The 288,358-nt window shown below is 47.0% G+C and overlaps 1 protein-coding gene, 1 long non-coding RNA gene and 2 pseudogenes across 2 annotated transcripts; 3 read left to right on the top strand and 1 right to left on the bottom strand.

Annotated features, from left to right (window-relative positions):
- Positions 1-20,671: 20,671 nt before the first annotated feature.
- Positions 20,672-23,751, bottom strand: LOC141270704 (uncharacterized). The gene is made up of 3 exons (XR_012321724.1): positions 23,131-23,751; positions 22,117-22,240; positions 20,672-21,398 (listed from the first exon to the last, which is right to left on the bottom strand). It is a non-coding gene; the product is annotated as an uncharacterized lncRNA (long non-coding RNA).
- Positions 23,752-26,520: 2,769 nt separating this feature from the next.
- On the top strand, positions 26,521-30,869 carry LOC141270643 (uncharacterized; annotated as a pseudogene).
- Positions 30,870-102,818: 71,949 nt separating this feature from the next.
- On the top strand, positions 102,819-184,565 carry LOC141270691 (uncharacterized; annotated as a pseudogene).
- On the top strand, positions 152,882-282,751 carry LOC141270627 (uncharacterized). Its single transcript, XM_073680699.1, has 11 exons — positions 152,882-152,931; positions 250,902-251,051; positions 251,181-251,360; positions 251,444-251,567; positions 251,651-251,748; positions 267,498-267,647; positions 267,777-267,956; positions 268,040-268,163; positions 268,247-268,344; positions 268,538-268,628; positions 279,449-282,751. The coding sequence occupies exons 2-11, from the start codon at positions 250,950-250,952 to the stop codon at positions 280,672-280,674; spliced, it is 2,373 nt and encodes a 790-aa protein (XP_073536800.1). The 5' UTR covers positions 152,882-152,931; positions 250,902-250,949; the 3' UTR covers positions 280,675-282,751.
- The last annotated feature ends 5,607 nt before the right edge of the window (positions 282,752-288,358 follow it).

The following is a 288,358-nucleotide window of genomic DNA, read 5'->3' as shown; positions in this document are numbered from 1 at the left end:
TCAGACATCATACCCACTCGTTGGTTATGTGTGGTGGCTGACCAGAATACCGTCAGGCATGTTGTAGCTGGTATTCAACTACTGCCCTCTGCTGCTCACAAAGCCTTGTCAACATGTGTAATGTGGAGTTCCAGCGCTTGGTTACATTGCACACCAGTCGGTGAGCTGTCACTTGCAAGTGCTGCTGCAACATTGCCAGACCGACGGCAGCTGTAGTTGACTTGCGGAAATGGGCACACATACTGCGTACCTTCACAAGTAGCCCAGGCAAGTTTGGGTAGGTTTTCAGAAACCGCTGAACCACTAAGTTGAACACATGGGCCAGGCCTGGTATGTGTGCGAGCTTGCCAAGCTTTAGAGCTGCCACCAGGTTATGGCCATTATCACACCCAACCATACCTGGTTGTAGGTTCAGCGGTGAGAGCCACAGATCTGTCTGGTCTGTTATACCTTTCAACAACTTTGGCGGTGTGCTGTTTGTCACCTAAACAAATTAGTTTCAGCAGAGCCTGTTGCCGCTTCACTGAGGCTGTGCTGCAATGTTTCCAGCTTGCGACTGATATGATCAACGTGCTTCAAGATGACAATTTGGAGAAGAAGGATGAAGAGGAGCAGGAACTGATGTAGGAAACCCTGATTGAACTAGGGCCTGCAATCCTCAATGTCGGTAGCAGGTATGCCGTCCCAGTCCCAGGGTCCGACTCTGTTCCGTACCCACAGAGTTCACCAGTGTGTCGTCAGGGAAGTGTAGTCACTTGTCCACGTGTCGGTCGCTAAGTAGACCTTCCCAATAACTGTATTGGTCAGGGCACAGGTGATGTTATGGGACATGTTTTGGTTTAAGGCAGGGACGGCACACCAAGAAAAATAGTGGCAGCTGGGGACAGAGAACTAAGGGATGGCCGCCATCATGATATTGCAGAAGCCTCAGTGTCCACAAGCCTAAACAGCAACATTTCCAGGGCAAACAGACTGAAAATGTGGTCGCTTAGTTTTTGGACCTATGGATGGGTGAATATTTTTATTTGCGTTCCAAGGCCTGCGGTAGGGACAGCTGAACACTGCGCTGGGACAAGGAATTGGATGAGGTTGGTGCTGGTGCTTGCAAATGTGCAACGACTAGTGCAGGATGGGAGGTATCCATGTTTGCATTATGAACAAGGGATTGGCAAGCACGTGGCACAGGGGAAGAGGCAGTGGTGTCCGCTGCGGACACTTGATGATATGTACCTGAACATGCTTGTGGTGGACAGGCTTGTAGTGGTCTGGCCCCTGCTGATCTAGGCACGGCTCAGGTTGCAAATGACCATTATTTTATCACCCGCACTTTCTTTAAAGCGCCAGTCTAGGGAACATCTAACCCTTGGCCTGGGAACTTGCCATATCTGGGTGCTCTTGGGAAAGATTCATGCCTTCTCTCTCTGGCCACCCCATTGCCTCTTCCTGCCTGTTGCAGTGCTGCGGATCCCTCCCACTCTGCGCTGCTGACCTTGCTCTGCATTGCACCTTGCAGGTTGGGTCAGTGAGTTCATTGTCCACCACTTCATCTTCCACGTCTGCACTCTGGTCCTCCTAACTTGTTGAAAACTGTGACTCATGATCATCTATCTCTTGAGACACCAATTGCCATTTCTCACTGTCGTCTTCTTCTGACCTAGGCAGCTAAAATATTTGGGCAACACTGCACACAATATCCCCATGTCCCTCTTGAAATGTGCAAGTCCAGAATCAATAAATGGAGAAGTAAAGATCTCCTCTGAGTGTCCCATCTGTGTAATCATTTGTCTCCTGGGACTCGCCATGGTGGGCGGAAGGAGGATCAGGGTGAGGATTATATAATAATAATAATAATAATAATAATAATAATTTTATTTATATAGCGCCAACAAATTCCGCAGCACTTTACAATTAAGCGGGGACATGTACAGACAATAAATTCAATACAATTTAAGGACAGTTTAAACAGTTACATTAGGAGTGAGGTCCCTGCCTGCAGGCTTACATTCTACAAGGAAATGTGGGGACACAATAGGTGAAAAGTGCTTGTTATTTCAGGTCTGGCAATTATAATAAATAGGGATTTTCATATAAATCTGTATAATCCGGTCATCATCCTGTATGTTTAAGTGCAATACTCGAGTACCGAGTGCAGTTATCTTGTGCATGGAGGGTGTGGAGACAGATGAAGAGTAGGGAACAGATTCTGAATGATATTTAGAAGGAGGGAACAGGGGAAAGTTAATTTACTGAGTAGTTAAAGGTGGTAGGCTTGTTTAAAGAGATGGGTTTTTAAAGCGCGCTTGAAGATATGGGGGCTAGGCATCAGTCGGATCTCCTGGGGTAGTGCATTCCAGAGAACTGGCGCAACACCAGAGAAGTCTTGGAGATGGAGGTGCGAGGTTCGGATTATGGGGGATGTTAGTCTTAGGTAGTGTTGAGCGAACATGCTCGACACTGCTCGGTACTCGCCCGAGCATCACGCTACTCGGGATGTTCGGCGAGCACCGAGCATTTCCGGGTTACTCGGGCGGAAGCTCGGGTCTCCGCCCTGCATGTTTGGCGCTCTTTACAGAGCCAATGAACATGCAGGGATTGCCAGCCAGTCACTGTAATGCTGCAGCCATTTTGGTTGTGGGCATTACAGTGATTGGCTGGCCGCACAGCGTCACCTCGAGTATTTAAAACCGGGCGCCGCCATCTTGGACACAGTCGCTCCGGATTAGAAAGTGTAGGGACAGCGCTGCTGATTTAGGGAGAGATATAAACTGCGAAATAGTTAGTGTAGGGTCTGTAAAGTCTGCCAGAACAAATAAACAGTCCTTTTCAGGACTAATATCCATCCCAGATACCAGGCAGGCAGGCTGTATAGGAGACACAGTGGTTATACCAGCAAATGCTGCATTACAGTCCTGTGTGCTCCTGTTGCTGAAATTGCTGGACTTAGCACCAGGTGTCGGGGGCCAGGAAAAATCCTTTTTTTTTTCATCTAAATCCTCCTTTTTTTTGCCTCCGTCACACTGTACAAATACCCGTCTTATTAACCTTTTGGTGTGTTCCCCCCCCCTCCAAAAAAAAGCGTGTCTCTGATATTTCAGACACAAATACAACTGTTGAAAATAGTCTGGTGTAGGCTAGAGAAACAGAAGTGTTGTTTTGCACTTCCACGGTTCAAACCTCTGTATTATCCATTTTGGGCCATTTGTATCTAAAAAAAAAAACAGTTTGAGTGTGTCGCTCACTGTTCAGCCGCAAATCTATATATTTAAAAAAGTGTGGTATACCCCAGTAAACAATAACTGTGGTTTTGCCATCCCATGGTAAAAAATCTCTATTATTCAGGTTTTGGTAGTTTTTTCCGTAAAGAAAAACAGTAGTGTCTCCTGACTGTTGTAACACAAAAATATATCTGTTGAAAATAGTCTTGTGTAGGCCCGACATCCCAGTGTGGTTTCGCAGTTCCATGGGTCAAATCGCTGTACTATCCAGTTTTGGGCCTTTGGTATCTAAAAAAAAAGCAGTTTGAGTGTGTCGCTCACTGTTCAACCGCAAATATCTCTATTTAAAAAAGTGTGGTATACCCCAGTAAACAATAACTGTGGTTTTGCCATCCCACGGTAAAAAATCTCTATTATTCAGCTTTTGGTAGTTTTTTCCGTAAAGAAAAACAGTAGTGTCTCCTGACTGTTGTGACACAAAAATAAATCTGTTGAAAATAGTCTTGTGTAGGCCCGACATCCCAGTGTGGTTTCGCAGTTCCACGGGTCAAATCGCTGTACTATCCAGTTTTGGGCCTTTGGTATCTAAAAAAAAAGCAGTTTGAGTGTGTCGCTCACTGTTCAGCCGCAAATATCTCTATTTAAAAAAGTGTGGTATACCCCAGTAAACAATAACTGTGGTTTTCCTCTTCCACGGTTCTAATCGACTCTTTATTACCCTTTTTCCATTGATAGTGCAAGTGTAAGCTATTTTACTTCATTTACAATGGGCAAGGCGCGTGGCAAGGACGTGGAAGTGGACGTTCTGGTGATGGTTCGTGCAGAGGACGGGGCCGTGGCCAAGGTGAAAATGTGCCACAACCAACAGCCACATCTTCTCGCTCCCACTTCTTGACCGAATTACTAGGGAAGCACAGAACAACACCAGTATTGAGAACTGATCAGTGTGAACAGGTTATTAATTGGATAGCAGATAATACTTCCAGTTACCTGGGCACCACCACCTCCGGTCTGTCTTCCACACGGTCAACTCTTAGTAGCCGTGAGTCTCGACCGCATACTCCTCCTCACCCTGATGCTCCTTCCTCCCACCATGCCGAGTGTCGTCAGACAGCAAGTGATCCCACACTTGGACACTCTGAAGAGCTGTTCACTGGTCCATTTCCATATTTGGGCCCCTCGCCTGATACGCTTGAAGTGGTGGAAGAGGAGATCCCATGTTGCGATGCCCAAATATTTGAACAGCCACGGCCACAGGAAGTCGACGTTGGCAATCTGTCACAAGAGCTGGACGATGACGAGACACAATTGCCAGGAAGTGAGGAGGAGGATCGTGGTGCGCAAGTGGAAGAGGAGGAGGTGGTGGATGATCTAGTAACTGACCCAACGTGGAAGGAGGACATGCAGAGTGAGGCCAGCAGCACACAGGGGGAGGGAGGCAGAGTACCCCAACAGGCAGGAAGAAGCAGTGTGGTGGCCGCAGACAGAAGGCAGGCAACCGTTCCCCGTAACACCAACACGAGGGACGTTGCCAGTACAAGCGGTAGGTCTTCCAGAGTCTGGAATTTTTTTAAAGACTCTGCTGATAACCCCAAAAAGGCCATATGTTCCACCTGCCATGCCAGCATCAGCAGGGGTGACAAAACTACCAGCCTGACCACCACCAGCATGATCAGGCACATGGCAGCAAAGCACCCGACTTTGTGGGGCGAAACCCAGGGTCCACGACTAGTGTCAGCGGGTGTCACCACTGCTTCTTCCACTGTTGTGCGTGCAATAGAACCCCCTGTTGTGTGTGCAAGGCAATCCCCTGTCCATACTGCATGTAAAGATGCCCCCTCCTCTCAGTCTTCACTTGTTATGGCAGTTTCTCAAGAAACAGCATCAACGTCCACATCCACGTCCCACCGCAGCGTTCAATTGTCCATATTCCAGACCTTTGAACGAAAGCGGAAATTCGCAGCTAACGCCCCACAGACCACAGTCCTAAATTCGCACATTTCACGACTGCTTGCGTTGGAAATGCTGCCTTTTAGGCTGGTGGAGACGGAATCCTTCCGCAATCTTATGGCGGTGGCCGTCCCTCGGTACTCGGTCCCCAGCCGACACTATTTTGCCCGGTGTGCCATCCCCGCACTACACAAGCACGTGTCCCAAAGCATCGGCCGTGCCCTCAACAACGCAGTTACTGGGAGAGTCCACCTGACAACGGACACGTGGACAAGTGCTTATGGCCAGGGACGGTACATGTCTCTGACGGCACACTGGGTAAACATAGTGGAAGCAGGGACCCAGTCGGACCTTGGGACGGAACACATCCTCCCCACACCGAGGATTGCGGGCCTTATGTCAGTCAGAGTTGCCCCCACAGTGTACAGCTCCTGCGCATCCTCCTCCTCCTCCTCCTCATGTTCAGCCTCCATCTCAGATATCACCACATCAGTTACAAGCTGGAAGCATTGCAGTACTGCTTCCCCCAAACGGCAACAGGCTGTGCTGAAACTCATAAGCTTAGGTGATAAACCTCACACTGCTTGTGAGTTGTGGACAGCTGTGAAAGAGCAGGCAGATCTGTGGCTGAGACCGCTGAACCTACATCCCGGCATGGTCGTGTGTGACAATGGCCGTATCCTGGTGGCGGCTCTGAGGCGAGGTGAGATCACACACGTACCATGCCTGGCTCATGTGCTTAACCTCGTGGTTCAGCGGTTTCTTAAATCGTACCCAGAGTTGCCAGATCTGCTCGAGAAAGTACGCCGCCTGTCAGCTCATTTTCGCAAGTTGGCTACAGCTTCTGCCGCCCTTGCTGTGTTGCAGTAGCGTTTGCAGCTTCCAGCACACCGACTGGTGTGTGATGTCTCCACACGTTGGAACTCTACCCTCCACATGTTGCAAAGGATTTGTGAGCAGAAGAGGGCAGTTGTGGAGTACCCGCTACAACAAGGCCGTCGATATTCAGGTCAGACTCCACACATAAGACCTCAGGAGTGGACCTGGATGTCTGACATATGTACCATCCTGACAAACTTTGAGGAGGCCACCAAGATGGTGAGTGGCGATGATGCCATCATTAGTGTCAGCATCCCACTTGTCTGTCTTTTGCAACGCTCTCTGCAGAGAATTAAAGAGGAGGCATTGCAGCCAGAGTATGATGAGATGGATCAAGAAGCCGTAGTGGGCGATTACACACAGCCCAGCCTCATCTCATCTCAACGTGCATTGGGGGACAATGAGGGAGAGGAGGAGGAGGAGGAGGAAGAACAGGAGCTGCTATCATGCGTTGTAGACGGTAGTACCTGTACAAGTGTCATACCGTCGGTTCAGCGTGGGTGCCCTGAAGACAGGGGGGAGGAGGAGGAGGAGGAGGAGAGCATTGTCAGTCGTCATCTTGGTTAGGACACGGAAATCTTGCCCGTTACCAGCCTGGCACGCATGGCTGACTTTATGTTACGCTGCCTTAACCATGACCCTCGCGTTGTCAAAATGTTGGGTGACAGTCATTACTGGTTGGTGACACTTGTAGACCCCCGCTACAAGGAGAACTTTCACTCTCTTATTCCTGAGGTGGAGAGGTCTACAAAAATGGGGCAGTATCAGAAGGCCCTTGCTGCAGAACTCTTAAAAAAATTCCCATCTGAACACGCTAGCGGCAGAGGTCACAGTTCGTTGCCCAACCAAGGCGTACAGGAGAGAGAGATGCAACTCCAACCAGCAGAGGCAGGGGAACACTGTCAACTTTCTGGGACAGTTTTCTGACACCCGCCCAGCTTACAGGCCCTGAGGCGTGGGGTACTCTCACAAGGAGTGGAAAGTTTCAAAAGATGGTGAGGGAGTACCTTGCCGACCGTACCAGCGTCCTCCGTGATTCCTCTGTGCCTTTTAATTATTGGGTATCCAAGCTGGACACTTGGAATGAACTCGCTCTGTACGCCTTGGAGGTCCTGGCCTGCCCTGCCGCTAGCGTGTTATCGGAGCGTGTTTTTTGTGCCGCTGGGGGAATTATAACTGATAAGCGCACTTGCCTGTCAACTGACAATGCTGACAAGCTGACCCTTATCAAAATGAACAAAGGCTGGATTGGGCCAGACTTCTCATCACCACCAAATGACAACAGAGTAACATAAAGTGAAATCCACTGTGTTATTTCGGGAGGTGTATTCACATGCACCGCTTCACACCCACACATGGATATACGCTTCCTCGTTTCGGCTGTTTTATCTTCTTCTCCTTATCCTCAGCCTCCACCACCACTATACCACCAGGGTGCCAGCATTGCAAGTTCCTCCGTCCTTATTTTTGGCAGCTTTTGCTTGCAAGGCATAAGCAAATACTACGGGAGACCCACTCCCCAATAATGGGACTTATGTTTGTAATATGCTGTACTGCATGGCTCTTGTAAGGGGCATTGCAAGTTGCTCCGTCCTAATTTTTGGCAGCTTTTGCTTGCAAGGCATAAGCAAATACTATGGGAGACCCACTTCCCAATAATGGGACTTATGTTTGTAATATGCTGTACTGCATGTCTCTTGTAAGGGGCATTGCAAGTTGCTCCGTCCTAATTTTTGGCAACTTTTGCTTGCAAGGCATAAGCAAATACTATGGGAGACCCACTCCCCAATAATGGGACTTATGTTTGTAATATGCTGTACTGCATGTGCCGCGCCCCCTGGGCCGTGTGTACACGTGTGTGGGATACCCGGTACCGGGTCTCTGGGGTCTGTAGTCTCCATGGCGGTGACCCGGTCCTGTGGCTCAGGCTGGTCAAACCAGTGGCAGTCTTTCTTAGGTTTTGAGGTTAATTGTCTGACTGCGCCACCCGTGGATTGTGGTCAGGGAGTACCACCGCTGCGAGGCAGACCGCTGAGGCTGGTGTTGTGTGCGCAGCAGAGAATGGGATAACTCCCCACGGGAGGAGTATAGCCTCAGGGCAGTGAGTGTGGATGATGGGGGTGATGGTGCACGAGCGCAGCAGGAACGACTCAGAGTCTTTGCAGTGCAGTTCAGGGTCTTTACTGATGATTATAAGGTAGACCCTCCCGGGAGTACTGGCTAGCATAAGAGTCCTGGTCAGTCTGTTAGCAAGCAGGAGTTCCCCTGGCCAGGTGGAGTTGTAGGCCTCCCCGTCTGTCTGCACTCTTCCTGGCTACCTTGCTGTAAGCGGGTAGAAGTAGCCCATGTCCCTGAGTGTACCGTGTAGTGCTCACCCGTATGGCTGGTGACGTGGGGCCTTCTGTTAGCCTCCGCTCCACGACGGCGGTGCTGGTCCCTTGCTTGTGACTGAGCCTCCGGGCTTCTATGGCCAGAGGACCTGAAATCCCCTGCCGGCTGGTTTCTGCTGCTGGATATACAAGTCCTCACAGCCTCGGACTCCTGTGTCCGGTTCCTATTGTCTTCTGCCAGGGCGAGCTCTGCTCAGCTTCCAGCCCCTGGTCTTTAGCTCCTAGCTCCTACAGAGCTCCTTGCTGTTACTTTCCCTTGCTCTCACTCTGACTCTGACTGTTCTCTGTTCTCTGACTCACTCAACCCCGCCCCAGAACCTGTTTATAAGGGCAGAATTCTCCCCTCCCAGGACTGGGGCAGGAGGATGTTGCATGTTTAAGGGATCCTGACCAGGAAACCTCCCACTTGCTCTCCGACGTAATATCTCTATTACTGTGGTGACCAGACCCCTGGGGTGCCACACATGGCTCTTGTAAGGGGCATTGCAGTTCCTCATAATTTTTGGAAAGCCTTCCATTCACTGCTTAGGCCAACAGTGCACGGGAGACCCAGTTGCTATAAATGGAAAAAAAGGTTTAGTTAACGCCCTCTGACCTCCATGTCATTTCCAAGGGGCATTGGAGTGGCTCGAAATTTTTGGTAGGCATTGCACTCACTGTATGCCCTATAACTGTGTAGCCGAACCGCTCCTTTTGTTACAGAAACATATCCTACAAGACATATCTGGTTGACTGGCCTGATATTGATGTGAATGGTCCCTGTTCCTCCTGCTCTTTCTCCTTTGCCACTACCTCATCCGTCATTTATCACCTGAAGCTTTGTTTTAACGGGAGTCATAGAACTTGGATAGTAGCAGGAAAACATCCAGCAATCCTCGGAGGAGGTAGGAAATGCGCCAAAACGCTGACCACCTCAGGCCTAGCCGCTACTACATACATGCGCTTGCATTACAACAAAACAAAGCAGATGCTAACTTCTATCATCCTCATCATGCTCCTCACCTTGGCACTCTCAACTCCCCTGATGGAGAAGCCAGGGCCCACCGGAGGAGTCTGATAGTCCGGTGGGCTCGGCCAATGCTGCCCTAAAGCAGGCCAGGCTAAGAAAAATGTGGGAAAGGTTACCGGGACAAATAGGGGTGGCTGGGGACCGAGTATGGACACCCGGCCACCCCCTTGAGGCTGGGGAGCAAGCGGGGACACCCGGCCACCAGGCGGCTGGGGACTGAGTATGGATACCAGGCCGCCGACACAGCCATGGCGTGGTGGCCAGATTCCGCCTCCACATGCCTAAAAGGCCCAATTTAAAGTGCAAGCAAGCAAGCAGTATGGTATTGCAGCCTGGGGGTGGGTGGGTGGCAGGCTGCATACTTGCGCTTGCATTGCAAGGAATGGGAGAGGTACAATTGAACACTGCCCTGGGACAAGGACTTGAATGGGGATAGTTGCAAGTCTGCAACGACAGGTGCAAGGTGGGAGGCATCGTCGCATGTACCATGACCAGGGGTTTGGCATGCACACACTACAGCGGAATAAGCTCTCCTTCCCACTAAATGCACTGGGGAGGGCACAGGTAATGTTTTGGTATACGCGCTTAATCTTATGTATAAGGCACACCAGGACAAATAGGGGCGGCTGGGGACTGAGTATGGATACCTCGCTGCCGAAGCAGCCATGAGGTAGTGGCCAGCTTCGGCCTCCTCCAAACTAAAAGGCCCCATTTCAAGTGCAAGCTAGCAGTATGGAATTGCAGTCTGGGGGTGGGTGGGTGGCAGGCTGCACACTTACACTTGCATTAAAAGAAAACATAGCAGATGCTAACTTCTGTCATCATCATCATGCTCCTCACCTTGGCACTCTCAACTCCACCGATGGAGAAGTCAGGGCCCACCGGAGGAGTCTGGTTCTCTGGTGGGCTCGTCCAATGCTGCCTAAAGCAGGCCGGGCTAAGAAAAGTGTGTGGGGTGATGTTCCAAGGAGAAATAGGGGCGGCTGGGGACCGTTTATGGACACCCGGCTGCCCCCAGGCGGCTGGGGACCGTGTGTGGACACCCGGCTGCGGGGCGGCTGGGGACCGAGTATGGACATCCGGCCGCCGGGCAGCTGGGGACTGAGTATGGATTCCAGGCCGCCAACACAGCCATGACGTGGTGGCCAGATTCCGCCTCCACATGCCTAAAAGGCCCAATTTCAAGTTCAAGCAAGCAAGCAGTATGGTATTGCAGCCTGGGGGTGGGTGGGTGGCAGGCTGCATACTTGCGCTTGTATTGCAAGGAATGGGGGAGGTACAAGTGAACACTGCCCTGGGACTAGAACTTGCATGGGGATAGTTGCAAGTCTGCATCTTCTGATGCGGCAAGGATCACTTATGATGGGCACACTTTTAGACAGTGACCTGGGAGTCAGAGATGCTTCCAGGGGTCTTCCCCATGCTGTTCCCATGTCTTTTCAGCACTTTATGCATGTGTCACACAGCACATGGCCAGATAAGGTTGTAAAATGTTAAAATGACATTTCCCGGTGAATGCATTTGTCATAGTTGAAAGCAATACAAAAGTGCAAAAACGCATAAAAAATGCTACTTGTGAACATAGCCGAAGGTGTGGAGGAGTATTTTTGTTTTTGGTCATTTATTTTAACTTATACACAAGTCTTTTCCCTGGAAAGGATGTTCCTTAACATATTTCACAGGAAAAAAGTTTCACTTTCGTTTTTGAACGTTTTATTGTGAGCCCGTAAAAGTGGCTTAATACCTCTGACCACGTTGTTGACAGCAGTGACCTGGGGGTCAGAAATGCTTCCTGGGGCGATCCCCATGCTGTCCCCATGTCATTTGACCACTGTCACTATGGTTTGGGCACTTGTTAGGCTTTTAAAAGACTGCCGGGGGTGCTACCGCAAAAATGCTCGAGTCTCCCATAGACTAACATTGGGCTCGTTGCTCGGGTCGAGCACCCGAGTATCACGGCGAGCTCGGCCCGAGCTTCGAGCACCCGAGCATTTTAGTGCTAGCTCAACACTAGTCTTAGGTCATTTGTAGAACGGAGGGCACGTGTAGGGCGATAGACAGAGATGAGAGAGGAGATATAAGGCGGTGCAGAACTGTGGAGAGCTTTGTGGGTGAGAGTGATGAGTTTATATTGGACCCTGAGGCGGACCGGCAACCAGTGTAAAGACTGGCACAAGATGGAGGCATCGGTGAAGCGGCTGGACAGAAATACGACCCTGGCTGCCGCATTCAGGATGGATTGGAGAGGAGAAAGTTTGGTAAGAGGGAGACCGATCAGAAGAGAGTTGCAGTAGTCCAGACGAGAGTGAATAAGAGCAACAGTAAGAGTTTTAGCAGTTTCAAAGGTGAGAAAACGTCGGATTCTGGAGATGTTTTTAAGATGCGTGTGACAGGAGCGAGTGAATGATCGGATATGGGGGGTAAAGGAAAGGTTAGTGTTGAATATGACCCCCAGGCAGCGGGCGTGCTGCTTGGGAATTATGGTTGAAGCCTCCAAGGTAATTTCGATGTTAGGTAGAGTTGGGTTAGTGGAGGGGAGAAACACAAGAAGTTCAGTTTTAGAGATATACAGTTTAAGATATAGGGAGGACATGATGTTAGAGACAGCAAACAGACAATCCTTGGTATTTTGTATTAGGGTAGGGGTGATGTCAGGTGAAGAGGTGTATAGTTGGGTGTCGTCAGCATAGAGATGATACTGGAACCCAAATCTGCTGATTGTTTGTCCAATAGGGGCAGTGTATAGAGAGAAGAGGAGGGGGCCTAGGACTGAGCCCTGCGGAACTCCAATAGTAAGGGGACGAGGAGAGGAAGAGGAGCCGGCAAAAGATACAGTGAAGGAGTGGTCAGAGAGGTAGGAGGAGAACCAGGAGAGAACGGTTTCCTTGAGGCCTATAGAGTGGAGCATAGTGAGGAGGAACTGGTGATCTACAGTGTCAAATCCGGCCGAGAGATCCAGGAGAATCAGCAGGGAGTAGTGACCTTTGGATTTGGCTGTTAGTAGATCATTAGAGACTTTGGTGAGGGCAGTTTCAGTGGAGTGTAAGGAGCAGAAACCAGATTGTAGAGGGTCGAGGAGAGAGTTATCTGAGAGATAGCGGATTAGACGGGAGTGGACCAAGCGTTCCGGGAGTTGAGAGATGAAAGGAAGGTTAGAGACAGGTCTGTAGTTAGCAGTGCAGTTCTGGTCCAGGGATGGCTTTTTAAGTAAAGGGGTTATGATGGCATGTTTAAATGAGGAGGGAAAGATACCTGAAGAAAGAGAGAGGTTAAATATTTTAGTCAGGTGAGTGGTGACCACCAGTGAGAGAGACTGTAGGAGATGTGACGGAATGGGGTCACTGTTGCAGGTTGTAGGTCGAGAAGAAATGAGGAGCTGGGTAATTTCTTCTTCTGTAACAGGCTCAAAGAGGGCTAGTGAGCTTGAAGTGCGGCAGGGGCGGGGATCCAGGCACTGAGGAGATTGGGCTGAGATGTCCTGATGGATGTGGTTGATTTTTTTTCTAGGAAATAAGTGGCCAGATCCTCCCTGCTAAAGTTGGTGGTGGGGGTCTGTGCTTTAGGGCTCAGGAGGGAGTTTAAGGTTTCAAAAAGTCATTTTGGATTGTTGGACAGTGAAGTGATGAGAGCGGTGAAGTAGGATTGTTTGGCCAGATGAAGGACAGAGTTATAGGTTTTGAGCATGAATTTATAGTGGATGAAGTCCTCTGCTAAAAGAGATTTTCTCCACTGCTGCTCAGCACACCTAGAGCAATGCTGAAGAAAGAGTGTTTGCATTGTGTGCCAGGGCTGCCGTTGTCTGTGTCGGGTCTTTCTGCTTGTAGAAGGTGAGGCTTCATCTAGGGCACTCTTCAGTGTAATATTGTAGTGTGACAATGCTAAGTCTGGACAGGAGAGGGAGGAGATGGGGGCTAAAGATGTGTGGAGATTGCCCATAAGCTGCTGGGTATTAATGGTACGTGTGTTCCTATAAGTGTGGTAAGTGGAGGTGTCCCGGGTGATGAGACAGTTCTTGACAGAGAAGGAAAGAAGGTTGTGGTCCGAGAGCGGGAGAAGGGAGTTATTAAAGTCATGCAGCGAGCAGAGACAGGAGAAAACCAGGTCCAGAGTATTCCCATCTTCATGCGTAGGAGAATTAGATGAGAGGCAGATTGGAAGAGGGGATCATTGATGGGGATATTAAAGTCTCCCATGATGATGGTGGGGATGTCACAGGATAGAAAGACAGGAAGCCAGGTGGCAAAGTGATCCAGGAACTGGCGGGAGGAGCCTGGAGGGCGATACACAACCGCCACTCGCAGGGAGAAGGGTTTGAAGAGTCTGACAGTGTGCACTTCAAATGAAGGAAACATGAGTGTGGGAACTGGGGGGCTGACCTGGAAAGCACATTGTGGTGAAAGGAGCAAACCAACACCTCCACCCTGTCTATTCTCAGGTCTGGCAGTATGTGAAAATTTCAGCCCACCAAATGAGAGAGCAGCAGCTGCGGTGGTGTCTGAATGCTGGATCCAGGTTTCTGTAATAGCCAGAAGGTTAAGGGAATTAGAGAGGAAAAAATCATGAATGTAAGTTAGTTTATTACACACAGACCGTGCGTTCCAGAGAGCGCAATGGAAAGCGATAGGAGAGGGCATGCACTGAATGTTAATAAGATTAGCAGGGTTTCTATATGCAGCTGGAGGAGAGTGGTGTATGCTAGTGGAGGGAGGCCCAGGGTTGGGGGAGATGTCGCCAGCGACTAGGAGAAGGAGAAAAAAAGAGAGCAGGTGGTGCAATGATTTGTATGAACGTTTTGAGTGCAGTATGGAGGTGGTGGATGGTTTGGAGTGGGTGAGAAAGGTCAGTAGAGCCTCAGAGTTATACATGGGAGACGGGAGAAGGGAGGGGTAGATATGGAGTGAATGCACAGAATGTGTTAAAGGGTGGACGAGATGTGAGTAAGCAGAAGTTAAAACAAGTAAGAAGCAGATTGCTATGACCAATGCATAATGCAATACATCTGACCAAGAAGCAGTATGTTTGTATGAAGATCTTATACACCTTACCTGTCTCCTGCCCTGTCCAACTGCCATTGTATAACTGCTTATTAAAACTTTAAGCTATTGCACGAGTGCTATCCTGAGCCAGAGCTGAATATATATGAATTGAAATGTCTGCTGCTAACATGCTGCACTAATTGGCCAAACTGAGTAATTAGCCAATTAGCACAAGGCCAAAGCAGGCAATGCTATGCAGGGTAAAGAAACCAATATACAACAGAGGGCCATAAAACAGTGAAAAAGAAAGCTTTGAACACTTCAAAACAGAGCCCCCCCCCCAAAAAAAAAAAAAAAAACAGCAGCAATGGATGAAATACCATGAAGAAATCTTGCTAGACTATGACCCCGTTCACACCCAGACAGCACACAAACGGATGGATGGATGAAATACCTGTATGAAGAAGAGAGGAGAGATGAGTGTCAGCTTCGTGCCATTGTATAACTGCTTATTAAACGCACTTTAAGCTATTGCACGCATTATGTGGTCCAGACTCTTGGCTAGTGAGACTGGACCATGTGGAAGACAGGGTGGTGCTGAGAAACATACTGGAAGCATTATCTGCCGTCCAAACGACCACCCGATTGCACTGTTTTGGCTTGAAGAGGCTTGAAGAGTGGTGTCCTGCGTCCCCATGCAAAGTGGGACAGGAAGCTAGGTTTCGTGGATGAGCGTGTTTGTTGTGCTCCCGCAGCAGGCACAGTTTCACTTGGCCCTTGGCCTCTCCATGCATCATCAGTAGTATGTCCACTTCCCCATCCCTTACTGCACACCTTGCGCATTTTAAATTAGGTATATATTTATATGCCTGCAAACTTTTCAGTATTAATAGGGAAAAGAAAATATGTAGCCCTGAAAAGGATGTTTATTTTTAGGTTGCAGCAGTATACATATACAAGTACTGCAATAGCAATATTAAACACGGCCTATATGCCTGTGATTGAAAACCATCCCTCCACTGAATGCAGTAAACAGGAGTCTTACTAGAGAAAGCCTTGAAAGGGACTTTTTTTTTCTTTAAAAGGTGCAGCAGCTGTATACAAGTACTGCAATAGCAATATTAAACCCTGTGTAAGGCAGCGCTTGTCATCATCCTGGGGGATACTCGCTGCAGCGCATCAACAAAAGCACACCAGCCACAACTTTGCGGTGTTTCACAGTCCAATAGTTTATTGTCTCATCATAAACTGCTGATCACACAGTCCATCTTAATGCTCACTGGCATATTACACGCATAATGTCCATGAGCCCAAGTGGCAGACCGGCCCACTTGGCTCTAATTACAGCCTTCCGCAAGGTAATCCTAACACAATGTCCAGGTAAGTGTCCATAACACAAGAGTATTACCTTTGCTGGCTTACGGCTGCTTCAGTCCATTTGGTTCCGCCCAATAGGGGTTTCTAGCCTTCTGGCCCTCCAAGGCTTACTGGCATCTAGTTACACTCAGATCCAGGCTTCACCCTCCAGGAGTCCTCTTAGCCTCTGGCCCTCCAAGGCTTACTGGCATCTCTCTCACTCAGATCCAGGCTTCACCCTCCAGGAGTCCACCAGGCTTCACCAGGCCTCACCAGGCCTCACACGAGCGGTGTTCCCTCACACACAGGGAACAGCCTCATGTCTCTCACACGGTGTCCGCACACGGGTAACAGGAAACACGCCTGTCACACCCCTTGCACCTCTACACACTTGTCTCAAATCACCAGGGTTTTTATATCCTGTAGAAACAGCCACAGGACCTGTGCTTATCTCACAGTCACGTGTCCATACCTTCTGTGAGCAAAAAGGTGTGATGTCACAGTCATGTGACCAGTCAGCTGAGGGGGAGGAAATAGCCTAAACAGACATACTAGATCATTATAGCAATGCCGCTGCACCACATATTCCCCCCCTCTGTTCAAACCTGTGGGGTTGAACACATAATATACACAACAGTTTATAACCCACAGTTCACACAGAGACCATGCACTTGACCCTTACGTTGTCCAGCCCCTGGAACATTATTCATTGACATTAGCCCATTCCTTAGGGACCTCCCATCTGTCAATGTCACAGACTTCGTCATGTCACCTTTCCGGGTCGTAACCTTGTCAGGTCTCCCCCGCTCCCAGCGGTCAGTCGAAACCCTGTCAGGTCTCCCCCGCTCCCAGTGGTCAGTCGAAACCCTGTCAGGTCTCCCCCGCTCCCAGCGGTCAATACGGCAGTGCGACTCACATGTCCTTGTACCTAAGGTCCGGTTCGACTCCATATTGTCCAGTCCTCTATTGGGTCGTTTGTATGGGCCACCCAAACCTGAGTTACTGGAGGTCTCACTACCTCTAAACCCACGCCCACTACTCTCAGGGCATCTTGAAGGGTCCCTAACTTCAGGTGTTCTGTTATCTAGGGGCCCCCTTCTCTGTCGGGTCCCACCATTTCCAGACAGCTGCCAACCTCTACTGTTCAGATGATGCTGTCCATCTACTCGCAGTCTAGCGAGATTCAATTGTTCCACCTCTCGCAGGTAGGTCACTCGGTACTCCACCAGCATGCTCATATATGCAAGACTTTCTTCCGTTCCTATAGCATAGAATGAGACCATGCCGTCTTCATCCGGTATCCAGTCCTGACGATCACGTGGACTGCTTACTTTCACCACACCAGACTTCTTGACCATCATCTGCATGGCTCGACCATTTCTCCCAACGAGCTTGCTCACCAGAACATGAGGCACCCGGATGACCTCTTCCCGCAGACTATGAGATTTTCTCATCAGCTCCAGTTGTCTGGCGGCTTGTTCCGTCTTCAACCGGAGAAACCGCTTCGTGCGAACACATCGCCAATGTATGTCACTTAGGATCACCACCCTCTTCACTGTGACTTCGGCCGTGGACAGGACCACTAGCTGTTTAGCTTCTGAGGTTGAGTACACCTTACAGGCTCCCACTGCCTTCTTAAACTGGTCATGCACGGACTCACTGGTGCATTGTTCCGTCAAATCCTCAGGTACATCTATGAGGCATTTTTACCGAGCTGTTTCGGTCACACCACTGGTCTCCAAACGATCATTTGTTGACACTCTCTTAACTCTCCTCAGGTCCACCTTCTCCTGGTCTAAGGGAGTGAGTGTCCCTTGTTTGCCTTTTCCCTTCTCCCAGGAGGCCTCGTTCACTGAGTGACACTCTATCAGGCGACCTTTGAGCCCGGAACCTTCTTCCTCTAGTTCCGCCACTCTCCTCTCAGCGGCCCGTCTCTGAAGCTCTTCCTGCTTCAACTGCTCCTTCAACAGTACTGTAGAGTTCCCTCAGACCTCTCTGTCTCCAATGCGCCCACTCGGCTCTCTATAGCCAGTCTCTCAAGCTTCTCTTGCTTCCACTGGGCTTGTAGCAACTCCTTGAGCTCCTTGATCTCGGCTCCTACATCCACCGAATCATCCGAGCTCGCATTATTCGAGGAGATATCTGCTTCATACCTCCCACCTCCCGTGGTCAACTCCTGGCCCTGGTCTGTGGCTTTTCCGATGGACTCCTCCATCTTCTCTCGCTCAGCTTCCATCTTGCTGACTGTTTCCTTAAGGTACGTCTCCGCCTTCTGGAGAGTATCACAGGACATCTGTAGCTCCTTCACCTGAGCTTCCAGATCTAGGGTCTTTCCCCGGAGATCATCATTCTCCTCACGGATATCTTGCAGAGTGGTCTCAACCACTTGGTGCACTTGCTCTGCATCCGCCTTATCCTCCTCTAGTTTTTCTTTAACTTTGAGGAGATCCTCATAATCTCTCTTAATCCGTTGCAGTTCCTCATTGAACTTTCCATACCTCTTTTCTGCCTCATGGTCATGAGCAGACACTTCAACTTTTATTGCCTCTTTCAGGGTGGATAGCTCCTGGTCTCGCTGGTACAGAGAGTCCTCCATCCGCTCCTTCTCCTGCATTAGAGGCTTTACTTGGTCCTGGAACTGCTGCAGCTCCCTCATGAGTTCATTATGCTCCTTTTTAGATTTACACAGTTCCTGGTTGAACTATTCGCGCAATCGTTCTAGTTCCTGATCACGTCCAGAAACACCATCCTGCCGCGCCTCCTTCTCAAGCTTCAAATGCAAAACCTCTTCCTTGATTTTGCGGCGGTCCTCCTTAATTGCATGGAACATCTCCTTCCACTGGACAACTTCCTCGTTGCTTCCCTTTAGATCTTGCTGTAAGTTCTTCACAACCTGGTATACCCTCTGCCGTTCAGACTCCAGGCTCCGCTGGTCTGAGGACACGTTCTCCAGGTCCGTCACCTCCTCTTCTGCCTCTGAAGGAGGATCCACCCTTGTAACAACAGCACAAAGCATTACATCTCCTTTATTTTCATTTTCAGCCAAGACTACCGGAGCAACCTTTTTGTGGCCCTTGCGCCGTCTACGAGATGAGGACTTTCTCCCCTCGTCTAGCCCCTCCTGACTGACCTCTCCTTCTACTTGCGTAGTGTCACCATCAGTTATGGGGTCTGTGTCACTCCCCATAGTGTCGTGGTCCAATAAGTCACCTCCCACCTTGACGTCAACCCCCTCCACTGGAGTCACCCCGTTATCAACGGTCACATGGTAATTTTTAGGAGGTGCCAACCCACAATCATCAACAATTTCCAGTTTTCTACACTCTACGCTCTTGTGAAAATACGCCCCTTTTTAGACTCCGCCCCCTTTTTTAACAACCACACCGGCAGGGTAATTTTTACAAGAAAAATTAACAGCAGTCTTAGGACTCAGTTCACCACAGCTCTTACCACCTCCCCGGGCTGGGCACTCTGGGACAACACGGGCGCCCCCGGAGAGTTCACAGAATGGTCCACTGCCGCCATTCCACATGGTGCCCCCAGCTCCTGCGATTCCCGCACCATGTCCTGCAAAAGTCTCTCAAATACCTGATCCGGTCCCAACCGGTCCCTCAATCGCTCAACAGCTCCAAACACATCTGCTTCTTTGCTCACAGCCATCACGGTACACTGTTCACACTTGAACTTCACCGCTCTCCCCGAAAAATTTTCGTGGCCCAGCCGAGCCGCCGCAAAACAGGTTTGAGAGCGACGCCGATCTTCGCAACCCCGCCGAGTTGCAGCCAGATGCTTTATCCACACTCGTCGTCCTGCCCCATTGCCGCTAGCAACCAGACTGCAGTTGCCTCTAGCCACCGGACTGCAGTTGCCCGCACACGGGTAACAGGAAACACGCCTGTCACACCCCTTGCACCTCTACACACTTGTCTCAAATCACCAGGGTTTTTATATCCTGTAGAAACAGCCACAGGACCTGTGCTTATCTCACAGTCACGTGTCCATACCTTCTGTGAGCAAAAAGGACCTGTGTGATGTCACAGTCATGTGACCAGTCAGCTGAGGGGGAGGAAATAGCCTAAACAGACATACTAGATCATTATAGCAATGCCGCTGCACCACACCTGCCTATATGCCTGCTGTAAAATACGCTCTCCTTTATAGAACAGCTCTCACTGAACTGCTCCTGAGGACAGTGTGCCAAGCATCGCATCACTCGGTCTTATATAACACCCCATGACACAATGCGGCCGGCCAATCACAGTAATGCCGGAATCCAGCATGGCTACAGCATTACCGTGTATGTCAGACAATCCCCGCTTGTTTACTGACTGTCTATCAGGCGCCAAACATGTGGGGCTGGTGCTTGAGTGCCATGCTCAAGCACCAGCGATACTCAATTGAGTAACAAGCATACCTGAACACTATCAAGCTACATTGTTGTGTCTATGAGCAACAGTACATGAGTCAGTCAGAAAACACCAGATCATAGTAAATCAGGAGACGGAAAACAGTCAAAGAGGCCGAGAGTTAGGGTAGGCAGAAGACTAAAGAACGTGGTCAGGGACAAGCCTAGTCTTTACCATCAATCACAATAGAAAATCAACGTCACTTAATGGAAATCACACATACTGTACCTACTTCAGAGGCCCCAAAGAATGGGGAATGGGAACTTTAAGAACAAATGCAGACATCTGTGAAACACAGCCCAAGTATGTACCATCATATCTGGACTGCCAGAGGGTCTCTTAACCCGATCTCAACAGCCTAGAGTGCAAGGACCCCAACCAAACGCCAACGCGTGCTTAATTCCCCAACACCCCTTCTCATCGCCAATAATACATGAGGTACAACTTGATGGGTGAAGGTCAGTCACAGCTTTATTAATTATCCGTTTATTTTTCCGTTAGAAAGGCAATTAATTTATCAACATGCTCATCGCCAAATGCCCTGTTGTCTTGTCACAGGCAAGTCAGCCAACGAGCGGTACTTTACAACATGTACTTTCTTTATTTCCAGGCCACGGAGGATCCTACGTACTCGTACGCAGGACTCCGACCCCCACCCATCGCTTGTAGTGCTTGTTCGACTCCGTCTTGGAGTCCAGACAAGAAAATGTCGAGCCCAATGTCTGTGAGGTGCACTCCGTCGGGCATTAGAAGGTTTGCATTATTCCCTTCTAGTTGACGGTGCCGTATCACCACTCCGCATCTGTCCCTTACAAATTTTGACATCCGTGCATTGATGGTACGCCTCATGCGTTCGATGGCCGTGCTGTCTCGTGCTTCTTGCCAAACTGCTCTTGGCACGATCTCAGACCATACTATTGTGAGTTTGGGAAAAAATACTTTGAAGCGCTCCGTATCTAATTTCATCATTGTAACTATTTCTGCGATCTTGTAATGGCAGAAGTCGTTTCCCCCGGCATTTATGACCAGAATGACCGGACCTCTTGCTTCTCTCACGATGTCGACCACCTCCTGGATTACCTGTGGCCATTGTAGGCCTCTTATGCCTCTCCAATTAAATTTGATTCCCCAAATTCCTCCCGCCTGGGCGGCATTTTGCCCGTTGTTCTGCCCAATATATGAATGGTCTAATGCCCAAACTGTTGGCTTTGCGACACCTGGAAGAAAATAAACAGCGTTAAGTTACCAAGTCCAGTCTTATGTATCTCGCAAAACACGCAGAGCACCCTTGACCTATCCTCTAAACTTCCGGCATTAAGTTAGCAAGTCCGGTCTTATGTCTTTCACAAAATACGTGGAGCGCCATCTACCTATCCTCTGAACTTCCGTTTCTGGCAAACCAGCTCTTGCCGCTTCTGTTGCTGCGCCTATGCACAATGAGTGTGTCCCGTATTCTTTAGGGTGGGTCCCTGCTGCGGTTAATCATTTATTAAATATTGCTTGAAACTGGTACCTCGTTAGTGGAGAGCCGTCGAGGTGTGATAGGAAAAAACTGCCTTGGTGTCTGATAGCTAGATAGGTATTGACCAGTTTAACTGGACAGCCTGTTCTGTCTGTAGGGTGCAATAGCACCCAGGTGCCCCTGCCGGATGGATCTACTTTGGATTTGTGTATACACAGCCACATAACGTTCTTGGCTATAACCACGTCTTCGTAAATTAGCCCTCCGCTAGCGCTGTTCTTTGACCTAGGCACTAATTCGCTGATGCTTAGCGATTCCAAAAGCGATGGACAGCCGCTGCTGTGCCGATGCCCCTGATATCCCTTTATTAAGGAGCTAGTAAAGAAAATCCATGTTAACTTCTAATCTGGATTGGTCGCACCTGTCCACTTGTCTACCTGCAACTAATCGTAGCCACTCTTCCCAAGCCTCACCATATGCTTGCCATGTCGACAGAAGATCGGACTAATGGCATCAGTTGTTCGCCACTAGGTTCCAGAGGGAGTGAGGGCAAAGGGAGCGCGGCGGATGGGTGTTGAGGAGGAGCTCTCTGAAAACCTGTCAAATAAATTGCGATAGTGAGTTAGCGATGGCATTATTAACTTCTGGGCCATGGTGAGCGTGAATCCATATATTGTGGTGTAAACATAACAGTGCCAGCTGGCAAAGGAGGCCTAGTACTGGAAGGGACGATGATGACCTCTTGTTTAAGCAATGCGCCAGGCGGACATTATCTATGTGAAAAATTATTTTTATTTTTTTATTAGCCAGGTGCATGCCCCGGAGTTCTAGTGCTGCTACGATCGGAAACAGTTCTAAGAGGGTACAATCTCTAATCAGTCCCTGTACTCCACTGGGTGTCTAGTATTGCTGCGTAGCCCCCAGATTCTGCCGCCCAGGTGAATAGTTTAAGGTCTTGGTTTGACATTTCGGCTGACAAACGCTAACGAGCGCTATACTGTCTCCTGCTACAGCGCTGACTCCTGCTTGTATCGCTGGGGTGGGGTGGCTTTCCTGGGCAGAGAGCGTCAGCGAGACTACAGCGGGTGAGGTGTGGCCACCCGTGTTGTGGAGGGGTCCGGCGCCGCTTGCCCCAGTGCAGCCGCGGCCACGAAGTTCACGTCCGCCAGCTGGGGAGATGGCTCTGTCCCCGCAGCGGCCGCTGCTGCAGCCTCCGCGTGGGGAGCGCTCTGCAGCATCGGGTTGGGGGCCGATGCGGACACCTGTGGTGGGACTGTTAGGAGTGGGGAGGGAGCAGGCGCATGACGCTGGGAGCTAGGGGGACCCGCGGATTGAGCGCTGGGAACAGGGGGTTGATCAGGACCCGAGGGTTGAGCACTGGTGGCAGGGGGTTGAGCGCTGAGCCCAGCAATGAGGGCTTGTAGCCAGCGCTCGCCCCCCTGCGCTAGCCCAGCACGCAGAGCCTCAGCGACCTGACCTGTACTCACCTTGGTTTCCATACCAGACATCACGACAAGCACTTCCAGGACCCACAGGTGGAAGAGGAAGGAGGCTGGGTCATCACTAGGTTTTATACTTATGGCACGGCCTTTGCCAGCCGTCCCTGTTATTTTATTGGTCCCTGTGGGGACTTGCCATTATCCACTGGTAAATAAGGGGTGGTGGAAGGTGGCACGAATTGTCACAGCTGACTGGGGAGGGGTGCCGCAGTCAGAGGCACTTTCCACATTTAGTACAGTGCCAGCCAAAAGATGTATAGCAGGTGGGATAAGTAATTTTGTAAGTAAATATATTTCTAAAGGTGCTATTGACATGAAATTCTGACCAGATGTCGGTAACAACCCATCCAAATTCCACAGGCAAAAGTCGTACACATCATACACACACGGTTCTGCTCCGTAGACAGATGGCTCCGCCACGTACATGTCGTACACCCGCGGCTCCGCTCCGTACACCTCGTACACGCGGCTCCGCTCCGTACACCTCATACACGCGCGGCTCTGCTACATACACACTGTAAACCCCTCCTGACCCCACACATAACCTTCCCCTCATCCAGCACCATGACAACCAGCACAGCAAAGTCCTGCATCCACTGAGGCCCCTGATCATGTGACCCCTGACTCCTCCCCTCCTGTGACCTCATCACAGGTCCTGTGCGCACAGAACAGCCATATATGTGGTGGCGGCTCTGCAGGTGGAGGTATGTGGAGACCCCCCATTACTGGGTGCAGGGGGCATTAGCCCCTTCAGTGCTGAGACTATTTTGGTGTTTTTATTGACACTTTCTGAGAATCATAACATTTTTGTTCATTTCCATCTGATAGAATACAGTGTCACCCCCCATCCCACAGTATCGTACTACGCACCCACCTCCTCACTTCCCCCATTCCTGATGCAGATACAGATGACCCCGGGACACAGCACCGACCTCCGGGATCAGTTCCCCAGTCTGGAGATGTGGATCTGGGCCGGGGGGCCGGTGCTATAGATGTATGAGGGGCTGTTCTCTGCGGTAGGAGCTGTACATTGTAATGGAGACATTCTGGGGACAGATTATTCCAGGATTAGAACGTTTTATCTCCTTACACAATGTCGCTGTATTCTAGCTGTTTTTTTTTTCACTTTCTATTTTTATTAACATGGTTCTAGAACATCAGTGTTAAGCCCCAGTTGTCATGACGATATATTGGGATGTAACAATAGGGAATATAGGCCTCCCTCTCTCTGTGCCTCGGATAAAATGAAAATGAATCGAGAATGTATCTTTGTAACATGTTATCCAGTATATATAAAAAAAATATTCAAAATTGAGGGTCTACAGTAGTTGATACTTTTTAATGGCTGACTGAAAAGATGGTAAAGTATAGGCTGGTTGTGTTAACCTGTGTATCCTAAAATGCAAGAAGACTACCTATTAGCTGTTTGGGAACCTTAGGTGTGCAGGTGTATTAGTGTGTCACCCATGGCAGGCTTCTCGCTGGCCTATTGAAACAGCAGGTGGTGACAACAAGAAGAGTGACGTTATTGTGTGAACTGGCTTTGCTTTCGAGTGCACTTAGCTCATTGTCAGAGTGGACTGGGGCATGTGAGAAGCGGAGTTCTCCTTTACAGTCACATCTGAGACACGAGTGCAGCGAGTGAGAGGTGTTAATGACATAATATACAGTGGGTACGGTAAGTATTCAGACCCCTTTAAATATTTCACTCTTTGTTTCATTGCAGCCATTTGGTAAATTCTAAAAAGTTCATTTTTTTTCTCATTAAAGTACACTCTGCACCCCATCTTGACTGAAAAAAAACCCGAAATGTAGAAATTTTTGCACATTTATTAAATAAGAAAAACTGAAATATCACATGGTCATAAGTATTCAGACCCTTTGCTCAGACACTCATATTTAAGTCACATGCTGTCCATTTCCTTGTGATCCTCCTTGAGATGGCTCTACTCCTTCATTGGAGTCCAGCTGTGTTTAATTAAACTGATAGGACTTGATTTGGAAAGGTACACACCTGTCTATATAAGACCTCACAGCTCACAGTGGATGTCAGACCAAATGAGAATCATGCGCTCAAAGGAACTGCCCAAGGAGCTCAGAGACAGAATTGTGGAAAGGCACAGATCTGGCTAAGGTTACAAAAGAATTTCTGCATTACTCAAGGTTCCTAAGAACACAGTGGCCTCCATAATCCTTAAATGGAAGAAATTTGGGACTACCAAAAGTCTTCCTAGACCTGGCCGTCCAGCCAAATTGAGCAATCGTGGGAGAAGTGCCTTGGTGAGAGAGGTAAAGAAGAACCCCAAGATCACTGTGGCTGAGCTCCAGAGATGCAGTAGGGAGATGGGAGAAAGTTTCACAAAGTCAACTATCACTGCAGCCGTCAGTCGGGCCTTTATGGCAGAGTGGCCAGACGGAAGCCTCTCCTCAGTGAAAGACATATGAAAGCCCGCATAGTGTTTGCTCAAAAACACATGAAGGACTCCCAGATTATGAGAAATAAGATTCTCTGGTCTGATGAGACGAAGATAGAATTATCACCAAAAAGTTCTAAGTGGTATGTGTGGAGAAAACCAGTCACTGCTCATCACCTGCCCAATACAATCCCAACAGTGAAACATGGTGGTGGCAGCATCATGCTATGGAGCTGTTTTTCAGCTGCAGGGACAGGACGACTGGTTGCAATTGAAGGAAACTTGAATGTGGCCAAGTAAAGAGATAACCTGGATGAAAACTTCTTCCAGAGTGCTCTGGACCTCAGACTTGGCAGAAGGTTCACCTTCCAACAAGACAACGACCCTAAGCACACAGCTAAAATAACAAAGGAGTGGATTCAGAAAAACTTTGTGACCATTCTTGACTGGCCCAGCCAGAGCCCTGAGATTAAACCCAATTGAGCATCTCTGGAGAAACCTGAAAATGGCTGTCCACCAACATTCACCATCCAACCTGATGGAACTGGAGAGGATCTGCAAGGAAGAATGGCAGAAGATCCCCAAATCCAGGTGTGAAAAATTGTTGCATCATTCACAAGAAGACTCATGGCTGTACTAGCTCAAAAGGGTGCTTCTACTCAATATTGAGCAAAGGGTCTGAATACTTATGACTGTGTGATATTTCAGTTTTTCTTTTCTAATAAATTTGCAAAAATGTATACATTTGTTTTTTTCAGTCAAGATGGGGTGCAGAGTGCACTTTAATGAGAAAAAAATGAACTTTTTAGAATTTACCAAATGGCTGCAATGAAACAAAGAGTGAAAAATGTAAAGGGGTCTGAATACTTTTCGTACCCACTGTATACAATCCAGCAATAGAACATCTACATATTACTTATAACACATTATATGTTCCCCTTATCGCTAAAATTTGTATTATTATATGGGATTCTTTATGATGTTACATCGGCTCATCTTCTCATTCAGGTCTGTATAATATCGGATCCTCTCGGTGGAGATCTTCTATATAAGAGAATTTTCCTGATTGACCCGTCAAGGATGGATTCGGACAAGGAGAAGATGTCGGAGACGATATTACACCTCACCCTAGAAATCCTCTTCCGGCTTACTGGAGAGGTGAGAGATTCTGATGACGTCACATTACATCATTCTTATCTATGAGAATAACAGATGGACAGAACTGGAGAGGTGAGGACTCTGGAAATGTCTGTAGTGATATTAATGTGTCTCTCCATAACCAGAATTACACAGTAGTGAAGAAGACCTCTAGTGAGTGCTGTCAGGCCTCTGTGTCTGACAGATGGGGAAGACCCCTGAGCCCAATCATGAGGCCTCCACCTCACCCCCTGATACATGAGGACATCAATGGCCAGAAGATTCTAGAACTCACCTACAAGATGATTGAGCTGCTGACTGGAGAGGTGACACTGCTGGGAATGCTGGGACATTATACAGTAACGCTATGAAGGCATCGGGGTGATGACGGTATCATTGTATGTGTCAGGTTCCTATAAGGTGTCAGGATGTCACCGTCTATTTTTCCATGGAGGAGTGGGAGTATTTAGAAGGACACAAACATCTGTACAAGGACATCATGATGGAGGTTCCCCAGCCCCTCAAATCACCAGGTAATAGATAGGACTAAATACACCCGGCCTATAATTATCTGTATGTAAAGAATTAATTCAATCCCTGTATGTGTTTCCTCCAGTTCTATCCAGTAACAGGACAACACCAGAGAGATGTCCCCAACCTCTTCTTCTTCAGGACTGTAAACAAGAAAATTACAGTGTTTCTCAGGATCATCAGGTAGATAGAGAGAAGGTGTCATGAGATCTCCCCTATGATGTGTAGACGGCTGTGAAGGTCTTGTGTTCAGCCTCGTTTTATCCACCAGTATTATATGTTTTATACTTGTGTAATGAGAACAGTGGAGATGGCAGGATTAGAGCTGATCATAGATATGACTTTGACTTTTACAATATATGTTTCAGGATAAAGATCTGACCCATATTAATACTACGGAGACATATGTGGAGGGGGAGGACTGGTATAAAGTGGAGATTCCTTCATATGACTACCCAGGTGAGTAGTAACCACTAAATGCAGAAAGTCACAGATTTGTCCCCGTCACTGGCTGTGGCTGCTTAAATGGTGGTGTAGTCCAGCCATATTGTAATCAAGTAGTCACAATTCTCCTGCCTAAAGTCATTCTGTTGGAATAAGGCCACAGCCCCACTATCAGTATTTGGTCAGCATTCGTTCAGTATTTTTTCTCAGGAGTGGGAGACAAAACCAGGTGAGAAACAATCAAGAGAAAAAGGTATAATAGAAACAAGTTACCAATACTGCATTTATCACCCACTCCTGGTTTTGACTGCCACTCCTGGGAAAAAATACTGACTGAATACTGACCAAATACTGACCAAATACTGATAGTAAGAGCTTACAGCCTGGAGGATCCATCCTACCCCCTGGAATTAGAAGATGCTGACCCTGATTACATGACATTTTTAAATGCCTCCCAAAATGTAGTTAGACTAAAAAAAGGATGACAGTAATTAATACATAAAGGTCTGATTTTTTTTTTTACCTTGAAGAGCCTGAAAGATAGATTTTAGAATTTTACAAATGTCCATTATATAAGAACTTGTACTGGAACCATCCATGGTTGAGTCTGAGAAGCCAGAAAATATAAATTCCCCCTCATTACAAGAGCAAATTGAGTTAATAATTTGTAACCTTGACCAAGTGTGAATTTCTGTACGATAAAGCACAGTTACCCTTTATCCTGACTTTCCAGTTTCTTTGAACATTATACCTCTGCCATGATAAGATGTGTGTGGATGATAGTTCTAATATACATGTATCCACATGTTCAGTAGATGTGTTGGAATGGCTTGTAATCCTGATTTATGACATTACTTCACGTTATAAACTCCTTTCTGTTTTCAATCGTAAGAAATTTAGATTACTACCCAAGCTCTCCTGAAATATGGAGTACTAATAATGTTTTACTTTTCTGATCAGATTTCATAGTACTTACAATGGTCCATCATAAATGAGTGCAAGTTCAGTTTAGTGGATTATGTTAAAATGTTCTCTCTAAATGTCTAATATTTCTTCAAGAAACTCATCTGACTGAAAATATTATCCCCTACAATAGTTTGGATTGCCAAAAGCTACCAAGTTACATACTCTAATTATCCAGAGATGTTTCATTACTGGTTGCTAAATCATTGATGATGAAGATTGTTGTGGTGGAGAGCGATCATTTTCGTAGATATGTTATTGTCTATAGTCACAGTTTTTGTCTACAGTAGTTAGTGGCCAAGATCCTCTGATTGAACCACTCTGTTACAGCCAGTTTTACTGTTCCATTTTACATAAAATTATCTTTGGAATGCTGAATCTGATCTCAGTGATTCTGAGATTTTTTTTTTTCCATGACGCATTGTACTTTATGTTAATGGTAAAATTAGGTTGATTTTGTTTTGCATTTATATATAAAAACGTTAAAAAAATTGTATTGAATTTGCCCTTGAAACAGAAAGTAATAACATTTTTATGGATATTTTAGGAATGTTCTAGAAATATAATTTTAAGGATATTTTATTCAAAACTGTAAATCTTTATTCTTGGCAGATGACTGTACCAGGAGTTCAGAGGGACAACTCACATCTTCAAATTTTAATTCAGATTACTCTGATATCACACAGGATCTAGCTGAAGTGTATGCCATAATTCCAGATATACCATCATCACTTCACAGCAAAGATCTATCATCTGATCCTTTGAAACAGATTCTACCTTCTGATGCATTACTGACTATTGAGAAAAATAAAAGTCACAACAGAGGTATTGAAAATCAAACATCTGTTAAAGCAAATAAGCCATTTACAAGTGTAGAATACGGAAACAGTTTTTCCCTCAAAATGTCTTTTCTTACTGATCAAAAATTTCACACAAAGGAGAAAAGATTTTCTTGTTCACAGTGTGGGAAATATTTTAACCAAACATCAGAGCTTGTTAGGCATGAGAGAGTTCACACAGGGGAGAAACCATATTCATGTTCAGAATGTGGGAAGTGTTTTGTAAATAAATCAACTCTTGTTACACACCAGAGAACTCACACAGGAGAGAGACCATATTTATGTTCAGAATGTGGGAAACGTTTTGGAGATAAATCACATTTTCTTAGACACCTGAAGTTACACACAGGGGAGAAGCCTTTTTTGTGTTCGGAATGTGGAAAATGTTTTGTAGATAAATCAACTCTCCTTCTACACCAGAGAATTCACACAGGAAAAAAGCCATATTCATGTTCAGAATGTGGGAAACGTTTTATAGATAAATCAACTCTCGTTATACACCAGAGAATTCACACTGGGGAGAGGCCATATTCATGTTCAGAATGTGGGAAATGTTTTGCAGATAAATCCAATCTTGTTAAACATCACAAAATGCACAGAGGGGAGAAGACATCTTCATGCTCAGAATGTGGGAAATGTTTTGCAGATAAAACACATCTTGTTACACATCAGAGAACTCACACAGGGGAGAAGCCATTTTCATGTTTAGAATGTGGGAAACATTTTAAGCAGAAATCATATCTCATTATTCACCAGAGAACTCACACAGGGGAGAAACCATATATATGTTCAGAATGCGGAAAATGTTTTAATCGGAAATCAGTTTTAATTGTCCATCAGAGAACTCACACAGTGGAGAATCCATTTCATGTTCAGAATGTGGGAAATATTTTACACACAAATTGATTAATTTTGAACATCAAAAATCTCACATGAGGAGAAGCCATTATCATACCAGGGAGGTGAGACATGTTTTACTTGAAAATCATAACTTTAAGAAAAACTTACATGGGGAGGATCCATATATTTTGACAAACTGTACAAGAAAACTCATAACAAAGAGTCAAAGTAACGACAAGTAAATGAGAAAGAAATTTAGAGCTTACAATAGAATTAATAATATATGCAGTTACCAATAGACATCTGTTATCTAAAAAGCAAATGAAGAGCAATATTCCATGTGCAGTGAACATTTTACATTGTTAAATATTTATATATTCTCTATACGGACAAGAGTATTGCAACCCCCTCCTAAACCCACTCCTCCTCTTCTTTCTAAATTCCAATATTAGTGATCTGCCATTCACTACAGTATCTTTTAATCCTCAAAATTCATGTTTTAACAAACTTCTGTAATTTTTTTATATTACAATAATAAACATGTTCATATTGAAAATTACTATTTACATATATGATCCATTCCTTCTTTCTAATTCCTCTGGTGACTATCGGGTACACACACACAAATACTTCGTCGAACCCCACTGAGGTTGTGCAATTGCAGGCACAACACTGAAGTACCACAAAGAATGGATAACACTACGGCACGCTGCTCCACCTGCAGAACCGAAGGAAATCTATTCTGAAGGAATAACAGGAATGGTCTGTATAGACAAAAAAGCAGGATCTATATATTCCGTCTTTGTAGGAACTTCTTTTGTGATCCATTCATTCTGTACTAATTATATTAGGATTTTGCCCTCATTAGGAATCGATTCCCTTCCTATTCTCCATGACACATATTATTGGGTTTATCGGGACTTTGGTCTAAAGGGTGATGTCTCTCCTTGTGGAAGGAGACTTAAATGCCATGTAATGTTCCTCTGGGAGATTAAATATGCAAATTGCCTCTTCAGAGCTGAAGAGGGCTTGAACTCTAGTGCCACCCATTGGAAGTAGCAATCGTAAAAGTCAATATTGACCCTTTGTTGAGCTTTCCATATGACTTAAAATGAAAGCCAAACCAGACATCCGCTCTAGTCCTATCTACTCTTGCTTTGCTCTCAGCCGATTCAGAATTTCTTTTCAGTAGCCCTGTTTCATTCCTAGGACATGTGGCTCTTGCCTTTGTAGCAGCTATGGGGTTAATTCTGTTAGTTTGGGTTTCTTCCTGCTGTCAGCACTGGGTGAAGCTGCTCTCTATTGAAACCCCTGAGAATCTGTTCTCACTGACTTTCATTGTTTGTGCTCCTGGCTCACCTGTTTTCTATATATCTTTGTTTCATTCTCATTTATCCTGTTCCCTGACTTCGGCTAGTTTATTGATGTTTCTCCTGCCTGACGACTTTGTACCTACCGTACCTCCTTGATCTGACCCAGCGATCTAACTATCCTTCTTGCACCACCAAAAAGCAGCTGACTCTTTGACCCTTGCCCAGGGACCCCTGTGTAAGTTCAGATCTCTGTACAGGGGTTAAAGGGTAAAGTCCAGTGCAACCCCTGTGATCTGGTAAACAGAGTATCTTGTACCAAGGCTGTTCGAGGTTGCCTTTTTGGAGCTGCCAGGTGATTACAAACAGTGCCTGCATGACAAAACCAGAATCTTAATTTTTGGGGTGTTGCCCTCCTCAGTGAAAAGCATGAGATCTGATTTAGCTGTTTAAAAAGACCTCTGACTAGGGCCTAAGGGGTAAAATCTTTTCTTGTGGAAAGTAATTTGCCTGACATGCCAGTGTAAGGAGACTTATAGGCTTATTATAGACTTATTATATATGCAAATTGAGTCCAGAGGGGAAGAGTTTTACTGAGGAACAGGCAACTGTAAGATGTGCTGAATTCATTATCAGTGAGAGAAAAGAAAAAGGAGTGGGCACAACCAGGGCTGTGGAGTCGGTAAGCCAAACCTGCGACTCCAACTCCTCAATTTCCATGACACCGACTTCAACTCCCTCATACATGACTCATGTTTAAGTGATAAATTTACTGTAGCACAGATTCATCTCAGCTAAAAGTCTAGATCCTTAGATCAGGAATAGGACAAACATTTATAGGACATTTCATAACTTTCCCAAATTATTATAAAATATTCCCCACAAACTGCATTGAACTACTGTACCAATTTATTATATATTTTAGGAGTCGGAGTTAGTCCATTTTATACCGACTCCAACTCACAACGCACAACCCAAATGGAGGGATCGGCTCACTTTAGCACACATAAACACATATAGAAACAAGCAAGAAACAGTTGGAGCATATATAAGGAAAGGATCACATAAATAATTTTAGTTATACAAAATGTCAAAATACGGGCGTGGCCTAGCCAGCGATGTGAGAGGACGAGGTCTGGAACTCTCCCGCCGACCGTAGCTGTGTGCGCTGAGCCAGGACGCTGCAAAGCCTTTGAAGTACCGCTGGATCGTGGGGGAAGGTCTCCTGTCGCCCCGGGGAGCGTTCCTGATAAGCAAGACTGCCGCAATGACCCACACCAGGCAGCGGGATCCCGGCCCTGGAAGAGGAGGTAGGGGCCAAGATGGCGCCGTAGCTCAGGAGGAGGCGGCCAGAGAGAATGCGGCGTGCTCCAGGAGGATGTCGGCTGCTGCACGCCTGGAGCGGTTTGCGATGGTGGAAGCAAGTAATAATAAAGCTGGACTCTCAGAGGGGGAGGCTGGGGCAGAAAATGACATGGAGGATCAGGAGATCATAATAGGTACAGTGGACTGCGAGGCTGATGGCTCTGGAGAAGATGGGCAGGACAAAAATGTGGAGTCTGCTGTTGATCCTGAGGTGGGGGAACCTACTTTGAGAGATGTGTTCACTGTGGTGTCGTATTGCAAACAAACACGTACTAAGCTGTCAAAGCAGGTTACTGGTGTGCAAGCAGAAATTACTAATATTAAAGCTGCCATGCAGAAAGCCGATGTCCGCACAGTAGAGGTAGAGGAAAGAGTGAGCACTGCTGAGGATACCATAATATCTGTACAAGCTGCTCAAAAAAAGCAGGACAAGCTGTTAAATGATGTTATTGCTCAAAACGACGACTTGGAAAACAGGTCGAGACGTAATAATGTCAAGATAGTGGGGGTCCCGGAAAAAGCAGAAGGATCAAACCCTACAGAATTTATTGAGAATTGGCTGTTGGAAAAATTTGGAGCTGATAAACTATCAAAAGTCTTTGTTGTAGAGCGAGCTCACAGAGTCCCACTGAGATCCCAGCCTCCAGGAGCAGCCCCCCGAGCCATGCTGGCTAAGATCTTAAATTATAGAGACAGAGACACTATCCTGCGTATGGCGAGAAAGACTAAGGAATTAACAATAGATGGTCAAGATATCTCGTTTTACTCAGACTATTCACCTATGGTGCAAAAATTACGCATGAGTTACAGAGATGTAAAGAAAAAATTGAAAGACATGGGACTTGCGTATTCTATGATGTATCTGGCCAAGCTGAGACTGGTTGCACTGGGTAGAGTAGACTTTCTGCAATCTCCAGAAGAAGCTCTGGACTGGATTGAAAAGAACTCTAGAAGAGTGCGGGAATACAAAGACAGCTGAAGAGAGGCAGAATATATGTTTTGTGCATGTGTTTATACTTATCATTTGCTGTCTTTTTTTCAAATGCATTTAACTGCTTGTTGCAGGATACAAGTTTGAATCTGGACGATGGCGGTCTGCTGGAGATGCATACAGTTTATATATTTGCTATATAATATGTTTTTCATAAGGCGGGAGAGACCTTGGGGAAGACATTCGGTTTTTTGTCTATTTGAAGTTTAGGCGGGAGGGATTATCTGGTGAAATAGGCCGGTTTCATTCACCCACTCTCTGATAGAGAGAGAGAACGGAACGACAAATTGGGAGGAGGATTGGGGGTGACAGGGGTGGTTAGAAGAGTTAGAAGTTATTTTGGTTTTGGGAATGGGTGGGGGAGGGAGAAGGGGGGGAGGCGGACGGCATGGAGGGCAATGTATGATGTGGTTATATACACAGATATTGATTCTGATAAACAATGGCGGGTATGGTTAAGGTATTAAGCTGGAACATACGTGGTTTGGCGGACCGTAAGAGACGGGCCACTATTCTTCAAAATATTTTGGCTCAAGGGCCCTCCATTATCTGCCTTATGGAAACACACCTGACAAGGGACAAAATTGTTTTTTTAGCGAGGAAGTGGTTTGAAAGAGCATACTATTCTACCTATTCTGCATATGCGAGGAGGGTTTCTATCCTGGTGCTTGCGGGGACTCCGTTCGAGGAGGTTGAGCTTAAAATAGATAAAGACGGGCAATACGTTTTTCTAGTTTGCAGACTTTATGGCAAATTATATTGTGTGGTGGCAGTGTATTTTCCACCGCCATATACTGGGACGAAACTGCAGGAGATTATAGAGCTCACGAGGCATTGGATAGGGATTCCTGTGTTGCTGATTGGGGATGTTAACAACATAATGAATAAAATTTGGGATAAAACTAATAGGCAATCGGGAAGAAATGACGGAGAAGAGGAGACATCCTTTGCTAAGTATGTATCAGAGGTGGGCCTGATAGATTTATGGAGAGTGAGACATGTGGGAGTGAGGACATACTCGTGCTACTCTTCGACACACGGTTCCATGTCTAGAATAGACCTAGCCCTTGGAAATGGGATGATTGACCAAAACGTTATGCATATTGAATATCTACCTAGGATACTCTCTGATTATTGTCCCTTGTTGGTGGAACTGAGGCCCGGTATATGTGGGGGCTGTGGACGGAAAGAATGGAAGGTTCACCCGGTATGGCTGGAAACTGTGGATATTCAGAAAATAGCAGGAGAAGTGGAGGAATTTTTCCAGAATAACGTGGGAAGTACAGCCATAGGAACTGTGTGGGACACAATGAAGGCATATGTTAGGGGTTTACTGATCCGAGATATCTCCAGATGTAAAAATCAGAACAGAATGGAGGAAAGAGAGGCATTGGCTGCGCTGAAGAAAGCAGAGGAGGAATTGGTGCTTAACCCCACCGTAGAGGCGCAACAGATCATGAAGGAAGCTCAAAAAGGGGTGGACAAAGTATTTCCAGCCAGTGGGGAATAAAAGAGGGAATTTCAAAAAATTGCCTTTTATGAAGAAGGTGAAAAAGTTGGCCACCTGTTGTCTATTATAGCAGCAGCGCAGAGAGAACCGGGATATATATACGGTCTCCTGGATCCAACTGGCACCTTAGTCACTGAAACGCGGGATATCTTGAAGGTGTTTAGGGACTTCTATGGTGATCTATATCATTCTAAGTTAAGTAATTCGGGAGATGACATAGACCAATTCTTGAGGGGAACCCAGATATCTAAACTTAGTGAGGAGGCTAGGGATAGCTTGGAGGACCCCCTGACGGCGGAGGAGATGGAGGAAGCTTTGGCTTCAATGGCAAATAATAAAGCCCCAGGAGCAGATGGCCTACCAACAGAGTTTTATAAACATCTTAGAGATATACTATTGCCAAAATTGAAGGATGTGTTTCTGGAGGCCCTGGAGGTGGGAGAATTACCGGAATCAATGCGGGAGGCTACAGTAGTGGTTTTGCCCAAGGCAGATAAGGACCGGACACAGCCAGATTCATATAGACCCATATCTCTACTACCGGCTGATATTAAAATCTTAGCTAAAGTATTGTCTAACCGGTTAAGCCGTGTAGTTTCTAGTATTATTCACTCAGATCAGTCAGGTTTTATGCCGGACAGATCAACGGCCGTTAACTTGAGGCGATTATTTTTTAATATGCAATTGGCCGCTGACAATGCTGGGCATAGAGTTGTGGTCTCACTGGACACACGGAAAGCCTTTGATAGTGTAGAGTGGAGCTATCTCTGGCGAGTTCTCCAATTGATGGGATTTGGTCCGGTTTTTGTGGCCTGGGTAAAGTTATTGTACACGCACCCTGTGGCTAGAATAAGAGTAAATGGGGAACGATCAGATAAATTTGATATGACAAGAGGAACCAGACAGGGCTGCCCCCTTTCCCCGCTATTATTTGCCTTGGCCATAGAGCCACTGGCTTCTGTAATGAGACAGTCTGACGTGGTAAAGGGATTTCGGTATGGGCTGGTTGAGGAGAAGATAGCGTTGTACGCAGATGATATTTTATTATTTTTACAGGACCCTCAAGCGTCATTACATGGTGCAATAGCTATCATCAAAAGATTTGGCCTGTTATCTGGGCTGCAAATTAATTGGGATAAATCTCATATTATGGAAATAGATACCCTGGATGGCTTAGATGTTGAACAAGTGGAACGTACACAACTTAAATTAGTACGAGAGTTTAAATATCTTGGAATTACGATATCATTACCAGTAAAGGAGTACCTTCAGTTGAATGTATACCCAATAATTGGGAAATTAAAAGATAAAGCATCTACGTGGAGCAAAATGCGCCTCTCGGTGGTGGGACGCACCAATCTTCTTAAAATGGTGCTGATGCCCAAATTGCTATATGTTTTACACAACTCCCCTGTGTGGATTCCTCGGTCGGTGTTCCAGCGTATTAATTCAATATTTAGGGATCTGGTTTGGGGTGGAGGACAACCCAGGATTAAGCTGGAGACTCTCCAGAGGCCGAAAGAAGAGGGGGGTCTCGCCTTACCAAACCCGTGGATATACTTTTTGGCAGCACAGTCTCAGCATATTAGAGGGTGGGCACTGAAGGCTGTGAAGGGGACTATCCAGGTTTTCTTGGAAGCACATCTTTGAAAGAGTCCATTGGTAGTGGGCCTAGAGTCGGGACTTTTTGGGAAGAGAGGCAGGTCATACCCGACATGTGGTCTAGTCCATAAACTGTGGATGAGGGTGAAGAGGATTAGAGGTATAGTAGGAATGTCTATGTATACTCCTATTTGGGATAACGAAAATTTAGGTGAATTTTATAAGATAGGAGAGCTGAGAGGATGGGTGGTAAGGGGTATACAGTACTTTTACCAACTGTTGGACAATCAAAACATGAAAACCTTAGAGATGCTGAAAGAGGAATTTCATTTATTAGACAGACACAGCTATCAGTATACACAGCTTAAACATGCGTTTATTAAGCAAAGGAAAATCAAGAACCTGTCTGTACGAAAGGATATTGTTATTGACTATATTTGTATGGGGGGATGTACAGCAGGCGTTATATCTAGGGTGTATGCTGATTTGCTCCACACCTTTCTATTGAACTATCCTGTTCTGGCAAGGGAGAGGTGGGAAGCAGATGTTGGTACCATTGAAGATGACAGGTGGGAATCCATTTTGGAATATATTCCTAAGTTGTCTCTAAATGAACCTGCCAGAATGTCCCAATTACTTCTTGTACATAGAGCATATAGATCACCCGATTTTTTGTTCAGGATTGGGGTACGGGAGAATTCGGATTGCCCGAGATGTGGGTCAGAAAATGCTGATATATTACATGTTATGTGGAGTTGCCCAAAGCTTGCAAACTATTGGTCTGAAGTAGCTGGTCTAATTGAAGGACGGTATCATTGTATAATTCCTAGAGATCCAGTGGTTTGCTTGCTGGGATATGTGGAGGAACTTGTGGGGAATGATGTTGCAAAATTGGCAATTGCCACTCGTATATGCAGCTAGAAAGGTAATAGCAAGGTATTGGATGCGACCGGAGCCTCCCTCTAGACAGGAGTACATAAGGCAGGTGGATTAAGTGGTACGAATGGAGGAAAAAATTTATTTAAAAAGGAAAAACGCCAAACTCAGTGACAACCTATGGGCACCATGGAAGGTGTGTTAATGTTAATGCTTTTGGAGGAAAGAATCTGATGATTACATTACAGTATAAAATACAATGTAATGATTATAAGACATTGAAACATATGTTATATAATGATAAGGGATTATTGTCGTCCGTAAAAGGGGAGGGAGGGTGGGTGAGGGGTTCTTTTTATTAATAAGAAAATGAGAAATTATTGTACTGAAGATGTATTTTATTATTCTATCTTTAAACGAATAAAAATTTATCTGATTTAAAAAAATACAAAATGTCAAAAAATACCAAACAGTTAAAAACATGAGAAAACATGAAAAAAAAAAAATCAATCCATAATAAGATAAACTCACATAAAATTAAAGAAATTCTTCCCCCTCAAAATATGGATAACTGTAAATACCGGTATTGAATTGTTACATACAGTACAGACCAAAAGTTTGGACACACCTTCTCATTTAAAGATTTTTCTGTATTTTCATGACTATGAAAATTGTACATTCACACTGAAGGCATCAAAACTATGAATTAACACATGTGGAATTATATACTTAACAAAAAAGTGTGAAACAACTGAAAATATGTCTTATATTCTAGGTTCTTCAAAGTAGACACCTTTTGCTTTGATTACTGCTTTGCACACTCTTGGCATTCTCTTGATGAGCTTCAAGAGGTAGTCACCAGAAATGGTTTTCACTTCACAGGTGTGCCCTGTCAGGTTTAATAAGTGGGATTTCTTGCCTTATAAATGGGGTTGGGACCATCAGTTGTGTTGTGCAGAAGTCTGATGGATACACAGCTGGTAGTCCTACTGAATAGACTGTTAGCTGCTTTTTTCTTGCCATAATACAAATTCTAAGTAAAGAAAAACGAGTGGCCATCATTACTGTAAGAAATGAGAGTCAGTCAGTGCGAAAAATTGGGAAAACTTTGAAAGTGTCTCCAAGTGCAGTTGCAAAAACCATCAAGCGCTACAAAGAAACTGGCTCACATGAGGACTGCCCCAGGAAGGGAAGACCAAGATTCACCTCTGCTTCTGAGGATAAGTTTATCCGAGTCACCAGCCTTAGAAATCGCAGGTTAACAGCAGCTCAGATTAGAGACCAGGTCAAATGCCGCACAGAGTTCTAGCAGCAGACACATCTCTTCAACAACTGTTAAGAGGTGACTTTGTGCAGCAGGCCTTCATGGTAAAATAGCTGCTAGGAAACCACTGCTAAGGACAGGCAACAAGCAGAAGAGACTTGTTTGGGCTAAAGAACACAAGGAATGGACATTAGACCAGTGCAAATCTGTGCTTTGGTCTGATGAGTCCAAATTTGAGTTTTTGGTTCCAACCACCGTGTCTTTGTGCGACGCAGAAAAGGTGAACGGATGGACTCTACATGCCTGGTTCCCACCGTGAAGCATGGAGGAGGAGGTGTGATGGTGTGGGGCTGCTTTGCTTGTGACACTGATGGGGATTTATTCAAAATTGAAGGCATACTGAACCAGCATGGCTACCACAGCATCTTGCAGCGGCATGCTATTCCATCCAGTTTGCGTTTAGTTGGACCATCATTTATTTTTCAACAGGACAATGACCCCCAAACAAACCTCCAGGTTGTGTAAGGGCTATTTGACCAAGAAGGAGAGTGATGGGGTGCTACGCCAGATGACCTGGCCTCCACAGTCACCAGACCTGAACTCAATCGAGATGGTTTGGGGTGAGTTGAACCGCAGAGTGAAGGCAAAAGGGCCAACAAGTGCTAAGCATCTCTGGGAACTCCTTCAAGATTGTTGGAAGACCATTTCCGGTGACTACCTCTTGAAGCTCATCAAGAGAATGCCAAGAGTGTACAAAGCAGTCATCAAAGCAAAAGGTGAAGAACCTAGAATATAAGACATATTTTCAGTTGTTTCACACTTTTTTGTTAAGTGTATAATTCCACATGTGTTAATTCATAGTTTTGATGCCTTCAGTGTGAATGTACAATTTTCATAGTCATGACAATACAGAAAAATCTTTAAATGAGGTGTGTCCAAACTTTTGGTCTGTACTGTACCTATCCCGGGCTTTGCTTCCTTCTCCTAGGTCTGCTGCCCTCTGTTGTGCTTCACGGATGGTTTTGCAGGTTGCCCGGCATGGATCAATGACATCATCCCCCTAGAGCTATTTAAGGGTCATTGACACACACACTCTCACACACACACACCTGTGTCTTGGTGTTGAGTTTCTAGACCTCTATGTTTGGTGTTCTCCACCATCTGTGCTTTTTGTGTTTGCATTTATCCCTGCTGGGTTCCACCTCACCTAGGTTGCTATTCCTGAGTTTCCTTGAGGATCTTTACAGTCCTCACTGCCCACATGCCTTCCTGCTTTCTGCATCAACAACGTGCCCACCCTTAGAGGATCTACCTCACCTGGTGAGCCTTAACAGAATCCAAATATTATCACCTTGGGGGCCAAATTTGGCCCATTATTATTATTATTTATTATTACAGCGCCATTTATTCCATGGCGCTTTACATGTGAAAGGGGTATACATAGCACAAACAATTACAATAATTTTGAACAATACAAGTCAGCGACTGGTACAGGAGGAAAGAGGACCCTGCCCACAAGGGATCACAATCTACAAGGAAATAGTGAGGATACAGTAGGTGAGGGTAGAGCTCGTCACGCAATGGTGGTTACTGCAGGTTGTATGCTTGTCAGAAGAGGTGGGTCTTCAGGTTCCTTTTGAAGGTATCCACGGTAGGCGAGAGTCTGATGTGTTGGGGTAGAGAGTTCCATAGTAGGGTGGATGTACGGGAGAAATCTTGTATGCGATTGTGATAAGAGGGGAGTAGAGAAGGAGATCTTTTGAGGATCCGAGGTTGCGTGCAGGTAAGTACCGGGAGACTAGGTCACAGATGTATGGAGGAGACAAGTTGCGGATGGCTTTGTATGCCATGGTTAGGGTTTTGAACTGGAGTCTCTGGGTAATGGGGAGCCAGTGAAGGGAATGACAGAGAGGAGAGGCTGGGGAATAACAGGGGGACAGATGGATTAGTCGGGCAGCAGAGTTTAGGATAGATTGGAGGGGTGCGAGAATGTTACAGGGGAGGCCACAGAGCAGGAGGTTGCAGTAGTCGAGGCGGGAGATGATGAGGTCGTGCATTAGTGTTTTTGCAGATTCGTGGTTGAGTAATGTGCGGATCTGGGAGATATTTTTGAGTTGGAGTCGGCAGGTATTGGAAAGGGCTTGGATACGTGGCTTGAAGGAGAGATTAGAGTCCAGTGTTCTCCTAAGGCAGCGAGCTTGTGGGACTGGGGAAAGCGAGCAGTCATTGACTATGATGGATAGGTCAGATGGGGGAGTTGAGTGAGACGGTGGAAAGATAATGAATTCAGTTTTATCCATGTTAAGTTTTAGAAATCTTTCAGAGAAGGATGAAATAGCGGACAGACATTGTGGGATTCTGGTTAATAAAGAGGTTATATCAGGTCCAGAGAGGTAGATCTGTGTGTCATCAGCATAGAGGTGATAATGAAAGCCATGGGATGCTATGAGCTGTCCCAGGCCGAAGGTGTAATGGAGAAAAGAAGGGGTCCTAGGACTGAATCTTGGGGGACACCAACAGGGGGAGAGATGAGGAGGTGGTGTGTGAGTGAGAGATACTGAATGTCTGGTCTGTTAGGTATGAGGAGATCCAAGATAGGGCTAAGTCTGTGATGCCAACAGATGAGAGAGTCTGTAGTAAGAGGTAATGGTCCACTGTGTCAAAGGCAGATAACAGGTCCAGGAGAAGGAGGACAGAGTAGTGTCGCTTGGATTTGGCAGTTAGTAGGTCATTGGTGACTTTAGTCAGGGCAGTTTCAGTGGAGCGATGCAGTCGGAAGCCACATTGTAAGCAGTCAAAGAGGGAGCAGGAGGAGAGGTGGGAGGACAGTTCAGAATGGAAGTGTTGTTGCAGTAGTTTTGAGGCGTAGGGGAGAAGTGATATGGGGCGATAGCTAGTCAGAGAGGATGAGTTAAGGGAGGGCTTTTTGAGGATGGGTGTGATTGAGTCATGTTTGAAGCATGAGGGAAAGACACCTGTTGTTAGTGACAGGTTGAAAATGTGGGTTAGGGTTGGGATGAAGACTGTGGTGAGGTTAGGGATTAGGTGGGACGGGATTGGGTCAAGTTCGCAGATGATGAGGTGTGATTTGGAGAGTAAAGAGGAAACTTGATCTGTACTGGTGGAAAAGCTGGTTTTGGAGGAGGAGGGTTGAGTAGATATGAGGAGGGGCTGTGAGGACTTTAGGCAAAAGCTTTGTCTGATGGTGTCAATCTTCTGCTTGAAGAATGAGGCAAAGTCTTCGGCGAATATGAGAGGAGAGGGAGGAGGCACTGGGGGATGAAGGAGAGAACTGAAAGTGTTGAATAGCTGTTTAGGGTTGTGAGGCAGGGAAGATATGAGAGATGAGAAGTAGGTTTGTTTTGCTGCAGTAATTGTGGACTTGAAAGAAGTGAGGGACTGATTGAATGCAATTAAATGCTCGTTAGAGTGGGACCTTTTCTGTCTCCGCTCAGCAACACTGGGGGCCCTTCGCAGTTCTTTAGTCAGGTTGGTGTGCCAGGGTTGCCTGTTGAGTGTGTGAGCTGTGGTATGTGTGAGGGGGGCGACCGAATTGAGAGCTTGAGCTGTTGTGGTGTTATATAAAGTGGCAACATCTGCATCATGCAAGGAACTTATGTCTGTAAGAGGGAGAAGCGATTCAGAAAGTGAGTGTAGGTCAAGGTGTTTGAGATTTCTGCGAGGGTATGCAAGCTTGTAGAGTGGGGATTGTGCACCTGGAGAGAAGAGGGAAGAGAATGTAAGTAGGTTGTGGTCAGATAGAGGGAGAGGAGAGTTAGAGAAGCTAGATAGGGAACAGAGGCAGGTGAAGATGAGGTCTAGTGTGTGGCCATCTTTGTGATTGGGGGCAGAAGACCATTGAACAAGACTGAAGGAGGAAGTGAGGGACAGAAGCCCATGGGCCAGAGTTTAACACGTGTGCTATAAGTCAATGGTAGCTTGTCCAGGCTGCACAGGATCTCTCAACCCATGTGGACGTAGTGTCTCGTACGCCTGCAGATTCACCACCAGCTCTTCATCACCTGGGACATTCTGTTTGGGGAATTTCTCCACATTTGGCCACTCCTGTCCGTTTGGCCTGCCGTGGCTTTGTAAACCAATGCACTGTACATTTTGAGTTATGTCGCTATATTTTTCTAACCAGTTCAAAGTGGCCTACATTTTTTCTTTGCTGTCTGGGGATGCTTTGGTGTGGTCTGCACCATTGTGGGAGCAGGATGATCATAATTATGCATTCCCTACCATCTTTCCTGTCTGCCTTCCATCCGTAAAGCATTTGATGAACCGGGTCATGGTCACTCCACCGCTGATTCCATACTGCAGCTCAGACAAGGGACTAGCGTTGTGGGATATTATGCCATCCAATTCTGAACTCTAGCTGCTGAGTTGACCTGGAACAATGACGCTCTCCTGGCTGTTTCCTATGCTGGCTTATCCAGTCAGATGATAGATGAAGTCGCTGGGAGAGATTTTCCTTGCCACCCGAAGTACACTTGTGTTTTGAAGAACGGTCTAAGGAAAAAACGCTTGATTACCGCGTGTCACATTCCAAAATGTCTTCAAAATATTCTCCCAGAATGGCTGAACCGGAACCCATGAAGATTGGTCGGAACAGATTATTTTGAGCTGAAAGATCCCATCGCCTTAGTGACGGACTCTGTTTGTATTGTGGTGAACAGGATCATTATCGAACAATCTGTTCCAAACTGAAGGCGAAATGGGGAGAACTTCAGATCCTAGGAGAAGAGGGAGGTATTGCTCAAGGACTCAAGGATTAATTTCTTCCTCCACTATTTTTTTCTATAGTTTTTAGAGGATTACGTCTTGTAAAGGGAAAACAAAAATCTAATCACCGAACGTGTTGCATTTGTCATAACCCATTTTGACAACGATGAGGAAGATACATGTGGTGATTGTTTGCATCAAGATGATAATGCTCAAGTTCAAGTGAGGCAAGAGTTTTTCCTGGATTAAATTATATGACATACAGTATCTATATATATAATAGTCTTATCCCGTCTGTCTGTCTGTCTTTCTGTCTGTCTGTCCAGGAAAAGATGGCGGCCGTTAGCGGCTCATCTGACGGACGGAGGTCAGCGGCGATGCAGCAGGGAGATGACTGGCGCGAGGCGCTCATCTCCCCGCTGCTGGCAGCACAAGTACCCCGACAGGCGGCGCCGCGGCTAACGTCGGGAGATCAGCGGCTTGGCCCGCTGATCTCCGGAGGGCAAGTGTGAACGGAGGACCGGGGAGTGGCACCGCCGGTCGGGATGCTTCTGCTGCGAGTAGCCGCTCATCTCCTGGCTTCTCGCAGCGGAAGTAGCCGCACAGGCAGCGCCGCTCCCCAGTCCTCACTAATAAGACGCTGATTGGTCGCGGTCGATGCCCACGACCAATCAGCGATATGGTCGCAAAATTTAAACGCCGCTCTGCTGAATGGTCGCGGTGGCCGGCCGCGACCAATCAGCGATATGGGCAGCGAATTTAAACGCCGCTCTGCTGATTGGTCGTGGTCGCTGGCCACCACCAATCAGCATTATTGGTGCCAAATTTAAGCCACGCTCTGCTGAATAGTCGCGGCCGCCAGCCGACCGCGACCAATCAGCGAGATTGGCGCAAAATTTAAACAACGCTCTGCTGATTGGTCGCGGCTGCTGGCCGACCGCGACCAATCAGCAAGATTGGTGCCAAATTTAAACAACGCTCTGCTGATTGGTCGCGGCCGCCAGCCGGGAACAATCAGCGAGATTGGCGCCAAGTTTAAATACCGCTCTGCTGATTGGACCAATCAGCGAGATTGGCGCCAAATTTAAACAACGCTCTGCTGATTGGTCGCGGCCGCCGACCGCAACTAATCTGCATTATTGGCGCCAAATGTAAACAATGCTCTGCTGATTGGTCGCGGTCGCCGGCCGCGACCAATCAGCGAGATTGGTGCCAAATTTAAACACCGCTCTGCTGATTGGTGGCGACCGCCAGCCGCGACCAATCAGCGAGATTGGTGCCAAATTTAAACAAGCTCTGCTGATTGGTCGCGGCTGCCGGCCGGGAACAATCAGCGAGATTGGCGCCAAGTTTAAATACCGCTCTGCTGATTGGACCAATCAGCGAGATTGGCGCCAAATTTAAACAAGCTCTGCTGATTGGTCGCGGCCGCCGACCGCAACTAATCTGCATTATTGGCGCCAAATTTAAACAATGCTCTGCTGATTGGTCGCGACCGACAGCTGCGACCAATCAGCGATATTGGCGCCAAATTTAAACACCGCTCTGCTGATTGGTCGCGGTCGCGGCTAATCAGCGATTTTATCGCCAAATTTAAACAAGCTCTCCGGTCCTCACTAACACAGTTCGCTGATTGGTCGCGGCCGCCACCCGCGACCAATCACCGATATTGCCGCCAAATTTAAACACCGTTTTGCTGCTTGGTCGCGGTTGCCGGCCGCGACCAATCAGCGATTTTGGCGGCAAATTTAAACAACGTTCTGCTGATTGCGCCCGGTCGGCCGCATACATATTCTAGAATACCCGATGCGTTAGAATCGGGCCACCATCTAGTACTGTATATATATGTGTGAGGTTGTTTTTTTTACCTCAGTATTTGTAAACCAAAACCAGGAGTGGAACAATCAGAGGAAAAGTATAATAGAAAAAAAGTGCACCACATCTGCATTTTTAACCCACTCCTTGTTTGCTTACAAATACTGAGGTAAAAAAAACTCACCAAATACTCAATGTGTGCAAGTGGCCTAAGATAGTTCTTACTATAGTACTAGTCGCATACCACTAATAGCAGCAGACCACGTCGCCGCTTTTGAGCCTGTGAGTCGGGGAGACCCGGTGCTAAAAGGCTCCCTGCTATACCAGTGTCTGTGGGGACGATCATACTTAGCGGGGCCATCATATTGTGTGGGGGTTTTTTCGGTTGGGCCATCATACTGTGTGAGGGGTTTGTGAGAGCCATTATACAGTGTAGGTCTGTGGAGGCCATCATACTGTGTTGGGATGCTGTGGGAGCCATCCTACTGTGTGGGTTGCTGTGGGGGCATGAAACGTTGCTGGGGGACTATGGGTTAATCATACTGTGCGTGTGGGGGTTACTGTAGGGAAATTTATTGTAGGGGGTATCATACTGTGTGTTGGATGCATTTTTGGGGACAACTTAATTTATAGGTACATAAGGGGTATCATTATGGGTGAGAACACTAAAGGGCTTCAGTATGGGCACATTTACATATGTAAATGGCACTATATATAACATTGTCCTGTCTTCAAAAGTTGAGAGGTGTACCATTTTGTGACAGGCCCATATGCTGTGAATCTTTGCAGAATTTTTTTTGTGGGGGGGGCCCAATTTGGACTTTTGCTATGGGGCCCCATTATTTCTATGTTTGTCCCTACCTTAAAGCAATAAAAAAGTCGATTGAGGCAGAAAAAAACAGCAGATCATAAATCAAAACATATATCTTTTCTATCTACCTCATAAACAGGGAAAACATTTTCCTGCCCATCCTAATTTAAAAGACTAATTATGAGTGAGGAAACTGGACAAAAGAGTTGACCCTGAGTTCAGATTAAAGCTGTATAAAGGCTAGACTCCAAAGATATAGAGGAGTGGGGCTCTACCGCAAAAGTCATTTTATCAATTCCTGTACTGTCAGGAACATTCTGAGAAACATTCTCTTCAAAGATCCAATATTTTGAAGTGCAGCTCCTTTATCACAAAGGTTATTGGTATGCAAGGTCTGCTGTATCATATGTTCTAGTTGCCAGTGCCTTTCTTAAATGGCTTAGTCAGGAAGGAGTTCCCAGAGAAGAGATACCACAGTAACATGCCATTGTTGAAATAAGGGGCTTGGTTTTTGTGCAATTTTTTTTTTACTTGCCGTGAGGTTTGCTTCCAAGTGTAAGGCGTTGTGTAAGGCGTTGTCTAATGCCGATAGTTACTCTTTGTATATGAAGCTGTGGAATGGGGACCAATCCCCTAGACCTCACTTTTGCACTTGACGGTTTAATCAAGGTAATCTGTTTGGGTTAACCTACAAGATCACCCCTCAAACCATTATTTAGTACATTAAAAAAAAGTCCAATTATTCTCTCTCTACTTCAAGAATTTCTAAACAAACAATCGCCCACCTAATATTCATAATCAGGCCGTGTTCAAAATCACCAGACCATAGCCTAAATGTTGCCTACTCAGATAATATAGGAAAAAAGTTGAGAAAGCTTGAGTATAAAGGCATAAATGTTAGAACCCTCCTGTTTGTTTTTTCCATCTTGTGTTTTGCGGTCACGTGACCATCTGCCTTTATATTCCAGCTCCGCCCTTTTGGCTGTGCTGGACTTCAGTGTTTGACTGTTTCTCTAGCCAGGTGCTTCTGTGCCTTTCTCTGTCAGTTCGTTTGGTCCTTCTGGGACCTCTAGTACTTTTTTTTGTCTGTTTGTCTTTTTATGTTCTGCAACAACTTCTCTGTTTAGGAGGTGTCCCATTTTTGTCCCAGTCCTTAGTTCTTTTAGGGACCCCTCCCCTTATGCTATAGGTCTTCGTTCAGACTAGCTGACGACTAAGGCAAGTCTGTTCGCTAGGAACAGGCAGCCCGCTACATCGTAGGGATTCAGCTTAGTTTTACTGTAGGGACAGTTTTCCCTTATCTTTCCTTAGTACATGTTGCAGATCATAACAATAAAAGATAATTTTATTAATAGAAAAGTGGTACATGTAAATACATTAAATAATTACAGTACATGACACGGGATGTAAGGTGCAAAGTGCCGGATTGTGTGAAGCCGCATGGGGGAGGAAGGCAAAATGTATATATATTTGCAAATAATGATGGCAGAGATCCAGAGATGCATACATTCATTAGATTTGTCATTTCAAGTGGGCTAAACTATTTCAAAGGTCATGGTAGGCTGCATCATAGGGACGTCCCTATTATCCTCACCACAGAACGACTCACCCAAAGAAAGGGTCTTCAAACACCAAGGGGCAACACAGAGATGGAGCCGTGGTTGGAGCGTGCCTCGACGTGCGTTTCGCCAATCTTTCTCAAGAGGTGCTTCTGGAGGATGCCAAAAGGACCTTCTTAAATACGCTCAGAAGCGGTCACATGACCGCTGCTCAGGAAATAGCAATAAGTCATACTGGGGGTTTGTCGGCTCGTGCGCCGGGAGTCCCGCCGCACGAACCAAAACCGTCACGCCCTCAGCGCGCGCCTGGGAGCGCGTCAAATGACGCAGTCCCCGGGGACGCGCCAGGGCGGGGAGACGGCCAGGTCCGTGCGCGACGGGGCCGAAGACCACGGCACATGCGCACAACCTCCAGAAGGTAAGTATATCAAGACCAAAAGTTGTTTAGCGTTCCCACCCCGGGAGCCCAAGTGTACCACGTCAATGCCACGCACTTTCAGAGTTTTCGGATCGCAGTTGTGAACTGCTCTATGTGGCAGAGTCTTGAGCTCCCGGAGGTCGGCCACCGACTTGGCTGCGCCAATGTCCCGCACATGCTCCCGCACTCTAATCCTCAGCTCTCTTGTGGATAGCCCAACGTATATTAGTTGGCACCCACACATGGCATAATATACCACGTGGGTTGAGCCAGGGGTCCATTGCTGTTGCCGATGCACCTGTTGCTATAGCCTCGTTGTCTAAAACGATCAGCCAGATCTGTGGCCTGTCTTTCAAAATTGGAATCAGTGGAACAAATCTGCCTCACCCTTAGAAACCGTCCGACCGGGACTGCCCTAATCGTCGGCGAGTTGTGTGCGGAAGCAGCATGGATCAATGAATTAACCACAGTAGGCTTCCTGAAGACGTCAGTCTGGATGGAGTAGCGGGAGTCCACCTCCAGAGTGACGTCCAGGAAGTCGATGCGTTTATGATGACAGACGTATGTTAATTTGATCCCTTGAGTATTCGAGTTAATCCGCTCCATGAACTCGTCGAGTTCCTTCACCGTCCCCCGCCAAAAAAACAGAATATCATCGAAAAGAAACCAGATGGATTACCAATTTGGACACCCTGGCTCCGCTTGGCCTAAATGAAAGTTTGGGGTGTTCATCTTTTTTGTAACTTGGACATTGCCCTTGGGGTGCTCTCCTGCCGATTCCACTTCGGTACTTTTATTTAATGCAGGATTTTTTAAGCTTACTGTGGTTATTTGTGTTCACTTTAGTAATTCTCTTTTAACTTTTCCCATTATTGCCTGTAACAGTGAGCTCTCTTTTGCCTGATCTTCTATTCAGCATCTTGATGTGTGTGATCCAACTGGCCCCAAGAACGGACCTGAACATGCTCTCTGCCAGATGTCTTTAGCTATGACTGGATATAGATTACCCCATATATGCACCTCTAGTATCCGCTCTTTGATTGATACATGATTGGCAGTTTCTGGGGAAGCTTATTTGATATTTGTATGTTATGCTCATACCATTTGATGTGTCCTCGATTTAGGGAATAAGGCTGTGCATCATATTTCAGTTGTCTATAAGTGATTACTTAGGTGCCGTATGTCTCTCTCTCACGATGCTGGGTGCCCCACACTTGTGAGTATCTGCTGTTGATGTACTTACCTTCTGGAAGTTGTGCTTGTGCGCCGTGGTCTTCGGCCCCGTCGCGCACGGACCTGTCCGTCTCCCCGCCCTCGGCGCATCACCGGGTACCGCATCATTTGACGCACTCCTGGGTGCTCGCTGAGGGTGTGACGGCTTGGGTTTGTGCGGCGGAGGGGACAGGACTCCTGGCGCACGTGCCGACAAACCCCCAGTATGACTTATTGCTATTTCCTGAGCGGCGGTCATGTGACCGCTTATGGGCGTATTTAAGAAGCACCTCCAGAAGCACCTCTTGAGAAAGATTGGCGAAATGCGCGTTGAGGCACGCTCCATCTCTGTGTTGCCCATTGGTATTAGAAGGTCCTTTCTTTGGGTGAGTCTTTCTGTGGTGAGGATAATAGGGACGTCCCTATGATGCAAGCCTAACATGACCTTTGAGATAGTTTAGCCCACTTGAAATGACAAACCTAATGAATGTATGCATCTCTGGATATTTGCCATCATTGTTTGCAAATATATATACATTTTGCCTTCCTCCCCCATGCGGCTTCAAACAATCCGGCACTTTGCACCTTACATCCCGTGTCATGTACTGTACTTAGTTATTTAATGTATTTACATGTACCACTTTTCTATTAAGAAAATTATCTTTTATGCTTTTATACTCATGCTTTCTCTAGTCTTTTCTACTTCAAGAATTTGTAGAACAACCTGCTCATGGACCAGATTCTACTATTCAGCATGTTTGAGGAGATTATATAAGAATCTTCACTATCTCCAAATCAAGAAGGAAGTTCAGACTGATGTTAGACTTAAGTTCCCTGAAACGCTTCATTGCAGAAAAAAAACGTTCAAGATGAAGACCATTCATTCTGATCTTATTGCCATGAGAGACAGAGACTATATGGCAACGATAAGATATTCATCATCCATATCTTCATATACCAGTTTAAAAACCACACACATTTTCATCTTATTGCCATCAATTTGCAATTCATTGTTTCTGCGCCACTTTGAGTCTTCACAAAAGTTATTGCAGTTCAATCTGCAGCCCTAAGAATTCAGGGGATAATGGTGGATCTGCATTTGGACTACTGGATAGTCAGCTCCAGAGACCTTCTTGTTCACCATCATCAAAATATAATTTTGAGTCTAGAAGAACAATTTTTTTTTACTAAATAGCAAAAAGTCTAATTTGATTCCTACCAGAAAAATAAATGCATTTTTTATACCCGCCACCACATTTACTGAAACGAGAAGTCATCAGGGGGTGGCGATAGATGCAGGGTGAGTGAATGCAGTGCCGCCCCACAGCTTCTGTCACTGTCATAAAATTAATCGGCATCAGGTGGAGGTGCTGTGGTCACCAAGCCCTGCTTCTAACCCCACCCCCTAACTAAGTCTCGTTTTAATGAAAGAGGCGGTGGGGACAGAAGCTGCAGGATGTTGGTGACAGTGTAAGTGTGGCAGCGATGACAGAACCTGTACCGCTGCTGTCACTTCTCCTTGTGACAATGATTTAAAAGCACATATTTATCCATCTACTCCAACACTACTTCTCCATATCATTTACCGCTCTCAAATATCTATTTTTCTGTTATGGTGTTTTTGGCACATGACTGCTGCAACAGTAGCAAAGATTGTAACAGCTGAACTAACAACACTGGAGGAGACCGGTGGTGACCCGGCCCATTGTATGGAAGAGCTATGGGGGAAATCTATAGTCAGGGGTTTTTTTGCTTTTTTTTTTAATAACATACTCAGGACAAAGAATAAAATGTAGAAAATCCATTTAAACTGCTGTTACAGTCGGGTGTCTGATCACAGACCGCATGGTGGGTGGGACACAAAACTAATTGGATCTGCAAAATTGAGGAAAGGAACATATCTGATATGAGGCCTACTTAGATATTGAAACCACTGGATTGCTACAGATGAAATAAAGGGCTTCATTGTAGTGTCTGTGAGCAACAGCTGATTAGTCAGTCAGAAAACACCACCAGTAATAAATCAGGATATGGAAAACAGACAAAATGGCAGAATGACACATGCGGGGGTGGCGCTGGTCTCTGCTTTTCCTGCACACTGGGTAACCTTCTTACAATGCGCACTGACAGTGTGCTCTCTTGCCAGCTTCTCATCAGAGTCGGCGAGAGTGTGCACTGTCACTGTGCACTGAGAAAAATATTGCACAGTGACAAGTTCTGATTGAACACACATTGAAATTGACAACAAACACATGCTCAGTGAAGCACAGACCAGCCCTGCTCCTAAAACGTACATCAATGATGACGTTTCGTTTCAGGGTGGGGACTGAGGCTGCGGTCACTTCCTTGATCATGATTCATTTGAGTATCCCAGAATAATAATAATATAATAATTTTTATTTATATAGCGCCAACATATTCCGCAGCACTTTACAATTCAGTAGGGACATGTACAGACCATATAAACAATACAATATATCACATTTCAACAGTTACAGGAGGATTGGGGGCCCTGCTCTCAAGCTTAGGGGGGACACAATAGGTAGAACATAGTCATCAGCCAGTATCTGCCTGTCTAAGGGCAGTTACCGTGTGGTATTTGGTGCATGGAGGATGTGGAGACAGATGAATACGCAGGGGCAGATTAAGATTAACAGGTTGGTGAGTTGAGTTAGGTTGGTGAGTTGAGGTGATATGCTTGTCTAAAGATGTCTTTTTAAAGCATGTTTGAAGACATGGGGGCTAGATATCAGTCGGATCGTTTGGGGCAGTGTATAGCCTATCATTGTCTGCACTTCTTTATAAGTTTTACCCTCTTCAATCAACTTTTTAATCAAAGTACACTGTTCTTCTGAACAATGTCTTGAACGACCCATATTTCTCAGGCTTTCAAGGAGAAATGCATGTGCAACATGTACTGGCTTCACCCTTAAATAAGGGCCACCTGATTCACACCTGTTTCTTCACAAAATGATGGACCTCACTAATTGAACTCTACACTGCTATTGTCACGGGTGTGTCAGATGTGACAGTCGCCTTGCAGTTGGTTGCACTAGATCTCTTTGTTTGGCATTACAGACATCTTCTTAGATCTGTCTATTCTAGGACCCAGCGACTGCCTCCCGCCGGCTAATTGACATCCAGACCTGGGTGTTTAAATACTTCCTGTTTGCTATAGGGAGGTGCCGGTGACATGACCCCTTGTGAAGGCTTGGAGCTGTTGCAGTCTATTTGCTTCCTCTCTGGTGCTAAGAGGCCGTGTGTGTTGTCTCTCTGAAGTCGGCTCAAGCTAAGTTACTTTCCCCGTGTCTGTCTCCCCTTGCTGTCTTTAGTTGTTAGTAGGGACTGACTAGCGCTCACCCCCCCCATTCCCTAGCCAGGGCCTAGCTGTATGGAGAAACAGGGTTTTAGGTCCTTATCAGCGATTGGTGAGAAACCAATATAGGGACCATAGGGAAGACAGGGTGATATCAGATCAGCCTAGGAGGTCTCCACCCCCTCCCACTCCTTAAAAATGGGAAAAAATATATTTCTGAGGCCGTCCTCTACGTGTCTTCCAGGGTGTATTGCAGTCCCTCCCTCTAATTTTTGGCAGTTCTTGCACTTAGTACATAGGCTTTATGAGTCTAGGAGTCCCACAACCTAACAGTTGTAGCAGAATATGTATGAGGCCCTCCTTTATGTTTAATACAAGGTGTATCGAAGTCCCCCTTCCTTTTTAATTTGTGGCAGTTCTTGCATTGTCCGCATAGGCTTTGTGAGTTTGAGTCCCTCCTTTATATATTAAACAAGATGTGTCTGACCATGTCACACGCACCACATTCCCAGATAAGGGGAGTAAAATGTTAAAATTACATTTATGTGTGGGTCTAGTTTTATTTCCTCCTTTACTATGTCATCTACTTTAGTCATAGGCGACGGGAATATACGGTGAGAGATGGCTCGGTTATTAAGTGGTGGAGGAAGCGTTTTTTGTTTTTTTAATTTTGCCTTATATACAAGTCATTATACAGGAAAGAATGTTTCCTATCTTATTTTTCATATAAAATACATTTTATCTCCAGTTTTGTATGTTTTATTGTCAGTCCGTAAAAGTGGCAAATTACTCTGACAACATTGTTCCCAGCAGCGACCTGGGAGTCAGAGATGTTTTCAAGAGTCTTCCCAATGCTTTTCCCATTCCATTTGAGGGCTGTTTCCATCCATTTTAGCCATTTTCCTGCCTCCACAGCCCTCCTGTTAGGGTCTTCCGGAAAAATGATCGCGTTTCCCATTAACTTCCGTTATGCTCGGTACTCGAATCGAGCCGGAAATAAATAATAATATTTTTTTTCTTTAGCGCTAACATATTCCGCAGCACTTTACAATTAGGGGGGAAAATGTACAGACAATAAAGACAATACAAAGTAACATATAGTTCCACAGTTACAGTAAGAGTGAGGGCTCTGCTCACAAGCTTATAATCTTCAAGGAAACCGGGGTTAACAATAGGTAAAAAGTGCTTGTCATGTACAATACAGCAATCAGTATAATAAACAGGGCATTTCAAATAAGCTGCATGATCCGATCATCAGCCGGTATCTGTGTACATACAGTTACCAAGTGCTATTGGGAGCATGGAGGATGTGGAGACAGATGAGTAGGAGGGAGCAGACTCTGAGTAAAATTAAGAAAGCGTGAACAGGGGAGAGTTAGGTTTGTGAATTTAGGTGACAGGCTTATATAAAGAGATGTGTTTTTAAAACACACTTAAAAATATGGGTGCTAGGTATTAGTTGGATCATCCAGGGAAGTGCATTCTAGAAAACAGGCGGAGCACAAGAGAAGTTTTGGAGACGGAAGTGGGAGGTTCAGATTATGGGGGATGTTAGTCTTAGATCACTTGTAGAGCGGAGAGTACAGGTATGGTGATAAACAGAGATGAGGGAGGAGATGTATGGTGGCGCAGAACTGTGGAGAGCTCTGTGGGTGAGAGAGATAAGTTTGTATTGTACTCTGTAGCGAATGGGTAACCAATGGAATGACTGGCACAGGGTGGAGGCATCGTTGTAGAGGCTGGACAGAAATATGACCATGGCTGCTGCATTTAGGATGGGTTGGAGAGGAGAAAATTTGGTTAGGAGGAGACCGATCAGTAGAGAGTTGCAGTAGTCCAGAAAGAATGAATAAGAGCGACTGTAGGAGTTTTTACAGTTTTAAAGGTGATAAAAGGTCGGATTCTGGAGATGTTTTTAACATACAGGTAACGTGAACAAGTGAGTGATTGGATATAGGGAATAAAGGAAATTTTTTTTGTCAAATATGACCCCAAGACAGCGAGTGTGCTGCTTGTGAGTTATTACAACTTGCGCTGGACTCTGCAGATCATATATGTCAATACAATACTATATAAATATCAATTGGCATAAGAATCCTAAAAAGAGTGTCATTGACACATATCTACCTAGAACATGGAATGACAGACCATCCGGAAGAAATATATATACCCAAAGAAAGAACCCCCCCCGAAATAATGGTTATAAAAGAAGTCCGAATCAATAGAATAGATTAAAAAAAAAACTTTATTAGACAACCAATGATTATATGGTGGCCCCACTAAAACAGCATCTAAAAATGTGTATCATATAAATATACAGTGACAAGAAAGTATAAATCCAGACCAGAAATAAAACGAACAGGAATTATATCAACGCAGCCCACATGGGGTAGCCAGAGAGAACCTATAATAATACTGTATCTAGTCTGTGATTGTTGTGAAAATCAACTTCACCGGTAAAGCAAATGTAAAGTGGGTGAAATATATATATATATATGGAAAACGTGGCTTGTGTGCTTTAATTGACCTGGTGAAGTGAGTGCCCCCCCAACATGATCAATACCGCTACCTTACAATATATATATACGCACACACAAACACACACATATATATATAAATATATTATTGTAAATCCCAATAACATCCACTAGGTGGCATCTTGGTATCATAAATGTATTACCACAGTGTGCTATAAGAAACCTGCCTATATCTTTAGCTACTCATTCATAAATAAAGGTCACAAATATACACACTATCAATCATTTAGGAAACTTGAATGAGCCCACCATTAAACCAGGAAATATCCAGGAGGGGATCACTAACTTGTTTATTATTAATTCACAATTATATAGGTTAGATTGTATATGTTAAATTATGATCATACAAGTAAAGCAATAATAGGTACAAAACCTGATATGGGTCGCACTATACAACCTCCCCTATAGGGCAAGTATATAGTAGATAAACTATATACTTTATATTAGTGTAAATCTCTATAGCCTCCACCAGGTGGCATGATGGTGTCACAAATGCATTACCAAAATGTGATCTGATCAGCCTGTGTGTATACTGTATATTGAAAAGCTCAAAAATAGAAAACACTGCTATACGTGCTATCCATCAATTTAGCAGTCTACAATAAGCCTAACATTGGCCACTGTAGTGCAGCGGTATTCACACAGTGCGGTAATAAGGCAGTGACCCAGGAAAGTTCAACTTAAATGTCTTTTTTATGCAAAGCTCACAAATTAAAAGCAAACAGTATCCTCCGGATCGCAGCCGGGTTGTCAAAACAGTCCACTTCCAAACCCGTTGCCGTGAGTGACTGCACCACCGTGTCACTTAGGGTGCATCAGGTACGTTGCCTTCTCAGGCCTGTGTTCAGTCTTCACATAGACTTGCAGTGCAGAGATTTCCTACTCTACTGCTAGCAATCCCAACACTGACACACCCAAACCTTTGCTGCAGGTTTTTAAATGAAAACTGTGGCCGTGAGCCACTGCTATGACCCAGGCAGGAGGGAGTGATCCGCCCCAGTGCCATCCTGTGGATCATTCCAAAAATAAAAGCCCATGTCAGGTTTTCTTAAGCCTGACTCGGTCAAATAGCTTGACCAAGTCCTAACTTACTTTTACTTTGTACTGCAACCACAGCTGTGTCTGTGATTGCAATGCACTCCAGCGGGTTCAATAACCTATGCACATCCTGGGGAATACGTGCCGTCTCTCGCATATGATCCGTCTCACTGTCTCACCCCACCAAACATCCATAAAGGGATATAATATCAATGGTTTGCTGCTATGAATCACGATTTGTGTGGGCTAGAATCTATACCTATAAACTATAGCCATATAAGGGAAGTACAAATGGGTGCAATACCTGGTGATCCGGAAGGACTGTGCATGGCATGCTGAACCCCGACACGCGTTTCGCATACTCCTTTGTCAGGAGTGGCCAATGTTAGGCTTATCGTAGACTGCTAAAATGATGGATAGCACGTATATCAGTGTTTTCTATTTTTGAGCTTTTCAGTATATACTCAGGCTGATCATATCACATTTTGGTAATGCATTTGTGACACCATCATGCCACCTGGTGGAGGCTATAGAGATTTACACTAATATATACAGGTGCTCCTCACAAAATTAGAATATCATCAAAAAGTTAATTTATTTCAGTTCTTCAATACAAAAAGTGAAACTCATATTATATAGAGTCATTACAAACAGAGTGATCTATTTCAAGTATTTATTTCTGTTGATGTTGATGATTATGGCTTACAGCCAATGAAAACACAAAAGTCATCTCAGTAAATTAGAATACTTTATAACACCAGCTTGAAAAATGATTTTAAAATCTGAAATGTTGGCCTTCTGAAATGTATGTTCAGTAAATGCACTCAATACTTGGTCGGGGCTCCTTTTGCATCAATTACTGCATCAATGCGGCGTGGCATGGAGGCGATCAGCCTGTGGCACTGCTGAGGTGTTATGGAAGCCCAGGTTGCTTTGATAGCAGCCTTCAGCTCATCTGCATTGTTGGGTCTGGTGTCTTTCATCTTTCTCTTGGTTAAGGTCAGGCGAGTTTGCTGGCCAATCAAGCACAGTGATACTGTTGTTTTTAAACCAGGTATTGGTACTTTTGGCAGTGTGGACAGGTGCCAAGTCCTGCTGGAGAATGACATTTCCATCTCCAAAAAGCTTGTCGGCAGAGGGAAGCATGAAGTGCTCTAAAATTTCCTGGTAGACGGCTGCGCTGACTTTGATCTTGATAAAACACAGTGGACCTACACCAGCAGATGACATGGCTCCCCAAACCATCACTGATTGTGGAAACTTCACACTAGACCTCAAGCAGCTTGGATTGTGGCCTCTCCACTCTTCCTCCAGACTCTTTGACCTTGATTTCCAAAAGAAATGCAAAATTTACTTTCATCTGAAAACAACACCTTGGACCACTGAGCAACAATCCAGGTCTTTTTCTCCTTGGCCCAGGTAAGATGCTTCTGTCGTTGTCTATTGGTCATGAGTGGCCTGACACAAGTAATGCGACACTTGTAGCCCATGTACTGGATATGTCTGTGTGTGGTGGCTCTTGAAGCAATGACACCAGCAGCAGTCCACTCCTTGTGAATCTTCCCCAAGTGTTTGAATGGCCTTTTCTTAACAATCCTTTCAAGGCTGTGGTTAGCCCGGTTCCTTGAGCAACTTTTTCTACCACACTTTTTCCTTTCACTCAACTTTCCATTAATATACTTGGATACAGCACTCTGTGAACAGCCAGGTTCTTTAGCAATGACCTTTTGTGGCTTACCCTCCTTGTGGAGTGTGTCAATGACTGCCTTCTGGATATCTGTCAAGTCAGCAGTCTTCCCCATGATTGTGGAACCTACTGAAACAGACTAAGGGACCTTTTTAAACGCGTAGGAAGCCTTTGCAGGTGCTTTTTGTTAATTATTCTAATTTACTGAGATAATGACTTTTGTGTTTTCATTGGCTGTAATCTATAATCATCAACATTAACAGAAATAAACACTTGAAATAGATCCCTCTGTTTGTAATCACTCTATATAATATGAATTTCACTTTTTGTATTGAAGAACTGAAATAAGTTATCTTTTTGATGATATTCTAATTTTGTGAGAAGCACCTGTATAGTTTATCTACTATATACTTGCCCTATAGGGGAGGTTGTATAGTGCGACCCATATCAGGTTTTGTACCTATTATTGCTTTACTTGTATGATCATAATTTAACATATACAATCTAGCCTATATAATTGTGAATTAATAATAACAAGTTAGTGACTTTATATCCCCTCCTGGATATTTGCTGGTTTAATGGTGGGCTCATTCAAGTTTTCTAAATGATTGATAGTGTGTATATTTGTGACCTTTATTTATGAATGAGTAGCTAAATATATAGGCAGGTTTCTTATAGCACACTGTGGTAATACATTTATGATACTACCATGCCACCTAGTGGATTTTATTGGAATTTACAATAATATATTTATATATATATATGTGTGTTTGTGTGTGTATATATACAGTACAGACCAAAAGTTTGGACACACCTTCTCATTTAAAGATTTTTCTGTATTTTCATGACTTTGAAAATTGTACATTCACACTGAAGGCATCAAAACTATGAATTAACACATGTGGAATTATATACTTAACAAAAAAAGTGTGAAACAACTGAAAATATGTCTTTTAGGCTGTGTGCCCACGTAGCGTTTTTCAAGCATTTATGCTGCGGAATTTCCGCAGCGGAAACGCTTGTGAAACGCTAGGTAATCCACACCCCATGGTCCCCAAGGGGATTCCGCATGTTCTATGCACATGCTGCGGATTTTTCCGCAGCGTTTATGCTGCGCACAAAAATCCGCAGCATGTCATTTAATTTTGCGGAAGCGCAGCGGAACTCCCGCCATTGACTTGCATTGAGACGCATAGAAACCGCGACAGTACATTTGTACAAGCGGCTTCTATGCGTCTCTATGTGCGGATGGTACCCAGTTCTGGAGGAGAGGAGACTCTCATCCCGACCTGGGTACCATTGTACCTGTGAAAAAAGAATAAAATAACAAATAAAGTTTATACTCACCTTTCCGAAGGCTTCTTTCTGAATGCCGGCATCGCTTGAGGACCTGCGGTGACGTCACAGTCATGTGACCGCAGGCCCTTCACCGCTCTGTCTCGCGATATGCCGGCAGCCGGGAACCAGCCAGGAAGCAGCGCTGCAGCACACACTGGGGCCTCGGGGGTGAGTATAGCTTTATTTGTTTTAATTTTTACGGTTCACACTGTATAAATCCATGCTGTCTGCATGGATTTATACAGTGTGACCTAGTTGTCAAGCACTTTCCAAGTGATGCTATCGCCTGGAAAGTGCTTGTCAATCTGCATGCGGAAACGCATGTGAATCTGCATGTGGATCCGCATGTATTCTGCAGGAAAAACGCATGCACAATCTGCATGCGTTTTTTCTGCCAGGGAGATGCAGAAATGCTGCAGAAATTTTCTGCTTCATTTCTGCATCGTGGGCACATAGCCTTATTCTAGGTTCTTCTAAGTAGCCACCTTTTGCTTTGATGACTGCTTTGCACACTCTTGGCATTCTCTTGATGAGCTTCAAGAGGTAGTCACCGGAAATGGTCTTCCAACAATCTTGAAGGAGTTCCCAGAGATGCTTAGCACTTGTTGGCCCTTTTGCCTTCACTCTGCGGTCCAGCTCACCCCAAACCATCTCGATTGGGTTCAGGTCTGGTGACTGTGGAGGCCAGGTCATCTGGCGTAGCACCCCATCACTCTCCTTCTTGGTCAAATAGCCCTTACACAGCCTGGAGGTGTGTTTGGGGTCATTGTCCTGTTGAAAAATAAATGATGGTCCAACTAAACGCAAACCGGATGGAATAGCATGCCGCTGCAAGATGCTGTGGTAGCCATGCTGGTTCAGTATGCCTTCAATTTTGAATAAATCCCCAACAGTGTCACCAGCAAAGCACCATCACATCTCCTCCTGCATGCTTCACGGTGAGAACCAGGCAAGTAGAGTCCATCCGTTCACTTTTTCTGCGTCGCACAAAGACACAGTGGTTAGAACCAAAGATCTCAAATTTGGACTCATCAGACCAAAGCACAGATTTCCACTGGTCTAATGTCCATTCCTTGTGTTCTTTAGCCCAAACTTGTCTCTTCTGCTTGTTGCCTGTCCTTAGCAGTGGTTTCCTAGAAGCTATTTTACCATGAAAGCCTGCTGCACAAAGTCTCCTCTTAACAGTTGTTGAAGAGATGTGTCTGCTGCTAGAACTCTGTGTGGCATTGACCTGGTCTCTAATCTGAGCTGCTGTTAACCTGCGATTTCTGAGGCTGGTGACTCGGATAAACTTATCCTCAGAAGCAGAGGTGACTCTTGGTCTTCCTTTCCTGGGGCGGTCCTCATGTGAGCCAGTTTCTTTATAGCGCTTGATGGTTTTTGCAACTGCACTTGGGGACACTTTCAAAGTTTTCCCAATTTTTCGGACTGACTGACCTTCATTTCTTAAAGTAATGATGGCCACTCGTTTTTCTTTACTTAGCTGCTTTTTTCTTGCCATAATACAAATTCTAACAGTCTATTCAGTAGGACTATCAGCTGTGTATCCACCAGACTTCTGCACAACACAACTGATGGTCCCAACCCCATTTATAAGGCAAGAAATCCCACTTATTAAACCTGACAGGGCACACCTGTGAAGTGAAAACCATTTCCGGTGACTACCTCTTGAAGCTCATCAAGAGAATGCCAAGAGTGTGCAAAGCAGTCTTGGGGTCATTTTTGATTCAGATCTTTCTTTCACTCCTCACATCAAATCACTCGCTCGTTCATGTCATCTACACCTCAAAAACATCTCAAGAATCAGGACTTTTCTCACCTTTGACTCGGCAAAAACTCTTACTGTAGCTCTTATTCATTCTCGTCATGACTATTGCAACGCTCTACTAATCGGTCTCCCTCTTACTAAACTCTCCCCTCTCCAATCCGTCCTTAACGCAGCAGCCAGGATCATATTCCTCGCCAACCGCTACACCGATGCCTCTTCCCTGTGCCAGTCATTGCATTGGTTGCCCATCCAATATAGAGTTCAATTTAAACTTATCACGCTTACCAACAAAGCGCTCCATGCTTCATTACCCCTCTACATCTCCTCTCTTGTCTCAGTCTACCACCCTACACGTGCCCTCCGTTCTGCAAATGACTTAAAACTAAAAGCCTCCATAATCCGAACTTCCCACTCCCGTCTCCAAGATTTCTCGCGTGCTGCCCCAATTCTTTGGAATGCACTACCCAGGACAGTTCGATTAATTCCCAATACCCACAGTTTCAAGCGAACCCTAAAAACACATTTCTTTAGACTGGTGTATCGCCTAAACACACTCTGTCCGTCCCAGTTTTCCCCCATATTAAAATCTTCTTCAACTTCAGGTTCATACCATCCATGCACTTAATAGCCTCTGTCAGGACTGTACACATACAGGCTGGCGACCAGTCCATGTATTATTATTTATCCTATTTAGTATATCAAGGCTGCATTATACAATATATGTACTGTAAGGCAGCGCTAGTCATCATACTGGAGGATACTCGCTGCACCGGGTAAATTAAGCACACGTGCAATGTCCTTCCGGTATTTTCTCAATACAGCAGTTTATTATGTTATCATAAACCGCTGTTCACACACATAATGTCCGCGAGCCTTTCCAGTGGCAGCTATGCCCACTTGGCTCCAGGTAAACTATAACACTTGGCTTCAGCAAACTATAACAATGTCCATATATCACTATGTCCCTATAATGTACCGCTTTTACCTTTTGCAGGGTCTTAACGGGTTCAGGTTTAGTTTGCTACCACTTCACCTTTTAGGCTTCCCAGGTGGGGGTCTCCAGCCCTCGTACCTTCGAAGGCTACTGGTATGTTTTCACTCACATCCAGCCTGCGCCTTTCAGGACTCTTCAGTAAGCCTCTGCCTTCCAAGGCCACTAGCATCCACTCACAGGATCCAGGCTCGACCTTTCAGGCACCAGGCTTCACTCAGCCTCACTAGGCCTCACACGAACGGTGTCCCACACACATGGGGAACAGGACTCATGCCTCTCTCACAGAACACACCTGTCTCCCATCAAGCAGGGTTTATATATGCATCCCGTGCACACACACACACATACATACTGACACGACCTTAACTGTGTGCATAAGGACCTGTGTGATGTCACGGTCATGTGACCAGTCAGTTAAAGGGTGTAGCATCGGCGTCTCTGCCCCGTTCTAGGCAGAGACGCCGTCCCTCTCACCTCCCCGCTCCTGGCGCGGCGTCCTCCAGCGCTTCTCTCCCCGCTGCTTCCGGCACGCGCTCCTTCCCCGGCAGTGTGCTTAGGGCGCGCGCGCGCACGCTCCCCCTCTCTTAAAGGGACCGTGCGCGCCGTCCTAAGGAGTCCCCGGCCAATTGCCGGAGGACCTCCCATATAAAAGGCACCTCCTCCAAAATGGAGGTGCCCGAGCAATGTTGTAGCACTGTTCACTACTCTGCTTCAGCCCTCAGGTCCCGTTGCCAGTTACCTGCCAGATACCTGCCAGATTCCTGCCAGTCTGCTGTCTTATTCCTGCCTGATATCCTACTACCTGCCTGCTAGCCTGAGGTCCGACGGTCTGCCTTCCAACTCCTGTCAGTCTGTCTAAGGACCGGCTTGCCCGCTCACCTGGGAGCGCACATCTTCTACCTGCCTGCTTGCCTGAGGTCCGACGGTCTGCCTTCCAACTCCTGTCAGTCTGTCTAAGGACCAGCTTGCCCGCTCACCTGGGAGCGCTCATCTGCTGCCTGTCTGCTAGCCTACCTGGAGGCTCTGCCGTCACATGCTGTGACCACCCGCCTGTCCAGAGACTCCTGCCCGCTCACCTGGGAGCGCTCATCTGCTACCTGTCTGTTGGTCTTCCTGGAGGCTCCGCCGTCACATGCTGTGACCACCCGTTTATCCAGAGACTCTCGCCTGCTCACCTGGGAGCTCACGTCTATCATCAGCCGCCACAGGTCATACCAATCCTTTACCCAGAGACTGCCCCGGTCACTTGCCGTGACCTCCTGCCCGTTCATCCAGAGACTGCCCCGGTCACTTGCCGTGACCTCCTGCCTGTTCATCCAGAGACTGCCCCGGTCACTTGCCGTGACCTCCTGCCCGTTCATCCAGAGACTGCCCCGGTCACTTGCCGTGACCTCCTGTCCGTTCATTCAGAGACTGTCCCGGTCACCTGCTGTGACTGCCTGCCCGTCTACCCGGGTCGCCACCCGCTCCCTTACAAGGACCGCCCCCTTGTATAGTAGCTCAGAGGTTCCGCCTCCCAGACCCGTTACAGTTTGCTCGGGCCATGGAACCCGGTGGCACCCAAGCTCCCTCGCTCTCGGACCTGTGTCATGAACTGTCCCGTCAGAGGTCCCAACAGGAGTCCATCCTGGGTCACCTGCGGAATGTCAATTCTCGCCTGGACACTCTGACTGCTCCGCCTGCAACCACCGCCAGCGCCATGACTCGCAATCCGGCAGCTCCACTGCCCACTAATAACATGGTATCCTACCCCGGATCCCGGCTTTCTGCACCTCCTCGCTTTGGAGGCGACTCCGCCCAGGCTCGGGGCTTCATAAATCAGTGCACCCTGCACTTTGAACGCCTGTCTCACCAGTTTAACTCCGACCGGGCCAAAATTGCTTTCATCATGTCCCATCTCACTGGGGAGGCCCTGGCCTGGCTAAATCCTCTATGGGAGAGAGGAGACCCCATGGTGCCCGACTTGCCTGCCTTTCTCACGGCTTTCCGGAAAGTCTTCGACGAACCCGGACGGAAGACCTCATCCGCATCATCACTGCTACGCCTCCGTCAGGGAAGTCTCACCGTGGGCCAATATGCCATACGGTTCCGTACCCTTGCCTCGGAGCTGGCCTGGGATAATGACGCTCTGGTATCCGTCTTCTGGGAGGGTCTGTCCGGCCGTATTAAAGATGAACTTGCCGGTCGGGACATTCCTACCACTCTCGATGACCTAATAACTCTTGCCACTCGGATTGACCTACGGTTCCAGGAGCGTGCCAAAGAGGTCACCCGTGAGAGGAGGTTTCCACGTCTAGCTCCTACTTTTCAGAAACCCGTCACTCCCTCCGTCTCTCCTCTGGTACATTCTCCTGAGCCTATGCAGGTCGACCAGACCAAGATGGTCGGTTCTCGCCAAGAATCTCGTCGAGCCGAGGGAAGCTGTTTCTATTGTGGCAGTATGAAGCACCTCATCCGTTCCTGCCCGGAAAAGCCGGGAAACGCCAGTGTCTAGGACCACTCGGAGAGGTCGTCCTAGACAAAAGTAAGCCCTCTCCGTCTCTGACCTTACCGGTCTCTATTGCTTGGGGAGAGAACCGTCTCTTTGAACTCGCCCATCTGGATTCTGGATCTGCTGGAAACCTCATCTCCCAGTCTCTGGTAGAGAGATACCATATTCCCACCAAGTCCCTGGCTGAACCATTGTCAGTCGCCTCCGTGGATGGAAGACTTCTCTCAGAGACCATCCTGCTCGTCACTGAACCCATAACCCTGCAGGTGGGAATGCTGCACTCTGAGGAGATCTCATTCCATGTGCTGTCCGGACTTTCTCACTCCCTGTTGCTAGGTTTACCTTGGCTCCAGACACATGAACCCGTATTGAACTGGCGGTCCGGTGAAGTACTCCGATGGGGCCCTGACTGCCATAGGACCTGCCTGGTCCCCGTCCATCCACTTCGCCCTCAGCCTACTCCAGCTAACTTACCTGGTTTCCCGGCTCCCTACTGGCCCTATGCGGACGTCTTCGGTAAGAAGGAAGCTGAGACGTTGCCACCCCATAGGCCATACGATTGCCCGATCGACCTGGTACCTGGCACCACTCCTCCCCGTGGGCGTATCTACCCGTTGTCTGCAGCCGAGACCCGGGCCATGTCTGAGTACATTGAAGAGAATCTGGCTAGGGGTTTTATCCGAAAATCTACCTCCCCGGCTGGAGCCGGATTCTTCTTTGTCAAAAAGAAAGACGGCTCGCTACGTCCCTGTATTGACTACAGAGGACTCAATCTCATTACGGTAAAAAACAAATATCCCCTGCCACTCATCTCCGAATTGTTTGACCGTCTCAAGGGCGCCAGGATCTTCTCCAAGCTGGATCTACGAGGAGCGTATAATCTGGTCCGTATCCGTCAAGGAGACGAGTGGAAGACGGCATTCAATACCCGGGACGGTCACTACGAGTACCTTGTGATGCCCTTCGGTCTCTGTAATGCTCCCGCGGTCTTTCAGGAACTAGTCAACGACATCTTCCGTGACCTCCTGTACTCCTGCGTAGTGGTATACCTGGACGATATCTTGGTCTTCTCTCCGGATCTCCCCACACACCGGAGGGATGTTCGTCAGGTCCTGCTTAGGCTTCGGCAGAACCACCTTTATGCCAAATACGAGAAGTGCCTCTTCGATCAGACCTCCCTTCCGTTCTTGGGCTACGTCATCTCCCAAACAGGTCTGCAAATGGATCCCGAGAAGCTCTCTTCCGTTCTAAAATGGCCTCGTCCTGAAGGTTTGAAGGCGATACAGCGATTCCTGGGCTTCGCTAATTACTATCGTCTTTTCATCCCACACTTCTCGTCTCGGACTGCTCCCATATCTGCACTTACCCGTAAGGGGGCAAATCCCAGGACATGGTCGCCTGAAGCCGAGGAGGCCTTCCTTTCCCTAAAGAAAGCCTTCGCCTCTGCTCCCGTCCTGCACCGTCCGGACTGTAATAAACAATTCTACCTGGAGGTTGATGCCTCCTCCTCCGGAGCCGGAGCGGTGCTCACCCAAAAATCTTCTACCGGGAGAATGGTAACATGCGGCTTCTTCTCCAAAATCTTCTCCTCGTCGGAGCGCAACTACTCCATAGGAGACCGTGAATTGCTAGCCATCAAATTGGCACTGGGGGAGTGACGCTATCTGCTTGAAGGGGCTCTCTACCCGGTAATTATCTACACGGATCACAAAAACCTGGCATATCTCCAAAATGCCCAGAGACTCAATCCCCGCCAGGCCCGGTGGTCGTTGTTTTTTGCCCGCTTCGACTTCGTTCTTCATTTCCGTCCGGCGGACAAGAACGTCAAAGCTGATGCCTTGTCCCGGTCCTTCCTGTCCTCCGATCAAGAGGAGGAGCCTACGCACATCATCGACTCCTCCAAGGTGATGAATGTGGCCCCCTTGGATCTGACTCGTCTTCCACCTGGTAAGACGTTCGTAGCTGTGCCAGATCGGGAGAGGGTTCTTCGCTGGGGACATTCTTCTAAACTAGCTGGCCATGCTGGCCAAAAGAAGACCTTCCAACTTATTACCCGGCATTACTGGTGGCCTACCCTGCGTAAGGACGTGGTAGACTTCGTCGCGGCCTGTTCATCCTGTGCCCGTAACAAAGTTCCCCGACATCTACCAGCCGGCCATCTCCTGCCCCTTCCCGTACCTGCTGCTCCTTGGCAACACATCGCTATGGACTTTATCACCGACCTTCCAGTTTCTGCCGGTTGTACTGTCATTTGGGTTGTCGCTGACCGTTTTTCTAAGATGGCCCACTTCATTCCCCTGCCTGGTCTCCCGTCTGCACCCGAGCTGGCTAAAGACTTTATCCGCCACATCTTCCGTCTCCATGGTCTGCCCCTCCACATCGTGTCGGACCGTGGGGTTCAGTTCACCTCACGCTTCTGGAGAGCCACATGTAAACTGCTGGACATTACCCTGGACTTCTCCTCCGCTTACCACCCTCAGTCCAATGGTCAAGTGGAGCGGATCAATCAGACCTTGACCAGCTACCTCCGGCACTTCGTTGATGCTCACCACTCGGACTGGGTGGATCTCCTACCATGGGCCGAGTTCTCTTATAACAACCATGAGAGCGAATCCTCTTCCAAATCCCCGTTCTTTATAGTCGGTGGCCAACATCCCCGGATTCCACTTCCTGTCTCCGTTTCAGTGGACAACCCTGCTGCGGAGTCTCTTGTCAGCGAGTTTTCTACTATTTGGGAGAGCACCAGGTCCGCTCTTCTTCTCTCCTCTGAGCGGATGAAGAGATATGCTGATAAGAGACGTCTGGATCCGCCCCAATTCCGTCCGGGAGACAAGGTTTGGCTCTCATCCAAACATGTGCGGCTCAAAGTACCCTCCTACAAGTTGGGTCCTCGATTCATCGGTCCCTTCGATGTCCTCAGGCAAATTAACCCTGTGGCCTACAAATTAAAACTCCCGGCCACCCTACGGATCCCCAACTCCTTCCACGTATCTCTCCTCAAACCCGTTGTCTTTAACTTTTTTTCCAAAAATCCAGGTGCCCCTCCTGCTCCGGTTTCCGCTGATGACGTCTTTGAGGTAGAGAGTATTCTGGCCTCCAAGAGGGTAAGAGGAAAAACCTTTTTTCTGGTAGATTGGAAGGGGTTTGGTCCTGAGGAGAGAACTTGGGAACCCAGGGAGAACATCAACGCCCCGTTTCTCCTTGAAAAATTTCTTTCTGGCCAAAAAAAGAGGGGGCCTAAAGGGGGGGGTACTGTAGCATCGGCGTCTCTGCCCCGTTCTAGGCAGAGACGCCGTCCCTCTCACCTCCCCGCTCCTGGCGCGGCGTCCTCCAGCGCTTCTCTCCCCGCTGCTTCCGGCACGCGCTCCTTCCCCGGCAGTGTGCTTAGGGCGCGCGCGCTACCCCTCTCTTAAAGGGACCGCGCGCGCCGTCCTAAGGAGTCCCCGGCCAATTGCCGGAGGACCTCCCATATAAAAGGCACCTCCTCCAAAATGGAGGTGCCCGAGCAATGTTGTAGCACTGTTCACTACTCTGCTTCAGCCCTCAGGTCCCGTTGCCAGTTACCTGCCAGATACCTGCCAGATTCCTGCCAGTCTGCTGTCTTATTCCTGCTTGATATCCTACTACCTGCCTGCTAGCCTGAGGTCCGACGGCCTGACAGGAAGTGGTGGAGGCGGAGCCTGCCGTGTGCTGCAAGAGTTGTGCTGTGTGTGGAGAGAGCTCCTGGGAAGGGAGGAGAGCCAGGCGGAGGTGACCGAGCGGACCGGGAGGACCAGTAGGAGGCGACCGGAGGGACGAGCGCAAGAGAGCGCTGTGGCAGCGTGCAGTGCCGGCCAGCGGAGGGTGCCAGGTGGTGGTGATCAGGAGGACCGGTAAGAGGCGACCGGAGGGACAAGCGCGCTGTGATAGCGTGCAGCGTCCCTAGAGGAGGTGAGTGAGGGGCAGAGGCCGCGATAAGCGGCCCTACTGAACCCAAGTGTGTACTGTACTGTATTGTATTTGTATCTGTATTGTAATTGTATTGTATTCCCTAGTCCATATTTAATTGATTACCCCCCCGTCCATATTTAAATTGATTCCCCTGAACACCCCCGTCCATATTTAACTGATCCCTCTGACCACATTAAATTGACCCCCCCGTCCTCATTTAATTGATCCCCGACCACCCCCCGTCCATATTAAAGTGATCCCCCTGACCACATTTAAATGATTGACCCCCCCAGCCCATAATTGATTGATCCCCCTTGTCCTATTTAATAGATTCCCCTTGTCCACTTTTACTCATCCCCAGTCCCTATCTATTTGCCTTATCCCCCACCATATTTAATTAACCCCTGTCCATAATTAATTGATTGATTCCCCAGACCACAATTAATTATTTCCCCAGTCCATATTTATTGATATTATTGATACTTATTGATCCCCAGTCCTTAGTTAATTGACCCACCGTCCATACCTATATATTTGCTTTACCCCCCATCCTATTTAATTAAACCCCCTGTCCATAATTAATTGATTGATTCCCTCTAGTCCACAATTAATTATTTCCCCAGTCCATAATTATTGATCCCAGTCCATAGTTAATTGACACACCGTCCATACTTAATTAATCCACCTGACCCACTCAGCTGATCCCCCGTCCATACTTAATTGATACTTAATTGATCCCCCGTCCATACTTAACTGATCCCGCACCGATATCTAATCGATACACTTGCACATCCCTAATTGATCCCCGTCCATACACCTATATATAAATAATTGTGTTTTGTACTTGTACATATATACTGACTGTATCCCCATATTTAGAATGACGTCCATGTTGGCTGGAGCCGTGCAGTGTACATCTTGCGCAATGTATGCATTCCCTGAGCTACCGCTCAGGGATCCATACTGCTGCGAGAGATGTGAGCATATCGTGCACTTGGAAGCCCAAATCCTGGATCTAAGTGCTCAGATAGCGGTACTGAGGAGCATCGACAACATGGAACGGAGTTTGCTGCTCACCGAGCAGACACTCAATGGGTCAACACTGGGGGTGGAGCTTAGTGGGGAAGCGCAGGCTGAACAGGCAGGGAGCTGGGTAACAGTTAGAAGGGATAGAGGGAAGAAGTATAGGAAGGCTGGTTCAGAACCGGCATTATTGGAGCACGACAGATCCTCTGACCGCCGGGGGAGTGTATGCTCCAGTAATGAGGGGGAGGGGGGAAGTGTAGGGCAGGCTAGACAGGTCCTGGTAGTGGGTGACTCTATTATTAGGGGGACAGACAGGGCAATCTGTCACAAAGACCGGGATCGCCGAACGGTGTGCTGCCTCCCTGGCGCTCGAGTCCGGCACATCGCAGATCGGGTTGACAGGTTACTGGGTGGGGCTGGCGAAGACCCAGCGGTCATGGTCCACATTGGCACCAATGACAAAGTGAGTGGTAGATGGAGGGTCCTTAAAAATGATTTCAGGGATCTAGGTAGGAAGCTTAGGGCAAGGACCTCCAAGGTAGTTTTCTCAGAAATACTACCAATCCCGCGAGCCACACAGGAGCGCCAACGGGAGGTTAGGGAGGTGAATAAGTGGCTAAAGAGTTGGTGCAAGGCAGAAGGGTTTGGGTTCATGGAGAACTGGGCCGACTTCGCTGTCGGCTACAGGCTCTACCGTAGGGATGGGCTGCACCTCAATGGGGAGGGTGCAGCGGTGCTGGGGAAGAAGATGGCTAATAGGTTGGAGGAGTTTTTAAACTAGAGACGGGGGGGGGAAACCAAGGAAATAGGTGGGATGTGAGGCAAGCAAGGGGGAAGGGGAGAAGTGAATATAATGAGGGTGGAGAGGGGGGTGGGGATAGTACAGTTAGATCGTTAGAGAAGAATAGGATGCTAAATAACCCCAAAGTTTTATCTTGCATGCTGACCAACGCAAGAAGCTTGACCAATAAGGCGGATGAGCTGCGAGCGCTTATATCGGAGGAGAGGTATGACATCGTAGGTATAACAGAGACTTGGCTAGACGATAGCTACGACTGGGCGGTAAATTTAACAGATTATAGTTTATTTAGAAGGGACCGGAAACAGGGGAAGGGCGGAGGAGTCTGCTTATATGTAAAGTCACGTCTAAAGCTCAGACTAAGGGAAGATATAGGAGAGGGAGAAGAGGGGGTCGAGTCCATGTGGGTAGAGATAGAGGGGGCAAAAAATAATAATAAAATATTACTGGGGGTCTGCTATAAGCCACCCAATATAACAGAGGAGAATGAGAAACTGCTATTAGGACAAATAGATAAAGTAGCAAAACATAATGAGGTGATTGTAATGGGGGACTTCAACTACCCGGATATTGACTGGGAAACAGAAACCTGTAGATCGCAGAAAGGAAAAAGGTTCTTGACAAATATCAAGGATAATTATCTCTCCCAACTAGTGCAGGAACCAACGAGAGGGAAGGCAGTGTTGGACTTAATATTGACTAATAGGCCTGATAGAATAACTGAGGTACAGATAGGGGGGCACCTAGGTAATAGCGATCATAATATTATCAATTTCAAAATGCCCTTCAGTAGGGTTATCAATAAGGGAACAACTAAAACATTAAACTTTAGGAGGGCGAAGTTTGATCAGCTGAAAGAAAACCTTCAACTTATAGACTGGGACAAAGTTCTTAATCAAGGAAATACGAATAGTAAATGGGAAACCTTCAAAAGAATTCTGAATACTCAGTGCGAGAGGTATATACCGTATGGGAATAAAAGGGCCAGAAATAAGAGGAAACCAATATGGTTGAACAAGAACGTAAAAGGGGCGTTAAATAGCAAAAAAGAGGCATTCAAGAGATTAAAACAGGAAAACAGCAAGGAGGCACTAATGTGTTACAAGGAAAAAACGAGAACCTGCAAAAAACAAATAAAAATAGCAAAGGAGGAAACAGAGAGACGTATTGCTAGGGAAAGTAGATCAAATCCCAAACTGTTCTTTACGTATATAAATAGTAAAAGGATTAAATCGAATAATATTGGACCGATAAAAAGTGATGAAGGCAAAATCATAGAGAAAGATGAGGATAAAGCTAATGTATTAAATAAATTTTTTTCGTCAACTTTCACAAAGGAAAAAGAACTAACAGGCGAAATGAGAAGTGACAAGCTTAATCCTCCACTAAGTATGACAAATCTAACCCAAGCTGGGGTACAGAAACGCCTCAGTAACATTAAAATAAACAAATCACCAGGACCTGATGGCATACACCCACGGGTACTAAGGGAACTAAGTAATGTGATAGACAGACCGTTATATCTTATATTTAAGGACTCTGTTGAGACTGGGTCTGTACCACTTGATTGGCAACAGGCGAATGTAGTGCCAATATTCAAAAAGGGAGCAAAATGTAACACCGGAAACTATCGGCCGGTGAGTCTGACGTCCGTTGTGGGCAAAATTTTTGAAGGCTTTATTAATGAGGCAATCATGGAGCATCTTGATGCTAATAATCTATTAACCCCGAACCAACATGGATTCATGAGGAATCGCTCCTGCCAAACAAACCTGATTGACTTCTACGAGGAGGTTAGCTCTCGAGTAGATCAGGGGGAACCAGTGGATGTCGTGTATCTCGACTTCTCAAAAGCGTTCGATAGCGTGCCACATAATAGGTTGGTATACAAAATGAGAATGATGGGGCTGGGCGAAAATGTCTGCAAGTGGGTAGCTAACTGGCTAAAGGATAGAAGGCAGAGGGTGGTTATAAATGGAATATACTCAGATTGGGTAAGCGTCACTAGTGGGGTACCACAGGGGTCTGTACTAGGCCCAATGTTATTTAATATCTTTATTAACGACATAGTCAACGGGATAAATAGTAAAATATCAATATTTGCAGATGACACAAAGTTATGTAAAACAATTAATACAAAAGAGGATAGTGAAGACCTACAGAGGGATTTGGATAAGCTGGGTAGGTGGAGCATTAAATGGCAAATGAGGTTTAACGAGGAGAAATGTAAGGTCATACATATGGGAAGGAAAAATGGAAGTCACCAGTACTCACTGAATGGGAAATCATTGGGGAATTCAGAGATGGAGAAGGACTTGGGCATCTTGATTGATAGCAAACTAAATTGAAGTGCCCAAAGTCAGGCCGCTGCTGTAAGGGCAAACAGGGTAATGGGATGTATCAGAAGAGGTATAGCTGCAAAGGATGAGAACATTGTTCTTCCACTGTACAAAGCACTGGTCAGACCACACTTGGAATACAGTGCTCAGTTATGGGCCCCAATATATAGAAAGGATATAAATGAGCTTGAAAAGGTACAAAGGAGGGCAACAAAATTAATAAGGGGAATGGAGGGACTGCAATACCCAGAGAGGTTGGCAAAACTAGGACTATTCAGCCTGGAAAAGAGAAGGTTGAGGGGGGACATAATAAATGTGTACAAATATGTTAGGGGACAGTATAGAGACCTTGCCCGGGATTTGTTCAAAAGGAGGGATATTACGGTAACAAGAGGGCATTCACTAAGACTGGAAGAGAAAAGGTTTCAGCACCAGCATAGGAAGGGGTTCTTTACGGTAAGAGCAGTGAGAATATGGAATTCACTGAGTGAGGAGACGGTAATGTCGGATTCACTAAACCAGTTCAAGCGGGGACTGGATGCTTTTCTAGATACCAGGCAGATTTCTGCATATACTTAAAAATAGAATAAAATAGTAGGTTGATACAGGGATTTATTCTGACTGCTGGTTTCAGAGTCGGGAGGGAATTTTTCCTCAGGTGAAGATTGGCTAAATCATTTGGGTTTTTTGCCCTCCTCTTGATCAACTTTAGCAATTACAGAACTAACAGGTCGAACTTGATGGACGCAAGTCTTTATTCGGCTTTACTAACTATGTAACTATGTAACTATGCCTTCCAACTCCTGTCAGTCTGTCTAAGGACCAGCTTGCCCGCTCACCTGGGAGCGCTCATCTGCTGCCTGTCTGCTAGCCTACCTGGAGGCTCTGCCGTCACGTGCTGTGACCACCCGCCTGTCCAGAGACTCCTGCCCGCTCACCTGGGAGCGCTCATCTGCTACCTGTCTGTTGGTCTTCCTGGAGGCTCCGCCGTCACATGCTGTGACCACCCGTTTATCCAGAGACTCTCGCCTGCTCACCTGGGAGCTCACGTCTATCATCAGCCGCCACAGGTCGTACCAATCCTTTACCCAGAGACTGCCCCGGTCACTTGCCGTGACCTCCTGCCCGTTCATCCAGAGACTGCCCCGGTCACTTGCCGTGACCTCCTGCCCGTTCATCCAGAGACTGCCCCGGTCACTTGCCGTGACCTCCTGCCCGTTCATCCAGAGACTGCCCCGGTCACTTGCCGTGACCTCCTGTCCGTTCATTCAGAGACTGTCCCGGTCACCTGCTGTGACTGCCTGCCCGTCTACCCGGGTCGCCACCCGCTCCCTTACAAGGACCGCCCCCTTGTATAGTAGCTCAGAGGTTCCGCCTCCCAGACCCGTTACAAAGGGGAAGGTACATGGTCAGGTAAAACACATCCTGGACCATTTACAGTAATGCTAGCAAGCTGCTGCATTACAGTACATTCTACCTTTTGTGTCTCCCCCAAGTGCTGCGGAATATGTTGGCGCTATAAAAATAAAAACTATTATTATTATAAAGCAGTCATCAAAGCAAAAGGTGGCTACTTTGAAGAACCTAGAATATCAGACATATTTTCAGTTGTTTCACACTTTTTTGTTAAGTATATAATTCCACAGGTGTTAATTCATAGTTTTGATGCCTTCAGTGTGAATGTACAATTTTCAGTTATGAAAATACAGAAAAATCTTTAAATGAGAAGGTGTGTCCAAACTTTTGGTCTGTACTGTGTGTATATATATACCCCCAAAAATACCCAACATTTCCTCTTCTTCCTAACTCCTAACCTCAGTGAACTGCTGTTCATTAGTTTCTTTCAATCCACAAGAGTCCCTGTCTTAAACTTCTGTAACTTCTAAATATTACAATAAAAACATGTTCATATTGCAAATTACTATTTACACATATTATCTCTTCATTCTTTATAATTCTTCTGGTGACGATACAGTACACATACAAATACTTGTCTGGACTCCACTGAGGTTGAACAATTGCAGGCACAACACTGATGTAAGACAAAGAATGGATAAAACTACAGCATGCTGCTCCATCTGCAGAACCATGGCTGTGGAGTCGGTAAGCCAAACCTCTGATTCCTCAATTTCCCTGACTCCACCTCCATAGCACTGCCTCACTACTGAGCATGTGCATAAAGTGTAGCACAGATTCATCTCAACTAAAAGCCGAGATCCTTAGATCAAGAACAGAAAAGATATTTATAGGACATTTCATAACTTTCCCAAACTTTCACACTCACGTTGTCTCTTGAGGGCTCCATCTGTTCCACGGTCCCAGTCTCAATCACACAGTTCACACCAGACACTTGATCCGTTTTCAACAGTTCAACTTTACTTAAAACGTTCAGTTCAGTTTTAGTCAAGGACACCGTACAACATGTTACAGCTGTAACCGTTTCTGACACCTGCGTTATCCCTTTCTCTCCTGGCACATCTTGCCCCTGGGATATTTTGCACGGCTCCACAGCCCCTGCACCGCTGACCTAACTTCTGTCCGTGGATCCCCATTTGTTATTCTCCTTGGGAACGAAAGCAAGGCTGGCTCCTTCAAACCTTTTCTAGCCCATAGGCCTCGGATGTTAAAGGGAAGGTGCCATCCCCCCAAAAAAATTTCACCAATTAAAAAGAAATGTAAAATATTAATGTTTTTATTTTTTTTTAAATATTATCATTTGTTTTTAATGAAGTAAAATGTGAAAAATAATTTAAAAAGGTTTGCCATTTCTATTTTTAAACACTAGGAGGAGCAGCTGCTGAAATTTGCCATGAAAGCCTAGTGTACAACTAGCTCACATTGCGACTGCAGTGAATTGGGGCTGAATCTGCTCTCATAGGTGTGATGTCGCTCCCCTCCTACCCTTCTGGGTGTTTGCAAAAAGACAAGAAGGAATGAAGTTTAAGATCACAGTGAGGAGCCATTTTGTTGGTGACTGCCAGTAATACTGACAAGTACAGTGTCACCGAGGACGGCCGGCAGCACCGATTCTGTTAGATGGTGCTGCTAGCTGTATGACAAGATGGGGTTAGATATGCGGAGTGTATCACACACTGGGATTATTCACAGCACATGATACACTACACGTATCTAGATACAGGGCTCAGTGTAGTGTATTGTATGATGGATTAGATACACTGGTCTGAGCAGTATCGCACATGATGATGGGATTTTATACACCGGTCTGGGGAGTATCTCACATGATGACTGGATTAGATACACCAGTCTGGGCATATCGCTCATGATGATGGGATTAGATACACCAATCTGGGGAATATCGCAAATGATGACGGGATTAGATACACCGGTCTAAGGAGTATCGCACATGATGACGGGATGAGATACACCGGTCTAAGGAGTATCGCACATGATGATGGGATTAGATACACCGGTTGTTATGCACACGCCCGGACTGACTGGCGTGGGCGTGGTTAGTGATCCCACTGGATCATGAATCGAGGAGTGCCTGGAGGGGCGTGACTAAGTATAAACTCGGTCCGACCAAGGTCGCACGGCGTCTCAGTTGACTCCGTGAACCAGGGAGGAACCAAGCAGAGGGACCAGGTGCTACTCCAGGTCAGACCCCGGTCACAGCTGTTGACCCACACATGCAGGAACGGGCAGGCACGGCTGGTATGCAGACAGGCGGGTGCTGGCAGGCACGGCTGGTATGCAGACAGGCACGGCTGGTATGCAGACTGGTAGATACTGGCAGGTATGAACGCAGGCTGGATAGGGACCAGTACAGACTGGGATACAGAAACAGAGCCGCGGGTGCGATGGACTAGCAGAGCAGAACTGCAGGCGCGGAGGACAAGCGGAGCAGAGCGAAACCGCAGGTGCGGTGGACAAGCAGAGCAGAGCGAAACCGCAGATGCGGTGAACAGGCAGAGCAGAGCGAAACCGCAGGTGCGGTGAACAAACAGAGCAGAGCTAAACCGCAGGTGCGGTGGACAAGCAGAGCGGAGCGAAACCGCAGGTGCAGTGGACAAGCAGAGCGGAGTGAAACCGCAGATGCGGTGGACAAGCAGAGCAGAGCGAAACCGCAGATGCGGTGGACAAGCAGAGCAGAGCGAAACCGCAGATGCGGTGGACAAGCAAAGCAGAGTGAAACCGCAGATGCGGTGGACAAGCAGAGCGAAGCGAAACCTCAGGTGCGGTGGACAAGCAGAGCAGAGCGAAACCGCAGGTGCGGTGGACAAGCAGAGCAGAACAGAGCAGAAGGTGCAGGCAGACAGGACAGGGCTCTGTTCACAGGGAATAGACTGGAAAATACAGGAAGATAGTTAGAACACAGGAGGTAGATACGGAGGCAGGGAAACGGGACAAGCAGAACCAGATACACACAAGGTACTTACAATAAAGTAGCGAGTGGACACAAAACTCACAAACAGAAGTACAGAGACAACGAGTTGGAGTTGGGTGCAGGAAAAGGGAAGGTATGGACATAGAGACAAACAGGTAACGGGCTAGAGCACAGTTCAGACAGGAACTGAACCCGGAACAAGATACAGGAATGAGCCTGGGAACTCAGCCCCCAGGGAGGCGGAAACAGACTAGAAGTCACAGATACAGGTAACAGGCCTGGATATACAGCCCCCAGGGTGGCGGAACAGACTAGAAGTCACAGATACAGGTAACAGGCCTGGGTATACAGCCCCCAGGGTGGCGGAAACAGACAAGATACAGTACAGGACCTGGCAACTCAGTTGCACAGAACACACTGAAAGAAAGTGTTGCTCAGGCACCTCCTACTGGGTGGAGGGGGTTTAAGTATCCAGTGACTCACAGCAATAGGCTGGGGAGGCATTAGGAGTGCGCACACAGTAACTATAAGAATCAGGCAGTAACCGCGCCGCCGCCCTAAGCAATCAGACAAGAGACACAGCAGGTACTGGAGCAAAGTGTGAAGCCTGGACTGATAGGTAAGATGGCGGTCTTGCATGGTGGGAGGTGGTAAGCCATTCCAGCACGCCGCCAGGGATGTTACACCGGTCTAAGGAGTATCGCACATGATGACGGTATTAGATATACCAGTCTGGGGAGTATCGCACATGATGATGGGATTAGATACACCAATCTAAGGAGTATCGCACATAATGACGGGATTAGATACACCGGTCTGGGGAGTATCGCACATGATGACGGGATTAGATACACCAGTCTAGGAAGTATCGCACATGATGATGGGATTAGATACACCATAAACCAAAAAAGTTGACAGAGTCTTATGATCTAAAATATATGGTCAGTACGAAAAGAACCAGAAAGGGTGATAATATAATAATAACAGTGTCTAAAGGTTCTTTGTAATGATTAAGATTGAATAAACAAGACCAGATGACTCCAATGAGAAAAAAACTGCGGGATCAGTTTCATTATGCATATAACAAATTTTTATTAAAGACACATTCATATAAATAGAGTATCCATACGAAGGTGAGACAGAATAAATTGCTAAAATTATTTGAGAAAAGCTGTGTGCAAAATAGAGACCATGAGAACACATTGGATCTCCAGCCCAAATCACTAAAGGTAATTAAACGGGCAGCAAAAAGCATGTACTCATTCAGGGATAGGTAAAAGATAAACAAGATTATGCATACGAGTAATGCGCGATTACATACAAACACCTAATAAATAGACAAAGCATTGTAGGTATTGTATGAACGAAACTATACCTGAAGACATGCTGGTGTGCCCTAAGGCGGGTAGGGGATCCAAAGAAGCGCCTCGATTAGATACACCAGTCTGGGGAGTATCACACATGATGGGATTAGATACACCAGTCTGGGGAGTATCGCACATGATGATGGGATTAGAGACACCAGTCTGGGGAGTATCACACATGATGACGGGATTAGATACACCAATCTAAGGAGTATCGCACATGTTGACGGGATTAGATACACTAGCCTAAGGCATAATAAACCAGTCTGGGGAATATCGCACATGATGACGGGATTAGTTACACCAGTCTAAGGAGTATCGCACATAATGACGGGATTAGATACACCGGTCTGGGGAGTATTGCACATGATGACGGGATTAGATACACCAGTCTGAGAAGTATCGCACATGATAATGGGATTAAATACACCAGTCTTGGGAGTAACGCACATGATGACTGGATTAGATACAACAGTCTAAGGCGTAATACACCAGTCTGTGGAGTATCACGCCACATGACGGGATTAGATACACCAGTCTGGGGAGTATCACACATGATGATGGGATTAGATACACCAGTCTGGGGAGTATCGTACATGACGGGATTAGATACACCGGTTTGAAGATTATCACACATGGTGACGGGATTAGATACACCAGTCTGGAGAGTATCGCACATGATGATGGGATTAGATACACCAGTCTCTGGAGTAATGCACATGATGACAGGATTAGATACACCGGTCAGGTGAGTATTGCACGTGGTGACGAGATTAGATACACCAGTCTGGGGAGTATCACACATGATGACGGGCTTAGATACACCAGTCTGGGGAGTAATGCACATGATGGGATTAGATACACCGGTCTAAGGAGTATCGCACATGATGATGGGATTAGATACACCGGTCTAAGGAGTATCGCACATGATGATGGAATAAGATACACCAGTCTGGGGAGTATCGCACATGATGACAGGATTAGATACACCAGTCTAAGGAGTATCGCACATGATGACAGGATTAGATACGCTGGTCTAGGGAGTATTGCACATGATGACGGAATTAGATACACCAGTCTGGGGAGTATCACACATGATGACTGGCTTAGATACACCAGTCTGGGGAGTAATGCACATGATGGGATTAGATACACCAGGCTAAGGAGTATCGCACATGATGATGGGATTTGAAACACCGGTCTAAGGAGTATCGCAAATGATGGAATTAGATACACCGGTCTGGGGAGTATTGCACATGATGACGGGATTAGATACACCAGTCTGGGGAGTATCGCACATGATGATGGGATTAGATTCACCGGTCTGGGGAGTATCACCCACTATGATGGAATTAGATACAGCAGTCTTTGGAGTATCGCACATGATGGCGGGATTAGATAAACCGGTCTAAGGCGTAATACACCAGTCTGGGGAGTATTGCGCATGATGATGGGATTAGATACACCAGTCTGGGGAGTATCGCACATGATGATGGGATTAGATACACCGGTCTAAGGAGTATCGCACATGATGACAGGATTAGATACACTGGTCTGGGGAGTATTGCACGTGATGACGGGATTAGATACACCAGTCTGGGGAGTATCACACATGATGACGGGATTAGATACACCAGTCTGGGGAGTAATGCACATGATGGCATTAGATACACCGCTGTAAGGAGTATCGCACATGATGACGGGATTAGATACACCGGTCTAGGGAGTATCACACATGATGACGGGATTAGATACACCAGTCTGGGGAGTATCGCACATGATGACGGGATTAGATACACCGGTCTAGGGAGTACCGCACATGATGACAGGATTAGATACACTGGTCTGGGGAGTATTGCACATGATGACGGGAATAGATACACCAGTCTGAGGAGTATCACACATGATGACGGGCTTAGATACACCAGTCTGGGGAGTAATGCACATGATGGGATTAGATACACCGGTCTAAGGAGTATCGCACATGATGATGGGATTAGATAAACCGGTCTAAGGAGTATCGCACATGATGATGGAATTAGATACACCGGTCTGGGGAGTATCGCACATGATGACGGGATTAGATACACTGGTCTGGGGAGTATCGCCCATGATGATGGAATTAGATACACCAGTCTGGGGAGTATCGCACATGATGATGGGATTAGATTCACCGGTCTGGGGAGTATCACCCACTATGATGGAATTAGATACACCAGTCTTGGGAGTATCGCACATGATGACGGGATTAGATACACCAGTCTAAGGCGTAATACACCAGTCTGGGGAGTATCGCACATGATGACAGGATTGGAAACACTGGTCTGGGGAGTATTGCACGTGATGACGGGATTAGATACACCAGTCTGGGGGGTATAACACATGATGACGGTATTAGATACACCAGTCTGGGGAGTAATGCACATGATGGCATTAGATACACCGGTGTAAGAAGTATCGCACATGATGACGGGATTAGATACACCAGTCTGGGAAGTATCACACATGATGATGGGATTAGATACGACAGTCTGGGGAGTATCACACATAATGACGGGATTAGATACACCAGTCTGGGGAGTATCATCCACTATGATGGGATTAGCTACACCAGTCTTGGGAGTATCGCACATGATGACGGGATTAGATACAGCAGTCTAAGGCGTAATACACCAGTCTGTGGAGTATCACGCCGCATGACGGGATTAGATACACTAGTCTGGGGAGTATCACACATGATGACGGGATTAGATACACCAGTCTGGGGAGTATCGTACATGAAGGGATTAGATACACCGGTCTGGGGATTATCACACATGGTGATGGGATTAGATACACCAGTCTGGAGAGTATCGCACATGATGATGGGATTAGATACACCGGTCTAAGGAGTATCGCACATGATGATGGGATTAGATACACCGGTCTAAGGAGTATCACACATGATGATGGAATTAGATACACCGGTCTGGGAAGTATCGCACATGATGACGGGATTAGATACACTGGTCTGGGGAGTATCGCCCATGATGATGGGATTAGATACATGTTAGATAGGGGAAAGGGGAAGTAGGAGAAGTGTGGATATATAGAAATATTTAAAATTCATAACCTTTATTAATTTATTTAAATCCTTAAAATACTAAATATCTAGTGCATCTATAGATGCATGTAAGGTAACCATCTATTAGAGTATAAAGATGGTACCCACTAATAAATCAGGCTAGATGTAGTGTAGGGCAAACTTGGGACACCTCTGTCCAGTCCCTCTAATATAGGACCGAGGTTATATGTAAATGATATCCCCATATATTGGAATAGCCTCGATGTTAATATCAGGTGGAGCAGTTATACAAATCCAATAAATTGGAAAATTAGTTGCTATCTTGGCAAATTATTTCACTGTCATGTATAAATCTGCCTTGGGACACAACTGTTCAACCCCTGATTATCATATAAAGATGAGCTGACATTTGTCTAGCGGTTAGTAATATTATGGTAGTGATAGATGTCAGCTATAATCACTAACTCTGCCCAATACCGCAGTTGTCCATAATAGAATGCACGGTGTGTGTATTGGTACTTGTTATAACTGAGCCGGCACCATTTGAAATCTTTGGCAGGAGGAAAGCCTCACTGCCAAGCGATCATAAATCTTATGACACTGAGGAGCAGCCCGCTGTGCCGAACGACTCCTCACATGTCAAGTACTAATGATCGCACTAATGTTCAGCGTGCCTGGCTGACAGCTAATCACTGGGGTGAGGGGCAATCTATTGTCCCCTATCTCACTCCCCGCACATGTGCTTCGCGTGCCGGCTCCAACAGCTGATCAGCCAGGCACGTTGAACATTAGTGCGATCATTAGTACTTGACATGTCAGGAGTATTCCGATACTGTAATATCGGGTATCGGCCGATATTCGCGGTATCGGAGTTCCGATACTGAGTTCCGATACTTTTACAATATTGAATACCGGAATCGGAAGTTCACATAATGCCTGCGCTCTGCAGTGTCTCTGAAGGATGACAAGCTGGATGGCAGCGCTCAGCTGCGATCCAGCCTGTCATCTCAATGCCATCCCAGCGTGGGAGAATTCTCCTGATTGTTTAAAAGCCGGCGGGCGGTAAAAAGCCGCCGGCTTTTAAACAATCACACAGCCCCATACTGCTTCCCCGCAGCCTACCACCCCGATCCTCCGCTCCCCTCGCCACCTCCCATCCCGATCGTAAGTTAGGACCGGGCGGGGAGCACAGCACCAAGGAGCGGGGAGCGAAAGACCCGGGCTGGGAAGCCGGCAGTGAAAAGACTTCACCGCCGGCTTTCCCGTTCTGTGCTGCGCTCTCCCGCCGGTTATTTCAAATGAACAGCTGAGGTATCAGGTGATGCCGATCAGCTGTTCATTTGAAGTAGCCGTGGTGCCCTCAGAGGGTTCATGTGAGTTCATGCTTGACTGCATGAACTCACATGAACTTTCCCACGGCCGCACAGGTCAGCCTCACCTCCCAGACCATCAGACCGGTCATGATTGGTGTGTGCGCGGTGTCTGTGCGATGTCTGCGGGTGTGTGCGGGATGTCTGCGGGTGTCTGAGTGCAGGCAGACATAGGCCGATGTGACACTACTACTCCCATCGGCCTATGTCAGTCCCCGGTCCACTCGTGCCAGCAGGATCAGCTCGATGGGAGCAGTAGTTCCCATCAGCCTGATCCTGCTATTTAAACTGCCCCATATGTTATTTTTGCCCCTATACGTGTTTTATTCTTTTAGGCCCCCATTTTTTTGGGGGGATTTTGGTCCCCAATAAATTTTAAATACACTTCATTGGTGGCCAGTGGTTACCTAAAATAAATTAGTTTATACATTACCTGTCCCCGCCGATCGCCACCTAAAATAAAGTAAAAAATAAAAAACTACACCTATACTCACCTAGACACCTAATTCCCCGAAGCCATCGATCTCCTGTAATAAAATCTAAAATAATAAACCACAACCTTATCCTTACCCCTCTGTAGTAGTCCACGAGTGTCCCACGAAGATCTCCAGTTTAGAGCAGCCACATAGAATGTGACCGCTCTGAACCGCTGCCGCCGCTACAATGACGGGGCCGTAAAGCAGCCCCGTCATTGCATAAGCGGGTTCGCCGGAGTTCAGGCAGCGCTGCTCCTTTACGGCCCTGCTGTACCGTGAGAAATTCCCACGGTACATCAGTGCCATAAAGGAGGTCACCGGAGCTGCGCTGACTGAATGCACTCCGGTGACCTCAGTCAGTAGCTCCCGCTGCCGGGAGCGGACGTGTTCCCGGCAGTGTGAGCTTACAGCAGCCATGCACAGCTGTCACCATCTCCAGATGTGACAGCTGTGCATGGGAGATCAGCGCAGGAACGTGGACAGGTAACTATTTTTTTTAGTAAACTAAGAATTAATTAAAATGGTGTGTTTTATTTCAAATAAATTATTTTTTTTCTGGGTGTAGTGTGTGTTTTTTCTTTTCAACACTTTGTAGGTTAGCAATGAGGGTGTCTTATAGACGCCCATCATTACTTAACTGGGCTTCATGGCAGCTGGCGCTGACATGAACCCCACCACTATTACCCCCTGCCACCGCACCAGGGCAGCGTGGAAGAGCGAGGCTAAGTGCCAGAATTGGCACATCCTATGGATGCGCCATTTCTGGGGAGGCTGACGGCTGGTGTTTCTAGCCTGGGAGGGGGCCAATATTCATGGCACCCTTCCTGGGCTATTAATATCAGCCCCCAGCTGTCTGCCTAGCCTTTGCTAGCTATTAAAATAGGGGGACCCCACGTCATTTTTTTGGGGGGGGGTCTCCCATTTTAATAGCTAGTAAAGGCTAGGTATTCAGCTGGGGGATGATATTAGTAGCCTGGGAAGCTCCGTGGGTATTATCCCCTTCCCAGGCTTCAAACATCTGCCCCAGCCGTCTGCTTAACCTCCGCTAGAGACTAAAATTATGGGGGACCCCACGCCAATTTTTTTTTTAATAAATCCTTTATTTTAACACTAAATGACACTTGAGGGGTTAATAAAGATGCAGTCCCTAAATTATTATTTATTTTTTAATTAATTTTTCCCAAAAATTTTGACGTGGGCTTTGCCATATTTTTGTATGCCAGCCAGGTACAGCATCCAGTAACGGGCTGCCCCCAACTCCCAGCTGCCTATTTGTACCTGGCCGGACACAACAATATAGGGAAGCCCTTTTTTTTATTATTTCATGAAATAAGTTAAAAAAAAAAAATACGTGGGGCTTCGCCCTATTTTTGTGTCCAGCCAGGTACAACTAAGCAGCTGGGGGCTGGAATCCACAGTGCAGGGTGGCCCAAGCTTTGTGGGCGCCCCCTGCTGCGAACTGCAGTCCGCAACCACCCCAGAAAATGTTGCGTTCATAGAAGCGCCATCTTCTGGCGCTGTATCCAGCTCATCCAGGGCCCTTGTGCGGTGGCTCACTGGGTAATAAAGGGGTTAGGGCCAGCTTTGTATTATCCACTGGCGCTAAGCCCGAAATTCATGGGGTCACGCCAATATTAGACATGACCGCCATGAATTTCTAGTAAAGTATTTAAAAAAAACACAACACCCAGAATAAAGTCCTTTAATTGAAATAAACACACAATTCTTTATTGTTCTAAATTAAACTCTACTTACAGTCACGCCCATTCCAGCTGAAGCCAACGATCTCCTGCAATAAAAGTAAAATAATAAAGCAACATCATCCTTATCTTTCCATGGTTCCCAGGACAGCTTCAGCTCTGCTACATTCACATGACAGGCTGGATCGCAGCAGAAAGCTGCCATCCAGCCTGTCATCCCGCAGACACTGAGAAGCGCAGGCATGCTTGCGCTCCTCAGTGTCTGACTGTGACGGCATCCAGATGAGCCGACAATGAACTCAGCTCACCTCATGCATGTCACTGACAGCGTGGGAGAATTCTCCTGCGCATGCAGTGAGCGTGAGAGACTCGGCTCATCTGGATGCCATCACAGCCTGACACTGAGGAGCGCAAGCATGCCTGCGCTTCTCAGTGTCTGCGGGATGAGAGGCTGGATGGCAGCTTTCTGCTGCGATCCAGCCTGTCATCTCAATGTAGCAGAGCTGGAGCTGTCCTGGGAACCATCGAAAGGTAAGGATGATGTTGGTTTATTATTTTTCTTTTATTGCAGGAGATCGTTGGCTTCAGCTGGAATGGGCGTGATGGTAGGTATGGTTTCATTTAGAACAATAAAGAATTGTGTGTTTATTTCAATTAAAGGACTTTATTCTGGGTGTTGTGTTTTTTTTAAATACTTTACTAGAAATTCATGGCGGTGATGTCTAATATTGGCGTGACCCCATGAATTTCGGGCTTAGGGCCAGCTGATAATACCAAGCTGGCCCTAACCCCTTTATTACCCAGTGAGCCACTGCACCAGCGCCCTGGATGAGTTGGGTACAGCGCCAGAAGATGGCGCTTCTATGAACGCGCCATTTTCCATTTTCCGGGGTGGCTGCGGACTGCAATTTGCAGCGGGGGGGGGCAGAAAGCTTGGGTCTCCCTGCGCTGCAGATTCCAGCCCCCAGCTGCCTAGTTGTACCTGGCTGGACACAAAAATAAGGTGAAGCCCCACCTATTTTTTTTTTTTAATTATTTCATGAAATTCATGAAATAATTAAGAAAAAAAGGGCTTCCTTATATTGTTGTGTCCAGCCAGGTACAAATAGGCAGCTGGTGGTTGGGGGCAGCCAGTTCCTGCCTGCTGTACCTGGCTGGACACAAATATAGTGCGAAGTCCCACGTCAATTTTTTTTAAATTATTTCAGGAAATTCAGGCCGGCTTTTTTAAAGAGACGGTGCATGAAAACACTAATATGACAAGTACAGTAAGCAACACTGTCACTGTACTTCATATATATGTGACTGACATGTTTCTATCTATCTAATCTATGTGTGAAGCTCTATTCTTTCTGTTATGTCGGGTACCAATGTATGCCGCTGCTGAATTGCCGGCTTTTCATGTTTCACTGTGAGCACTGTTCCCATCGATTTGGGCAACCACCTCCCCCAATACATTCTACATTATTGTTAGTTGTTTTCCTTCATGTAGAATTAACCTACAAGGGTTAATTTCATTCCGATATTTGTGTCCCATTGACTTGCATTGGTTTCCGGTATCGGAATCGGTGATATCCGATACTTTTTGGGTATCGGCCCGATCCAATCCGATCCGATATTTCCTGATATCGGAAGGTATCGCTCAACACTAGTGAGGAGTCGTTCGGCACAGCGAGCTGCTCCTCAGTGTCATAAGATATATGATCGCTTGGCAGTGAGGTTTTCCTCCTGCCAAAGATTTCAAAAGGTGCCGGCTCAGTTATAACAAGTACTAATACACACACAGTGCATTCTATTATGGACAACTGCGGTATTGGGCAGAGTTAGTGATTATAGCTGACATCTATCACTACCATAATATTACTAACCGCTAGACAAATGTCAGCTCATCTTTATATGATAATCAGGGGGTGAACAGTTGTGTCCCAAGGCAGATTTATAAATGACAGTGAAATAATTTGCCAAGATAGCAACTAATTTTCCAATTTATTGGATTTGTATAACTGCTCCACCTGATATTAACATCGAGGCTATTCCGATATATGGGGATATCATTTACATATAACCTCGGTCCTATATTAGAGGGACTGGACAGAGGTGTCCCAAATTTCCCCTACACTACATCTAGCCAGATTTATTAGTGGGTACCATCTTTATACTCTAATAGATGGTTACCTTATATGCATCTATAGATGCACTAGATATTTAGTATTTTAAGGATTTAAATAAATTAATAAAGGTTATGAATTTTAAATATTTCTATATATCCACACTTCTCCTACTTCCCCTTTCCCCTATCTAACATGACTATTTTTGGTGGTGTACACCTGTGGATATAGATCTGATGAGAATAGACCATCTCTTTGACTGGGATTAGATACACCAGTCTGGGGAGTATTGCACATGATGATGGGATTAGATTCACTGGTCTGGGGAGTATCACCCACTATGATGGAGTTAGATACACCAGTCTTGGGAGTATCGCACATGATGACGGAATTAGATACACCGGTCTAAGGCGTAATACACCAGTCTGGGGAGTATCGCGCATGATGATGGGATTAGATATACCAGTCTGGGGAGTATCGCACATGATCACGGGATTAGATACACCAGTCTGGGGCGTATCGCACATGATGACGGGATTAGATACACCAGTCTGGGGAGCATCGCACACATGATGACGGGATTAGATACATTGGTCTAAGGCGTAATACACCAGTCTGGGGAGTATCGCACATAATGATGGGATTAGATACACCAGTCTGGGGAGTATCACACATGATGACGGGATTAGATACACCAGTCTGGGGAATAATGCACATGATGACGGGATTAGATACACCGGTCTAAGGAGTATTGCACATGATGATGGGATTAGATACACCGGCCTAAGGCGTAATACACCAATCTGGTGAGTATCGCACATGATGACGGGTTTAGATACACCGGTCTAAGGAGTATCGCACATGATGATGGGATTAGATACACCGGTCTAAGGAGTATTGCACATGAAGACCGGATTAGATACACCGGTCTAAGGAGTATCATACATAATGATGGGATTAGATACACCGGTCTGGGGAGTATCGCACATGATGCTGGGATTAGATACAATGGTCTGGGGAGTATAGCACGTGATGACGGGATTAGATACACCGATCTAAGGAGTATCGCACATCATGACGGGATTAGATACACCAGCTTAAGGCATAATACATCAGTCTAGGGAATATCGCACATGATGACGAGATTAGATACACCGGTCTGGGGAGTATCGCACATGATGACGGGATTAGATACACCGGTCTAAGGCGTAATACACCAGTTTGGGGAGTATCACACATGATGATGGGATTAGATACACCAGTCTGGGGAGCATCGCACATGATGACGGGATTAGATACACTGGTCTAAGGAGTATAATACATGATGACGGAATTAGATACACTGGTCTGGGGAGTATCGCACATGATGATGGGATTAGATACACCGGTCTGGGGAGTATCGCACATGATGACGGGATTACATACACCGGTCTGGGAAGTATCAAACATGATGAGATTAGATACCAATCTAAGGCGTAATACACCAGTCTGAGGAGTATCGCACATGATGACAGGATTAGATACACCAGTCTGAAGAATATCGCACATGATGACGGGATTAGATACACCGGTCTGGGGAGTATCGCACATGATGAGATTAGATACCAATCTAAGGCGTAATACACCAGTCTGGGGAGTATCGCGCATGATGATATGATTAGATACACCAGTCTGGGGAGTATTGCACATGATGATGGAATTTGATACACCAGTCTGGGGAGCATCGAACATGATGACTGGATTAGATACACCGGTCTAAGGCGTAATATACCAGTCTGGGGAGTATCACACATGATGACGGGATTCGATACACCAGTGTTGGGAGTATAGCACATGATGGGATTAGATACACCAGTCTTGGGAGTATCACACATAATGACGGGATTAGATACACCAGTCTGTGGAGTATCACACATGATGACAGGATTAGATACACCAGTCTGGAGAATATCGCACAGGATGATGGGATTAGATACACTGTTCTAAGGTGTAATAGATCCAGTCTGGGGAGTATCGCGCATGATGATGTGATTAGTTACACCAGTCTGGGGAGTATCGCACATAATGACAGGATTAGATACATCAGTCTAAGGCGTAATACACCAGTCTGGGGAGTATCACACATGATGTGATTAGATACACGGTCTGGGCAGTATCACACATGCAGGGATTAGTTACACTGGTCTGAGGAGTATCACACAGGCTGGGATTAGATACACTGGTCTGGGGAGTATCGCACATGCTGGGATTAGATATCTTTTCACTTTATACTGAATTTCTTACTTGAGCCTGCGATCATTTGATCTCTACTATGCATAGCAAAATACACATGAGCTTATACACACAGGAAAATAGAAAAATTCGCACACACAGGAAAATGCACACAGGAAAATACACATTCACGCTCATACACACAGAAAAATGCACATGCACACTCACACACACACACAGAAAAATACACATGCATGCTCGTACACACAGAAAAATACACGTGATGTAATACATGACCCCGCTCTGTCCACTTCTAGATGTGCAGTGGTGTAATAAAATAGTCCATAGCAGCAGCCACTCTGGGGCCCGCTGTGCTCTACGAAACCTGGTGGCTGTGATGAGCAGTGATGTTAGTAGCTACACCGCTCATCAGAGTCGCCGAGCCATCTGTATAATGTCCCATATAGTCCTTTATACAGTATAATGGCCACATATAGTCCTACATACAGTATAATGGCCCCATATAGTGATCAACAGTATAATGGCCCCATACTAACCCACTAATGAAAAAAAAAAAAACAGAAAAATAAATGTTATTTGAATAAAGACTCCCCAACACTTTCCCTGGTTCACCAATTTATTTTTGAAAAAAAAAACAAGCAGGTTTACCGTAGTCCATGGCGTTCCCACGACGATCCCCGAATCCGACGTCCAATGGCTATGGAGCCTTGTTCAAAGAATGACGCTCCATAGGCCGTAGCAGTAGCCACTTCGGGGCCCGCTGCACTCCACGAGACCCGGCGGCTGTGATGAGCAGTGACCTCAGTAACTACACTGCTCATCAGAGTCGCTAAGTTCCCTGTATAATGGCCCCATATAGTGTCCCACAGTTTAATGGCCCCATATAGTCCTCCATACAGTCTAATGGCCCCATATAGTCCCCCATGTAGTCCTCCATACAGTCTAATGGCCCCATATAGTGACCCACAGTCTAATGGCCTCATATAGTGCCCCACAGTATAATGGCCCCATATAGTGCCCCACAGTATAATGGCCCCATATAGTGCCCCTCAGTCTAATGGCCCCATACAGTGCCTCACAATATAATGGCATCATATAGTGCCCCGCAGTATAAAGTCCCCCATATAATGCATCCTGGTATATATGGCCCCATAATCCTCCCGACATATATGGCCCAATCATCCTCCTCCTTGTATATATAGCCCCCATCATCCTCCTCGCATATATGGCCCTCATCATGCTCCTCGTATATATGGCCCCCATCATCATCCTCCTTGTGTATATAACCCCCATCCTCCTCGTGTATATGGCCCCATCCTCCTCCTCATATATATGGCCCCATCATCCTCCTTCTCATATATATGGCCCCATCATCCCCCTAGTATAAATGGCCCCCATCCTCCTCCTCCTTGTATATATATGGCCACTCATCATCGTTCTCCTCGTATATATGGGGCCTCATATATTCAATAAATAAAAACCTCTTGTACTTACCTTCCTGGCCCTCCCACGTAGCGCTGCGTCCTGTTCAGGGCACAGCAGATGGATGATCTCCCTGCTGTGTCCTGAACAGGTCGGCGGTGATCTGCAGCCTGTTAACACTCACAGGCTAAGATGTTTTTCATAGCCAGTGTTCAAGAGTTTTTTACTCGAAACGCGTATGGTATATTTTATACACACCACCCCATAATATATGCTTTGTCACCTGAGATGTCCATTTTTTGTCTTTTCTACAAGTTTTTAAAAGGATTTGCCAATAAAGATTGTTGAATTTTAACTAATTGCCCGGTGTGTTGAGCTGGATCCGTCTTCACTTCCTCATTGACCCAGGCTGAGATCACTGCTGGCCATGGCCACCGTTGCCGCTGCACATACTTACCACGGGACCTCCGCTTCCCGGCACTTCCACCGCCCGGCACCTCGGCTGCTCCTGTCATCGCACAAACTGTGTGCGATGACAGGGGGAAAATGAGGCCCGCACTAACAGTGTGGGCTACAATAAAATGGCCGCGATCTCCTCCCACAGCTGTGACCTGGACAAGCCCAGGTCACAGCTAGTGGCAGGAGGAGTGGCCTCTAATGCAAGAGATAGGGTCGATATCCGACCGCAGTCTCTTATGGCCAGGGCTGCTGTAAGTGAGATGTGTAAGATGCTGCTTAGCTTCTTACACACCTCCCAAATAAAAATGGCGGCCCCCAGTGGCTGATGTAAAAAGGAACAGACTAAATACTATTAAAGTGGTACATTTCATTTTGTATTAAAAATAATAAAAAAATTGTAATACAAAATTAAAAATCGCGGCACCTTCCCTTTAAGAGATATTTCACTGAAATTGGTTGCTGCGGTTCTCATTATGTTTCCTTCTTTTCCTTTCATTTTCCTGGTGTCCTGAGTGACTTCCAGCCCATTGTCCTGAACTCTTCGTATATTCTTTCTTACCTTTCTTTAAACAGAACTATCTCCCACTACATCTACATCTTTCTTCATCTGACTGAACAAACAGGAAAACCAGTTGCTTTTCTCTGGCCCAAACCCCTCCCACTTTTAGCTGGACCAATCACCAACTGTCTCCTTTGGTTGCTGAGCAAACTTCACCCTTCACCATTTAACTGCAGTCACTACCCTCTAACAGCATGCACTGAACTTCCTGTATCGAATGTGCCCCCAACTAAATCTTACCCCTTTCTAACTTAATCCCTAGACTTTCCCTATAAACTATACATGAATAACATCATGCATTAATCACAATACCATAGTGCCTATGAAACAGATACATATAACAGTCACGAATCAACACACATTTTATACAAACACAGTTTAGAGAGGGAGAGGCATATGACAGCCCCTGTCACACCCTTACAAGCTTGTGTCTTCTGATAGATAATATAACGTAAGATCACCTACTGTATTTTAAGGAATATAAGACGCACCCCAAATTTTGGGGAGGATAACAGGAAAAACCTTTCTTTAGTAATATTAGGGTCCATTTTATAATCCAAATTTACAATAGCTTACTGAGGGGGGGTGGCGGTGGTGGAGCGGGTTCACAGGAGGCATGGTTGCTGCTGTAGGAAGCCTGTGGCGGCAGGAGTGGGGCGATGCTGCGGGCCCCGTGCTAGGAGGATGGGATGTCCAAGAGGTGCGAGACTGCTGGTCCTGGGCTTCTACAAGGTGTCGGCAGTCAGTGAGGCAGGTGCGGAGTCCTCACTCAGCCCATTAATATCCTGGAGGTGGGCTTCAGGAAAATGGCCACTCAGTAAGCTACATTCGGACTATAAGATGCACCCCCATTTTCCTCCCAAATTTGGGGGGAAAAAATTGTGTCTTATAGTCCAAAAAATACGGTAAATACTTTCATTCATACAAAATTTAAAAAAATACCAATTAAAAACATGAAAAAAGGCAGCCATGGTTGGATAGGATTAATTAGAGTACACCTATATATATTACTGTAGAGTAAAACTCTTGGTAAACTGCATGGTGGAGTGGAGAGGGAAGAAGGAAAGAAGAAAAGGGGAAGAGAAGGAAAGGGAGTAGGGGAAGGAAAGAAAAGGAGTAAAGTAGGGAAGAAAAGGAAAGGGAATAAAATAAAAAAATAAAAAAAAAAAAAGAGAAAGAAAGGTGTCCATGGGGGGGATAAGGGAAGGGGGGGGGGACTTACTGTAATATTGTAAAACAAGTATTGTCATGTAATATCTGTTCCAAGTTTTGTTATGTTTAATAAAAATTTATCTGATTTAAAAAAAAAAAAAAACATGAAAAAAACATGGGGAAATCCATGATTACATAAACCCAAATAAAACTAGAAAAATTATAAATACATGTATTGAATATATCAAGGATATAAGACATGTACTAGTAAACAGGGACGGACTGGGACTGAAAATCAGCCCTGGCATTTTAAAGCACACAGGCCCATGCTGTCCCAGCCCCCGAGCCAGAGATGGGGATATCTATTACTAATATTACCCTGCCTGGAGGAAATCAAGATTTCCAATATATCAAATAATACCGCTATATAAGGCTGAATAATAACAATACCACAATAACAATATTGCAATATAACAGACAAATACCAACAAACCAAAATCAAATATTACCCATATATACAGTAGTGATAATACCACCATACTGATTGTTAAAGGGGTTGTCCATGCTTAGGGTTAAAGTCTATGTGACTTCAGACTTATGAATCCTCACAGCGCACACTGTCAGGATTCTCCGCTGCCGACGTTGAGAGCGACCGTCATGTGACCACAAGTATGAGATTTCTACACCTCTGGCCACATTCTGATTAAACGTACTCTGTTGTGCTAAATTCACTTGTAATAAGCAAGGCCATTCACGTCTAGTCAGCATGTGACCACATAAATTCAAATCGCACACTTGTGGTCATATCACCGGCCGTTCTCGGAACAGACGAATCGTCACAGCATGCGATGCACACCCTGTGAGGATTCAGAAGTCTACAGTGACAGAGTTACTGCAGACTTTAACATCAAACCTGCACAACTCCTTTAACCAAAACCACTGTACTAGGACTAATATCACTACCATACAGAGACCATATAATGGTAATATCAGGTCTACACCAGTGCTCTGCAGACCCTATATGTGTGTACTATACAGGTTCTCACCAGTGATGTCTCTCTGATTGTTGTTCATTTTATTTTTTCCTTCGCATTTGGTACAGACCGCCATGGCCTCTCCTTCCGTCCATAATTCGTCCTGGGAAAATATAATACACAGACATTTTTACTTTACTGCTTTTCTAAGACCCTCTTCACATTCTACCACCTCTACACAAATCACGTGTTCTGCCTTATAATAATTCCCCTGTGCATTCTTAGAGCTATACAGCACCATTCCGTAATAATTCCCCCTTGTGCTACCTTAAAATAATTCCACTGTGTCTCCTTTAATAACACTCCTACTTGACCCCTTATAATAATGGCCCTGTACCTGCTTATAATAATATAAACACCCCCATTGTTGCCTTCTTATCGGATTGCACTCAGCCCAATGTTATTCAATGAGGCTGTGCAGATCTGCGTATTTTATCTCAGCTCTATTCGGCGTGCTGTGATTTCACTCCGAAATCTGATGGGTGTGAGATAACAGACAGGGCGGATCACGGCCAGATCGGCCCATCTGGCATTTGCCAGAACTCCCAGATGGCTAGTCCGGCCCTGCTAGTAAGTAACAACCTGCATACACAGAACTACATTAATGGCTATGTAGCGCCCCGAGGGCTCGGCCGCTACAGGGGTATTGCACCTCTGCCAGAGGTGTGATATTCCACTCCCAGGTAAGGATGGAGTATGGACCAGGGCTCAGTTAGCTGCATACAGCACACACACCCCATTTCCGAGGGACAGCTCAATGGTGCTCCCACTAGACAGAAGTGCAGGCACGACCGACTATGTCCCTGTCTGGAGTGGGGAGGGGGGTGGAACACCCAGTGCTGTAGGGGCAGATAGGGGTTGGTTCCTGAGCGTAGGTAGGAGCCCATTGGTTGCTGGTCACCTGGGCTCATGGTCAGAGGGAGGTATAAAAGGTGGGCACCATCTTAGTTCTGGGTCAGTTCAGCCAGAGGAGAAGACAGGGAGTAGAGGCTCTGTACGAGCTCTACTCCAGGAGGGCCTAGTGAGAGGCCGAGGAGGAGGTGAAGGGGAGCTGGGATTTTGGCTCATCTCAGCTCCAAGAGAACGGAACAGAAAGGAACAGAGAAAGAGAAGGAGAGACAGAGAAACAGAAGGGCTCAGGAACAAGAAGGTGGAAGGGACCCTAAGAACCAACGAGAATGCAGGGTGAAGGGTCAGGCAGATTAAGGGTACCGGATCCCAAGTTGGTGGAGGAGAAACTACCCTCAGCCAAAGACCGGTCGTCGTGATCATCTATTGGTGCGACACCTCATCAAACCTGCTAGGAAGGCACCATATAGGACAGCGGAGGACGGGGCCCACGTTTAACCGCACAAGTCCGCGGCAGCTGGACAAAAGTGGGTCACTGGTGAGGCAGGCCAGAGAAAGGATTAAAGGGGGTCCTGTGCCATGCTCCTGAACTGCTTGGGAGTTGACCGAGCCCCACACCTGGTGGACGCAGCACGGCTTGGGCGGTCACTACCTGTACAGAAGTGACCCGGAACAAATGAACTGTGAGTAAAGACCCTGGACTGTAACTTGTTGTCTGTGTGCTCCTTCGCGCCTCCAGCACTACCGGTACTAGGACTCTCACCACCATCACTCCCACCATCCACTACACTGCCCTGGGGCCGCACTCTTCCCGTGGGGAGTCACACCATCCCAGCTACATTCGTCATCAGCCCCAGCGGACTGCCTTGCAGCGGCGGTTCCTAATAACCGCAATCCACGGGTGGCGTAGTCGGACATTATCTAAAGCACGTAGCAGACTACCATTGGCCTGACCACCCTGAGCCGCGGGACCGGGCCGCCACTACTACTCCCAGCGTCTCCCTATTGCCCGGTTCCGCGTGCCCCATGGCCCAGGGGGCGAGTCAGCTTTGGCGTAGTCGGCAGGATTTCGTGCCCGCTAACCACGGGTACTGCGCGCCTGAAAAGAGACTGTTTCACGGTACTAAAGATAGCGCCCACCCCAGAAGGACGAGCGCCATAATGTGCGTGCTAAAAGACCACTGGAGGCCGCCTCCCATTGAGGGCCGGGTCCCAGAATGGCGCCAAAGAGGAAGCCCGCCCCCAACAACCATGAGCACGGCTGTGGAAATGTCCGTCAATGTGGGGGGGCTGCCCCTGAGAGCGATTGTCAGCAGAATTCCCCAGGGCCACCCCCCATGGGGGCGGAAAGAGAAGAAAACTGCGGGGCAGGGGGTGGTCTGGATCAGTCCAGACAGACCGCACCCGGGGATGGACGCCCTCAGCAGCACCAGCCTCCTGGCCCGAAGCCTGCTGCAGGCCGAACCGCTCTGCAGCCTAGCAGAAGTCCTAGCGCAGCTCCCCAGAGACCCGGAGCGTGCGCAAGCTGCACTGGAGGACCTGGAGCGGAGGATGGTCCGGGCGCAGCGAGGTGCACTCACCGAGTGGAGAGAGGAACTGGCCCGGCAGGCCGAGACCCACCAGCGACAGGCCTCAGCCGCACCCCGGGGTTTGCCTGCCTCTGAGGACGGCGCAGGAGGAGAGAGGACCGGAGGCGACGCCGCGGAGAGAGCCACGAGGACGGAGGCAAGTAAAGGGGATGTCACCACCCCAAGCCCAGCACCCGCAAGCCTGCCCCAGCCTCCCGTCGCAGCACCAGAAACCCCACTCACCGCACCTGTTGCGGCGCCGCCACTGCTCCCAGCTAGGCCTCAAGCGGCGAGCGCCGCGGCCACGCCCCGCCCGGCGCCATGCCCCTTGACCCCGGGCGCCGTAAAGCAAGAAGCATCATCGGCCCGGTCACAAGGCCTGGATGACCCGGGCGCCATCGCTAAGCCTGCGCCCCTGTCCCGGATGGGACTGCCACCTAGCGCAGCCAAAAGACCCCCGGCCTGGTCGCAAGGCCGAGTGCCCCCGGGCGCTGCTCCCAGATCAGGTCCCCCCACTATACCATCGCTGGGCGTGGACCTATTGGCGCATCATACCGGTCCGGATGGACTGCCGCTGGAGTGGCCGGCTGAAGTGACCGGCAATCAGCCATGGAAGACCCAGCCCCCGCGCGAGCCTCTGATACCGGCTCCTGAACCCGTCGAGGTCACCCTACCCCCACTGGAGGACGTCCAATTTGCGTGGGACCCCACCAGCGAGAACTTGATGGGGTTCTCTCAAGAGACCCAGGCAGACGCGGTCCGTCGTCTAGAGGCCGGTCATCAGCAACTGGCGACCTTTGAGCGGGAGCGACGAGAGAGACGCGTCAGAGAGGAAAGGCTCCAAGCCCAGAGGGCTGAACAAAAATGTAAGGCCCGCCAAGACCCCCAAGCAGCCCGTGGTCCCCGAATCACCGGGACCATAGTCAAATTCCACATGGAGAACGGCTGGGGCTTCATCAGGGGCCCAGAAACCGCAGGCGACGTCTTTGTGACCCGCAGCGACGTTGAGAGTCATCTACCTGAGGGACATCGTGGCCGTGACCTATACCCTGGTGATGTGGTCACCTTTACCCGCCACGTAGGCTCAAAAGGACCGTACGCCCTACATGTTCATCGGCTCACCGAGGAGGAGCTACAATACCGCGACTATGAGGAGAGCCAAGAGGACCCGGACGGGTCTGAAGAACCATATGAGGAGGAAGAAGGAGCGTATGGAGGACACCGCTACTAGTAAGTAGCAAAGTACCTGTGTACATAGTTACCCGTCAGGGTATCAGAACTGTTTTTGGGACTGTTCCCGTCTTGAAAGTGTGGTCCCCGTTGGGACAAATATTGAACTGTTACCTGTGTGCCCCTCATCCCCTACCAGGCTGAGGACTGTGAGCAGCTATTCCCTTCCCAAAACTGGCCGAGGACTGAGAGCGGTCAACCCCTTGTATATAGTTGCGCTTCCTAAAGCGCCCCCTACTGGTTTTATAAAAAGACTACCACGTCTACCTCGGGATAGCAAGTCCCTCGTGTTTACAAGTTTGCCAAAGTTCATGCACTTACAAGAAGAGTGCACACCTGGTCGCAAGTTGCACCGCCGCCAGGATCCAAGAATGTGTTGTAAAAATATTTTCCTGCAAATGTTTTATATGAAAAGTTTTTATATGCTGCTAGATAGTAATGTGAATGTTTTCTAATAGTGTTTATATGTCAAAAGAGTTCCAGAAGTATTAGTTAGCGTTTTATAATAGTGTGACAAGAAAAGAAAAGCGTTTCCCATAAAGGGAATTGAACCATGTTGCCTGTTTTCTGATGTGAAAAGTTTTAAAAAGTTTGCATGTCCTGTAATTAACTGTTTTTGCTCTTTTCCAGCCCGAGGACGTGCTGTGCTTTACCAGGGGGGAATGTAGCGCCCCGAGGGCTCGGCCGCTACAGGGGTATTGCACCTCTGCCAGAGGTGTGATATTCCACTCCCAGGTAAGGATGGAGTATGGACCAGGGCTCAGTTAGCTGCATACAGCACACACACCCCATTTCCGAGGGACAGCTCAACGGTGCTCCCACTAGACAGAAGTGCAGGCACGACCGACTATGTCCCTGTCTGGAGTGGGGAGGGGGGTGGAACACCCAGTGCTGTAGGGGCAGATAGGGGTTGGTTCCTGAGCGTAGGTAGGAGCCCATTGGTTGCTGGTCACCTGGGCTCATGGTCAGAGGGAGGTATAAAAGGTGGGCACCATCTTAGTTCTGGGTCAGTTCAGCCAGAGGAGAAGACAGGGAGTAGAGGCTCTGTACGAGCTCTACTCCAGGAGGGCCTAGTGAGAGGCCGAGGAGGAGGTGAAGGGGAGCTGGGATTTTGGCTCATCTCAGCTCCAAGAGAACGGAACAGAAAGGAACAGAGAAAGAGAAGGAGAGACAGAGAAACAGAAGGGCTCAGGAACAAGAAGGTGGAAGGGACCCTAAGAACCCACGAGAATGCAGGGTGAAGGGTCAGGCAGATTAAGGGTACCGGATCCCAAGTTGGTGGAGGAGAAACTACCCTCAGCCAAAGACCGGTCGTCGTGATCATCTATTGGTGCGAAACCTCATCAAACCTGCTAGGAAGGCACCATATAGGACAGCGGAGGACGGGGCCCACGTTTAACCGCACAAGTCCGCGGCAGCTGGACAAAAGTGGGTCACTGGTGAGGCAGGCCAGAGAAAGGATTAAAGGGGGTCCTGTGCCATGCTCCTGAACTGCTTGGGAGTTGACCGAGCCCCACACCTGGTGGACGCAGCACGGCTTGGGCGGTCACTACCTGTACAGAAGTGACCCAGAACAAATGAACTGTGAGTAAAGACCCTGGACTGTAACTTGTTGTCTGTGTGCTCCTTCGCGCCTCCAGCACTACCGGTACTGGGACTCTCACCACCATCACTCCCACCATCCACTACACTGCCCTGGGGCCGCACTCTTCCCGTGGGGAGTCACACCATTCCAGCTGCATTCATCATCAGCCCCAGCGGACTGCCTTGCAGCGGCGGTTCCTAATAACCGCAATCCACGGGTGGCGTAGTCGGACATTATCTAAAGCACGTAGCAGACTACCATTGGCCTGACCACCCTGAGCCGCGGGACCGGGCCGCCACTACTACTCCCAGCGTCTCCCTATTGCCCGGTTCCACGTGCCCCACGGCCCAGGGGGCGAGTCAGCTACAATAAGAAATAGGTATAACGAGCTGAGCTTGAAATACTTCTGAGAAATGTAGACAAAAAAAACTAAGTATGTGAAAGAAATAAAAAGTTATACCAAACAAGGCATTTACTGTTTAGAAGACTGAAGAACTCAGGTAGAAGTGGGCCATAGCAAAAATGACCTCACGAGTTTCGCATGGGCTCTGCAGGCTTCTTCAGGAGAGAAGTATCAGGATTCCCATCTAAATGTTATCAATTTATGTTTAAAAACAATAAACGTCATACCATAGTTTTACCATGTGTCTCCAGTGTCAGTTCTACATACCCTAATAAAAAAAAATAACCTAGGGGCTGATTTGTGTCGTCTGCCATAGATTGTTATCCTGGTTGATCTCTCCATATTACTGATGCACCAGCAGCTTTTGAGGTAGCTCAAGGTACTTTCTCTCTTTGAGGCATTTGTTTATGGCAATGTATACTTTCTTATTTATTTCTCTCTTGGGTGCATAGGAAGGTCTACTTGGCTCATTTATGATTTTGTATCCCATATTTGTTAGTATTATATTATAATTCCCTATCACATTTTTATTTATTTACTTTACTCACTTATATAGCACCATTAATTCCACAGCGCTTTACAGACATTATGGGCACTGTCACAATCTAAATTCCCTATCAGTATATCTTTGGAATGTGGGAGGAAACCAGAGAACCTGGAGGAAACCCATGCAAACACGGGGAGAACATATAAACTCCTTGCAGATGTTGTCCTTGGTGGGATTTGAACCCAGGACCCCAGTGCTGCAAGAATGCAGTGCTAACCACTGAACTATCATGCTGCTCTATGGCTTATGGTTTCGTTTATTCCAAATAGGTAATTTTTTGCATGTTTTTTAGATGATTACATCTTGAGAACCTGGAAAGAGAAAAAGAAAATCTCATCACTGACTGTGTCACACCTTTTAACGGCAGCTGTTAAGGGGCCTTATTCCTCAGTGCCACTTTTTAACAGTGCTGAAGGATAAGAGTATAGTGCTGCCCCGGGGATGTCAACAGCATATGACAACTGACACCCTGTGGTATCGGCCCCAGCCCGATTTGAAGCTGATCGGGGCTTAACCCCTTCAATACCGCTGTTAATCGCAACAGCGATATTTAATTGGTTACACGACCCCCTTTGTAACTATCGGACCCCCGCGATGAGAATCACGGGAGCTTATGGTTACTATGGTACCCTGAGGCCATGTGATGACTCCAAGGTACGGTGGCATGGCCTGTGAGATCCAGCTATAAGCTGGGTCTCACAGGCTAAGTCAGTGACTCACTGACAGTCTCATGTACTGCAGAACACGAGTACTGCAGTGTATGAAACCAGAAATCAAAGTAAAAATTATACATGTCCCACAGTGGGACTTAGTAGTATGACTCTTGATGGTATGGTGTGGTATATGGGGTACAAAGATAGTGGGGCCATTCTTCATCAATGGAAACCTCAATGCCACTGGATATCTGAAATTGCTACATGATGATGTGTTGCCCTCTTTATGCACTGAAGATGGCACTTTCCCTGAGTTTTTCCAACAAGATGGTGCACCACCACATTATGAGTGTCAGGTCCGAGCATTCCTACATCAACAGTTTCCTGGAAAGTGGATTGGTCGTCATGGGCCAGTTGAATGGCCACCAAGGTCTACCGATCTGACCCTCTTAGACTTTTATCTTTGGGGTCATCTGAAGGCAATTGTCTATGCTGTGAAGATACGAGATGTGCAGCATCTGAAACAACGGATACTGGAAGCCTGGTGCTAGTATTTCTTCTGTGATGTTGCTATCAGTGTGTCAAGAGTGGGAGAAGAGGGTTGCATTGACAATCCAACACAATGGGCAGCACTTTGAACACATTTTATAAGTGGTCATAAACTAGTAAAGAACTCATGAAAGAATAAAGTTATGTTAAAACCAAGCACACTATTGTTTTTTCTTATGAAATTCTCAATAAGTTTGATGTGTCACATGACCCTCTTCCCATTGAAAAAAATAAAATTGGATCCAAAATGGCCGACTTCAAAATGGCCACCATAGTCACCACCCAACTGGAAGTTTTCCCCCTCCCATATACTAATGTGCCACAAACAGGAAGTTGATATCACCCACCATTTCCATTTAATTTAGGTGTATCCATATAAATGGCCCACCCTGTATATCAGACTTACACAGAAAATAGAATACAAAGACTGTTTTCACATTGGGTCTGGGGTTTGTATTTCCTTAAAGTTACACATCACAACCCAGAGGTGGGGGGAGAAAATCAACAACAAGAACCATAAAGTATAATTATCCTCCCCCGGGAGGGGACATCACAGGAAGGGGGATGAGCAGCAGGGACCAGGTCTTACACATATGGTAATGCTGGATGTTTGGCATTTCTTGGGGTCGGTGGAATTAGACTTGTCCCAGTCTCTGCTTCCCCCAGATCTGGATCCTGTACACAGAACGTGAGTGTGAGGTTTCTGGGTTATTTCTGTAACTTTTTCCTGTTTGTCATTTGTGATCTTCGTTACTCTGTAGTAATTAATCCTTGTGACTGTTCATCATCAAACTACATGGAATAAGTTCTGTCTTGTTCTTAATGATCCGTGTGATTGTGTATGGAGAAGCGAGGGCGTCACTGAAGGCTCCTGGAAGAGTGCGAGCTCCTGAGCCAAACCTTAGTGGGGGTCGTCTTGGGGGATTGTAATCATTTTAGATAGACCTAGGTGATCTTATAGTGTTCACCGCCAGTCACATCCACACATCACACCAGCTTCATTGAGAGTGGTCACTCATGACACACATCTCATACACACAGCTCCCTGCTACATCCACACTGTAACTCCCTCTTGATCCCACATATAAACCCCTGACTCCTCCCCTTCATGTGACTGATCACATGACTGTGACCTCATCACAGGTCCTGTGCACAGAACAGCCATATCTGTGGTGGTGGCTCTGCAGGTGGAGGTATGTGGAGATCCCCATTACTGGGTGCAGGGGGCATTAACCCCTTCAGCGCTGAGAATATTTAGACATTTTGAGACACTTTCTAAGAGCCATAACTTCTTTTCTTCCTTTTCCTCTGATACCTACAACCCAGCTATGAAAGACAGGAAACAAGGAAACGTATTGCATACATAGTACAGTCATGGCCAAAAGTTTTGAGAATGACACCAAAATTATATTTTCACATGATCTGCTGGCCTCTGGTTTTTATTAGTGTTTGTCTGATGTTTATATCACATACAGAAATATAATTGCAATCATATTATGAGTACCAATAGGTTATATTGACAGTTAGAATGAGTTAATGCAGCAAGTCAATATTTGCAGTGTTGCCCCTTCTTCTTCAAGACCTCTGTAATTCTCCCTGGCATGCTCTCAATCAACTTTTGCACCAAATCCTGACTGATAGCAGTCCATTCTTGCATAATCAATGCTTGCATTTTGCCAGAATTTGTTGGTTTTTGTTTGTCCACCCGTCTCTTGATGATTGACCACAAGTTCTCAATGGGATTAAGATCTGGGGAGTTTCCAGGCCATGGACCCAAAATCTCTATGTTTTGTTCCATGAGCCATTTTGTTATCACCTTTGCTTTATGGCAAGGTGCTCCATCATGCTGGAAAAGGCATTTTTGGGCGCCAAACTGCTCTTGGACGGTTGGGAGAAGTTGCTCTTGAAGGACATTCTGGTACCATTCTTTATTCATGGCTGTGTTTTTAGGCAAGACTGTGAATGAGCCGATTCCCTTGGCTGAGAAGCAACCCCACACATGAATGGTTTCAGGATGCTTTACAGTTGGCATGAGACAAGACTGGTGGTAGCGCTCACCTCTTCTTCTCCGAATAAGCTGTTTTCCAGATGTCCCAAACAATCGAAAAGGGGATTCATCAGAGAAAATGACTTTGCCCCAGTCCTCAGCAGTCCACTCCCTGTACCTTTTGCAGAATATCAGTCGGTCCCTGATGTTTTTTTTGGAGAGAAGTGACTTCTTTGCTGCCCTCCTTGAAACCAGCCCTTGCTCAAAGAGTCTCCGCCTCACAGTGCGTGCAGAAGCACTCACACCAGCCTGCTGCCATTCCAGAGCAAGCTCTGCACTGCTGGTAGTCCGATCCCGCAGCTGAAACAGTTTTAAGATACGGTCCTGGCGCTTGCTTGTCTTTCTTGGGCGCCCTGGAGCCTTTTGACCACAATGGAAGCTTTCTCCTTGAAGTTCTTGATGATGCGATAGATTGTTGACTGAGGTGCAATCTTTGTAGCTGCGATACTCTTCCCTGTTAGGCCATTTTTGTGCAGTGCAATGATGGCTGCACATGTTTCTTTAGAGATAACCATGGTTAACTGAAGAGAAACAATGATACCAAGAACCAGCCTCCTTTTAAAGTGTCCAGTGATGTCATTCTTACTTAATCATGACTGATTGATCGCCAGCCCTGTCCTCATCAACACCCACACCTGTGGAATGGATCAATCACTAAAACGATGTTAGCTGCTCCTTTTAAGGCAGGACTGCAATGATGTTGAAATGTGTTTTGGGGGTTAAAGTTCATTTTCTGGGCAAATATTGACTTTGCAAGTACAGTAATTGCTGTTAAGCTGATCACTCTTTGACATTCAGGAGTATATGCAAATTGCCATTACAAAAAATGAAGCAGTAAACTTTGGAAAAATTACTATTTGTCTCATTCTCAATACTTTTGGCCATGACTGTACAGTGCCCTTTCCTTGACCCTCACTGTGCCCCCATGTAATATGTATAATGGCCCCACATACTGTTTAATATTCCCACATTACCTCAACCCCCCCACATAGTATAATTTTCCCACGGTACCGCCATCCCCCCAAAATCAGTATAATATCCCCACAGTACCGCCATCCCCCCAAAATCAGTATAATATCCCCACAGTACCGCCATCCCCCCACATCCAGTATAATATTCCCCCAGTACCACCACCTCCCCCACACAGTATAATGTTCCCCCAGTACCGCCATCCCCTCACACACAGTATAATGTTCCCACAGTACCACCACCTCCCCCACACAGTATAATGTTCCCCCAGTACCGCCATCCCCCCCACACACAATATAATGTTCCCACAGTACCACCATCTCCCCACACACAGTATAATGTTCCCACAGTACCGCCATCCCCCCACACACAGTATTATGTTCCCACAGTACCACCATCCCCCACACACAGTATAATGTTCCCACAGTACCGCCATCCCCCACACACAGTATAATGTTCCCACAGTACCGCCATCCCCCCACAACAGTATAATGTTCCCACAGTACCGCCTTCCCCCCATACACAGTATAATGTTCCCACAGTACCGCCATCTCCCCCACAACAGTATAATGTTCCTCCAGTACCACCATCCCCCCCAACACACACAGTATAATGTTCCCCCAGTATTATTATTATTATTATAATTAATTTATATAGCGCGATGGTGCTGTACATAAGGAGGGGTTACATACCAAATACAGATATCACTTACAGTAAACAAACTAACAATGATGGACTGGTACGGAGGGAACAGAACCCTGCTCTTGCGGGTTTACATTCTACAGGAATGGGGGAGGAGACAGTAGGTTGGGGGGTTGCAGTAGCTCCGGTGTTGTTGGGGGTGGCAGCAAGCAAGGTCATGGCAGGCGGTAAGCTTGTTTGAAGAGATGGGTTTTCAGGTTTCGTCTGAAGGATCCAAGTGTGGTGGATAATCGGACGTGTTGAGGCACAGAATTCCATAGGATGGGGGATATTCGGGAGAAATCTTGGAGGCGATTGCGTGAGGAACTAATAAGTGTGGAAGAAAGAAGGAGGTCTTGGGCAGGGCCGTATTTGGAGTTTCTGCTGCCCTAGGCACTGTCAATGGTCGCCTCACCCCCCGTTACGTTCCCCCCACGTCGTGCCCCCCCTCACATCCAATATCCCCCCCCCCCCCGTCGCGGCCGTTTCCCCAAGTTTCATGTAGCTTCTCCCCCTCCCCATTCCATGTAGCACATATAAAAGGTTGGGGTGGGGGGGATGGGAGCGGCCCACACAGACCACAGGGCTGCAGCATTGCATATGGGGGTGGGGGGGGATGGGAGCGGCCCACACAGACAACAGGGCGCAGCATTGCATATGGGGGTGGGGGGAATGGGAGCGGCCCACACAGACCACAGGGCTGCAGCATTGTATATGGGGGTGGGGGGAATGGGAACGGCCCACACAGACCACAGGGCTGCAGCATTGTATATGGGGGTGGGGGGGGATGGGAGCAGCCCACACAGAACTGGGCTGCAGCAGGCATATGGCCCATATGCAATGCTGCAGTGCCTGATGCAGCCCATGTCTGGGATTCAGACCCCACTGTGTCCCTCCCTGCTGCTGCCTGCCATCATGTCTGACCAGTGACAACAGTCACAGACTAGTCAGACTCCTCAGAGTCTGAGACTAGTCAGAGACTCTGGCAGTCTGGGCTCTGCACAGCACAGAACACAGTACCGACGGCAGCTGCTGACTGCGCGTCTGCGCCTAAACTATGATCCCGCCTCGCCGCCTGCCGCCCGCCATCATCAATTATGCTGCAGAGCAGACTGTCTGCAGAAAGGGCAGCTCCTGAGCCAGCATCATGCATCGGCACCACGGCCCGGGTGGCAGTGTCGGCGCAATGGCACATCACAACAGGACACAATTACCGGCGATGCCTGCTGAGATGAGCCGCCGCCAGCGATGTGCTGCCCGGGTCTCCGCGGGATCTTCAAGTGCCCGGGCTCCTCCTCTTCTTTCCAGATCGCAGCAGCAGAACAGACTAGAGAGGTGAGGTGGGTGGGTGTGACCGGAGGGCGAGAGGGCGCGATCAGGGGTGGATTAAGAGTAGCAAGGGCCCTGGGCAGTTTAGAAGGCGCGGCTTCCCCCCCGCACACACACACACACACACACACACACACACACACACACACACACACACACACACACCTACCTGATGTATCACATGTCACATGATCCCCTGTGATAGATCATGTGATAGTTCACGTGAAATTAATCTGGCACAATATTAATTATAATAAAAAATTTTAGGCTGTGTGCCCACTATGCGTTTTTTAAGCAATTCCGCTGCAGAAACGCTAAAAAAACACTTGGTAGAAGGTCTGCCATGTTCCCCAATGATAATCCGCATGTGCTGTGCACATGCTGTGGAAATTTCCGCTGCGGATTATCATTGTGGAAAAATCCGCAGCACTACCAATTATTTTGCGGAAGCTCGGCGTTTTCGCCGCCATTGACTTGCATTGGAACGCATGTAATCCGCATCACTGCATCTGTACATGCAGAATCCATGCGTTTCAATGTGCGGATGGTACCCGGGTTTGGAGAAGAGGAGACTCTCCTCCAGACCCGGGTACCATAGTACCTGTAAAAAAAAAGAATAAAATAAAAAATAAGTATCATACTTACCTTCTGATGGCCCCCGGTGTCTTTATTCTTTATCTGATGCGTCCTGGCTTGCCGGCAGCTTACGGTGGTCTGAAAAGGATCTGCCGTGACGTCATTTAGTCATTTGACGGGTCACGCGACCGCTGACGTTAGCAGGCCATCAGAAGGTAATTATATTTTTATTTTTTATTTTTTATCATTCTTTTACGGTCATACTATATAAATGCATGCCGGTTGCATGGATTTATATAGTGTGATCAAGTTGTCAAGCACTTTCCAAGTGATGCTAAAATAGCTTGTCAACCCACATGCGGAATTGCAAGTGAAGAAAGCTTCACATTCGTATGTCCCTGGCAGGAAAAACGCATGTAAAATCCGCATGCGTTTTTTCTGCCAGGGAGATGCAAAAACGCTCGAAAAAAATCCGAAGCATTTCTGCATCGTGGGCACATAGCCTTACATTAATTGTATGACTCATTATTGAGCACACGTAGCCATCTATACACGGCGGGAGGCCGCACGGCGCCATCTACACACAGCAGGAGGCCACACGGCGCCATCTACACACAGCAGGAGGCCACACGGCGCCATCTATACACAGCAGAAGGCCGCAAGTAGCCATCAATACCCAGCGGGAGGCCACACGTAGCCATCTATACACAGCGGGAGGCCGCACGTAGCCATCTATACACAGCGGGAGGCCGCACGTAGCCATCTATACACAGCGGGAGGCCGCACGTAGCCATCTATACACAGCGGGAGGCCGCACGGCGCCATCTATACACAGCAGGAGGCCGCACGGTGCCATCTGTACACAGCAGGAGGCCGCACGGCGCCATCTGTACACAGCAGGAGGCCGCACGGCGCCATCTATACACAGCAGGAGGCCACACTGCGCCATCTATACACAGCAGGAGGCCGCACTGCGCCATCTATACACAGCAGGAGGCCGCACAGCGCCATCTATACACAGCAGGAGGCCGCACTGCGCCATCTATACACAGCAGGAGGCCGCACTGCGCCATCTATACACAGCAGGAGGCCGCACTGCGCCATCTATACACAGCAGGAGGCCGCACAGCGCCATCTATACACAGCAGGAGGCCGCACAGCGCCATCTATACACAGCAGGAGGCCGCACAGCGCCATCTATACACAGCAGGAGGCCGCACAGCGCCATCTATACACAGCAGGAGGCCGCACAGCGCCATCTATACACAGCAGGAGGCCGCACAGCGCCATCTATACACAGCGGGAGGCCGCACGGCTACCCCCGGAGAGACAGCGGGAGGCTGCACGCAGTCACGCACACACAAACATATACCGACATATACATACACGCATAAACACATTTGAAGCACAAAAATACATATAAACAGACATCACACAATGATATCTGCCTGCACACACACAATATCACACATACAGTACAGACCAAAAGTTTGGACACACCTTCTCATTTAAAGATTTTTCTGACTTTGAAAATTGTACTTTCACACTGAAGGCATCAAAACTATGAATTAACACATGTGGAATTATATACGTACTTAACAAAAAAGTGCGAAACACCTGAAAATATGTCTTATACTCTAGGTTCTTCAAAGTAGCCACCTTTTGCTTTGATGACTGCTTTGCACACTCTTGGCATTCTCTTGATGAGCTTCAAGAGGTAGTCACCGGAAATGGTTTTCACTTCACAGGTGTGCCCTGTCAGGTTTAATAAGTGGGATTTCTTGCCTTATAAATGGGGTTGGGACCATCAGTTGTGTTGTGCAGAAGTCAGGTGGATACACAGCTGATAGTCCTACTGAATAGACTGTTAGAATTTGTATTATGGAAAGAAAAAAGCAGCTAAGTAAAGAAAAACGAGTGGCCATCATTACTTTAAGAAATAAAGATCAGTCAGTCCGAAAAATTGGGCAAACTTTGAATGTGTCCCCAAGTGCAGTTGCAAAAACCATCAAGCGCTACAAAGAAACTGGCTCACATGAGGATCGCCCCAGGAAAGGAAGACCAAGAGTCACTTCTGCTTCTGAGGATAAGTTTATCCGAGTCACCAGCCTCAGAAATCGCAGGTTAACAGCAGCTCAGATTAGAGACCAGGTCAATGCCACACAGAGTTCTAGCAGCAGACACATCTCTACAACAACTGTTAAGAGGAGACTTTTGTGCAGCAGGCCTTCATGGTAAAATAGCTTCTAGGAAAGGAATGGACATTAGACCAGTGGAAATCTGTGCTTTGGTCTGATGAGTCCAAATTTGAGATCTTTGGTTCCAACCACCATGTCTTTGTGCGACGCAGAAAAGGTGAATGGATGGACTCTACATGCCTGGTTCCCACCGTGAAGCATGGAGGAGGAGGTGTGATGGTGTGGGGGTGCTTTACTGGTGACACTGTTGGGGATTTATTCAAAATTGAAGGCATACTGAACCAGCATGGCTACCACAGCATCTTGCAGCGGCATGCTATTCCATCCGGTTTGCGATTAGTTGGACCATCATTTATTTTTCAACAGGACAATGACCCCAAACACACCTCCAGGCTGTGTAAGGGCTATTTGACCAAGCAGGAGAGTGATGGGGTGCTACACCAGATGACCTGGCCTCCACAGTCACCAGACCTGGACCCAGTCGAGATGGTTTGGGGTGAGCTGGACCGCAGAGTGAAGGCAAAAGGGCCAACAAGTGCTAAGCATCTCTGGGAACTCCTTCAAGATTGTTGGAAGACCATTTCCGGTGACTACCTCTTGAAGCTCATTAAGAGAATGCCAAGAGTGTGCAAAGCAGTCATCAAAGCAAAAGGTGGCTACTCTGAAGAACCTAGAATATAAGACATATTTTCAGTTGTTTCACACTTTTTTGTTAAGTATATAATTCCACATGTGTTAATTCATAGTTTTGATGCCTTCAGTGTGAATGTACAATTTTCAAAGTCATGAAAATACAGAAAAATCTTTAAATGAGAAGGTGTGTCCAAACTTTTGGTCTGTACTGTACACACACTCTCTCACACACACACTCACTCTCACACACTCACTCACACACACACTCACTCTCACACACACACTCACTCTCACACACACACTCACTCTCTCACACACACACTCACTCTCTCACACACACACTCACTCTCTCACACACACTCACTCTCACACACACACTCACTCTCACTCACACACTCACTCTCACACACACACTCTCTCACACACACACACTCTCTCACACACACACTCTCTCACACACACACACACAGACACACACAGACTCACCATCCCCCGGCTCGGCTCCAGTCCTCTCCAGTGCAGCACTGCAGGCCGGGCGCGCACTGCGTGATGTTACAGCTAGGCCGTGCCTCCTAGCAGTGACGCGGCCGGGCCTGCACACAGGGAAGTTAACTGCTGCAGTGCTGGCCCGGCCGGAGAAGAAGCAGCGGCCGTGCGCCGCTGCTGGGGGAGCGGTCTGGGGGCCCCCCCCCCGCCACTGTCTGCCAGTATGTGCCGCAGCGCCGTACATATAATGAGGGTAATCCGGCCATAGACACCCCCGATTGCCCTCTTTATAATCCGCCTATGGGCGCGATGACCTGGGGGGGGCGGAGCCACCCAGGCCGGCTCGGGGCACGAACCAAAAAAAAAAAAACCACGCTCAGGCGCCACCCTCCCCAAATTCCGGCGCCCTAGACATGTGCCTACAAGTGCCTAAGGGCAAATACGGCCCTGATCTTGGGAGGACCGGAGGTTACGTGAGGGAATATATCGGGAGTTTAGTTCAGAGATGTATGGAGGAGAGAGGTTATGGATGACTTTGTAGGTCAGTGTTAGTAGTTTGAACTGGATACGCTGGGGAAATGGGAGCCAATGAAGGCGAGAGATGAACAAGTCGTGCAGCAGAGTTGAGGATGGACTGGAGGGGAGCGAGAGTGTTAGCAGGTAGGCCACAGAGGAGGATGTTGCAGTAGTCGAGGCGGGAGATGATGACGTCATACACAAGCAGTTTAGTAGATTGAGGGTTGAGGAAAGGACGGATTCTGGAAATATTTTTGAGCTGGAGGCGACAGGAGGTGGCGAGAGCTTGGATGTGGGGTTTGAAGGACAGGGCAGAGTCAAGGGTTACTACGAGGCAGCGGATTGTCGGTACAGCAGAAAGAGTGATGTCATTTATTGTGATAGAAAGATCAGGTGGGAAAGATACGCGAGATGGGGGAAAGTGATGAGTTCAGTTTTGTCCACATTAAGCTTGAGGTAGCGGGAGGAGAAGAAGGAGGATATGGCTGCTAGACATGCTGGGATTCTGGACAGCAGAGAGGTAACATCTGGGCCAGAGAGGTAGATCTGGGTGTCATCAGCGTACAGATGGTACTGGAAGCCATGGGATTTTATGAGGTGTCCCAGGCCAAGGGTATAGATTGAGAAGAGTAGGGGTCCTAGGATAGAGCCTTGAGGGACTCCAACAGAGAGGGGGCAGGGTGAGGAGGTAGTGTGGGAGTGGGAGACGCTAAATGTGCGGTTAGAAAGGTATGAGGAGATCCAAGATAGGGCAAGGTCTTTGACACCAAAGGAAGAGAGGAGCAGTAGTAGGAGGCAGTGGTCAACTGTATCAAAAGCAGAGGACAGGTCAAGAAGAAGGAGTACAGAGAATGGTCTGTTAGCTTTGGCTGTAAACCAAGGTGGTACTACCACCTGTAAACCAGGTGGTACTTTGGCAGTACAACCATTCCCCCCACACACATTATGATACAAACTGCCCCCCACAATATAGCACGACACACCCACCTCCTTATAAATAAATCCTCCTTTCACCCCATTTCTGATGCAGATACAGATGACCCCGGGACACAGCACCGACCTCCTGGATCAATTTCCCCAGTCTGGAGATGTGGATCCGGGCCGGTGCTACAGATATATGGGGGGCTCTTATCTGCGGTATGAGCTGTACTTTGTAATGGAGACATTCTGGGGACAGATTATTCCAGAAGAAGAACTTTTTATCTTCTTAGTCAATGAAGCTGTATTTTAGCTTGTTTTTTCACTTGATATTTTTAATAACACCGTTCTATAATAATATTGTTAAGCCCCGGCAGTTATGGAGATTTATAAGGATATATTGATGGAGAACAGAAGCTACCACTACTTTGTGTGGATCAAATAAAATAAAAACTAATCAAAATTGAGAGTCCTCAGTAGTTGATACCGTTAATCTTTCTGCCTTGATTGACATAGATGACGCATTATAAATCATCCACAGATCACTGGCTGCACAGTCTCTTCATCAGTTGATATTATATTTGTTACTATCTTTTCAGTCAGCGATTAAAAGGTATCGAACAGTGAGGACTCCAATTTAGATTTATTTTTTTTCTATCTACTGGCCAACATGGTATATAGATATATTTTTCCTGTAAGATAAAATGGAGTAGCCTCTATGGCCCCAATTCATTAACCCCTTTAAAGCCCAAGACGTATTAATACGTGTCTGCGCCCTGGGCTTTAAGAGCCTGATGCGTATTAATACGTCTTTATGATTGCTCGCGCACAGGCTGTGTGCTGGGAGCTTTCCCACACCGCTCCCGGCACATTAACCCCCGCAATGCTGCGATTGAAGTCGATCGCAGCATTGCGAGGACAACGGGAGGTGATCGCGATACTCACCTCTCCTGTCAGCCTCGAGCACTGTCTGCCGCGGCTTCCCGGATGTTGCCATGACGACCCGATGTCGTCATGACAACATCCGGGTCACCAGACAGCAGGAAGATATTTTGGTCATGCGCAGTGCATGACCAAAATATCTTCTGCATCTGCAGCACTGACAGCCTGTATAGCACAGGGATGGTGCTGCATTCCTGTGCTATACAGGCGATCAGAATAAAAAAAGTGAAAGTCCCATAGTGGGACAAAGAATAAAAATAAAAAAAGTGTCAGAAAGTTAAAAAAAAATAAAAAAATTATACAAATATTAAAAAAGATTAAAAAAATAATCCACCAAAAATAAAAATATAATGTACCCATCAATAATTATTATTATGAAAAACAAAACAATAAAAGTACACATATTTGGTATCGCCGCGTCCGGAACGACGTGACCTATAAAACTCCCACTAGTTAACCCCTTTAGTGAACACGGTAAAAAAAAAAAAAAAAAAAAACGAAGCAAAACACAATGCTTTATCATCATACCGCCAAACAAAAGATGAAATAACACGCGATCAAAAAGACGAATATAAATAAAAATGGTACCGCTGAAAACGTCATGTTGTCCCGCAAAAAACAAGCTCCATCAGCCAAAAAATAAAAATTTATAGCTCTCAGAATAAAGCAATGCAAAAATTTTTTTTTTCTATGAAATTGCTTTTATTGTGTAAAAGCGCCAAAACATAGAAAAGCGATATAAATGTGGTACCGCTGTAAACGTACTGACCCAAAGAATAAAGCTACTTTATCAATTTTACCACACGCGGAACAGCATAAAATTAAAAAAAAAAACAATTGCTGAATTGTTGGTTTTTGTTTATTCTGCCTCCCAAAAATCGGAATAGAAAGTGATCAAAAAATGTCACATGCCTGAAAATGGCACCAATAAAAACGTCAACTCATCCCGCAAAAAACAAGCCGTCACATGGCTATCGGCCAAAATAAGGAAAAATTATAGTTCTCAAAATATGGCGATGCAAAAACTAGATTCTACAAAAAAATGCGTCTTTTAGTGTGTGACAGCTGTCAGTCATAAAAACCCGATATGATTCTGGTATCGCTGTAATTGCACCGACCCGAAGAATAAAGTCGTCTAATCACTTATACCGCACAAGGAACGGCGTAAAAAATAAAGTCTTGGGTTAGGGTTAGGGTTGGGGTTAGGGTTAGGCTAGGGTTGGGGTTGGGGTTAGGGTTGGGCTAGGGTTAGGGCTATGGTTGGGTTAGGGTTGGGCTAGGGTTAGGGTTGGGCTAGGGTTAGGGTTGGGCTAGGGTTAGGGTTGGGCTAGGGCTAGGGTTGGGCTAGGGTTAGGGTTGGGATATTTTTCAAAAGTAAAAAAAAACAAAAGATGAGGATATGACAACTAGTGTTGAGTGCAAGTGCTCGCTACTTGAGTTTGCATCGGTTGCTCGGGTATGCACTGAGTATCACGGGTGCTCGAGTGACATGCTTGAGTCTCCGCCCCATATGCTTCGCGGTCAAAAAAACCTTGCGGGGATTGCCTGCCATGCACGAGCGATCCCCGCATGTTTTCTTTTTGGTGTCTAATAACCGTGAAACATGCGGACGGGGACTCGAGAATGTCACTCGAGCACCCGCGATACATGGTGCATACCTGAGTACCCGATGCAAACTCAAGTAGCGAGCACTTGCGCTCAAGATTAATGACAACTTATTCAATATGATGACCTAATGTTATCAAATTCTGTCGTACCTCTGGGTTCAAAATGTTCACTATACCCCTTGATAAAATCCTTGAGGGGTGTAGTTTCCAAAATGGGGTCACTTGTGGGGGGTTTCCACTATTTAGGCACATCAGGGGCTCTCCAAACGCGACATGGCGTCCTCTCTCGATTCCAGCCAATTTTAGGTTCAAAAAGTCACACAGCGCTCCTTCCCTTCTGAATTCTGCCGTGAGCCCAAACACTGTATTTTCCTCACATATGGGGTATTGGCGTACTCAGGAGAAATTGCACAAAAGTTTTTGGGGTCCATTTTCTCCTCTTACCCTTGTGAAAATAAAAAAAATTGGGGCTAAAACATAATTTTTGTGGAAAAAGTTAGATTTTTTTTATTTTCAAGGCTCCTTGTTATAAACTTCTGTAAAGCACTTGGGGGTTCAGGGTGCTCACCACACATCTAGATAAGTTCCCTGAGGGGTCTAGTTACCAAAATGGTGTCACTTGTGGGGGGTTTCCACTGTTTAGACACATCAGGGGCACATCCGCTAATTATTCAAGCAAATTTTACATTCAAAAAGTCAAATGGTGCGCCTTCTCTTCCGAACTCTGCCGTATGCCCAACCAGTGGTTTTCCCCCACATATGGGGTATCTGCTTACTCAGGAGAAATTGCACAACAAACTGCATGATGCAATTTCTACTGTTACCCTTATGAAAATGCAAAATTGGGGGCTGAAAAACATTTTTGTGGGAAAAATGTGAAAATTTTATTTTTAAGGTTCAATGTTATAAACTTCTGTGAAGCACCTGGGGGTTCAAGATGCTCACCACACATCTAGATAAGTTCCCTGAGGGGTCTAGTTTCCAAAATGGTGTCACTTGTGGGGGGTTTCCACTGTTTAGGCACATCAGGGGCTCTCCAAACGCAACATGGCGTCCGCTAATTATTCAAGCAAATTTTACAATCAAAAAGTCAAATGGCGCTCCTTCCCTTCTGAACCCTGCCCTGCGCCCAAACAATGGTTTTCCCCCACATATGGGGTATCTGCGTGCTCAGGGGAAATTGCACAACAAGTTTTGGGGTCCATTTTTTCCTGTTACCCCTGCGGAAAAAAAAAAAAAAAAGGGTCTACAGTAACATTTTTGTGAAAAAAGTTAAATGTTCATTTTTTTCTTCCACATTCCAAAAATTCCTGTAAAGCACCTGAAGGGTTAATAAAGTTCTTGAATGTGGTTTTGAGCACCTTAAGGGGTGCAGTTTTTAGAATGGTGTCACTTTTTCTGTCATAAAGACCCTTCAAAGTGACTTCAAATGTGATGTGGTCCCTAAAAAATGGTTTTGTAAATTTTGTTGGAAAAATGAGAAATCGCTGGTCAACTTTTAACCCTTATAGCTCCCTAATAAAAAAACATGTTGGTTCCAAAATTGTGCTGATGTAAAGTAGACATGTGGGAAATGTTATTTATTAATTATTTTGTGTGACATATCTCTCTGATTTAAGGGCATAAAAATTCAATGTTGAAAATTGCAAAATTTTCTACATTTTTGCCAAATTTCCATTTTTTTCACAAATAAACACAAGTGATATCGAAGAAATTTTACCACAATCATGAAGTACAATATGTCACGAAAAAACAGTCTCAGAATCACCAGGATCCGTTGAAGCGTTCCAGATTAATTATTTCATAAAGTGACAGTGGTCAGAATTGTAAAAATTGGCCTTGTCATTAACGTGCAAACCACCTTGGGTTGTAAAGGGGTTAAAGTTATCATGCCAGAATTCTAACTTTTGGCGTTTTCATTCCAGTTTAGATCAGATTCACCATACTGGGCATGAAATGGGGCATGATGTCACAGCTCGTCTAATTGTTAACAAGCTGTGGAGTACCTTACTCCAGAAATTTTACTTCTAAAGATTAATGATTTGTGACGACTTGCAAGACACTCCTGATTAATTAAAAGGTGTGTGCCTCTTAATGAATCAGAAACATCTGAGTCCAGCACGTCCCTCATCAAGACCGGCATGAAAAACGCCGTTGTTGATGAATGACGGTTTATCATTTTGTGCCTCCGATAAAATAAAGGATGCTGTCAATTAAGATATATAGAAGATGACTTCTCTCTGTCTTCATTAAGAATTTGAGTATTTTATCTTTCGCTCTTCCTAAAACTGTAATTTTTTCACTTAATCCAGAGTACTAGTCTGATTACCGTTTTAGAAGTCGGGAAGGAATTTTTCCTGTAATATGGGGCTATTAGTATCTGCCTCACGGAGTTTTTGCCTTCCTCTGGATGAACATGTTAGGCTTTAGTTTGAACTCAATGGGCTTATGTCTACAATCCACCTGAAAAAGACTTTTGAAATTTAAAACCTGTTTTTAAACTTTTTTCTACAACAATCATTTGTGTGAATATACAACATGCAAACCTTTGATGGCTCAGGTTATATATACACTGCTGAGCCCTTAGGTTCCAGGCTACAGCAGTGGAATCTCCTAATGGGCGATATTCAGATTTCTTTGTTCAGCAACCATGATAAAGATATTGTCCAATACTTCTTCATGGAGGGCAGTCTTTTGGCATGCAACAACATCAACAGTTTAATGGAAGCTCTGAAGATAAGTCATAACTATGGAGACTCTTCATCGATTAGTCCAAAACAAGCCTAAAAGCCATGTCCCTTCACAAACAGCTGTTGAGGTGCCTGAACTAAGACCAACATTTGTGGCCCTCTGTGGTGACTTATAGGTGGTTGCCCCCTTACTTAGAATAGAGGGTGGATACACAAAGTACTGCTGCTTTCTGTGTGAGTGGGATAGTCGTGCAAGAGAATATCGCTACAATAAAGGAGACCGGCCTCTCCGACAGTCACTTCGGCCAAGGAGTAATAATGTCTGCATCCAGCACTTGTTGACCCACATAAGAATTTGTTTCCACCATTGCATATCAAGTTGGGCCTGATGAAGTATTCAAGTATCTCATTGATAAATTTCCAAGGCTGGACCTCAGATTCGTAAGCTTCTTCAAGGTGAGGAGGAGTTTCTCCATTTGTTGCATGGTAAGGAAAAGGAATTAGGAAATCCAGCAAGGTAGAATGTGATAATAAAATATAACTTTTAATGTAAATATGCTAAAACTAAGCCCTCAGGCCAAACAACATATAAAATGACCACAGACAAACAAACATGGAAAAAACGAATACCCAGAGCAGCAAGCTGGCTGCGTTGACATAAGATCAAATATCAAATGTATAGTCAGCGCAATAGTTAATGACCAGATATGATATGATATGCTTTTCAATCTCTATAGCTCATATAAACTGAACAGACACAAAATTGTTTGCAATGCATATAATCAGCAAAAAAAAGTTAGTGATCAAATATGGTGTGCTTCACAATATCCATAGCACATCTCGATCGGTCCTAAGAGTTAACTCTTGTGGGAAATATAGAAAAAGGAAAGGAAAGGTCTCACCGTATCTTCATGTGTGGTTTCACATCCAAGAGAACCAGACCATATTCCCATACTGAGTCAGCTTAAAATAGATCCCTATGGGATAAATAAGAGGGGGGAGGGTGGTATTTATCATATAGAACCCACACAGTGCCCAACCATAAGGAGTCCCAGGGTCATAACTGCAGATATCCCATACTGCTCCCGATGCTTTTCTTCTAGTGAATCATCAGGGGAGAAAATGTGTGTTGCATGTACCAGCCTTCACGGCCGAGTTTCTAATCTAGATCATATTATATCTGGTTATTAACTATTGCGCTGACTATACGTTATATATACATTGCAATCAATTTTGTGTCTGTGCAGCTTACATGTGCTATAGATATTGAAAATCACATCATATCTCATCATTAACTATTGCACTGACTATACGTTTGATATTTGATCTTATGTCCATGCAGCCAGCTGGCTGCTCTGGGTATTAATTTTTTCCATGTTTGCTTGTCTGTGGTCATTTTATATGTTGTCTGGCCTGGGGGCTTAGTTTTAGCATCTTTACATTAAAAATTATATTTTATTATCACATTCCACCTTGCTGGATTTCCTAATATCTTATTGATTGGTAGTTGGCTACGTATAGGGCAAGGAAAAGGCTGCATGGGTAGCATCCACATTAGTGATAAGTTGTAACTAATTTTTTTTAGAAAACTCAAGAGCAGATAACTATGAAGAGTTTGTGGTAATTCTCCTCAAAACATATAAGGATCTTGGCTGTAACCAGTCCTTATAGATTAATTTCTTACATTTGCATCTAGACTTTCTCCACCAAACTGCGGAGCAATGAGTGACGAGCACGGTGAGAGGTTTCACCAAGATATTGCGGCTATGGATAAAAGATATCATGGGAAATAGAATCCATCAATGCTTGTAGATTTATGTTGGACAATTGTAAGAGATGATCGGATGCAGGAGTACAAGAGACAAGCAAAACAGAGTGCTCACTGAATGAGGAGCAAATGTATTGCAATTTCTGTAACTGTTTATAACCCGCAATAGTGATTAGACAGGTTTTAGTTATTTGAATTGTTGCCAGGTTTACTCTAAATAAATATCAGAAAATTGGCATAAAAAAATATTCTGCATCTGTATATTTACAAAAATAATAATGTTTCAAAGTACTGAACCTTTTTATGCATTAATTATATGTAGCGGTAAAAGGAAAAGTATTTTTCTTTTAATCAATAAACTTTTATTGAATGCCAAATAGCATAGTTTACAGCAGAATAATTTATTTACATGTCATCATACTGTACATATACAGGAATAGTACCTATATAAACAATTATCCATTCAAAGACATTGAAATAACCACCATTACTTTCTCCCCTTCCCAACCCAGAACTAACATCCACCCTCACCACCCTTTCCCACAGTGTGCATTACAGTAAAACCATACCCATACTCCAATAGGTGTTACTCTTATACAATTAGTCAAATACATTATCCTATTACCCAGACAGGTGGTAATCATAATTTACAGGATCAGTAAATTAAATAAGACATCTCTAGCCAGCGCCTCCAAAACCACAGCTGCGCACCTAATCCATTCTCCACATACTTTACCAAATTAACCAACCGCCACCCTCTTGATATAAACCCTTTTTTCCATGAAGATAGTAGAGTTTAGAGCTTGGACCACTTCTTTTACAAAAGGAAAACTCTTTGATATCTAAGAAACAAGAGTCAACTAAATATTTTCAATGTCAGTATGAATTCAGGAAGTCAAAATCATTGAGAAATGGCTCATTTCATAACTGAAAAAATATGTAGAACATTGTTATCCTTAAGCATTATAGAATCTATGATTATAGCTTTTTTTCATGTATTAAATCTAAAATGTAATAAGTTTGTTCCTTGCTTCTCTAAACGTACCCACAACCTTGAAGAGGGAAAGTATAGCTTGGTTGTGTTACCCTGTGTATACAAAATGCAAGAAGAGTACCTTTTAGCTGCTTGGGAAATTTGAGTTTGTATGTGAACTAGTGTGTCACACATGGGGAAGGCCTCTCACTGGCCTATAAAAAAAGCAGTTGGTGACATCAAGAAGTATGTTGTAAATGTGAGAACTGGCTGTGGGGTGCACTTAGCTCATTGTCAGCCTATTGTGTTAGGTTAGTGGACTAGGTAGTGTGAGAAGTGGAATACCCCTTTACAATCGCATCAGAGTCATGGGTGCAGCAAGTGAGCGGTGTTCATGGCTTTCCAATGTATACAAAGCAACAATGCAACATCTACACAATATAATACATTATATGCTCCTCTTATCCAGTAATTGTATTATTTCATGGGATTCTTTATGATTTTACATCATCAGCTCATCTTCTTTTCATTCAGGTCACTACAATATCGGATCCTCTCAGTAGAGATCTTCTATATAAGAGAATTTTCCTGATTGACCCATCAAGAATGGATAGGGACAGGGAGAAGATGGCAGAGAAGATATTACACCTCACCCTAGAGATCCTCTTCCGGCTTACTGGAGAGGTGAGAGATTCTGATGACGTCACATTACATCATTCTTATCTATGGGAATAACAGATGGACAGAACTGGAGAGGTAAGGACTCTGGAAATGTCTGTAGTGAGATTTATTAATGTGTCTCTCCATAACCAGGATTACACAGTGGTGAAGAAGACCTCTAGTAAACACTGTCAGGCCCCTATGTCTGAGGAATGGGGAAGACCCCTGAGCCCAATCACGGGGCCTCCACCTCACCCCCTGATAAATGAGGACATCAATGACCAGAAGATACTAGAACTCACCTACAAGATGATTGAGCTGCTGACTGGAGAGGTGACGCTGCTGGGAATGCTGGGACATTATACAGTAACACTATGAAGGGATCTGGGGGGTGACGGTATCATTCATTGTATTTGTCAGGTTCCTATAAAGTGTCAGGATGTCGCCATCTATTTCTCTATGGAGGAGTGGAAGTATTTAGAAGGACATAAAGATCTGTACAAAGACGTCATGATGGAGGTTCCCCAGCCCCCCACATCACCAGGTAATAGACAGGACTAAATAGACACGGCCTATAATTATCTGTATGTAAAGAATGAATTCAGTCCCTGTATGTGTTTCCTCCAGTTCTATCCAGTAAGAGGACAACACCAGAGAGATGTCCCCGTCCTCTTCTTCCACAGGAATGTAAACAAGAAAATCCCAATGTTCATCAGGATCATCAGGTAGATGGAGAGAAGGTGTCATGAGATTTCCCCTATGATATGTAGACGGCTGTGAAGGTCTTGTGCTCAGTCTTGTTTTATCCACCAGTATTATATGTTTTATACTTGTGTAATGAGAACGGTGGAGATGGCAGGATTAGAGCTGATCATAGATGTGACTTCTCCATTTGCCTGTGACTTTTACAATATTTTTTTTCAGGGTGAAGATATGACCCATATTAATACTATAGAGACATATGTGATTGGTGATGAGTGGTGTAAAGAGGAGATTCCTACATATGACTACCCAGGTGAGTAGCAACCACTAAATGTAAAGAAATCACAGTTTCTTCTCAATCAGCAGCTGTGGTTACTTTATCGGTGGTGTAGTCCGGCCACATCACAATCAAGTGGTCACCATTCTCCTGCTAAACCAATAGATGCTCTTCTACACAAAACTGTCCCCATTACTTTTGGCTTTAAAAATTCTCCCGTTGGCGTTAGATTGGTTTTGGCAAGAGCTTAAAGCCCAGAGTATCCATCCTATTCCTGTAATTAGAAGATTCTGACCCTTAACTGCCCAGATCACATAATCTTTTAAAATCGTTTCTAAAATGTAGTAAGTAGTGATGAGCGAGTGTATTCGTTACTATTCGCTATTTGCACGAATAGTACTTTATTCGGGTTACTCGTTATTCTGCGAGTATTTGTGTACTCGCCTCGCTATATTCGGATGTCCCGTCCTGCAGTTTTTGCGCCTTCTTTGCAGCCACTAAACATGCTGGGCTTCTTAACCAATCACAGTAATGCCGCAGATGTCTTGGATGTGGCATTACTGTGATTGGCTGGCCGCCCAGCGTCATAGGGTCTATTTAATCCCTGCCGCCGCCATTTTGTGCACATTGCGTCCGGAGCCTGCATTCTACAAGCATAGGGAGAGATTGCTGAGCTAGGGACAAGTTGTTGTGGACAGGGACGATACATTTCTGTCATGGCACACTGGGTGAAACGGGTGTAGGGTGGGACAAAGGCACAAACGGGAACATCACACATCCTACCCACGCCAAGAATAGCAGGCCAAACTTCTATCAGGGTTTCCGCCTCTTCATATTCCACTTCCTCTCTCCCCTCCACCTGCTCCTCATCCTATGCTGAATTATCCTCCCCATCACTGCCAAGCTGGGACCTGTGCAGCAGCGCATCGGCAAAGCGGCAACACGCTCTGCTGAAGCTGATATGTTTAGGTTAGAAAGCACACACTGCAGCAGAGCTGTGGCAAGCTTTAAAACAACAGACCGATCAGTGGGTCTCCCTGCTGCACCTCCAGCCCGGTCTGGTAGTCTGCGATAATGGGCGTAACCTGGTGGCGGCTTTAAAGGTCGACAAGCTGGTACACGTGCCATGCATGGCTCACGTGTTGAACCTAGTTGTTCAGAAATTTCTGAAAACTTACCGTGACTTGCCGTACCTACTTGAGAAAGTGCGCCGTATTAGCGCCCATTTCCGCCTTTCCTCTACCACTTTTGCTGCTCTTACAGCGCTGCAAAAGCGCTTGAATTTGCCAAGTCACGACTCATTTGCAACCGGCCCAAGCAGTGGAACTCCACCTATCATAAATTGGCGAGGATTAGTGAACAGCAGAGGGCAGTAGCTGAATATCAGCTTCAGCATGCCCGTCAGACTGAGAGTCAACCACCACACATAACAACTGTCGAGTGGATGTGGATCGCTGACATTTGTGAGGTTCTTGAGAACTTTGAGTACTGCACCAATCTCGTGAGCGGTGATCAGGCTATTATCAGCATAACCATCCCGCTGCTGTGTCTCTTGAAACAATCACTGCATAATCTCAAAGAGGAAGCTTTGAGTGCCCAGCATGTTGGTATGGAGCCAGATTTCCCAATGGGTGTTACTACCCAGCCAATATTCTGAGGCAACAATGGGTGACGAGGAGGAAGATGAGGAGGGAGAGGACTTGTTTTTCTGTGCTACCGAGGGGACTCGTAATGCTACAGAGGGGACACCGAACCCAAGCTTCATGTCTGTCCAGGCTGGAGAGGAGGTGGAGGAGGAGGCGAGTCAGCGTGAGGAGAGGATGGGTACTTTTTCTACAGTTGGGGACACAGAACATTTGCCTTTTTGCAGCTTGGCCCACATGGCACAGTTCATGTGTAAGGGTCTGTGGCAAGACCCTCGCGTGATACACATTTTATCTAACAACCTATACTGGTTGGCCACCTTTCTCGATCCACGGTACAAGGAGAAATTTCCTTCTCTCCTTTTGGAGCCACCGAAGAGTTTTACAATGGAATTGTTCAAGAGGGCCGTTGTAGATCAGTTCCTGGAAACATCATCCTCAGACAATGTTGGTGGCAGAGGTACCGGCTCTTTTCAACACCAAGGGATAATGGGGAAAGACACGAACACAAATTGGGCAATTTTCAATAAACCAGCACAACAGCAAGGGCTATCTGTGCCTCTAACAATGCCAAGGAGGGATAAGTTGCAGATCATGGTCAAGGGGTACTTAAGTGACCATACGTGCGTCCTTTCTGACGCTTTAGTTCCCTTTAATTATTGTGTGTCTAAGCTGAACACTTGGCCCGACCTCTCCTTATATGCCTTGGAGGTGCTGGCCTGCCTGGCTGCTACTGTGATGTCTGAGCGTGTTTTCAGTTCCGCTAGGGCAATCATCACTGATAGGCGCACACGCCTCTCCACGGAAAATGCAGACAGACTTACTCTAATTAAATTCAACAAGTACTGGATATCTCCACAGTTTGTAATCCCTCCAGATGACAGCAAGCCAATCTAAATTCACCAAAAATGCAGATTCATGCTACTGCTGTTAACGTATCCCCCTTCCCATAAAAACCCGTTTCCTTCCTTCGTCAACCATGACTCAGCCCATAGGGCTAATTTTTAGAAACCCTATGCACATTGTGCAGTGGACAAATCTGGAATGTACAGTGGTCCTAACAAACAAATATTTGTCATTGGAGGCCCTTGTCACAGGTTGTGCCACATTGTGACTGAGAGAGGAGATACATATTCAATAAAAATGTACTGTCAGTCACCCTATTTGGCACAAAACATGCCTGGCTTGTGCCACATTGTGACTGAGATAGGGGATACATATTCAATAGAAATTTACACTGACTGTAGACGACCGACTGATGGCCCTCTGAAAACTTGAATTGAGGGCCACAACTACTACAGTACTCCATCGTAGATAATGTTTGACAAGGGAGGCCCTTGTCATGGAATCTTCCTGCACCTATGACACAGCCCCCAGGAGTAATTTTTGGAAATACGATACACATTCTGCACTGGACCAAGTAGTACGGTATCAAGAAGTCTTCTCTTCCTATATAATCTGGGAAATATCGACAATCAAAATCTCTGAGCTATTTGGAGAAGCTTCTCCAACCCATCCTGGAGGGTGGGGCACCATATATCCTTTGTCCTTTGACTTGCACAAGTGATATGTTTGAGCTCGTCATCCAGTTGACTAGTGCAGTTATATTTTTCTTGTTCACAGAGTTCAGCCATACCTGAGGATCGCAGGCTGCACTCACTGCTATCTTCTCCATGTCTCTTGGCCTTTTTCTCTGTAGTCTCTGCCCTTAAATGAGTTAAATAATAGAGTGAGGGCCCTACAATATGAATAAGTGAGGGTATTCTCAAATGTATTGTACACAAGAGGGACCTCCAAAATCTCTAGAGGAGGGCACTTCAAAATGTATGTTACAAGGCCCCACGAGGGCTCTCACAAAACTCAGCTTTCCTGCCTACTGCAGGCCCTCTGTACATTTGAATTTAGGGCCGCAGTATCACATGGTGGTGAAGGAGGAGGAGGAGGGTCAAGCCCAACGCTACAATGGGCACATTGTAAACTGCTATTGAATATGTATTCCACTGTATTCCATCTGAGTGTCAATGATGGAGGGACCGCCCAAATGTCTAAATAACAGCTGTCCCTCCAAAACGCATGTTACAGAGCCACCTGAGGCCTCTCAGGTCAAAGAGCAACATACCTACTAGTACGTTCTAGCTGTGGTTGTAAAGTGCTGGGGAATAGCGAACTAAAAATGATGTATGACAAAGGGACCTACAAAATGTATGTCAGGGCCCTCCCAGTTGTAAAAGTTGAAAAAAAGCCACAACAGTATGTGTGAACACAGGCTAAAAGGGATAATTTTTGGTTTCTCTGGTTTATTTGGCCTTATATACAAGTGATTGTGCAGGAAAACCTGTTTCTTAACTTTTTTGGCCTGTTAAATGCAATTTAGGTTAGGTTTGGTAGTTGTTCTTGTGTGTCTGTAAAAGTGGCGTAACACTGCGACAAACTTATTCCCAAAAACCATATGCGAGTCAAAAATGCATGCAGGCACATTCTCCAGGCTCTTCCCATTCTGTTTCATCACTTTCCCATCCATTTCAGCCTTTTCCTCAGGCCCCCAGAAACCTTTGTAGGGTCCAGCAGAAAATTACTCGCATTTCCCATTGACTTACATTGTAATCACTATTCGGAACGAATACGCGGTTATTACAAAGTACTCGTTACGAGTATAGCGATTACGAATATTACGGTACTCGCTCATCACTAGTAGTAAGGATAAAAAAAGGACAACGATTAATAGATGAAGGTCTGATATTTTTACCTTCAAGAGCCTGAAATATGTTTTCTCTGTTTTGAATCCTACAAATTCATTATATAAGATCTTGTACTGGAGCCATCCATGGTTGAGTCTAAGAGGCCAGAAAATAAAAATTCCCCTTTCTTACAAAACTAAATGACAGTAATAATTTTTAACCTTGGCCAAGTGTGAATTTCTGTACAATAACAGCCGATTATCCCTTTATCCTGACTTTTCAGTTTCTTTGACTAACTTAAAGGAGGATTGTGATAGACTACACAATAAACATTTCACCTGTGCCGTGATATATCTCCAGGCTGTGCGAGGTTGATGGATCTAATATAGATTTATTCATATCTGCATGAGATGTGTTGGCATGGCTCGAGCCCTGGTTTCATGGCATTACTCCACATCATAAATTACATTATGTTTCCAATCCTAAGGAAATCAGATAACTGCCCAATCTCTGCTGAAATGGGGAGCACTAATACCTTCTCTTCTTTGCTGGTCAGAACTCATAAGAGCTCCAATGGTGCATCATAAATTTAGTGGACTATGATAAAAATTTCTCTCTAAATCGGGTGGGGAATCTTTTATTCTACCAAGGGCCTTTTGGATATTTATACCATCCTTCAGGGGCCATACATATCGTGCGCTAACTCCACCCACAAAATGCTTCCTGACTATAGCACTGGTGTCAGGACGTAAACTTTCATTGCGTGCTTCTCAGCATTTAGTTGTGAATGTTGCATGTTCATGCTGACAGAGCAAGAAGAAATTAAAGCTCTGCGGTCCCCTGGAATTTGCCTGGGGACCAGAGAAAAGGTTTACGGCCCGGGGGCCTGAGGTTCCCTGCCCCTGCTCTAAATATCTAATATTTCTTCAAGAAAATCATCTGTCAGAAAATATTGAATTGAATATTGGATTGTCAAGAGCAACCAAGTCACAAAATCGAATTACTCAAAAGATGTTCCACCACTAGTTACTAAATCATTAACCATGAGGACTGTTGGGGTGGAGTGTGATCATTTCAGTAGATATGTTATTGTCTATAGTCACAGGTTTTGTCTACAGTAGTTAGTGGCCAATATCCTCTGATTTAATCGATTTTTGCTTAAGCCAGTTTTGTGTTCCTAACCAGACCACATTTTTCAAATCGGACATGTGTCACTTTACTTGGTAATAACCTTGGAATGAATAACTTGATCCCAGGGTTGCTGAGATTGTTTTTTTCCCCCGTGACACATTGTACTTTGTTAGTGGTACAATAAAGTTGAGATGTTTATTTATGAAATGAGTAAAAAAATTGACTAAATTTGAAAAATTCTAAATGTTCAAACATTGAATTTGTATGCCCTTAAACAGAAAGTAGTAATACAAAATAGTTAATAAATAGCATTTACTGTATAAGTTTTACAACCAGTTTTCATAGGTTTTATAATTTTTCTTGAACATATTTTTGGGGGCACCAAATCACTTTTTCAATATATTTTAGAAAACTTATGTCATTTCCCTCAGCAAATTGATTCATAGGTGTAGTGACTATTTTAACCCCACAGGCACTTTCTGAAAATTTACAGATACATAATACCCAGCTTGTGCTTCTAGAGACACGCTCACCATAAATTTTTGAGTGGCTTCTTCCTTTGGCAGCACTGCTGAACATGTCTGCATGTTTGAAATTGCTGCAAAAGGACTGTCATTTAAAAATTCCTGCCCTGAGGTCCATTGCTAGACTGTGAACTGTTTTTGTTTTAATAAATAATTGAATTTTTCTACATAACTTGCAATTTCTACGGATATTTTTGAAAAATTGTAAAAATATTATTTCTAAGGCTATTTTAATAAAAATATTTTTTTTTTTCTTAGACGATGACTGCATTAGGAGATCAGAGGGACAACTGACATCTTCTATTTTTAAATCAGATGACTTTGCTATCGCACAAGATATAACTGAAGTGAATGTCATTACTCAAGATTTTCCATCATCCCTTCACAGCAAAGATCTATCATCTGACCCTTTTAAACTGGTACTATCTTCAAATTTATCACAGACTTTCAAGAAAAATAAAACGCACAAAAGAAGCATTAAAAATAATACTTCTGTTACAGCAAATAAGCCATTTACAAGTATAGAATATGGAAATAATTTTTCCCCCAAAATGTCTTTTGTTACACATCAAAAAATTCACACAGAGGAGAAAATATTTTTTTCTTCAGAGTGTGGGAACTTTTTTAACCAGAAATTAGAAATTGATAGAAATGATAAAGTTCTTGCACGGGAGAAGCCATATTCATGTTCAGAATGTGGGAAATGTTTTTCAACTAAATCAAAACTTGGTAAACACCAAAGAATTCACTCAGGGGAAAAGCCATATTTATGTTCAGAATGTGGGAAATGTTTTTCAACTAAATCAAAACTTGGTAAACACCAAAGAATTCACTCAGGGGAGAAGCCACATTTATGTTCAGAATGTGGGAAATGTTTTTCAGATAAATCACATCTTATTACACATCAGAGAACTCACACAGGGGAAAAGCCTTTTTCATGTTCAGAATGTGGGAAATGTTTTATAGATAAATCAACTCTTGTTGTGCACCAGAGAATTCACACAGGGGAGAAGCCATTTTCATGTTCAGAATGTGGGAAATGTTTTGCAAATAAATCAAATCTTGTTACACACCAGAAAATACATACAGGGGAGAAGCCTTATTCATGCTCAGAATGTGGGAAATGTTTTTCGGATAAATCACATCTTGTTACACATCAGAGAACTCACACAGGGGAAAAGCCATTTTCATGTTCAGAATGTGGGAAACATTTTAATCAGAAATCATATCTTGTTATTCACCGCAGAACTCACACAGGGGAGAAACCATATTCGTGTTCAGAATGTGGAAGATGTTTTAATCGAAAATCAATTTTAGTTGCCCATCAGAGAACTCACACAAAGAATAATATCTTTCATGTTCAGTATATGGGAAATGTTTTACCCACAAATTGATTCTTAAACATCAAAAGTCTCCCACGAGGAGGAACCATTATCATACTCAGAGGTTGAGAAATGTAAATCATATTTTGTTGAACACCATGGAAATCTTACATGGAAAGAAACCATATATTTTGAGAAACCATACAAGAAAACCCATAAGAAACACTGTCAAAGTAACGACAAATAAGTAAAAGCGAAAGGGAAAGCAATTTAGAATTAATATTAGAATTAATAATAGTTGCAGTTACTAATAAATATCTAAAAGAAAATAAAGAGCAATATTCCATGTGCACTGAATAATTCACATTTTTAAATATTAATGTATTGACTATATGGACAAGAGTATTGCAGTGTTACTCTTAAACACTCCCAAAATACCCAACATTTCTTCTTTCCTTTTATTTCTAACTCCCAATATTAGTGATCTGAAATTAATTTGTTTCTTTCAATCCATAATCTTCACGTTTTAATAAACTTCTGTAACTTTTCTATATTACAATAATAAACATGTTCATATTGCAAATTACTATTTATATATGTGATCCATTTCTTTCCTTCAGTGACGATAGGGTACACATACAAATACATGTCTGGATTCCATTGACATTGTGCAATTGCAGGTACAATACTGAAGTAAGACAGTGAATAGTTAAAACTACAGCATGCTGCTCCACCTACAGAACTGAAGGTAATCAGCTCACAAGGAATAACAGGAACAGACTGTACAGACAAAATAGCAGAATCTATATATTCCTTATTTGTAGGGACATCTGGTGTGATCCATTTTTTCTCTAATCCCCTCCAGGACAGCACCACACGAGGTTGCCTTCCCATCCTAATTAGAGACAGGAAACACAAGAGGTTTAAATAGCCAACCCCCTCCCTCCATCCTCAGTGTTTTTCCTGGTCCTAAGGGGTGAAGAGGTTTCTTTCTGAGAGTGCTGTGGCCGGCGAGCAGTCTCTCTATTGGTGTACTTTAAGCCAGGCAGCCTGGGATCGATCGCCCCATACCTTCCTCCCTGCGCTGCTCCCGCTCCGGAGTGGGACCACACCATGCTCCTGGGCAATGCTGGATGGTGACAGTGGGCGTGGGCCACCTGTAGCTCCCCAGCCAGGTACGTCATCTCCCCTCTCCTCTGTTGATGCGCCGCAGCTGCCATCTCTCTTATGGAGCTTTTCCGGCGGGCTGGGGCGCACATGGGAAGTGACGAGCGTCGCCGAGTCAATGAGGAGTGACGTCACTTCTGAATGCGTTCCACGGTGGCACCTCCATTTTGGCAGGAAATTGGAATTTGAGATTGCGGAAAGGCATCCAAATGACAGAACCTGATGTCAGAAGAGGGGAGATCTCATCCTAAATCACGGTTTCCTGGATAAAAGGACCCTGACTGAAGACACCATAAGATAGGACTGAGGTTCTAATGATCGAGGTGTCTTCTCTTAGAACTGCATCTGCAGAGCCCAGCGCAAACCCTGGCCCAGTGAGTATACCGGGTAAGGGTAGGTCCTCTTTGTTGCAGGATCCGTCCCCTCTTTTTTTGTTTTAGGGAGACAAGTATTCTGCGCCATAGTCTAAAGAAAAATCTGCAAGTGTGCCATTTGCAGTAAAAAACTTCCAATGGCTCTATGCCAGCCGTGTACGGAGAAAATCATCCGAGAGGAACAACCCTCTTTTTAATGGATGAAATTAGAGGAATAGTGCGACAGGAGATCCAGTCATCCTCAGCCACCTACTCCCAATCTTATTCAGGGGGTCCCTCAGTGTCAAAAAGGAGGAACTACGCCCCGGAAGATGGCTCAGACTCGGATTTCAGTTCTTGAGGAATGGTTGGAGGAAGACAAAATTACTCCAAGTTACAGCACCGAGCAAGATGGTAAAAAATTCTTCTTTTCCGCTGATGATATGGAGGAACTATTACTCATTGTCAGAAATGCAATGGGAATAGTAGAAGAGAAAACGTCCCACATGGTCCAAGATGAGATGTTTGGGGGTTTAAGATCAAGAAGGAAAATGGTGCTTCCCATCCATGACAATGTTCAGTTTAATTCTGGATGAATGGGAGTTCCCAGAAAGGAAACTGAACATTCCAGGTGATCTAAATGACCGCTTCTCTCTGGATGAAGACATTTCTAAGTGCTGGACTCAAATTCCTAAAGTTGATATTCAGGTGGCCAAGCTAGCAAAAAAGGCTACCTTACCCTTTGAGGATTCCAATCAACTTAAGTATCCACTTGACCACAAGATGGATAGTCTGTTGGGGAAGTCTTGGCAGACATCTGCGGACACCTTAAGAAAAATATCGCATCCACCTGTGTCATGAGAGCCATGTTTCGTTGGTTACAACAGATGGAGGATCATATCAAAGGAGGTACCCCTAGAGAATATCTTCTGGCCTCGTTACCCCTCTTACAAAAAACAGCAGGATTCCTAGCGGATGCCTCCGCGGAATCTGCCCGGATAGCAGCAAGAGCTTCGGTTCTTTCTAACACCACAAGAAGAGCGCTGTAGTTAAAAATGTGGAGAAGGGACATCCAATCCAAATCAGGGTTATCCTCCACACCTCTCAGAGGGGAATACGTGTTTGGTTCAGCTCTGGGCGATTTGCTGGAGAAAGTGGCCGATAAAAAGAAGTCTCTTCCTGAGCCTAAAACCATCAAAAGAAGGCGATTTCGTCCCCGAAAAACACAAAATCCTCAATATAGAAGAAAAGGGGGAAGAGTATCTTTCAGAACCAACATTCTGAAAGGCAATGACGTCAAACAAGTAGGAGGCAGAATTTCAAGTTTCTTTTCACAGTGGCGGGAAATAACATCAGACTGGAAAATTCTGGACTTGGCCAGGATGGAGATAACAATCAAATTTTCATCTTTCCCCCGCAAAGACTGGAAGTAACATATCTTCCATCTATAAAGTTACAAAACATCTTAGAATCAGATCTCCAGCAGATGCTAACACCAGCAGTAATCTCTCCTGTTCCAGAAGCGGAGCAGGGCAAAGGCCATTACTCCCGATTGTTCCTTATAAAAAAAAAACATACGGGACCTACCAAGTCATTATCAACTTGAAGCGACTAAATCAGTACATAGTATACCAAAGATTGAAAATGGAGTCTCCCATTAATCAGCAAAGGCTTTTTCATGGCTACTGTAGACCTCCAAGATGCATATTATCATGTACCCATTCATCCAGATTACCAGCGATATCTGAGATTTGCGGTCACACTAAATCAAAAAATGTGCCACTTTCAATTCAAGGTCCTCCCCTTCGGCATTTCCTCAGCTTCCCAAACATTCACAAAGATCATGGCAGAGGTGGTAGCGTTTATCAGGAAGGAAAACATTTGCATTGTTCCCTACCTGGATGATTTCCTCATCATGGATCCCTCTGTTCATGGTCTCAAAAACCAACTCCAGTCAGTCCTACATACTCTAACATCCTTAGGCTGGATCATAAATCTGAAGAAATCGGATTTGACCCCATCAACCAAGAAGGCCTTCTTAGGGATCCTCTTAGATTCTCAGAATCAGTCCCCTGGGCCCAGACTCATACTGTGTTCTCCAGAATTTCATTCTCTCTTGCTGGGATAAAACTCCAGATGTGCTCAACACAAGAATCTCCCTTCATCACCACGTAAAGATATCCCTCAACTGGTGGCTCAACCAAGAAAATCTGGTGAAGGGAATACCTTGTATTCAACAACCTGACTCTTCTGTAACAACAGATGCCAGCAAAAGGGGTTAGGGAGCGGTTACATCTCGGGCGGTCTTCCAGTGAGCCTACGAGAAGTCTCAGCAAGAATTTTCTTTTGGGCACAACATCATCTCCTGTCCTTGTCGGCCGTTCATCTAAAGGAATCCGACAAAAATACAGACAGACTTCCTGAGCAGGACCGATATAAATCCAGGGGAATGGAGCCTCAGTACTAAAGTGTTCCAATTAATAACTGGAAAATGGGGTCATCGAGCTGTAGACCTGTTTGCGAGTCGGCAAAACACAAAAGTGGATTGTTATTTCTCCACAGATCCAAGCGAGACTCAATCAAGGGTAGATGCTTTTTCTCACCCGTGGAACTTCAGGTTCTTCTATACATTGACTCCAATTCCTTTACTACCAAGGATATTGCAAAAGGTCAGAACGGACAGGGTTAGGACCATTCTGATCTCTCCTCTATGGCCAAAGAGGATTTGGTTTGGGACTCTGAACCTTCTGAACTCATAGGAACCGTTTATCCTTCTTGCAAACCCCGACCTGCTACATCAAGGTCCAATTTTTCATTTGGCTCCCCACAGCTTATGCTTGGCAGCCTGGCTTCTGAAGCCTCAATCCTGAAAGCCAGAGGTCTCTCAGATGCACTAGAAAAAAGCAGAAAACAGGTCACTAATGCCATCTACTCTAAGGTAGGGAAGATCTTCTCTGCGTAGTATGGATCTAGCCCCATCGATCCATTTCATCCTGATACTGCCAGGATATTGGACTTCCTACAGGACGGCCTATCAAAAGGTTTAAGATCTAGTACCCTGAAAGTCCAGGTGTCGGTCCTGAGTTCCTTCTTTGACCAGAACCTGGCAGACCACCGATGGATAAAGAGGTTCATAACAGCAGCCTCTAGAATTCATCCAAGGAGGTCCAATGTAATTCCATCCTGGGACCTGAAAATAGTATTGAAGGGTCTGACTATCCTGCTCTTTGAACGTATGGCCCAAATTCAATTGGAAAAATGATCCTGGAAACCTGCCCTATTGGTAGCCATTACAACAGCCAGGAAAGTTGGTAAGATACAGGCTGTGACGATACAGAGTAAAATCTTAATTAGCCAGATGATTGGATTTGTTAATCCAAGAGAAGTACACTATTGTGTTTAAATTGACTTGTAGATATATGTGCATCTCTTTGGCTGTGGACAGACCAGTATTGGTATATTTGTATAACCCTGAATGGTGAATTCTATTTATTTGGAAACAATGTTGTTTGTTACTATGCTGATTACATATTGTATTAAGTCAGCTGAAAGTTTGTTTGCAATGGCCCCTGTGATACCAACTATGTAAATAGATTAGCTAAAACAATGATATGTGAGCCCTGCACATTTACCTCTGACATATCATATGCACACTAAGCTTTGGGGGGGGAGAGTGAGAGCAGTTCTGCCATTCAGGGGGCTGAGCCCAGACAAACAGAAGGGACATGTGTTTTTGTAGCAGTCAGATTTGAGGCAGAATCTAGGAGAATCAGAAAGAGTTTAGACTTTCAGGAGAGCAGATGGATTGCAAGGCATCTAAAGAGACAGATTTGTATTGTATATGATTCTAGTCTAAGGGTACTGGCCTTGACTGGAAAGATTTGGATCTGCTCCATTAACCATCAGAGAGACCATGGATACATTTTGGGGAGTCCAGGAGAGGACGAAGAAGTCACCTGGCCCCATGGATATGTTGTTTTGGGGTTGCTAGGAGGGACCCACTGGTTGCCTAGAACCCATGAAGACATTTGGAGTTGCCAGGAGGGACCCACCAGTAACCTGGGCCCATTGAAACTCTCGAAGAGGCCAGATTTGGACCCTCAGGTCTCCTGGTCTTGTACGTCGATGGACTGCTAGTTTCCTAAGCTTGTCGCTACCTGCTCACTGTTGGGGCCCGCCAGAAGCGGGGGCCACTGGTTGAGGTAGTCGGCCCTGGAAGTCTCCAAAGTCGCGGCTGTTTTATCCCAGGTGGGCGGAGAAGGAAGGGTGAGACTTTGTAATGTTGTACCATCTTGGGTATTTGCTGGGACTGTTCTGTGTGTTTACTGTCCACTTTGTGGTTCAATAAAGTATTGCCACGCTGTTTTACCCTCACCCTGTGTTGTCTGAGTAGCGTTACGCCCACGAAAGATCCCGGGTCTTCACACAGGCCCTATCCATTAGGGAATCCTATCTGAAGATCCTGGACGACAGAGTAGTCCTTCACCTAGACCCTTCTTTCTTTCCAAAAGTAACATCTGATTTTCACATGTCCCAAGAAATAATTCTTCCTTCCTTTTGTCAAAAAGCAAAGGACGATAGAGAAACAGAATTTCATTCTCTAGATGTTCGGAGAACCATCCTCTATTACCTAAAACAGACTGAACCTTGGAGGAAAGATCAAACCTTTTGGTGCAATACTATGGACCAAATAAAGGGAAAAAAGCCTCCAAGAGCTCTCTAGCAAACTGGATTAAAAAGTCAATCACAGAACATATAAAAATCAAGATTTATCTCCCCCTGAATCACTAAAAGCTCATTCCACTAGAGCCGTGTCTGTCTCTTGGGCCGAAAGGGCCAGCGCTTCCATCGAGCAGATGTGCAGAGCGGCTTCCTTGTTCTCGGTTCATACCTTTACTAAGCATTACAGATTAGACTTAATGTCTATAAAAGATTTAGCCTTCAGCAGAAAAGCACTGAGGATGGAGGGAGGAGGAGGAGGGCTATTTAAACCTCTTGTGTTTCCTGTCCCTAATTAGGATGGGGAGGCAACCTCCTGTGGTGTTGTCGTGGAGGGTCTTAGAAACCGACTTACCGATAAGTCTAATTCCATTTTTTAAATCACTTTCCATACTAAGTATACTAGTTTTTTGCAGTCATTAGAAAAAGATTTCCCTCTTTATACTCCAATACACATATTATTGGGTTTAATGGGACTTCAATTTTAAATACTTGCTCAATTGTTCCAATAATTCACTGTTCTACATATTTTCAAAGGTTGTCAGGTTCAATTATGAAATGAGCCATTTCTTAATGATTTTTGATTTCTGAATTCAAATCTGACAATGAAAAGTTTGTTGGCTCTTGATTATATGATATCAAAGAGTTTTCCTTTTACTGCTACATATAATTAATGCATACAAGTTTCAGTACTTTGAAACATTTTTGCAAATATAAAGATGCAGAATATTTTGTTATGCCGATTTTCTGATATTTATTTAGAGGAAACTTGGCAACAATTCAAATAACTAAAACATGTCTAAACACTATTGTGAATATAAACAGAAATTGCACTACCAAATTTTGGTCCTCATTCAGTGACAACTCTTTTTTGCTTGTCTCTTGTACTCCTGCATCGGATTATCTCTTACAATTATCCAACAGTAATCTGCAAGCATTGATGGATTCCATTTTCCTTGATATCTTTTCTCTATTTATTTTACTCACTAATATAACACCATTAATTCCACAGCGCTTTACAGACATTATGGGCACTGTCCCCATTGGAGCTCACAAATCCCCAAATTCCCTATCAATATGTCTTTGAAATGTGGGAGGAAACCAGAGTACCCAGAGGAAACCAACGCAAACACGGGGTGAACATACAAACTCCTTGCAGATGTTGTCCTTGGTGCTATTTGAACCCAGGACTCCAGCGCTGCAAGGCTGCAGTGCTAACCACTGAGCCACCGTGCTGCCCATAGCCGCAATATCTTGGTGAAATCTCTTACCGTGCTTGTTGCTCCTCGCTCCACAGTTTGGTGGGAAAATGTCTAGATACGAATGTAAGAAATTAATTTTAGGACATGTTACAGCCAAGATACAGTACTTATGTTTTGAGGAGATTTTCCACCAACTCTTCATAGTTATTTGCTCTTTTTCCAAAAAATTAGTTGCCACTAATGTGAATACTACCCATACACTCTTTTCCTTGCCCTGCAACAAACAGAGAAACTCCTCATCTTAAAGAAGCTTACGAATCTGAGGTCCAATAAAGACTCCTTCCTTTATCTTTGCTTCACTCAACCTTGGAAATGATCAATGAGTTACTCGAATGCTTTTGCATTTTTTTTCCATTGCCTTTACAAAGTTCTTCATTAGGCCCAACTTGATATGCAATGGTGGTAACAAAATCTTATGTGGGTCAACAAGTACTGGATGCAGGACATTTACTTCCTGGCTGAAGTGGCTGTCAGGAGAGGCCAGTCTGTTTTATTGTAATGATATTCTCTTGCTCAATTATTCCACTCACACAGAAAGCAGCAATATTTTGTGTATCCACCCTGGAGACCAAGCAAGAGGGCAACCACCTTTAAGTCATCACAGAGGGGCCACAAATGTTGGTCATAGTTCAGGCACCTCAACAGCTGTTTCATGTTCTCATAGCTTTCTCTCATGTGGACTGCATAACCAACTGGAATTGAAGGTGGCGCATTGACATTATGCAGTGAGATGGCTTTTAGGCTTGTTTTGGACGAATCATTGAAGAGTCTCCATTCCTCTGGATTAAGACCTATCTTAAGAGCTTCCCTTAAACTGTTGATGTTGTTGCATGCCACAAGATTGCCCTCCAAGAACAAGTATTGGACAAGATATTTTATCACGGTAGCTGAACAAAGAAATCTGAACATCGCACATTAGGAGATTCCACAGCTGTAGCCTGGAATCTAACAGCTCAGCCTTACTCTTGGGCAAATCCAAATCTCTGACAAGATCTGCCAGTTCACTTTGTGTTATAAGCTGTGGTTCAGTTGAGGTGGCTAACAGAAAGTCTGGATCGTGAGAGGAAGATGCTTCATGACACCAAGTGCCCTCTTCTTCCTCACTTGACTCGACTGAAAATGTTTCTGTTTTTTTCAACCGTGCAGTTCTTCTGTATGTGGTACTGGGCGTATTGCAGATGAAATGTTGAATATTGTAAAGTCCACTTCTTCTTCCTTGAAACTCCTTTCCTTATGGGGGGTGCAATGCAGAGATAGCAATTGGTAGTGTGATCGGTTGGCTGCTTCCATATCTTTGGGACTGCAAAAGGCATAGATTGCCTCTTCCCATGCAACCACTGGGCAAGATGTGATGCACATCTATTGCAGCATATGCGTGGAGCCCAACTCTTGTCCTGATCCACTATTCTGCAGCCAAAATACAGGTTGAAGACTTTCCTTATCATAGTAGTCAAGTTTTGCCTTTGTGATCCAAAGTGACTTCTCTGTATATGAAGCAAAAAATATTCGCTTTATTAATGCAAGAACGAGGCATATCTGAAAAAAACATAGAAACATGTCAATATGCTAAGAAACTAAGCTAAGAAATCCTAAAACTGTATACCTTACACCAGGGGTCTCAAACTCGGCTGGGTATATGGACCGCACACGGAATTTTTTTTAATTTGGGGGGCCGCATTCTTTGCAGGACAAAGTGACATTTTTAGTAATACCATTTTTTTTTCTATACACCTTTTGAACATTTTTGCTGTTTTATTTTTTTATAGCTTGGGTCGTTATGGATGTGGCGATAATAAAACATGCACTTTTTTTGTTTACTTTAGATATACACTGTGTTCCAAATTATTATGCAAATAATATTTTCTCATATTTTCCCAAATTACCTATATGAATTGCAGTCATTGTAATTTTCTAGTCAAATAACTATTAGAGTACAATTGAAAGGTTTTTGTACAAACTGCCTATGATAACAGTATATTTAAAAAAAAAAAAAAAAACTCAAACTGCACTCAAAATGCATGTTCCAAATTATTATGCACAGCAGAGTTTTCAACCTTTTTCATTTTAATAAAGAACAAAAAAATGGTCATTTTTGAAATTATAAGCTTTAGCAGGTTATTACAAACTGAAATCAAACAGTTTTCAACTCAAAACTTTATTCTAGGTGATGTTACATTTGCACATAGGACCCCTTGTTCGAAAGGAGCTTCTGAACTCTCTCGTCCATTGAATTTGTCAGGTTTTGGATGGTTTCTGCTTCAATAGTTTTGCATGAGGACAGAATACCCTCCCAGAGCTGTTGCTTAGATGTGAACTGCCTCCCGCCATCATAGACACTCCTTTTGATGATGCTCCAGAGGTTCTCAATGGGGTTGAGGTCAGGGTTTGTCCCCTTTTATGCCCATAGCAGCCAGAGATGCAGATGTGTTATGTGCAGCATGAGACGGGGCATTATCATGCATGAAAATGATCTTGCTGCGGAATGCACGGTTCTTCTTCCTGAACCATGGAAGGAAGTGCTGTTTGAGAAACTCAACATACATTATGGAGTTCATCTTTACCCCTTCAGGGATCCTAAAAGGGCCGACACTCTCAGCCCAAAACATTACTCCACCTCCTCCTTGTTAGCGCCGTAGCCGTGTTTGCATGGGGTGTCCATCAACCACTCCATCCATCTGGACCATCGAGATCATTTCATGCATGATAATGCCCCGTCTCATGCTGCACATAACACATCTGCATCTCTGGCTGCTATGGGCATAAAAGGGGACAAACTTATGGTGTGGCACCCATGCTCCCCTGACCTCAACCCCATTGAGAACCTCTGGAGCATCATCAAAAGGAGTGTCTATGATGGCGGGAGGCAGTTCACATCTAAGCAACAGCTCTGGGAGGATATTCTGTCCTCATGCAAAACTATTGAAGCAGAAACCATCCAAAACCTGACAAATTCAATGGACAAGCGAGTTCAGAAGCTCCTTTCGAACAAGGGGTCCTATGTGCAAATGTAACATCACCTAGAATAAAGTTTTGAGTTGAAAACTGTTTGATTTCAGTTTGTAATAACCTGCTAATGTTTATAATTTCAAAAATGACCATTTTTTTTGTTCTTTATTAAAATGAAAAGGTTGAAAACTCTGCTGTGCATAATAATTTGGAACATGCATTTTGAGAGCAGTTTGAGTTTTTTATTTTTTTAAAAATATACTGTTATCATAGGCAGTTTGTACAAAAACCTTTCAATTGTACTCTAATAGTTATTTGACTGGAAAATTACAATGACTGCAATTCATAAAGGTAATTTGGGAAAATCTGAGAAAATATTATTTGCATAATAATTTGGAACACAGTGTAAAGCAGCATTTTTAGTGGCAAAATATTTTTTCATGCTTTATTTTGAAGTTTTTCTGCCAAAATCTTGTAGTAATGTGCCCCACCCTGGTCTGCATCTTGTAATGTCCCCTATCTTTGTCCCCATCTTGTCGTAATATTCCATACTGAGCCCCATATTGTCGTAATGTCACATACCTGTCCCCATATTGTAGATATGTCCTCATCTTGTAGTAATGCCCCATCCTAGTCCCCATCTTGTTGTAATGTCCCCATCTTCTAGGAATGTCCCCATCCTGGTCCCCCTCTTGTAGTAATGTCCCCAGCCTGGTCCCCATGCTTTAGGACTGTCCCCAGCCTGGTCCCCATGTTTCAGGACTGTCCCCAGCCTGGTCCCCATGTTTCAGGACTGTCCCCAGCCTGGTCCCCATGTTTCAGGACTGTCCCCAGCCTGGTCCCCATGTTTTAGGACTGTCCCCAGCCTGGTCCCCATGTTTTAGGACTGTCCCCAGCCTGGTCCCCATCTTGGAGGACTGTCCCCAGCCTGGTCCCCATCTTGGAGGACTGTCCCCAGCCTGGTCCCCATCTTGGAGGACTGTCCATTGTGCCGTTCTACACATACAAGAGAAAAAAAAAAAGATTCTTCTCACCTGTCCTCCGTTCCCTCGGCGTCCTTTCTGCACCTGTGGCCTGCAGGCACCATAGACCCCGATCGCGGCCCGGTCCAGGAGCTGCCGGCAGCTGCGCTTCAGTTCAGTGTATTGCCGCGCAGAGACCGGCTCTCTGCACAGCGATACCAGTGTCAGCCGCCGGCCTATCAGAGGCCAGCAGCTGACATCTGCGCGTGTCAGTGACGTCATACGCTGCTGGCTGGGACGCAGATGTCAGCTGCTGGCCTCTGATAGGCCGGCGGCTGGCACTGGTATTGCTGTGCAGAGAGCCGGTCTCTGAACGGCAGTACACCGAACTGAAGCGCAGCTGCCGGCAGCTCCTGGACCGGGCCGTGATCGGGGTCTATGGTGCCTGAGGGCCGCATGAAGCAGCCTGATGGGCCGCATGCGGGCCACGTGTTTGAGACCCCTGCCTTACAAAGACAGCACTTATAAATGTAGCTGATGCAGCTGTTTTAGGATTACTTCATTGGAGCTGAGTTGGCGTTTTCTGATTGGTCACCCTAAAATGATAGTGTAACATGCCTGGCGGCGTCCTTGCATAGTGGTCCACCTCCCACTGTGCAAGAGCGCGCATTTGATTTCCAGTCCAGACTGCCACTCTGGTTTCTTTCCATACTGTCTGCTCTGCTCTGCTCTGGCTGCTTAGGGCGACGCCCGCCGAACTTCCTGTTTCTTGTAGCTGCTGCAGACACACCCCTAATGCGTCATCAGCCTATTGCTGTCTGTCAGCTGGTATTTAAACCAGCTCCTCCTTGGAATCCTTGCCTGAGCATCTTGTTCTGTCAGTTGGCTTCTAGTCACTGATGTGCCAGGTCCTGTCTATGTTTCCTGCCTTGCGGTATCGGTTCCCATGTCTGAACTGTGTCCTGTCTGTGTACTCTAGCCAGCTGTCTTTCTGCCTTTCCTGGAGGCTGTATTTCCAGGCCCGTGTGAACACGCTCTTAGCCTGTTCCTTCTGCCCTCTAGGGGCCGCATACCTAGATCTGTTGTCTGTGTCTTTTTCCAGTGTCTGTTCCTGCCCTAACTATCTTCCAGCCTGTTTCCCGTCTCTCTCTACGATCATATCTTCCCTTTTTCTGCAGAGTCTGAACTCGTACCTAACTCCTGCTCGTTGTCACTGTACTTCCGTTTGTGAGTTTGTGGTCCACTCGCTACTTCACTGCAAGTACCCTGTGGTTATCCAGTTCTGCCTTTCCCTTCCTGTCTGTTCCTTGTGAACAGAGCCCTGTCCCCTCTGCCCTGCCTTGCTCGCCGCTCCGGCGGTTTCTGCCTGCTCTGCCTTGTTCACCGCTCCGGCGGTTCTTGCCTGCTCTGCCTTGCTCACCGCTCCGGCGGTTCTCGCCTGCTCTGCCTTGCTCACCGCTCCGGCGGCTCTCGCTCTGCTCTGCCTTTGCTCACCGCTCCAGACGGTCTCGCTCTGCTCTGCCTTTGCTCACCGATCCAGGCGGTCTCGCTTTGCTCTGACCCTTTGCTCACTGCTCCGGCAGTCTTGCTCTGCTCTGACCATTTGCTCACTGCTCCGGCAGTCTCGCTCTGCTCTGACCCTTTGCTCACTGCTCCGGCAGTCTCGCTCTGCTCTGACCCTTTGCTCACTGCTCCGGCAGTCTCGCTCTGCTCTGACCCTTTGCTCACTGCTCCGGCAGTCTCGCTCTGCTCTGACCCTTTGCTCACTGCTCTGGCAGTCTCGTTATGCTCTGACCTTTTGCTCACTGCTCCGGCAGCCTCGCTCTTCTCTGACCCTTTGCTCACTGCTCCGGCAGCCTCGCTCTGCTCTGACCCTTTGCTCACTGCTCCGGCAGTCTCGCTCTGCTCTGACCCTTTGCTCACTGCTCTGGCAGTCTCGCTCTGCTCTGACTTTTGCTCACTGCTCCGGCAGTCTCGTCCTGCTCCACTCTTGCTCACCGCTCCAGGCGGCCTCGTCCTGCTCTACTCTCTCTCACCGCTCCAGGCGGTCTCGTCTTGCTCTGCTCTTGCTCACAGCTCCGGGCGGCCTCACTCTGCTGTGTTTGTCCGCCGCTCCGGGCGGCCTCACTCTGCTGTGTTTGTCCACCGCATCTGCGGTTCTGTTCCTGAGTCCCAGTCTGTACTGGGACCTATCCACTCTGTGCTCCAACCTGTCGTACCTGCCAGTACTGCATACCGGCCGTACCTGTCAGTACCTCCCTGTTTGCATACCAGTCGTGCTTGCCAGCATCCACCCGTCTGTGTGCCAGCCTAACCTGCCTGTTCCTGTATTCCCCAGTGTGGGTCAACAGCCGTGTCCGGGGTCTGACCTGGAGTAGCCCCTGGTCCCTCTGCTCGGTTCCTCCTTGGTGCACTGGCGTCGTATGCCGTCGTCCGACCTTGGTCGGATCGGGTGGATACTTAGTTACGCCCCTCCAGGCATTCACTCTCCGGTACGGTCCAGTAGATTCACTACATATACACGCACACGCCAGTCAGTCCGGGTGTGTGCATTACAGATAGAATACTGAAGGCTCAAACTAAATAGCTGATGTAAGAGACTAGCTACTAACAATGCAACAATGATGATGAAATAATAATGCAATTTTTCAATAAGCCTGCAGGAAAGGTGTCATAAGTAATTACAATCTCCACTGGATCTTGAAAATTGGAGCCTATCAGCAAATTCGTAAAAATGAAAAAGTGAAAAAAAACACACTTTTTTATTTTTACAGATTAATTTGTGAAGCACCTGGGGGTTCCAAGTGCTCACTATGCATCAAGATAGGTGCCTTGGGGGGTCTAGTTTCCAAAATAGGGTCACTTGTGGGGGAGCTCCAATGTTTAGGCACACAGGGGCTCTCCAAACGCAACATGGTGTCCGCTAACTATTTGAGCCGATTTTCCATTCAATTTGTTAGCGGACACCATGTCGCGTTTGGAGAGCCCCTGTGTGCCTAAACAGTGGAAACCCCCCACAAGTGACCCCATTTTGGAAACTACATCCCTCAAGGATTTTATCAAGGGGTATAGTGAACATTTTGAACCCAGAGGTACGATACAGAATTTGATAACATTAAGTCATCATATTGAATAAGTTGTCATTAGTCTTGAGCGCAAGTGCTCGCTACTTGAGTTTGCATCGGGTACTCAGGTATGCACCATGTACTGCATGTGCTCGAGTGACATGCTCGAGTCCCTGCCCCGCATGTTTCACGGTTATTAGACACCCAAAAAAAAACATGCGGGGATCGCTCGACTTCGATCGCAGCATTGCGGGCGTTAATGTGACGGGAGCGGTGCGGGACCGCTCCCTGCACATAGTACCGGGTGTCAGCTGTGACAATCAGCTGACGCCCGGCGGCGATCGTGCCCGCACAGCCTGTGTGCGCGCGCGATCGCGATGACGTACTAATACGGGTCAGGCTCTTAAGTCCCAGGGCACAGACGCGTATTAATACGTCATGGGCTGTAAAGGGGTTAAGCATCATATTCATTTTCAGCACTACAAAATTAGTTAAGTTCAATTGTTTTCATCTCTAAATCAATTTGGCTGTAGAAATGTGACCTCCTAATATTTGCACTTTATGCATTTTCCACATTTTTAGAAAATCTTTAGAAAGCAAAGTCTTAGGCACCGATTCATTAATACTGGCTGTGATGACACAGCATTTATTCTTAATTATGCCAGATGTATATTTAGTAGGCCCAGGGACATTAGCTATTGCTCATGTGAGTGAGTATGAACGTTGACTCTTGTTGTAGATTGAACTGATGTTTGTGAATTGTTGAATGGCTGCTGTTTACCTTTTATATCAGCTCCTACAGTTTATTGTGCTGCTATACTTGTAGGACAGGGACGCATGGTCATTTAACAATCAATGTTTGCTAATATTTTGATTACCCATTGTATCAGTCCATGCTGCTTGTTGATCTGCAAACATGATGGAAAAACTATGCAGATTGAATACTTGAACAGTGAGAGTTGACCTCATCCCACCTTCCTCCTGACCTGTGTATGGTGGCCTGAAGGACAGATGTAGGTATAAAATGGACCTCTATCCTTCTGCAGTGAGATTCTACAGAACAGCAGCCTGGGAACCATGGCTCCAATATACAGATTTGACATCTGCCAAGAGTGTGCAAAGCAGCCATCAAAGCAAAAGGTGGCTACTTTGAAGAACCTAGAATATAAGACATATTTTCAGTTGTTTCACACTTTTTTGTTAAGTATATAATTCCACATGTGTTAATTCATAGTTTTGATGCCTTCAGTGTGAATGTACAATTTTCATAGTCATGAATATACAGAAAAATCTTTAAATGAGAAGGTGTGTCCAAACTTTTGGTCTGTACTGTACATTGCCGGTGACCCTATCCCACATAATAAGAAATGGGTGAAGCGAAAGCCTAGCCTGAAATACCTCTGCTCATAAATGTAGGCAAGAAACCAAATAAAGTGTATGAAAGAAATAGTCTAGTCCTGTATTAGAGTAAGAAAGACGTTAAGGTCTTCAGGCCTGCCAAAATTTCATGGGGTGTGGTAATTCTCACAAGAACTCACTGAAACAAAGACTTGATAAGGGGTGTGACTAAACTAGATGGATGCCGGGAGTGTCTGTACTTTTTATGCAGGTCTGTATTTTCCTAATTGCTATCATGTAACAAACGCCTACATTTATGCATTGAACTCCCATATTCATGAACTTGATAAATAAACGAGATCTTCATTGCTTTGGTCGAGTATCTTGGAAATCACGTGTCTGTGTATTTTTTTGGTCCTCACTGGCCATAAAAAGAAATCCCAGACACTTTTAAATTAGAGTAAGATCTGCTCCAACATTCTGCGAGTAGGGAGAAAAAAGTTCTACCAGACAAGGTATATTACTATCCAGAAGCCTGGTCACAAAGAAGATCTCTGGTCAAAATGGGGCATAGCAAGGACCACGCGTATCGCCTGTGCTCTGCAGGATTCCTCAGAAGTGAAGTACCAGGAATCCATCTAAGGCCTTATTCACATGTCCGTGTTTAAACATGTACATTAAAAAATTGTACCAGTATCATCGGTGTAAGGTCCGTGTGTCCGTTTTTACCAACAAAGTTTGGTCCATGGGTCATCACTGTTTTTCACTGATGAGTAAATAAATGACAAAACTATCTTCTGTCCTTTACAATGGTAAATATGGACAGCACACGGATGACACACGGATCCCATCCATGTGCTGTTCATGTTTTTCACGGACCCTTAGACTTGTATTGGCACTTTTCATCCGTGACACTGGAAAAAAAACTGACATGTCTCTTTAGTTTTGCATGAACACATGGTCCGTAAAACACACGGATATGTGAATAACAATATAGGTAAGGGAACTGTAAGGCAGCTACCGGACATATAGTTGATGGGAGGTCAACCCCTGTTTTTTTTAGCCCTACAGGATTTCAGCTACCATGTGGAACATAGAGCCGGGAAGCTACATGGTAATGCTGATGCCCTCTCGAGAATACCATGACTAGTAATAGAAGGTGCCAAGCCCCACAGCTTTAGCCAGAGGGGGAGGTATTTAAAGCAGCTACCGGACATATAGTTGAAGGGAGGTATGTATCACAGAGATGGTTGTCATTTGTGCTGTAATCCTGGAGTATTGCTCTAGTGCACAAAGCACTAAGAGGATTGTTTGATGCCTCTGGGCCAGGTTTTACAGGCAATCTGAGAGATGGGTGGGTCTGGCTGCCCACATACCTCACCTCTGGGTGTGGTTAAGAGGTTAAAATGGAGTCCGTTGTTTGATACTTGGTCTGTGTGTGGAGGGAGAAGGTCTCCTATGTGTTATCTCCAGACTGAGCTGGTACACTGGATGCTATGCAGCCTGTGTGACCAGGCCTGGCAACCAAAGACTTTGTCTAAAGGAGTTTTTACTTTGTTTTGCCTGCACTGAAGGCCTTTTATTTTCCTTTTGCTTGCAGACGGTTTATGAAGCAATAAACCGACATGGACATTTAAATGGAAACACTTCCTGTTTTGCCTCCCGACGCACCCAAGTGAGTAACATTCCTTACAGGACGTGTTGTATCCGTGAACAAAAAGGATACAACACGTACTGTACATCATACAAGGACATCTGAATGAGACCTAAATGCTAAGAAAGCCAACAGCTGACCACATCTGTAATGGTTTCATCCAGGGTGCTTGGCAGCTTGAGCAGAGCCAACACACCATCCTTAGTGAGAAAACACAGATCCTTAAACATCTGACTTGTTTTGGAAGAAAACGTAAACAAAACAGCTATAATTAAAGGGCTGGTCCGAAGGCGAAAGTAATTTTGATCTCAATCCCTATATATTTTATGTCATAATCTAAACTATTTTCTAATATATTTCCTTTAAAAATTCCCTACCATTCCCTAACCGTTTGTCTATTTTTTTTTTTACTTCCTGTCTGATGAGGATTCATTTGAGAGCCCCCAGTGCATTCTGGGATACTCAAATAAAGCGTCACTAAAGCAGGGGGCCACTGTCACAGCCTCTGCATCTTCCCTGAAATTTAAGGGGTGGAGCTGGTCGTGCTCTTTCCCTGTGCTGTGCGATGTGCACAGTGACAGCGCCCTCTCTTTTGTCGACTGAGATCTACAGTAATAAGACGGCAACCCAGCGGTGTTACAATACTTGGCATGCAGGAGATCAGCGCCGCCCCTGCAGGTGATGTCACTGGTCTCTGCCGGGTATTGAAAAAAAATCGGTCGTGTGACCCTAGCCTGTTTGATCAGAGTGTGATCATAGTGTGATCCGATTTTCTCGGATGTGGAGAAAAAAACGAATTTCTCCATCTTTTACTTGCAGTGTGTCTGTGAAAATCAAACTGCACTCGAATGTCATCCAAGTGTGGTCCGATTTTTTCCCACGGACCCATAGACGTGAATGGCCAAGTGTCCAATTATCGGAGGCAGCTCTTGCATACAGCGATTTTTTTCCTCGGACTGAAGTGGTCCGAGGAAAAAAATATGACGTGTACTAACTTAGAATTCACCCCCATTGTATTTAATATCTGTCAAAATGACAGATAGCATTTTTCTGATTACTACAGTCGTGTACATAAGCCCTAATGCTGATGCACCTGTCCAAATCCGTTTCATAATGACAGATCCTCTCATCTCTTCAAGGCAGTAAAAAAAAGTCGAAAAAAAAAAAAAATCAGCAGATTATAAATCAAAGAAATAAAGACTTTTCTGCCTTGTTCCTGAATAGGGAAAATATTTTCCTCCCCATCCTGATTTTAAAAACTAATTATAAGTGAGGTAAACCGGACTACAGAATTGACCCACGGGTAAGATTAAATCTGTATAAAGACTAGACTCGAAAGATGCAGATGAGTGGGTCTCTACTGCAAAATATCATTTTATCAATTGTACCGTCAGGAAAAGTTATTCTGAGAAACATTCTTCTCAAAGATCCTTTATTAAATGGTTTAGTCAGAAATTAGTTCACTACAGTAAAATGCCGTTGTTGAAATAAGGGGCTTGGTTTTTGTGAGCTTTTTCTTTGCTTGTCATGAGGTTTACTTCCAAGAGAAAGGCGTTGTCTAATGCTGCTAGTTTATGGATGAAGTGGTGGAATGGGGACCAGTCCACTAACACTCACTTTTGCTCTTGACCATTTCATCCATCTGTTTGGCTCAACCTATAAGATTGCCCTTCAGACTGTTATTTAGTACATTCAAAAAAGAAGTTAAATTATTCCTTCTCTCCTTTGGGAATTTGTAGAAAAACCTGCTCACGGGCCAGATTCTACTACTCAGCAGGTTTGAGGAGTGTAATCCAGAATCTTCACGGTCTACTAATCAAGAGGGAAGTTCAGACTGACGTTAGACCTTAGTTCCCTAAATAGCTTCATTGCAGAAACAAACGTTCAAGATGAAGACCATTCATTCTGTTCTAATCGTCATCAGAGAAGGAGACTATATGGCAACAATAAGATATTTAGCATCCATATCTTCATATACTAGTTTTAAAATCACACACAAGTTTTCTATTCATTGCCATCAATATATGAAAATAGTACAATTGAAATTTACATGTCTCCCATTAAGTCTTTCTTTGGCGCTTTGAGTCTTCTCCAAAGTTATTGCGGTTTTCTCTGCAGCTCTAAGAATTCAGAGGTGTGACAAAGTCACTGGCAAAGTACTGGAGGGAAGATATGTAGCACTGAGATTGTTAGCTCCAGTAATTAAACATAGGAAAAGGGTTCCAGCACACGAAGGAATGAGGGGTTAATCAGCAATCTTTAGTGCTAGGATGATTAAACACCTGTAGAAAGGGAGGAGGTCAGAGGATAAATTCCCAGCCTTTTAGAGCATTTGGTGTGGGGTGGGCCTGGAAGTGAAAGCTCTGGAGCTGTGTTGTCATGTGAAAGATAAACATTGGGTTGTTTGTTCCAGAAGCGGGCGGTTGCCCGTAGCAACAAGGACTGTGCCATACGTTATGTTTTGGTTTTTTTTCTGTTAGGCTGGGAAGGTCGTGTTTGTTTTTGTTAACATTACTGTGGTTTATGCAGCACTCTTAATAAACCCAGCGGAAAATTTCAAGAGACAGTGTTCCTGTGTCTACCTCTATGTGCGGCCAAGTCAGCCGATCTACCACAAGGGATAATGGTGGTTCCGCACTTGGACTACTGGTCAGCTCCAGCTCTAAAAACTTTTTTCTTCACCAGCATCAAAATATAATTCTGAGTCTAGATTCCTGTAAATACTTTTATTCCCAAAAATGACAAAAGTATTCTAGGAGTGATCCCTTTATTGGCTAACCCAAAAAAATGATATTTGGAAGCTTTCAGAGCACAGAAGCTCCTTCTACAGGCAGATTTACAAATCAAGTCAAGTCTAGATCTCAAAACTACTTCTCCTTACCATTGACTGTATTCCTCAACGGTTTCTTTTTCTCTTGTGGCGTTTTCGACACATGACTGCTGTAATTAAAGGCCAGAGTAGAAATCAAATTAGATAAAAATCAAAGTTACCTCTTAGACCTTAGTCCAGAGCCTCTTACCTAGCCAAATCAGCTCTCATACTTTGCAATGACAAGGGCCAACAACCCGAAACACCGTGTCTGCAAATTGAGATTCTGATTTGGCTTTTATCCTAAGTCATACAGTACAGACCAAAAGTTTGGACACACCTTCTCATTTAAAGATTTTTCTGTATTTTCATGACTATGAAAATTGTACATTCACACTGAAGGCATCAAAACTATGAATTAACACATGTGGAATTATATACTTAACAAAAAAGTGTGAAACAACTGAAAATATGTCTTATATTCTAGGTTCTTCAAAGTAGCCACCTTTTGCTTTGATGACTGCTTTGCACACTCTTGGCATTCTCTTGATGAGCATCAAGAGGTAGTCACCGGAAATGGTCTTCCAACAATCTTGAAGGAGTTCCCAGAGATGCTTAGCACTTGTTGGCCCTTTTGCCTTCACTCTGCGGTCCACCTCACCCCAAACCATCTCGATTGGGTTCAGGTCTGGTGACTGTGGAGGCCAGGTCATCTGGCGTAGCACCCCATCACTCTCCCTCTTGGTCAAATAGCCCTTACACAGCCTGGAGGTGTGTTTGGGGTCATTGTCCTGTTGAAAAATAAATGATGGTCTAACTAAACGCAAACCGGATGGAATAGCATGCCGCTGCAAGATGCTGTGGTAGCCATGCTGGTTCAGTATGCCTTGAATTTTGAATAAATCCCCAACAGTGTCACCAGCTAAGCACCCCCACACCATCACACCTCCTCCTCCATGCTTCACGGTGGGAACTAGGCATGTAGAGTCCATCCGTTCACCTTTTCTGCGTTGTACAAAGACACGGTGGTTGGAACCAAAGATCTCAAATTTGGACTCATCAGACCAAAGCACAGATTTCCACTGGTCTAATGTCCATTCCTTGTGTTCTTTAGCCCAAACAAGTCTCTTCTGCTTGTTGCCTGTCCTTAGCAGTGGTTTCCTAGCAGCTATTTTACCATGAAGGCCTGCTGCACAAAGTCTCCTCTTAACAGTTGTTGTAGAGATGTGTCTGCTGCTAGAACTCTGTGTGGCATTGACCTGGTCTCTAATCTGAGCTGCTGTTAACCTGCAATTTCTGAGGCTGGTGACTCGGATAAATTTATCCTCAGAAGCAGAGGTGACTCTTGGCCTTCCTTTCCTGGTGCGGTCCTCATGTGAGCCAGTTTCATTGCAGCACTTGATGGTTTTTGCAACTGCACTTGGGGACACTATCAAAGTTTTCCCAATTTTTCGCACTGACTGACCTTCATTTCTTAAAGTAATGATGGCCACTCGTTTTTCTTTACTTAGCTGCTTTTTTCTTTCCATAATACAAATTCTAACAGTCTATTCAGTAAGACTATCAGCTGTGTATCCACCAGACTTCTGCACAACACAACTGATGGTCCCAACCCCATTTATAAGGCAAGAAATCCCACTTATTAAACCTGACAGGACACACCTGTGAAGTGAAAACCATTTCCGGTGACTACCTCTTGAAGCTCATCAAGAGAATGCCAAGAGTGTGCAAAGCAGTCATCAAAGCAAAAGGTGGCTACTTTGAAGAACCTAGAATATAAGACATATTTTCAGTTGTTTCACACTTTTTTGTTAAGTATATAATTCCACATGTCTTAATTCATAGTTTTGATGCCTTCAGTGTGAATGTACAATTTTCAAAGTCATGAAAATACAGAAAAATCTTTAAATGAGAAGGTGTGTCCAAACTTTTGGTCTGTACTGTATATATCGCACGACTTGTTAAAGGGTTGATTGAGATTTGTAGGATTGCTGCTTCCAATAGGTGGCGCTATAGAGTTCAAGTCCTCTTTTTCTCTGAAGAGGCAATTTGTATAAAAAGTTAGCACTGAAAGCAACAACTCATCACGCAAAAAACAAGTCCCCGCACAGAAAACATAAAAGCGTTACAGCAGAAGACGATGAAAAAGCAAATTAGTTATTGTAAAAAATAGTTTTATAATATGCAAAAGTAACAAAACATAAAAACCGATAGACATGTGATATAAATGTAATCACACCGACCAGAAGAATAAGGTTTTCTTATCACTTTTACAACGCAAAGTGAAAAATATAAATAAAAACAATTAATGAATTCCTAGTTTTGGTTCAGTGTGTCACAATTTTTTTACAAAAAACAATACATACATGTCCTTCACAAACACACGGCTCAGCTCCGTACACCTCGCACATACGCAGCTCCTCTCCGTACACCTCGTAGACGCGCGCCTCAGCTCTCCGCGGCTCAGCTCCACACTCCTGCACACACGCGGTTCTGCTCCGTACGCCTCGCACACACGCGGTTCTGCTCCGTACGCCTCGTACACGCGCGGTTCTGCTCCGTACGCCTCGTACACGCGCAGTTCAGCTCCGTACACCTCGTACACACGCAGTTTTGCTCCGCAAGCCTCCGCTCCCTACGCCTCGTACACGCGCGGCTCCGCTCCGCACGCCTCGTACACGCGTGGCTCCGCTCCGTACACCTCGCACACACATGGCTCTGCTCCGTACACCTCGTACACGCGTGGCTCAGCTCCGTACGCCTCGTACACACGCGGCTCTGCTCCGTACACCTCGCACACACGCGGTTCTGCTCCGTACACCTCGTACACACGGCTCCGCTCCGTACACCTCGCACACACGCGGTTCTGCTCCGTACGCCTCGTACACGCGCAGTTCAGCTCCGTACACCTCGTACACGCGCGGCTCCGCTCCGTACGCCTCGTACACACGCAGTTTTGCTCCGCAAGCCTCCGCTCCACACGCCTCGCACACGCGTGGCTCCGCTCCGTACACCTCGCACACACATAGCTCTGCTCCGTACACCTCGTACACGCGCGGCTCAGCTCCGTACGCCTCGTACACACGCGGCTCTGCTCCGTACACCTCGTACACACGCGGCTCTGCTCCGTACACCTCGTACACACGCGGCTCTGCTCCGTACCCCTCGTACACGCGCGGCTCTGCTCCGTACACCTCGTACACACGCGCGGCTCCGCTCCGTACGCCTCGTACACGCGAGGCTCCGCTCCGTACGCCTCGTACACGCGAGGCTCCGCTCCGTACACCTCGTACACGCGCGGCTCTGCTCCGTACACCTCGTACACGCGCGGCTCCGCTCCGTACACCTCGTACACGCGCGGCTCCGCTCCGTACACCTCGTACACGCGCGGCTCCGCTCCGTACACCTCGTACACGCGCGGCTCCGCTACGTACACCTCGTACACACCCGGCTCCGCTCCGTACACCTTGTACACACACGGCTCTGCTACATCCACACTGTAAACCCCTCCTGACCCCACACATAAACTTCCCCTCATCCAGCACCATGACAACCAGCACAGCAGAGTCCTGCATCCACTGAGGCCCCTGATCATGTGACCCCTGACTCCTCCCCTCCTGTGACCTCATCACAGGTCCTGTGCGCACAGAACAGCCATATATGTGGTGGCGGCTCTGCAGGTGGAGGTATGTGGAGGTCCCCCATTACTGGGCGCAGGCCGCATTAACCCCTTCGGTGCTGTAGCTGTCAGTATTTTTCTGTTGGCGCTTTCTAATAATCATAACCTTTTCTTCCCTTTCCTCTGATAGATACATACCACCCAACTATGTAAAACAGGAAGTGATGAAACCAAATGCTCTCATAGTACAGGGCTACTTTCTTGGCTATTAAATAAATCCTCACTTCTCCCCATTCCTGATGTTGATACAGATGACCCCGGTCAGAGGTGTATCTAGGTTTTCTGTCACCCTGGACAAGACTTCAGTTTGGCGCCCCCTCCCCTCTCCAAGCACATATGCTATTTGCACACTTAGTCACATGCCGATGAGCCGCTCTTCCTAATTCTCTCAATGTTCAGTGAAAAACTGAGAGAATCAGGAAGAGAAGCTCGTAGTCACGTGACTGGAAGTATGAAAATCGCATGTGAGTGAAGTGGCCATGTGATGACTGCTGGAACCAGCAAGCAGAGCTGAATCCTGACAGTGAACATATTACACGCTGTCAGGATTGGCTACAGGGCTTCATTTTATAATTAAAGGGCTTGTCCAGGTTTCAGATTAAAGCCTGCAGTCACTCTAGGTGACTGCAGGCTTCTGAATTCTCATAGCGCATGCACTGCACACTTTTAGGATTCTCCCTTGCCAGTGGCAGCATAAGTATGCGATTTGTATACTTTTGGCCACATTCCAACTAATTAATTAATTTTTATTCAGTGAGGCCACAAATGTCTAGTCAGCATGTGACCACATGTATGCAAATCGCCGCCACCTGAGAACCCTGACAGCATGCTGTAGATGTATGGGGGGTTGTTATCTGCAGTATGAGCTGTTCATTGTAATGGAGACATTCTGGGGACAGATTATTCCAGAAGTAGACCTTTTTAACTTTTTACACACTGGCTGTATTTTAGCTTTTTTTTCCAATTTATATTCCTAATATCACCTCCTAGGACACCAGTGTTTGGCCCCGGCTGTCATGGCGATATACAGGTGCTTCTCACAAAATTAAAATATCAAAAAATTAATTCATTTCAGTTCTTCAATACAAAAAGTGAAACTCATATATTATATAGAGCCATTACACACAGAGTGATCTATTTCAAGTGTTTATTTCTATTAATGTTGATGATTATAGATTACAGCCAATGAAAACACAAAAGTCGTTATTTCAGTAAATTAGAATAATTAACAAAAAATACTTGCACAGGCTTTAGACGCATTTAGAAAGGTCCCTTTGTCTGTTTCAGTAGGCTCCTCAATCATGGGGAAGACTGCTGACTTGACAGATGTCCAGAAGGCAGTCATTGACACACTCCACAAGGAGGGTAAGCCACAAAAGGTCATTGCTAAAGAAGCTGGCTGTTCACAGAGTGCTGTATTCAAGCATATTAATGGAAAGTTGAGTGGAAGGAAAAAGTGTGGTAGAAAAAGGTGCCCAAGCAACCGGGATAACCACAGCCTTGAAAGGATGGTTAAGGAAAGGCCATTCAATAATTTGGGGGAGATTCACATGGAGTGGACTGCTGCTGGAGTCATTGCTTCAAGAGCCACCACACACTGATGTATCCAGGACATGGGCTACAAGTGTCGCATTCCTTGTGTCAAGCCACTCATCACCAATGGACAATGCCAGAAGCGTCTTACCTGGGCCAAGGAGAGAAACACCTGGACTGTTTCTCAGTGGTCCAAGGTGTTGTTTTCAGATGAAAGTAAATTTTGCATTTAATTTGGAAATCAAGGTCTCAGAGTCTGGAGGAAGAGTGGAGACGCCACAATCCAAGCTGCTTGAGGTCTAGTGTGAAGTTTCCACAATCAGTGATGGTTTGGGGAGCCAAGTCATCTGCTGGTGTAGGTCCACTGTGTTTTATCAAGACCAAAGTCAGCACAGCCGTCTACCAGGAAATTTTAGAGCACTTCATGCTTCCCTCTGCCGACAAGCTTTTTGGAGATGGAAATTTCATTCTCCAGCAGGACTTGGCACCTGTCCACACTGCCAAAAGTACCAATACCTGGTTTACAAACAACAGTATCACTGTGCTTGATTGGCCAGCAAACTCATCTGACCTTAACCCCATAGAGAATCTATTATAGAGAATCTATGGGGTATTGTCAAGAGGAAGATGAGAGACACCAGACGCAACAATGCAGACGAGCTGAAGGCTGCTATCAAAGCAACCTGGGCTTCCATAACACCTCAGCAGTGCCACAGGCTGATCGCCTCCATGCCACGCCGCATTGATGCAGTAATTGATGCAAAATGAGCCCCGACCAAGTATTGAGGGCATTTACTGAACATACATTTCAGTAGGCCAACATTTCGGATTCTAAAACATTTTTCAAGCTGGTGTTATAAAGTATTCTAATTTACTGAGATAATGACTTTTGTGTTTTCATTAGCTGTAAGCCATAATCATCAACATTATCAGAAATAAGCACTTGAAATAGATCACTCTGTTTGTAATGACTCTATATAATATATGAGTTTCACTTTTTGTATTGAAGAATTAAAATAAATTAACTTTTTGATGATATTCTAATTTTGTGAGAAGCACCTGTATATTATGATGTGTCGACGGAAACAGATACCTCCCCCTCTCTTTCTGCCCCAGATCAAATGAAAAATAATTATAGTTGAGGATCCTCAGAAGTTGATACCTTTAACCCCTTAGTGACCAAGATAATTTTGACCTTGATGACCAGGCCAAGTTTTACAGTTTTGACCAGTGTCACTTTATAAGATAATAACTCTGGAATGCTTAAATGGATCCCAGTAATTCTGAGATTGTTTTCTTGTGACGCATTGTACTTCATGATAGTGGTAAAATTTGTTCTTTGTGACTGGCGTTTATTTGTGAAAATTTCGCTATTTTGGACAAAAATTAAAAAAATTCACAATTTTCAAACTTTCAATCCTTATATCCTTAAACCAGTTAGTCGTGCTGTACAAAATAATTAAAACTAACATTTCCCATATGTCTACTTTACATCTGCATCATTTTTCAAATGTTATTTTATTTTGTTAGGATGTTAGAGGGGTTAAAAGTTTTGTAGCAATTTCAAATTTTTTCAACAAATTTACAAAACCTGTTTCTTTAGGGACCTATTCAGATTTCAATGGACTTTGAGGGGTCTACGTATTTGAAACGCCCCAAAAGTGATACCATTTTAAAAATTGTACCCCCTAAAATACTTCAAAACTGCTATTAGGACATTTTTTAACCCTTCAGGTGCTAAACCGGAATTAATGCAAAGTGGAATGAAAAAAAAATGTAAATGTTACCTCTAAAATGTTGCTTTAACCCCAATTTTTTTCACTTTTGCAAGTGGTAACACCAAAAAGTGGACCCCACGGTTTGATAGCCACTTTCTTTAAAGTGCAGCAATAGCACACAGGGCTTGGAACGAAAGGAGTACTATTTGAATTTTGGAAACAAATTGGCTGAAATAGATTGTGGGCAGCATGTCACATTTGCGGGGCCCCTAAGGTGCCTAAACAGCAGAAACCCCAAACATTTAACATTTCTTTAAAAGGTGCACCATGTGTCTCATGCTTTTTACATGGTCATTTTACAAGAATTATTGGTGCCAATTTTTTTAACACATGTTTAAGTAAAGGAAAAAATAGCAGAACAAAACACAGTGGTGTGAAAAAGTGTTTCCCCACTGATTTCTTATTCTTTTGCATGTTTGAAACAGTTGGATGTTTCATATCACAAAACAAATTTAAATATTTGACAAAGAGAACACAAGTAACCACAAAATGCAGTTATTAAATGAATGATCTTTATTATTAAGGGAAAGAGAAATCCAAATCTACAGGGCCCTGTGTGAAAAAGTGATTGCCCCCTAAACCTAATAACTGGTTGGGCCACCCTTAGTAGCAACAACTGCAATCAAGTGTTTGTGATAACTGGCAATGAGTCTTTTACATCGCTCTGGAGGAATTTTGGCCCATTCATGTTTGCAAAATTGTTGTAATTCAGCCACATTGGAGGGTTTCCGAGCATGAACCACATTATTCAGGTCATGCCACAGCATCTCAATCGAATTAAGATTAGCACTTTGACTAGGCCACTCCAAGGTCTTAAATTTTAATTTTTCTTAAGCCATTTAGCGGTGGACTTTTTCGTGTGTTTTGGATCAGGGTCCTGCTGCATAAACCAAGTGCATTTCAACTTGAGGTCACGAACAGATGACCGGACATTCTCCTTTAAGATTTTTTGGTAGACAGCAGAATTCATGGTTCCATTCACCACAGCAAGTTTTCCAGGTCCTGAAGCAGCAAAATAGTCCCAGACCATCACACTACCACCACCATATTTTACTGTTGGTATGATGTTTCTTTTCTGAAATGCTGTGTTACTTCTACGCTAGATGTAATAGGACATACACCTTCCAAAAAGTTCAACTTTTGTCTTGTCAGTCCACAAAGTATTCTCCCAAAAGTCTTGGCGATCATCCAGATGTTTTCTGGCAAAACTGAGACGAGCCTTTATGTTCTTTTTGCTCAGCAATGGTTTTCATCTTGGAACTCTGCCATACGTGCCATTTTTGCCCTGTCTCCTTCTTATGGTGGAGTCCTGAACACTGACTTTAACAGAGGCAAGTGAGATCTGCAGTTCTTTGGATGTTGTTGTGGGGTCTTTTGCAACCTCTTGTATGAGTCGTCGCTGCGCTCTTGGGGTAATTTTGGTCAGCTGGTTACTCCTGGGTAGGTTCACCACTGTTCCATGTTTTTTCCATTTGTAATAATAATGGCTCTCACTGTGGTTTGCTGGAGTCCCAAAGCTTTAGAACCTTTTCCAGACTGATAGATCTCACTTACTTTGTTTCTCATTTGTTCCTTAATATCCTGATTACAGCATGATGTCTAGCTTTTGAGGATCTTTTGGTCTACTTCACTTTGTCAGGAGGTCCTATTTAAGTGATTTCTTGATTGAGAACAGGTGTGGCAGTAATCAGACCTGTGCCTGGCTACTGATATTGAACTCAGCTTCCCAAAGATGTGATAAACCGTAGTTAATTTATGTTTTAAGGGGGGCAATCACTTTTTCACGCAGGGCTTTGTGTTATCTTTGTCTAATATTTAAATTTATTTTGTGATCTGAAACATTTAAGTGTGACAAATATGCAAAAGAATAAGAAATCAGGAAGGGGGCAAACACTTTTTCACACCACTGTATATTGAGAGTAAAAAAACAAAAACAAAACACTGAACACTGTACATGGAGACTTTGTCATCAAATAATTCCTATCCACAATCTTTTTGCAAAAAAAGAAGATTTGAAAAATGCCTCAAACTTCTGTGTGCGAATCAGAAATAAGGAGCCCATGCTTTTTCTATGCTGTTTTACAAAAATTGTTAATATTAATTTTATTTTGTAACATTTTAACATCTACTTTTTTGCCATTTTTCTTGTAATACCAGGAAGCTTAAAAAGTAAAAAAAAAATTAAAACACCACAATTAAAAAAGTGTACATGTAGACTTTATAACAGTTATTGCTGGAGGCTACACCTAGAAAATGAAGATGTCATCCTTTTCATGAAGTAGTTATTTCTCATGTCATGTGTAATGAATATCTCCTGCAGTATTGCTAATGCCGATTCCAGTGTTGGTAAATGAGATGGGAATTAGCGTTATGGAAGATGAGTCTATGAGAAACGTATTCAAACTGCAGACATCGAGGAAGAAACTACTTGTTATGTGTGTGGTTTATAAAATATATAGGATTTATTTAGTAGATATAAAGAAAAAAAATTATTACTGTAAAATAATAAAAATAGTAATAGTCATATTAATGGACCCCCACGTTATTAATGATGACACCACTGCTTGGGTTCCCCGTCAGTCTCTGTATTTCCTGGTCTGTCTTAACAAGCGTGATCTCTACAGTGAATCAGTGAATGATGCAATGACCAACATAGCCAGCGATTGGGAGCATTGACGAGACGTCTTAGCCAGCAATTCAACTTATGTTCCATGTTATGACTTGTGTTCAGGCTCAGATAAATCAAAATCACTGAAGCCTCCTCCTCTGTGTAGATAGATTAATTAGTGAATAGTTTGGAAGCGTAAACATTGTACTTCCTCATTAGCAAATAGTAGGTGAAGTTCATTACCCCTAGAGTAGACTGGACGTCTCTAGCATCATATGGCACAATGAAAATGCAATATTACAATGCCATATCAATAGTAGTCTGCTATCAACACCATCCAAAGATATACAGTATCTGTGATCCGGGGACCTAATCACTTCAGTGGGATCGAACGGCAGGATTCTCAGCCTCCGCAAACCACAGAAATGTGATATCAACCTGAATTATTTATATATTATAGTCGTGTTTGGTTTGTTTAGGATAATAAAAGTAAGCTCAGAAATAAGGACTATTATTCCACTAAGGGGTTCCTGTGGTTTACAGGATATACATTAGAATCTTGTCTTTGCATCTGTGATCTCCTCCAGAAGGTCTCAAAGGTCTAACCCTTAAGATGTTTTTGCAGTTATCCCATTTATTTTTGTACTGTTTTGCCCTCTATGTATGTCTTTTTTAAGAATTGTATCTTATTTTTAATAAAATATATCTAAAATTTAATAAGACTGTTCCTTGCTGCTCTAAACGTACCCACAACCTTAAAGGCGGAAAGTATAGCCCACAACCTTAAAGACGGAAAGTATAGCCTGGGTGTGTTACCCTGTGCACGCCACAATGCAAGAAGACTATTTATCAGGTGCTTGAGAAAGTTGGGTGGTATATATCCTAGTGTGTTACCCAGAGCAGGCGTCTTACTGTCTTAACAAAACTATGAGTGGTGGCAGCAAGAAAGGGGGTGTGAATGTGAGAACTGGCTTTGAGGTTCACTTAGTTAGTTAGTTAGAGTGAGTGTGAGAAGTGGAGTCCCAGTTTACACTCACTTCCGAGTCACAAGTGCACAAATGGATGGTGTTTGTGTTTTATTCCAGTATAAACGATTCGAGAATATAACATCTACACTTTCTATCTCCTCATATGTTCCCTTATGATCTCCAGTAATTGTATTATTACACCGGATTCTTTATGATGTTACATCGGCTCATCTTCTTCTCACTTAGGTCCCTACAATATCGGATCCTCTCAGTGGAGATCTTCTATATAAGAGAATTTTCCTGATTGACCCATCAAGGATGGATAAAGACAGGGAAAAGATGACGGAGAGGATAATACATCTCACCCTAGAGATCCTCTTCCAGCTTACTGGAGAGGTGAGAGATTAACAGATGGACAGAACTGGAGAGGTGAGGACTCTGGAAATGTCTGTAGTGAGATTTATTAATGTGTCTCTCCATAACCAGGATTACACAGTAGTGAAGAAGACCTCTAGTGAGCGCTGTCAGGCCCCTGTGTTTGAGGGATGGGGAAGACCCCTGAGCCCAATCAAGGGACCTCCACCTCACCGCCTCATACATGAGGACATCAATGACCAGAAGATCCTGGAACTCACCTACAAGATGATTGAGCTGCTGACTGGAGAGGTGACACTGCTGGGAATGCTGGGACATTATACAGTAATGCTATGAAGGGATTGTGGGGATGACTGTATAATTGTATGTGTCAGGTTCCCATAAGATGTCAGGATGTCACCGTCTATTTCTCCATGGAGGAGTGGGATTATTTAGAAGGACACAAACATCTGTACAAGGACGTCATGAAGGAGGTTCCCCAGCCCCCCACATCACCAGGTAATAGACAGGACTAAATACACACGGCCTATAATTATCTGTATGTAAAGAATGAATTCAGTCCCTGTATGTGTTTCCTCCAGTTCTATCCAGTAAGAGGACAACACCAGAGAGATGCCCCCATCCTCTTCTTCCTCACGGCTGTAAACAAGAAAATCCCATTGTTCCTCAGGATCATCAGGTAGATGGAGAGAAGGTGTCATGAGATCTCCCTTATGATGTGTAGACAGCTGTGAAGGTCTTGTGTTCAGTCTTATCCACCAGTATTATATGTTTTATACTTGTGTAATGAGAACGGTGGAGATTTCAGGATTAGAGCTGATCACAGTTGTGACCTCTCCATCTGTCTATGGGTGTGTACATGTGTATGAACATGTATATAAGTGTGTGTACATCCGAATGCATATGGTAAATGGTTGCCCCCTTCAGATATCATTCGGTGGTTCGGCACTGAGCACCTCGTTGCCAGAAATCTTTCTGTGTTAAAACATGGTAAACGCAGCATTGGATTTTGAAACTAGAGCCTCCCAGACTCAATAGACTGTTTTTGTTTGACAGATAAATCTCTCAACTCCACCATACACAGGAACGCTTGGATCAAACGAGTGCTCCAGTGTTCTCTATAAGAGACGTGATGCCTCCTCTGGCAGCGGCTTATATTTCAGAGAACAAAATGATCATCAATCCAAATCAGACATGCTCTATCCTTCTCTTCCCAACATCATCGTATTCGGGAGGCCCTCATACACATTAGGCTGTTGGCCGGTTCTGACAAGTTCGACCGACATTAGTCTAATTTGTATGGGGTGTTAAAAGTACCATTTTTATCAGGACTGTGTCATCTACAAGTCCTGTGCTTGGTTTGAACAGTCACTTTCTGGCGACAGACTCCCTTTAAGTACTTGAGATGTGAGTATATGGTTGGGAAAAGACGAACATCCATCAACTTTGACCGATGGATGAGAAACGATAAAAGGAAGGGGTATAAATACTACCACAATGCATGATCTGGTTTCCCTAGAAAAGCTAACTTTTCCCTCCTCATCCCAACTGTCAATCCACTGAACTAAACATTCAGACCAGAACTTTACACATGTACATAATTATTTATGTTATTTTGAAACCATCAATGGTTTCCTCATTGACCAGTATTGAGGTAGAATATTCTACAGAATAATAGTTAAACACGGCTTATGTGCTCTGGAGATTGAACTTTTTTTTTCCTCCAGACAGAGGGAATACTCCCTTGTCTTTTTTGTATGGGCTATTTTCAGTATGTACTTGCACAAGTTAAATATGTTCCCTCTTAAACCTCTCTTCTCTTTTCTCATAACTAAGATCCTCCATGCCCCTTATCAGTTTTGTGCCTCTTCTATGTAACCTTTTCTAGCTCCAGGACATCCTTTCTATGAACTTGTGTCCAGAACTGAACAGCATATTCCATATGAGGTCGTACTAACGCTTTATAAAATAATAGTAATGCGTTTTGCAACTTTATACATGACAGTGTCTAGCTGACTTTAGAAGGCGCTGATTGAAATTGCATGCTGTGATTTAGTCTGTGATCTGCAAGTACAAGCAGATCCTTCTATACAAGTGACTTTCCTAGTTGTACTTCTCCTAGATCATATGATTTATGCATATTATTAGTGTCCATGTGCATAACTTTATATTTCCCCACATTGAACCTCATCTGCCAAGTGAATGCCCAATCAGTTTGTCCAAGTCAGCCGGTAATTTCATAGCAGTTCCAGCACTGAACTTTGGGGGTCACCACTTATAATAGCAGACCTTTGAGAGTAGCAGTCATTCACCCAAACTCTCTGGTCTTTGAGCCAGTTTTTGATCCTCTTACAAACCTAAATTTTTAATCCTATAGACCTTAACTTACCCATTAGGCATCTATGTGGGACAGTGTCAAATGCCTGTGCAAAGTCCAAACACATTATATCCACAGCTCCCCCTAAGTCTAGTGAGGTTTCTACTGATCTCATAAAAATTTATCAATTTGGTAATGGCAACTTCAATCTTTATTAAAACCTTGCTCATTATCATTCATAATATTATTTTCTATCACATACTCTGGTTTATAATCCCTTACAAGCCCCTCAAGCATTTTTTCCTACTTTGGATGTTAAGTGTATTGGTCTATCATTACCTGGGAATGACCTGGAGCCCTTTTTGAACATGGCCATCACATTAGCATGGCGCCTGTCGCTCAACACCAGTCACTAAAGAGTCTCTAAAAATGATTTTCAAGAGCCCAGCAATAACTGAGCTGAGTTTCTTAAGAGCCATTGAATGCGTCTGGGCCATTGGACCTCTTTCACATACATTTTATTTAGCTTAGCTTGGGCTATGTCTCTATTTAACCAACTGCAAGTTTTGATGGATATATACTGAGCACTAGCACTTTATGTATACTGGTCCATTATTTTGGACTGTAGAATAATATCTTACAATATCTCTGAATATATGTCTTTAGTCTGCCTGGCTTTTATAGTTAGCCTTTGACTTGAGACCCACATATATACTGAGCACTAGCACTTTATGCATACTGGTCCATCATTTGGGCTGTAGAATAATATCTTACAATATCTTTGAATATATGCCTCTAGTCTGCCTAGCTTATATAGTTAGCCTTTGGCTTGAGACCCACATATCTGTTCCTGCTTTGCTGACAATAATATTTTCCTGCTTAATTTTTAATATATGTATGTAAAAATAATTTTAATGAATTTAATAATAAAATATGCTTTTTTACTTTTCAATTGTATCGTGTCTCCAGCTAATCCCTGTTTTTGGCCTTAAGGGATAATGTGTGTTATTATATAAATTGTTTGGAGTGACTATATTTATTTTGTGACAGATGTTGGTTACATAACTAAGCTGTCTGGCCCAGATAGATACCAGTTGTAGCTTTCAGCCCTGCGTGGCTTGTTCTCTGTGCTTTGTACTCTGATTTCAGACATTCTGATCTTCTGTTGCTGGACCCTGGATTTGCCTATTTACTACCCGTTTGTATCACCCCTTTTGCATTGACGCGCTCTGACCTTGGAATTCTGACTCTGGATTGTGACTTGAGTACGCCTTTGTATCTTCCCCCTGTTTATGACGTACCTTCCAGGTTCTTGACCTCAGACTCCTAGACTACCCTGACTCACGGGCTTGTCCATGAGAAGTGACTCAGCATCACATTTGCATTTGAAGCAGAACCATGACCCCTAAAATTTTCCATAATTATTACTGTACTAACCTGTACATTCCGCGCCATCTGATAATGCAACCAACCTTCCAGCTCCTGAGTGATGTTGGAGGATTTATATGTTACACCAAAAATTACTTTTTCAGCTTATATTTCGCTATGTAATTCCACCCAAAATTTCTTCTCCTATGTCTTCTTTCACTCTTGTTTTCGTATCACTCCTAACATAACAATTTTCCTATGAATTTCTTGCTCAGTGAGAACCATGCTCCTCTCAAGATTGTCACTTTCCCTCAGTGTTGCACTTTGATCCTCCAAATCTCTAATATGACTTTCCAGATGGCCAACATGCTACATCTGCTTCAGCAGTATTCACCCTGGAACTTCTGCTCCAGTTGTGCATACATAAGTCAGACGGTGCACTGAAGGAAATCTCCAATCCTGCTAACTAATATCCAAACAAACAGTAATGAATGATAAAAGGTTAGGAAAAATAAAATATTTACAGGCCTTGAATTTCTTTTTTAAACTCCTGTTTTTCAACTCATATTGTTTCCAAATCACTAATTGAGCAATCCTCAGAATTGAGAACGTTTTCCCCATCTGGGGGCCCAAAAGTTCTAATACTGAACTGTCATTTTTTCAAGAAGAAACCATATGGCATGGTCTGTCACTGGAGATGCCATGACTTCTTGGGGGGGAGGGAGGGGGCGGGGCATGCTGCTTGGATGTGTGTGGTGATTATATAGTTCATTATTTTAAATAATTATCAAATTAAATATTCAAATAAAGAAATGAGATACAATCATATTGTGAGCTCACTTTACAGTTGTTGTTGTTGTGGAAGGGAGGGGTCTCCAATGTGATAGTCGCTATTGATCACAGCATAGAAGGAGATAAAAATCCAGCTTTTAAATCTCTTCAATCAGTTTCAGAAAATAAAACAATTCAAGGTGTGCAAATTGCCTCAGCATCGGCCTCATCTTCTTTCCATTCAGGTCCCTACAATATCGGATCCTCTCAATGGAGATTTTCTATATAAGAGAATTTTCCTGATTGACCCATCAAGGATGGAAAGGGACAGTGACAAGATGGCGGAGAGGATATTACACCTCACCCTAGAGATCCTCTTCCGCCTTACTGGAGAGGTGAGAGATTCTGATGACGTCACATTACATCATTCTTATCTATGGGAATAACAGATGGACAGAACTGGAGAGGTGAGGACTCTGGAAATGTCTGTAGTGAGATTTATTAATGTGTCTCTCCATAACCAGGATTACACAGTAGTGAAGAAGACCTCTAGTGAACGCTGTCAGGCCCCTATGTCTGAGGGATGGGGAAGACCCCTGAGCCCAATCACAGGACCTCCATCTCACCCCCTGATACATGAGGACATCAATGACCAGAAGATCCTAGAACTTACCTACAAGATGATTGAGCTGCTGACTGGAGAGGTGACACTGCTGGGAATGCTGGGACATTATACAGTAATGCCATGAAGGGATCGGGGGGGTGACGGTACCATTGTATGTGTCAGGTTCCTATAAGGTGTCAGGATGTCACCATCTATTTCTCCATGGAGGAGTGGGAGTATTTAGAAGGACACAAAGATCTGTACAAGGACGTCATGATGGAGGTTCCCCAGCCCCTCACATCACCAGGTAATAGACAGGACTAAATACACACAGCTGATAATTATCTGTATGTAAAGAATGAATTCAGTCCCTGTATGTGTTTCCCCCAGTTCTATCCTGTAACAGGACAACATCAGAGAGCTGTTCCCATACTCTTCTTCGGGATTGTAAACCCGAAAATCCCAATGTTCCTCAGGATCATCAGGTAGATGGAGAGAAGGTGTCATGAGATCTCCCCTATGATGTGTAGACGGCTGTGAAGGTTTTGTGTTCAGTCTTGTTTTATCCACTAGTATTATATGTTTTATACTTGTGTAATGAGAACGGTGGAGATGGCAGGATTAGAGCTGAGCATAGATGTGATTTCTCCATCTGTCTGTCACTTTCACAATATTTGTTTCAGGATAAAGATCTGACCCATATTAATATGACAGAGACATATGTGAGCGGTGATGAGTGGTGTAAATTGGAGATTCCTACAGATGACTACCCCGGTAAGTAGTAACAACCAGTAGTAGTCACAGGTTCTTCTCAGTCACTGGATGTGGCTACTCCATCAGTGTTGTAGTCCGGTTATATCACAATCAAGTGGTCACTGTTCTCCTGCTAAACCAGTATATACTCCTCCACCTAAAACTGTCTTCATTACTTTGGCCATTGTAAGTTCTTCGGTTGGAGTGAGATTGGTTTTGGCCAGAGCTTACAGCCCGAAGGATTCACCCTAACCCTTGGAATTAGATCCTTAGCTTTCGAGATGCCTAAACTGCAAAGCAAAATGACAGCGTACGTGTGCTGACAACTTAGAAAATCATTGGAAGAAAAATATCTGTATGGTGGACCTTGCTTTTATGACGATTCACCATTCCATTTACTGTGAGCGCCAAATGTGAATTTCTTTTGTTAAGTCTTTACTTTTTCTCTATGTACTCAAATATAAACAGTAGACACAACAAAGAGAATACAATACAATAGATTTTTCCCTTTTATTTCCAAAGTTCGGCACAGGGTAACTGTAACAAATGAAGGAGTTTAGTATTATCCCAAAGTGAGTGCATGGAGGCCGGGCAGCTCACCCTTATGATCTTTTGAAATGTTTTCTAAAATGTAGTTAGAATTAAAAAAGAAGAGGATATTAATTTAAAGTGAAGCTGTCATGTCCTCAAAATGCTATTAACCTGCAGATAATGGGTTAATCTGCAGGCTAATAACGTTCTAAAGCTGACCGGCCCATGCATTGAAAACTCCGCTGCCGGGAGGAAATTATCTTCTGATTAGTCATAGAGGCATTCTGAGTCATCTGCAGTCACTGCTTACAGCATTATTCCTCCCGGGAGCTTCTCACTTTTTTCTCACTTTTAGTCATAGCGGCGTTTTCAGTCACTGCTCTGAACATTGTGTTTGTTGACTTTAACCCCTTAAGCCCCGGAGCATTTTTCGTTTTTGCATTTTCGTTTTTGCTCCCCTTGTTCCCAGAGCCATAGCGTTTTTATTTTTTGGTCAATATGGCCATGTGAGGGCTTATTTTTTGCGGGACGAGTTGTACTTTTCAACGCCATTACTAGTTTTACCATATCCTGTACGGGAAAACGGGAAAAAAATTCCAAGTGCGGTAAAATTGCAAAAAAAGTGCAATACCACAGTTGTTTTTTATTTATTTTTTTTACCACGTTCACTGAATGCTAAAACTGACCTGCCCATCTTATTCTACAGGTCATTACGAGTTCATAGACACCAAACATGTATAGGTTCTTTTATATTTAAGTGGTGAAAAAAAATTCCAAAATTTGGTAAAAAAAAAAATAAAAAAATAGCGCCATTTTCCGAGACCTGTAGCGTCTCCATTTTTCGTGATCTGGGGCTGGTTGATGGCTTATTTTTTGCGCGCCGGGCTGACGTTTTTATTGATAACATTTGGGGTAGATCCGATGTTTTGATCGCCCGTTATTGCATTTTATTGCAATTTTGCGGCGACCAAAAAACGTAATTCTGGCGTTTAGAATTTTTTTCTCGTTACGCCGATTAATTCTTTTTTTATATTGATAGATCGGGCGATTCTGAACGCGGCGATACCAAATATGTGTATGTGGGTTTTTTTTTTATATATATATTTTATTTTGAATGGGGCGAAAGGGGGGTGATTTAAACTTTTATATTTTTTTATATATTTTTAAAAACTTTTTTTTTTTACTTTTTGCATGCTTCTATAGTCTCCATAGGAGACTAGAAGCAGCAACTATCCGATCGCCTCTGCTGCATACAGGGGACGAGCAGGTCCCCTGCATGCAGCAGAAATGGTCCTGTGCTATGAGCGCCGACCACTAGGTGGCGCTCATAGCGACAAGATCATGACAACCACAGGCGTCTGCTGCAGACCCTGGGTTGTCATGCACGCCCATCGGCGACCCGCGATCACGTGACGGGGTCGCCGGGGCCTATGACGCGCTACCCGGAAGCGCGCGTTAAATGCTGCTGTCGGAGATTGACAGCAGCATTTAACAGGTTAACAGCCGCAGGTGGATCGCGATTCCACCGGCGGCTGTTGCGGGCACATGTCAGCTGTAAGAATCAGCTGACATGTGCTCCGTTCAGTGAGGGCTCAGCGCAGCAGCCCTCACTGAACGGGCAGTACGCAAATATGCGTACTAATACGTCCCCGGTAAGTAAGGGGTTAAGAACGCCCGACACTTTGTCTGAGAGCTTGCTCAGTGCAGAGATGGTGTTAGGCGCCAGGCGCTTGCTGGATCAGAAATGGGTTCTGAGTCATCAGTGGATTCTGTGGTCTCCCATTCTGGTCCAGCCGGGGCTGATGCTGCACAGCATCGCCGTTGGTCCCAACACCTAGCCAATGCATGAGATGTACAAGTGGTATCTCGTGTATTTGTGACTAGCAACATGAAGCACAGGTTGCGGAGAGATACTAGGCTACTGCAGCCTAAGTCCGAGAGGTGCTGCACTGAGCATGCCCGTGACCTGGCGGACCGTGATTGGTGGTTTGGCAACCACCTGACCCGGTGACCTGGCACCGCCTGATTGGTCCACGGGTGGCGTCACCAATGGTGCGACGGTGGGCAGGGCTTAGTCTTTAACCCCTTAAGCCCCGCGGGTGGTTTGCACGTTAATGACCGGGCCAATTTTTACAATTCTGACCACTGTCACTTTATGAGGTAATTACTCTGGAACGCTTCAACGGATCCCCCTGATTCTGAGATTGTTTTTTCGTGACATATTGTACTTCATGATTGTGGAAAAATTTCTTCGATATCACTTGCGTTTATTTGTGAAAAAAACGGAAATTTGGCGAAAATTTTGAAAATTTTGCAATTTTCAAAATTTGAATTTTTAAGCCCTGAAATCAGAGCGATATGTCACACAAAAGAGTTAATAAATAACATTTCCCACATGTCTACTTTACATCAGCACAATTTTGGAACCAAAATTTTTTTTTGTTAGGGAGCTATAAGGGTTAAAAGTTGACCAGCGATTTCTCATTTTTCCAACAAAATTTACAAAACCATTTTTTTAGGGACCACATCACATTTGAAGTCACTTTGAGAGGTCTTTATGACAGAAAATACCCAAAAGTGACAACATTCTAAAAACTGCACCCCTCAAGGTGCTCAAAACCACATTCAAGAACTTTATTAACCCTTCAGGTGCTTCACAGGAATTTTTTGAATGTGGAAGAAAAAAATGAACATTTAACTTTTTTCACAAAAATGTTACTTTAGACCCAATTTTTTTTATTTTCACAGGGGTAACAAGAAAAAATGGACCCCAAAATTTGTTGTGCAATTTCCCCTGGGCACGCAGATACCCAATATTTGGGGAAAAAACACTGTTTGGGCGCACGGCAGGGCTCGGAAGGGAAGGAGCGCCATTTGACTTTTTGATTGTAAAATTTGCTTGAATAATTAGCGGACGCCATGTTGTGTTTGGAGAGCCCATGTGTGCCCAAACTTTGGAGCTCCCCCACAAGTGACCCCATTTTGGAAACTAGACCCCCCCCAAGGCACCTTTCTAGATGCATAGTGAGCACTTGGAACCCCCAGGTGCTTCACAAATTGATTCGTAACAATGAAAAAGTGAAAAAAAAAAACACTTTTTCATTTTTATGAATCAATTTGTGAAGCACCTGAGGGTTCCAAGTGCTCACAATGCATCTAGATAGGTGCCTTGGGGGGTCTAGTTTCCAAAATGGGGTCACTTGTGGGGGAGCTCCAATGTTTGGGCACACAGCGGCTCTCCAAACGCAACATGGTGTCGCTAACAATTTGAGCCGATTTTCCGTTAAATTTGTTAGAGGACACCATGTTGCATTTAGAGAGTCCCTGTGTGCCCAAACATTGGAGCTCCCCCACAAGTGACCCCATTTTGGAAACTAGACCCCCCAAGGCACCTATCTAGATGCATAGTGAGCACTTGGAACCCCCAGGTGCTTCACAAATTGATTCGTAACAATGAAAAAGTGAAAAAAAAAACACTTTTTCATTTTTATGAATCAATTTGTGAAGCACCTGAGGGTTCCAAGTGCTCACTATGCATCTAGATAGGTGCCTTGGGTGGTCTAGTTTCCAAAATGGGGTCACTTGTGGGGGAGCTCCAATATTTGGGCACACAGCGGCTCTCTAAATGCAACATGGTGTCCGCTAACAAATTTAACGCAAAATTGGCTCAAATTGTTAGCGACACCATGTTGCGTTTGGAGAGCCGCTGTGTGCCCAAACATTGGAGCTCCCCCACAAGTGACCCCATTTTGGAAACTAGACCCCCCAAGGCACCTATCTAGATGCATAGTGAGCACTTGGAGCCCCCAGGTGCTTCACAAATTGATTCGTAACAATGAAAAAGTGAAAAAAAAACCCTTTTTCATTTTTATGAATCAATTTGTGAAGCACCTGGGGGTTCCAACTGCTCACTATGCATCTAGATAGGTGCCTTGGGGGGTCTAGTTTCCAAAATGGGGTCACTTGTGGGGGAGCTCCAATGTTTGGGCACACAGGGACTCTCTAAATGCAACATAGTATCCGCTAACAAATTGAATGGAAAATCGGCTCAAATTGTTAGCGGACACCACATTGCGTTTGGAGAGCCCCTCTGTGCCCAAACTTTGGAGCTCCCCCACAAGTGACCCCATTTTGGAAACTAGACCCCCCAAGGCACCTTTCTAGATGCATAGTGAGCACTTGGAACCCCCAGGTGCTTCACAAATTGATTCGTAATAATGAAAAAGTGAAAAAAAAAACACTTTTTCCTTTTTACGAATCAATTTGTGAAGCACCTAGGGGTTCCAAATGCTCACTATGCATCTAGATAGGTGCCTTGGGGGGTCTAGTTTCCAAAATGGGGTCACTTGTGGGGGAGCTCCAATGTTTGGGCACACAGGGACTCTCTAAATGCAACATGGTATCCGCTAACAAATTGAATGGAAAATCGGCTCAAATTGTTAGCGGACGCCACATTGCGTTTGGAGAGCCCCTCTGTGCCCAAACTTTGGAGCTCCCCCACAAGTGACCCCATTTTGGAAACTAGACCCCCCAAGGCACCTTTCTAGATGCATAGTGAGCACTTGGAACCCCCAGGTGCTTCACAAATTGATTCGTAATAATGAAAAAGTGAAAAAAAAAACACTTTTTCATTTTTATGAATCAATTTGTGAAGGACCTGGGGGTTCCAAGTGCTCACTATGCATCTAGATAGGTGCCTTGGGGGGTCTAGTTTCCAAAATGGGGTCAATTGTGGGGGAGCTCCAAAGTTTGGGCACAGAGGGGCTCTCCAAACGCAATGTGGCGTCCGCTAACAATTTGAGCCGATTTTCCATTCAATTTGTTAGCGGATACCATGTTGCATTTGGAGAGTCCCTGTGTGCCCAAACATTGGAGCTCCCCCACAAGTGACCCCATTTTGGAAACTAGACCCCCCAAGGCACCTATCTAGATTCATAGTGAGCACTTGGAACCCCAGGTGCTTCACAAATTGATTCATAAAAATGAAAAAGTGTTTTTTTTTTCACTTTTTCATTTTTACGAATCAATTTGTGAAGCACCTGGGGGTTCCAAGTGCTCACTATGCATCTAGAAAGGTGCCTTGGGGGGTCTAGTTTCCAAAATGGGGTCACTTGTTGGGGAACTCCAAAGTTTGGGCACAGAGGGGCTCTCCAAACGCAATGTGGTGTCCGCTAACAATTTGAGCCGATTTTCCATTCAATTTGTTAGCGGATACCATGTTGCATTTAGAGAGTCCCTGTGTGCCCAAACATTGGAGCTCCCCCACAAGTGACCCCATTTTGGAAACTAGACCCCCCAAGGCACCTATCTAGATTCATAGTGAGCACTTGGAACCCCAGGTGCTTCACAAATTGATTCATAAAAATGAAAAAGTGTTTTTTTTTTCACTTTTTCATTTTTACGAATCAATTTGTGAAGCACCTGGGGGTTCCAAGTGCTCACTATGCATCTAGATAGGTGCCTTGGGGGGTCTAGTTTCCAAAATGGGGTCACTTGTGGGGGAGCTCCAATGTTTGGGCACACAGGGGCTCTCCAAACGCAACATGGCGTCCGCTAACAATTTGAGCCGATTTTCCATTCAATTTGTTAGCGGACACCATGTCGCGTTTGGAGAGCCCGTGATGTGCCTAAACAGTGGAGCTCCCCCACAAGTGTCCCCATTTTGGAAACTATACCCCTCAAGGATTTTATTAAGGTGTATAGTGAACATTTTGAACCCAGAGGTACGGCACATTATTTGTTTACATTAGGTCATCATATTGAATAAGTTGTCATTATTCTTGAGCGCAAGTGCTCGCTACTTGAGTTTGCATCGGGTACTCAGGTATGCACCATGTACAGCGTGTGCTCGAGTGATATGCTCGAGTCCCTGCTCCGCATGTTTCACGGTTATTAGACACCCAAAAAAAAACATGCGGGGATCGCTCGTGCATGGCAGGCAATCCCCGTAAAGTTTTTGGGCCGCGAAGCATATGGGGCAGAGACTCGAGCATGTCACTCAAATACCCACGATACTCAATGCATACCAGAGCACCCGATGCAAACTCAAGTAGCGAGCACTTGCTCTCAACACTAGTCGCCATATCGTCATCTTTTTTTCTTACTTTTGAAAAAAATCCCAACCCCAGCCCTAACCCTAGCACAACCCTAGCCCCAGCACAACCCTAGCCCCAGCACAACCCTAGCCCCAGCACAACCCTAGCCCCAAACCCAGCCCTAACCCTAGCCCAATCCTAACCCAAGAGTTTATTTTTGACGCCGTTCCTTGTGCGGTATAAGTGATTAGACGACTTTATTCTTCGGGTCGGTGTGATTACAGCAATGCCAGAATCATATGGGGTTTTTATGACTGACAGCTGTCACACACTAAAAGACGCATTTTTTGTAAAATCTAGTTTTTGCATCGCCATATTTTGAGAGCTATAATTTTTCCAGATTTTGGCAGACAGTCATGTGACGGCTCGTTTTTTGCGGGATGAGTTGACGTTGTTATTGGTGCCATTTTCAGGCACGTGACATTTTTTGATTGCTTTCTATTCCGATTTTTGGGAGGCAGAATAAACAAAAACCAACAATTCAGGAATTGTTTTTTTTTTTTTTTTTTATTCTGTTCCGCGTGTGGTAAAATTGATGAGGTAGCTTTATTCTTCGGGTCAGTACGTTTACAGCGGTACCACATTTGTATCATTTTTCTATGTTTTGGCGCTTATACACAATAAAAGCTATTTTATAGAAAAAAATATTTTTTAGTATAGCTTTATTCTGAGAGCTATAACTTTTTTATTTTTTGGCTGATGGAGCTGTATGGCAGCTTGTTTTTTGCGGGACGAGATGACGTTTTCAGCGGTATCATTTTTATTTATATGCGTCTTTTTGATCGCGTGTTATTCCACTTTTTGTTTGGCGGTATGGTGATAAAGCATTGTTTTTTGCTTCGTTTTTTTTTTTTTTTTTTTTTACCGTGTTCACTGAAGGGGTTAACTAGTGGGACAGTTTTATAGGTCAGGTTGTTCCGGACGCGGCGATACCAAATATGTGTACTTTTATTGTTTTTTTTTTATTTTTTTTATAATAATATTTATTGATGGGTACATTATATTTTTATTTTTGGTGTATTATTTTTTTTATTTTTTTATAATATTTTTGCACATTTTTTTATTTTTTTTTTTTCCACTTTCACACAGTTTATACACTTTATTACTTTGTCCCACTCTGGGACTTTCACTTTTTTTTTTCTGATCGCCTGCATGGCACAGGAATGGAGCACCATCCCTATGCCATGAAGGCTGTCAGAAGTGCACAGTGTGAAGATTGCTTGGAGATGCACTGCGCATGTCCAAGCAATCTTCCTGCTCTCTGGTGACCCGGATGTTGTCATGACGACATCGGGTCGTCATGGCAACACCCGGGAAGCCTTTGCAGACTGCGCTGGAAGCCGGAAGAGGAGGTGAGTATCGGCGATCACCTCCCCTTGCCCCCGCAATGCCGCGATCGACTTCGATCGCGGCATCGCGGGGGTTAATGTGCTGGGAGCGGTTCAGGACCGCTCCCTGCACATAGTACCGGGTGTCAGCTGTGACAATCAGCTGACACCCGGCGGCGATCGCGCCCGCACAGCCTGTGTGCGCGCGCGATCGCGATGACGTACTAATACGGGTCTGGCTCTTAAGTCCCAGGGCACAGACGCGTATTAGTACGTCAGATGTTATTAAGGGGTTAAAAGGCCCGCCCACAAACATGGCGGCGCGCTCTGATCTTTGAGCAGTGGTGGTGTGGTGTGTACGCTTGAACTGTAGTGGAAATAGGCAGGTCTGGTGGAAATGGGCAGGTTAGTGGAAATAGGCAGGTAGCTTCGCCCGGCGGTCTAGCTCTGACAAGGGGGTCGCCATACACTCCGAGCCGTCTGCAGACGCTGTATTCCCGGTATGGCCTGTGAGCCACGTGGACTGAGCCTCCTCAGTCCGGTAGCACGCCGGCTGAGAGCATGTATACCCGGCGGGTATCACACCCTATCGCCTACTGCGTAGCCCCTGTGTAGTTAACAGGGCTACAGCTACTTACCCGGTCGCACATCTCCCGTGCAGTTAACGGAGATAGAGCGAACCGCTATACCCATTCCTGTGTGCTGTAACACGGAAGGGTTTATATTTAAGTTGGTTGTTTCCCTTCTCACCCGGAAGGTGTTCGGCTGCAGTCCACCAGGCTGCATCGCGGACCCCAGGGTCGATTGCTTTCCATTATAATAAAGTTTGTTTGCAACCGTCCCCATAACAGATGGTTGTCAGTCAAAGATGCCGCTCACAATGCTGAGAGCAGTGACTGAAGACGATCCGGCATGCCTCTATGACTGAAAGCCAGTTAGCTTTAGAAAGCTATTAACTTGCAGATTAACCCCACATCTGCAGATTAATAGCCGACAGGTTCCCTTTAATACATAAAGATCTGATATTTTGACCTTCAAGAGCCTGAAAGATATTTTTCTGTTTAGAATTCTACAAATGTCCATTATATAAGAACTTGTACTGAGCCATCCATGGTTGAGTCTTAAGAGGCCAGAAAATAAATATCCTCCCTTATTAAAAGAGGAAGGGAAGTTAAAAATGTTTGAACAAATGTGAATTTCTGTTCAATAAGAGCAGAGTCTCTCTTCCTTTATCCTGAGTTTTCAATTTCTATGAGAAAAGAACTGAATAACTGCAAAGAAGATTGTGATAAACTACCCAAAAAAAATTACATCCGTGCCATCGTAAATTACGTTATGTTTTTGATACTAAGGAATTCAGATTAGTACACAATCTCTCATGAATTGGGGAGCACTAATACTTTCTCTACTTTTCTGGTCTGAACTCATAAGCGCTCCAATGGTCCATCATAAATGAGTGAAACTCTGGTTTAGTGCACTGTCTTAAAAAGTTCTCTCTAAATTGTAATATTTCTTCAAGAAATCCATCTGACAAAAAATATTGGCCCCTACAATTGTTTGGATTGCCAAGTGCTACCATGTTACATACTATAATTACCCAAAGATGTTTCACCTTTAGTTACTAAGTCATTGACATTGAAGACTGTTGGGGTGGAGTGCGATCATTAAGTAGATATGTTCATGTCTATAGTCACGGTTTTTGTCTACAGTAGTTAGTGACCAAGATGCTCTGATTCAATCGCTTTCGCTACAGCCAGTTTTGTTTTCCTAATCAGGCCCCATTTTTCAAATCTGACCAGTGTCACTTTACATGGTAATAACTTTGGAATGCTTAACCTGATCCCAGTGATTGTGAGATTGTTGTTGTTGTTTTTTTTCATGACACATTGTACTTTATGTTAGTTTTAAAATCAGGTTGATATATTAGAAAAGTTAGGAAAATAAGAAATGTTCAAACACTGAATTTGCATGCTCTTTAAACAGATACATTACAACACAAAATAGATACAAAATACATTTACCATATTGCTACATTACGTTGGCAGCATGCTGCTGTAAGCTCCTGTCGTAACAGTGTAACATTTCTACTCACTCGGTTGCGTTTTGAGGTAGGCACGGGAAGCAGTTTCAGTAAAACATCCTGCCTGGTTTATTAAGACTCCATAAACAGCTCAGGATAACAAAACAAAAACAGCCTTTTTCGGCACAAAGGGAAAACATAAAGCAAATAGTCCATACAGTAGTGCGGGATTACCCGCTTGTGTTAGTGTCCAGCTCATTAGTCCTTAGCAAAGACAAACAACACTGGAGGTCTGCACACCTCCACCCACAGACACCGAATGAGACATCTGGTCTCCTTTTTATCTGCTGTACCACGCTCCGGGGTGGGGATATATGAGGAGCCATTCCCACCCATCTCTCTCTGACTGCTCGTAAACCCGGCCCTGAGACGCTGTATTAACTCTCTCAGCACTATAGGTGCTGGAGCCTGCTTTTCCAAGTTTACATCACTGAGGCTACCAATATCAATGATGCATATCTCCCCTTGAGGACCTGTTCAGTGGCCATCTTACATATCCCCCATCTGACCAAAGCCAGGAGGGCTTAGCACCTTCCGCCATCAAACAGTGGACCCTCGACAGAACATCAGCATTGCCATGTAGTTTCCCGGTCCTATCCTCTACATGAAAGCTAATATCTTGAAGCGCTAGGAAACCCCCTGGTCACTCAGGCATTGTTCCCTTTCTTCTCCCGCATCCACCTCAGTGGGACATGGTCTGACCCTAACCTGAACTTCCTGCCTAAGAGGTAGTACCTTAGAGTGTACAACACCCACTTGATGGCCAAACATTCCTTCTCCACTGTGGAGTAGTTTCCAACATAGGCAGCTTCCAACATAGCTACATTATGGGGTGCTCTTCCCTTTTCACCTTCTGAGACAAGTCAGCACCCAGGCTGACATCTGACGTGTCTGTCTGGACTACAAACTCCTTTGAGAAGTCCGGAGCCAATAACACTAGCTATTTACACAGGGCTATCTTCAGTTCCTGGAATGCTGTCTCTGCTTCTGGAGACCACTTGGCCATAGCCGACTTCATACCTTTAAGGAGGTCCGTCAGAGGTGCCACTATCATGGCGAAGTTAAGGATGAACTGACTGTAGTAGCCCACGATGCCCAGAAACATTCTGACCTGCTTCTTTGAGAGCTGTTGTGGCCAATTCTGGATTGTGTCAACCTTATTCACTTGGGGTTTAATCTCACCCCCGCCAGTGACATAGCGCAAGCACTTGGCTTCTTCCATCCCCATGCACATTTCTTTGGTTTTATGGAAAACCCCACCTTTCTTTTAAAGCATCAAATATCGCCTGGACTTTACCTCGATGGTTTCCCCAATCCTGGCTGAAAATCAAGATATTATCCAGGTCGGCTGCTGCATACTTCTTATGGGGAACTAGGATTCGGTCCATGGATCTCATGCTGACATAATGGAAACAATCATCTAGTGTTGAAAAGTCTGTCTTCTTCTTGCCATCCTTGGAGATAGGAATCTGCCATTACCCTTTTGTGATGTCCAGAGTGGTAATTTATTGGGCTGGCCCTAATCTTTCAATGAGTTCCTCGACACAGGGTATTGAATATGTGTTACATTTAGAGACTGGACCAGCTGCTTTTGGACTCTTCAATGACACCTAGGTTCAACATTCGTTTCACTTCCTTTGAGATTACCTCTCAGCTGGCTTCGGGACTCTAATATGGCTTCAAATTCACTCACACATGAGGCTCCGTGAGGACTTCATGCTCTATGACCTGAGTACAACCTGGCAACTCCGAAAACAGGTCTCTGTTCCGATTTAAGTAATTCTAGGCACTGCTGCTTCTGGACAAGTAATAGCATCTCTGCCACCTTAACATCTTTCACGTCAAGTTCAGACTTAGGGACCCAGTGGATACTCCAAGTTTGCTGGTTATCTCGCCATGACTTCACCAGATTGACGTCGTATACCTGGTAGGGCTTCTTTCTTCCCGGTTGGTGGACTTTATAATTGACCTCGCCAATCTTTTCAACCACTTTGTAGGGGCCCTGCCATCTGGCCAGAAATTTGCTCTCTACCATGGGTACCAGTACTAGTACCCAATTTCCAGGGCTGAACTGTCTCACCCTTGCCGACTGGTTGTACACCCATGACTCTGTCTCTTGTGCCTGGAGGAGGTGCTCTCTCATGATGGGTATCACTCCAGGAACCTTTTCTTGCATTTGGGTGACATGCGCGATCACGCTCCTGTAGGATGTAGCCTCTGCTTCCCAGGTTTCCTCTATATTCAGGAGTCCTCGGGGTGTCGGCCATACAAGAGCTCAAATGGGGAATACCCTGTAAAGGCTTGTGCGACTTCCCTGATGGAAAATAACAGGTACAGCCTCCGGGTACCATGTAGCATAGTCCAGTACCACCCGGATATACTGATTCCCTCTGGTTTACTTGACTAGGGGTCTCACTAGATCCATGGCTATGCGATCAAACAGAACTTCAATGATGGGCAATGGCATTTAAGGACTACGGAAGTGAGCAACCGTGGAGGTCAGCTGGCAGGTGGAACAGGACCTACAATAGTTCATGATTTTTCAGAGACATTGTGAAAATTCCAAATGTGCCATTTTAGTGCCCAATAAATAGTGTCTAGATAGTGCTTCTGGACACTTGTAAGGATATGGTCATACTGCCTACATTTCCCTCTGGAAGAAAAAAGTTTTAATGTTATGTGGTATGTAGTGCGATATAATGTGGATTGTGACGTGTTAGTAGTATTGATAAAGAGTGTAGTTGACAATAGGGATAGTTATAGTTAATGTTTGGGACTAGCCCAGAGTAGGAGGGGCTGAGTTGTAGGGAAAGTGACAGTTTCCTGTCAGGGGGCCAGATAGGGCCTGGAGAGCATAGTAAAGTGAGCAGTTCCACTTTCTGAGCAGAAGTGATTAAGAAACAGTGACCTTCCGGAACAGGGCCTGAGAGAGGACACCTAGCCACAAGGCCCCAAGCCTATAACGCATGAAGGTAACGGGCCTGAATAGGACTGTAATTCGTGGAAAGAGAAAAGTATCCAGGGTAGGAGTTCCAGAGCATCAGCATTATCGGCCATACTGGCACCCTAAAGGGGAAAGAGGATGCAGAAGCACAGGATAAGTGCACGGCACGTGCTAAGCAGGTAGTGTTCAAGCTGGGTTGTGTTGAAGTTGTGAGAAACAGTGGACATAGAGAACACTAGAGAGAGCAAAGGAAGGAAACTGTGGAAAATGCTTTAAGTTATAAAGGAAACGTTCATAAGACTTTGCACCCGCTATCCCTTGTATATATATCCTACTAAATTCTCATTCGGTAAAAAGTTTATACATGAATGGTGGTCTCCCTCATTGAACTGTGAAACATCTGGTCCTGGCAAACCAGCAATATTGGTTACATGCGGTCTGCATAGGCATAGAACCCTCACCGCACAAGTCCACACACACAGCCAAGACCTCCACTTTCTTGTAACATGCCAGGGTGCAACAGACTAGTACATCGCCCACTTCTAACACCCCAAGCCACGTTACACACATCTTAAATTTTTAAGTAGGTTATTCCCTCTACAGCAATGTAAAGCATATAGACTCTTATAGTGTTTGGGCATACTACACGCTATCCTCCATGTCTTCACTCCACAATACAGACAGTGCCACCTTTTTTTTACAACGCCACACTCGCATCAGCTATTGACTCGGTCGCCCCTCTTGTGTATGGCAGAGTGCGACGAATCAAAAGACAACCCTGGCACAACAAGCTCACAAAAAAGCTTTGGCTAGTGTCCAGGGTTGCGGTGCGGTGCGGCGCTGGAGGAAAATGCACTCATAGGAAGATTTCACTGCATTCAAACAAGCAGTTTTGACATTCAAGTTGGTCCTCACCTGTACTAAACAAGATTACTTCACCACCCTTATATTTTTATCCCACAACCCCAAAAAACTTTTCAACACCTTTAACTCCCTCCTCTGCCCTCCACTGCCCCCTCCGACCTCCCTCATCTGTGCAGAAGACTTTGCCGCACTTTTCAAAAATAAGATCGACCAAACAGGGCAAATCTTTACTTACCATCCACCACAACCCTTATGTATAACAGGCCACTGATCCTCCTCATAACCTTTCTCCCCATCCATCACAGAAGGAAAGCTTACTCATCTCCTCTCCAAAGCGCACCTCACCATTTGTGCACTCGACCCCATCCCACCTCCTTGCCAATTTCACCACCATGCTTATCCCGACCCTAACCCATCTCTTCAACATATCGCTAACCTCTGGTGTCTTCCATTCTGCTTTCAACCATGCCACGACCACACCTATCCTGAAGAAGCCATCCCTAAAACCGACCTCTATGTCCAACAATCGCCCTATATCGCTTCTCCAGTTCACCTCCAAACTCCTGGAACAGCATGTCCATGCTGAACTTTCCTCCCATCTCTCATCTAATTTGCTCTTTGACCACCTACAGTCTGGCTTCTGTCCTCACCATTCCACTGAAACCGCACTGATCAAAATTACTAATGAATTACTTACTACCAAAGCTAACAGCCAATTCTCTATACTCCTTCTTCTAGGCCTGGCCTCTGCCTTCGACACAGTCGACCACTCCCTCCTACTACAAATCCTCTCTTCCCTTGGCATAAAAGATCTTGCCCTCTACTGGATCTACTCATGCCTTTCCAACTGCACATTTAGCATCTCCCACTCCCACACTACTTCCTCATTCCGCCCTCTCTGTCGGTGTCCCTCAAGATTCTGTCCTGGGACCCCTACCTTTCTCAATCTTTTGCCTGGGACAACTCAAAGTACCATGGCTTTCAGTACCACCTATATGCTGATGATACTCAGATCTACCTCTCCGGCCCAGATGTCACCTCTCTGCTGTCCAGAATCCCAGAGTGTCTATTAACCATATTCTACTTCTCATCACACTTCCTAAAGCTCAATGTGGACAAAACTGAACTCATCATCTTTCCTCCATCTTGCATACCTCCCCTACCTGATCTATGTATCACAATAAATGACATCACGCTTTCTCCTGTACCAGAAGTCCGCTTCCTCAGTGTAACTCTCGACTCTGCACTGTCCTTCAAACAGCACTTCCAAGCTCTCGCCACCTAATGCCGCCTCCATCTCAAAAATATTTCCAGAACCCATCCTTTCTATATATAAACTAAAGGGAAGACATTTTAAAATTATATATTTATTAAGATATAAAGTTAAAAACATACCAAACAATTGTGCAAAACAAAACAACCCAACCCACAGACTAAACGTTGTACCCTAATTACCAAACAGAAACTGTTATCTGTAATGTGTTGTACATAACCATATATTAGCTTGTTAACTTGTGTTGCCCCTGAAGAGCCGCTACGACAGTTGGTGGCGAAACGCGTCGGGCATTAAGCATTTTTTGGGCATTAAGCATTTTTCATCTGAATGGATGGTTATATTTGAAATTGGGTGCTAGGCATCTTCCTTTGAGTGGATGGTTATAGATGTATGTCATACTGAAAGTCATCTAACCAATATACTACTTGTTTAGGTATACCTGGGAGAGTATAGGCTGACCTTGGACAATATGACTACTAACAGTAGATAGGAGGCTGAACCAAGATCATAACCTAGGTTATTGGTTGGATTTTTTTTCTGTTTGATTGGTAATTAGGGTACAACGTTTAGTCTGTTAGTCTGTGGGTTGTTTTGTTTTTTTTGTACAATTGTCTGGTATGTTTTTAACTTTATATCTTAATAAATATATAATTTTAAAATGTCTTCCCTTTAGTTTATATACTGTGATTGGGTAAGATTATTAATATTTATTGTTGTGAACCCCAGAACCCATCCTTTCCTCAACTCAATCTATTTAAAGGTTAGTTCATGCCCTCATCATCTCCCGTCTTGACTACTGCAGTTTCCTCCTTTGTGGCCTTAGAGCTAACACTCTTGCACCTCTGCAGTCTGTCTTTAACTCTGCTGCCCAAATAATCCACCTTTCTCCTCGCTACTCCTCTGCTTCTCTCCTCTGAAAAATCCCTTCATTGGCTCCCATTTCAAACTACTAACATTGACCTACAAAGTAGTCCATAATCTGTCTTCTCTGTATACCTCTGAACTAATCTCCCGATACCTTCCAATGCGTAACCTTCAGTCCGCTAAAGACCTCCATATCTCCTCCACACTTATATGCTCCTCATCCAGTCGCCTCCAAGACTTCTCTCGAGTATCCACCATCCTCTGGAATTTTGTGACCCAACACGTCCAATAATCCGCCACATTCAGTACTTTCAGACGGAACTTGTAAGCTTACAGTCTTCACTGACCCCACTGCCACCTCACCACAGCCGAATCTGCTGCAACCCGCCCAACCTATTGTCTCCTTCCCCATTATCCTGTAGATTGTAAACCCTCAAGTACAGGGCCCTCTCCTTTCTGTACCAGTCTGTCATTGTTAGTTTATTCATCGTAATTTATATTTGTATTTTGTATGTAACCTCTTCTCGTGTACAGCACCAATGTAATCAATGGTGCTCTAAAATTAAGTAGTAATAATACAAGGCTCAGAAGTGAGGGGGACATTTGGCTTTGGGAGTGCAGATTTTGCTGACTTGGTTTATGGAGACTATACTCCTTTTTAGAGGCTTTCAGCTACTAGTAGTGTGGAAACCCTCTAGTCTTCCATTCACAAATGTTGGATGAAAGTTGGGTTTTGTTTTCTAGGGTAGGGGCAGAGTACACATTTTTGCTGATATCATTTTGGTCTATGTAACATTTGTTGGTGGCTTATTATTCCAGTGTCTGGGAAGCAGAACGAACAAAGATGGTCGAACATCATTCTCTATTGGTTCCTGCTTGGAGGTCTACTGTTAGCTTTTGAACTGTTTTTGTCTTAGTAAATAACTGAATTTTGCTACATAACTTGCAATTTGTATAATTTTTTTTTAGAAATGTTATGAAAATATAATTTTTAAGGATATTTTATTAAAATTATAATCTCTATACTTGCAGATGACTGCACGAGGAGATCAGAAGGAAAACTGACATCTTCAATTTTTAAAGCAGAAGACCTTGATATCACACAAGATATCACTGAAGTGTATGCCATTATTCCAGAAATACCATCATCACTTCATAGCAGAGATCTATCATTTGGTCCTTTTAAACAGATCCTACCTTATGATTCATTTCACACTATTAAAGAAAATGAAACTCACAAAAAAAGCATGAAAAATCAAACTTCTCTTACAGCAAAGAAGCCATTTTCAAGTGTAGAATATGGAAAAAGTTTTTCTCTCAAAATGTCTTTTGTTGCACATCAAAAAATTGACACAGAGGAGAAAATATTTTCTTCTTCAGAGTGTGGCAAAATATTTAACCAGAAATCAGGGCTTGTCAGACATGAGAGAGTTTACACAAAAGAGAAACCATATTCATGTTCAGAATGTGGGAAATGTTTTGCAAAGAAATCACAACTTATTGTACACCATAGAATTCACACAGGAGAGAAGCCATATTCATGTTCAGAATGTGGGAAATGTTTTGCAGATAAATCGCATTTTCTTAGACATCAGAGAAGTCACACAGGGAAGACACCATATTTATGTTCAGTATGTGGGAAATATTTGGTAGATAAATTCAGTCTCGTTATACATCAGAAAAGGCACACAGGGGAAAAGCCTTTTTCATGTTCGGAATGTGGGAAATGTTTTGTAGGTAAATCAGATCTTGTTAGGCACCAGAAAATACATACAGGGGAAAAGCCTTTTTCCTGCTCAGAATGTGGGAAATGTTTTGCACATAAAACACATCTTCTTGATCATCAGACAACTCACACAGGGGAGAAGCCATTTTCATGTTCAAACTGTGGGAAATGTTTTACACAGAAGTCAGATCTTGTAACTCATCTGAGAATTCACACAGGGGAGAAGCCTTTTTCCTGCTCAGAATGTGGGAAATGTTTTTCATATAAAACACATCTTGTTGAACATGGAAGAACTCACACAGGGGAAAAGCCATACTCATGTTTAGAATGTGGGAAATGTTTTGCAAGGAAAACACAGCTTATTTCACATCGGAGAACTCATACAGGGGAGAAGCCTTTTTCATGTTCAGAATGTGGGAAATGTTTTTCAGATCAATCAAATTGTATTAGACACCAGAAAACTCACACAGAGGAGAAGCCCTTTTCATGTTCAGAATGTGGGAAATGTTTTACACGGAAGTCAGATGTTGTAACTCATCAGATAATTCACACAGGGGAGAAGCCTTTTTCATGTTCAGAATGGAAAATGTTTTACCCAGAAATGTCATGTTCTTGAACATCACAAATCTCACTTGGGGAGAAGCCATTGTCATATCTAGAAAATAAATGTTTTACTTGAAATTCATATTTTGTTGGACACCAAGAAAATCTCACATGGAGAGAAATCATATATTTTGACAAACTGTACAAGAATTACATAACAGAGCGTTAAAATAAAGACCTCATTAGAAGAGAAAGGAAAGGCATTTTAGAACTTACAAATAGAAATAGAAAGCAATTAGAAATCGATATTTCATGTGCACTCCATTTCTGAATGTCTTTATCTTATTTATATTAAAATAATAAATAAGTTCATATTGAAAATTACTATTTACATATACGATCCATTCCTTCTTTGTTGCGACAACTGGTGTAATCCATTTTTTTTAATCATTTTTCAACTGGTCACCAGCCAGTATCTGATTAACTACAGGTTCATAGTTCTACTGAGTGCATGGAGGCCGTAGAAACATAAGAGGGGCCAGATTCTGAGGAAAAGTTAGGGAGGAATAACAGAGAATAGTAAGCTTAGTTAGGTGGGTGATAGATCAGTCTAAATAAATGTGTTTTTATGGCATGATTAAAACTGGGAATTGACTGGATTGTCTGACGTGCATTCCAGAGAACTGGTGCAGCATAAAAGAAGCCCTGGAGACTGGTGTGGGAGGTTCAGATTAAATGGCATGTTAGTCTAAGGTCATTAGCAGCATGGAGAGAATAAGTAGAGACGTAAATGGAGATGAGGGACGAGAAGTAGGGCTGTGCAGAGCTTGTACTCTACAGCATATGGAAAACCAATGCAATGACTTGCACAGAGTGGAGGCTTCAGTGGACAGAAATATGATCCTGGCTGCTGCATTCCTGCTACATTGGATAGGGGCGAGTCACTATAATTCAAATTAGAATAAATCAGAGCAACAGTAAGGCTTTTTGCAGAGTTAATAGTAAGAAAATGTCAAATTCTAGAGATGTTTTTAACAAGAATGAGAGAAAAGCCACACACAGGGAATGAAGGAAAGATCTTAGTCAAATATAATCCCAAGACAACAAGCGTGCTGCTTGAGAGTTATGGGAGAACCACCCACCGAAATTGTAATATCGGGTTTAGATGGGTTAGTATAGGAAAGAAACACATGGAGTGTATTTTTTGACAGATTGTTTTTGATAGACGAGAGACATGATGTTAGAGACTGCGGACAGATAATCACTGTTATTTTGTAGTAATGCAGGGACGAAGCCACTGTACTGAAAGCTAAATCTGCTGATTGTTTGTTCAATAGGGGCAGTGTATAGAAAAATGAGGAGGGGACCCGGTACTGAACCTACAGCACTAAGGGGAAGAAGAGCTGGCAAATAATACATTGAAGGAGTGGTTAGAGATGGAAGAGGAGAACCAATAACCTGGCCTATCAAAATTTTTACTAAGAAATATAACCATAAAAAGTGATAGGGGTCCCTCAACTTTATTTGGCACTTAGAACACTCGGGGTCCCTTTTATTATCCATCATTAACAATACCTTTGTTGTTAAATACATCTTATGTGTGATGAAAAATTACGAATTCTATAATAATCAGGATTTTTAGAAGGCAAAGTCTTAGTATTGTAGACAATTGTTCTTCATTTATATTTGTGTAATGAGAACCGTGGAGATGGCAGGATTCTAGATGATCATAGATGTGGCTTCTCCATCTGTCTGTGACTTTTACCCTCTTTGTTTCAGAGTAAAGATCTGACCCATAGTAATACTACAGAGACATATTTCTGGGGTGATTAGCAGTGTAAAGAGGAGATTCATGCTGTTCATCCTTCATAGACGAAGATGACCATGACTTCAGGGTTTAGAGGAGGATCAGCGGATGTGGGTCCGGAGGTGACTGATTAGGCCAATTCTGGTCGGGGACATTATCTTGCCACCTGATATGGAAAAGTCTGCTGAGACAGCTCAGGTGAAAGTGATTGAGCTGTTTAGCATGCCGCTGTAGACAGTCCAGGTCTTGCTGGTATAGAGAAGTGTGGTAAGGACCACCATGCAGTAAACCTTCAGGTTAGCGGTAAGGCTGAGTCCTCTTCATTCCCAGACGTTCTTGTACAGTCTCCAGAAGGCAATTCTGGCTTTGGCAATTCTGTTGTTGACCTCAGCATCTATGGTTACTACGCGGAAGAGTGTGCTTCCCAGGTTGGTGAAGTTGTCAACTGCTTTGAGGTTGTGCTCCTTCACTGTAATGCGTGGCTGCTGGTATGGTTTTCCTGGAGCAGGTTGGTACATAACTTCGGTCTTTTTAGTGTTGATGACGAGACCGAAGTTATCACAAGCTTGTGAAAAATGGTCCGTATCACACTGCATCTGCTGCTCTGTGCTGGCGTTGAGTGTGCAGTCATCAGCAAACAAGAAGTCAGTCTCCTGCACCTTTGCAACAGCCTTCAGGAGTCCGTGGTTGAATAGCTTCGCAGTAGCTAAAGGTATCTCTCAACACCGCAGAAAATAGCATATTGAACAGGGTCGGGGGAAGTACAAAGCCTTGTTTTACACGGTTTATAACTGGGAAGGCCGCCGATCGTCTCCATCATTTAGGACCTTCACCATCATACCATCATGGAGCTGCTGGACGATTGTGATGAACTTGCTCGGGTAGCCAAACTTTGCCATTATTTTCCACAGGCCGTCTCTGCTGACTGTGTCAAAAGCCTTGGTCAAATCAACAAAGGTTATGAAAAGGTCGCTATGTTGCTCCTGGTGCTTTTCCTCGAGTTGATGCACCTCAAAGACCACATTTGCTGTCCCACGTTCAGCACTGAAGCCGCATTGGCTTTCAGGTAGTAGACCTTGCTCAAGGTGGTGGAGGAGACTGTTGAGCAGGAGGTGAGCCAGAATCTTCGCAGCAGTGGACAGAAGGGAGATGCCTCGATGGTTGTCGCAAGATTGGTGGTTGCCTTTTTTCTTATACACTGCTCAAAAAAATAAAGGGAACACTCAAATAACACATCCTAGATCTGAATGAATGAAATATTCTCATTGAATACTTTATTCTGTACAAAGTTGAATGTGCTGACAACAAAATCACAAAAATCATCAATGGAAATCAAATTTATTAACCAATGAAGGCCTGGATTTGGAGTCACCCCCAAAATTAAAGTGGAAAAACACACTACAGGCTGATCCAACTTTGATGTAATGTCCTTAAAACAAGTCAAAATGAGGCTCAGTATTGTGTGTGGCCTCCACGTGCCTGTATGAACTCCCAACAATGCCTGGGCATGTTCCTGATGAGGTTGCGCATGGTCTCCTGTGGGATCTCCTCCCAGACCTGGACTAAAGCATCTGCCAACTCCTGGACAGTCTGTGGTGCAACGTAAAAGGTGGATGGAGCGAGACATGATGTCCCAGATGTGCTCAATTGGATTCAGGTCTGGGGAACAGGCGGGCCAGTCCATACCTTCAATGCCTTCATCTTGCAGGAACTGCTGAAACTCCAGTCACATGAGGTCTGGCATTGTCCTGCATTAGGAGGAACCCAGGGCAAAGCGTACCAGCATATGGTCTCACAAGGGGTCTGAGGATCTCATCTCTGTACCTAATGGCTGTCAGGCTACCTCTGGTGAGCACATGGAGGGCTGTGCGGCCCTCCAAAGAAATGCCACCCCACACCATTGCTGACCAACTGCCAAACCGGTCATGCTGAAGGATGTTGCAGGCAGCAGATCGCTCTCCACGGCGTCTCCAGACTCTGTCACATGTGCTCAGTGTGAACCTGCTTTCATCTGCTTTTCACAGGGCGCCAGTGGCGACTTTGCCAATCCTGGTGTTCTGTGGCAAATGTCAAGCGTCCTGCACGGTGTTGGGCTGTGAGCACAACCCCCATCTGTAGACGTCGGGCCCTCATACCACCCAGTGCTGCCTCGACCATTCCAGAAAAGCGTATATCCACCACTACGCTCTGTCAGTTGGTCCTTATCTGCTAAGCACGTTTCACTGAGAGCTACTATGTCCACATTATAGAAAGCTAGCTCCTTGGCAACTAGTGCCATTCTTCTCTCCGGTCTGCCTTCTTATTGTCTAGCAGAGTTCTCACATTCCATGTGCCAAGGTTGAGTACCATCATATTCTTCTTTGTGTGTCGACCGTTATGATGGATACCTGCCAGTAGCAGTAGGCTGGCCAGGTCAAGGTGAAGCAAACTATGTCGCTCCGTGAACATGTTTTGTGACTGTTTGACAGCTTTAATACATTTGAGTAATGCCTGTTTTTCCAGCATTCCTCACGTGTATTAAAGCTGTCAAACAGTCGCAAATCATGTTCACGGAGTGACGAAAACTTAATCCCCGAGCACACTGAAGATAATAAGTACTCGCCCAAGCATGCTTGTAAATCTCGAGCAACGAGCATGCTCTATCATCACTAGTGGCGACCATAGAAGAAAACTAGAACAAAGGAAAAAAAGATACTTGTAGATCATTGTGATCACCCAAAAATGTTTATTTATTAATACCAAATAACAAAAACAAGTCACAAAAGAATCTTTGAAAAGATTTAAAAAGCAAAAAATGGGAGGCGTGGCCTGCAGCCTAATGTAAGAGACACAAGATTTGTGTGCTCCTGTGCTGTATATCAAGCAACTGGGGAAATTGCCTTTTTGAAGGCAAAAGTACCCTATCAAAGCTACTTGACCGATCTAGGAAACCTCAGGGATCATTTTGATCCACTTCTGAGCAATCTTGGAGAGATATTCATAACAAAACAGCTCCTCTGAAGCTCAAGCCTGCTGCGGGACAAGACCCACAGACGCCATTACTGGCTGCAACATCTCCCTGTCTCCCTCTCTTCTCCTAACAAGAGAGGCAGAAAAGAACTTCTTACAAGCACAGGACTCCCAAGCTTATCCAGGTGAGCCCACTGTACATTCTCCAGTTTTCAACCTGTAACACTAGTGCCTGCATCAATAAATCATTGTGACAAAGCACAGCAGGAGGTCAGACTGAAGTGGAGGATCAGTGCCATCTGTTATTTATCTTCCCCTTATGGGAGAATACCTTGCTGACCTTAAGGAGAATTTCTATCATCTCCTTCTGATATATTCCTTGTTCCCCCCACCGTTGAGGAACAATTTTTTCCGGCATCAGAAACACTTAACAAGAAGTGCTGGTGGAGAGATCTACAGCCACAAAGAAGTCCTGCATCTAGCTGATGTCTGCACTGGTGATGTCAGCAGGGGTCTCTATGGAACAGCTCCTGCAGCAACTTCCATAGAAAATAGACCTGGGAGTCTGCACCATACACAAGCCACACAGACCCGAATCTCAGCCAGTGATCAGCCACACAGAAGGGAAGAGGATCTTCAATCAAACACAGTCAGCGGACCCCCACCGAACACAAGCCTCGCAGACATCAGTTCCAGAAAGCTCTCTGCACATATATCATCAGTGTAGGACTTCAGCACACAAGCAGGAGAGCACAGTAATTTTAACTAAGTGCAGGGTGAGCTCAAACAGCTTCCCAGGGAGCAGACTCTGCAATTAACTCCCTCAGTGCTGGCCAAAAGCACGGGTAACATTGAAGACCACAAGTGCTGGATCCTGCAGACAGGCTTAGTTTCTGTTGGATCAAGCAGCTGGATCCCTCGTCCAGATTAGATCGACTCTACTAGCAATTGAGGCTGACGGGCCTCCTTCGTGCCCAAGCTACGCAGACAGAAGAGACCATCGGACACCCCAACACTTCCTTTATTATATTAATGGTGGTAACTTTGCCTCTTACAGGTCTGCTTTACTAGTGTTTTATAGCTACTGTCAAATCTCTGGACAACAATACTAACTATTGATCCAGCTACTAACTTTGACTTGCACTTTTATGTTTATGTGTATTATCTGCTGATTGTATATCCTACTTCTACTACTACTACTTGTATAAGTGCCATTCCTCTTCTTTACGTTGTTACTGAAATAACTATTATTGTAAAGTAAACTGTACGGTTAAGTACCTATTACTGCTACTGAGAGCTCTGCCACCTCTACAGAGCTACAGAAACCCAGCGCAAACCCAAAACCTGACATATATAAGCTACGACAATTACAAACCCTCCCTACTACTGTCCACCTTCACCTCTCCTTCCTCCCCACACAAAAAAATCTTACATATTTCAACCTAGCCATCATCTAATGCTACTTCCTTGTAATAAGCTACTCAATATTACACACATATTTCTATAACTAGACATAAAGTACTCTTGATCTCCTTCTAAATCATTCAACTGTTTCTCACTGCTTCCAGTCCAAGATCTGAAACTCCAAATATCGAGCCCGATTAAAGAGATCTCCCTAACACTAACACCAAATAAAATGCCTCCAAAAACAAAATCCAATCTTAATAATAAACCAGCTAATAACGACCAAACAACCAATTCAGGTAAAGATCAACAAAAACTCAAACAACCTCTTCGGTTCAAACTGTTAGAACTCTCCTGTTAGTTTTTTTCTATTTTGCTGGTCACATGACCTTTTTGCCTATTTAATCCTGCTCCGCCCTTCTGGCCATGCTGGACTTCATTGTAATTTCTACTCTTAAGCTAGCCAGGTGCTTTGTAACCTTTCTCAGTCAGTTTAGCTAGGTCTTTTGACCTCTATGTTCTATGTTGTTTGTTTGTCTTTTTACTGCTACAATTTCTGCTAGGAGGTGTCCATCTTTCTCCCAGTCCCTAGTTCTTGTAGGGATCCCTCCCTCACATCTATAGGTCTTCGTTCAGACTAGCTGAGGACTTTAGCTAGTCTGATCGCAGGATCAGGTTCCCCGTTACATCGTAGGGATCTAGCTTAGTTCTATTGTAGGGACAGATCTCCTGTCTTTCCTTAGTGCTTGTAGCCTATCATAACAGTAAGTCCAGCCCAAAATTATCTCTAAGGAAAGACCTCCAGTTTCCATCATGGTGTCGGTTCAGGATTTGGCTCAACGCCTGCAGGGACTCTCTCTGGAGGTGGCCAGCTCCAACAACACGTGAGTAGCTGTTCTGGAGCGCATTTTGTGGAGCCAAAGGTACGATTGCCTGATTTATTTTTTGGTGAACAGCAAGATTTTTTTTCCTTTAAAAATGCTTGTTTATTGTATTTTCGTTTGAGACCCAGATCCTCTGGTGATGAATCACAGCGCATAGGGTTCATAATGTCACTTTTGCGCAAAGAACCTCAGGGATGGGCCTTTTCTCTCCAACCTAGTGATCCGTGCTTTTGATCAGTGGATAGTTTTTTTTCTGCTTTGGGGTTGTTGTATGATGATCCTGATCGTGTCTCATCAGCTGAGACGGAATTGAGACTTTTGAGACAGGGATCAGGTAATGTGGAAAATTATTGTACTCACTTCCGTCAGTGGTCTGCTCAGGTGGGGTGGAATGATTCAGCTCTGAAAAGTTTGTTTCTTGCTGGGCTAGGTGAAAGGGTTAAGGATCTGCTTATTGCTTATCCTACACCTGGAAACTTGCAGGAGGCAATGCAATTAGCTATACGGGTGGACAGGAGACTGCGTGCTAGGGTTAATGAGAGTAAATCCTTTGCCATGTCAGCTCCTAGTCTTGAGAGGGTCTGTACTGACATTGGAGAGCCGATGGAGATTGGGGCGATGTCACCCCGCTCTCAGGAAAAAGACCGCAGGTTTTCTGAAGGTTTGTGCTTTTATTGCGGAAAATCTGACCATTTCATTAAGAACTGTGTGCTTCGTATGAACAAAGAAAAAAAAAAAAGGTCAGTTACGCCCGTATAGCCTGTTTAAACACTAAGGGGGTATTTCTTTCTGCTACTACTGCAGCTCAGGAAGAATTAATTGAATTTCGGGTATTTGTGGATTGTGGTTCTACTCTGAATGTGATTCATGGGGGATTCTTGGAAAAACTTAAACTAAAACCCAAAACTTTGTCATCCCCTATTGCTGTGGTTTCTGTCGATGGCTCTCCCTTGAAATGTGATACTCACAAGGTTTAGGAATTTCCCCTCACTATTAATGGTATTCACCAAGAAAATTTGGATTTGGTAGTATTAAATAATTTGCCTTCTCCAGTAATTTTGGGGTTACCCTGGTTAAAATTGCACAATCCTGTACTGGATTGGTCTACTAATGAAATTAAGTCCTGGAGCCCTAAGTGTTATGACAAGTGTTGTAACGGGCGCATTGCTGCTGTGGATAAAGGGGAATTACCTGTACCTATTCAGGATTTTTGGAAAGTTTTTTCTGAGGAGGAGTCGCAAATTTTGCCTCCCCATAGAGACTATGATTGTACCATTGAATTTGTCCCTGGAGCGACTCTTCCTAAAAGTCGTTTATTTAATCTTACTATTCCTGAGAGAAAGGCTTTGGAGGAATACATATAGACGAGCTTGGCCGCCGGTCATATCAGACCCTCTAAATCACCTGTGGCTGTTGGATTTTTTTTTGCTAAAAAAAAGGACGGCGGTTTATGTCCTTGTCTGGACTTTCGCGAGATTAATAAAATTACTGTACGTAATCCCTACCCACTGCCATTGATTCCTGATTTGTTTAACCAGTTAGTGGGGGCCAAGTGGTTCTCTAAAATTGATCTCCGGGGGGCATACAATTTGTTGCGCATGAAGGAGGGTGATGAATGGAAGACTGCTTTTAACACTCCTGTGGGTCATTTTGAGAATCTGGTTATGCCTTTTGGTCTTACCAATGCACCAGCATTTTTTCAGAATCTTATTAATGACATCCTTAGACCTTTGATCGGCAAAAATGTGGTTGTGTATTTGGATGAATTTTGATTTATTCGCCTGATCTGGAGTCTCATTGGCGGAGCATACGTGAAGTATTACAGTTATTAATTGACAATTCGCTTTTTGCTAAACTAGAGAAATGTGAGTTCGCTGTACAGAGAATTATTTTTTTGGGCTACATTATCTCCAGCGAGGGCTTTGAGATGAACCCGGTGAAAGTTCAAGCTGTGCAGGAATGGCCTAGGCCTATTGGTTTGAAATCGATACAGAGGTTTTTGGGTTTTGCCAATTATTACAGAAAATTCATTAAAAATTTTTCTATTATTGTTAAACCACTGACCGATCTCACCAGGAAAGGTGCTAATACGGTTCAGTGGACTACTGAGGCCATTGAAGCGTTTGTGTTTCTAAAGGAGAGGTTCAGCTCTGCCCCCATCCTTATGCAGCCTGATGTGACTAAGCCGTTTTTGGTTGAGGTTGACGCTTCTTCTGTGGGGGTCGGTGCGGTGTTGTCTCAGGAAAACAAGGATGGAGTACATCCCTGTGCCTTTTTTTCAAAAAAATTTTCTGAGACGGAACTTAATTACTATATTGGTAATCGGGAATTGCTGGCTATTAAACTCGCATTTGAACACTGGCGTCATCTCTTGGAAGGTGCTGAATTTCCCATTCAGGTTTTCACTGATCATAAAAATCTGATCTATCTTGATGCTGCCAAGCGCTTGAATGCCTGTCAAGCTAGGTGGGCACTTTTTTTTCGCGGTTTAATTTTTCCGTTACTTACATCCCGGGTACCAAGAATGTTAAAGCTGATGCGTTGTCTCGCAGCTTTTCTCCCATGATCGGTGCTGAGGAGGAGGAGAGCATTTTACAAGAAGATGTTGTGATTGCTGCATTGGACTTCGTTTTGGAAGATGAGATTCTTAAAGCACAGGAGAATGCCCCATCTAACACTCCCCATGGGAGGTTGTTTGTGCCTAGGACCTTTAGGAGAGATTTGTTTGTTGAGTGTCATGAGTCTCGGTTGTCAGGTCATCCAGGAATTTCTGAGACCAAGAGACTTGTGGGTCGCAGTTTTTGGTGGCCTGGATGGCAGAAGGAAGTCATTAAGTGGGTGCGTTAATGTACTGTGTGTGCTAGATCTAAGTCTTCTCATACTCCTGCTGCGGGGTTGCTTTGCCCTCTGGAGGTTCCTAGTGCACCTTGGACACATCTGGCTATGGACTTTATTACTGTCCTTCCCTCCTCTGAGGGTTTCACGGTCATCTGGGTGGTCGTGGACCGTTTTAGCAAGATGTGTCACTTGGTTCCCTTCATCAAACTGCCCTGCGCTAAGACACTCGCTAAGGCCTTTGTCAAGGAAATTGTCAGACTCCATGGTGTTCCTACTGACATTGTTTGATAGGGGACCTCAGTTCGTGGCTCGTTTTTGGCGTGCCTTTTGTGACAGGTTGGGAGTTCATTTGTCGTTTTCATCTGGATATCATCCTGAGTCTAATGGCCAGACAGAAAGGAAGAATCAGGATGTTGAGCAGTTCGTGCGTTGTTTTGTGGCAGACAATCAAGAGGGGTGGTCTGAGTTTCTGCCGCTTGCTGAATTTGCTCTTAACAACCATATATCCTCTTCTGCTGGGTGTTCGCCTTTTTTTTGTTGTTCTGGGAGACATCCGTCTTTTGGGTCATTCTCCAAATTGGTATCGGCTGTGCCTGAGGAGGAGAGTTTTTCCGGTGATTTGGAGAGAGTTTGGACGGATGTGCATGGTAATCTTCAGGAGGCTAACAAAAAATCTAAGAGGTACTTTGGCAGGAAACGTCAAGAGGTTTTGTTTACGGTTGGTGACATGGTTTGGTTGTCCTCTAAGAATCTGCGGTTGAGGATTCCTTCTAAAAAATTGGGTCCCAAGTTTGTAGGGCCCTTTAAGGTGCTTCAGGTAGTTAACCAATCTGCTGTTAGGTTGGACGTTCCTACCTCCTGGAAGATTAATCCGGTGTTTCATGTTTCTCTATTGAAAAAAGCTGATGTATCAGATAGAGACGCCACTGCCACTGTTCCTCCGGTGGTGGAGGACGGGGAATATGAAATTTCCCGCATCCTTAATTCTAGACGGTATAGGGGGAGTTTGCAGTATCTCGTCGCTTGGAAGGGTTTCGGTCCCGAGGATAACTCATGGGTGAGGGCGGATGATGTTTCTGCTTCCAGACTTGTCAGAGCGTTTCACAAGAGGTTTCCTGATAAGCCTGGTCCTAGGGGATTCGGAGGATCCTCTTAGAAGAGGGGGTACTGTTAGAACTCTCCTGTTAGTTTTTTTCTATTTTGCTGGTCACATGACCTTTTTGCCTATTTAATCCTGCTCCGCCCTTCTGGCCATGCTGGACTTCATTGTAATTTCTACTCTTAAGCTAGCCAGGTGCTTTGTAACCTTTCTCAGTCAGTTTAGCTAGGTCTTTTGACCTTTATGTTCTATGTTGTGTGTTTGTCTTTTTACTGCTACAATTTCTGCTAGGAGGTGTCCATCTTTCTCCCAGTCCCTAGTTCTTGTAGGGATCCCTCCCTCACATCTATAGGTCTTCGTTCAGACTAGCTGAGGACTTTAGCGGGTCTGATCGCAGGATCAGGTTCCCCGTTACATCGTAGGGATCTTGCTTAGTTCTATTGTAGGGACAGATCTCCTGTCTTTCCTTAGTGCTTGTAGCCTATCATAACACAAACTACCACTGACCTAAAACCTGAAGGCAACTCAGAAATAATTGAAACTCATCCATAAAATCAAAGATCATCCCCTGAAGACTTGATGGCATACGAAAATTCACAACTCATCACTAAACGTAAAGAAAGAGAAATACCGACGAAACCTCACCTAAATTACAGTCTTCCAGACGATACTGACTCTGAAGATGACACTAAATTCAAAAGCCCAGTTCAACGAAGATCAAGAAAGGATAACTCTGAAGACGACCCTTTACTGAACTTCAACGTGGGTCAACCTATGGATAGAGACTGTTTTCACAAACTCTTCGCTGCTTTCAAGCAGTCTCTAAAGGAAGACCTCACAGAACAGTTTGATGACATGCGATACTCACTAGCGACAGTTGTCTCCAGAACAGAAAACAGTGAGAGAGCAGTACTTGACCTGAAGAAGGAAAGTAAAGAATTCAAAAAAGGACAAGACCAGATGAGAGAAGAAATAAAGTTTCTGAAAGATAAACTAGCGGATAGAGAGAATCAAGACCGCCGCAACAACCTCAAATTTAGAGGAATTCCGGAAAAGGTCAAAAACTCAGAACTCATGTCCTTCATGAAAGACCTGATTAAAACAACAATTCACATCTTATCGGATATCCAATATTCATTAGAATGAGCACATAGACTATCCAAGCCATCCCATCTACCCAATGATATCCCAAGAGATGTCATAGTAAAATTTTCATTTTATCAAACGAGGGACCAGATCACCAACTTCTTAAGGATCAATAAAACATTGCCCTCTCCATTCGAGAAAATTAAAGTCTTCACAGACATATCAAAAGAGACTATGACTAGACGCAAGGCACTGAAACTGATCACTGATATCCTCCAAGAGAAGAAAATTCCGTACACATGGGGACGACCAACCACTAATGTCATCTTCTCCTTTAAACAAAAGATGATTACAATTGACGAGACAGCAGCGGGACTAAAAACTCTTAAGGATCTCCATATATCCAATACATGAAGCTTCATATCACACCTAAGCACTTAACCCATTTCTCTCTAACTAAGGTCCAGCCTAGGCACAAAGGCTAAAACTTTAGTCTCCTCGGAAGTTTTACATTTGCTTTGACCCTTCCACTCTACCAGTTCTTTAGTGACATACGAGTCCCTTAAAATTTGCGGGTGCCTCTGAACCCGGTTGATCATTCACCGTTCATTTACTGTTAACCCCTCTTGAAAATGGAAGTCACAGAATTGTTATCTCAAAATGTTACCCCTATGCCCCTATGCACTCTATCTTACCAAAAATTCCACATTGCTACCCAAGCACCTGACTATGGCTAACAAATTCTTATCCTACAACGTTAAAGGTCTAAATTCACCCCAGAAACGATTCCTAATATGGAAAGAACTTACAAAATTAAATATTGACTTTGCAGGCATACAGGAAACTAAGTTTTCAATTGATAATCCACCCATATTCACGAACAAAAAGTACCCAAATATTTTTTTATCTTCTAATAAAAAGAAAAGGGCAGGGGTAGCTATCATTGTCAAAGACACTGTTACATTTGAAAAAATCAACTTAATTAAAGATGAAGGGGGCCACTTTCTAATTCTCATCTGCAAAATAAATGATACATGCTACACCCTGGTCAACGTGTATGCCCCTATCAAGGGACAAATTACTTTCCTAAAAAGACTAATCAAAATTATACATGAATCACAAAAAGGACAGTTACTCATATTCGGAGACTTTAATGCAGTACCTAACCCTTCCTTGGATTCTTCCAACAAATCTAGGTATTTAAACACTTCACTCGATCCCTGGTTAAATAGAGAGGAACTTTTTGACGCCTTTCGCTGCATTAATTCTTCCTCAATTGAGTACACCCACTACTCTGATACCCATAAATCATTTGCCCGAATTGACCTACTCTTAACTGATATCCGTACACTTCAAAACATTAAATCTGTTAATATCCTTTCCAGGTCGTCGTCTGACCACTCGCCAATCTTTTTCGAAGTCACCCATGGCCCCACCCACTCTGTAAAAAAGCTCTGGCGAGCAAACTCTTACCTATTCCACCACCCACAATATAGAGAGGCAATACAAAATTCTATAAATCTTTATTTTCAGGAGAACGATTTAGAAAACATCGCAATTTCAACCCTCTGGGCCTCTCATAAAGCGGTAATAAGAGGCCACCTAATTCAACTCAACTCTAGACTAAAACGCGACAACATTAAAAATTCTGAAAACATTATTAAAAAAATCAAAAACTTAGAGATCCAACTAGAAATGTCCCCTAATGATAAAACTCACACAGAAATCCTTCAACTGCGGGTTCAACTAAAGAATCTGCTAACATCTGAATATGACAAATACATCCGTACTATCAAAAGCAATTTCCACAACTGCATGGACAAACCATCTAAACTCTTTGCCAACAAAATTAAGATTCATAGACACAAAACTAGAATCCTCAAAATCAAAGATAAGCGAAACTCAATACATAAAAACCTGAAAGACATCTCAAATGTTTTTGCCAGTTTCTATAGAAAGCTCTGAAAGAAGACCCAACAGAAATCTCTCCCTCAAAGTCTGACATAGACAAATTCCTAGACTCTATCCAACTCCCCTCTCTTTCAAATGAAGACTTGAACTTTCTCAATTCCCCCTTTACGGAAACAGAAATGTTGGCGACAATCAATTCATTAGCAAAATGCAAATCTCCCGGCCCAGACGGCCTACAGAACGAATATTACCTAAACTTTAAAAACTCTCTTGCTCCCTTCCTTACTAAACTTATCAACTCCTCCACTACATGCCAAGACGCCTTCCCAGCAGAAATGCAGGAGGCAATAATCACGGTGATATCCAAAAACAAGGGTGACACAGAGAATGTCAGCAACTACCGCCCTATCTCACTTCTAAATACAGACCTAAAAATCATTGCCAAAACTATTACCTCAAGACTTAAAAAAATCTCCCCTAGGCTTCTTCAAAAAGATCAAGTTGGATTTATCCCTGGAAGGAGAACGTCTGATGCTACTAGACGTGCCATTAATCTGCTATCCTATATTGAAAAAACTAAAACTACCGCCCTGGTGGTCGCTGTCGACGCCGAAAAAGCATTCGACAGAGTCCACTGTGGCTTCCTCTTTCAAACTCTAAAAAAAATTGGATTTGAGGGAAACATCTTAAATGCTATCACATCTCTCTATTCTTGCCCCTCAGCAAAAATTCTGACCAACAATGTTCTGTCAGATGGAATTGCACTTACCAATGGCACGAGGCAAGGTTGTCCCCTTTCTCCCACCTTTTTCGATCTCTATATAGAACCTCTGGCTGAGAAAATTCAAGCAAATCCCCTAATAAGTGGTATCCAGATACATCAGAGACAATACAAAATTTCATTGTTCGCAGATGATATTCTTATAACTCTTTCAAACCCACTTAACTCAATTAGAAATCTACTGGACACAATTAAACACTTCTCCAAAATTTCATATTACAAAATAAATTTGACTAAAACCCAAGTCCTCCACCTAAACCTTGATCCACAAATCTTGGAAACTCTTAAAATGGAGCTTGAACTGTCCTGGGAAAATAATAATATCAGCTATCAGAATAAAACTCACCAAACCATTAACATCAATCATAGACACAAATTTAAATGATATTTACAAAACCATACAGATCAACATTATGCATATAGCTAAACTAGAAGTCTCCTGGCTTGGCAAAATTAATGCCTACAAAATGAGCCTATTACCAAAACTCCTATACATCTTTAGACCTATCCCTTTATTAATCCCGAAGAAGTGGCTACAAAAATTTCATACACAGCTGGTCACCTTTACCTGTGCTAAAAAGAAACCTAGGGTAGCTAGGTCTGTCCTAGAAAAGAACAAAAAAAGAGGTGGACTCGCCTTGCCCAACTTAACTGCCTACTACCACGCCACCTTAGTCAAACTTAGCCAGAATTGGTGGGCAGAAAAAGAAAAGCCGACCTGGAAAGCCCTAGAAGAACCTTTGAAACCCAGTGGCAGACTTAGCCTAATCACCCTCTCCTACTTATGCGACAAAACTAAGAGACTTCCAGAAGAAATCACAGTTAAATCTGCAATTCTCTCTTGGAGATTACTACTAAAACTATTTCACAAAAGCAACCCCACGGTTTCTCCAACCTGGATAGTTGTAGATATTCTTGAACTGTTATCCTCAAGAATCAAACTAGATTCATGGAAGAAGTTAGGCATTAAATTTATCTCAGATATAATGGATGACAAGAAACAACTCATACCTTTTCAATCTCTTAGAGATAAATTCAAACTCAACGTTCTAGAAGAAGAGACATGGAAGAAGATTCAAAACATCCTCAACTCTCACAACTTAAACTTTTTTTTCCCTCAAAATCTAACTCAGATGTTCAAATACCCACAAACTCCCCTTTTCTGGAAAACTGGTCATATATATCACAACTTCAACCAAGACGCTCACTTTCCACATACAACAAATATAGAAGCATGGAAAAAAGAACTAAGTATAGAAATAACTACCGATCTTCTGCACAAAGTCTTTGAATCTATCTATACTGACATTCCCTGCTCATCCCTTGTAGAAACCCACTACAAGATCTACACACGCTGGTATTTTACTCCGCTAAAACTTCATAAAACTCAGAACACTAACTCCCGCCTTTGCTGGAGGAATTGTAATGCTACTGGCAGTCTGACTCACATCTTTTGGAGCTGTAAAGCTCTCAAATCATACTGGTCTGGAATTGAATGCTTAATTAACAATATCACAGGTTTAAACATACATCTTTCACCAGAACTGGTGCTCCTCCTTTTGGGCCTTGAAACCCTCCCATGCAGATACAGACCTATCATCACTCATATACTCCTTACAGCAAAAAGCAATATTGCCGCCCTTTCGAAAGACCCTCTTCCCCCAACTGTGGAAAAAACTATAGAAAAATTAGCATGCCACAACACGTATGAATATACATACTCCCTTAGAAACAATCTTTTAAAAAAATACTTCAGAAAATGGGAAGATTGAAACTCTATTATGATTCCAAAACATTCACCGTAGAGACCTTAGCATTGTTTAAGGCTATATTAGTCTTCTCAATCTAACTCGACTCATCATCCTCATTCATCTAATTGTATCTAACTTACAGGATAGTCATAGCGGGCATATCGTGTCTTAATATCACCATCCGATTTTCCCTTCCCCCTTGTTTTCCTGAAACATTTCTGTGTAAATAGTTATCTTTATATACCTTGGCAACTTATGTTATGAACGAATCAACCAAGTTACCCGTCTATAAAATGCACCTATAAGATATAGCTTACGTATCTAAAGCTATGAATCATATCACCAACCCAATAATTTCAGGTTTACGACGGTATTCACCTTGTTTACTTGTGTACCTCTATTTCACTATATATGTACTGTTTGTATGAAATCTATATACATATATACATACACATATATATATATATTTTTTTTTTTTTCATTCTACTTGAAAATTTAATAAAAAAATATTTGAATATAAAAATCACAAAATGGCTATATGTACACAGACAACCAACCTGGTCTAGATATAGGCCAGGTGATCCTATCCTGTGGTTCCAGATAAAAAATATTACTACATGGTTAGTCAATTTGGTATATTACCATAAAGTACACTAGATACACAGAAATAAAGTGCACTGTGCAATCATAACCTCATGTATATTAAGCTCAAAACATGGACATATTGTAAACAGAATTGTCATAACCTCAGATTAATATGCATAAGACATACAAAGCAAGGTTTGCATTGAGCAAATCTATAACAAGTCTGTTTGTGACAAACTTTTTTTTTTTTTAATATATAATTTTTATTAGTATTTTCATAAAACATTAGAACAAACCAGATTAAAGTGATAATCAGATACCCGTACGCAGACTGGGTATATAATGACATTACTCATAGGATTGACTGGTAATACAAACAATACACGAATTAAGAACCATATAACTTTATAACTTACATCAACTAAGCTGACATACAATCTAGCTGATATTCTATCTTATTGAAGCCATCGTGATGAAGTAATAGGTCTATACTCGCACTATAAACCCTTACCTAATGATTTCTCTACCCTACTCTTTCTTCCCCTTCTTTAATTTAAGCCTAGTAGTCCCAGGCAATTTTTAAGATCCTTCAATATGTACCAAGCTGTGGAAGTGAAGGGTTCCACCATTTTCTTTTTTTCATTTAGTGAGCAACAGTTCACAATAAACTGCTTCCATTTCGGCAGAAATTTGCCATCTTGCGTTTCCTTATTACTAAGGGCGTCTTGTTGCTCCACTCCCATAAAATGTTTCATTTGAGCTGTCAGTTCTTCAATGGGAGGAGTGTTGGGGTCTAGCCAATATTTAAGTAACTGTTTTTTTGCCAGTACGAGTAAGCAGGGTGTGGAGCAATTTGGGTGGGCCTCCTATCTTCCCACCAGGGTTCTCTGTTTTGCTCCAGAAGTGCATCAAAGCTAGATAAGGAGAGAGGGTATATCCCAGACCCCATATGGTGTTAATCATATCCGATACCTGTCCCCAATATGATACTGACGCAGGGCATGACCAAAGGCCATGTATAAGGTCTGAACATGGAAGGTGGCATTTAGGACATGCAGTTAGCCTATTTGATAGTGGATCTTTTTTAGGTATGTTAAAGGCATAAATGGCCCCATGCATAATTTTATACTGAGTTTCTCTCCACACGTCATTTATAATGTGCTTCCTTAATACACTGTGTTCCAAATTATTATGCAAATAATATTTTCTCAGATTTTCCCAAATTACCTATATGAATTGCAGTCATTGTAATTTTCCAGTCAAATAACTATTAGAGTACAATTGAAAGGTTTTTGTACAAACTGCCTATGATAACAGTATATTTTTAAAAAAATAAAACACTCAAACTACACTCAAAATGCATGTTCCAAATTATTATGCACAGCAGAGTTTTCAACCTTTTCATTTTAATAAAGATCAAAAAAATGGTCATTTTTGAAATTATAAGCATTAGCAGATTATTACAAACTGAAATCAAACAGTTTTCAACTCAAAACTTTATTCTAGGTGATGTTACATTTGCACATAGGACCCCTTGTTCGAAAGGAGCTTCTGAACTCTCTCATTCATTGAATTTGTCAGGTTTTGGATGGTTTCTGCTTCAATTGTTTTGCATGAGGACAGAATACCCTCCCAGAGCTGTTGCTTAGATGTGAACTGCCTCCCGCCATCATAGACACTCCTTTTGATGATGCTCCAGAGGTTCTCAATGGGGTTGAGGTCAGGGGAGCATGGGTGCCGCACCATAAGTTTGTCCCCTTTTATGCCCACAGCAGCCAGAGATGCAGATGTGTTTTGTGCAGCATGAGACGGGGCATTATCATGCATGAAAATGATCTCGATGGTCCAGATGGATGGAGTGGAGGATGGCTGGTTGATGGACACCCCATGCAAACACGGCTACGGCGCCAACAAGGTGGAGGTGGAGTAATGTTTTGGGCTGGAATCATGGGGAGAAAGATTGTCGGCCCTTTTAGGATCCCTGAAGGGGTAAAGATGAACTCCATAATGTATGTTGAGTTTCTCAAACAGCACTTCCTTCCATGGTTCAAGAAGAAGAACCGTGTATTCCGCAGCAAGATCATTTTCATGCATGATAATGCCCCTTCTCATGCTGCACATAACACATCTGCATCTCTGGCTGCTCTGGGCATAAAAGGGGACAAACTTATGGTGTGGCACCCATGCTCCCCTGACCTCAACCCCATTGAGAACCTCTGGAGCATCATCAAAAGGAGTGTCTATGATGGCGGGAGGCAGTTCACATCTAAGCAACAGCTCTGGGAGGGTATTCTGTCCTCATGCAAAACAATTCAAGCAGAAACCATCCAAAACCTGACAAATTCAATGAATGAGAGAGTTCAGAAGCTCCTTTCGAATAAGGGGTCCTATGTGCAAATGTTACATCACCTACAATAAAGTTTTGAGTTGAAAACTGTTTGATTTCAGTTTGTAATAACCTGCTAATGCTTATAATTTCAAAAATGACCATTTTTTTGTTCTTTATTAAAATGAAAAGGTTGAAAACTCTGCTGTGCATAATAATTTGGAACATGCATTTTGAGTGCAGTTTGAGTGTTTTATTTTTTAAAAAATATACTGTTATCATAGGCAGTTTGTACAAAAACCTTTCAATTGTACTCTAATAGTTATTTGACTGGAAAATTACAATGACTGCAATTCATATAGGTAATTTGGGAAAATCTGAGAAAATATTATTTGCATAATAATTTGGAACACAGTGTAAATTCCAACCTGTCTTGACGTGACAAACTTGTTTAACAATAATTGCTATGTGGACACTCCATTTCAAGATGCAATAGGCAGATGTAAAAGACTTGCAGTGTCATTATATAGTGAAGAGCTATGTACAATTCATTCAGACATATTCCCCAAATAGATGTACAATACCAGTATGACCAGGCTCGGACTGGCCTGGCGTGGTCCCGGGAAATTTCCCGGTGGGCCCCGGGCCCCCTGCAGAGAAGACAGAGGAGAATTTTTAAAAAAAAAGGAAAAAAAAAAGTGGCGCGCACGCACTCTCACCGCCGCGATGCCCAGGATAGTAGCGGGAGGGGCCTGGGAGCAGGAGAGCCGAAGAGCAGAGCAGGGGCTGCACTGCAGCGTCACACTCAGCAGACAGGGCTGCACGTCTCCTAAAAGTGACGTCACAGCGCGCCCTGCACTGCAGTCTCCCACCTTAGGAGCGCGTCTGTACTGTACAGGTTGTGTAATATTTGTGTGTGTTTGTATGAATTTGTGTGTATATGCCTGTGTGTGTGTATATGCCTGTGTGTGTGTATATGCCTGTGTGTGTATATGCCTGTGTGTGTATATGCCTGCGTGTGTATATGCCTGTGTGTGTATATGCCTGCATGTGTATATGCCTGTGTGTGTGTATATGCCTGTGTGTGTGTATATGCCTGTGTGTGTATATGCCTGCGTGTGTATATGCCTGTGTGTGTATATGCCTGTGTGTGTATATACCTGCATGTGTGTGTATATTCCTGCATGTGTGTAGTGTATGTGTGTATATGCCTGCATGTGTGTGTATATATACCTGCATCATATGTGTGTGTATATGCCTGCATGTGTGTGTATATATATACCTGCATATGTGTGTGTAGTGTGTGTATATGCCTGCATGTGTGTGTGTGTGTGGTGTGTTTATGCCTGCATGTGTGTGTATATATACCTGCATATGTGTGTGTGTGGTGTGTTTATGCCTGCATGTGTGTGTGTGGTGTGTTTATGCCTGCATGTGTGTGTGTGTGTATATGCCTGCATGCATGCGTGTGTGTGTGTGTAGTGTGTATATGCCTGCATGTGTTTGTGTGTATGTATTTGAGTGCCTGCATGTCTACGTGTGTATATATGACTTCACACGTGTGTGCGTGCTTCCCTGCGTGTCTGCATTTTTGTGTGTGATTGTCTGAGTGTGTCTGTGCATGACTGCATGTGCATTTCTGTGTGTGCTTGCCTGCGCGTGTACGTGTCCCCATTTCTGTGAGTATGTGTATCTGCGTGTGTATATTAGGGCTCTTTCACATGTCCTGATATTTACGGGACTGGAGATATCCGTGTCCACCTGTGTGTTGTCCGTGTGACACATACCGGCGCTTGGGAATCAGTGTACAGTTAGCGCTGTTCCCAAGAGCCGGGTGCTGAGCGCTGCCCTCATCATAGATCCCTGCCGGTGCTGCGATCAGCAGCAGCAGGGTCAATGATGAGAGTAGTGAATTAGTCTATAGGAGTAGTGACTATTTTGACCCCACAGACACTTTCCTGAAGTTAGCACACAGTGAATGTTGCAAAGTGAAAACATTCCATTTTAGTTCCCAATACATAGCAACCAGTGAGACATAGCCATACCAACCAGTGATAGTTGCAGTTTGGTGTACACAGCCTGTGCAGTCTCTTCTCAAAGAGATTCTGGCTTGTCTCTCTCCAATTCCAACACAACCACTCTGATCAGTTTCCCCAGCTGACTGACTAGGAAACACATGGCCTGGTTCTAGTCATAGCTATCCAGGTGTACCCAATCAGGACCTGTAGTGCTAGGATTTAACCCTAGCCTACCCGGCTCTCTTACAGTTTGTTCTTCCCACTACAGCAATGCTAAACATATGGATGCTGATTGTGTTTGGGCACACTGCAAGGCTCAGAAGCAAGGGGGTCGGCTATTTGGCTTTGGAACCACCGATTTTGCTGGATTGGTTTATGAAAGAAATGTTGCTTTTTAAGTGTCTGTCAGCAACTAGCAATGTACAAAATCTCTAATTTTTCAAATTATGGACTTAAGTGGGCTCTTGTTTTTTTTGAGACGAGTAGAAGTTTTTATTGGTAAAAAAAAAAACAAAAAACATTTCTTTAGACTGGCGTATCGCCTAAACACACTCTGTCCGTCCCAGTTTTCCCTCATATTAAAATCTTCTTCAATTTCAGGTTCATACCAACCATGCACATAATAGCCTCTGTCAGGACTGCACACATACTGGCAGGCGACCAGTCCATGTATTATTTATCCTATTTAGTATATCAAGGCTGCATTATACAATATATGTACATTCTACCTTTTGTGTCTCCCCCATTTCCTCATAGACTGTAAGCTTGCGAGCAGGGCCCTCACTCCTTTCGATATGAAATATGCTTATTCTGTATTGTCTGTATAAGTCCCCCTTAAAATTTGTAAAGTGCTGCGGAATATGTTGGCGCTATAAAAATAAAAAAATATTATTATTATATTGGTATCATTTTGGCCTACATAAAATTTTTGGGGTGGCCTATTCCAATATTTGGTAGGGAGAAATAACAAAGAGGGTCGAACATAATACTGTACTGATTCCTGCTCTGAGGTCTACTGTTGGATTGTGATCTGTTTTTCTTTTAGTGAGAAATTAAATATAGCTACAAAAGTTGCAATTATGTGGATTTTTTTGAATAATTTGAAGTATATTTTACAAGGAAAAAAAGTCTTGGCAGATGACTGTACCAGGAGAACAGAGGGATAACTAACATCTTAAATTTTTCAGTTGGATGACATTGATGTCACACCACCTCAAAAAGGATGAAAATGTAGACCAGATTGAAGCCTTACATATAGAATCTATAGTGGCATCATCTCTTTCAGTACATGAGGTGGACATACTGTAGCTCTAATAGAAAGGGCTTAAGCCCTTCTGGAACTGGGAAAGAGCTAGACTCATAATATAAAGAAATACTGTATTTTTCAGACTATAAGACGCACCTAGGTTTTAGAGGAGGAAAATAGAAAAAAATTTTTTTAGCTAAACATGTGTTCACGATGCACTTTTAAGGGGGAGGGGGTCTTCTGCTGACACTGGAATAAGGGTAATGTCCCCCAATTCTGACAATATCCCCCATCCTCTTATATATGCCCCCACTTCCTTTTATACGTGGCCCCCATCCCCATCCTGGTATGCCTGGCATCCCTCCAACCTGGTATGCATGGCACCCCTCATCCTTATCCTGGTATGCATGGCACCCGTCACCCTCAATCCTTGTATGCATGGCACCCCTCATCCCCAATCCTGGTATGCATGTCACCTCTCATCCCTATCCTGGTATGCATGGCACCCCTCATCCCTGTTCTCGGTATGCATGGCACCCCCATGGGCGTGGAGAGAGGTTGAATATTCATGTCCTTTAACAGCGGGCACAGGCGATTCTGGCAGCAGCAGGAGCTGCGCTTCGGCTACACTGTGTGCCGCTATTAAGGAGCATGAATATTCAGTGCTCCCCATGCCCCAGTGAATATTCATTTTCTTTAGCAGCGGGGACAGTGTAGGCTGCAGCAGGCGGCTGCTGCCTACTGTGCCCCACTCCTCCACCGCTACCGCTCCCCTCACACAGCATATATATATACCGCCTCGCCCTCCCAACATTCGGACTATAAGACGCACCCCCCATTTTCCTCCAAAATTTTAGAGGAAAAAAGTGCATCTTATAGTCCGAAAAATACGCTAGTTGATCTAATCCACCCAGCTAGGGACCATTGCAGGCCGATTTCTCTTTATTTACCCCCTTAAACTGAACAAACAGGGAATCTTATCTGCTTATTCAGAATTCAGGAAAGTATTCCACTATACACTTCTACTAACATTTAGGCAATTAAACTGTTTCTCTATTTCAGATTACTGAAAAAGGAAGGGAGAACAATTTATTGAGATTGATGAAATTTTGATGTTATCTTAGGTAGGAAAGCTGGATCAAGTTTGATCACTACCCTATCTTTCATTATAGAGGTATGATTATTATTTAACGGTCTTCGGCTTGATCTCGAGCCATGGCAACTTGATGGATGAACGCTCTGTAGGAAGATCAATCTTGTGCAAGCCTAGATAGGTCTACTAGGGTCCTATTCATTTTTATCTTGATAGTACCAAGTCATTGGGTTACTGATGTTCCTCTTAGCCTTGTACCTTCTATTCTTCAGACCATGATGTCCTTCTCCAGTGATCTTCGTATGATGTGTCTAAAAAAAGGCAAGTCGTAGCTTTGTAATCCTTGCTTCGAGTGACATGTCCAGCTTCATTTGTTCCAAAATTGATTTGCTTGTTCTTTTTGCCATGTATGGTATTGAGACCATCCTTCTCCGGCACCACGCTCTACTTTGCTATGTTGCCGTGTTCTATTCAGACTGTTGCTTCTTGGCCAATGTAAAGGGTACTAGTGAGGCTGATCAGATGGTTCAGCACACCCATATCCTTCATGGTATTCCAAAGTTTCTGGTGGTCAACACAGTCAAAGACTTTGCTGTTGTCAATAAAGCAAAAATAGATCTTGTATTCTTGTCCTTTTCCATTATCCATCTTTGTCAAAAGTAAGACTGTTACCATCTTTGTAGGATCTTCAGTAGTATTACCTGCATAGTGACTCAAATTTAGCTTGACTTGACTTAAACGTTGAGTTATTAGATACTTCTGTAAATTAACAAGGGGGGATAAGAAAGAAAAAGCAGGAGAGGAAGCTAAACCATAAACAGAGACACACAAAGACAAAAGGGGATGGGGGGAGGGAAGTATGAGAAAGAGGGCAAGGGGAACAACAGAGAGGCTCCTAAAGTGTAGACTTAGTTTTATTATATATGGTCGAGGTAATCAGCAGATAATTTAAACTATCCAATATAACCATGTTTTGTAGAATTTGTCATGGGAGTTATTGATCCTGGAGGTGAGGTCCTCCATTTGCATAAACTCATTTATTTTCGGAAAACCAGAGTGAGATTGTGGGACAGGTGTCACTTTCCATAACAAAGGTAATGCACAAAATAAGATCAGTAAATTTAGGAATCACTAGTTGTACTTTTCCACAGAAAGAAGAAAGAAGTTTGCAAGACCAGAAAATATGTAATAGGTCACCCTCTTCTTCACCGCATCTCCAACATATGGGATTGGAATCTGGAAATATAGAGTGTAGGTGAGTTGGGACCCGATACCACCAAGAGAGTAGTTTATAGCTGGTCTCCTGGAATCGAGAGCTGATCCCTAGAACCTTCTCCCAATTGGTCTGAAAGCGGATTTTAGACTGGTCCAGGGGGTCAATCAGAAGGGAATGTGAGAATGTCAAAGTAAGTCTTAAGGGGCCAGTGTTCGAACATTCCACTTCAATAATTGTTTTATAATTTTTAGAAAAGGCTCTAGATGAGAGTGAGTGAAGAAAATGAGAAAGTTGACTAATTCTCCAGGGTCCTAAAGGCAAAGGAGTCAAGCGACCCTGAAGGTGTTTCTTTGAATGCTATAAGTTTCCCTGCCCGAAATGTATCTAAAATAGCTATTGTTTAACCAGGAACGAAAAATTTCATCCTCTATTCCTGGGGGGAAAAGTGGATTACCAAAGATAGGGTACATAGAGGAAGATTGTGGTAGAATTGATGAACGAACAGAGAGATTATTGCAACATGCAAGAGTGGCCTCAATCAAGGGATGAGTTTTGAGAGTAGAAACTGTAGATAGGTCTAACCAGGGAGTGGTTATTAGAGGGAGATTTGTAAGACTTTGTTCAATCCCAACCCAGACTTTTCCAGAACCATTCCTACAGCTATCTAGGAAAGTGCTATGCAATGTAATGTGATCTGAAATCAAGTAGCGCTATACACCATGAGGACTTTGGATGGTATATTGTGGCTCCACTGATATGTGGAAGTTTGATAGACTATATAAATTTAGTTTTTTTAGTGAGACTCCTATAGAAGTATTAGGGAACGCCAATCGAAAGAGCTTGAATGACATATAGGATACGAGGAAGAACATTAATTTTAAAGATTGCTCTTCTGCCAAACCATGTAAAGGCACTCCTTGTCCATCTCGAGCAGCTCTCCTGCACAGATTTAAGTAACTTAGGAAAATTAAGAGAGTTAATGTCACTTGGTAATAATATTTATACATGAAATTATGGCTGACTTAGCCCATTTAAAACTAAAGGTTATTTTCAAGGATGCCAGGACAGAATGGGGAATATTAATATTCAAGGCTTCAGATTTGAAAAGTTAGTCTTAAAATTTGACAGGCTATTATATGTACTGAATTCTGCCACCAGGTTAGGTAAAGAAATAATCAGTTTATTGATGAAGAAAAGCAGGTCGTCTGCATAAGCCGCAATCTTGTAGGGAGAGTACTAATACAAAATCACCGAAAAACTCAATTTCTCACATTCCAAAACTATGATTATCTCATAAGGGTCAGAAGAAGGCATATTCATTTAAAAGACAATTAACAGTATATTATTTAGTGAACATAATATAAACTGGAGAAACTATGCCGAGGGATAGTACCTAGAATCAGAGAAAAATAACATGTAAATAATAATGTAAAAAATAATATGTAAATTTAAATTTGTACCAGATACCTGTATATGATATTCCCTCCTCTCCTTTCCCTCCACCCACCCATTTCCTCTGCTACACTTATCTACCAATTAAGACCATTTTGAAAATTCAGATCTGAAACTATATACAGCAGGAGGATGACAATCCATTACCTCAGCATGTGATTCCATCAGGCAATATTAACTGATAAAAAGGTCTTGGACATTGCTGATGGGTCTTCTTAGTTTGGAGAGTGCTGGAAGAAAGTTCAGTATGAGGAGAGGATTATCTTGTATGTTGAAGAGGAAGGGTCAGGATCGACTCAGGTAGAGTCTTGTGTTGGGCAGTCATGCCTTCTCTGGCGTGGGCATTGTGGCAGAGGAGGATATCCTTCTACTGAGAGCCAGTTGGGAATAGGAATTGAGTCTTGTCCCAGGAATTTAATACGAGCAGGCAGATGTGTATGTTTTTGAGGAAAAGGGAAGTGTTCTCTTTTTTTACAATGAGGCAGAAGGAAAGAACCTACCTGTAAGATGCACCGGTTTCACAAATCTTTGCCAGAAGGTTGTAGGAGACACCTCATGCAAAGAGTACGACCTAATACATCTGGGAAGAGCTTGTTCACAGCACCATCTACGGATATAGGGTTAGTGAGCCAAGCACTTTGGAGAATGTCCTTTTTGTCTGTAAAGTAGTGGAGTCTGCATAAAACATTTGATTGTTAGTATCAATGGGACCCATTCAAGTATTTCTGTATACTCTGTCAATGACAAAGGTAGCATCTAGGGGTCTTTGTGAGACCTTGTTGAATACGGTGGTAACCAAGGATTTGATGTCGGGTTCCTGGCCTCTACCCTCCGACAATCCCTTAATACGAATATTGTTTCTTCTTCCCCTATTTTCTTGGCCGTCGAGAAGAAGAGTCATGTTTTGTACCTGGGAATTGAGGGTTTCGTGTTTACCTTCCAAAGTTTGGATCCGGTCTGAGAGATACCCTCAACTGTTATCCTGGAGGCCAGAAGGTTGATTTCCTCTTGTAAAGAGTCAATGGCCCGTTGGTGTGAGGCTTCAATCTTCTGTGCAAGAGAATCAATGTCTTGTTTCGTTGGTAGGGCTTGTATTAGTGTCTGTAATCCTTGAAGGTCCAGATGCATCAAAGATGGAGATGGATGTGTTTACATTTTGAGTTGTAGGGTATTGCCGACCTGTTTGCAGAGACTGCGATGTTTCTAGGCCCTCAGTGTCATAGGGATGCGCAGAGTTATCTAGAGATGGGGAGACTGAGGGTGATTCCTTGTGGATATCATTCAAGGCCTTGGGGGGGGGGACCCTTGGTGCGTTGATTGAAGAGTTGAGCATCGGTGCAATTTTAGATAGAGGGGGTCTGGGGCGTTTGAGAAAACGCACTATGGTATTGCTCTGCGCTTCTTCAGAGTGAGTGGTTGTATAAGGGATCTTATGTTGAGGTCTCTGCGTTTTCCGGGCATCCCCAGGAGTGTAAATAAAAGAGTTAATCCTTTTTGGTGAATGAGGCTTTAGGGCATAGGTGGCTTATATTCTCATTCAATTCTACTTAGTTTTACATCAGCCTGATTATTTACAAGTTAGATGCAGTCAGGCTGAAACTGATAACTCGTACGCATTGACATAAAGCTGTTGTGGATATCACCTTTAGATATCTGTTGCAGCTGAGTTCCGCAGAACCTCTTTATTTAACAATGTTCTACTGTTGGTAGGCTTCTAGACTCTGTTATATTCCGATATAATCAGTAGATGGCGAGAGATCACTTAAAATGCTTGTTTTATGGTAAGTATCATGTATTTCAGAAAACCACCACTAGATGTCAGTAGAAGGATATGACTAAAATGGCTGGATATGAAAGCTATATATTTGTAAAGATGGATAGTGTCCCACTATTACAGCCCCTGTACTGAAGGGTTAAGATTGCAAGAGGAGGCTTTGCTGAGCTTGTGGCTTTATAAAATAGAAAGCCCCATATGTCTCTCTAGCAGGTACTGGCGTCCTTGGCTACTATCATGCCGGGGTGACCTGCAAGAAGGTTGCCCAGGGTGGGAAAATGCAGAGGTACAGCATCCGGGCTCCCAGATGTTCCCCTTGATCTCTCTGGTGGAGTGAAGGAGGCAACCGCCGCTCAGGACGAGGGGAAACCCCCAAGCCAAAGCGATGAGGAGACAGAAGAGAGGAGTTCACAGGGGTTCCCTACATATAATATGACTAGCGGAGATGTTCTGGATGATGGATGGTTAATTAAATCGGGTAGATTAAGGAGATTTAGTCTATTGGGCTCAGAGCTCTCTGAGGCACATCCAGCTCTCCCGGTTTCCGGCCTCGACCCCGTAGCTGTTGTCTTTATTGTCTATATTGGAATATTGTCACATCCAGGCGCTTTGTTGTTTGACAGAAGATTTATTGCAGCAACGACTTAGTCTTTCAGGATGTTTGGCAATCTATCATTTCAAGTCTCAGTTTCAATGTGCGGATGGTACCCGGGTCTGGAGAAGAGGAGACTCTCCTCCGGACCCGGGTACCATAGAACCTGTAAAAAAAAGAATAAAATAAAAAATAAATGTTGTATTTGCCTTCTGACGGCCCGCGGTGTGCTTGTCTTCACTTGCCGGAAGCTCGCGATGGACTGAAGGACCTGCGCTGACGTCATAGTCATGTGACGGGTCAAGCGACGCTGACATCGGCAGGTCCTTCAGTGTACCGCTATCTGCCGGCAAGGGAGAACGGAGTGAAGCAGGACAACGGGGGCCATCAGAATGTAAGTATAGATTTATTTTTTTATTTTTAACCATTCTTTAAGGTCACACTATATAAATCCATGCCGTTTGCATGGATTTATATAGTGTGACCAAGTTGTCAAGCACTTTCCAAGTGATGCTAAAATCGCTTGGAAAGAGCTTGTCAACCCGCATGCGGAAATGCCAGTGAAGAACGCTTCACATCCGCATGTCCCTGGCAGGAAAACGCATGTAAAATCCGCATATACAATCCGCATGTACAATCCGCATGTACAATCTGCATGTACAATCCGCATGTACAATCCGCATGCGTTTTTTCGGCCAGGGAGATGCAGAAACGCTCAGGAAAATCCGCAGCATTTCTGCATCGTGGGCACATAGCCTTAAGCTTAGACCAACCTGTCTTTCAGCATCATTGCTGGCCGCCTTTATGATCAAGATTCCTGAACAGTAACCCCTTATTTTTAAAAATCCACGTTGAAAAAAAAATCCTTCTAACATCATGTCAGACACAGTCCTTAAACATTGCTTAATATAAATTCTATAAAAACATGTGTGGCACCCCAGGGGTCTGGTTTACCACAGTAATGTAATGTTATGTCTGAGAGCAGGTGGGAGGTCCTTTGGTCAGGGATCCTGTGCATGCCACACCTCCTGCCCAGTCTTGGGAGGGGAAGACCTTCCCCTATATAAACCCGGGGCTGAAGCAGGGTTAGTCAGTCAAGGAGAGTAGAGACAAGAAACAGTCACAGGAAGAAACAGCAGAAGCTCAGTGGGAGCAATACTACTACAAGTCAGGGGCTGGCAGCTGCAGAGCTCGCCCTGACTGAGAAGCTTTCTTACCGGACCCGGCGTCCGAGGCTGTGGGGACTAACTCTTACCCAGCAGCAGAAGCCGACCGGCAGGGGATTTCAGGTCCTCAGGCCCAGAAACCCGAAGGCACGGTCACACGCGTGGGACCAGCGCCGCCATCGTGGAGCGGAAGCCATTAGAAGGCCCCAAGTCACCGGCCATACGGGTGAGCACCACACGGTACACTCAGGGACGTGGGCTACTTATATCCGCTTCTAGCAAGGTAGCCAGAAGAGTACAGTCAGTTTGGGAGGCCTACAACTCCGCCTCGCCAGGGGAGATCCCATCTTCTCAAGGACTGACCAGGCCCCGTTCGCTAGCAAGTACTCCGGGAGGGTCTATCGTTGTTACCAGTAAAGACCCTGAATTACACCGCACCGTCTCTGAGTGGTTCCTGCTACCCTCATCTTCCACGTCGGCTGCCCTGAGGCCATACCCCTCCCGTTGGGGGTTATACTATCACACTGCACAATTCTACACCGGCCTCAGCGGTCTGCCCTGCAGCGGCAGCTCCATAGCTGCAAATCAACGGGTGGCGTAGTCGACACTCAAATAACATCTATCAAGACTGCCACACACTGAGTTGACTCCCTGGGCATGGACCGGGTCCCCGCCACTCGGAGACTACAACCCTCATCTGATCCGGTTCCGGGTAAGCCCCCGTGCGCGAGACGCTGCGCGACACAGCAGGCCCAGGGGCGCGTCACATGGCTCGTATTTAAGTAATTTCTTGAGAAATCAGATGACACCTTCAAACCAATGAACAACATCCAGTATAAAATAAAAGATCATTAACCTTAAAATTTAATTTTTTCCAGGAAGATAATGAAGTTAATTTTGATAATTATAATAATCCCAGGATTTCTACATATAAGACATGCAAATTGCCTCTTCATAGAAAAAGAGGACTCAAACTCTATAGCGCCACCTATTGGAAGCAGCAATCCTACAAATCACAATCAACCCTTTAACAAGTCGTGCGATATATACAGTATGACTTAGGATAAAAGCCAAATCAGAATCTCAATTTGCAGACACGGTGTTTCGGGCTGTTGGCCCTCGTCAGTGCAAAGTATGAGAACTGATTTGGGTGATTGTGACTTGTAGGATTGCTGCTTCCAATACGTGGCGCTATAGAGTACAAGTCCTCTTTTCCTCTGAAGAGGCAATTTGCATATTACATTTCCCAGAGGAGCATTGCACGGCGCATAAGCTTCCTTACCTTGACGTGCCAGAGCTGGTGTGTCACTCTCCACAAGGAGAAACGTTATCCCTTAGACCTCAGTCCAGAGCCTCTCATCTAGCCAAATCAGTTCTCACACTTTGCACTGACGAGGGCCAACAGCCTGAAACACCCTGTCTGCAAATTGAGATTCTGATTTGGCTTTTATCCTAAGTCATATTGCATGACTCGTTAAAGGGTTGATTGTGACTTGTAGGATTGCTGCTTCCAATAGGTGGCACTATAGAGTTCAAATCCTCTTTTTCTCTGAAGAGGCAATTTGCATATTCAATTTCCCAGAGGAGCATTGTGAATAAACCTCCTTACCTTGATGTGCCAGAGTCGGTATGTCACTCTCCACAAGGAGAAACGTTACCCCTTAGACCTACATATAAGACAGAATGTGTGTGTCCTAATATTAGTACATTTGTAGAACAAATTAATGTGACTTTTAAACACCTGCATAGTGAATCCATGGAGAGTAATTTAGCCCTGAATCTGTTTTTCCTTACTAAAAAAAACTTTTTTCTATCCCATTCAGTCCCGTCCTCCTATATTGGATCAGTTCCAATTGAAGATAGAGAAAGAGCTGTTGGCTTTAAAAAATCAAATCGATGGTAAACACAAAGAGTACATCATAGGCAGAGGGGTGATATGAAGGCATAGTCAGGAAACAGTCCAAGGTCAATATTCCAAGAAGGTAGACGATCGCAACAAAAGGGCTAGGCAAAGGGATGGTCACGACAAATCGAAGGTCGCCGCAAAGATCAGGATACCAGACAATGCACAGAACAAACATGTACCTCATGAGCAAAGCTACAATTGGCAGCAATCTAAGGCAGAGAGCTGGTTAAATAATTACTCTGGACAAGAGACACATGAATGAAGCCCAGGCACATCCTGGTCCTGATTGGACGGCTAAACTGTCACTCCAGCACTGACCGCTCAGCGCCCCCCATTCCTAGATTTAATGTCAGAACTGTCATACACAGCGTCGAGTCATTCTAATAGGTAGAATCGTGACATCAGATTTATATGAGAAACTCAATCTAAACACAGTCCTAAATATCACAATTTATTAGGAACTTCAATCTGATCCCATATTTTTGTTTCAAGATAAATTTTAGCGACTTTTACAGGAAGGCGTGTCTTGTGGAGCTGTTATAGAGAAATTGCAAGATAATTTGGTAGTACCACCATTTCATTCCCTTCCTTAACGGCATAAAAAAAGTTTCCTCCACCTCTTAGATGTATAGTAGCGGGGATTGACAGTATGGGTGAAAAGTTCAGCTCTTGGGTGGATATGTATTTACAACCATTGGTATGAGCTTAATGGGTTTAATGGTCATCTAACGTTTCTTTAGCTTGTGAGATCATTGCCCTCTATCCTTCCATCCCCCACGCACAAGCACTTTCAGTCCTTTCCTCCCATATGGACATGTATAGTGATTACTTTCCATCTATTAAAGGGGTTGTCCATTACTAGGGCAACCTATTCTCATCCCTCATGTTTCGGCCTCGTTAAAGGGAATCTGTCACCCCCCCATGGGACCTATCAGACCGCTAATATGACCATACAGGTTATAGAAATGAAAATCTATACTACCTGTATGTCCCATATTAGCGGTCTTGTGGCTGTTGTTCATAAAATCCTTTTTCCTAGGCTTGGCGTCCGAGGGACGCCAAGAAATGCCCGCCTATATGCTTAATTTAAATATTCCCCCCCTCCCCTGCCCACACCTGCATGTCACAGGGCCCTGTGACAAGCAGTCTAAGGCTGCACATCCCGCACATGCGCAATGCGCATATAGCTTAAGTAAAGATTAGTAAAATAGGGCAGGGAGAAACAAAAATGTGCCTTAAGCGCATGCGCGGGATGTGCAGCTCTAGACTGCACGTCACAGGGCACTGTGACGTGCAGGGGAGGGGGAATGTTTAAATTAAGCAGACAGGCCGGCATTTCTTGGCGTCCCCCGGACGCCAAGCCTAGGAAAGAGGATTTTATAAAAAGCAATTTCACAGCCACAAGACCGCTAATATGGGACATACATGTAAGTATAAATTTACATTTCTATAACCTGTAAGCCCATATTAGCGGTCTGATAGGTCCCACGGGGTGACAGATTCCCTTTAAAATAAAAACATGTATACTCCCCTCCGATGCTAGCACCATTCCAGCAATGTTGGCACTCAAGTTCCCAGGGCTCACATGAGGTTATGTCATGTGAGCTCTGCGCCCAACCAGCGCTTGTGTCACTATCCCCACCTTCGGACAAATTGAACATCAAGAGGAAGTCAGAGAGCAGCAGCATCCCAAACTTCCTGATGAGGAGAAAGTTCTCAAGTCAAGGGTTAGGTGTTCTCCAGTCTGGTGCTTTTTTAAAGAAAGTGCGGACAATAAAAGAAAGGTTATTTTCAACCTATGCCTTACCAAGATCAGCAGGGGCTAGCCAAGTACCAGCCTGACCACCACAAGCATGCTCAGGCACATTTAATCAAGGAACCTGACTAGATGAGCCGAAGGCCTGAGTCCACAGTTCAAACCACTACCTTTTTCCTTTGCTACGTGCTTGTCAATCCCCTGTCTAGGACACTGGCGCAGATGCCTCCTGCCCTGCCATTGCACATTCGCAAGCATATTCAGTAACGACGTCCAATTCCTTGTCCCAAGGCAGCGTTCGGCTGTTCCTACCCCTGGCCTTGGAATGGGAAAGACAATAACCAGCCATCCACTCACAGGCCCAAACTCTAATCGGCCACATTGCCAGACTGCTTGCCGTGGAATTATTGCCATTTAGGTTCATGGACACTGAGGCTCTCCGCAGCCTCATGGCGGCTGCTCTTCGGTCCCAGCCGCTATTTTTATCCTGGGGTGCTGTCCCCACCTTACACCAGCACGTGCCCTGAACAACACAGTTACTGGGTATGTCCACTTAACCACCGACATGTGGACAAGTGCTTGTGGCCAGGGATGCTACATTTCACTGATGACAAACTGCGTGAACCTTGTGGAGGCTGGGACTAAGTTGCACCCTGGGACACCATACACTGATGCCAAGGATTGTGGGCCCTAGTTCCATCAGTGTTTCCCCCATCTCCTATACCAGTTCCTGTCGCCCCACCCCTCTCCTCCATCTCAGAATGGTCATCTGTGAGCACGTTGTCCATATCAGTCGCATGCTGGAGGCACTGCCTTAGTGAACCGGCAACAGGCCCTGCTGAAAATAATTTGTTTACATGACAAACCGCACACCGCCACACAGTTGTGGAACGGTATAATAGACCAGACAGATCTTTTTCTCATCTCATCTTCTCAAGGCGTTTTGGGTGATAATGAGGTGGGCAATGCTGAGGAGTATGAGGAACAGGAGATGGTTGCCTGCATTACAGAGGGTAATACCTACACTAGCTTCATCCCGTCTTTTCAGTGTGGATGGGCTGAAGAGGTGGAGGAGATAAGGAGGAGGAGAAGTTGGAGAGTCAGTCCTCCTGGTGGGGAAAGGGAAGTCTTTCCTGTTGGGAGTCTGACATACATGGTTGACTTTATGTCCCGCTGCCTTTGCCGAGACCCTCACTTTATACACATTTTGGCCAAAACTGATTACTGTTTGTTCACCCTTCCCAGGCTACAAGGAAAACTTTCCATCTCTCCTTCCTGTGGCAGAGAGGGCTTGAAAATGGTGCAATTCCAGAAGGCCCTAGTTGAACATCTAGTAAAAAAATTCATATCTGACAAGAGGTCATACTTCCTTGGGCAACCAAGGAGGAGAGACAATGGAGACACACCCCAGGTCCAACAGAGGCAGAGGAACACTATCAAAGGTCTGTGACAGTTTCATTAGACCCTCCTAGTACTCAGGCCCTTATGTGCAGTGTATTCTGACAAGGAGGGAAAAGTTTTGAAAGATGGTGGAGTACCTAGCCGTACGTACCAATGTGCTCTGTGATTCCTTTGTGCCATGCAACTATTAGGTATCCATGCTAGACACGTGTCATGAACTGTCCCTCTACACCTTGTAGATGCTGGCCTGTGCTGCCACTAGCGTTTTGTCAGTGCGGGTTTTTAATGCTGTAGGGGGGCATAATAACTGATAGGCGCGTCCGCCTGTCAATTGAAAATGCTGGCAGGTTGACTTATCAATATGAACAACGCTTGGATTTGCCCAAACTTCTCAACCCCACTGGATTAAAGCAGCAGAACATAAAGCCAATTCAAATGTTCCTTTTTTTATCATGTACTCCCAAGCACCCCTTTCCACCCAAAAAACGGTATACGGTTCATGGTTTCTTCTCCTCCTCCACCATATCAGCAGGGTCATCATGCGGCCCTCGCTCCAAAATTTTTGGGGGATCATTATGCGTCACTCCCTCAAAATTTTTAGTGTCACTATGCGTCTCTCCAAATTTTTAGAGGGTCATTATGAGGGGCTCTTTCCAAATTTTTAGAGGGTCATTATGGAGGTGCTGTCTCCAAATTTGTAGAGGTTCACCAGGTGGCACTCACTACAAATTTTTAGAGGGTCATCATGCAGTACCTCTGCTCGCTCGCTAAATGCTGCAATCACACCGATTGCAGCATTTAGGGGGTTAAATAGCCAGGAGCGGTGCAGGCACCGCACTTGGCACTGAGTGCCGGGTGTCAGCTGTCAGAATCAGCTGACACCCGACGACGATTGCGCCAGCACAGCCTGTGCGCGGGCGGGATCGCCTGTGCATAATAATACGTACCTGGCCCATAAGGCCCAGGGCTGTATTGTTACGTACAATGTCAGAAACGGGGTTAAAAAAAATCCAATAAAATTTGTACAAATTGAAAATAAAAAAATAAAATAGAAACGTTAGAAAAAAAAAAGAAAAACAACACTGTTTCTATGTAAGAAAAAATAGAAGGAAACAAAAAAGCAAAAATATTCGGTATCGCCACATTCAGAATGACCCGATCTGTATACCGTTATTTATCCTGAAGAGTGAACAAAGGAAAAGAAAAAAGATACAAAAAATAAAGTTTTTTAATCATACTGATATGTACAAAATAGACTAAAAAGTGATCAAAAAGCCCTATGGGAAAAAAAAGGAATCATGGAAAACATGTTAATCTTACATCTCGTACACACGTGGCTCCGCTCCGTACGCCTCGTACACATAGCTCCGCTCCGCACACCTCGTACACGCGCGACTCCGCTCCGTACGCCTCGTACACACGCGGCTCCGCTCCGTACACCTCGTACAAAAGGCTCCTCTCCGTACACACGGCTCTGCTCCGTACACCTCGTACACACAGCTCTGCTCCGTACACGCGCGGCTCCGCTCCGTACGCCTCGTACACGCGCGGCTCCGCTCCGTACGCCTCGTACACGCGCGGCTCCGCACGCCTCGTCCACGCGCGGCTCCGCTCCGTACGCCTCGTCCACGCGCGGCTCCTCTCCGTACGCCTCGTACACGCGCGGCTCCGCTCCGTACGCCTCGTACACGCGCGGCTCCGCTCCGTACGCCTCGTACACGCGCGGCTCCGCTCCGTACTCCTCGTACACGCGCGGCTCCGCTCCGTACGCATCGAACACGCGCGACTCCGCTCCGTACGCCTTGTACACGCGCGGCTCCGCCTCGTACACACGCGGCTCCGCCCTGTACGCCTCGTACACCCGCGGCTCCGGTCCGTACGCCTCAACACGCGCGGCTCCGCTCCATACGCCTCGTACACGCGCGGCTCCGCTCCGTACGCCTCGTACACGCCCGGCTCCGCTCCGCACGCCTCGTACACGCGCGGCTCCGCTCCGCACGCCTCGTACACGCTCGTCACCGCTCCGCACGCCTCGTACACGCGCGGCTCCGCTCCGTACTCCTCGTACACGCGCGGCTCCGCTCCGTACACCTCGTACACGCGCGGCTCCGTACTCCTCTTACACGCGCGGCTCCGCTCCGTACTCCTCTTACACGCGCGGCTCCGTTCGCCTCGTACACGCTCGGCACACCTGGTACACGCGCGGCTCCGCTCCGCACTCCTCGTACACGCGCGGCTCCGCTCCGGACGCCTCGTACACGCGCGGCTCCGCTCCGGACGCCTCGTACACGCGCGGCTCCGCTCCGGACGCCTCGTACACGCGCGGCTCCGCTCCATACGCCTCGTACACACGCGGCTCCGCCCCATACGCCTCGTACACACGCGGCTCTCCTCCGTACGCCTCGTACAAGCGTGGCTCCGCACGACTCGTACACGCACGGCTCCGCTCCGCACGCCTCGTACACGCGCGGCTCCGCTCCGTACTCCTCGTACATGCGCGGCTCCGCCCTGTACACCTTGTACACGCGCGGCTCCGCTCCGTACACCTCGTACACGCGCGGCTCCGCTCCGTACTCCTCTTACACGCGCGGCTCCGCTCCGTACTCCTCTTACACGCGCGGCTCCGCACCGTACGTCTCGTACACGCTCGGCACACCTGGTACACGCGCGGCTCCGCTCCGTACACCTCGTACACGCGCGGCTCCGCTCCGTACTCCTCTTACACGCGCGGCTCCGCTCCGTACTCCTCTTACACGCGCAGCTCCGTACGCCTCGTCTATGCGCGGCTCCGCACCGTACGTCTCGTACACGCTCGGCACACCTGGTACACGCGCGGCTCCGCTCCGGACGCCTCGTACACACGCGGCTCCGCTCCGTACACCTCGTACAAAAGGCTCCTCTCCGTACACACGGCTCTGCTCCGTACACCTCGTACAAACAGCTCTGCTCCGTACACGCGCGGCTCCGCTCCGTACGCCTCGTACACGCGCGGCTCCGTACACCTCGTCCACGCGCGGCTCCGCTCCGTACGCCTCGTCCACGCGCGGCTCCGCTCCGTACGCCTCGTCCACGCGCGGCTCCGCTCCGTACGCCTTGTACACGCGCGGCTCCGCTCCGTACGCCTCGTACACGCGCGGCTCCGCTCCGTACGCCTCGTACACGCGCGGCTCTGCTCCGTACTCCTCGTACACGGGCGGCTCCGCTCCGTACGCATCGAACACGTGCGACTCCGCTCCGTACGCCTTGTACACGCGCGGCTCCGCCCCGTACGCCTCGTACACACACGGCTCCGCCCCGTACGCCTCGTACACCCGCGGCTCCGGTCCGTACGCCTCAACACGCGCGGCTCCGCTCCGTACGCCTCGTACACGCGCGGATCCGCTCCGTACGCCTCGTACACGCCCGGCTCCGCTCCGCACGCCTCATACACGCGCGGCTCCGCTCCGCACGCCTCGTACACGCGCGGCTCCGCTCCGGACGCCTCGTACACGCGCGGCTCCGCTCCGGACGCCTCGTACACGCGCGGCTCCGCTCCGGACGCCTCGTACACGCGCGGCTCCGCTCCGTACGCCTCGTACACACGCGGCTCCGCCCCATACGCCTCGTACACACGCGGCTCTGCTCCGTACGCCTCAACACGCGTGGCTCCGCACGACTCGTACACGCACGGCTCCGCTCCGCACGCCTCGTACACGCGCGGCTCCGCTCCGTACTCCTCGTACATGCGCGGCTCCGCCCCGTACACCTTGTACACGCGCGGCTCCGCTCCGTACACCTCGTACACGCGCGGCTCCGCTCCGTACTCCTCTTACACGCGCGGCTCCGCTCCGTACTCCTCTTACACGCGCGGCTCCGTACGCCTCGTCTATGCGCGGCTCCGCACCGTACATCTCGTACACGCTCGGCACACCTGGTACACGCGCGGCTCCGCTCCGCACGCCTCGTACACGCGCGGCTCCGCTCCGGACGCCTCGTACACACGCGGCTCCGCTCCGTACACCTCGTACAAAAGGCTCCTCTCCGTACACACGGCTCTGCTCCGTACACCTCGTACACACAGCTCTGCTCCGTACACGCGCGGCTCCGCTCCGTACGCCTCGTACACGCGCGGCTCCGTACACCTCGTACACGCGCGGCTCCGCTCCGTACGCCTCGTACACGCGCGGCTCCGCTCCGTACGCCTCGTACACGCGCGGCTCCGCTCCGTACGCCTCGTCCACGCGCGGCTCCGCTCCGTACGCCTCGTCCACGCGCGGCTCCGCTCCGTACGCCTCGTACACGCGCGGCTCCGCTCCGTACGCCTCGTACACGCGCGGCTCCGCTCCGTACTCCTCGTACACGCGCGACTCCGCTCCGTACGCATCGAACACGTGCGACTCCGCTCCGTACGCCTTGTACACGCGCGGCTCCGCCCCGTACGCCTCGTACACACACGGCTCCGCCCCGTACGCCTCGTACACCCGCGGCTCCGGTCCGTACGCCTCAACACGCGCGGCTCCGCTCCGTACGCCTCGTACACGCGCGGCTCCGCTCCGTACGCCTCGTACACGCCCGGCTCCGCTCCGCACGCCTCGTACACGCGCGGCTCCGCTCCGCACGCCTCGTACACGCTCGGCTCCGCTCCGCACGCCTCGTACACGCGCGGCTCCGCTCCGTACTCCTCGTACACGCGCGGCTCCGCTCCGTACACCTCGTACACGCGCGGCTCCGCTCCGTACACCTCGTACACACGCGGCTCCGCTACGTACGCCTCAACACGCGCGGCTCCGCTCCGTACGCCTCGTACACGCGCGGCTCCGCTCCGTACGCCTCGTACACGCCCGGCTCCGCTCCGCACGCCTCGTACACGCGCGGCTCCGCTCCGCACGCCTCGTACACGCTCGGCTCCGCTCCGCACGCCTCGTACAAGCGCGGCTCCGCTCCGTACGCCTCGTACACGCGCGGCTCCGCTCCGTACACCTCGTACACGCGCGGCTCCGCTCCGTACACCTCGTACACGCGCGGCTCCGTACTCCTCTTACACGCGCGGCTCCGCTCCGTACTCCTCTTACACGCGCGGCTACGTACGCCTCGTACACGCGCGGCTCCGCACCGTACGCCTCGTACACGCTCCGCACGCCTCGTACACGCTCGGCTCCGCTCCGCACGCCTCGTACACGCGCGGCTCCGCTCCGTACTCCTCGTACACGCGCGGCTCCGCTCCGTACACCTCGTACACGCGCGGCTCCGCTCCGTACACCTCGTACACGCGCGGCTCCGTACTCCTCTTACACGCGCGGCTCCGCTCCGTACTCCTCTTACACGCGCGGCTCCGTACGCCTCGTACACGCGCGGCTCCGCACCGTACGCCTCGTACACGCTCGGCACACCTGGTACACGCGCGGCTCCGCTTCGCACTCCTCGTACACGCGCGGCTCCGCTCCGGACGCCTCGTACACGCGCGGCTCCGCTCCGGACGCCTCGTACACGCGCGGCTCCGCTCCGGACGCCTCGTACACGCGCGGCTCCGCTCCGTACGCCTCGTACACACGCGGCTCCGCCCCATACGCCTCGTACACACGCGGCTCCGCTCCGTACGCCTCTTACACGCGTGGCTCCGCACGCCTCGCACACGCACGGCTCCGCTCCGGACGCCTCGTACACGCGCGGCTCCGCTCCGGACGCCTCGTACACGCGCGGCTCCGCTCCGTACGCCTCGTACACACGCGGCTCCGCCCCATACGCCTCGTACACACGCGGCTCCGCTCCGTACGCCTCGTACACGCGTGGCTCCGCACGCCTCGTACACGCGCGGCTCCGCTCCGGACGCCTCGTACACGCGCGGCTCCGCTCCGGACGCCTCGTACACGCGCGGCTCCGCTCCGGACGCCTCGTACACGCGCGGCTCCGCTCCGTACGCCTCGTACACACGCGGCTCCACCCCATACGCCTCGTACACACGCGGCTCTGCTCCGTACGCCTCGTACACGCGTGGCTCCGCACGACTCGTACACGCACGGCTCCGCTCCGCACGCCTCGTACACGCGCGGCTCCGCTCCGTACTCCTCGTACATGCGCGGCTCCGCCCCGTACACCTTGTACACGCGCGGCTCCGCTCCGTACACCTCGTACACACGCGGCTCCGCTCCGCACTCCTCTTACACGCGCGGCTCCGCTCCGTACTCCTCTTACACGCGCGGCTCCGTACGCCTCGTCTATGCGCGGCTCCGCACCGTACATCTCGTACACGCTCGGCACACCTGGTACACGCGCGGCTCCGCTCCGCACGCCTCGTACACGCGCGGCTCCGCTCCGGACGCCTCGTACACACGCGGCTCCGCTCCGTACACCTCGTACAAAAGGCTCCTCTCCGTACACACGGCTCTGCTCCGTACACCTCGTACACACAGCTCTGCTCCGTACACGCGCGGCTCCGCTCCGTACGCCTCGTACACGCGCGGCTCCGTACACCTCGTACACGCGCGGCTCCGCTCCGTACGCCTCGTCCACGCGCGGCTCCGCTCCGTACGCCTCGTCCACGCGCGGCTCCGCTCCGTACGCCTCGTCCACGCGCGGCTCCGCTCCGTACGCCTCGTCCACGCGCGGCTCCGCTCCGTACGCCTCGTCCACGCGCGGCTCCGCTCCGTACGCCTCGTACACGCGCGGCTCCGCTCCGTACGCCTCGTACACGCGCGGCTCCGCTCCGTACGCCTCGTACACGCGCGGCTCCGCTCCGTACTCCTCGTACACGCGCGGCTCCGCTCCGTACGCATCGAACACGTGCGACTCCGCTCCGTACGCCTTGTACACGCGCGGCTCCGCCCCGTACGCCTCGTACACACACGGCTCCGCCCCGTACGCCTCGTACACCCGCGGCTCCGGTCCGTACGCCTCAACACGCGCGGCTCCGCTCCGTACGCCTCGTACACGCGCGGCTCCGCTCCGTACGCCTCGTACACACACGGCTCCGCTCCGTACACCTCGTACACACGCGGCTCCGCTACGTACGCCTCAACACGCGCGGCTCCGCTCCGTACGCCTCGTACACGCGCGGCTCCGCTCCGTACGCCTCGTACACGCCCGGCTCCGCTCCGCAAGCCTCGTACACGCGCGGCTCCGCTCCGTACGCCTCGTACACGCGCGGCTCCGCTCCGTACACCTCGTACACGCGCGGCTCCGCTCCGTACACCTCGTACACGCGCGGCTCCGTACTCCTCTTACACGCGCGGCTCCGCTCGGTACTCCTCTTACACGCGCGGCTCCGCTCCGCACGCCTCGTACACGCGCGGCTCCGCTCCGTACACCTCGTACACGCGCGGCTCCGCTCCGTACACCTCGTACACACGCGGCTCCGCTACGTACGCCTCAACACGCGCGGCTCCGCTCCGTACGCCTCGTACACGCGCGGCTCCGCTCCGTACGCCTCGTACACGCCCGGCTCTGCTCCGTACGCCTCGTACACGCGCGGCTCCGCTCCGTACACCTCGTACACGCGCGGCTCCGCTCCGTACACCTCGTACACGCGCGGCTCCGTACTCCTCTTACACGCGCGACTCCGCTCCGTACTCCTCTTACACGCGCGGCTCCGTACGCCTCGTACACGCGCGGCTCCGCACCGTACGCCTCGTACACGCTCGGCACACCTGGTACACGCGCGGCTCCGCTCCGCACTCCTCGTACACGCGCGGCTCCGCTCCGGACGCCTCGTACACGCGCGGCTCCGCTCCGGACACCTCGTACACGCGCGGCTCCGCTCCGGACGCCTCGTACACGCGCGGCTCCGCTCCGTACGCCTCGTACACACGCGGCTCCGCCCCATACGCCTCGTACACACGCGGCTCCGCTCCGTACGCCTCGTACACGCGTGGCTCCGCACGCCTCGTACACGCACGGCTCCGCTCCGCACGCCTCGTACACGCGCGGCTCCGCTCCGTACTCCTCGTACATGCGCGGCACCGCCCCGTACACCTTGTACAATCGCGGCTCCGCTCCGTACACCTCGTACACGCGCGGCTCCGCTCCGTACTCCTCTTACACGCGCGGCTCCGCTCCATACTCCTCTTACACGCGCGGCTCCGTACGCCTCGTACACGCGCGGCTCCGCACCGTACGTCTCGTACACGCTCGGCACACATCGTACACGCGCGGCTCCGCTCCATACGCCTCGTACACGCGCGGCTCCGCTCCGCACTCCTCGTACACGCGCGGCTCCGCTCCGTACGCATCGTACACGCTCGGCTCCGCTCCGTACGCCTCATACACGCGCGGCTCCGCTCCGTACGCCTCGTATACGCGTGGCTCCGCTCCGTAGGCCTCGTACACGCGTGGCTCTGCTCCGTACGCCTCGTACAAGCGCGGCTCCGCTCCGTACTCCTCATACACACGCGGCTCCGCTCCGTACACCTCGTACACGCGTGGCTCTGCTCCGTACGCCTCGTACATGCGCGGCTCCGCTCCGTACTCCTCGTACACGCGCGGCTCCGCTCCGTACACCTCGTACACACGCGGCTCCGCTCCGTACACCTCGCACACGCGCGGCTCCGCTCCGTACTCCTCGCACACACACGGCTCCGCACACCTCTTACACACGTGGCTCCGCTCCGTACGCCTCGTACACGCGCGGCTCCGCTCCGCACACCTCGTACACGTGCGGCTCCGCTCCGTACAACTCGTAATAGCACGGCTCCGCTCAGTACACCTCGTACACGCTCGGCTCCGCTCAGTACACCTCGTACACGCGCGGCTCCGCTCAGTACACCTCGTACACACGCGGCTCCGCTCCGTACACCTCGTACACGCGGCTCTGCTCCGTACACACACGGCTCTGCTCAGTATACCTCGTACACAGGCGGCTCCGCTCCGTACATCTCGTACACACGCGGCTCCGCTCCGTACACCTCGTACACATGCGCGGCTCCGTACACACGCGGCTCTGCTCAGTAAACCTCGTACACACGCGCGGCTCCGCTCAGTACACCTCGTACACGCGCGGCTCCGCTCCGTACACCTCGTACACGCGCGGCTCCGTTCCGTACACCTCGTACACGCGCGGCTCCGCTCCGTACACCTCGTACACGCGCGGCTCCGCTCCGCACACCTTGTACACGCGCGGCTCCGCTCCGCACACCTCGTACACGCGCGGCTCCGCTACGTACAACTCGTGCACGCGCGGCTAAGCTCCGTACTCCTCGTACACGCCCGGCTCCGCACGCCTCGTACACGCCCGGCTCCGCTCCGTACGCCTCGTACAATCGCGGCTCCGCTCCGTACGCCTCGTACACGCGCGGCTCCGCTCAGTACGCCTCGTACACGCCCGGCTCCGCTCCATACGCCTCGTACACGCCCGGCTCCGCTTCGCACGCCTCGTACACGCGCGGCTCCACTCCGTACGCTTCGTACAATCGCGGCTCCGCTCCGTACGCCTCGTACAATCGCGGCTTCGCTCCGTACGCCTCGTACACGCGCGGCTCCGCTCCGTACACCTCGTACACGCGCGGCTCTGCTCCGCACACCTCGTACACGCGCGGCTCCGCTCCGTACAACTCGTACACGCGCGGCTCCGCTCCGTACTCCTCGTACACGCCCGGCTCCGCTCCGCACGCCGCGTAGACGCCCGGCTCCGCTCCGTACGCCTCGTACAATCGCGGCTCCGCTCCGTACGCCTCGTACACGCGCGGTTCCGCTCCGTACGCCTCGTACACTCGCGGCTCCGCTCCGTACGCCTCGTACACGCCCGGCTCCGCTCCGTACGCCTCGTACACGCCCGGCTCCGCTTCGCACGCCTCGTACAATCGCGGCTCCGCTCCGTACGCCTCGTACACGCGCGGCTCCGCTCCGTACGCCTCGTACACGCGCGGCTCCGCTCCGTACGCCTGGTACACGCGCGGCTCCGCTCCGTACGCCTCGTACACGCGCGGCTCCGCTCCGTACGCCTCGTACACGCGCGGCTCTGCTCCGCACACCTCGTACACGCGCGGCTCCGCTCCGTACAACTCGTACACGCGCGGCTCCGCTCCGTACTCCTCGTACACGCCCGGCTCCGCTCCGCACGCCGCGTAGACGCCCGGCTCCGCTCCGTACGCCTCGTACAATCGCGGCTCCGCTCCGTACGCCTCGTACACGCGCGGTTCCGCTCCGTACGCCTCGTACACTCGCGGCTCCGCTCCGTACGCCTCGTACACGCCCGGCTCCGCTCCGTACGCCTCGTACACGCCCGGCTCCGCTTCGCACGCCTCGTACAATCGCGGCTCCGCTCCGTACGCCTCGTACACGCGCGGCTCCGCTCCGTACGCCTCGTACACGCGCGGCTCCGCTCCGTACGCCTGGTACACGCGCGGCTCCGCTCCGTACGCCTCGTACACGCGCGGCTCCGCTCCGTACGCCTCGTACACGCGCGGCTCCGCTCCGTACGCCTCGTACACGCGCGGCTCCGCACACCTCGTACACGCGCGGCTCCACTCCGTACAACTCGTAATAGCACGGCTCCGCTCAGTACACCTCGTACACGCTCGGCTCCGCTCAGTACACCTCGTACACGCGCGGCTCCGCTCAGTACACCTCGTACACTCGCGGCTCCGCTCAGTACACTTCGTACACGTGCGGCTCCGCTCCGTAAACCTAGCACACGTGCGGCTCCGCTCCGTACGCCTCATACACGCGCGGCTCCGCTCCGTACGCCTCGTACACACGCAGTTCTGCTCCGTACGCCTCGTACACGCGCGGCTCCGCTCCGTATGCCTCGTAGACGTGCGGCTCCGCTCCGTACGCCTCATACACGCGCGGCTCCGCTCCGTACGCCTCGTACACACGCAGTTCTGCTCCGTACGCCTCGTACACGCGCGGCTCCGCTCCGCACGCCTCTTACACGCGTGGCTTCGCTCCGTACGCCTCGTACAATCGCGACTCCGCTCCGTACGCCTCGTACACGCGCGGCTCCGCTCCGTACGCCTCTTACACGCGCGGCTCCGCTCCGTACGCCTCGTACACGCGCGGCTCCGCTCCGCACACCTCGTACACGTGCGGCTCCGCTCCGTACAACTCGTAATAGCACGGCTCCGCTCAGTACACCTCGTACACGCTCGGCTCCGCTCAGTACACCTCGTACACGCGCGGCTCCGCTCAGTACACCTCGTACACACGCGGCTCCGCTCCGTACACCTCGTACACGCGGCTCTGCTCCGTACACACACGGCTCTGCTCAGTATACCTCGTACACACGCGGCTCCACTTCGTACACCTCGTACACACATGGCTCCGCTCCGTACATCTCGTACACACGCGGCTCCGCTCCGTACACCTCGTACACATGCGCGGCTCCGTACACACGCGGCTCTGCTCAGTAAACCTCGTACACACGCGCGGCTCCGCTCAGTACACCTCGTACACGCGGGGCTCCGCTCCGTACACCTCGTACACGCGCGGCTCCGCTCCGTACACCACGTACACGCGCGGCTCCGTTCCGTACACCTCGTACACGCGCGGCTCCGCTCCGTACACCTCGTACACGTGCGGCTCCGCTCCGTACACCTCGTACACGCGCGGCTCCGCTCCGCACACCTCGTACACGCGCGGCTCCGCTCCGTACAACTCGTGCACGCGTGGCTCCGCTCCGTACTCCTCGTACACGCCCGGCTCCGCTCCGCACGCCTCGTACACGCCCGCATCCGCTCCGTACGCCTCGTACACGCGCGGCTCCGCTCCGTACGCCTCGTACAATCGCGGCTCCGCTCCGTACACCTCGTACAATCGCGGCTCCGCTCCGTACGCCTCGTACACGCGCGGCTCCGCTCCGTACACCTCGTACACGCGCGGCTCCGCTCCGCACACCTCGTACACGCGCGGCTCTGCTCCGCACACCTCGTATACGCGCGGCTCCGCTCCGTACAACTCGTACACGCGCGGCTCCGCTCCGTACTCCTCGTACACGCCCGGCTCCGCTCCGTACGCCTCGTACACGTGCGGCTCCGCTCCGTACACCTCGTACACGCGGCTCTGCTCAGTACACCTCGTACACACGCGGCTCCACTCCGTACACCTCGTACACACGCGGCTCCGCTCCGTACATCTCGTACACACGCGGCTCCGCTCCGTACACCTCGTACACATGCGTGGCTCCGTACACACGCGGCTCTGCTCAGTAAACCTCGTACACACGCGCGGCTCCGCTCCGTACACCTCGTACACGCGCGGCTCCGCTCCGTACACCTCGTACACGCGCGTCTCCGCTCCGTACACCTCGTACACGCGCGGCTCCGCTCCGTACACCTCGTACACGCGCGGCTCCGCTCCGTACACCTCGTACACGCGTGGCTCCGCTCCGTACACCTCGTACACGCGCGGCTCCGCTCCGTACAACTCGTACACGCGCGGCTCCGCACCGTACTCCTCGTACACGCCCGGCTCCGCTCCGCACGCCTCGTACACGCGTGGCTTCGCTCCGTACGCCTCGTACAATCGCGACTCCCCTCCGTACGCCTCGTACACGCGCGGCTCCGCTCCGTACGCCTCTTACACGCGCGGCTCCGCTCCGTACGCCTCGTACACGCGCGGCTCCACTCCGTACGCCTCGTACACGCCCGGCTCCGCTTCGCACGCCTCGTACACGCGCGGCTCCGCTCCGTACGCCTCGTACACGCCTGGCTCCGTTCCGCACGCCTCGTACACGCGCGGCTCCGCTCCGCACACCTCGTACACGCGCGGCTCCGCTCTGTACGCCTCGTACACGCGCGGCTCCGCTCCGCACACCTCGTACACGTGCGGATCCGCTCCGTACAACTCGTAATAGCACGGCTCCGCTCAGTACACCTCGTACACGCTCGGCTCCGCTCAGTACACCTCGTACACGCGCGGCTCCGCTCAGTACACCTCGTACACATGCGGCTCCGCTCCGTACACGCGGCTCTGCTCCGTACACACACGGCTCTGCTCAGTATACCTCGTACACACGCGGCTCCACTTCGTACACCTCGTACACACATGGCTCCGCTCCGTACATCTCGTACACACGCGGCTCCGCTCCGTACACCTCGTACACATGCGCGGCTCCGTACACACGCGGCTCTGCTCAGTAAACCTCGTACACACGCGCGGCTCCGCTCAGTACACCTCGTACACGCGGGGCTCCGCTCCGTACACCTCGTACACGCGCGGCTCCGTTCCGTACACCTCGTACACGCGCGGCTCCGCTCCGTACACCTCGTACACGTGCGGCTCCGCTCCGTACACCTCGTACACGCGCGGCTCCGCTCCGCACACCTCGTACACGCGCGGCTCCGCTCCGTACAACTCGTGCACGCGTGGCTCCGCTCCGTACTCCTCGTACACGCCCGGCTCCACTCCGCACGCCTCGTACACGCCCGCATCCGCTCCGTACGCCTCGTACACGCGCGGCTCCGCTCCGTACGCCTCGTACAATCGCGGCTCCGCACCGTACACCTCGTACAATCGCGGCTCCGCTCCGTACGCCTCGTACACGCGCGGCTCCGCTCCGTACACCTCGTACACGCGCGGCTCCGCTCCGCACACCTCGTACACGCGCGGCTCTGCTCCGCACACCTCGTACACGCGCGGCTCCGCTCCGTACAACTCGTACACGCGCGGCTCCGCTCCGTACTCCTCGTACACGCCCGGCTCCGCTCCGCACGCCTCGTAGACGCCCGGCTCCGCTCCGTACGCCTCGTACAATCGCGGCTCCGCTCCGTACGCCTCGTACACGCGCGGTTCCGCTCCGTACGCCTCGTACACTCGCGGCTCCGCTCCGTACGCCTCGTACACGCCCGGCTCCGCTCCGTACGCCTCGTACACGCCCGGCTCCGCTTCGCACGCCTCGTACACGCGCGGCTCCGCTCCGTACGCCTCGTACAATCGCGGCTCCGCTCCGTACGCCTCGTACATGCGCGGCTCCGCTTCGCACGCATCGTACACGCGCGGCTCCGCTCCGTACGCCTCGTACAATCGGGGCTCCGCTCCGTACACCTCGTACACGCGCGGTTCCGCTCCGTACTCCTCGTACACGCCCGGCTCCGCTCCGCACGCCTCGTACACGCGTGGCTCCGCTCCGTACGCCTCGTACAATCGCGGTTCCGCTCCGCACACCTCGTAAACGCGCGGCTCCGCTCCGTACAACTCGTACACGCGCGGCTCCGCTCCGTACTCCTCGCACACGCCCGGCTCCGCTCCGCACGCCTCGTACACGCCCGGCTCCGCTCCGTACGCCTCGTACACGCGCGGCTCCGCTCCGTACGCCTCGTACACGCGCGGCTCCGCTCCGTACGCCTCGTACACGCGCGGCTCCGCTCCGTACGCCTCGTACACGCGCGGCTCCGCTCCGTACGCCTCGTACACGTGCGGCTCCGCTCAGTACACCTCGTACACGCGCGGCTCCGCTCCGTACACCTCGTACACGCGTCTCTGCTCCGTACACACACGGCTCTGCTCAGTATACCTCGTACACACGCGACTCCACTCCGTATACCTCGTACACACGCGACTCCACTCCGTACACCTCGTACACACGTGGCTCCGCTCCGTACATCTCGTACACACGCGGCTCCGCTCCGTACACCTCGTACACATGCGCGGCTCCGTACACACGCGGCTCTGCTCAGTACACCTCGTACACACGCGCGGCTTCGCTCAGTACAACTCGTACACGCGCGGCTCCGCTCCGTACACCTCGTACACATGCGCGGCTCCGTACACACGCGGCTCTGCTCAGTACACCTCGTACACACGCGCGGCTCCGCTCAGTACACCTCGTACACGCGCGGCTCCGCTCCGTACAACTCGTACACGCGCGGCTCCGCTCCGTACACCTCGTAAACGTGCGGCTCCGCTCCGTACAACTCGTACACGCGCGGCTCTGCTCCGTACTCCTCGTACACGCCCGGCTCCGCTCCGCACGACTCGTAGACGCCCGGCTCCGCTCCGTACGCCTCGTACAATCGCGGCACCGCTCCGTACGCCTCGTACACGCGCGGTTCCGCTCTGTACGCCTCGTACAATCGCGGCTCCGCTCCGTACGCCTCGTACACGCCCGGTTCCGCTCCGTACGCCTCGTACACGCCCGGCTCCGCTTCGCACGCCTCGTACACGCGCGGCTCCGCTCCGTACGCCTCGTACAATCGCGGCTCCGCTCCGTACGCCTCGTACAATCGCGGCTCCGCTCCGTACGCCTCGTACACGCGCGGCTCCGCTTCGCACGCCTCGTACACGCGCGGCTCCGCTCCGTACGCCTCGTACAATCGCGGCTCCGCTCCGTACACCTCGTACACGCGCGGTTCCGCTCCGTACTCCTCGTACACGCCCGGCTCCGCTCCGCACGCCTCGTACACGCGTGGCTCCGCTCCGTACGCCTCGTACAATCGCGGCTCAGCTCCGCACACCTCGTACACGCGCGGCTCCGCTCCGTACAACTCGTACACGCGTGGCTCCGCTCCGTACTCCTCGTACACGCCCGGCTCCGCTCCGCACGCCTCGTACACGCCCGGCTCCGCTCCGTACGCCTCGTACACGCCCGGCTCCGCTCCGTACGCCTCGTACACGCGCGGCTCCGCTTCGTACGCCTCGTACACGCGCGGCTCCGCTCCGCACGCCTCGTACACGTGCGGCTCCGCTCTGTACAACTCGTAATAGCACGGCTCCGCTCAGTACGCCTCGTACACGCGCGGCTCCGCTCAGTACACCTCGTACACGCGCGGCTCCGCTCCGTACACCTCGTACACGCGCGGCTCCGCTCAGTACACCTCGTACACGCGCGGCTCCGCTCCGTACACCTCGTACACGCGGCTCTGCTCCGTACACACACGGCTCTGCTCAGTATACCTCGTACACACGCGGCTCCACTCCGTACACCTCGTACACACGTGGCTCCGCTCCGTACATCTCGTACACACGCGGCTCCGCTCCGTACACCTCGTACACATGCGCGGCTCCGTACACACGCGGCTCTGCTCAGTACACCTCGTACACATGCGCGGCTCCGCTCAGTACACCTCGTACACGCGCGGCTCCGCTCCGTACACCTCGTACACATGCGCGGCTCCGTACACACGCGGCTCTGCTCAGTACACCTCGTACACACGCGCGGCTCCGCTCAGTACACCTCGTACACGCGCGGCTCCGCTCCGTACACCTCGTACACGCGCGGCTCCGTTCCGTACACCTCGTACACGCGCGGCTCCGCTCCGTACACCTCGTACACGCGCGGCTCCGCTCCGTACACCTCGAACACGCGCGGCTCCGCTCCGCACATCTCGTACACGCGCGGCTCCGCTCCGTACAACTCGTACACGCCCGGCTCCGCTCCGCACGCCTCGTTCACGCCCGGCTCCGCTCCGTACGCCTCGTACAATCGCGGCTCCGCTCCGTACGCCTCGTACACGCGCGGTTCCGTTCCGTACGCCTCGTACACGCCCGGCTCCGCTCCGTACGCCTCGTACACGCCCGGCTCCGCTTCGCACGCCTCGTACACGCGCGGCTCCGCTTCGCACGCCTCGTACACGCGCGGCTCCGCTCCGTACGCCTCGTACAATCGCGGCTCCGCTCCGTACGCTTCGTACACGCGCGGCTCCGCTCCGTACGCCTCGTACTATCGCGGCTCCGCTCCGTACACCTCGTACACGCGCGGCTGCGCTCCGTACTCCTCGTACACGCCCGGCTCCGCTCCGCACGCCTCGTACACGCGTGGTTCCGCTCCGTACGCCTCGTACAATCGCGGCTCCGCTCCGTACGCCTCGTACAATCGCGGCTCCGCTCCGTACGCCTCAAACACGCGCGGCTCCGTTTCGTACGCCTCGTACACGCGCGGCTCCGCTCCGTCCGCCTCGTACACGCGCGGCTCCGCTCCGTCCGCCTCGTACACGCGCGGCTCCGCTCGCCTCGTACACGCGCGGCTCCGCTCCGTACGCCTGCTACACGCGCGGCTCCGCTTCGCACGCCTCGTACACGCGCGGCTCCGCTCCGTACGCCTCGTACACGCGCAGCTCCGCTCCGTACTCTTCGTACACGCGCGAATCCGCTCCGTACACCTCGTACGCGCACGGCTCCGCTCCGTACTCTTCGTACACGCGCGGCTCCGCTCCGTACGCCTCGTAAACGCGTGGCTCCGCTCCACACGCCTCGCACACGCGTGGCTCCGCTCCGTACGCCTCGCACAATCGCGGCTCCGCTCCGTACGCCTCGTACACGCGCGGCTCCGCTCCGTACGCCTAGTACACGCGCGGCTCCGCTCCGTACGCCTCGTACACGCACGGCTCCGCTCCGTATGCCTCGTACACGCGCGGCTCCGCTCCGTACGCCTCGTACACGCGCTGCTCCGCTCCGTACGCCTCGTACACGCGCGGCTCCGCTTCGCACGCCTCGTACACGCGCGGCTCCGCACGCCTCGTACACGCGCGGCTCCGCTCCGTACGCCTCATACAATCGGGGCTCCGCTCCGTACACCTCGTACACGCGCGGTTCCGCTCCGTACTCCTCGTACACGCCCGGCTCCGCTCCGCACGCCTCGTACACGCGTGGCTCCGCTCCGTACACCTCGTACAATCGCGGCTCCGCTCCGCACACCTCGTACACGCGCGGCTCCGCTCCGTACAACTCGTACACGCGCGGCTCCGCTCCGTACTCCTCGTACACGCCCGGCTCCGCTCCGCACGCCTCGTACACGCCCGGCTCCGCTCCGTACGCCTCGTACACGCGCGGCTCCGCTCCGTACGCCTCGTACACGCGCGGCTCCGCTCCGTACGCCTCGTACACGCGCGGTTCCGCTTCGTACGCCTCGTACACGCGCGGCTCCGCTCCGCACGCCTCGTACACGTGCGGCTCCGCTCTGTACAACTCATAATAGCACGGCTCCGCTCAGTACACCTCGTACACGCGCGGCTCCGCTCAGTACACCTCGTACACGCGCGGCTCCGCTCCGTACACCTCGTACACGCGGCTCTGCTCCGTACACACACGGCTCTGCTCAGTATACCTCGTACATACGCAGCTCCACTCCGTACACCTCGTACACACGTGGCTCCGCTCCGTACATCTCGTACACACGCGGCTCCGCTCCGTACACCTCGTACACATGCGCGGCTCCGTACACACGCGGCTCTGCTCAGTACACCTCGTACACACGCGCGGCTCCGCTCAGTACACCTCGTACACGCGCGGCTCCGCTCCGTACACCTCGTACACATGCGCGGCTCCGTACACACGCGGCTCTGCTCAGTACACCTCGTACACACGCGCGGCTCCGCTCAGTACACCTCGTACACGCGCGGCTCCGCTCCGTACACCTCGTACACGCGCGGCTCCGCTCCGTACGCCTCGTACAATCGCGGCTCCGCTCCGCACACCTCGTACACGCTCGGCTCCGCTCCGTACAACTCGTACACGCGCGGCTTCGCTCCGTACTCCTCGTACACGCCCGGCTCCGCTCCGCACGCCTCGTACACGCCCGGCTCCGCTCCGTACGCCTCGTACAATCGCGGCTCCGCTCCGTACGCCTCGTACACGCGCGGTTCCGTTCCGTACGCCTCGTACACGCGCGGCTCCACTCCGTACGCCTCGTACACGCCCGGCTCCGCTCCGTACGCCTCGTACACGCCCGGCTCCGCTTCGCACGCCTCGTACACGCGCGGCTCCGCTTCGCACGCCTCGTACACGCGCGGCTCCGCTCCGTACGCCTCGTACAATCGCGGCTCCGCTCCGTACGCTTCGTACACGCGCGGCTCCGCTCCGTACGCCTCGTACTATCGCGGCTCCGCTCCGTACACCTCGTACACGCGCGGCTGCGCTCCGTACTCCTCGTACACGCCCGGCTCCGCTCCGCACGCCTCGTACACGCGTGGTTCCGCTCCGTACGCCTCGTACAATCGCGGCTCCGCTCCGTACGCCTCGTACAATCGCGGCTCCGCTCCGTACGCCTCAAACACGCGCGGCTCCGTTTCGTACGCCTCGTACACGCGCGGCTCCGCTCCGTCCGCCTCGTACACGCGCGGCTCCGCTCCGTCCGCCTCGTACACGCGCGGCTCCGCTCCGTCCGCCTCGTACACGCGCGGCTCCGCTCGCCTCGTACACGCGCGGCTCCGCTCCGTACGCCTGCTACACGCGCGGCTCCGCTTCGCACGCCTCGTACACGCGCGGCTCCGCTCCGTACGCCTCGTACACGCGCAGCTCCGCTCCGTACTCTTCGTACACGCGCGAATCCGCTCCGTACACCTCGTACGCGCACGGCTCCGCTCCGTACTCTTCGTACACGCGCGGCTCCGCTCCGTACGCCTCGTAAACGCGTGGCTCCGCTCCACACGCCTCGCACACGCGTGGCTCCGCTCCGTACGCCTCGCACAATCGCGGCTCCGCTCCGTACGCCTCGTACACGCGCGGCTCCGCTCCGTACGCCTAGTACACGCGCGGCTCCGCTCCGTACGCCTCGTACACGCACGGCTCCGCTCCGTATGCCTCGTACACGCGCGGCTCCGCTCCGTACGCCTCGTACACGCGCTGCTCCGCTCCGTACGCCTCGTACACGCGCGGCTCCGCTTCGCACGCCTCGTACACGCGCGGCTCCGCTCCGCACGCCTCGTACACGCGCGGCTCCGCTCCGTACGCCTCATACAATCGGGGCTCCGCTCCGTACACCTCGTACACGCGCGGTTCCGGTCCGTACTCCTCGTACACGCCCGGCTCCGCTCCGCACGCCTCGTACACGCGTGGCTCCGCTCCGTACACCTCGTACAATCGCGGCTCCGCTCCGCACACCTCGTACACGCGCGGCTCCGCTCCGTACAACTCGTACACGCGCGGCTCCGCTCCGTACTCCTCGTACACGCCCGGCTCCGCTCCGCACGCCTCGTACACGCCCGGCTCCGCTCCGTACGCCTCGTACACGCGCGGCTCCGCTCCGTACGCCTCGTACACGCGCGGTTCCGCTTCGTACGCCTCGTACACGCGCGGCTCCGCTCCGCACGCCTCGTACACGTGCGGCTCCGCTCTGTACAACTCGTAATAGCACGGCTCCGCTCAGTACACCTCGTACACGCGCGGCTCCGCTCAGTACACCTCGTACACGCGCGGCTCCGCTCCGTACACCTCGTACACGCGGCTCTGCTCCGTACACACACGGCTCTGCTCAGTATACCTCGTACATACGCAGCTCCACTCCGTACACCTCGTACACACGTGGCTCCGCTCCGTACATCTCGTACACACGCGGCTCCGCTCCGTACACCTCGTACACATGCGCGGCTCCGTACACACGCGGCTCTGCTCAGTACACCTCGTACACACGCGCGGCTCCGCTCAGTACACCTCGTACACGCGCGGCTCCGCTCCGTACACCTCGTACACATGCGCGGCTCCGTACACACGCGGCTCTGCTCAGTACACCTCGTACACACGCGCGGCTCCGCTCAGTACACCTCGTACACGCGCGGCTCCGCTCCGTACACCTCGTACACGCGCGGCTCCGCTCCGTACGCCTCGTACAATCGCGGCTCCGCTCCGCACACCTCGTACACGCTCGGCTCCGCTCCGTACAACTCGTACACGCGCGGCTTCGCTCCGTACTCCTCGTACACGCCCGGCTCCGCTCCGCACGCCTCGTACACGCCCGGCTCCGCTCCGTACGCCTCGTACACGCGCGGCTCCGCTCCGTACGCCTCGTACACGCGCGGCTCCGCTCCGTACGCCTCGTACACGCCCGGCTCTGCTTCGCACGCCTCGTACACGCGCGGCTCCGCTCCGTACGCCTCGTACACGCGCGGCTCCGCTTCGCACGCCTCGTACACGCGCGGCTCTGCTCCGTACGCCTCGTACAATCGGGGCTCCGCTCCGCACGCCTCGTACACGCGTGGCTCCGCTCCGTACACCTCGTACAATCGCGGCTCCGCTCCGCACACCTCGTACACGCGCGGCTCCGCTCCGTACAACTCGTACACGCGCGGCTCCGCTCCGTACTCCTCGTACACGCCCGGCTCCGCTCCGTACACCTCGTACACGCCCGGCTCCGCTTCGCACGCCTCGTACACGCGCGGCTCCGCTCCGTACGCCTCGTACAATCGCGGCTCCGCTCCGTACGCCTCGTACAATCGCGGCTCCGCTTCGTACGCCTCGTACACGCGCGGCTCCGCTTCGCACGCCTCGTACACGCGCGGCTCCGCTCCGTACGCCTCGTACAATCGCGGCTCCGCTCCGTACACCTCGTACACGCGCGGTTCCGCTCCGTACGCCTCGTACACGCGCGGCTCCGCTCCGTACGCCTCGTACACGCGCGGCTCCGCTTCGTACGCCTCGTACACGCGCGGCTCCGCTCCGCACGCCTCGTACACGTGCGGCTCCGCTCTGTACAACTCGTAATAGCACGGCTCCGCTCAGTACACCTCGTACACGCGCGGCTCCGCTCAGTACACCTCGTACACGCGCGGCTCCGCTCCGTACACCTCGTACACGCGGCTCTGCTCCGTACACACACGGCTCTGCTCAGTATACCTCGTACACACGCGGCTCCACTCCGTACACCTCGTACACACGTGGCTCCGCTCCGTACATCTCGTACACACGCGGCTCCGCTCCGTACACCTCGTACACATGCGCGGCTTCGTACACACGCGGCTCTGCTCAGTACACCTCGTACACACGCGCGGCTCCGCTCAGTACACCTCGTACACGCGCGGCTCCGCTCCGTACACCTCGTACACATGCGCGGCTCCGTACACACGCGGCTCTGCTCAGTACACCTCGTACACACGCGCGGCTCCGCTCAGTACACCTCGTACACGCGCGGCTCCGCTCCGTACACCTCGTACACGTGCGGCTCCGCTCCGTACGCCTCGTACACGCGCGGCTCCGCTTCGCACGCCTCGTACACGCGCGGCTCCGCTCCGTACGCCTCGTACAATCGGGGCTCCGCTCCGTACACCTCGTACACGCGCGGTTCCGCTCCGTACTCCTCGTACACGCCCGGCTCCGCTCCGCACGCCTCGTACACGCGTGGCTCCGCTCCGTACACCTCGTACAATCGCGGCTCCGCTCCGCACACCTCGTACACGCGCGGCTCCGCTCCGTACAACTCGTACACGCGCGGCTCCGCTCCATACTCGTCGTACACGCCCGGCTCCGCTCCGTACACCTCGTACACGCCCGGCTCCGCTTCGCACGCCTCGTACACGCGCGGCTCCGCTCCGTACGCCTCGTACAATCGCAGCTCCGCTCCGTACGCCTCGTACAATCGCGGCTCCGCTCCGTACGCCTCGTACACGCGCAGCTCCGCTTCGCACGCCTCGTACACGCGCGGCTCCGCTCCGTACGCCTCGTACAATCGCGGCTCCGCTCCGTACACCTCGTACACGCGCGGTTCCGCTCCGTACGCCTCGTACACGCGCGGCTCCGCTCCGTACGCCTCGTACACGCGCGGCTCCGCTTCGTACGCCTCGTACATGCGCGGCTCCGCTCCGCACGCCTCGTACACGTGCGGCTCCGCTCTGTACAACTCGTAATAGCACGGCTCCGCTCAGTACACCTCGTACACGCGCGGCTCCGCTCAGTACACCTCGTACACGCGCGGCTCCGCTCCGTACACCTCGTACACGCGGCTCTGCTCCGTACACACACGGCTCTGCTCAGTATACCTCGTACACACGCGGCTCCACTCCGTACACCTCGTACACACGTGGCTCCGCTCCGTACATCTCGTACACACGCGGCTCCGCTCCGTACACCTCGTACACATGCGCGGCTTCGTACACACGCGGCTCTGCTCAGTACACCTCGTACACACGCGCGGCTCCGCTCAGTACACCTCGTACACGCTCGGCTCCGCTCCGTACACCTCGTACACATGCGCGGCTCCGTACACACGCGGCTCTGCTCAGTACACCTTGTACACACGCGCGGCTCCGCTCAGTACACCTCGTACACGCGCGGCTCCGCTCCGTACACCTCGTACACGCGCGGCTCCGCTCCGTACACCTCGTACACGCGCGGCTCCGTTCCGTACACCTCGTACACGCGCGGCTCCGCTCCGTACACCTCGTACACGCGCGGCTCCGCTCCGTACACCTCGAACACGCGCGGCTCCGCACATCTCGTACACGCGCGGCTCCGCTCCGTACAACTCGTACACGCCCGGCTCCGCTCCGTACGCCTCGTACAATCGCGGCTCCGCTCCGTACGCCTCGTACACGCGCGGTTCCGTTCCGTACGCCTCGTACACGCGCGGCTCCACTCCGTACGCCTCGTACACGCCCGGCTCCGCTCCGTACGCCTCGTACACGCCCGGCTCCGCTTCGCACGCCTCGTACACGCGCGGCTCCGCTCCGTACGCCTCGTACAATCGCGGCTCCGCTCCGTACGCCTCGTACAATCGCGGCTCCGCTCCGTACGCCTCGTACACGCGCGGCTCCGCTCCGTACGCCTCGTACAATCGCGGCTCCGCTCCGTACTCCTCGTACACGCCCGGCTCCGCTCCGCACGCCTCGTACACGCGTGGTTCCGCTCCGTACGCCTCGTACACGCGCGGCTCCGTTTCGTACGCCTCGTACACGCGCGGCTCCGCTCCGTCCGCCTCGTACACGCGCGGCTCCGCTCCGTACGCCTCGTACACGCGCGGCTCCGCTCCGTACGCCTCGTACACGCGCGGCTCCGCTCCGTACGCCTCGTACACGCGCTGCTCCGCTCCGTACGCCTCGTACACGCGCGGCTCCGCTCCGTACGCCTCGTACACGCGCGGCTCCGCTCCGTACGCCTCGTACACGCGCGGCTCCGCTCCGTACGCCTCGTACACGCGCGGCTCCGCTCCGTACACCTCGTACACACGCGGCTCCGCTCCGTACACCTCGTACACACGCGGCTCCGCTCCGTACACCTCGTACACACGCGGCTCCGCTCCGTACACCTCGTACACGTGCGGCTCTGCTCCGTACACCTCGTACACGCGCGGTTCCGCTCCGTACTCCTCGTACACGCCCGGCTCCGCTCCGCACGCCTCGTACACGCGTGGCTCCGCTCCGCACGCCTCGTACAATCGCGGCTCCGCTCCGCACACCTCGTACACGCGCGGCTCCGCTCCGTACAACTCGTACACGCGCGGCTCCGCTCCGTACTCCTCGTACACGCCCGGCTCCGCTCCGCACGCCTCGTACACGCCCGGCTCCGCTCCGTACGCCTCGTACACGCGCGGCTCCGCTCCGTACGCCTCGTACACGCGCGGCTCCGCTCCGTACGCCTCGTACACGCGCGGCTCCGCTCCGTACTCTTCGTACACGCGCGAATCCGCTCCGTACTCCTCGTACACGCGCGGCTCCGCTCCGTACGCCTCGTACACGCGTGGCTCCGCTCCGTACGCCTCGCACACGCGTGGCTCCGCTCCGTACGCCTCGCACAATCGCGGCTCCGCTCCGTACGCCTCGTACACGCGCGGCTCCGCTCCGTACGCCTCGTACAAGCGCGACTCCTCTCCGTACGCCTCGTACACGCGCGGCTCCGCTCCGTACGCCTCGTACACGCGCGGCTCCGCTCCGTACGCCTCGTACACGCGCGGCTCCGCTCCGTACGCCTCGTACACGCGCTGCTCCGCTCCGTACGCCTCGTACACGCGCTGCTCCGCTCCGTACGCCTCGTACACGCGCGGCTCCGCTCCGTACGCCTCGTACACGCGCGGCTCCGCTCCGTACGCCTCGTACACGCGCGGCTCCGCTCCGTACGCCTCGTACACGCGCGGCTCCGCTCCGTACGCCTCGTACACGCGCGGCTCCGCTCCGTACGCCTCGTACACGCGCGGCTCCGCTCCTTACGCCTCGCACACGCGCGGCTCCGCTCCGTACGCCTCGCACAATCGCGGCTCCGCTCCGTACGCCTCGCACAATCGCGGCTCCGCTCCGTACGCCTCGTACACGCGCGGCTCCGCTCCGTACGCCTCGTACACGCGCGGCTCCGCTCCGTACACCTCGTACACGCGTGGCTCCGCTCCGTACACCTCGTACACGCGCGGCTCCGCTCCGTACACCTCGTACACGCGCGGCTTTGCTCCGTACACCTCGTACACGCGCGGCTCCGCTCCGTACACCTCGTACACGCGCGGCTCCGCTCCGTACGCCTCGTACACGCGCGGCTCCGCTCCGTACGCCTCGTACACGCGCGGCTCCGCTCCGTACGCCTCGTACACGCGCGGCTCCGCTCCGTACGCCTCGTACACGCGCGGCTCCGCTCCGTACGCCTCGTACACGCGCGGCTCCGCTCCGTACGCCTCGTACACGCGCGGCTCCGCTCCGTACGCCTCGTACACGCGCGGCTCCGCTCCGTACGCCTCGTACACGCGCGGCTCCGCTCCGTACGCCTCGCACAATCGCGGCTCCGCTCCGTACGCCTCGCACAATCGCGGCTCCGCTCCGTACGCCTCGTACACGCGCGGCTCCGCTCCGTACACCTCGTACACGCGTGGCTCCGCTCCGTACACCTCGTACACGCGCGGCTCTGCTCCGTACACCTCGTACACACGCGGCTTTGCTCCGTACACCTCGTACACGTGCGGCTCCGCTCCGTACACCTCGTACACACGCGGCTCCGCTCCGTACACCTCGTACACGCGCGGCTCCGCTCCGTACACCTCGTACACGCGCGGCTCCGCTCCGTACACCTCGTACACGCGCGGCTCCGCTCCGTACACCTCGTACACGCGCGGCTCCGCTCCGTACACCTCGTACACGCGCGGCTCCGCTCCGTACACCTCGTACACGCGCGGCTCCGCTCCGTACACCTCGTACACGCGCGGCTCCGCTCCGTACACCTCGTACACGCGCGGCTCCGCTCCGTACACCTCGTACACGCGCGGCTCCGCTCCGTACACCTCGTACACACGCGGCTCCGCTCCGTACACCTCGTACACACGCGGCTCCGCTCCGTACACCTCGTACACACACGGCTCTGCTCCGTACACCTCGTACACACGCGGCTCCGCTCCGTACACCTCGTACACACACGGCTCCGCTCCGTACACCTCGTACACTCGCGGCTCCGCTCCGTACACCTCGTACACACGCGGCTCCGCTCCGTACACCTCGTACACACGCGGCTCCGCTCCGTACACCTCGTACACACACGGCTCTGCTCCGTACACCTCGTACACACGCGGCTCCGCTCCGTACACCTCGTACACACACGGCTCTGCTCCGTACACCTCGTACACACGCGGCTCCGCTCCGTACACCTCGTACACACACGGCTCCGCTCCGTACACCTCGTACACTCGCGGCTCCGCTCCGTACGCCTCGTACACACGCGGCTCTGCTACATCCACACTGTAAACCCCTCCTGACCCCACACATAACCTTCCCCTCATCCAGCACCATGACAACCAGCACAGCAGAGTCCTGCATCCACTGAGGCCCCTGATCATGTGACCCCTGACTCCTCCCCTCCTGTGACCTCATCACAGGTCCTGTGCGCACAGAACAGCCATATATGTGGTGGCGGCTCTGCAGGTGGAGGTATGTGGATATCCCCCATTATTTGGCGTGGGGGGCATTAACCTCCTCAGCACTATTTTTCTGTTGACACTTTCTAAAAATTATAACCTTTTCCCCTGATAGATACATACGACCCAACTATAACAGACAGGAAACCCCGTATTAATCTCATAGTATGCATAGCTCTCAACCGTCCCGGATTCCTCAGGGCTGTCCTGATTTCAGGGTCCGTTTTCCCTCCATGGCGCCTCCTCCTTCATCTTTGTCCTGCAGACACTTACATTAAGTAAAGGGAACTTGTCATGTAAAATAAGGCAATTAAACTGCAGATATGGGGTTAATCTGCAGGTTAACGGTGTTGTGACATCATGCAGCCATTGCACTGAGAGCCCCCGCTGCCGGGAAGAAAATAACTTTATTCCTCCCAGCAGGCTCGCTATTTTAGTCATAGGTTTCAGTCTCCGCTCTGTGCATAGTGAGTGGCAGCTGTAACTGACAGCCGGGTCTAATGATGTTTTTAATAATATTGTTCTAGGACTCCATTGTTTGGCCCCGGCTGTCATGGCGATATATTGGGATTTGTCTATGGGAACAGAGCCCTCATCTCTTTCTGCCTCAGTTATAATAACGAATAATCACTATTGAGTCCTCCGTAGTTGAAGCCTTTAATGACTGAAAAGGTGGGAACAAATAGTCGCTCTCCAGACTCTTCCGGTCTCTTCATCACTTTATATTATATTTGTTCTCATGTTTTCAGTCGGCCATTAAGGTATCGACTACTGAGGACACTCAGATTTGATGATTTTTCTATGTACCTTATAACACAGTACAGGTATAGATTTTTCCCGTGACATAAGATGGAGGAGGCTGTATATCGATCTTTTTCTGCCTCGTATAAAATAATGGATGTTGTCTTTCAGTTACGAGGAAAATGTCTTCTCTCTGTCTTGATCAAGAATGAAATGTTCTCTTTTTGTCTTACTAAAACTGTGATTTTTTTTTTTTTTGTCTTCACTTCAACAACCCTCATTAGTGTGATCATACAGCATACAGTGCTTGTGAAAGTATTCAGCCCCCTTGGCATTTTTTGTGTTTTGCTACCTCGCAACCTGGTTTGCATCAGTTCATGTAAAGACTATGCCTACAACTGTGAACATTTGGTTATCTTTTGATTGTGAAACAATTAACAAATAGGAAAAAATAAGTGAAAACTTCAGTGTGCATAACTATTCACCCCCTAAACTCAGTACTTTGTAGAGCCTCCTTTTGTGGCAATTACCGTTGAAAGTCGCTTTGGATAAGTTTCTATGAGCTTTCCACATCTTGCCACTGGGATTTTTGCACATTCCTCAAGGAAAAACTGGTGCAGCTCCTTCAAGTTAGATGGTTTCCTCTGGTGGACAGCAATCTTCAAGTCTGACCACAAATTCTCAATTGGATTAAGGTCTGGGCTTTGACTAGGCCACAACAAAACATTTACGTGTTTCCTCTTAAACCATTCGAGTGTTGCTTTAGCAATATACTTTGGGTCATTGTCTTGTTGGAAGGTGAACCTTCGTCCCAGTCTCAAATTACTGACAGACTGAAACAGGTTTTGCTCAAGAATATCCCCTTATTTCGCACCATCCATCTTCCAATCGACTCAGACCACTTTCCCTGTCCCTGCTGCAGAAAAACATCCCCACAGCATGATGCTGCCACCACCATGTTTCACTGTGGGGATGGTGTCCTTGGGGTGATGAGCAGTGTTGGTTTGCCGCCAGACATAGAGCTTACCTTGGTGGACAAAAAATTCCTTTGGTCTCTGTGCTGCCTCTATTATTAATGCCCTCCTTGCCCAGGCTGTGAGTTTTTCCCCTCTCTTGGCAAGTTTATTGTGGTACCATGTTCTTTCCATTTGATGATAATGGATTTGATGATGCTTCGGGCAGATCCTCAGAGATTTGGATATTTTTTTTATAACCCAATTCTGATTTGTACTTCTCAACATCTTTGTCCCTGACGTGTTTGGAGATCTCCTTGGTCTTCATAGTGTTGTTTGGTTAGTGGTGCCTCTTGCTTAATGGTGTTGCAGTCTCTGTGGCCTTTCATAAAAGGTAAAGTGTATATACTGGCAGACCATGTGACATTTATATTGTACACAGGTGGACTTCCTTTCACTAAGCATGTGACTTATGCAGGTAATTGCTTGCACCAGAAATGTTTAGGTGCTTCATGGCAAAAAGGCTGAATACATATGCACATGCCAATTTTTAGTTATTTGATCCCATAAATTTAATTTTTGGCTATATTATTCTCACTTCAACAAATTAGAATATTTAGTGCTGATGTATCACACACAAATCGGATTACAAAAATATTTGGTTGTAATGTAACAAAATAGGAAAAAAAGCCATGGGGGGTAAATGCTTTTGTAAGCCACTGTACAAGCCTCTGACTGCTCAGGTGATGTCCTGTACTACTGTAGTGTGGTGTATTATCCCTCCTGTCAGTGTAATACTAATACTAATGGCCCCATACACATTAGATAGTTGTCGGACAAACGATCATGCAGCTGACGGCTATCTCTCCTCACTCCCCCATAGACATGAACATTGGAGGTGTCCTGTGGTCTGTATGAGAGACGCCTTCAGACTCCTCTAGCTGAGGATTATCTCAAGAGAGAATAAACGTCTGAGCCTCTGAAATTCAGCATACCAGATCTTTCCCTGCACTAAGATCATCAGTCGGGAGGCCCCCATATCTGTTATATAGTCGACCAATCCTCCTTTGAAATCTGCAGCTTCATCCAACTTTACTCCAATGTGTATGAGTGCCTTAAGAGGTAACTTAGTGAACACTGTCTCTAACATGGCAGGATAGACTTTTGTACATTGCAGACCCAAAGACCATTATTAGGTGTACAGATACCATATCAACATATCAACCCCCCACAATTGAGTCGTTGAAGAGGGGAGGGGTGGCTATGAGCGATACTAGGGAATCCTTTGTCTCTGTCTACCTTTTTTATGTCATGGCTGTTTTCGACAGAGGCAAGTAATTAAACTGCCGGAATTAGTGTTGCTGACGCGCCCATATTATCCTTCCGATGTACATGTACAATGTGGTGCATAAAAGAGTACTTTTTTTTTTAAAGAATCTTTATCAGGGCTGTGGAGTCAGTAAGCCAAACCTCCAACTCCGACTCCTCAATTTCCATGACTCCGACTCCCTATTACATGGCTCATATTTAAGTGATAAATTTACTGTAGCACAGATTCATCTCAGCTAAAAGTCTAGACCCTTAGATCAGGAATAGGACAGACATTTATAGGACATTTCATAACTTTCCCAAATTCTTATGAAAAATATTCCCCACAAACTGCATTGCATTACTGTACCCAATTTATTATATATTTTAGGAGTCTAAATCGGTCCATTTTATGCCGGTTCCAACTCCGACTCCACCAAAATGGACACCGACTCCGACTCCACAGCCCTGTTTAACATGCCTTAAAAAGGAGCACTATGTGTCTCTTGTTTTTGTATAGTGTTTTGTAAGAGTTGTTGGTGCCACTTTTATTTTGTAACACCTGGATACAGTAACATTCTAACACCTCAAACTATAAATTGAACACAACATTTACCCCTCAACCGGTGCACACACCCAAGATGCTCCATGCTGCAATGAACGTACCACAATGACTTCAGCTCCAGTGTCCCGGAGACCCACATTGACTTTGTTACCTACAGTTACAGGCTGCAGGTTGTCTATAGTGTTCCCCTCTGTTCCAGCCACAAATAATACATTAAGGGAGGATCTGGTAGGATTTGTAACGGTATTGACTTTCCTTTTATCTGGGCAGCTAAGGCTGATTCTGACAAAACATCATCTCCCATGCCCTATAGTTGGTGTCTTATAGATGTATGAAAACCTGGCAATGATATGCGGTAGAAATGGTGAAAAATGTAATTCAGCCATCGCTAGCTGTCACTTTTTCCATAGGTGCTTATTGCTCTCATACATGGTCCCTACAGCAATCCACACCATTCTGATGAAGGCCTGGATTCCATGAATTAAAATTTTAACCATTTCTACTGCATACCATTGGGGGCAAGATTTCATGCATCTATATCACTGTCTGGACCTCTACTTGGGCACCATCTTTACTACGGAGAGACGTAGATCTTGATCTATTATAATTGGTGTGTGTTATAGGCTGTGTGATTACCAAGGTTTACTTGGAAGAAGGAAGGAATTTGGTTGGCAGTATATGGATTTGCCATTTCAGCCGCTTGATTTGCAGTCTTTGGATCCCGATCCTTGTTAAACTGAGGCACATCCTTTGGACAAATTTACAGAAATTGCTCCTTAATCATGAGATCCACCAGGTCCTCAAACTTTGTTACAGACAGACCCCTATTCCACTCACAGAAGGTTGTTCTTAAGGAACCAGCCACATCAGCATAACTATTCATGGGTCTGCACTATATAGTCTGGAATTTTTTTCAATAAACCTCTGGAGTAAGGTTATGCTTTTGGACAGGGCATTTTTAATAGCATCATAATTATTATCCATCTCTGGAGGCAAATCCCCAAATGCCTCAAGAAATTTGCCTTTTAATGCCAGTATCAGGTAACTTGTCCATTGTTCACAGGGTAAGTGAAATGATCTGGATGTTTTCTCAAACCCACACATCAAATTGTCCAGGTCTTCATCTTTTTTCAGTACTGGAAAATTTTCCAGACAAAGGTTTGATGAACATATTGCCCAGGGTTCGTTGTGAGGCTGGCCATCTGCATTCCTCTGGATCCGAGTCATCTCCAGCTGGAACTCCCTCTCTGCCTGTTGATACTGTAGAATGAGCTGCAGGTTAGGTTGGTGTGGGCCCAACTGTTACTCGCAGGGTTGAGTCCGTGTCCCCTTGAGAACTGGACTGCTTGTGTCCTCAGGACAGCAAACTTCTGGACCAAGATTTGTCTCAGGACTGTCATCAGTGAGTGGACGAGTGAGTATGAGATGTCTTCCTGTACATTCGCATCTGAGTCACAAGTGCAGCAAGTGGATGGTATTGGTGATATTCTAGTGTATACAACATGTACATGTTATATATCATCATGTGTTTCAATTATTATCTCCAGTAAATATATTATTACACAGGATTCTTTAAAACTTTACACCAGCTCATCTTCTCCCCTTTCAGGTCCCTTCAATATCGGATCCTCTTAGTGGGGATCTTCTATGTAAGAGAATGTTCCTGATTGACCCATCAAAGATGCATAGGAACAGGGACAAGATGTCGGAGAGGTTATTACACCTCACCCTAGAGATCCTCTTCCGGCTTACAGGAGAGGTGAGAGATTCTGATGACATCACATTACATCATTGTTATCTATGGGAATAACAGATGGACAGATCTGGAGAGGTGAGGACTCTGGAAATGTCTGTAGTGAGATTTATTACTGTGTCTCTCCATAACCAGGATTACACAGTAGTGAAGAAGACCTCTAGTGAGCGCTGTCAGGCACCTGTATATGAGGGATGGGAAAGACCCCTGAGCCCAATCACTGGGTCTCCACCTCACCCCCTGATACATGAGGACATCCATGACCAGAAGATCGTAGAACTCACCTACAAGATGATTGAGCTGCTCTCTGGAGAGGTGACACTGCTGGGAATGCTGGGACATTATACAGTAACGCTATGAAGGGACCGGGGGGGTGACTGTATCATTGTATGTGTCAGGTTCCTATAAGGTGTCAGGATGTTGCCGTCTATTTCTCTATGGAGGAGTGGGAGTATCTAGAAGGGCACAAAGATCTGTACAAGGACGTCATGATGGAGGTTCCCCAGCCCCTCACATCACCAGGTAATAGACAGGACTAAATACAAACGGCCTATAATTATCTGTATGTAAAGAATGAATTCAGTCCCTGTATGTGTTTCTTCCAGTTCTATCCAGTAAGAGGACAACACCAGAGAGATGTCCCCGTCCTCTTCTTCCACAGGACTGTAAACAAGAAAATCTCGATGTTCCTCAGGATCAGCAGGTAGATGGAGAGAAGGTGTCATGAGATCTTCCCTATGATATGTAGACGGCTGTGAAGGTCTTGTGTTCAGTCTTGTTTTATCCACCAGTATTATATGTTTTATACTTTTGTAATGAGAACAGTGGAGATGGCAGGATTAGAGGTGATCATAGATGTGACTTCTCCTGTCTGTGAGTGTGTACATGTGTATGTATATGTGTATAAGTGTGTGTACACACCCGGATGCATATGTTAAATGGTTGCCCCCATCGATGGTTTGGCACTGAGCATTAGCATGTTTGAAAAATGAACAATTTCTGGCAAACCGCAACGGATTGACACTTGAGCTCCCAAGACTCAATATAGTTTTTGCCGACATATAGATCTCTCAACTCCACCATTCACAGGAACGCTTGGCTCGGCTGAGTGCTCTAGAGTTTTCTACAAGAGAGTTCTGTGGCGGTTACTTATCTCTTAGGCTGCGTGCCCACGATGCGTTTTTCATGCGTTTCCGCTGCGGAATTTCCGCAGTGGAAACGCATCAAAAACGCTTGGTAATCCGCACCCCATGGTCGTCAATGCACATGCTGCGGATTTTTCCGCAGCTTTTCTGCAGCGCTCATAAATCGGCAGCATGTTCATTAATTTTGCGGAAGCGCAGCGGAATTGCCGCCATTGACTTGCATTGAGACGCATATAATCCGTGTCTGTACATTTGTACACGCGGATAATATGTGTTTCAATGTGCGGATGGTACCCAGGTCTGGAGGAGAGAAGACTCTCATCCAGACCTGGGTACCATTGTACCTGTAAAAAAAAAAGAATAAAATAATAAAGTTTATATTCACCTGTCCGGCGGCCCCAGCTGCGCTTCTCCTTCCAGGACCTGAGATGACGTGGCGGTCATGTGACCGCAGGCTGTCTCGCGAGAGCCCGGCAACCAGGAAGAAGCCAGGACGAGCGCGACAGCACACACGGCGGGGCATCAGAGGTAAGTATAGCTTTATTTTTTTATTTTTACGGTCACACTATATAAATCCATGCCGTTTGCATGGATTTATACAGTGTGACCTAGTTGTCAAGCACTTTCCAAGTGATGCTATCGCCTGGAAAGTGCTTGTCTGTCCGCATGCGTAAACACATGCGTTAAAGCATGTGGATACGCATGTGAATCCGCATGTATTCCGCATGTGTTCTGCAGGAAAAACGCATGCACAATCTGCATGCGTTTTTTCTGCCAGGGAGATGCAGAAATTTTCTGCTTCATTTCTGCATCGTGGGCACATTGCCATTCATTTTGTTCTCTTAGGCTATTTGAAATCCGACATGCCGGATTCTTCTCTCCTCAACATTTTTTTGTTGAGGTAGATACTCATTAGCCTGTTGGCCAATACTGGCGAGTTTGGCCGACATTAGTCTAATGTGTATGGATTGCTAGCGAAATCTAGGGTGAAGCAGAGCTCCGACCGCAGCTGTTAACATTTTTACCACTTACTGGCAGGGGCTGCTGATAGGTTGCACTGACAGTCGAGGGGCTGCTGAAGACCTCTGTGCTTGTCATGACGGTTCTCCTGTGAAAGCCAGTGTTCAGCTGATGTTCTTAGGAGACTATGATTTTGTCTATACATAGCAGTGCTAATTATATGTATGTATTGTACTATACAATACAAATACAGTCAAAGGTGAAAAAAATGTTTTTAAAAATATGAAAAAAGACAAAAATGCAAAAATTTAAATCACCCCCTTTTTGCCGCTTTACAAATAAAGGCATTAAAAAAAAAATAATAATACACATATTTGGTATCCCTGAATTCGTAAAAGTCTGATCTATGAAAATGAAATGTAAAATAAATTAATCCGATCGGTAAATAGAGTAGCGTGAAAAAAAAACAGAATTACGTGTATTGGCCTCAACATTGAAGTAAAATGCAATAAGAGGAAATCAAAACAGTGTATCTATCCCAAAATAGTATCAGTTAAAACATCAGCTCAGGGAGCAAAGAATAAGCCCTCCTACATCCCCATATTCCAAAGAAAGAAAGTGTTCTGGGTCCTGGAAAATGGCAACATAAGTAACTTTTTATTTTTATTTTTTTACAAATTTTAAAAAAAATTTTTTTACCACTTAAAAGAAAAACTATAAATGTTTGGTGTCTATGTAATCGTACTGACCTGGGGAATCATATTGTGAAGTGAACATGGTAAATAAATAAAAAAAACAACTAACAATTGTGAAATTGCACTTTTTTTGCAATTTCAATGCACTTGGAATTTTTTTCCTGCTTTCCACTGTATCACATGATAAAATAAATGGTGCCATTCAAAAGTACAACTTAAAAGTAAAAAATGTTTGGTACTGTGTTAACCAGTAGAAAAAAGATTGCAATGTATATACACTGCTCAAAAAAATAAAGGGAACACTCAAATAACACCATTACTGACCCACTGCCAAACCGGTCATGCTGAAGGATGTTGCAGGCAGCGGATCGCTCTCCATGGCGTCTCCAGACTCTGTCACATGTGCTCAGTGTGAACCTGCTTTCATCTGTGAAGAGCACAGGGCGCCAGTGGCGACTTTGCCAATCCTGGTGTTCTGTGGCATTTCTTTGGAGGGCCGGCACAGCCCTCCATGTGCTGGCCAGAGGTAGCCTAACTGCCATTAGGTACCGAGATGAGATCCTCAGACCCCTTGTGAGACCATATGCTGGTGCGGTTGGCCCTGGGTTCCTCCTAATGCAGGACAATACCTGACCTTATGTGGCTGGAGTGTGTCAGCAGTTCCTGTAAGATGAAGGCATTGAAGCTATGGACTGACCCACCCGTTCCCGAGACCTGAATCCGATTGAGGACATCTGGGACATCATGTCTCGCTCCATCCACCGTCACGTTGCACCACAGACTGTCCATGAGTTGGTGGATGCTTTAGTCCAGGTCTGGGAGGAGATCCCATAGGAGACCATCCGCAACCTCATCAGGAGCATGCCCAGGGGTTGTAGGGAGGTCATACTGGCACGTGGAGGCCACACACAATACTGAGCCTCATTTTGACTTGTTTTAAGGACATTACATCAAAGTTGGATCAGCCTGTAGTGTGTTTTTCCACTTTAATTTTGGGGGTGACTCCAAATCCAGGCCTCCATTGGTTAATAAATTTGATTTCCATTGATGATTTTTGTGTGATTTTGTTGTCAGCACATTCAACTTTTTACAGAACAAAGTATTCAATGAGAATATTTCATTCATTCAGATCTAGGATGTGTTATTTGAGTGTTCCCTTTAATTTTTGAGCAGTGTATTTGTGTTTCTTCAGATACTTTGTTATATCATGCCTGATAAAGAGACTTAAGAAGTCTCGAAAGCTCGCTTTGTAACATCATTTATTTTATTTTTGTTCGCCATTAGAGGATATCATAACTACAAGATTATTGCAAAGTACAACTTCTCTCACAAAAAAAACAAGCCTTCGTGTTATGTGGACAGAAATATAAAAAGGTATGGCTCTCGAAAAAAGGGGAGGAAGGAAATGAAAACAAAAATATGGAAAATAACTCTGTGATGTAGGGGTTAATCCCTTCTATATAAATAAATAAGTTGAATAGTAGCGGTCCCAGCACTGAACCTTGGGGTCACCACTCATAACCGTAGACCATTCATAGTAGCATTCACCACAACTCTCTGGTCTTTGAGACCGTTTTCGGTCCTATTACAAATCTTACTTTCTAATCATGTAGACTTTAATTTATCCGTAAGGCTTTTTTGTGGGACAGTGTTACTCTATCCACAACTACACCGCTGTCCATTTTTCTACTCACCTCTTCATAAAAACGAATCTGGTTAATTTGACAACTTCTGTTCTTAGTGAAACCGAGCTATCACTTTGGATGTTATATTACATCACATACCTCTCTATATAATTCCTTACAAGCCCAACAAACATTTTTCTCACATTGGATGCTAAGCTTACTGGTCTATAATTACCTTGGAAAGACCTGGAACACCTTTTGGAAATTGGCACCACATTTTGTTTGGGCCACTTACTTGGCACAGCACCAGTCACCAGTTTATCTTTAAGAATTATGAACCGGAGCCCAGCAATAACTGAACTAAGTACCTTAAGAGAATGTGGATGCAGCCCATCTGGGCCCAGGGGTCTCTTCCGTATTGGTGTCATGTAAATTACCTTAGGCAACATCTACCTTTAAACAACTGAGTATATTAGATGACATATTAGCCCTTTAAGGACTAGGGAATTTTGTGCTTTCATTTTTTCCTTGCCTTCTTTCTACTGGGTGTAGTAGTAGTAGTAGTAGTAGTAGGAAGCCAAGCCAGCCACCTAGTGTGTTCAGTCAGACAGTAAATAAAACTGAATTAATACTTTACAGTAATGATACATTTTATAGTTTATATAACATATGCATAAGAAATACAAGTGAGCAATCAAATAATAAGTAAAACACCTTTGAAAGTGGTAGCTACCATGCTACTGTCTTGCCCCTAATAGTCCACCTACTTGCCGATGATGATACTGTTATTAAAATATCCTAAGTCCCAGGTGCAGTAAAAGCACTGGGAGAAGCAATCCTCATGTGTCTTCCGGTGTCCCGTTGGTGGGTACGCAGGGAGCTCCGGCCGGTTTCATCCCTGGAAACCACATATGTTCGTAGTGATGAGGCATGTGAAGTCAACTGGCTGCCTTTTACTGAGTCCTTCTAGAGGCAAAAACCTACGGGTTTCGAAGAAAAGGTTCTTCTTCATCAGGGTATGGCTGGTGCAGGTATTGGTTTCCTTAAATAGCCTAACTCCTTCCCTCCGCTACAGCTGTTAGGCACATACATGGAAAAGACACAGGGGAAGAGGAAATATTAGAATATGGCACTATCAGTTAAAAATGAGTAAATTATTTGTTAAAAAAAGTTTATAAATATGAGTAAAATAAATTAAAAATATGATATATATATATATATATATATATGAAAAAATAGAAAAAAATATATATAAATATATGGAACTAAGAGTGGATGGAAAATAGGTAACACACTCATATATAGCTAAAACTAATGTAATAGGGGAAAGCACCAATTAATTTAAAAGAGTGTGAGATTGTAAATAAATGCACAAATACTTGCCCCTGCTTCATTACAATATGTATGTACATCCAGTACATTATGAAGTCTACATTAGGCAGGCGACAGAGATGGAAATGGAGGGGCCAAAAAAAAGAAAACTCAAAAGGGGTATAAATGGCGCATTATTGAAACTACCAGAAAAGGACCATGATTAGCCCAATCAAGCGTATAACTCAATCTCATGATTGAGACCACTTGGGGCTAGACTGAGTATAAATATCGATTTAGATTCAACTCTAGGCATTTGGCTGAGATCATCCCCTCCACTCCATTTTTTAGGGACAGTTTGAATGTAAAAAAAAAAAGGTTCCTTTACACGATTGATTATGGGCATCCCAATAGTGACATGATAGTCCTTTTATATAGGCTTTTAATGTTCTAATAATGCTCCCTAACCCTTTTAGATAATACCCGTTAAGTACGTCCAACATATAGTATAAAGCAAGGGCACTGGATAACATATAACACCAGATGCAGAGCAAGAAATGGTCTCCTTAATTGTAAACTGTTCCATTGGGTCAGGATGAGTACATTTAGTCTGGATAATTCTTGGCATTGGGGATTTTTTACAACATGCACTTTTCCCACACAGTGTAAAACCCACATTTCTGGACAGAAAATCTGTGTTGGCCTTCTGAGCCTTTGTGCGTAGACCCTTATCAATTATTGTTGGTGCTACTAGGTTGCCCAACGTTTGTGTTTTTCGATACACAAACTTTGGATCATTACATATAGTTTTATCCAGTTGCCATTGAGTTGTCCTTTAGGAATATTAGTAAGCCAGGCAAGGAGGTGACATGAATGAAGATGTTTGAGTCCACCTCTTTGTGGTACCTCTGTGGCTAAATGGTCATGGCAAATGTACCTGACATTTCGTGAACTACTCCATTTTCATTTTTAACCATATGGACAGTATCATGATCAACAAGTAAGTGGGCTATAGGGGCTTTTTACAATAACGACCGTAGCCCGCCAGCTTACACATGAGAAAACTTATTATTTGATTGCTCACTTTTCACCAATCTTGATGAGGTGTTTGTCAATGTGTTCATTGCACTTGCATTTTCTTTTACACATATGTTTTATACTCGTTTAGTTTTAGTATTTTTATTTTAGGTTTAATATTTTAACGCATCAGTCTGCTTTATTTGATCTTTTTTTGTGCAGAAACATGATTGTCCAGGTCACGCTGATTACGGTAATAACAAACATCGATTATTTTTCTTTTAAAGTGTTGAAAAATATTCAGGACCTTATAATTTTCTTTGCTTTGTTTTGCTATTTTCCAAGATCTGTAACATTATTATATTTCTGTTGATGGAGCTGAGTGATGGGATACTTTGGCACGATGAGCTGTTGTTTTTACTGACACCAGTTGATGCTTTTTGATGTCTATTATTACATTCTTTAGGGCTAAGAGGTGACAAATTAAATGCAATTTTGCATACTGATTTTTTTTCTCTGTGGCATTTATCGATCCGGGTGACTAATTCAATAATTAGATCGAACTTTAATTAACAAGGCGATGTAAAAAATGTTTATTTTTTTCCCCTCACCCATGACAGCACACCTTGAGAGAGGGATCCGCCCCACCAAGGACAGGAAACCGTCTGAAATAAAAGGGCGGTACCTCTCCCTCGCTTCAGTTGGTTTCCTGTCCTTGATGGGAACCTGTCTGTGCACCGGGTTCCAGGTTCCAGAAGCGCCGTCCACTGTTCCCTGGAGCCATGTCCGAGCATGCGCAGGCAGTGAGGAGGGCTCCGGCTCCCCGCAGACCGCCGCGCTGTGATCTCCCTGCCGCAGGCCCCTGGCTGGCCGCACGCCGGGAGCGGCGTCTTCCGGGTGTGACGCGCCTGACGTCGCGGTGCACGCCAGATCCCTCATGGCGGCACCCTGTAAGCGCTTGACGGCCGGCTTTTGAAACCTCGGCCGGCGGGCGTCAGGAGGGGGGAGGACACCTGAACCGCAGGAGGTTCCGGATGTGCCCTATTTAAGGTGGGGGGGGTTGTCCTGGTCAAATGCTGCCTATACTCCTGCTTGTGATATAGCAGCTATGGCAGACCAGGACAGCCAGGAGCAGCAGCAGCCGACCCCTCCATCTCAACAACGCCAGCGGAAGAAGCAGTCGGACACCTCTGACACGGACAGCCGCTCCAGCAACGGTAGTGGCAGCAGGAGAAGTAAGGTGTCGGACGCTTCAGGGCCATCCAGAAAGGATTCATCTTATGTCCCGCCACAGCCTCCAAATCCGGTACCCTTTTGTGACTTCAGGGGTGAGTGATCTTCGTGAATGTCACTTAATAGTAATGGAAAGTTATGTGCTTCATTCCTTAGGAACCTAAGAAGAGTAGCGTCAAACAGAAGCACAGGGTTTGCGCCTTATGCCAAGTCCCCCTTTCCATAGATTGGCAGAAACAGCTTTGTGCTAGCTGTATTAACCAAACCATAGCGGAGAGCACCCCGGATTTTGCTTCTAATTTGAGGTCCGTAATCCGAACATAGGTTCAAGATTCCCTAAAAGGCTTACTTAAGGGGAAAAAGAGATCCCATAAGGATATCTCCTCCGACTATGAATCATTCTCCCAGTTAGAGGATCCATGCCTCAGTGATTCATCATCCTCCTCTTCATCAGACAGTGGTAGGCCCTGTTTCTCTATTGAGGGTACGGACAAGTTGGTCAGAGCAGTCAGATCTACCATGGGGTTAAGGGAGGAGAAGACAGCCAGGTCCCTGGAAGACATTATATTCGCAGGCCTGGAGGAAAAAAAGATGCTCCTTTCCAGTGAATTCTAAAATTCAGACCCTTATAGACTGGGAATGGAGGAAGCCTGAGAAATCGGGAGTGTTGCCCTCATCCTCTAAAAGAAGGTACTCCTTCGAGGATAGTGTCTCTGGGTCCTGGAATAAAATTCCTAAAGTTGACGGGTCTGTCGCCCGATCATCCAAAAAATCGTCCCTACCCCTGGAAGATTCTGGCAGTCTAAAGGATGCTCTAGATAAGAAGGCAGATTCCTTCCTGCGTCACACCTGGGAAGCAGCGGCAGGGGGCCTGAAACCAGTGGTAGCAGGCACTTGTGTCGCTAGGTCACTCATGGTGTGGCTTCAACAATTAGAAGACCAGCTCAAGGATAAAAAGATATCCAGAGATAAAATCCTCTCCAATCTACAGTACCTTTACTACAGGCAGCGTCCGCTTTCCTTGCCGACTCCTCAGCGGATTCGGTTAAACTCGCTTCCAGGTCTGCTAACTTATCTAACGCTGCCAGACGAGCCCTGTGGCTCAAGGGTTGCCCAGGAGACCTGCAGTCTAAACATAAACTATGCTCCCTTCCTTGTGATGGTAAACTCTTGTTTGGCCGAAAACTGGATGAGATTTTAGAGAAGGCTGGCGACAGGAAGAGAGGTTTCCCAGGGTTCACGGGGGACACAAAAAGGTCCTACTTTCGGAGGGAAAGATTTAACCGGCGTCGCCCTCCGGGAGAAAGGAAAAGATGGGGGCCTCGATCTAAAAAAGACTCTGGTTACATGTTTGGGGGGCCATCTTCCAGTACCAAAAAATCTCCCCAATGACGCAGAGCTAGAGGTCGGGGGAAGGCTTTCCCATTTTATCCCAGCTTGGGAAGCCATTACTTCAAATCCCTGAGTGTTGAGTATCATAAAGAATGGCCTAAAGATATGCTTCCGTCAAGTCCCTCACCGAACCTTCATGATCACCTCCAGGAGGAAGTCCAGGGAGGAGCAGATAGCCCTAGAGTCGGAGGTGCTAGATTTAGTCAACAAGCAGGTCCTTCACGAAGTTCCGGATTCACAATGGGGAAGGGGATTCCCCCCCCCCTATTTGTGATAAAAAAAAAACACAAATGGGTCCTTAAGACCATTATCAACCTCAAAAGTCTAAATCAGCTGATACAGAATCAGACTTTCAAGATGGAATCAGTGAACTCGGCAGTAAAACTCCTACACCACAATTGTTTCATGGCAGTTATCGACCTAAAAGATGCCTATTATCACATCCCAATCCATCCAGACTACCAGAAATACCTAAGGGTTAGCCCTATTCATCCAAAGGGAATTTAGGCATTTCCAATTTACTGCCCTACCTTTTGGACTCTCGATAGCACTGAGAGTGTTTACAAAGTTTATAGCGGAGGTGACAGCTTTTCTCCGAATCAAAAACGTGGTGATTGTTCCCTACTTGGACGACTTTCTGGTAATAGGGAAATCGGAGGACCACTGTTCCTTTCAACATCAGCTAGGATGGTTGATAAATATTCAAAAATCAAAACTATCCCCCTCAAGGACTCAGATCTTTCTGGGCTTGACCCTAAATTCCCAACTCCAATCCTGCTTCCTCCCGGAGGACAAGGTTTGCAAAATAATCAGCTTGGTCTCAAGGGCCATAAAGTCTCCAGTGATGTCCCTGAGAGGAGCAATGTCCCTACTGGGCTCCGTGACGTCCTGTCTCCCGGCAGTCAAATGGGCCCAAGGTCATATGAGGCTTCTTCAGTGGGAGGTCCTGTCAGCGCAAAAATCCTTCAACGGACATTTAGAAAAAAGACTATCTCTTTCCTTGGAGACGGTAGACTCTCTCTCATGGTGGACAAACAGGGAGAATCTGACCTCAGGCTTGCAGTGGTCCAGACCAGTCGACCATACAATTACAACAGATGCAAGTGGCTCCGGCTGGGAGGGTTATCTAGCAGATCTCTCAGTTCAGGGGCTCTGGCTACGTCACGAAATAGGGACATCAACGAACCTAAAAGAGCTTTTGGCAGTGGAGAAATCCCTGATAGGCTTCCTTCCCCACATACAGGGTCGCCATGTCCAGATCAGGTCCGACAATCGGACGACAGTAGCTTATATAAATCACCAGGGAGGAACAAGATCACGCTCCCTGATGGTAGTGGCAAACAGAATCCTGCAACTAGCAGAACAGCATCTCCCATCCCTCCGTGCTCTTTACATCCGGGGGGTAGAAAATTCAAAGGCAGATTTCCTCAGTCGCCACACTTTAAGACAAGGAGAGTGGGCTCTAAACCCGGTAGTCTTCCAACAGATTATCCAGCTATGGGGGTCACCGGACATAGATTTGTTCGCCACCAGGGCGAACCGGAAGGTGGAGAGATTCTGTTCACTAGATCCAACAGAGAATCCCTATGCTGTAGACGCTCTCCAGATACCCTGGAAGTTCAGGAGGGCTTACGTTTTTCCACCGATAGTAATGATCCATGCAGTTGTGAGGAAAATTCAGGAGGAGGGGGCAAGGATAATTCTGATAGCCCCTTTTGGCCAAAAAGACCCTGGTTCTCCCTGCTTCGCCTAATCCCTGGGTTCGGCCGGACCTTCTCATCCAGGGGCCGATGTTCCTTGCTCAAGCCAAAGGTTTCCATCTGGCGGCTTGGAATTTGAGAAGTTGTTACTGAACAATAGGGGGTTTTCACCAGGCCTAGTTTCCACCCCATTGGGTAGTAGGAAGCCCACAACAACTAAGATTTATAGCAGAATCTGGGGAAAATTCCTGGATTTTATAGACTCCCCGTTGTCGGATAAACCTCCAATTAAAGATGTCCTAGAGTTTTTACAGAAGGGACGTGACCTGGGGTTAGCTACTGGAATACTTAAAGTTCAGGTGTCCACCCTAGGGGAGCTCTATAATTGCAACCTGTCGGGGAACATGTGGGTCTCTAGATTCATTAAATCCTGTTCCAGAGCTAAGCCAGTTCGGGCTCTCAAGAGTTCCTCCCTGGGACCTGAATTTGGTTTTAAACGCACTCTCTGGCGACCCATTTGAACCCCTGCCGGTTATCTCTCCAAAGTTCCTCACCCTAAAACCGTTCTCCTAGTGGCCCTAACATTGGCCCGTAGGGTGAGTGACCTGCAGGCCCTTTCTGTTGATCCCCCCAAACACGCAAATTCATGATGACCGGATCATCCTACATACAGATCCAGCATACCTTCCGAAAGTAGTTTCCAGATTCCACTGTAATCAAGAGATTGTGCTTCCCTCATTCTGCAGTAACCCAAAAAACCCTGGGTAGGTTAGATTCCACAATCTAGATGTTAGAAGGGCTTTACTACAGTACATAGACATGACTAGTCAGTGGAGGAAGGACCACTCCTTGTTTCTGGCCTTTCAGGGGAGTAGGAAAGGTCACGGGGTGTCAAAGGGAGCTATTTAAAGGTGGCTTAGGGAGGCCATTTGTCTAGCTTGCATATCTACAGGTGTTCCGGCACCGGACGGTATTAAAGCTCATTCCACCAGAGCTGTAGCGACCTCCTGGGCAGAGAGAGCAGACGTCTCAATTGACCAGATATGTAAAGCTGCTACTTGGTCTGCACCATCCACCTTCTACAAGCACTATAGGTTGGATCTATCCTCCTCTGACCTCACCTTTGGGAGAAGGGTACTTCAGGCGGTGGTCCCTCCCTAGGGTTCTTATATTCTCCAAAATTCTCTCAAGCTGTGCTGTCATGGGTGAGGGGAAAACACCAAGGTTACTTACCTATGCCGTTTTTCCTGAACCCATGACAGCACCCGTAGGGCCCCCCCCCCCCCCCCCCTGTCTCTTTCTCACACCCTGGTGAGCACTTTACATTTTGGGTGATTATATCTATTGTAGGTGTTGGTTATGTGTCTAACCTTTTCTGGAGGTCCTCTCAATGCTCTGCAATCCAACTGAAGCGAGGGAGAGGTACTGCCCTTTTATTTCAGACGGTTTCCTGTCCTTGGTGGGGCAGATCCCTCTCTCAAAGTGTGCTGTCATGGGCTCAGGAAAAAACGGCTACCAGTAAGTAACCTTGGTGTTTTTCCTTTCTTTTTTTAATGTTGGAAACGGGTTTATTTCAACTTTTAATTTTTATTTAGTTCTTTATATTTTTAAAAACTTTTTTATTTTTTAGTTACTTTAGGGGACTTGAACCTGCGATTGTTTGGTCGCTTATACATTATACTTCAATAACATAATATTGCAGTGTATATAGTAGCCTATGGCGGAGCTATATAGGAGGACCTAGATGACAAGTTTACAGCCCAATCATGTGAAGAGTCCAACCAAGTCTCAGCAACACCAAGAACATCAAGATGTTCCTCCAGTACCAACGCTTCAAGCTCTCCCATTTTACTTGCCAGTCTGCTGGCATTTGTCAATATATACTTTATATTTCCTCCCATTTTACCAAATGTATTTTCAGAAATACTAATTTTTGAAGATTTATGGTAACATTTATCTTCACTGTTTGTAATACATGGATCTCCTTATCTATTGACCCAATGCTCCCCCCAGAGTCTATTTCTCCACCCTCCAATAAAATCAGACCCCTCTCTAACTTACCTACTCCTATGATTTCTGCCTTCACCTCCCCCTTTGTCCCTAGTTTAAATGATCCACCACCCCTGTTAGAATTCTCTCCATCAGAATAACAGACATCTTCTGTTCAGATGCAGTGTACCTGAAAAATACAGATTGCACCCCAATGAAAAGTCAGCCCGGTGGTCTAGGAACCCAAATCCTTCTGCTCTGCACCAAGACTTAAACCATGCATTTAACTCCCTAAGTTCCTCTGTCTTTCTGGTGATGCTCATGGCACAGGCAATATTCCAGAGTATACTAAACTAAGAGGATCTTCCTATCAGCTTGCAGTCTAATTTTTTTAAAATTATTCTTAAGGATCCTTCACCTGCCACTCATTCTGTCATTGGTTCACATGTGGATTATAACAGCTGGATCATCACCAGCCTCCTGAAAAATATTTAGATTTGAGAGTCCTCAGTGGTTGATACCTTTAATCGATTTCATCCCACCATCAATCTAACACTCAACTACTCCTGTACTGAAATTAACTTTTTGGACACCATCATCAAGCTACAGAACAATGAAATAGAGACATCCTTGTACCGGAAACCAATTGACCGTCCTACATACCTTAAATTGGACAGTTTCCATCCAAAACACATAAAAAACTCTATTGTTTACAGCCAAGCCATCAGATACAATCGGATATGTTTCAACCCTATGGATAGAGACAAACACCTTGATGGCTTCAGAAAGACCTTTTTGAAACAGGGCTACCATCCAAGAACAATTGAGAACCAGATTACAAGAGCCACTAGAATATCAAGGAATCATCTCCTACATTACAAAACTAAACAAGAAAACAACCGGGTGCCTCTAGTAGTCACCTACAATCCAAATCTGGAGGCGCTAAGAAGAGCTGCACGGAAACTACAACCCTTACTACAGAAAGATGCCCAATTACAATCCATATTTCCAGACCCCACACTTCTGTGTTTCAGGCAGCCCCCAAATCTAAGAAGCATCATTGTCAGAAGCTCCCTGTCATCTCCACCAGCTACAGGAACCTTTCCTTGCAACCAGAAAAAATGTAAAACCTGTCCGTTTATAATGACCACAGACAGGATAAAGATCCCCAATTCACATCAGGACTGTAAGATCCCAGGTACTTTCAGCTGTATCACATCTAATGTAGTGTACTTAATTATATGTACCAAATGTCCAGCTGGGGGTCTTTATGTAGGGGAGACGGGGCAAAAACTTAGAACAAGGATGAATCATCATCGCCACACAATAAAAGAAAAAAGAATAGATCTATCTGTAGCCAAGCATTTTTGTTCCCCTGATCACAGCATAAAATACATGAAATTACTGGTATTAAAAGGTAACTTCAAATCTCAAAGAGAAAGAAGAATCTCAGAATATAAACTGATGGTGACCTTTAACACTTTCAGAGCAGGAATGAATGTGTCGCATGGATTTATGTCATTCTACATCAACTAAGGAATGTGCCCCTCAGACTTGAGGCCATCATAACACTGGACCTAGTCACAGGACAATAAAACCTTCACACTCCTTTTCTATTAATTACTAAAATATTTATAGCCAGAACTGTTTCTCATCCATAATAACTCTGCTTTCCATCACCTGTCTTACCTATTGCATTTTTTGTGTGTCTTATTGTGTATAAATATGTGACTCTTCAGATTTTGTGGTATATTAGCCTGATGAAGAGATCTGCGTAGTCTCGAAAGCTTGCGATTTGTTACCATCTTTTCAGTTAGCCATTAAAAGGTATCAACCACTGAGGACTCTCAAATCTAAATATTTTTCTATCTACTGGCTAACACGGTACAAGAATATATATTTTCCCAGCCTCCTGAAGTAATTTATCAACCTGTTCCACCTCAACCGACCCCTGTCACCTGGGAGACATTAAACCAGTTTTGGCAACAAATTATTCTATCAGTCTACCTAATTGTAGAATAACCTATAACCACCAACTGTCTAACCCTACCTACATTACCCTCCCTCCAGATACTAGATGGGCTGATCTCCCAGGTATTACAGAGAGCAATAGGATGGGACGCTAAGGCAAGTATCCTTGGCATTGTCATGGGTTTAACGCGACAGAGAGGAGCCAAAAGACCACAGCGTCTGAGTTCACGTACTCCTGCATTGAATAGAAGCACTTCTCCCCCTTATTAAATGGTGCTTGTTTCTTTTAGCAGTGCAGGCATTAAACTGCTCAGCTTGGAGTCTCTGTAGCTTACTTCTTGGAAGTTCTCAGCTGTGCAGTATCAGCCATTCCCCTCTCCTATATAGCCTCTGCTCTGGCAATCTGGATTGCCAGTGTTAAGTCTTGTACTGCCTGGTGAGGAGTGGAGGTGTTCGATAGAGGCGTTTAAGAAGAGTTGTTTTGTGACTGTTGCTTGGTGTTTTGGTTGTGTCCCTTCTGCTTCTATTTTTGTTTACCTTCCTAATCCCTTTGGTGTTTCCCTCTGTTGTCTGTGAGCGCATATTTTGTATGTTTGGTACTTTCAGTTATTCCTGTACGTCCTTTCCTTGTTTGTCTGGTTTGTGTATTTACATACACTATTCCTCCCCACTTCCCTGTGTGGGGGAGGGGACAGAGAAGGGATGATTCAGGAGAACAGCAAGGTACGTGACCCCAGCATCTTTGCCATCTAAAGTAACCTGGGGTGCGGGGATAGCAAGGGTGCCCCTAGCGTTAGGGACAGGGTACAAGCACCTGGTCCCAGGTTATCAGACAACAGTTTTGTGACAGGCATGGTCTGTCACCGAAGATGCTCAGACTTGTTGGAGGGGGGTTCTACCTAGTGGAAGCTTGGGGTGATAACATAATTTCTTATTTAAAATATTCTAACAAATTAAATACTGAAATAAAGAAATGACAATCATAGTGTAAACTCACTCTTCAGTTGGCTGTAAGTGGAAGAGAAGAGACTCCATTTTCCTTATCTTCCTAGGGTAGGCCTGGACAACATAAGTCCCGCGGGCTGCATGTGGACCGGCAAAGGGTTTGTTGCGGCCCAAAGAGCTGTCCAGGAGACGCCAGCTGCTTTCTTTCTGTATTCAAATGTATTTGCGTCTTTCAGACACGAATACAATTGAACACTTGTGAGCCGGGATTGGAGCAGAAGAGCGCTTGTCAGCCCCCACCCCGACGTGCAGCGGCATGATGAGGTCAGCCGCTACACGTAGACAGACGCTATCGAATGCAGCATATAAGGAGTTAAAAATCCAGCTTTTGAATCTCCTCAATCAACATCATTTAATAGTACATCAAGGTGTGCAAACTGCCTTAGCATCGGCTCATCTTCCTTTTCAGGTGCCTACAACATTGAATCCTATCACTAGAGATTTTCTATATCAGAGAATGTTCCTGATTGACTCACCAAGAATGGAAAGAAACAGGGACAGAATGGCAGAGCAGATATTACACCTCTCCCTAGAGATCCTCTTCCGGCTTACTGGAGAGGTGAGAGATTCTGATGACGTCACATTACATCATTCTTATCTATGGGAATAACAGATGGACAGAACTGGAGAGGTGAGGACTCTGGAAATGTCTGTAGTGAGATTTATTAATGTGTCTCTCCATAACCAGGATTACACAGTAGTGAAGAAGACCTCTAGTGAGCGCTGTCAGGCCTCTGTGTCTGAGGGATGGGGAAGACCCCTGATTCCAATCACGGGGCCTCCACCTCAGCGCCTCATACATGAGGACATCAATGACCAGAAGATCCTAGAACTCACCTACCAGATGATTGTGCTGCTGACTGGCGAGGTGACACTGCTGGGAATGATAGGACATTATAAAGTAACTTTATGAAGGGATCGGTGGGATAATGGTATCATTGTATGTGTCAGGTTCCTATAAGGTGTCAGGATGTCGCTGTCTATTTCTCCATGGAGGAGTGGGAGTATTTAGAAGGGCACAAAGATCTGTACAAGGACGTCATGATGGAGGTTCCCCAGCCCCTCACATCACCAGGTAATAGATAGGACTAAATACACACGGCCTATAATTATCTGTATGTAAAGAATGAATTCAGTCCCTGTATGTGTTTCCTCCAGTTCTATCCATTAAGAGGAAAACACCAGAGAGATGTCCCCGTCCTCTTCTTCCACAGGACTGTAAACAAGAAAATCCCAATGTTCCTCAGGATTATCAGGTAGATGGAGAGAAGGTGTCATGAGATCTCCCCTATGATGTGTAGACGACTGTGAAGGTCTTGTGCTCAGTCTTATCCACCAGTATTATATGTTTTATACTTGTGTAATGAGAACGGTGGAGATGGCAGGATTAGAGTTGATCATAGATGTGACTTCTCCATCTATCTGTGACTGTTACAATATTTGTTTCAGGGTGGAGATCTGACCCATATTAATACTACAGAGACATATGTGAGGGGTGATGAGCGGTGTAAAGAGGAGATTCCTACATATGACTACCCAGGTGAGTAGTAACCACTAAATGTAGAGAAGTCACAGATTCTTCTCAGTCACTGCATGTGGCTGCTTTATCAGTGGTGTAGTCCAGCCATATCACAATCAAGCAGTCACCATTCTCCGGCTAAACCACCACATGCTCCCACACCCAAAACTGTCCCCATTACTTTGGAAGTCCTACTGTTGGAGTGAGAGTGGTTTTGGAGATACTGACCTTTAGCTGCCTAGATCTTTAATCTGCAGAGCCAAATAACAGCTTATATAGAATGAGCTGACAATTTAGAAAATCATGGGAAGAAAAATATAATCTGTATGGTTGGCTTTGCTTTTATAAGGAATCATCATTCCATGTGCAGTGAGAGCCAAGTGTGAATTTCTTTTTTCAATCTTTACTTTTTTTTTTACACTCAGATATAAACTGTAGCTATACAGTACAGACCAAAAGTTTGGACACGCCTTCTCATTTAAAGATTTTTCTGTATTTCCATGATTATGAAAATTGTACATTCACACTGAAGGCATCAAAACTATGAATTAACACATGTGGAATTATATACATTACAAAAAAGTGTGAAACAGCTGAAAATATGCTTTATTTTCAGTTGTTTCACACTTTTTTTTGTTAAGCACATAATTCCACATGTGTTAATGTAGTATCGTCCCCCTTACCGCCGCACTCCCGGCCCGGCGTCTTCCGGCTCTCCTGCTGCTGCTGCCGGCGCGCGGAGCTTCCCGACACTGTGCTTAGGGCGCGCGCGCGCTCCCTCCCTCTTAAAGGGGCCGCGCGCGCTCCCTCCCTCTTAAAGGGGCCGCGCGCGCTCCCTCCCTCTTAAAGGGGCCGCGCGCGCTCCCTCCCTCTTAAAGGGGCCGCGCGCGCTCCCTCCCTCTTAAAGGGGCCGCGCGCGCTCCCTCCCTCTTAAAGGGGCCGCGCGCGCTCCCTCCCTCTTAAAGGGGCCGCGCGCGCTCCCTCCCTCTTAAAGGGGCCGCGCGTGCCATCCTAAGGAGTCCCCGGCCAATGGCCGGAGGACCTCTCATATAAAAGGCACCTCCTCCAAAACGGAGGTGCCCGTGCAAGGTTGTAGCTTTGTGTCCTAAACTCTGCTTCAGCCCTCAGGTCCCGCTGCTAGTCTTACTACCAGTCCTGTCCGCCAGCCTGACTACCAGTCCTGTCCGCCAGCCTGACTACCAGTCCTGTCCGCCAGCCTGACTACCAGTCCTGTCCGCCAGCCTGACTACCAGTCCTGTCCGCCAGCCTGACTACCTGTCTCCGCCAGCCAAGTGTACTCTCCAGCCCGACGGTCTGCCTACGATCCAAACCCGCCAGTCTGTCTATGGGCCTGGCTTGCCTGCCTACCCGGAAAACGTACTAGTTACCTGCCGTGCCTACCAGCCAGCCTACCTGGAGGCTCCTACCAGTTACCTGCCATGCCTACCCGGAGGCTCCTGCCAGTTACCCGTGGGAGTCATCTGCTCTCGTACAAGGACAGGCCCAGAGTAGCACCTGGTCCCTCTACTCGGTCCTTCCCTGGTTCACGGAGTCGATTGAGCCACCGTGCGACCTTGGTCAGTCCGAGTTGATACCTAGTTACGCCCCTCTGGTCCCTCCTTCCACCGCAGCACAGAGGTTCCAGCACCCGGATCCGTAACAGTTTGCGCGGGCCATGGAACCCGGTTGCCTCCAGGCTCCTTCGCTTGCTGACCTCTACAAGGAGGTTTCTCGACAGAGATCCCAACAGGAAACCATCCTGACCTACCTGCGGTCTGTCAACTCTCGCCTGGACACTCTGTCTGTCCCACCTGTGCCCGCCTCGAGCCGAGTGACACCCGCTCCGGCTCCGCTGCCTACCAATACCACGGCATCCAGCTTAGGACTCCGGCCTTCTGCGCCCCCTCGTTTTGGGGGTGACCCCGTCTTATGTCGGGGTTTTCTGAACCAGTGCATGCTGCACTTTGAACTACTGGCACATCAGTTTCCCTCCGACCGGGCCAAGGTGGCGTTCATCATGTCTCACCTCACCGGGGAAGCATTGGCATGGCTAAACCCTCTATGGGAGAGAGGGGATTCCCTGGTGTCCGATCTTCCGGCTTTCCTCACTGCCTTCCAGAGGGTCTTGGATGAGCCCGGACGAAGGACCTCTACTGCCTCCTCATTGCTCCGTCTCCGCCAAGGGAGTCTCACCGTGGGCCAGTATGCCATACAGTTCCGTACCCTCGCTTCTGAGCTTGCCTGGGACAACGAGGCCCTGGTGTCCACCTTCTGGGAGGGCCTTTCCGGTCGGATTAAGGACAAGCTAGCCGGCCGGGACATTCCTACCACCCTGGATGACCTGGTGTCACTAGCTACCCGGATTGACATCCATTTCCTAGAACGTGCTAAGGAGACTACCCGGGAGAGAAGATTTCCTCGTCTTGCTCCTGTTTTCCAGAAACCTGCCTCCCAACCAGCAACTCCCTGGGCATTCTCGCCAGAACCCATGCAGATCGACCAGACCAAGATGGTCAAGTGTCGCCAAGAAACACGCCGAGCCGAGGGGAGCTGTTTCTACTGTGGTAGTAAGGAGCACCTGATCCGTTTCTGTCCGGTGAAGCCGGGAAACTCCAGTGTCTAGGACCGCTCGGAGAGGTCGTCCTAGGACAGCGTAAATCCTCTCTGTTCTTGACTTTGTCCGTCTCTATTTCCTGTGGAGAGAACCGCTTCTTTGAAACCACCCATCTGGATTCCTTAGCCGCGGGGAATCTCATTTCCCAGTCCCTTGTAGAGAAGTATCAGATTCCTACCAAACCTCTGGCTGAACCATTGGCAGTCACTTCCATGGATGAAAGACTCCTTCCGGTGACCATCTTGCTCATCACTGAGCCCGTAACCCTTCAGGTGGGGAATGCTGCACTCAGAGAGGATCTCCTTCCATGTGCTTTCCGGACTCTCTCACTCCCTTTTGCTAGGTCTACCCTTGCTGCAGAGACATGAGCCCGTTCTGAATTGGCATTCCGGTGAGGTGCTCCGTTGGGGGCAGGATTGCCATGAGACCTGCCTGGTCCCGGTTCGCCCGGCTCGACCTCCGTCTACTCCGGCTAATTTACCTGGTCTACCGGCACCTTACTGGTCCTGTGCAGATGTCTTCGACAAGAAGGAAGCAGAAACACTGCCACCGCATAGGCCATATGATTGCCCTATCGACCTGGTACCCGGTGCCACTCCACCCCGTGGGTGTATCTACCCTTTGTCGTTTGCCGAAAACCGGGCCATGTCGGAGTACATCGAAGAAAATCTGGCTAGGGGATTCATCCAGAAATCTACCTCCCTGGCTGGAGCCTTATTCTTCTTCGTAAAAAAGAAAGACTGTTCACTGCGCCCCTGTTTCGATTATAGAGGACTCAACCAAATTACTATCAAAAACAAATACCCCCTGTCACTCATCTCTGAGCTGTTCGACCGCCTTAAAGGCGCGAAGATCTTCACCAAGCTCGATCTTCGTGGGGCATATAACTTGGTCCGGATCCTCCAAGGAGACGAGTGGAAGACGGCATTCAATACACGGGACGGCCTCTATGAATACAGTGTGATGCCTATCGGCCTCTATAATGCTCCAGCCGTCTTCCAAGAATTAGTTAACGACATCTTCCGTGACCTCTTATATTCTTGCGTGGTGGTGTACCTGGACGACATCTTTGTCTTCTCTCCAGATCTTCCCACACACCGGGGGATGTTCATCAGGTCCTGCTTAGCCTCAGGCAGAATCGCCTATACGCAAAATTTGAGAAATGCCTCTTTGAGCAGACCTCTCTTCCGTTCCTGGGCTATATTATCTCTGAGACAGGTCTACGGATGGACCCCGAGAAGGTCTCTGCCGTCTTAAAGTGGCCCCGTCCGGAGGGGTTGAAGGCCATTCAGCGATTCCTGGGGTTCGCCAACTATTACCGTCTCTTCATCCCACATTTCTCTTCCCGGACTGCTCCCATCTCTGCGCTCACCCGTAAGGGAGCAAATCCTAAGGAATGGCCGTCCGAAGCGGAGGAGGCCTTCCACTCCTTAAAACTAGCCCTCTCTTCTGCCCCAGTGCTGCACCGTCCGGATTGCAACAAACAGTTCTTTGTGGAGTTGATGCTTCCTCTTCCGGAGCCGGAGCGGTACTCACCCAGAAACCTCCGGCCGGGAGAATGGTAACCTGCGGCTTTTTCTCCAAGCTCTTCTCCTCGTCCGAGCGCAACTACTCTATAGGAGACCGAGAACTGCTAGCCATCAAATTGGCGCTGGAGGAGTGGCGTTACCTGCTTGAGGGGGCTCTGTACCCGGTGGTCATCTACACTGACCACAAAAACCTGGCATATCTACAGAATGCCCAAAGACTCAATCTGCGTCAGGCCCGGTGGTCTTTTGTTCTTCGCCCGCTTCAACTTTACCCTACATTACCGCCCTGTGGACAGGAACGTTAAAGCCGACGCCTTGTCCCGATCCTTCCTGTCTTCCGATCAAGAGGAGGAGCCTATGCATATCATCGATCCCTCCAAAGTGATGAATGTGGCCCCCTTGGACCTGTCTTGTCTCCCACCCGGTAAGACGTTTGTAGTGGTTCCGGATCGTAAGAAGGTTGTTCACTGGGGTCATTCATCTAAACTAGCTGGCCATGCTGGACAGAAGAAGACCTTCCTGCTCATTACCCGGCATTACTGGTGGCCTACCTTGCGCAAGGGTGTGGTAGACTTCGTCACGGCCTGTTCGTCCTGTGCCCGCAATAAGGTTCCCAGACATCTTCCAGCCGGCCGTCTCCTGCCTCTTCCCGTACCAGCTACCTGTGGCAACACATTGCTATGGACTTTATTACTGATCTCCCTGTTTCTGCCGGTTGTACTGTCATTTGGGTGGTCGCTGACCTCTTTTCTAAAATGGCCCACTTCATCCCTCTGCCTGGTCTCCCGTCTGCATCTATGCTGGCTAAGGACTTCATCCATCATATCTTTCGTCTTCACGGCCTACCCCTCCACATTGTGTCTGATCGCGGGGTCCAGTTTACTTTGCTTTTCTCGAGAGCTACGTGTAAGCTGCTGGATGTCACCCTGGATTTCTCCTCTGCTTACCATCTGCAGTCCAATGGCCAAGTGGAACGTATCAACCAGATCCATACCAGCTTCCTCCGGCACTTCGTCAACGCTCACCATACCGATTGGGTCGAGCTCCTACCATGGGCCGAGTTCTCCTATAACAACCATGAGAGCGAATCTTCTTCCAAGTCCCCGTTGTTTGTGGTCTACGGTCAACATCCCCTGATTCCGTTTCCCGTCTCCGCTTCAGTGGACAACCCTGCCGTGGAGTCTCTGGTCAGCGAATTTTCCACCATTTGGGAGGACACTAGATCCACACTTCTTCAATCCTCCGAGCGGATGAAGAAACATGCTAAGAGACGCCTGGACCCACCTCAATTCCGTCCAGGAGTCAAGGTTTTGCTCTCCTCCAAACATGTTCGTCTCAAAATACCCTCCTATTAGTTGGGTCCACGGTTCATCGGTCCATTTGAAGTCCTCAAGCAAATAAACCCAGTAGCCTACAAGTTAAAACTCCCGGCCACCTTACGGATTCCCAACTCCTTCCACGTATCACTCCTCAAACCAGTTGTGCTTAATTCTTTTTCTGACAATCCAGGTACCTCCCCAGCTCCTGTCTCCGCTGAGGACTTCTATGAGGTAGAGAACATTCTGGCCATCAAGAGGTTAAGCGGAAAAACCTTTATTCTGGTGGATTGGAAGGGGTTTGGCCCAGAAAAGAGAACTTGGGAACCCAGGGAGGACATCCAAGCCCCGCTTATCCTTAAAAAATTTCTTTCCGGCCTAAAGAAGATTGGGCGTAAAGGGGGGGTACTGTAGTATCGGCGTCTCTGCCCCCTGACAGGCAGAGACCCCGTCCACCTTACCGCCGCACTCCCGGCCCGGCGTCTTCCAGCTCTCCTGTTGCTGCTGCTGCCGGCACGCGTAGCTTCTCGTGCACTGTGCTTAGGGCTGCGCGCGCGCTCCCTCCCTCTTAAAGGGGCCGCCGCGCGCCGTCCTAAGGAGTTCCCGGCCAATGGCCGGAGGACCTCTCATATAAAGGGCACCTCCTCCAAAATGGAGGTGCCCGTGCAAGGTTGTAGCTTTGTGTCCTAAACTCTGCTTCAGCCCTCAGGTCCCGCTGCTAGTCTGACTACCAGTCCTGTCCGCCAGCCTGACTACCAGTCCTGTCCGCCAGCCTGACTACCAGTCCTGTCCGCCAGCCTGACTACCAGTCCTGTCCGCCAGCCTGACTACCAGTCCTTTCCGCCAGCCAAGTGTACTCTCCAGCCCGACGGTCTGCCTACGATCCAAACCCGCCCGTCTGTCTGTTACCTGCCATGCCTACTAGCCAGCCTACCTGGAGGCTCCTACCAGTTACCTGCCGTGCCTCTCAGTCAGCCTACCTGGAGGCTCCTACCAGTTACCTGCCGTGCCTACCCGGAGGCTCCTGCCAGTTACCCGTGGGAGTCACCTGTTCTCATACAAGGACAGGCCCAGAGTAGCACCTGGTCCCTCTGCTCGGTCCTTCCCTGGTTCATGGAGTCGATTGAGCCGCCGTCGTACCTTGGTCAGTCCGAGTTGATACCTAGTTACTCCCCTCTGGGCCCTCCTTGCACCGCAGCACAGAGGTTCCACCACCCGGATCCGTAACAGTTAATTCATAGTTTTGATGCCTTCAGTGTGAATGTACAATTTTCATAGTCATGAAAATACAGAAAAATCTTTAAATGAGGTGTGTCCAAACTTTTGGTCTGTACTGTATATACGCAAGAAAGAGCATTCAAATTACTATTTTTTTCCTATTTAAACTTTTCCCTGAACTCCGCTCACTCAGAAAATGAAAAGTTTTCCAGTTCGTAACAATAATTACCCTTGCAGATAATAATTGAAGTAATTACCATATTTTTCGGACTATAAGACGCACTTTTTTCCTCCAAAATTTTGGAGGAAAGTGGGGGGTGCGTCTTATAGTCCGAACTATACATGTCTGTACTCTATACTGTGGCTGTGGATGGTTGGAGGTGTAGGGGATAGTGGCAGCGGTGGATGAGTGGGGCACAGGAGGCAGCAGCCGCCTGCTGCAGCCTACGCTGTGCCCGCTGCTAAAGAAAATGAATATTCACTGCTCCCCACGCCCTTGGGAGTGGAGAGCAATCAATATTAATTTTCCTTAATAGCGCGCACACTGTGGCCGCAGCACGTCTCCTGCTGCGGCCGGCGGTCTGTGTGCCCGCTATTAAAGACCATGAATATTCACTACAATACACTCCCATGGGTTGTAGTGAATATTCATGGTCTTTAAAAGGTGGCACACAGACCGCCGGCCGTAGCAGGAGCCGCACTGCAGCTACAGTGTGAACGCTATTGAAGAGAGTGAATGGTCACTGCACCCCACGCACACAGTCCCAGCTTGGGGAGCAGTGACTATTCCGGCAGACCATCTCACAGTGTGAGGGACATGGCAGGGACGCCATGCGCGGCTCACACAGTGAGAGTGTCAGCAGCAGAGCGGGAAACAGCGTTGGCGGAGAGAGGAGGTGAGTATAATTGTTTATTTTTTTTGGTGGGCAGCATGATGGGGATCAGAGGATGCCAAGCATACCAGGATGGAGGGGTGCCATGCATAACAGAATCAAGCGGTGCCATGCATACCAGGATCAAGGGGTGCCGTGCATACCAGGATCAAGGGGTGCCTAGCATACCAGGATCAAGGGGTGCCATGCATACCAGGATGGGGGATCAAGGGGTGCCGTGCATACCAGGATCAAGGGGTGCCATGCATACCAGGATCAAGGGGTGCCATGCATACCAGGATCAAGGGGTGCCAAGCATACTAGGATCAAGGGGTGCCAAGCATACTAGGATCAAGGGGCGCCATGCATACCAGGATGGGGGATCAAGGAGTGACATGCATACCCGGATCTTGGATCAAGGGGTGCCATGCATACCAGGATGGGGGATCAAGGGGTGCCATGCATACCAGGATGGGGGATCAAGGGGTGCCGTGTATACCAGGATCAAGGGGTGCCGTGCATACCAGGATCAAGGGTTGCCATGCATACTAGGATCAAGGGGTGCCATGCATACCAGGATCGGGGATCAAGGGGTACCATGCATACCAAGATGGGGGATCAAGGGTTGCCATGCATACCAGGATGGTGGATCAAGGGGTGCCATGCATGCCAGGATGGGAGATCAAGAAGTGCCATGCATACCAGGATGGAGGATCAAGGGAGTGCCATGCATACCAGTTTCGGATGAGTGCCACATATACCAGGATGGGGATGAGGGTCACGTATACCAGGTTGGGGATGAGGGCCACGTATACCAGGAGTATATTAACAGAATTGGGGGACATTACCCCAATACCAGTGTCAGCAGCAGACCCCCTCCCCCATAACAGTGCATCATGATCACATTTTTTGCTTACATTTTTTTTTCTATTTTCCTCCTCTAAAACCTATGTGCGTCTTATAGTCCGAAAAATACGGTAGATCCTTATAATATATTAATATTTTATTATAATGACAATATTCAACTTCTCAAACACAAATCTGATAATCTGTTCCCAAAATTCCCTAATTTTGCGGCAGTACCAATACATATGAGATAGATCTGCCGCCTCGGAGTTCAACTTGGGACATTTAGAATATTTAATATATCCGATCTTCTGTATAAAAGCCGGGGATGGAGCAACCTGAAAATAACCATAAATTGGAACATTCTCTCATGTGATGTAGAGAAGAACATTAGCAGAATTTACAATTATTTCCCATTGTTAAAGATAAATCCAAGATCTGATCCCAGAATTTATTCTCCTCTGAAAGCCGATTAATTGAATGTTTTATAGGGAACGAATAGAACGTTTTATCTGCAAATAATGAAAGAAATCTGAATCCTTTAATCCTACTTGTAGAATAAATCCCTCTTTTAATTTCTGTGACAATAATTATTCTCTTTTTCATCCAAAGTTCGGCACTGTAAGAAATGAGGGAGATTAGTATTATCACACAGTGGGCACATGGAGGCCGGGAAGCCCACCCACAGGAGCTTTTTAAATGCCTCCCAAAATTTAGTTATCAAAAGAAGAGGACCATAATTAATACATAGAGGTCTGATATTTTTTACACTAGTTAGTGCCCAAGATTCTCTGATTTAATTGCTTTCCACCATAGCCAGTTTGGTTCCTAATCAGGCCTCAATTTTCAAATCTGACATGTCACTCTACATAGTAATAACTCTGGAACTCTGAACCTCATCCCAGTGATTCTGAGAATGTTTTCTGTGACACATTGTACTTTATGTTAGTAGTAAAATTATGTTGATATGTTTTGCGCTTCTTTATGAAAAAATGTAGAAGAATTACAAATGTTCAACTTTTGATTTTGTATGCTCCTAAAACAAATAGTGATATCACACAAAATAGTTAATGAGTATCATTTACCGTATTTCTCCATTACGTCGGCAGCATTTTTCACACATCATTTTTTTTTGTTAGAAGGCTTAACAGTTTAGCATAAGTTCAAGGAAATTTACAAATCCTACTTTTGGGGGACTAAATCACTGTTGAAGTGACTTGGAGGGGCCTATATCTTAAAAAATTGCACTCCTCATAGTATCAAAAACCACATTCAATAAATATGTTTATCTTAAATTCTGTAACAATAATTGCCAAAGAAACTTCTGAGACCTTAATGATTAAACGTCTAACACATTGTGTTTCGGATACCGCTATGCAGCTAACTCTCACCACAGATGTATATAGACACACGGAAGCAATAGTGCAAATAATGTCGTTTTCAATACTTCTTTTAGCAGATTTGATAAGTACATCCACATTTCATTAGACTAAACAACAAGGACTATCACCATGGTGTAACAAAGTCCATGAATACAAGGCATAGACAATGTCGAAAACTGTTCAAACTAGATAGAGCAGAGACGGTGCATGAGTAGCAAGAAGTCCGCACCTGTAACTATGTTTTGGGGGTCAAGGTGCTTGAGAAAAAGGTAGAAAATCTAATTTCTTAAAATGTATTTTTCAACTTCTCCTGAGTCTGACAATATCCTACTGTTTAGGCAGATGGCATGGCTTAGAAGGGAAAGAGAGTTATTTGGCTATTGGAATGTAGATTTTGCTGGAATAGTTTGTCGGCACGATTCGAAGAACCCTGAGGTTCCAGAATGGCAGAAAACAAGAACAGAAGAAAACAGCTTGAAGTGACTCAATTTCCCTCAGGGAATTCATTTATAGGAGTAGAGACAATTTTGACCCCACAGGCACTTTCTGAAAATTAGCACGCAGTGGCTAATACAGAGGGAAAATTGTAAATGTAATTTTATTGGCTAACACATAATACCCAGCTTGTACTTCTGGAGATACTCATACTGTACATTTTTAAGTAAGAGCTTCCCAAAACAGCAATGTTGGAGGCTAACAGTGTTTGGGCACCCTGCAAAACTCAGAAGCATCAGGGACATTTGGCTGAATTGGTTTATGGAAACTATACTGATTTTTAAGAGTCTTTCAGTTACTAGTAATGTGGAAACCCTCTCTTTTTCCATTTACAAATGACAGACGAAAGTGGGGTCTTGTTATTTGAGCGACGGAGTAGAAGTTTTTATTGATAATATTTTGGCCTACAAAATATTTTTTTGTGGCTAATTATTCCAATAATTGAAAGGCAGAATGAACAAAGAGGGTCGACTGATTCTTGCTCATATATTCTATGAATATATGAGAAATGTTATAAAAATATTTTTAAGGATATTATATTAAAAAATAAAAATCTTTATTCTTGGCAGATAACTGTACTAGGAGATCAGAGAAACAACTGACATTTTCAATTTTTGAATCAGATGACCTTGATATCACACCGAATATAACAGAAGTGAATGCCATTACTCCAGATATTCCATCATCCCTGCACAAGAAAGATCTATCATCTGATCCTTTTAAACAAGTCCTGACTTCTGATTCATCTATTAATAAAAATCACGAAAGAGGCATTAAAAAACAAATTGCTCCTACAGAAAAGAAGCCATCATCAAGTGGAAAAAGTATTTCCCTCAAGATACCTTCTGTTGCACATGAAAAAAATCACACAGAGGAGAAACCATTGTCTTCTTCAGAGTGTGGGAAAAATCTTAACCAGAAATCAGGGCTTTTTAGACGTGAGGAAGTTTACGAAGGAGAGAAGCCATATTCATGTTCAGAATGTGGGAAATGTTTTGCAAGGAAATCAAGTCTTGTTGTACATCATAGAATTCACACAGAAGAGAAGCCATATTTGTGCTCCGAATGTGGGAAACGTTTTGCAGATAAATCAAATTTTGTCAGGCATCAGAGAAAACACACAGGGAAGATGCCATATTCATGTTCAGAATGTGGGAAACATTTGGGAGATAAATTCAATCTTGTTATACACCAGAAAAGTCACACAGGGGAAAAGCCATATTCATGTTCAGAATGTGGGAAATGTTTTGGGGATAAATCATATCTTGTTAGACACCAGAAATTACATACAGGAGAGAAGTCTTTTTCATGTTCAGAATGTGAGAAAAGTTTTGCAGGTAAATCATATCTTGCTCAGCACCAGAAAATACATTCAGGGGAGAAGCCTTTTTCCTGCTCAGAATGTGGGAAATGTTTTGCACGTAAAACACATCTTGTTGATCATTGGAAAATTCACACAGGGGAGAAGCCATTTTCATGTTCAGAATGTGAGAAATGGTTTGCACGGAAGTCAGATCTTGTTGATCATCAGAGAATTCACACAGGTGAGAAGCCATATTTATGTTTAGAATGTGGGAAATGTTTTGCACATAAAACACATCTTGTTGAACATCGGAGAACTCACACAGGAGAGAAGCCATATTCTTGCTCAGAATGTGGGAAATGTTTTGCATATAAAACACATCTTATTGGACATCTTAGAACTCACACAGGGGAAAAGCCTTTTTCATGTTCAGAATGTGGAAAATGTTTTTCACATAAATCAAATTTTGTTAGACACCAGAAAAGTCACTAGAGTAGAAGCCCTTTTCATGTTCAGAATGTGGGAAATGTTTTAGTCGGAAATCACTTTTTGCTGTCCATTAGAGAACTCACACAGTGGAAAAGCCCTTTTCATGTTCAGAATGGAAAATGTTTTACCCACAAATGGCATCTAAACCTATAGAAATGACACGCGACCAATGTATATTCAAAAGTATAAGTAAGTTTATTGAGAAATAGACAAATATAAAAAATATATCAAGAATATATCAAGGGAAGCATCAGCACAAAAAATACATTAGTACTCAGGGTGAAGGGATGAGGTAAGTAAAATACATGAAAACTGCGGTCATATAAAATATGCTCAGATTACTGATAAAAAGATACATGAAAATATATAGAAAATACTTGTTGTCCAGATGAAATATTGGATAACAACTCAAAATTGTAGATAATAGTGTGTTACATAAATAAATATACAGTGGCTCACGAAAGTATTCACCCCTTTGGCATTTTTGATGTTTTGCTACTTCACAACCTGGAATTTCAATGTTTTTTGTGGGTTTGCATCAGTTCATGTGAACATTTGGTTTTCCATTTATTGTAAAGCAAACAACAAATAGAACAAAATAACTGAAAATTTCAGTGTGAATAACTATTCACCCCCACTTAAAGTCAGTACTTTGTAGAGCCTCCTTTTGCAGCAATTACTGTTGCAAGTCGCTGTGGATAAGTCTATGAGTTTTCCACATCTTGCCACTGGGATTTTTGCCCATTCCTCAAAGCAAAACTGCTCCCACAGTGTGGTGTTCTTGCGGTGATGAACCGTGTTGGTTTGTCGCCAGACACAGCGTTACCCTTGGTGGCCAAAAAGTTTAATTTTGGTCTCATCTGACCACAGCACCTTCCTCCATACATTTGGGGAGTCTCCCATATGTCTTTTGGCAAACTCAAAACGAGCCTTACAATTTTTGTGTGTAAGTAAAGGCTTTTTTCTGCCCACTCTTCCATCAAGGCCACCACTATGGAGTGCAGAAAGGAAGTAATTCCCAGCACTCACGTGTTCAGTGAATAATTGTTCTTTTATTTTATTGCCAATTCCAGTGGACGTTTCAGCCTGTCCCAAGCTTAATTCAACAAAAAAAGCCTGGGACAGTCTGAAACATCTGCATATTTTACCCCACGTGCACCACGCTGACAGAGTGCTGATCCCCTATTCCTGTGACCTTTATGGAGTGTACTGTTTATTGTGGTTGTATGCACAGATACTCCAGTCTCTGCTTGAGAACTCTGCAGCTGCTTCAAAGTTACCTTTGGTCTCTGTTCTGCCTCTCTGAATAATGCCCTCCTTGCCCGGGCTGAGAGTTTTGGTGGACGGCCCACTCCTGGCAGGTTTGTTGTGGTACCATTTTCGTTCCATTTGATGATTATGGATTTGATGTTACTCTGGGGGGTCATCAGAGATTGGGATATTTTCTTATAATCCAACCCTGACTTGTACATCACATCAACTTTGTCCCTGACTTGTTTGGAGATCTCCTTGGTCTTCATGGTGTTATTTGGTTAGTGTTGTCTCTTGCTTAATGGTGTTGCAGCTTCTGTGGCCTTTCAGAAAAGGTGTGTATATACTGACAGACCATGTGACACTTAGATTGCACACAGGTGGACTTCCTTTCACTAAGCATGTGATTTATGAAGGTAATTGCATGCACCAGAAATTTTTAGGGACTTCATAGCAAAAGGGGTGAATACATATGCACATGGCAATTTTTAATTATTTGATCCCATAAATGTAATTTTTGCCTATATTTTTCTCACTTCATCAACTTAGACTATTTAGTGCTGACACATCACACAAATCAGATTACAAAAATATTTAAACACAAATTGTAATGTAACAAAATAGGTAAAAAGCCAAGGGTAGGTGGGGTTTGAATACTTTTGCAAGCCACTGTATACTATGTAATTAATGAAGTAACCAGTGCCTGAGTGCCTTCACATAAAGGATCTACCATTCTTTGCAATATCTTTAAATCCACAATCTCTGCGTGGACAAAGTTCTTTTACTTATCTAAGTTACAATAATAAATATGTTCATGTTGCAAATTACTATTTACGTATGCAATCCATTCCTTCTTTGTTGGAACATCTGAACTGATTCATTTTTTTTTCAATCATTTTCCACGCTAAGTAAATGGTCCATCCATCAATTTAACAAATAGGGGCATTCAAATAACTCTGCATCAACTGGTCACCAGCCAGTATCTGTATAACTACAGACACAAAGTGCTACTAAGTGCACGGAGGGTGTGGAAACATGATGGGAGAGACCAAATTCTGAGGAAAAGTTAGGGAGGGAGAACAAGGATTAGTAAGAATAGTGAGATGAAGTGATAGACCAGTCTAAAGAGATTTATTTTTAGGGCATGATAAAGGCCACGGCCTCACTATCCGTATTCAGTCAGTATTTTTTCTCAGGAGTAGGAGCCAAAACCAGGTGAGGAACAATCAGAGAAAAGGTATAATAGAAACAAGTCACCAATTCTGCATTTATCACCCACTCCTGGTTTTGGCTCCCACTCCTGAGAAAAAAATACTGACCAAACAATGATAGTGGGGCCGTGGCCTAAAGTTGTGGATACTTGGAATTAATCTGATTTTCAGGAGTAGTGCATTTCAGAGAATTGGTGCAACACAAGAGAAGTCCTGGAGACTGGTGTGGTAGGATCAGATTAAAGAGGGTGTTAGCCTAAGGTTATTAGCGGAATGGAGAGCACAAGTAGGGTGGTAGATGGAGATTTAGGGCGATTAGTAACTTGAGAGTTTTGTGGGTGAGTGATAAGTTTATATTAAGTGTTGCTCAAATAAGGGGTTATTCGAGCACGCGCAAGTCCTAACCAAGTATCTTCGTCGTGCTCGGAAAATATGTTTGCATCGCCGCCGCTGCATGATTCGCGGCTGTTTGACATCTACGAGACATGCAGGGATTGTCTGACAAACAGGAAATCCCTGCATGTGTTGCAGCTGTCTAACAGCTGCGGCGACGCAAACATGTTTTCCGAGCACGCAAAAGTACTTTGTTAACCTTTTATCCATGCACGTTCGTGACTCGCCCCCTGGGCCGTGGGGCACTCGGAGCCGGGCAATAGGGAGACGATGGGGGTAGTAGTGGCAACCCGGTCCGTGGCTCAGGGTGGTCAGACCAGTGGCAGTCCTTTATAAGTTTTAAGCAATGTCCGACTACACCACCCGTGGATTGCGGTCAGGGCTAACCGCCGCAGCAGTACAGACCGCTGGGGCTGATATGAATGTGCAGCACTGAATAGTACAACTCCCCACGGGAAGAGTAGGGCCCCAGGGCAGTATATAATGGATGATGGAGGGGATGATTCCGACCGCGATAGCCAGGAAACGGAGGCCTCTTAAACAGTTCAGGGTCTTTATTAGAACAGGTAAAACGACCCAGAAACAGGCCCGGCTAGGAGGGGGCCTGGATGTCTGAGAACAAGTGGGAAGCTGGCCCTGGTCAAGGTGAGGGTGTAGGCCTACCGTGCTCTCTGTGCTCCTTCTGGCTATTTCCCTTCTGGTAGTGTAACAGCCCACGTTCCTGAGCTCGCCGTGTCCTCTCGCCCGTATGGCTTGCAACTTGGGTCCCTTTCTACTCCCGGCCTGGTACGGCTTTGCTGGTCCCTTCTGCTGTGGCGGAGCCTCCGGGCTTCTTAGGCCAAGGAACATACAGTCCCCTGCGGACTGGTTATCTGCTATAGGATGTGGAATCCTCACAGCCTCAGACACCAAAGTCTGGTAGATTAGTCTCTTTATCTGCCAGGACAGGCTCACTTCGCCTCTTGTCCCTGGCTCGTGACTCTCCTACTGCCAGACGTCCTCTTAGGCTGCAACACAACTGTCTGTCCCTGCTCTGGGACACCTCTCAATCCAGAGACAGGTCGTCCAGTTCTCTCTAACCCTGCCCTCAGTTCCAGTTTTTATAGGGGCAGCCTGCTCCCCCTACTGGCCTGAGACAGGAGGTGCTGCATGCTAATGGTCCTTGACTAGAGAACCTCCCCCTTGCTCTCAGACACAGCTTTATTATATTTGTGGCATCCAGGCCAGTGTGACACATTCCCCCCTAGTAAATTTTAGTACTCCGGGACTAAACAAGAAACAAGAACAATATGCATGACCATAAAACATTAGTAGACAAACAATGCACAGGTTGAGTTCTTAAGGTCACAGTGTGGTCTGAGACCGGGTGTCCATCTCGCCAACACAACGGGGAGCCTTAACCAGGTGGGGGTCTGTCCTAGCCCCAAGTCCTTTACAGTCTTAGTTCATTCCTTGGTCAGGCTCTGAACGCAGTCCATACAAAGTCCCGGTTATTAAAAGTTCATAACCTTTGAGTCCGTACGGCAACTATAAGGAACTGAAACACACAATTACTAATCATGCATGTAACTTTGCAAACATTTCAGTACTTGGCAACAGGGCTATTTACAGTGTTAGTGCACCCTATATTCTCCAGCGAGCGGGTGTTTGCCCCCTAGTGCTTCTGGTTGACCTACGTAGCCCACTGTCTGGTGGTGGACCGACCTGGCTTTCCCCACTAGCGTTAAGGGTACAGCTACCAGCTGGGTGTACAGGCAGGGCAGGCAGCTGTCTGCGGGTCCTTTGGCTTACCGCAGGCATGGCAGGCTCACTGTCAGTAGAGGGTTGACTCTCCTGGGCTGCTGGTACAGGCTCTTCTGCCTCTGGAACTGCTTGCTCTTCTTCACCTTGCTGCTCTGGTGTAGGTTGTTGCTGAGCCGGTTGCAGGAAATGCAGGACGGGTACCACTATGGCATCGTTTATCCGAGTCCAGGACTGAGGGAACTCTCCGAGAACGGTGCTGATCATTTCTTCCTTGTCCTCTGCGGGTTCAAGGTCACTTTGATCCTCTTCTGCACTACGGAGTTGCTCGGGGCACCTTTTTAGGTGGTCTCTGGAGACGGTACTAGTGGTTTTTCCTCCATCCTTGGTGATCACGCACACCTTCGGATTGTCATGATCAGACTGCAGTACGGTGTAGGGTTCCCTTTCCCACTGGTCGTCCAGTTTGTGTAGCCTTCTCTTTCGCTTCAGGACCTGCTCACCAGGGGACCAGCAGGGGCGTGTTGGTTGAAGAGTCTTTCCTGCCTTTCTCTCACCTGGGCCAAGCTCTTCTCCACACTCTCCTGTACCTTCTTGTACTGCAGTTGCCTTTCCGTATCCCAGTCCGCATCTGGGGAGGTGTCCTCAGGCGTTAGGACTCCCATCTCCAGGTCTATGGGCAGCTTACCTGGTCTGGCTCGCATCAGGTAAGCCGGGGTGCAGTTTGTAGCATTCACCGGGATATGGTTGTATAGGTCTATCAGGTCCGGCAGTTTTTCTGGCCACAGGCTGCATTCCTCCAGGGGCAACGTCTTCAGGAGATCAATGACTATATTGTTCATTTTCTCACACATCCCGTTGGTTTGTGGGTGGTAAGGCGTTGTCCGAATCTTCTTACAGCCATAGAGGTTGCAGAACTCTTGGAAGATTTCAGCCTCGAACGCTGGGCCCTGGTCTGTCAGGACCTGTTCCGGATACACGTGTGGACGGCAGAAGTATTGCTGGAAGGCTCTGGCCGCCGTTTGGGCTGTCAAGTCTTTTACCGGGACCACCACTAGAAAACGGGAATAGTGGTCCACGATTGTCAGGGCATAAATATATCCTGACCGGCTTGGAGCCAATTTGACGTGGTCCAGAGCTACCAGCTCAAGAGGCTGCTGGGTGACGATGGGCCTCAAGGGTGTCTTCTGGCTGGTGCGGTCCTTTCTCCTTAAGTTACAAGGGCCACAGTCCCTGCTCCACTTCTCTACTGCCCCTCTCATGCCGACCCAGAAGAACCGTCCTCTTAGCAGGAACTCCAGTTTCTTCCAAACGAAGTGCCCCGCTCTGTCATGGTAAGCCTCCAGGACCATAGCTGCATCTCGCCTTGGGACCACGACTTGCCAGGTCAGCTCGTGCGTCCGGTGGTTGACGAGTCTCCTGCACAGCTTACCTTCATAGAGGAACAGCCTGCCCTTCTCTTTCCATAGTTGCTTGGCTTCCTCTGGAGCATCTGGATCTAGACGGGCATCTTCTTGGGTCAGCAGGTCTTTCACCATGCGGATTGCAGGGTCACTGTCTTGGGTCTCGGCCCAGCTGTGGTGAGGTAGGGGATTGATCATGGCGGTCGTTAAGTCTTCCTCCTTCACGCGGTGGGAGTATTGAGCGGCTCCATACCGGTGAAACGCGGGGAGTTCTACCTCCTCCAACTCTTCTTAGTCTTCGTCACCTTCAGGTAAGTGAGGCATTCTCGATAGGGCATCAGCATTGGCTTTGCCTGCCCGGTACTTGATCACGAAGTCATAATTGGAAAGACGGGCCATCCACCGCTGTTCCAGGGCACCAAGTCTTGCACTGTCTAGGTGTGTTAACGGGTTGTTGTCCGTGTACACATTGAACTTTGCGGAGGCCAGGTAATGCTTGAAGCATTCCGTTACGGCCCACACCACTGCCAAGAATTCTAGCTTGAAGGAGCTGTAATTCTCCGGGTTCCTCTCGGTGGGCCTCAGCTTCCGGCTGGCGTACGCGATCACCCTTTCTCTGCCCTGTTGGTTTTGTGACAGTACGGCTCCCAGCCCCACATTACTGGCGTCTGTGTGGAGAATAAAAGGCTGGCCATAATCAGGGTAGGCCAGGATCTCTTCCCCTGTGAGGGCCATCTTCAACTGTTGGAAGGACTCCTCTTCCGGCTTGTCCCACTTGAAGGGTGGCTTTGGCTTCTGGACTTGGACTGTCCTATCAGGAGGTCCTGCATCGGAGCTGCCATCTTAGTGAACCCGGGGATGAACCTTCTGTAGTAGCCTACCAACCCGAGGAATTGCCTCACTTCTTTGATGTTCGAGGGGCTTGGCCAGCTCTTGATTGCCGTGATCTTGTCAGGGTCAGGGGCTACTCCTTCCGCACTTACCACGTGCCCTAGGTACTGGACCTTTGGTTTCAACAGGTGACACTTTGATGGTTTCACCTTCAGGCCATAGCCTGCCAGGGCTTCGAACACCTCGGCCAGGTGCTTTAGATGGTCCTCGTAAGTCTTCGAATAGACAATCACGTCGTCCAGGTAAAGGAGGACCGTCTCGATGTTTTGGTGCCCTAGACAGCATTCCATCAGCCTCTGGAAGGTCCCTGGTGCGTTGCAGAGCCCGAAGGGCATACAATTGAACTCTCTCAGTCCCATCGGGGTGGTGAAGGCGGTCTTCTCCTTGTCAGCCTCTGCCACAGGAACCTGCCAGTACCCACTATTAAGGTCCAAAGTAGAAAAGAAGTTAGCTGATTTTAGTGCGGCTAAAGACTCCTCTATTCTAGGCAGCAGGTATGCGTTTTTATGGGTAATACGGTTGATTTGTCTATAGTCCACGCACATTCTCATGGTACTGTCTTTCTTTTTTACCAGAACCAAGGGGGCTGCCCAGGGGCTACAGCTATCTCTTATGACCCCAGCTTCTTTCATTTCTGTTAGCATGCCCTTTGTGTTCTGATAATGTGCAGGGGGTACAGGTCTGTGTCTCTCTTTTATTGGAGGGTGGCTTCCTGTGGGGATGTGGTGTTCTATCCCTTTTACTCTGCCGAAGTCCAGCGGGTGCTTACTAAAGATTCTTTCGTACTCCTGTACCACC

Source organism: Phyllobates terribilis, unplaced genomic scaffold (assembly GCF_046119375.1).
Source record: "Phyllobates terribilis strain yellow unplaced genomic scaffold, ASM4611937v1 Scaffold_5__5_contigs__length_657084704, whole genome shotgun sequence".
Classification (NCBI taxonomy): domain Eukaryota; kingdom Metazoa; phylum Chordata; class Amphibia; order Anura; family Dendrobatidae; genus Phyllobates; species Phyllobates terribilis.
This window is presented reverse-complemented; position numbering and strand designations above follow the sequence as displayed.

Coding starts and splice junctions, on each gene's coding strand:
- LOC141270627 (XM_073680699.1), top strand. CDS start 250,950: ATGTTCCTGATTGACCCATCAAAGATGCATAGGAACAGGGACAAGATG. Junction 251,361..251,443: donor TTGAGCTGCTCTCTGGAGAG/GTGACACTGCTG, acceptor TGTATGTGTCAG/GTTCCTATAAGGTGTCAGGA. Junction 268,345..268,537: donor ATGTTCCTCAGGATTATCAG/GTAGATGGAGAG, acceptor TATTTGTTTCAG/GGTGGAGATCTGACCCATAT.